At 33.6% G+C, this 283,367-nt stretch overlaps 37 protein-coding genes, 2 long non-coding RNA genes and 2 pseudogenes across 65 annotated transcripts; 23 read left to right on the top strand and 18 right to left on the bottom strand.

Moving 5' to 3' along the window:
• Window positions 1-12,268: 12,268 nt before the first annotated feature.
• LOC140839942 (transcription repressor OFP1-like) lies at window positions 12,269-13,442 on the bottom strand. The gene has a single exon (XM_073206956.1). The coding sequence runs from the start codon at window positions 13,398-13,400 to the stop codon at window positions 12,297-12,299; it is 1,104 nt and encodes a 367-aa protein (XP_073063057.1). The 5' UTR covers window positions 13,401-13,442; the 3' UTR covers window positions 12,269-12,296.
• Window positions 13,443-15,307: 1,865 nt separating this feature from the next.
• Window positions 15,308-18,056, bottom strand: LOC140839941 (CBL-interacting protein kinase 2-like). Of its 3 annotated transcripts, none has more exons than XM_073206952.1 (2): window positions 17,900-18,056; window positions 15,308-17,343 (listed from the first exon to the last, which is right to left on the bottom strand). In XM_073206952.1, exon 2 carries the CDS (start codon window positions 16,922-16,924, stop codon window positions 15,539-15,541), a length of 1,386 nt encoding a protein of 461 aa, XP_073063053.1. In that variant the 5' UTR covers window positions 16,925-17,343; window positions 17,900-18,056; the 3' UTR covers window positions 15,308-15,538. The 3 variants fall into 3 exon arrangements, with proteins under 3 accessions (XP_073063053.1, XP_073063054.1, XP_073063056.1); XM_073206953.1 differs by having other exon boundaries at window positions 17,803-18,054; XM_073206955.1 differs by lacking the exon at window positions 17,900-18,056 and adding an exon at window positions 17,686-17,865.
• A 3,427-nt stretch (window positions 18,057-21,483) lies between these two features.
• Window positions 21,484-27,068, bottom strand: LOC140839940 (WEB family protein At2g38370-like). Of its 4 annotated transcripts, none has more exons than XM_073206949.1 (4): window positions 26,736-27,068; window positions 22,263-24,622; window positions 22,074-22,181; window positions 21,484-21,984 (listed from the first exon to the last, which is right to left on the bottom strand). In XM_073206949.1, the coding sequence occupies exons 1-2, from the start codon at window positions 27,018-27,020 to the stop codon at window positions 23,102-23,104; spliced, it is 1,806 nt and encodes a 601-aa protein (XP_073063050.1). In that variant the 5' UTR covers window positions 27,021-27,068; the 3' UTR covers window positions 21,484-21,984; window positions 22,074-22,181; window positions 22,263-23,101. The 4 variants fall into 4 exon arrangements, with proteins under 4 accessions (XP_073063050.1, XP_073063051.1, XP_073063049.1 ...); XM_073206950.1 differs by having other exon boundaries at window positions 22,074-22,899; window positions 23,044-24,622; XM_073206951.1 differs by having other exon boundaries at window positions 21,485-21,984; window positions 22,530-24,622.
• A 4,045-nt stretch (window positions 27,069-31,113) lies between these two features.
• Window positions 31,114-33,552, top strand: LOC140839293 (uncharacterized). The gene is made up of 2 exons (XM_073205931.1): window positions 31,114-31,669; window positions 31,778-33,552. Exons 1-2 carry the CDS (start codon window positions 31,114-31,116, stop codon window positions 33,550-33,552), a joined length of 2,331 nt encoding a protein of 776 aa, XP_073062032.1.
• Window positions 33,553-36,927: 3,375 nt separating this feature from the next.
• LOC140839292 (probable GTP-binding protein OBGM, mitochondrial) lies at window positions 36,928-44,650 on the top strand (annotated as a pseudogene).
• Window positions 44,651-50,841: 6,191 nt separating this feature from the next.
• Window positions 50,842-56,734, top strand: LOC140839939 (uncharacterized). The gene is made up of 10 exons (XM_073206947.1): window positions 50,842-51,003; window positions 52,310-52,526; window positions 52,623-52,780; window positions 52,927-53,072; window positions 53,182-53,244; window positions 53,367-53,459; window positions 54,147-54,308; window positions 54,856-54,947; window positions 55,418-55,587; window positions 56,096-56,734. Exons 1-10 carry the CDS (start codon window positions 50,895-50,897, stop codon window positions 56,407-56,409), a joined length of 1,524 nt encoding a protein of 507 aa, XP_073063048.1. The 5' UTR covers window positions 50,842-50,894; the 3' UTR covers window positions 56,410-56,734.
• A 2,268-nt stretch (window positions 56,735-59,002) lies between these two features.
• Window positions 59,003-60,787, bottom strand: LOC140838024 (putative receptor protein kinase ZmPK1). The gene is made up of 2 exons (XM_073204110.1): window positions 60,197-60,787; window positions 59,003-60,119 (listed from the first exon to the last, which is right to left on the bottom strand). Exons 1-2 carry the CDS (start codon window positions 60,581-60,583, stop codon window positions 59,160-59,162), a joined length of 1,347 nt encoding a protein of 448 aa, XP_073060211.1. The 5' UTR covers window positions 60,584-60,787; the 3' UTR covers window positions 59,003-59,159.
• Window positions 60,788-65,388: 4,601 nt separating this feature from the next.
• LOC140839938 (alanine--glyoxylate aminotransferase 2 homolog 2, mitochondrial-like) lies at window positions 65,389-68,590 on the top strand. The gene is made up of 9 exons (XM_073206946.1): window positions 65,389-65,737; window positions 66,559-66,789; window positions 66,957-67,127; window positions 67,247-67,390; window positions 67,464-67,643; window positions 67,733-67,958; window positions 68,047-68,160; window positions 68,242-68,328; window positions 68,412-68,590. The coding sequence occupies exons 1-9, from the start codon at window positions 65,501-65,503 to the stop codon at window positions 68,453-68,455; spliced, it is 1,434 nt and encodes a 477-aa protein (XP_073063047.1). The 5' UTR covers window positions 65,389-65,500; the 3' UTR covers window positions 68,456-68,590.
• A 756-nt stretch (window positions 68,591-69,346) lies between these two features.
• LOC140839937 (TOM1-like protein 6) lies at window positions 69,347-74,231 on the bottom strand. Its single transcript, XM_073206944.1, has 9 exons — window positions 73,915-74,231; window positions 73,282-73,360; window positions 72,973-73,071; window positions 72,268-72,381; window positions 71,877-72,037; window positions 71,668-71,749; window positions 71,501-71,586; window positions 71,089-71,367; window positions 69,347-70,452 (listed from the first exon to the last, which is right to left on the bottom strand). Exons 1-9 carry the CDS (start codon window positions 74,049-74,051, stop codon window positions 69,654-69,656), a joined length of 1,836 nt encoding a protein of 611 aa, XP_073063045.1. The 5' UTR covers window positions 74,052-74,231; the 3' UTR covers window positions 69,347-69,653.
• A 2,595-nt stretch (window positions 74,232-76,826) lies between these two features.
• On the top strand, window positions 76,827-78,501 carry LOC140839936 (pentatricopeptide repeat-containing protein At2g38420, mitochondrial). Its single transcript, XM_073206943.1, has one exon. It carries the CDS (start codon window positions 76,880-76,882, stop codon window positions 78,317-78,319), a length of 1,440 nt encoding a protein of 479 aa, XP_073063044.1. The 5' UTR covers window positions 76,827-76,879; the 3' UTR covers window positions 78,320-78,501.
• Window positions 78,502-88,864: 10,363 nt separating this feature from the next.
• LOC140838023 (short-chain dehydrogenase reductase 2a) lies at window positions 88,865-90,216 on the bottom strand. Its single transcript, XM_073204109.1, has 2 exons — window positions 89,997-90,216; window positions 88,865-89,892 (listed from the first exon to the last, which is right to left on the bottom strand). Exons 1-2 carry the CDS (start codon window positions 90,080-90,082, stop codon window positions 89,079-89,081), a joined length of 900 nt encoding a protein of 299 aa, XP_073060210.1. The 5' UTR covers window positions 90,083-90,216; the 3' UTR covers window positions 88,865-89,078.
• A 5,282-nt stretch (window positions 90,217-95,498) lies between these two features.
• Window positions 95,499-97,106, top strand: LOC140838022 (uncharacterized). Of its 2 annotated transcripts, none has more exons than XM_073204107.1 (4): window positions 95,499-95,913; window positions 96,163-96,232; window positions 96,318-96,428; window positions 96,713-97,106. In XM_073204107.1, exons 1-3 carry the CDS (start codon window positions 95,650-95,652, stop codon window positions 96,392-96,394), a joined length of 411 nt encoding a protein of 136 aa, XP_073060208.1. In that variant the 5' UTR covers window positions 95,499-95,649; the 3' UTR covers window positions 96,395-96,428; window positions 96,713-97,106. The 2 variants fall into 2 exon arrangements, with proteins under 2 accessions (XP_073060208.1, XP_073060209.1); XM_073204108.1 differs by having other exon boundaries at window positions 95,510-95,913; window positions 96,345-96,428.
• A 715-nt stretch (window positions 97,107-97,821) lies between these two features.
• LOC140839933 (solute carrier family 40 member 1-like) lies at window positions 97,822-101,572 on the top strand. 2 transcript variants are annotated; one of them, XM_073206941.1, is made up of 8 exons: window positions 97,822-98,139; window positions 98,902-99,052; window positions 99,274-99,470; window positions 99,560-99,994; window positions 100,080-100,251; window positions 100,346-100,483; window positions 101,088-101,198; window positions 101,267-101,572. In XM_073206941.1, exons 1-8 carry the CDS (start codon window positions 98,027-98,029, stop codon window positions 101,411-101,413), a joined length of 1,464 nt encoding a protein of 487 aa, XP_073063042.1. In that variant the 5' UTR covers window positions 97,822-98,026; the 3' UTR covers window positions 101,414-101,572. The 2 variants fall into 2 exon arrangements, with proteins under 2 accessions (XP_073063042.1, XP_073063043.1); XM_073206942.1 differs by lacking the exon at window positions 97,822-98,139 and adding an exon at window positions 98,147-98,685.
• Window positions 101,573-102,045: 473 nt separating this feature from the next.
• LOC140839935 (protein HEAT STRESS TOLERANT DWD 1-like) lies at window positions 102,046-106,199 on the top strand (annotated as a pseudogene).
• A 2,250-nt stretch (window positions 106,200-108,449) lies between these two features.
• LOC140839932 (uncharacterized) lies at window positions 108,450-110,681 on the top strand. The gene has a single exon (XM_073206940.1). It carries the CDS (start codon window positions 108,829-108,831, stop codon window positions 110,374-110,376), a length of 1,548 nt encoding a protein of 515 aa, XP_073063041.1. The 5' UTR covers window positions 108,450-108,828; the 3' UTR covers window positions 110,377-110,681.
• Window positions 110,682-119,572: 8,891 nt separating this feature from the next.
• LOC140839931 (E3 ubiquitin-protein ligase HAKAI homolog) lies at window positions 119,573-123,256 on the top strand. 4 transcript variants are annotated; one of them, XM_073206939.1, is made up of 5 exons: window positions 119,573-119,725; window positions 120,558-120,868; window positions 121,600-121,658; window positions 121,879-122,372; window positions 122,460-123,256. In XM_073206939.1, the coding sequence occupies exons 2-5, from the start codon at window positions 120,614-120,616 to the stop codon at window positions 123,005-123,007; spliced, it is 1,356 nt and encodes a 451-aa protein (XP_073063040.1). In that variant the 5' UTR covers window positions 119,573-119,725; window positions 120,558-120,613; the 3' UTR covers window positions 123,008-123,256. The 4 variants fall into 4 exon arrangements, with proteins under 4 accessions (XP_073063040.1, XP_073063037.1, XP_073063038.1 ...); XM_073206936.1 differs by having other exon boundaries at window positions 122,457-123,256; XM_073206937.1 differs by having other exon boundaries at window positions 119,578-119,683; window positions 122,457-123,256.
• A 550-nt stretch (window positions 123,257-123,806) lies between these two features.
• Window positions 123,807-126,171, bottom strand: LOC140839930 (reticulon-like protein B12). The gene is made up of 4 exons (XM_073206935.1): window positions 125,830-126,171; window positions 125,367-125,547; window positions 124,143-124,354; window positions 123,807-124,063 (listed from the first exon to the last, which is right to left on the bottom strand). The coding sequence occupies exons 1-4, from the start codon at window positions 125,894-125,896 to the stop codon at window positions 123,894-123,896; spliced, it is 630 nt and encodes a 209-aa protein (XP_073063036.1). The 5' UTR covers window positions 125,897-126,171; the 3' UTR covers window positions 123,807-123,893.
• Window positions 126,172-128,137: 1,966 nt separating this feature from the next.
• On the bottom strand, window positions 128,138-130,531 carry LOC140839928 (OVARIAN TUMOR DOMAIN-containing deubiquitinating enzyme 3). Its single transcript, XM_073206934.1, has 8 exons — window positions 130,383-130,531; window positions 130,150-130,306; window positions 129,959-130,046; window positions 129,604-129,667; window positions 129,160-129,265; window positions 128,983-129,037; window positions 128,770-128,823; window positions 128,138-128,394 (listed from the first exon to the last, which is right to left on the bottom strand). The coding sequence occupies exons 1-8, from the start codon at window positions 130,402-130,404 to the stop codon at window positions 128,266-128,268; spliced, it is 675 nt and encodes a 224-aa protein (XP_073063035.1). The 5' UTR covers window positions 130,405-130,531; the 3' UTR covers window positions 128,138-128,265.
• A 117-nt stretch (window positions 130,532-130,648) lies between these two features.
• Window positions 130,649-136,535, top strand: LOC140839927 (acetyl-coenzyme A carboxylase carboxyl transferase subunit alpha, chloroplastic-like). 2 transcript variants are annotated; one of them, XM_073206932.1, is made up of 12 exons: window positions 130,649-130,912; window positions 131,681-132,063; window positions 132,162-132,236; window positions 132,433-132,540; window positions 132,705-132,865; window positions 133,102-133,216; window positions 133,330-133,484; window positions 134,214-134,265; window positions 134,343-134,411; window positions 134,750-134,827; window positions 134,908-136,045; window positions 136,136-136,535. In XM_073206932.1, the coding sequence occupies exons 2-11, from the start codon at window positions 131,722-131,724 to the stop codon at window positions 136,042-136,044; spliced, it is 2,292 nt and encodes a 763-aa protein (XP_073063033.1). In that variant the 5' UTR covers window positions 130,649-130,912; window positions 131,681-131,721; the 3' UTR covers window position 136,045; window positions 136,136-136,535. The 2 variants fall into 2 exon arrangements, with proteins under 2 accessions (XP_073063033.1, XP_073063034.1); XM_073206933.1 differs by having other exon boundaries at window positions 134,908-136,049.
• Window positions 136,536-137,747: 1,212 nt separating this feature from the next.
• Window positions 137,748-148,587, top strand: LOC140839926 (uncharacterized). 7 transcript variants are annotated; one of them, XM_073206930.1, is made up of 19 exons: window positions 137,748-138,079; window positions 138,717-138,827; window positions 139,256-139,400; window positions 140,732-140,864; window positions 141,493-141,644; window positions 142,557-142,640; window positions 142,727-142,789; window positions 143,968-144,099; window positions 144,175-144,384; window positions 144,532-144,651; window positions 144,825-144,874; window positions 145,263-145,425; window positions 145,530-145,673; window positions 146,526-146,648; window positions 146,758-146,856; window positions 147,196-147,285; window positions 147,424-147,505; window positions 147,992-148,122; window positions 148,200-148,587. In XM_073206930.1, the coding sequence occupies exons 3-19, from the start codon at window positions 139,257-139,259 to the stop codon at window positions 148,326-148,328; spliced, it is 2,049 nt and encodes a 682-aa protein (XP_073063031.1). In that variant the 5' UTR covers window positions 137,748-138,079; window positions 138,717-138,827; window position 139,256; the 3' UTR covers window positions 148,329-148,587. The 7 variants fall into 7 exon arrangements, with proteins under 7 accessions (XP_073063031.1, XP_073063029.1, XP_073063030.1 ...); XM_073206928.1 differs by lacking the exon at window positions 138,717-138,827 and adding an exon at window positions 138,294-138,451; XM_073206929.1 differs by lacking the exon at window positions 138,717-138,827 and having other exon boundaries at window positions 137,750-138,079.
• An 885-nt stretch (window positions 148,588-149,472) lies between these two features.
• LOC140839925 (protein DEFECTIVE IN EXINE FORMATION 1-like) lies at window positions 149,473-157,128 on the top strand. 2 transcript variants are annotated; one of them, XM_073206922.1, is made up of 13 exons: window positions 149,473-149,757; window positions 150,004-150,114; window positions 150,451-150,533; window positions 150,704-150,821; window positions 150,909-151,066; window positions 151,772-152,349; window positions 152,441-152,511; window positions 153,390-153,646; window positions 155,354-155,535; window positions 155,621-155,904; window positions 155,993-156,111; window positions 156,194-156,375; window positions 156,473-157,128. In XM_073206922.1, exons 1-13 carry the CDS (start codon window positions 149,606-149,608, stop codon window positions 156,785-156,787), a joined length of 2,610 nt encoding a protein of 869 aa, XP_073063023.1. In that variant the 5' UTR covers window positions 149,473-149,605; the 3' UTR covers window positions 156,788-157,128. The 2 variants fall into 2 exon arrangements, with proteins under 2 accessions (XP_073063023.1, XP_073063024.1); XM_073206923.1 differs by lacking the exons at window positions 149,473-149,757; window positions 150,004-150,114 and adding an exon at window positions 150,171-150,281 and having other exon boundaries at window positions 156,473-157,125.
• A 490-nt stretch (window positions 157,129-157,618) lies between these two features.
• LOC140839924 (uncharacterized) lies at window positions 157,619-158,580 on the bottom strand. Its single transcript, XM_073206921.1, has one exon. The coding sequence runs from the start codon at window positions 158,106-158,108 to the stop codon at window positions 157,770-157,772; it is 339 nt and encodes a 112-aa protein (XP_073063022.1). The 5' UTR covers window positions 158,109-158,580; the 3' UTR covers window positions 157,619-157,769.
• A 242-nt stretch (window positions 158,581-158,822) lies between these two features.
• LOC140839922 (probable anion transporter 3, chloroplastic) lies at window positions 158,823-162,518 on the bottom strand. Its single transcript, XM_073206920.1, has 8 exons — window positions 161,773-162,518; window positions 160,969-161,195; window positions 160,483-160,834; window positions 160,355-160,399; window positions 159,932-160,078; window positions 159,707-159,844; window positions 159,539-159,572; window positions 158,823-159,435 (listed from the first exon to the last, which is right to left on the bottom strand). The coding sequence occupies exons 1-8, from the start codon at window positions 162,232-162,234 to the stop codon at window positions 159,266-159,268; spliced, it is 1,575 nt and encodes a 524-aa protein (XP_073063021.1). The 5' UTR covers window positions 162,235-162,518; the 3' UTR covers window positions 158,823-159,265.
• A 1,119-nt stretch (window positions 162,519-163,637) lies between these two features.
• On the top strand, window positions 163,638-167,326 carry LOC140839920 (uncharacterized). 5 transcript variants are annotated; one of them, XR_012119810.1, is made up of 4 exons: window positions 163,638-165,762; window positions 165,915-165,992; window positions 166,448-166,546; window positions 167,279-167,326. XR_012119810.1 is itself a non-coding variant. In XM_073206918.1 (3 exons), exons 1-2 carry the CDS (start codon window positions 163,695-163,697, stop codon window positions 165,965-165,967), a joined length of 2,121 nt encoding a protein of 706 aa, XP_073063019.1. In that variant the 5' UTR covers window positions 163,638-163,694; the 3' UTR covers window positions 165,968-165,992; window positions 167,279-167,326. The 5 variants fall into 5 exon arrangements, 1 of the variants encoding a protein (XP_073063019.1); XR_012119811.1 differs by having other exon boundaries at window positions 166,448-166,572; XR_012119812.1 differs by having other exon boundaries at window positions 163,638-165,805.
• On the bottom strand, window positions 167,099-168,187 carry LOC140839921 (uncharacterized). Its single transcript, XM_073206919.1, has 2 exons — window positions 167,733-168,187; window positions 167,099-167,647 (listed from the first exon to the last, which is right to left on the bottom strand). Exons 1-2 carry the CDS (start codon window positions 168,069-168,071, stop codon window positions 167,219-167,221), a joined length of 768 nt encoding a protein of 255 aa, XP_073063020.1. The 5' UTR covers window positions 168,072-168,187; the 3' UTR covers window positions 167,099-167,218.
• Window positions 168,188-170,889: 2,702 nt separating this feature from the next.
• Window positions 170,890-174,229, top strand: LOC140839919 (laccase-4). Its single transcript, XM_073206917.1, has 5 exons — window positions 170,890-171,082; window positions 171,702-171,853; window positions 172,099-172,472; window positions 172,553-173,482; window positions 173,788-174,229. The coding sequence occupies exons 1-5, from the start codon at window positions 170,990-170,992 to the stop codon at window positions 173,916-173,918; spliced, it is 1,680 nt and encodes a 559-aa protein (XP_073063018.1). The 5' UTR covers window positions 170,890-170,989; the 3' UTR covers window positions 173,919-174,229.
• A 3,620-nt stretch (window positions 174,230-177,849) lies between these two features.
• LOC140839291 (uncharacterized) lies at window positions 177,850-178,893 on the bottom strand. Its single transcript, XM_073205929.1, has one exon. The coding sequence runs from the start codon at window positions 178,891-178,893 to the stop codon at window positions 177,850-177,852; it is 1,044 nt and encodes a 347-aa protein (XP_073062030.1).
• A 5,292-nt stretch (window positions 178,894-184,185) lies between these two features.
• On the top strand, window positions 184,186-185,657 carry LOC140839918 (transcription factor DIVARICATA). Its single transcript, XM_073206916.1, has 2 exons — window positions 184,186-184,959; window positions 185,057-185,657. Exons 1-2 carry the CDS (start codon window positions 184,559-184,561, stop codon window positions 185,493-185,495), a joined length of 840 nt encoding a protein of 279 aa, XP_073063017.1. The 5' UTR covers window positions 184,186-184,558; the 3' UTR covers window positions 185,496-185,657.
• Window positions 185,658-186,610: 953 nt separating this feature from the next.
• On the bottom strand, window positions 186,611-190,885 carry LOC140839917 (sulfoquinovosyl transferase SQD2-like). Its single transcript, XM_073206915.1, has 11 exons — window positions 190,214-190,885; window positions 189,417-189,483; window positions 188,888-188,958; window positions 188,649-188,766; window positions 188,471-188,544; window positions 188,248-188,303; window positions 188,079-188,162; window positions 187,903-187,990; window positions 187,750-187,827; window positions 187,618-187,674; window positions 186,611-187,353 (listed from the first exon to the last, which is right to left on the bottom strand). Exons 1-11 carry the CDS (start codon window positions 190,588-190,590, stop codon window positions 186,861-186,863), a joined length of 1,563 nt encoding a protein of 520 aa, XP_073063016.1. The 5' UTR covers window positions 190,591-190,885; the 3' UTR covers window positions 186,611-186,860.
• Window positions 190,886-197,551: 6,666 nt separating this feature from the next.
• Window positions 197,552-199,961, bottom strand: LOC140839916 (protein NRT1/ PTR FAMILY 5.5). Of its 3 annotated transcripts, none has more exons than XM_073206911.1 (5): window positions 199,870-199,961; window positions 199,648-199,787; window positions 199,329-199,543; window positions 198,720-199,252; window positions 197,552-198,634 (listed from the first exon to the last, which is right to left on the bottom strand). In XM_073206911.1, the coding sequence occupies exons 2-5, from the start codon at window positions 199,670-199,672 to the stop codon at window positions 197,749-197,751; spliced, it is 1,659 nt and encodes a 552-aa protein (XP_073063012.1). In that variant the 5' UTR covers window positions 199,673-199,787; window positions 199,870-199,961; the 3' UTR covers window positions 197,552-197,748. The 3 variants fall into 3 exon arrangements, with proteins under 3 accessions (XP_073063012.1, XP_073063013.1, XP_073063014.1); XM_073206912.1 differs by having other exon boundaries at window positions 199,648-199,720; window positions 199,872-199,953; XM_073206913.1 differs by having other exon boundaries at window positions 199,648-199,719; window positions 199,877-199,941.
• Window positions 199,962-204,526: 4,565 nt separating this feature from the next.
• Window positions 204,527-206,979, top strand: LOC140839914 (PHD finger protein ALFIN-LIKE 2-like). The gene is made up of 5 exons (XM_073206910.1): window positions 204,527-204,788; window positions 204,887-204,919; window positions 205,384-205,606; window positions 205,767-205,887; window positions 206,525-206,979. The coding sequence occupies exons 1-5, from the start codon at window positions 204,695-204,697 to the stop codon at window positions 206,777-206,779; spliced, it is 726 nt and encodes a 241-aa protein (XP_073063011.1). The 5' UTR covers window positions 204,527-204,694; the 3' UTR covers window positions 206,780-206,979.
• A 140-nt stretch (window positions 206,980-207,119) lies between these two features.
• LOC140839913 (myb family transcription factor PHL5-like) lies at window positions 207,120-209,306 on the top strand. Of its 2 annotated transcripts, XM_073206909.1 has the most exons (7): window positions 207,120-207,331; window positions 207,460-207,594; window positions 207,717-207,793; window positions 208,090-208,132; window positions 208,223-208,280; window positions 208,366-208,435; window positions 208,743-209,306. In XM_073206909.1, exons 2-7 carry the CDS (start codon window positions 207,489-207,491, stop codon window positions 209,178-209,180), a joined length of 792 nt encoding a protein of 263 aa, XP_073063010.1. In that variant the 5' UTR covers window positions 207,120-207,331; window positions 207,460-207,488; the 3' UTR covers window positions 209,181-209,306. The 2 variants fall into 2 exon arrangements, with proteins under 2 accessions (XP_073063010.1, XP_073063009.1); XM_073206908.1 differs by having other exon boundaries at window positions 208,090-208,280.
• Window positions 209,307-212,958: 3,652 nt separating this feature from the next.
• LOC140839912 (jasmonate-induced oxygenase 2-like) lies at window positions 212,959-215,476 on the bottom strand. Its single transcript, XM_073206907.1, has 3 exons — window positions 214,689-215,476; window positions 213,754-214,087; window positions 212,959-213,258 (listed from the first exon to the last, which is right to left on the bottom strand). The coding sequence occupies exons 1-3, from the start codon at window positions 215,183-215,185 to the stop codon at window positions 212,992-212,994; spliced, it is 1,098 nt and encodes a 365-aa protein (XP_073063008.1). The 5' UTR covers window positions 215,186-215,476; the 3' UTR covers window positions 212,959-212,991.
• A 17,246-nt stretch (window positions 215,477-232,722) lies between these two features.
• On the top strand, window positions 232,723-235,329 carry LOC140838021 (protein trichome birefringence-like 3). Its single transcript, XM_073204106.1, has 7 exons — window positions 232,723-232,850; window positions 233,077-233,271; window positions 233,369-233,606; window positions 233,788-233,959; window positions 234,036-234,235; window positions 234,326-234,484; window positions 234,865-235,329. The coding sequence occupies exons 1-7, from the start codon at window positions 232,772-232,774 to the stop codon at window positions 235,196-235,198; spliced, it is 1,377 nt and encodes a 458-aa protein (XP_073060207.1). The 5' UTR covers window positions 232,723-232,771; the 3' UTR covers window positions 235,199-235,329.
• A 4,305-nt stretch (window positions 235,330-239,634) lies between these two features.
• LOC140839911 (protein SCO1 homolog 1, mitochondrial) lies at window positions 239,635-242,286 on the top strand. The gene is made up of 6 exons (XM_073206906.1): window positions 239,635-240,082; window positions 240,258-240,348; window positions 241,070-241,282; window positions 241,428-241,517; window positions 241,628-241,760; window positions 241,981-242,286. Exons 1-6 carry the CDS (start codon window positions 239,714-239,716, stop codon window positions 242,099-242,101), a joined length of 1,017 nt encoding a protein of 338 aa, XP_073063007.1. The 5' UTR covers window positions 239,635-239,713; the 3' UTR covers window positions 242,102-242,286.
• Window positions 242,287-245,616: 3,330 nt separating this feature from the next.
• On the bottom strand, window positions 245,617-248,709 carry LOC140839910 (wall-associated receptor kinase 2-like). Of its 2 annotated transcripts, XM_073206905.1 has the most exons (4): window positions 248,642-248,709; window positions 247,711-248,519; window positions 247,452-247,619; window positions 245,617-246,952 (listed from the first exon to the last, which is right to left on the bottom strand). In XM_073206905.1, exons 1-4 carry the CDS (start codon window positions 248,668-248,670, stop codon window positions 245,739-245,741), a joined length of 2,220 nt encoding a protein of 739 aa, XP_073063006.1. In that variant the 5' UTR covers window positions 248,671-248,709; the 3' UTR covers window positions 245,617-245,738. The 2 variants fall into 2 exon arrangements, with proteins under 2 accessions (XP_073063006.1, XP_073063005.1); XM_073206904.1 differs by lacking the exon at window positions 248,642-248,709 and having other exon boundaries at window positions 247,711-248,632.
• Window positions 248,710-251,438: 2,729 nt separating this feature from the next.
• Window positions 251,439-252,918, top strand: LOC140839909 (uncharacterized). Its single transcript, XR_012119809.1, has 2 exons — window positions 251,439-252,479; window positions 252,585-252,918. It is a non-coding gene; the product is annotated as an uncharacterized lncRNA (long non-coding RNA).
• Window positions 252,919-253,034: 116 nt separating this feature from the next.
• Window positions 253,035-265,020, bottom strand: LOC140839908 (uncharacterized). Its single transcript, XM_073206902.1, has 24 exons — window positions 264,547-265,020; window positions 264,319-264,428; window positions 263,911-263,983; window positions 263,603-263,664; window positions 262,845-262,986; window positions 262,090-262,296; window positions 261,922-261,988; window positions 261,399-261,798; window positions 260,328-260,475; window positions 260,074-260,234; window positions 259,450-259,549; window positions 258,053-258,127; window positions 257,819-257,953; window positions 257,502-257,591; window positions 256,823-256,999; window positions 256,618-256,722; window positions 256,379-256,537; window positions 255,986-256,030; window positions 255,665-255,886; window positions 254,285-254,391; window positions 254,144-254,200; window positions 253,969-254,029; window positions 253,657-253,894; window positions 253,035-253,437 (listed from the first exon to the last, which is right to left on the bottom strand). Exons 1-23 carry the CDS (start codon window positions 264,685-264,687, stop codon window positions 253,733-253,735), a joined length of 3,006 nt encoding a protein of 1,001 aa, XP_073063003.1. The 5' UTR covers window positions 264,688-265,020; the 3' UTR covers window positions 253,035-253,437; window positions 253,657-253,732.
• A 3,399-nt stretch (window positions 265,021-268,419) lies between these two features.
• LOC140838020 (uncharacterized) lies at window positions 268,420-268,815 on the top strand. The gene is made up of 2 exons (XR_012119526.1): window positions 268,420-268,499; window positions 268,586-268,815. It is a non-coding gene; the product is annotated as an uncharacterized lncRNA (long non-coding RNA).
• Window positions 268,816-276,982: 8,167 nt separating this feature from the next.
• On the top strand, window positions 276,983-277,951 carry LOC140838019 (uncharacterized). The gene is given in 3 exon segments (XM_073204104.1): window positions 276,983-277,373; window positions 277,376-277,548; window positions 277,744-277,951. Coding segments are annotated over 3 exon segments (495 nt in total). The 5' UTR covers window positions 276,983-277,126; the 3' UTR covers window positions 277,819-277,951.
• Window positions 277,952-279,756: 1,805 nt separating this feature from the next.
• Window positions 279,757-283,145, bottom strand: LOC140839907 (ammonium transporter 2-like). The gene is made up of 5 exons (XM_073206901.1): window positions 282,789-283,145; window positions 282,349-282,694; window positions 281,240-281,525; window positions 280,946-281,049; window positions 279,757-280,381 (listed from the first exon to the last, which is right to left on the bottom strand). The coding sequence occupies exons 1-5, from the start codon at window positions 283,088-283,090 to the stop codon at window positions 279,944-279,946; spliced, it is 1,476 nt and encodes a 491-aa protein (XP_073063002.1). The 5' UTR covers window positions 283,091-283,145; the 3' UTR covers window positions 279,757-279,943.
• Between the last annotated feature and the right edge of the window lie 222 nt (window positions 283,146-283,367).

Genomic DNA, 283,367 nt, shown 5'->3' with positions numbered 1-283,367 from the left:
TTTTATTCTCTGGGGTAATATTTAATACTGTGCAAGCATAATCCCTTTTAGAAAGGACTTACGAATAAAACACGCATCTTGAAAAAAAAAAACTATCCGACAAAAAATTTGTCGTGATATATGGTCCGGTGCATATATTTTAGGTCCTTGGAACATCTAAAATGGAGAGATTTAATCGTGCGGATAGGAGTTCACAAGAATCAAAGTTGTTCTAACATCTTTTGAGCCGGTTCGAATACTCGTTGATTTGAAATATAATTTTTTGAATTCAAGTTACGAACCATTTTAAGATTATAACTTGTATCTAACTCCACCCTAAAGCTAACTCCAAGTATATATATATATATATATATATATATATATATATATATATATATATATATATTCAATTCACAATAACTTACTCAAGCCGATATGAGACAGCTAACACGTCCTTTTCACACACAAAAATGAACAACTGAAATTCAAAGTTCATGAGATATCAGCGGGTGAACTATAGTGTAGTCCAACACATAACTAATTTATTTCAAGAAGATCTCTCCGAAATTCAAGTCGACTGGTGAGCATGCAATCCTTTGTTACGCACTGCATCATTCAAACAACTAAAAGCCAAGTGAGTAGAGATCCGACACGGCGAACTTCCTATTTACGGATAGACAATTATCTCTCGTACGAACACCCGAGATACTTGCCGAGTTCTAGTTCTTTTTCCCTCCCATTGAAAGCTACAATATTTTAATTTGAAAAACGTATCGTAAATGATGTTGTCTGTCGCAGAAAGAGAGGACACCCGCAATCAGTGGTTGCCTTTCCCATCCCAATTGGCCTCTTCTTCCTTCTGTGTTCAGTGTTCACTCCACCATTCTATTCTTTTTACCATTTAACAAACACATTGACTATGTTTAAATTTAAAATTTAATTTACGTCTGACCAAGCTTTCATTATTTTGTTAAATTAATCTTATTCAATTTAGCTGATAACAACGCAAACTTGTTTTATATATATATATATATATATATATATATATATATATATATATATATATATATATATATACTAGAAAAATGCACGTGCGTTGCACGTAAGAACCTAAACTGCTGAAAATATATGTACGAAATTTTGATAATATTTAAATGAATTAAAACATGGTTAATAAAATTTATCAAATGAAACAAACTAAGCCATAAAAAATAAAAAATCATGACCATAGATGGTATATGAATCAGAGAAATTATCTTATCCACTTGACACACTTTCCAATATGCTTCTTGGTTGATTTTGACAACTCAACAACTCTTTGTCCAGGGGCGGATCCAGAATGATATGTTTGGGGGGCCCGGTCTACCTCAATTCATGAACGTAGGAAAAATTCCAAGAATCCTTGTCTTTCCTTCTGATGTGTCTCCGAACTCGCATCCCACAATATTTCACTCGTCAGTCGACAATATAGCAGATGTTTTGCAAAAGGTTATTATTTCAAATGACTTTCTTGATTGTGTTTGTATTAAACAACTATAAAGGTTTTAAGTTGGGACTTTGTAAAAGCCCGTTATTTAGGTTTTCAAAAAAAAAAATTGCAGAACAATGTCAAAAAACAGCGTATAAAAAGAATTAAACATGGACCATATGTGTAAACCTCGAAAGTCTTTAACCATTAGACTAATTATAGATACTTAAAATTTTGATGGGTCAAATAATATATATACTAAATAATAAAATATCTCTTACATAGTAAAAAAAAATTAAAAAAATTCAGGGGGCCGTGGCCCCCTCCGGCCCTACAGTGGATCCGCCTCTGTCTTTGTCGTAGTTTGTTATAATATGCATATAACTATTTTGGTATGCTGAGCAAATATCTGATCGTCTATAGCTATAAGATTAATAAATTTTCAACAACTATTTCTCAATCACTGTGAGAAAAATTACTTGAAATCTCTTCAAATGACTATATCTTAGAATTGTGTCCTCATTTAATTTGACACAATTCAAGAAAATCATCTTTGATCGTCATTTTTTGGAAGCTTTGCAATAATGATTGCGTGCATCATGTCATGAGGATGATATAGTTTCAATCTCATTTTTTGCGTTTAGAACATAATATTATATTATTCATTGAAACAAAACAAATTTCCTTCTAGCGAGTTTATATTTTGTTTTATAATATTTTATCTTGTAGAACGACATACAAAATTATTTATTGTATTTTAAAAATCTTGAGAATAGATACGAATAATGTAATTAAAATATGCATATGAGATATCATTCTAATATATGTCAAAGTATTTGTTTTATTCAATATCTCATCTAATAATATAACCATTTAGATTTCATGAGCATTTTACGATAGTCAAAATTAATTTGATGAAATATTGTATAATTTTATTTGAATTTCAATATTTGGCTAAGTGAATTTACTTGACAAGGAGTTTTCTATACTACATCATATATGTTATGAATTAGCTGGTTAGACACTTTGACTAAAAAAAGAGACAAAAACAATCTCGTATCACCTCGAAATATATTGAGATAATATTGGAGGAAATAAAGTGAAACTGGCTCGATGTCTCAATAAAATGCACAGAATTTATCTATTATATTGTGTCAACAAAGCTTTAGAATTGTTCTCATACCATTATAAATAGAATGAAAATTATGTACAATTTGTTTTTCATGTATTTTTTTTTCTGAATGAAGAATTTTTTCTTTTAGAAAAACTATTTTATTGAGAAATATTGACATTTATATGTCGCACAACCATGAAGTAGCAACATAATAATTATATAACACTTAATGTACACATACAATTCTTCAATTTCTTCTTCATTGTGCTTCGTTGAAATTTAAATCTGAATCATTCTTGATCTTAAAATTTTTCTTTAAATATGATTTAATATATATGTATATGTTTCATGTTACTTAGTTGGACCTAATTTCAAATATCTATAAAAAAATGTGCTTGAATTATATCATACAGAAATTAGGACATCGTATGTAGGACTGAGCACTTGCCGTTTTACCAAAAGTTATAGCTAGTAGTAATGGTACAACTCAAATCTTTTAAACCGCGCAACAGCTCAAGTACCATGGTTCGGCCGCTCAACCAAGTAGGGACAATTATTGCACCCAACAATCTTCCTCCTATAATTGCACTCATTGCAATCAATGGGAATCGAACCCGTGACCTTGGCTCTGATACCAATTGTAAGACTGAGCGTTTGTCGCTTTACCAAAAACTATAGCTAGTAGTAATTGTGCAACTCAAATCTGTTAAACTGCACTAATTTATCCATATTTGTCGTTTACCTGAGGACTCTTAGACCTACCAATTTTTGTAGTTCACCTATTATTTTCATAATAAATAATATTACAAAAATAATATAAACAAGAACATAAAAATTCAAATTAAAATGCCTTCTATCAATCTAAGTAAAAAAAATTGATTAGATAATATAATAATGTCGTAAAAAATTTAAATATTGATTTATAGACAGAAGTTTGGAAATATATTTGTCCCAATAAATAAAAAATATTATTCCTTGATATTCTGAGACATAAGGTAAAAACGAAGAAATATTTCAATTTTTTAATATTTTCTAACTCACTTTAAACTAAGTAATCTAAGCAAACAGAAAACATATATTATGTGTTTAAAAAATAACAAAATATCTTAATAATAAAAAAATGAAAAATAACCATTATGTTGGATATTTGATTTTGTTTTCTCTTTTCTTTGTGCAAACAAACAAATAACAAAAACAATTCAAACACAATTACATGATCAATACAAATGACATATAACAATCAAACATGTTAACGCTAGGGTAAAAAAAACTCCTCTCATTGCAAGAACAAAAAATGATCAAATATAGCATATTATTTAGTAATATTTATTTAGCAGCATTTATAAAAAAATTGACTAAATAACTTAAAAACAGTGTTTGAAATCTATTACAAAAAAATATTTCTCTCAATCGTATATTTTTATTGACACATGAGGAGTCTGAAAATATTTTTATTCTAAATGAGAGAAAGAAATTTTGTATGACCTTAATATTTATTAATACTTTATTTTTATTCAATCCGACTCATATCTTTTGTCTTCATATTATTATTTGACGGCAATGTATAAATTTAAGTATTTAAAATTAAATTTAAAGTAAATTAAAATAATAGTTAGTTTGATTGAGTTAAATACACTATTAATGATCTTAATAAACTAAAATAAAAAATGACTTAAATAACACCATTAATATGACAAATTGTAATATAAAAAAATAAAGTGATTTTCTGTGAATTTGAAAAAAAAATAAAGTGATTTTGTGTAAATTTGATGTCAATGTAATCACAATTCACATTCATATATAGATATTAGTATAGATTAGTATAGATAGATAGATTAATTTAATTTTAATTAATTTTAAATTTTAATTAATTAATTTTAATTTTATGAAATAGAAAATGAAAAAGAAAACATGTATTCAATTCACATATTTATATTAGTATAGTATAGATATAGATATAGATATAGATAGATTTTAATTAATTAATTTTAATTTTATGAAATAGAAAATGAAAAAGAAAATATATATTAATGATTAATATGAAAATATGTATTAATGATTAATATTAAATGAAAGTAAAGATATTTATGTAAATTCACAATTCAATTCATATATTTATATTAGTACTAGAAAAATGCACGTGCGTTGCACGTAAAAACCTAAACTGCTGAAAATATATGTACAAAATTTTGATAATATTTAAATGAATTAAAACACGGTTAATAACATTTATCAAATGAAACAAACTAAGCCATAAAAAATAAAAAATCTTGACCATAGACGGTATATGAATCAGAGAAATTATCTTATCCACTTGACACACTTTCCAATATGCTTCTTGGTTGATTTTGACAACTCAACAACTCTTTGTCCAGGGGCGGATCCAGAATGATATGTTTGGGGGGCCCGGTCTACGTCAATTCCTGAACGTAGAAAAAATTCCAAGAATCCTTGTCTTCCTTCTGATGTGTCTCCGAACTCGCGTCCCACAATATTTCACTCGTCAGTCGACAATATAGCAGATGTTTTGCAAAAGATTATTATTTCAAATGGCTTTCTTGATTGTGTTTGTATTAACCAACTATAAAGGCTTTAAGTTGGGACTTTGTAAAAGCCCGTTATTTAGGTTTTCAAAAAAAAATTTGCAGAACAATGTGAAAAAACAGCGTATAAAAAGAATTAAACATGGACCATATATGTAAACCTCGAAAGTTTTTAACCATTAGACTAATTATAGATACTTAAAATTTTGATGGGTCAAATAATATATGTACTGAATAATAAAATATATCTTACATAGTAAAAAAAAATTAAAAAAATTCAGGGGGGCCGTGGCCCCCTCCGGCCCTACAGTGGATCCGCCCCTGTCTTTGTCGTAGTTTGTTATAATATGCATATAACTATTTTGGTATGCTCAGCAAATATCTGATCGTCTATAGCTATAAGATTAATAAATTTTCAACAACTATTTCTCAATCACTATGAGAAAAATTACTTGAAATCTCTTCAAATGACTATATCTTAGAATTGTGTCCTCATTTAATTTGACACAATTCAAGAAAATCATCTTTGATCGTCATTTTTTGGAAGCTTTGCAATAATGATTGCGTGCATCATGTCATGAGGATGATATAGTTTCAATCTCATTTGTTGCGTTTAGAACATAATATTATATTATTCATTGAAACAAAACAAATTTTCTTCTAGCGAGTTTATATTTTATTTATAATATTTTATCTTGTAGAACGACATACAAAATTATTTATTGTATTTTAAAAATCTTGAGAATAGATACGAATAATGTAATTAAAATATGCATATGATATATCATTCTAATATATGTCAAAGTATTTGTTTTATTCAATATCTCATCTAATAATATAACCATTTAGATTTCATGAGCATTTTACGATAGTCAAAATTAATTTGATGAAATATTGTAGAATTTTATTTGAATTTCAATATTTGGCTAAGTGAATTTACTTGACAAGGAGTTTTCTATGCTACATCATATATGTTATGAATTAGCTGGTTAGACACTTTGACTAAAAAAAGAGACAAAAACAATCTCGTATCACCTCGAAATATATTGAGATAATATTGGAGGAAATAAAGTGAAACTGGCTCGATGTCTCAATAAAATGCACATAATTCATCTATTATATTGTGTCAACAAAGCTTTAGAATTGTTCTCACTTCTCATACCATTATAAATAGAATGAAAATTATGTACAATTTGTTTTTCATGTATTTTTTTTTCTGAATGAATAATTTTTTTCTTTTTGAAAAACTATTTTATTGAGAAATATTGACATTTATATGTCGCACAACCATGAAGTAGCAACATAATCATTATATAACACTTAATGTACACATACAATTCTTCAATTTCTTCTTCATTGTGCTTCGTTGAAATTTAAATCTGAATCATTCTTGATCTTAAAATTTTGCTTTAAATATGATTTAATATATATGTATATGTTTCATGTTACTTAGTTGGACCTAATTTCAAATATCTATAAAAAAATGTGCTTGAATTATATCATACAGAAATTAGGACATAGTATGTAGGACTGAGCACTTGCCGTTTTACCAAAAGTTATAGCTAGTAGTAATGGTGCAACTCAAATCTTTTAAACCGCGCAACAGCTCAAGCACCACGGTTCGGCCGCTCAACCGAGTAGGGACAATTATTGCACCCAACAATCTTCCTCCTATAATTGCACTCATTGCAATCAATGAGAATCGAACCCGTGACCTTGGCTCTGATACCAATTTTAAGACTGAGCGTTTGTCGCTTTACCAAAAACTATAGCTAGTAGTAATTGTGCAACTCAAATCTGTTAAACTGCACGGCAGCTCAAGCATCACGGTTCGACCGCTCTACCAAACAGGGACAATTATCGCACCCAACATAGTAACACACAACATATTTTTTTTATTTAACATGTCTTTTTTTTCATCCTATGTTTGTCGAAACTTTTTTGTTCAAAATTTGACGCATTTCGTAGACTATATATATGAAAAACCAAGAAATTATATAATTCACAGAAACCATTTATTATTCTCTTCATAGAACAGAAGACCCAAAATACGTGGTTTGATTGGTGTACTCTCATACTTATTTTTATATAAACAACAAGACACATCATATAATATCAGAAAAATCAATTACCGCTAACAATACTAACCAAAACGAATAAAAAAATCATAACACAAACAATCTCGATAAGGAAAAAAATGATAACTCAAAGTTTAAAAATAATTTATTTAGTACAATAACAAAGAAATTGAAGTATATACGAACAATAAAGAGCATAAATCACTCTCAAATTAAATATTAACCCATATTATTTACAATTTGTATAAATTTTCCAATATTTTTTTTTAAATAAAGAGAAGACGTCTTATTAATGTCATCGTTTTATAGATATTCATTCCACTTCTTTAAAAAACACAAATGAAAAATGGTGCCTTGAAATCATAATAAAATCATTTAGAAAAGCAGCTGTAAAAATATAATACAAAGTCACACAATTTTTCTTAAATCATAGAAAAATATTAGACTATTGACAAAATATATGTAGCAACAACAAAACATGCGTTAACTTGTAATATAATGAAAATTTATGATCATGCATAATCATTGAATTAGAACAAAATCGCATGCCAAAAATCTACTGGGTATTATATATTTTAATAATTTATCCATATTTGTCGTTTACATGAGGAATCTTAGACCTACCAATTTTTGTAGTTCACCTATTATTTTCATAATAAATAATATTACAAAAATAATATAAACAAGAACATAAAAACTCAAATTAAAATGTCTTCTATCAATCTGAGTAAAAAAAATTGATTAGATAATATAATAATGTCGTAAAAAATTTAAATATTGATTTATAGACAGAAGTTTGGAAATATATTTGTCCCAATAAATAAAAAATATTATCTCTTGATATTCTGAGACATAAGGTAAAAACGAAGAAATATTTCAATTTTTTAATATTTTTTAAGTCACTTTAAACTAAGTAATATAAGCAAACAGAAAACATGCATTATGTGTTTAAAAAATAACAAAATATCTTAATAATAAAAAATCGAAAAATAACCATTTTTGTTGGATATTTGATTTTGTTTTCTCTTTTTTTTGTGCAAACAAACAAATAACAAAAACAATCCAAACACAATTACATGATCAATACAAATGACATATAACAATCAAACATGTTAACGCTAGGGTAAAAAAACTCCTCTCATTGCAAGAACAAAAAATTATCAAATAGAGCATATTATTTAGTAATATTTATTTAGCAGCATTTATAAAAAAATTGACTAAATAACTTAAAAACAGTGTTTGAAATCTATTACAGAAAAATATTTCTCTCAATCGTATATTTCTATTGACACATGAGGAGTTTGAAAATATTTTTATTCTAAATGAGAGAAAGAAATTTTGTATGACCTTAATATTTATTAATACTTTATTTTTATTCAATCCGACTCATCTCTTTTGTCTTCCTATTATTATTTGACGGCAATGTATAAATTTAAGTATTTAAAATTAAATTTAAAGTAAATTAAAATAATAGTTAGTTTGATTGAGTTAAATACACTATTAATGATCTTATTAAACTAAAATAAAAAATGACTTAAATAACACCATTAATATGACAAATTGTAATATAAAAAAATAAAGTGATTTTCTGTGAATTTGAAAAAAAAATAAAGTAATTTTGTGTGAATTTGATGTCAATGTAATCACAATTCACATTCATATATAGATATTAGTATAGATTAGTATAGATAGATAGATTAATTTAATTTTAATTAATTTTAAATTTTAATTAATTAATTTTAATTTTATGAAATAGAAAATGAAAAAGAAAACATGTATTCAATTCACATATTTATATTAGTATGGTATAGATATAGATATAGATAGATTTTAATTAATTAATTTTAATTTTATGAAATAGAAAATGAAAAAGGAAATATGTATTAATGATTAATATGAAAATATGTATTAATGATTAATATTAAATGAAAGTAAGGATATTTTTGTAAATTAATAATTCAATTCATATATTTATATTAGTATAGATATATATATATATATATATATATATATATATATATATATATATATATATATATATATATATATATATATCTTGGTTTCCACACGTTATTTACCTACTATCACCAATTTTTCTTTCGGCAGGAAAAAAAAAATTCTTGCATAAATTTCATAAAGAAATACTTGTAATTATTCAACCCACTTCAGTTTGAATGCTGCAGAGGACAGCATGCTTAAGATAGTGCCTGGAGAGAGACTTTTTGAATTGATTTGAAACTGATCTTTGTCCTTAAAAAGGATATCTTCTTTTAAGACATAACAACTTCCGAAAAATCTTAAAGAAAGAAAAGAAAAGAGTAGTGGCAGTAATTTTACTTATATTGAATTTATCATTTCTCTTGGGGGGTGAGGATTTGTTATTGTAACTCTCTTTTTGTAGTATTTAATTTTATTATATATAGTGACAATTTGAAGCAGGGCATATGAAGAAAGCAGATTTTGTAAATAAAATCACAACTCATTTGGATAAAGATATTGATGAAACAATTATTGTTATCATTCATATGTGTCAAACACGTGTCATGTCACAAAATTATTGGTGAATGTGGATTTAGACGAAACTATTGATTTTTTTAAAAAAATTATTTCTCATTAATTTTATGGAATGTGATTTAAAAATATTTTTTTTATCACATGTTGAACAATAATAATATATAGCTTCCCGAAAATTAAAAAAATTAAATATGTATCAAGGTTGGTGGCCATTAGCCCAAAAAATTAATCGACATGCTTTGTATTTAAGAAAGTTTTTTAAAATTAGCGAAAACATAGTTTTTATTTTAATTTTTTATAATTATATTATATTTTTTTTTCAATTTAAATATTTATTTATTTTTCCCTAATTTTTAATAATATCATCCCGTGCATCGCACGAGTTAAATACTAGTTATTATTAAAATTAGAGCTTTCGTCCTAACATTATGATGGAATATGGCATGTACATTCGTCATTTAATTGAATGATAATGATAATTCGGATAAAAACTTTTACATGCATGGATTTTGTAATGTCTGAAATAAATATCATATTTTGTTGATTTAGTAACGTGAGATTATTGAGGAATAAACGATTTTTAAAGAATGAAATATGACATATCTTGGTTATATGAAGTACAAATGATTTGAAATTTGGATATAACGTAGAAAACTGAAAGATATAGAAGTTTATGTTTTGAAAAATACGATCGTTTGACTGGTTCAAACGGATATATCGGTGTTAAAAATGTTAAATATAATATATTATAATATAAAAATAAAAAAATTGAAAATTTAAAGTTAGTCGGAACGTAGTAGAGAAGAGAAAAGAAAAGATAATTGGGTTTTGGATTATTTTTTTCGATCATGCGACTTATCGGTTTATCCAATCGACGAACTGACGTCAGTTCTGGAATCGTCGAGGTTTTCGATTTAAGGTATACATTTTATATTTTTGGTGATAATTGAATTCGTTGATTTTTGGAATATATTCGATAAATTGTTAAATCATACAGAAATTGAAAATTGTTGAGTAATGTATGATTTTAACGAAGTAGAGAAGATTATAGTGATTTTGTTTTGAAGTATTCGTAATTTATTATAACTAGGGATTTTAATCGTTGAATTGAAACTGGAGAGTTGTTTGTTAATTTTTATTAATTCTGATTATATATTCGGAGTCTACGAAATATAGACTATCTGTTTATATGAAATTTTTTATTTTATCGGGTGTTTTTATATATCCTATTAATTGAAGTTAATTTATTAGGTTGCATTTGATGTTAATATTTATAAATAAATACATCGGAATATTAATTGTTGAACGATGAAGATATATAATCGAGTTTTATATTTTTTATTGAATTGATTATCGTTGGGCTATTTGATATGATATATTGAAGCTGTTATAATTGTGTATTTGTGTTGATACGGTGACATTGATATGATGATTGTTGTTGACTTATTTAGTAACGTCACAAGCCTCGAGATCAAAGAAATAGCCAGATTTTATATATATACTCGATTATCAGGTATGTGTTAACGTACGATCATATGTTGTCATTGTTTAGTATTGATAATTATGTTGAACGATGATAAATCACCGGAAATGAGTGATTTGATATTTATTTGTTGTTTATTATGGTTGATATTGTTGGTTGTCGTTATTGGAGACGTATCGTTGTTGTTGTTAGATCGACGATATTGTTGTTGTCAGAGTAGGGGTGTGACGTATCGTTGATGTTGTTGTTGCAGTAGTACGTATGAGAGTGATGTCGTTGATATTGTTGATGATTTGATTGTTCAGAAATAGCAAAAAGGGTATTCTGGTTTGATTTCAGTTATATTTTATGTTGTTATTAATATGACTGTTATCCATTACGATAATAATTGTTGTATATGCTCACCCTTTGGTAGCTGTTTATGTTGGTCATGTTATAGGATTATGCCATGAGACATGATAGAGAAGAAGAACTAGGTGTGTCTAGTCAAACAGTCCAGTACTGGATAGTAGATATAGACAGTATAGTTTATTGTCTTATTTGAGCTGTGTGTGTATTTATTATATTGTTTCTGCTACACTGATATAGATAGTGTGATAATTGTAATATTTTGTTGTATATACATTATATTATTACATCGAAATTTTTTATGCATATGACGTCACATATTGTATGATTACGTGTCAAGGTTTGAAATGTCACAAATGTATGGCACAATTTTACTATATAAGGAGAAGTAGACAACATTGCGTTGGTCAATTATTACATCCTCTTTTGTTGCAAATAGTATCAGATTATTTGGCGTAAAAAATAGGTTGATACTTTTGGTGCTAAATTTCAAGTATAGGAACATATTTAACGTAACATTTACAAAAGATGACAAATAAGTACTTGGATTGATAATTAATAACGAATATCTCTATTAAACATTCATAACAATAGATTATTTAATTTGGAAGGTATTTCAATATTTTCCACCAAACCTCCCAACTGCCACAAATTATGTAATTACATAATAATAATAATAATAATAATAATAATAATAATAATAAATATTTACACTACATCATTTAAAATAGCAAGAAAAAATTACCAATAAGAAAAGAAAAAAATATTATTACTTGAGACGAACATGGAGAAACTCAAACCAAATTTGTTTGAAAACATTGATGATGAGATCGTGGTACTCATCAGAATTCAACGACAGGTAACACGCCAGAAGCTCTTCCAAGTCCCTGGAAGCTCTGATGTTGTTCTGTACGATCATCTCCACCATTGATTCTCTGAAATCCCTCCGGGGATCTTTGGAAGATTTCATCACCGCAAAGCTCTCCGAGACACTTCGATGGGAACCCAAGCTTGAATTCGAACTTATAGTAGTGTTCTTCCTAGCTTGAATCCGTAGGTTGCCGATTCTTGGAGAGTTCGTGCGGAGCCTTAGGCCAGGTGACGATGTTTTCTGTGAATGTCGTCTGACGGGGCTCGTAATTCTCTTGTTTTGATGATCTTTGCTGCTGCTAGTGGTGCTCGAGAAGTCTTCTTTCATTACCTTAACAGACAGGGACCCATTCACATTTCTCCCGGAAATATCGGCCAAGGGCCTGAGAATCTTGGTCGGCTCTTGTAATTTCTTGGTGATGATTGGCGGGAGATGATCGTGCTCAGAAACTGTGTCGTTCTCAGCGCTGCATCTGCAGGAGGTGGAACAAGAAAGCATGCCGTCGAATGTATCGGGGGTCAGGCCACGTTCTGAGCCATATTCCGGAGAGATGGAATCGTAATCAGATGATGAAGTTTGATCAAGATCACGGGGACTCGGGGGCTCCCTCGGAGGCTTAGTCCAGGCCGATTCTATGGAGGCCCGGCAGCTTGAATCGGCGGAAACTGACGAAGTAACGAACCTTTGTGGTGGTCTATTCCTTTTAGTGCTACTTCTTCTTCTTCTGGATGATCTTCTCGGCGGTTCCACGAGAGAGCACTGTTTGTCCGAAATTCTTGGTTTGACAGGAGAATTGGAGCTCAAAGTGAGGTCCCTCGTGAAATGGTAAGATTTTCTATGGTCAGAAAGATGTGTTTTGGGGTCTGTAACTGCGAATGGGGAAGGAGAAGAAGATGATGCGGGATATTTGTACTGATTTTTTCTTGTTTTGTTGGTCTCCTTAAGCTTGTGAAACCAGGAGTTTGGTATCAAGTCAGACAATCTGAACCTGTAATTACCCATAATTCAAAGAAATCTTTGAATGGAGTGCGAGAATTGGAGACGAGAGCGAGGATGTGTTCGATTAAATAGGAAGACGGGGCGATTGATGGGGTCCAGAAGGAAGAAAATGGTGCCACAAAACAATTTGCAATTGTGATTATAATAATCACTGTTGTCTGTAATAAATGCTCCAATCACCTGTCCAATTCTCCATGATTATCTTAAAGATTAATTCTTAATGTTTTAAATACTATTGAATACATAAGTTTATTTTTCCGTGATATTGAATATTATATGTCTAGACAAAAAAAAATGATTATAAATGCAAAAATAACTAAATTATTATAATTAGGATTTACAGATAAAAGGTTGATTTTATTCTCTAGAAATAATAAAGGTGAATTGGATGATTAATGTGTCGGCAATGTCTTTTGCAAATCACATATGATTATCCAAACTATTATTCCAAGAATATGTTTCTTGTGAGACGGTCTTACGAATTTTTATCTGTGAGACGAGTCAATCCTACCGATATCCACAATAAAAAGTAATACTCTTAGCATTAAAAATAATATTTTTTCATAGATGACCCAAATAAGATATTTGTCTCACAAAATATGATCTGTGAGACCGTCTCACACAAGTCTTTGCCTTATGATTAATTAATTATCACTAAATCGCGAGAATTGGTCTAATTCCTCTACCTTCCGTTGGGAAAACGAAAGGCAAGTAATATTATTATATATTTAATGCAAAATACATTTTGGATTAATAGCAAATTTAAAATATTTGTATGGTAAAATCTTGTCTGGTTGAACGTGAGCAACTTATCTTACTCACACATGCATGGAATATTATACTTTAAATTTGGGTGAAATTTATACGCAACAAAATTTATTTTTTCTTTCCGGTGGTCATACGTTGCTTTTTAACAATTCGTAACAACAACAATAATAATAATAAAAAGTCTCTCATGAATTGCATGTGTTTTCACGAAATAATGTCGTGGATGAGTCTTCTTTCTTGCATCGGACCACAACTAAAGTTGCTATTCCATGCATTTTTTAAAATCGTCGGTCTATCTTAATCAGACACCAAATGAGCTTCCGACAACTTTATATAAATAGTTTATTTAAACTCGTCACAAAAATCATGTATTTTTTACGTTTTATTTGAGTCTTAATTCATATCACACTTGATAAAAAGACTGGCATATAAAATGCAAGTTTTATTGGAAACAATATGGTTCCGAGTTTTAAGATATTCAATGAATATATTTGAAGTTATGGATTTCAAATCCATATTAATAACTCCATTGCTTTGTTTGAAAAATATCTACTTGTCGATGGATTTCAAGTTCCAAATAATTATTTTCATTTGAGTCATTTAAAATCCTCATCTCAAATGTTTTCTTAAATTCAAATCTTTCCACCTAATGTTCACTTGAATTTAACTTGTGATAAAAGATTTATATGCTTTGAAACATTAACACCTATCCACCAATAAATGTTTTTTGAAGAAAATCGGTTGATTTATCAACTATGGACGTAGCAAATGTATAGAGCAGTCAAAATCAGCTGACACAACAAGTTGACACGTCTATATAAATAAGTGGTTTGAATGAACAATTTTCACACCATCCCGCCTGATCTAACACTTAGAGCTGTGAAAACCGGTTACACCTACCACATAAATAGTGAGTTGAGTTGGACAAATTTCCCCGACCTGTACATTTTTGGAGAGCTAAGTCACCAACCTCAACCCACGTTGTGCTCGTGGCCGCAGCATCTATGGCTTTTGTCGTTGGTTGTTCGAATCCTAGGCTGCAACCAATCCTAAGCGTCAGAGAATGGGATCTCGACTGGTCGAGATCAGGAACATAGTGGAGGAGTGGCGGCATGGAGAATAGGTGGGCTGGGAGTGAAGGCTAGCGAAGGCAACGGTAATAATCATAGATGAGGGCCGGCCTCTATTATATTAACCAACAACTAAGTTGGGCTGATCGTGCATCCCCCTAACCAGAGGATTTAGTTATTGATGCAAATCGAAACAACGAGATACTTATCTGATAACAACGAAACAACTACATTTTCCACAAAAGCAAACTATGTTTTACTAATAATAACAAGCCAATATACATGTCCATGCCACCAAAATTATTAAGGCGAGTGATCCTGCAACTGTGGTGGTACTTGGGATGGCTCTGACTCCGATAGCTCTAGTTGCAGATCTGCAAGAGGCTGGTCGCCCTGCCATGTCCAAACAATGTCTTTCAGGGATGGCCTAACGTCCTGCTTCATCATCTTCTGAAACTCCAAGGTGTCTCCGTTGGTCTTCTTCATCTCAACTAAATGAAAATCTGGTGCAATCTCGAAAATTTCTGCTTCAATAGAGAGCACCCCTTTTCTTCCGGCTTTGGATCCTTCAAATTTTAGCAATCCTCCATCCTTCTTCATAATCTTCAGCTTCAGCCGCCTGGCCAAATCCTCCATCTTTGATATGATGTTCTTAGCAGGTTGATTGGACGTAAACCTTAATTCTCTCTTTCTATCATTTTCCTCAAATAAGCCCGACAAATCAAAACCTGCTGAAAGGGAGATTATATCAAAGGCATTCAAGGAAGTGAGCCTATCAAGATCTGTCTTCAATGTTGCATCTGCATCAATGGCTGTTTCCGTTTCAGTTTCTACATTGCTGTTCTTGGAGTATGCATCAGTCCTTGGGATCTTGGATTGGAAACCTTTACGAAACCAAGAATTTTCCATTATCTTGGATATAGATATCCTGGTGTTTGGATCGGGATCCAGCATTTTGGAGATCAGCTTGCGAGCATCAGGAGAGATCCAGTTTGGAAACTTGAACTCTGACTTTCCTATTTTCCTGTACATCTCCATTAGATTTGAATCATGGAAAGGGAGATATCCAGCCAACAGAACATATAAGATCACCCCACACGACCAGATATCTGCTTTGGATCCATCATACCCTCTCCTGTTAATAACTTCTGGAGCAACATAGGCAGGCGTCCCACACGTTGTGTGAAGTAATCCATCCTGTCGCTTGGATTCTGCAAGGGCACTCAGTCCAAAGTCAGAAACCTTCAAGTTCCCGTTTTCATCCAAAAGAAGGTTCTCAGGTTTGAGATCACGGTGATAAACGCCTCTGCTATGGCAAAAATCTACAGCACTAATCAGCTGTTGAAAATATTTTTTTGCAGCGTCTTCTTTCAGTTTCCCTTTGGCAACCTTGTTGAAAAGTTCACCTCCTTTAACATATTCCATCACGAAAAATATCTTGGTTTTACTGGCCATTACCTCGTAAAGCTGCACGATGTTGGGGTGCGTAACAAGTCTCATCACAGAGATTTCACGCTTGATTTGATCGATCATCCCAGCCTTGAATATCTTCTCTTTGTCAACTATCTTCACTGCCACACTCATATTGGTTTTGAGGTTTCTTGCATGATAAACCTTGGCAAAGGTCCCTTGCCCCAGTAATTTCCCAACCTCGTACCGTTGCATCAACATACTTCCTTGCCTTTCCATCGTCAGATATATATATCTAATAAACTACAAATCACTACTTACCAGCTAACACAGTCTCTAATGTTTATTAAAAGAAGCAGCAATCACTCAACCATCCTCACATAGGTCATGATACGAAACAATTTTTCCCCTTGAGTATCCAGCGACTGTTCTGTCTTGACAGCAGAAGCAGTGAAGGCTATAAGTTATCTGTCCAATCGCATAAAGGATAAAGATCCGTGGCTCGAATGGTGCTTCGGCCTCACCAAAATTAGAAAAAGACTGTCCAGCCCGCAAGCACATCTTTCAGCATTCCCTGGTTTTTTTGTACTAGAGAAAGCTGTGCGGAGGATGAGGAGCTTCTAGGTGTCAAACCACAATCACAACCACAGGAGATTGTTTGTTCGGTATTTCGAAACTAGATAGGTGTAATACAAAACCTGAAAGAAATAAGAAGAGTTACTAACAAGAACAGAATAAATCGACATAATTCAGAAATCTTGATTTTGGGAGTCTCTTCTTGATAAACACCCGAACAAAAACAGCAACTATCCTGATAATCAGTAAAATTTCACATCCAAACCATAAAAGTAAATGAAGTAAAATACGTAGATCTAATTCGACTATTGGAGAAAGAATAAAAACAAGAAGCACCTTCACCTTCAAAGCACCAAAATATGAACAAAAAGCAATCCTGACTAAACTTTCGAATCAAACAACTACAAAAAACTCAATCGCACAACCCTCAAAAAAATCACATCTTTGAACAGGACAGCAACTACCTGAGCCAAATCAGTATACCCTCTTAATTTCCCAGACATATGAACATAATCAATAAGGCCGCCAATCATATTATATCCAAGGATGCAAAAACCCATATCAAAGACAAGAAAAATCACCTCAAGTTCATTTAAAAATCTATCGAACACGGACAGAAACAGAAATAGCAGACAGAAAAATAACAAAATAATTGAAGAGGGTCTCGTTTCGATGTACCTTTTTGAAGGAAAAATCACTCTTCCAAAGCTGTAACGTTACCCCCAAATTTATGTATGTGCCGAAAGGCTTGCAAGGTGCAACAACGTACGCCACTGCCCTTTTGTTGCCGACTCACTTGGTTACAGCTAATCAATATGACCTGCCTTCACGAAATTATTTTAAAATCTAATACGCAACAAGCAATTTATAATTCCTTCCCCAAAATGAAAGGAAAAAGAAAACAAGCAATTTATATTTTTATTTATTTATTTATTCATGATATAACAATAAATTATATAAAAAAAACTAATAAATAGGTGAATTTACTTTTCTAAACATCTATTATCGAATAGAAATTCGACATGAAATATTATTTTTATTTAACTAACCAATTGTAGACACGTTTGTAATATAATAACTAAAATATTTTTAAAAATATAGTAATTTACGTATGAATCATTCTTCGAGTATATATGATTATTGGACCACCTTGCAACTCATAGTTTGATAAAAAGAAAATCACAATAATTTAAACATGAATCGCTTTTCGAGCATTGAATTGTGATCATGAATTAGAGTAGATCTCTTATAAGACGGTCACACGAATCGTTATTTGTGAGATGAGTCAATCCTACCGATATTCACAATAAAAAGTAATACTCTTAACATAAAAAGTAATAATTTTTCATGGATGACTCAAATAAGAGGTATGTCTCACAAAATACGATCCGTGAGACCGTCTCACATAAATTTTTGTCATTATTGTTTTATCAAAAGATATCGCTAATAATCCGTTGCAATTCAAATACTTTTAAACAATAATGTATTTTATGAATAATTTATTTTGAATTCGATAACGAATTAAACATGAAATTTTACGTCGGATATAGCATAGACTAACTCATGTCGCTCCTCGGAACCCAGACACCATCAAACGCCGATATGTACAGTACCAATGAACATCAGGGGCTGCCAAGTCTTTGGAAAACTACAATTCAAAAACTTTGATTGTTAGTGTACCGTTGACTCATTTAATTTATCTAGACAAAAACAAAAATGAGAAGATTGAATCATTTACTAGTTGGTGAACCACTTGCAATTCTTCAAAGATCTTTTTATTTTTTTAAATAGGTGTTAGAAATTCAATGAAATCTTAAATTAAATTATGAATTTTGTAATTGAATGAGTCTCATGTGAGACCGTCTAACGGGTATAATATGTGAGACGGATCAAACATATCCATATTCACAATAAAAAGTAATAATCTTAGCATAAAAAATAATATTTTTTCTTGGATGACCCAAATAAGAGATCTGTCTCACAAATACGATCTGTGAAACTGTCTCACACAAATTTTTGTCTTTGTTAATTTATAACGAAAATAGTAGGTCGGCACTCCATTTATATCTATGATATCGATTGATTAAATATATTTGGGGGATTAAGATTTAAATGAAACAAAAATAAACAGTATAAAATTAGGTCTCGTCGTGATATTTTATAGGTAAAAACTTGTGTGAGTCGGTCTCACGGATCGTATTTGTGATACGGATCTTTTATTTGGGTTATCATTAAAAAATATTACTTTTTATTGTGAATATCGGTAAAGTTGACCTGTCTCACAGATAAAAAATCATGATACCATATCACAAAAGACATACTCTATTTTATAATCGACGCTATCAGTTTTAGAGTTTAGACTAGTGGTTCCAATTTGAGGAAAGATTCAATTCGGGCTGAAATTTACTTTTGGAAAAATTTCAAATATAAGGGAAAACTAACTTTAGAAATAGAAGAGTGATAAGACTGATTAAACTAGTTATTTAAAAATTAGATTACAAATTATTATAAATATATAATTTCTATTAAAATTAATAAGAGATTACGGTTTTGGTACAAGCTTTAAACCCTAGTCGAAAACTGATATCTGAAGCTGGTTTGGAGTCAGGATTCCAAAAATAATTGAGGCTAACATGAGGCGAAATTAATCGAAAATTTAGATTTTTTTAAAAAAAATCATGTTTTAATTAAAATAAGTAATATAAAAATATAATTAAACCAATTTAAATTTTATTTATTAAAATATATATTTTTAAATCTAGTTCTGTTATTCAATATAATTTTATTATATATTTTTAATATTTATATATCCTTGTAAATTTTATTGGAAAATTTAATAATATTAATTTTTTTATATAAATTTCGATTTGTTCGGTTAACTGAACTTTTATATTAAAAATCAAACCGAACGAAACTAACCGATATTAGAGTTATCGAATTTTACGTTAAACTCGCATAATTTCAAAATCTATGTCAATAAACTAACCAACATACGAAAATGAAATGTGATTTCTGAGGGTTGTTTTATTTTTAATTAAAACATGAAGATGAAAAAAATTACTTTATTTTTTTTATAAAAAAAAAAAAGTAGTGCCGGAGCCTACCATAACCCAAAATAGCTCCACCCCTCGGTTTAATTGTTGAGTAATGGTTCCGATTTGTGGTTATGATTCAAAACAAATATAACCACGTGATCAACGTAAAACTACTTCAATATTATATATATATATATATATATATATATATATATATATATATATATATATATATATATATATATATATATATATACATACATATATATATATATATATATATATATATATATATATATATATATATATATATATATATATATATATATATATATTTTGAGAATATAGGTTTTGAGTCACTAATGTGATATGGATGTTTTATTCCAAATGAACGGTCCCTGGATAGTTTTCGACAAATATTATTAATTTATATATTATATCGCTAAAATTCAATGATAGGTATGTATCTCCTGAAATTTCCCGACGTTTTTGTTTTAATAATCAATTAATTTACGACAACCACATTAGGTGCAAGAATTGGCAGCTTGTTTCATTTATCATAACCCCACAACGAAACAACACATCACCACAACACATATTTTTTGGTGAGAATGTTAAGTGGTGTAGAAGAAGCACGAGGCTTCAAGATATTTCTTTTAATATATTTGTATATCTATTTTTGTTCACTAAAAAATAGGATATTTATTTTGTGGTTGTTGCATAAGAGGTGCGGTGACAAAACATAGCTGACATGAAATCACAAACATATAACGTTTGTGTTATGTCATGGAAATAACATATATCTATAATGATATGATTCTCCATTACGAGCCTACACTCGTTTGGTATTACTTTTGTATCCAAAAAAAGGTTATACCAATATAGATATTATCTCACTTTATTAACTCATGCTCTTCATCTTGATATTCCAATGTGAGATATTTGTTGCATTCTCTACAATCCTCTCCTCAAAAGAAGTTCCACCATTATTCTCATGGTCGGAGCTTCTCCTCAAGCTTTATCTGTCCTCCAATCGAGCCACATCATTCATTTAAATATCCAAAGATTCCACTCACATGACTCGATCTAGGCCATGATTCTGATACATTTGTTATGGCATGTAAGTTACATATCTCCATAATGATATAATATTGTCAACTTTGAGCCTAAACTCTCATGACTTTGCTTTGGACTTTACCCAAAAGATCTCGTATCAATGGAGATGACATTTCATCTTATTAACACTTGTATATTCCAATTTGAGACTTTGGTTCCATTATCAACAGTTAGAAAGAGGACCGAATGTGAGCTGCGACGTATCCCTTCGACACTCTAAGTGCCTTGGTAATTCCAAGGAATCCGGAGACTCCTATTTTTGAGGGAACATATATGATGATTATACGACATGACAATTCCAAAGACTCGGCTACCACAACTTAAATAGACCATTCTGAACAGAACCATTATAATATAGAACTATTTCTGAGTTTGAACTTTGAGGCTCATCAGTGATTTTGTTCTTTGCCTCTCCTCCAATCTCCATGCTTATTACGTGTGTCCATTCACTTCATATTTGGTTCTTGGAAACCGGAATCGATATGCAGTGAAGAAATTAAATTCGGTTCGGGCAATCGTGTTTCCATGTAAGTATGACAACCTCAGTTGATTTATAGAATATTTACTGCAACACTTTACGTTGATGTGGAGTGTCTTCCTGTGACCACAGATCTGCTAGCCGGAAATAGACACAAGTACAATTTTAGCCGAAATGGCAACTAAAAAGAAAAAAAAGGAAATTGACTGATGGATAGAATTACCTAAAACACTTTCTCCATTAAAATGGTTGGCAGTTAAGTCTCTAGCATAAGAGCACCAGCAGCTGCTGAATATGACTACAGATAAGGCACCCTCGCGTGTATACATCACTGCATGATACATTATACTATCTCACAAAACAAATGTAAAAGCTCGAACTCATTCTAAATCAGTACTGAATTATTGAATACCACGCGGTGCCTCAGTCGTATCTTCAAACAACCAGGAGAACTACAAAACCTTTTTTTGAAAAACAGAAACAATAGCACAATCGAATTTGTAGAGCACGACTAAAACATGCACCCTGCAATGAACTTAACGAAAAGCGAATCCAAGAACAAAGAAGATCCTGCCTCAAATTACTATGTAACAATACTTAAACAATCACACACACACAAGGAGTCAAGAAAAGCTATACCTTTCCTTCAAGTGATGAGCAATATCAAGAAAAGCTATACCTTTCCTTCAAGTGATGTATCTTTGGATTGGCTTCGCACCTGTGGATATAGTCTTCCCCTCCACAAAATATAGAGAAAAAAACAAAAAATGCTTTAAGGTTTGTACCGTGAATAGATCAGTTTGTTATTGCTAATCTAATATGTTAGAAATGACAATTTTGTTGTCAAATAAAAGATAAGAACGGATGGATGTGATGATTTGAAATAAGATATCAATTACGTGTATCATAATCTGGTGATGAATGCGAGAAATTGTAAATATTATTCGATGTCTGACTTGTTTATTTCTTGGGAGATTGCATTAATATTTGGGATAGATTCGACCCAACTCAGAGTTGATCCCAACAACCAAGCAAGATAATCTATTAATCTGGTCAAATATATATTGTTGATATAAGAGATTTTGCAAGAAACGGCTATTTTCTTGCAAACGTAGCATTTTCAAACATGATAATTACATTATCATTGTACATATTTTGATTCCCCCACAAAGCTGATGCATAGCAATTAATACCTTTACTACACAAGGCAAGTACTAGGAACCCAGTGTTTTGTCCAAGATCCAACAAAGTTCATCTTACAAGCTGCGGACACATTGAAATTGCACTTTGTTTCTTCTTCATCTTCTTATTTTGCTTCGACATGAGGAGGGTGATACGATCAAAACTGAACTTCTTTCTCTTTGGAGGAAGTCCGTTTTCTTTACCAGCTGCTGCTTTCTCAGCAGAGCGTGGATCAGTATTAGGTTTACTGTTAAGCATTTGTCCCAGTGACACTCTGCGCTTCCCCATGTTCCCTTCTGCTCGTACTCCATTCTCGTACTCTTCGGTTAGAAGCAGTTTCCTGCTCAATATTTGCCCAATCGACAGAGTTGGCTTCAGGACTGGTTTTAGCTCGTCATCATCCACAAGATTCGGATTGTTTACGTCCAGCATGTGATATTCTTTACAGTGGAGGGATGAATGTGAGTTCTTAAATTTAGTAGAATTATGAACAGAACGTCGATTCTGACCATGATCAGATCTCCATCCATGAAGAACCTCTTCCACTACAAGTTCACCTCTATTTGCCGCTTCCACCCTGCTCAATGCTTCTTCCAGGGCCTTTTTGCTGATTTTAACCTCTTCAGTTGCTTCTTCCACCTTTTTTAGGATATAATAGTTCAACAAATTTGCTTCATTGGCTCTAAGCACTGCATCCGCTTCCTTATCCTGATAAGATTCCTTTGCATCTCGAGCTGTAGAGATCAAGGTTGAGTATTCCTCAAAAGTCAGTGTCACCCCTTCTGATTTTTGTTCAGAAGCACTGAAAAGTGCTTTGATTTCTGCAAGAGCAACAGCTTCAGAAGCTCTGGCTGCTTCCTTCATCATTTTAGCAGCAACCGACTTTATATGAGCAGTTTTGATAGCATCCTTTGTCTGTTCAATCTCAGACAGTGCTCTCAAAACTTCCGATCTTGCAATGCTTCCAACATTCTTAAATTGTTCGATCTCCAAACTTAGCCTCTGAAGCTCCCTTGTGACAACATCTGATGGATGAGGGGAACCACCTTCGACTTCAGAATCCTTGGACATTTCAAGATTCTGTATTGTTTGGTTTAGCTCATCCTCGATAAATGAAATTTTGGAGGTATTAGACGACAATCCTTGACGAGTCTTCTCAAGTAAAATTCTTTCTGTCTCAATTTTCTTGTCGCACAAATTAACCATGGCTCGGATATCTGAAAGCTCAGCAGTAATCCTGGTTAAGTTCATCTTAGCCAGTTTCAGCTCCATTAGAATGATCCCAGGGGTAGCAGAGGCAGCCAGGCCCATATTACCATTTTCGTCGGGATGCTCACTCATATTTTTTTCCAGATTTTCTTCTGTTTCGACATCAAAATGCATGCTGTTGTTCTGCAAATATTTGTTCACGGCGACGTTAATTTGTGGTGCTTCTTTCTGCAACTTCAAGTTCAATTCTTCAATGATCAATTTGGTTGTTTCCAACTCCTTTAAAACATCGAGTGTCTCCCTCTCCATAGTAATCAATTCTCTTTCCATTTGCGCTGCATTTTCCTCCACTTTGACAATGTCAACAATCTGAGCATCATTCTGTCACCCACAATATCCATTAAACAGTATTAACACCGCAAAAAATTAGTCAGCTAATGCACATCATGATTCAATTTGAGCAGCCCATCATATCAATCAGGCACATAGATAACCAATTATATTAGCAATCACCGTTCGATGAAAAAAAATGAACTTTCTGTTACTTTGATCTAGATGCATTTAATGTTCCAAATTTCAAAAGCAGACTAGATTAAGGAACCAGGAACATCTAAAAAATCTAATAAATAGTTAATACGCGAAAGTGTAAGTTGCCACTTTTGATAAAGCAATAAACAACCGATAATTCCAATCTCTTCTTCTTTGCAAAATAGGTAGCGTCTTTACCAAGATATGAGTACACATAAAACAGGGAAACACAGAACCTTATTCACATGAAAGAACAGAGTTATCCCAAACTATATTACCTTAAACGTTAAACCACAATACACAAACAAAATGCAATTCTGGGTATAATTTATGACCATGGGTGGTTCTATGCATGCAATATCTCCTAGTACTGAAACTCAAAGATGAAATCTTAACTTCAATTCTAGATTTCAGAACACTACTCGCTATAACAAGACAAATATAATAAGAACAAAAATGACCAAAACAATTAAATTAACACTACTAAATGCAACACTGACAATGGCAATGAATCCTTTTACAAAGGATTGTTGGATATTTTAAGCTTAATAAATGAAAATTAAGCAAAGACGGATAGAAACTCGAAACAAAAACATTGAAAGGAAAATCGACACTCCTAAGAAGCAGGGGAAGCGCTAGGGATGCCTGGATTTTCCGGGCAGCAAGTGGTGGGGCGCCCGGAAAGTGGCACCTCCGGACCCGGTTTCACGAAAGGGTGTGTGCCTTTTCGAGTTTTTCTGATATCCTTACGTCCTAAATGTGTTCATTGATGATTTTCATCAGTTATTTGGACAAAGAGACACTCATATATTGAAAAAACATGTCCCTTCAGATTAATAACATTAAATAGAAATGCTTAGATCATTTTTTAACTAATATTTTTTTTAAGGAGAATTCACACCAACAATCTTAAAACGATTTTTATATTCTTTGGGTTCTTTCTTTTTTGGTTTGTAACTTTGAAGATGTATGACAATAAACGACTTCAGATTATGCAGTCTCACAACAACATGAGGACTTGTGAATCGTTGAATTTCAAATATAAGATTTGGAATTTTAATTGCTTCTTTTTGTAATAGTATTTAAATTTTATGTTTTTTGGAATCATTTGATTGAAGAAGTATGAATATGTATAATTTCATATACAAACTACAAGGATCGTAAATTAGTGAGGTTAAGTATCATACTTTTAATTATTTTTTTACCTATAAAAGGTGGGGTATGGTAGGATAACCTAAGTGAGTGTGAGGATGGGTCGCCTCAAAGAAAGACTTCTGAAACCAAGATGTGTTTCATGGCCAAAAACGGATACAACTGAACTACCAAAAGAAAATGATAAGGAAGTTATAGTTAGGTACTATTGTCTGATTTTACATAAACTGCCAACAAGTTCAAGACATCATGTCACTTTGTGGCCTAGTAAATCGATAATATTCTTCTAAAGAAGGTTCGAAGTGAAAAGCGTACCGTCACATGATTCGATGAGTTATGTGTAAACGCTATTTCGAAATCATGTGTATGCATGATTTAAATTTCATTTATGTGGGGGATTGTTAGATATTTAAACTTAATGAATGAAAAATTAAGCAAAGATGGATAGAAAACTTGAACGAAACATGAGGAAATTCCCAAGCTGGGGAACGCTAGGCCCCCAGACGTCAAGGGCTCCTGATTTCTGCAGAGCGCCTTCACGAGTTCCTTCTCTTTGGTTATATTGAAGCGATTATCTTTGCTCAAATTTCATGAACACTAAATTATTATTATTATCAGGTAGATTACCCACGTATATCACACCCGATTCACCAGAATATCATCAGATAATAAAGCAGCAACACTAACTGTCACACCATTATCTCATAAGGTAGCACAAGAAGGGACAAAACTCAGATAACAGATACACTAAACCATGGGTAAACTAAAACGAAACTAAAAAATGAACAAAAAACACAATGCATTTGCACACAACCTCAGTTGCATTCTTTGGGGAAATGGGTTTCCAGAGGGCCATTCCTCCAAACCGGCTGGCCGCCTCTTTTACCGAGTCAAACTGCGCAGACGTGTCGATTTCAGCCCTCTCAGAACCGAGTTCTGTCTCAGGGTTCATCTCCGGAACCAGCTCACGCTTGGGCTCGAGATTTTCCGAACTTCCCTCAGCCATTGCAAGAAAGAAGATAATCCACGAGATGTTTAATAAAACGAGTAACTGTGGAGTTCGAGAAGTAGTGAGTAGAACGAAGTCGGTAACGTTCATTTAACGTTGGGTCGTCTCGAAAGGAGACATACTGCAACGTTTGGATTCTTTCAACTGTTATCAGCACTATTATGCGAGAGCATGTTTTGCATATTTGTAATATTTCATTAATTTAATTTTTATTAAAATATAAGTAATATTATAATTATAAAAATTAATAAAACATCATATTATATTTTTATTTGGGGTTAAATTATGATTTCATAAAAAGTCATACCAACCTACCTAACGTGGTTAGTATGACATCCTCCACCCTACAGGATAGTAATAGATCGTGAAGAATCTTTATTTGTTTTATTTCCCTAAAATATACATGTTTTATCATATATAAATATAAATGCTAGAAAAAAATTTGAAAATAAGTTTGTTCAAATTTTTCAAATACATTTAATAAAGTTACTTTTTTAAAAAAAAAGATTAAAAACGTTTTCGCTATCTCTCATAAAAACGAGTCTTTTGTCAAAATAGACATGCACTGTTTTTTTTTTTTTTTTTTTTGACATAAAAAGTAGACCTGATACTTGGTCTTAGGCAAGCGACGCGATTGTTTTTTTCGAGCAAGGTTTATGTTTTAAAAAACAAAATTTATATAGATCTATTGTGCAAAACACGTAATGCTCATAGAGAAATATGAACGGCTGTGCAATAAAAATATGAAATCGTTCGAAATCAGCTGGCCTAAGACATGAATTAAAATTGATTCCTAGCCTAGCCCAATTAACCAAACAAACCTTTTAAAAAAGTTGGAGCCCTCCAAATGCATTGTGAGCAAGTTAACTGTCATTTTTTAAGGTAGTATTTGCAAATATTTTAGAAAAATGATTGTGGATTTTTATAAGATCGAGCGTTTCTCATTTTATCAAAATATATAATTAGTGTTGATGGTCTAGCCAAAATTTTAAATTGTCTTGTTTTTCAAACATCAAGTTTCAATAGCACTATACAGCTGCTCAAACTCAATCATCATATTTCTAATAATTGCACTTTTCGCAATAAATGAGAATCGAACTTTTCAATTCGATTCCGATAACAACTGTAAAGATCAGACATTTATCAATAGATCAAAAAACTATAGCTAATGATAATAATTCGACTCGAATCTTTTAATTACTTGTAATCAATGCTTGTCATACGAGCCCAAGGCCCCATAGAGTATTGCATCTCATGATGATTTATATACTAAACAAATTATATAGCTCTGCCAATAAATATCAAAGCATTTATCTTGAAGATTTTGGAATAACGACAAATCCAGGATTTGGTTTTGGAAAAATTGGTGAAGTAAGATGATTCTGAACAAGTTTAACAAGCCTCCAAAATTTTGTCCTTTCAAAAGTTTTGCATCAATTTATACATAGATAAACATTCATATCAGAATACTTCATCCAAATCCTACATTTTATTTTTGCAAATTATAATATATATATATATATATATATATATATATATATATATATATATATATATATATATATATATATATATATATAAAATAATCAAGTAATTAAAGATTTATTGAGAATCACAACGCACGCGAATTAAGAATATTAATTCAATGCTATTAAAAATAATGGTATAACATTTTGTATAGGGAAAAAAAAAAATAACAATAGAAGTGTACTCACATTCATCATATTATCGGTATGTTAATTCAAGTTTCCATATAAATTTTGTATTGTAACTTACACTTTTTTTCATTTTTTGTCAGGTCTGTTAATTCACGATCTTAATCAACTAATTTGCACTTATTTTTCAATGTTGGTAATTTTCACTGGAATGCTGACGTGTTAATAACCACATCAGTAATGTTCGTCATCACATCAGTAATTTCAGCGACAAGTAAACACTCAAAGGCTAAAGAGGAAAAAATGAAAATTAGTGGACTAATATTGTGAATTGAATAATAATATGACTAAAAATGAAAGTAATGTAAATTATATGACAAAATAGTAATTTCTCTTTAAATTACTAGAGAAATACAAGGTCACAACTCACGACTATAAAAAATTTATACTTCTTTACATATTCTGAATGTAGATAAAAATTAATATTTATTGACTAAAATGTTAATCTAAGTTAAGTGTTATTTGTAACTAAAATAGGAGTTATAATCAAGTGGTGTATAATAGAATATTTGTCGTTTTGTCAAAAAATTTGATTGATAATATAGTGTAATTCAAATATTTTAAGCCACAAGCAGTTCAAACTTCATATTTTGATCGCTTTCATAACAAATAAAATTATTACTCTCCAATCAATATTATTGGAAATGGACATTAGATTCATTTCAAAATAAAACATATGGATTCAATCCAATTGGTTAATTGAGCATATTATAATAAAACACGTGTGGTAATACCAATACGGATAATAGACTCAACCAGTTATTAGATCATAATATAGAAATCGATTGGTGAACAAATAAATGAAGTAAATGATAAGGAAATGAAAATAATATGGATAAGATGTCAATTTTAGTCACGTATATATTAACGTGTAATATTTTTACTCATATATCTTTTATTGATTCAGTTATAATCACATATATCTATTTTTAATAATCAATTTTAGTATTTTGTTTTCTTAAAATCATGTAATTAATAATGATAGTTTTAATACAATGTAATTATTAAATTTTAACAATGATATCAACAATTCAATTACATGATTTTAAGAAAAATGAATAAAATCTACTGTTAAAACATATAATCATATGATTATAATTGATTCAATAATAGATACATGACTAAAAATATCACGTATGTCCCTGATGCATGTAGGATTTTGAGATGTTAAGGCACCTAAAATGTTGTAATAATGCATTTAATTACATCTATAAAATCAGTAATGATAATTGAATGATGATCACCTACACAGTTGATTCATCCTACATGTAGGGGTACTACCCACATGATAGAATCAAATGTCCAAATTTAGCCACATATACACGAGATCCACTAATTTTTTTTTTAAATCACATAAGTGTGAATCTTGTCCATCCAAATCATGTGAAGACAGTACCCTCTTAGGTAGTATCGACTTAACCCACCTACACACTGTCTTTGCAATTCTACATGTGTTAGATATCATGTGAACGAATTATGTTCAGACCAATTAATAATAGTTAGTGTTGGATATAAGTCCTAATCAGGGGCGGATTTAGTGTAGGGCGAACATGGGCCACGGCCCCCCCAAAAAATTTTAAAAAAAAATTTAGTATATATTAATTTTTTTTAAACTAAATATATAAACAGATATATATATGTGGCCCCCCCAAAATGAAAGATACGTCAATGTATCTCAGTGGCTAAAGCCAATTATAACAATTGCTCCACCCGATTTCGAAACCTGATCACTACAAAAAAACGGACACCATAGCGACGGTTTTGTTAAAACCGTCGTTTTCGGCGACGGTTTGGTTAAAGGGTTTGCAAAAACCGTCACCGATCAAGATCGGGGACGGTTCTTGTCAAAACCGTCGGTATATAGCGACGGTTCTTAATAAAACCGTCGCTATTTTTCTATATATACCGCCCTCGCCGAACATTTTCTTAAACGATTTCGTCCATATCAGGTAGTTGTTATACTCTTATCAATTTTTTCGGAGTATCGATTTTTTTTTATTTTGTACTGACATTGTTTCGTATTTATCTCGTAGATTTGCTCGTCGATGTGATCTTCCATCTGGTTCTTCGTGGGCTGTATTGCTGTAATTAATTAGTTTGTTCCATCTTTTAATATTTTGCTCTTTGTTTTATTGCTGTAATTAATTAGTTTGTAATTTGTTCCACCTGTTTCCAGATTGATTTCCTCACTATTTCCAGTCACCGGCAAAGCTCCCCGGCGTCTTCTTCGGCGAGCCGCCGTCCCGGCGCAGGTAACAACTGGATTCAGCTGCGTTTTTGGTAATTATTGCTGGAAATAATTGACAGTACTCATACTTATTTTCAGAAAGAAGGTAATTCTACATCCTCTTGAACTTATGGATTATTGAATTCATGTTTGATTTATGAGATTTTATTGTGTTATGATGTTAGTTGATTTAAACGATCAGATTTTATTTATTGTTTCAGGTATAGTTTTTTTTTCATAAATGGGAATATCTGGTACAATTGATAAATTCTTTAAGAGGAAGATACCAAATCAATTAGATTCACCCAACTCTACAGCTCAGTCCATAGCCTCGGATGATAATCTTCCACCTGAGGTTGAGTCTCAAAAGTTTAGAAAAGTTGAAAATACCGGGGTTGATCTTAACTTGTTAGAGCGTGATCCAGGATTGCGTCGACAAATATGGGAATACTCTCCCAATGAGCAAGAGGAAATTCGTCGAGCTTATCTAAATCTGAAAGTATTTCAGCCAATACTTTCAGAATACCCACTAAACAAAAACAGTCTTCATCCTCGCAGGTTTCAATCGTCCTGGTATGAGCTTTTTCCTTGGTTAGAGTATTCCCTAGCAAAAGATAAAGCTTTCTGCTTTCCATGCTTTATCTTTAACAAGCCATCTGGATGTCCCAAGCAAACTGCATTTACAGTTGATGGATTTGATAATTGGAAGAAGGTTCGAAGTGGAAAAACATGTTCTTTCCAATGCCATATTGGAAAATATAATGTATCATCACCCCATCGTATTGCAGAAAAGGCATGTGATGATTTAATGAACCAACCTCGACATATACAAAGATTTTTCGACAAAGTTAGCTCATAAACAGTTGCAAGAAATCGTCTTCGGTTGAAAGTTGGTATACATGTAGTTCGGTTGCTTGCACTTCAAGGCGTTCCTTTTCGAGGTCATGATGAGAGCTCTAATTCATCTAATCGTGGAAATTTTCTTGAATTTCTTGATATTGTGGCCTTGTATAATGATGAACTTTCATGTGCAATAGAGAAAGCCCCGAAAAATGCCAAGTACACATGCCATGATATTCAAAAGAAAATACTTCACATGTTCTCAATCCGAATGAAAAATATAATTCGTGAAGAAATTGCAGGGAGCAAGTATTGCATAGTCGTTGATGAAGCTCGTGATGAGTCGAAAAGAGAACAATTGTCTATAGTGTTGAGGTTTGTGGACAGAGATGGATGCATACAAGAACGTTTTATTGGGCTTGTTCATGTGTCAGATACGACAGCTTTGACATTAAAGAATGCTATATATTCTTCTTTGGCACATTACAATTTGGATGTTCAAAATATTAGAGGTCAAGGTTATGATGGTGCTAGCAATATGAGGGGTGAGTTCAATGGAATGCAAGCTTTGATTTTGAAAGATTGTAAGTCGGCTTATTATGTTCATTGCTTTGCCCATAGACTGCAGTTGGCTCTTGTTGGAGCAGCAAAAAATGTAACTCCCATTCATCAGTTTTTCGATAAATTAACTTTCATAGTTAATATTGTTGGTGCTTCGTGCAAGCGTAATGATGAATTGAAGGAAGCTCACACAGATGACATTGCTCACTTGATTTCTATTAATGAACTTGAGACAGGGCGTGGACTTAATCAGTTGTGCACTTTACAACGGGCAGCTGACACGCGTTGGAGTTCTCATTTTAGATCTGTGTCGAGCTTGATCAAGATGTTTAGTGCATCATGTACGGTATTGCTCAAAGTTATGGAAGATGGGCTTCCTTCTCAACGAGCAGATGCAACATCTGTTTATGATGAAATGACTTCATTTGATTTTGTATTCATCTTGCATCTTATGAGAGAAATTATGGAGATCACAGATGTTCTTTGTCAGACATTGCAACGTAAGTCTCAAGACATTTTGAATGCAATGGAGCTAGTGTTATCTACAAAAAAATTACTTCAAGAGCTAAGGGATGACAAATGGGATGATTTGCTTGAAAAAGTGAAGTCTTTTTGCGTGGCTCGTAATATTGATGTTCCTGATTTTAGTGCTCAATATGTTGATAGGCGAGGTAGAGCTCGTCGTCATCAAGGCAATTTCACCATTGAGCATCATTATCGGGTAGACTTATTTTATGCTACGATAGATTCACAAATGCAAGAAATTAATGTGCATTTTAATGAAGATGCGGTGGAGTTACTTATGCTTAGTTCTGCCTTAAATCCTCAAAATGCATGTGACTCATTAAGATATCTGGATATATGCAAATTGGTTGAAAAGTTTTATCCACAAGATTTTACTAGTGACGAAAAAGAGCGACTAGAGATGCAGTTGAAGCATTATGAGCATAATGTAGTTATAGGGCTATACTACAAAAGTCTTTCAATTCTTTCTGAGTTGTGTCAATGGTTGGTGAAGACTAAAAAAGCTGATATATACGACCTTGTTTTTAGAGTGATCGTGCTTGTGTTGACTCTTCCAGTTTCTACAGCTACTACAGAACGATCATTCTCAGCTATGAATATCGTCAAAACTCGGCTTCGGAGCAAAATGGAGGATGCTTTTCTTTCGGATGCATTGATGATATTTATTGAAAGAGAAATTGCTAAAAATATTTGTATTGATACTATCATTGAAGATTTTGAAAACTTTAAGGAACGTCGAATTTCTTTTAGTTAGAAATACTTTTGTTAAGAAACGTACGGTTGATGTTTTGTTCAATATAACTCGTAGAATTTTTGTCTTTTCCATTCTAAATTTTTGTTTGTCTTTTGTAAGCGGTCCCCCCAATGTCGAAATCCTAGATCCGCCCCTGGTCCTAATCAAATGTCTGTTGTGCACTAATATTACACAACTACCAAACTCTCTTTCCCTAAATAAGTCAAAAGTAAATATTAAACGTCTACTTATACTATATTATAATACACCTAATATTGATATTATGGTATGGTGACAAAATAATCATCCCCTCGTGTAGTTAACTTAGGTTTTGATCCTTTAAATTGTCGAATTAAGCTTTTGGAATGACATCGAAAATGATAGTGTGTTTGATGACATATCAGCACTCAGGGAGAAAACATTTGACGGGAAGAAAAATCCGAACCCGATTTTTGACAACCCACATGAGCAATACCAAAAACTTTGAGCTAATTTGGTAATTTTTCCAAATAATTATATCACTATTTGTCTTAAAAATATAAAATATTATAGAATATTCAACGTTTTAGTAAATTAAAGAATTTAAACATATTCTTGTTATGCACGTGGTTGGAAAATCGAGACGACTTTGAAATTAGATTCTATATTTTTATCATCGATATTATTGTTAAGTGTGAGGCATTGAAAATAATTATTATATATCTTTAAATTAAAATAATTCGTTTAGATTCCTTTCCCATGATATCCTTATTTTTATGAAAAACAAAATGTAATACAATAAAATTAATTATATTATAATTTGATGGGAACAAAATATTCCATCATATAATTTATAATTAAATTCCATTCAAAATTTAAAAAAAAAAATCTAATAATAAATCATCTCCAAACTTCTTATTTAACACACATATTATGTAAAGTATTTACACAAAAATGATTTATTAAAAAAAAATACCATACACAAAAGTTGGATGAATATGTCCTGCCTAACTAGTTAGATTCATTCATTCAGGAAAAAACATGTGAAAGACGGTTTTATGGATTGTATTTTAATTTGTGAGGCGGATATCTTATTTTGGTCATCCATGAAAAAAATTACTTTTTATGCTAAGAATATTACTTTTTAATTGTGAATATCAGTAGGGTTGACCCGTCTCACAGATAAAGATTCGTGAGATCGTATCACAATATACGTACTCATACATATAACTATTTCATGATTTGAATTAACGTCAACTACGTCGTACATCGTTCCTGCTTCTCTTTGTCTACCTAATTAATTAAATTTATTTTAAAGATTTTCTCTCTGTATTTTTAGTCAAATAAAATAATTATTAAAAAAAATTCATTACACCGCCAATTAATATATTAAATGTTCTTTCGAAATCAATGAAACTTTGATTTATTTTTATTTTTTCTGGCATTGTCGTGGAAGGGGCATGGTGCTTCGTGTGTATTGCTAGTATAAGTATATATACATATAATGATGATATAAATTCTTCAATCTGCCACATTTATTTCACTTACCCAATTAATATTAATTCACATGGACCACATCCCAAAGAGATTAAACATTTCACATAAATACAATTTACAGTTATGTTTTTGTTTTTTTTTTTATACTAATTTCTGTGTGTATATTTATTTAAACATTACTATATTGACTAGCTAACCTTTTTCAAACATATCGAAGTCTATTTCTCAAAATATTATTTCTATATAATACACTTATTTTAATTATAAGGGAACAAAATATATTAAAAGTATATATAAAATTATAAATTTTGATATAAATGTAAGCATCATGTGTAGAGATTGAAAAATAGTTAAAATTAACAAAATTTTGATGCTCAAATTCAATTCAAACTCAAATAAGTGTATTCGAACCTAATCCAGATACAAAAATTAAAAAATAATTTGTTTCTTTTGAATCAAAAAGCTCGACTCGAAATATTCAAATATCCATGTTAAATAAGGACAACAAAAGCTTATAACTCCAGTAAACAATTAAACTGTTTTTCCACTTAATTTTTAAGAGAGTTTTGTGCTCCTAGCTAGCTAGGAATTTATAATTGATAAAATAATAATACTTGAGCATATAGCCTTTGACATTTTCTATCACTATTTGAGAGTCTTTGACAATTCCAATATCAACTACTATTCAAGCTTTATATAATATTAATTTATAATATCAAAGGTGCTACGTGACAAATGCATGCAACTTGAAATACGTATATGTATTACTCGAGATTTTATAATGTCAATTAGTGTACCCCATGAAAATTAAATAGCTTTATATATATTAAAAAAATGTACAAGTAATGGCTTTACTATTAATTATATTCTACACAAATATCCCATAATTTAATTAGTTAAATGTTTCTAACTTTCAATCTATTAAAAAAAACTTACAGTTTTAATAAATATATATATATATGTATGTATATATAGACACACACATACCTCGCATGCATTCTTTTACTATTTTTAAAATATATTCCATAATTTTCGATAAGAAAAATGTAATTTTGGATACATATATTTATTTATCTGTGATTTTGGTCTTCTATATTATTAAATTTCAGTTTTATCTCATACTTTTTATTTTTTTTGACAATTTAGTAAATTTTTGGATTTGTGCTTATGTATCACTACATAGAACAATGTCATGTCTGCGTTACATCAATTCCATGTTAGCCACGTCAAAAATGACTAAAATTAAAAATTAACTATGTAAAACTAAAATTTAACATAACATATATAATTAAAATCGCAAAAGAGAAATATGTAGAACCAAAATTGTAGTTTTCTCGATATTTGCATGTAACCCAAACTTTTTGCATGTAACCCAAAATTTTGAACCAAAAATTCAAAGGGGTGGTACTAATTCGATCATTTGAAGTTGCTGGAAAAGGGTTATCCAAATTCAATTTGGTTTAGTTCGAAAAAAGTCATGGTACGACAAAATTTAAATTGAACCTACTTAATAATTACCATAAAAGTTGATGTTAGATCGTTTAATGAGTAAATTTTGTTAGAGATATCTACTATCTAAATCGGTCCGTCTCACGTAAATAAATACATAAGATCGTCTCATTAAATCTATTATTTAACTTAACAGTTAAAAATTAATATGTATCCCACAATAAAAATCGGATCACCACTTATCTTTACGACTTTACCTGATCTCCAAGTAGTTGTCATTTATAGCATCGACTGGGATACCATCTTGAAACGGATGTATAACAATTAATTTATCTCCTTCACAAAAAAATAAAATATACACAAATTCTTTTATTTCATCCAAATTACAAAAACCCAGTTCAGATCCATTCTTTCAGCCTTAAAATTCTCCCCGTATTACATTGTTTCTTCACTTTTCAACAATATCCGAAGATGCCTTTTACCAGCAGCACTGATTTTCATCAAAAATCATTCAGAATCAAACACGAAGACAACAAGCTCTTCAACAAGCTTCTATCCAAGGAAAGCTCGAAATCCTACCCTTCTTTTAGGGTCTACTATGGCGACGTTTCGGGTGCAGTGCCCTTTGTGTGGGAGACCTGTCCCGGCACCCCCAAGCACACGTTGGCTGACAAATCCAACATCCCGCCGCTCACTCCACCGCCCTCTTACTACGCCACCAGCTTCAAGAAGTACTCCAAGAATCAGTCGAGATCCAAGATACTTCTCTACACTTTGCTCCGGAGAATGAACCCCAAGAAATACCATTTCTCGTCCTCTAGTCCAAAATCATCTATTTCCTCGGTTTCCTCCCTGTCGTGGTCTCCATCTTCGCGCTCCTCGTTTTCGGATGCTGCAACGACACCGAGGTCTAACACTTTCATCCACAGGCGAAAGCGGTTTTCGAGCTGGGATTCGTCGTTCTTAGACAGGGCTGCGGAGCATCATCAAGAGAAATGTGGCATTGATAATTCTCCCAAGTCGTGCTTTAGTCCAGGTGGGTACCCGGTTTTGATTGTGAAGAAAGCTTTTCTGTCCATTGTTGGTCGTGGATCTCATGCCGGTATATGAATCAGCTGGATTCAGTGACGATGATGTTCATGTGATTCGATTATATGTGCTTTAAAAGTTCGATCTTTCCGGTGTTTGTTCTTTTTACTGTTGTCGTACTTGAATGTTCCTACTTCAAGAATCATTGTTCATGATTTGGTTCCTAGTGTGCTGAGTTGATCCATAGTACTGTAACTTTGTTTGCTAAATATAAGAATGTACAACTGTAGCATGCATAAATCTGGCAGTATTTCTTCCTCCCCAAACTTCATTTATTTTAGGGAAAATACAGTATGTATATATGTGTGTGTATATATATATATATCAAGAATATAGATATTTTTTCAGGAAAATATATTATGCAATGTATATACATATTATATAATGAAAAAATATCATAATTGGTCAAGTAAGTTATTCATATCTTTATCTTATACATATACAATTAATCAAAATTCAATTTTTAAAACAATAAATTCCTTCTTCTACAATCTCAACTTTTTTCATCGAAGGTTTAACACGTGGCAATAAATAAATAATATATGATCTCACGTCAGCATTTCAGGAAAAAAAAGATAAAAAGTAAAATTAAAGTTATTGTGACTATTTTAGAGGCTAAAATCAAATAATTAGATCAATATATAAGATCAGTTTTGTAAAATTTTCGAATTTGTATATATTATTATTACAAGTAGCAGGAAGACGTAGGTTTTGACATGGATTAGCAGCAGCTAGCTCTGTCGGTGTTATGGGACCATTACATCTAATATTTAACCACAAAAAACAGTGCACTGCAGGATTCTATACATCTTGCCACAATATTATTAAATTTTTGTGTTCCGCAAGATCTCGCGTTTGGAATATTTTGAAGATGCAGGCTACGTACCTTGATTATATATTAATTATCTATCAAAACACTGTGCATTAGTGGGCTTAATCTGTCGCAAATTATACTAAATTATTGTCCGAATATGCATACGTACACGGGAGATGGTGGGCTGTCAAGATTGTGTAATAATTTGATTTATGTAAACCCACCAAGTTAAATATATCTATCGATCACATTTTGATGTATTCGCATAATCTTCAGTCCCCACGGCATTCAAATAACACCCCCACAAAAAAAAAAATCTGAATTCCGACTTGATTATATTAAATTAATGGTGACAAAGAACAAGATATAATAATGGAGGAAGAATGAAAATAATCTGCAGCTACCAAAGGGTCCATCAAGCTGGATTTAAGATCATCTTAAAACCACCCTAATTTCTATTGTTAGGAGATTATTTGATTGATTTCATTTGGTAGGTACAGAGAAGATAAGATTTAATGCATGTAAAGAAGTAGGTGTTGAGCAGAAGGCTGGCAACTGGCCACACCCACATAAAAAATACATGCTTATTTATTATGCAAATCAATGAACTTTGGCATTCATGTGTCTAAAGCTTGTATGAACTGAGAAGGAAAAAAACTGAGTTACAATGTTGGGTTTTGGTTGGTCTAAAATGAATCTTAGCGTAACAACTAGGTTTTTTTTTTTTTTTCCCGATTCGGCAACGGTGTGATGGATTTAGATATTCTACTGTGTTGAAAACACATCACCACATGATGTGCACTTTTTACACGAGATGATCACATGATCATCTCGTTTAATCTGACAACTTTTTAAAATTATGTCATTTGGTATGATGTCCACAAGATGATCATATGATCATCTCGTATAAAAGTTCACAACACTTGGTACTGTATTTTCAATACAGTAGAGGATTCAAATCCCGGTGTAATCTACTTATAAATTTGGGCCAATTTACTAGTTGGAAACTAAATATTTTTTTATATATGTATCTAACGTCGAATCAACAATATAACTAAAGGTATATAAAAAAACTAAGTTACATCTTAATTTTGAATAACTCGAGCATTATATAATCTACTTAATTTGGAATAACTTGCGAGACGAAAATTATTATTTTTCATCATAAACTCTTCTCGGCGACAATAATAAAATCGAATAATTATATAATCCAATAATTTTGTGAAAAATATCAGGCTATCTCATGTTAATTCAACGTATGTTGAGAATTATTAATAAATAATCCTCATCACACAGAGAAATGAAGAGTTCGATATTCCTTGTTATTTGGGAATTTGAGCATATCTAATTTCCCATCAATGGCTGTATAATATCTGATGAATCTTTAATGCTGTGATGCTACGTGACATGTATAAAATCTAATTTATAAAGATATATTAAATTATTGGCCTTAGGATATTTTTATTTTCTGACCATTGTTAATAAGTTGTACTTTTTTTTTATTTCTTTTAGTAATTTAAAATTTAAATTAGTTGTATATATCATGCACTTAATAAAGGCGCCGTCTTGTTACGTTGTCATGATGAAATACATATTTGCTTGTTTATTAGTTTATTTTACATATATATTAGCAATAGACTTTTATAAAAAATCTTTAAATTAATTTTTTTTGTCGACTCTCGACTTACATTAGCTTGTTTGTTAAATTAATAATTTCGATAAATTAATATGATAATAGTTTTTCGAAAGCCCTTGTCAATATAATAAATTAATATATTTTTTAAAATTACAATTATAACTGAGATAGTTTAGTAAAACATTATTGTTATTGGTTTTTCTTGATATTCAAATTTTGGAATCAATTCTATTATTAATATTCAATCGTTTTATTTTATAAATTTTATTTGAATATGCAATAAATATTATTTAATTATTAAAAATAATCAAATAATTTGTGTATATTGAATACTATTTTTTTATATTAATTCAAGAAATATAAATAGACATTATAGTTTTTATGTAATTAAATTTATATTAGCTGAAATCGAAAATATAATCTTTAAAATAAAAATTATTAATTTATCCATTAACTAATATATATCTAAATTAATAAAAAAAAGTCTTCTTTTTATTAATTTATAAAAATTTTACTGTATTATTAATTAAGAGCGTCATTTTCTTATTTTTAAATGTAATTGGAACATTTCGAATGATAATTCAAACAACCTCCATACTTTATGAGCATAAAATTTGTGAGGTGGTCTCACGGGTCGTATTTTGTTAGAAAAATATCTTTTTTGGGTCATCCATGAAAAAATATTAATTTTTATGCTAAGAGCATTACTTTTTATGGTAAATATCGATAGAGTTGACTCGTCTCACAGATAAAGATTAATGAGACCGTCTCACAAGAGACATACTCTTTTTATGATATATGTACATGATCAAACCATAATTTATTATTTGAGCGGACTGCAAATATATATTATAAATTTTTCATGTTACTAGATTCATCTATGAAATATTAATGCGACATAATAAATATTTGTACTAGAGCAAACGTGATGTGTGTGTATATAACTATTGTTTTCGGAAAAATAATTTTTGGGACGTATACGTTGAAAGAAATATATTTTATGAGAGTTATAAATATAAATTTAATATGATATCATATTGACGGATTAATTCGGTTGCTATACACGAATCGAATTTAGTTAATAATAGATAAAAATTTGTGTGCATGAGACGGTCTCACAGATAGCACTTGTGAGACAGATCTCTTATTTGAGTCATCCATTAAAAAATATTATTTTTTATGTTAAGCGTATTACTTTTTATTGTGAATATTAGTAGAGTTGACTCATCTCACAGATAAAGATCTGTGAAACCGTTTCACAAGAAAGCTACTCTAATAATATATATAATATTTTGACTAAACACATTAACAAATAAGTCCAAAGACAAAAATATACAATTCAATAACATAAATAAGATCAAATATTAATTCTAATGATTTTATATCTCTCACATATTATTATTTATCAAGTTTGGGCTTAATGGAGCTAAAATATTTTGTATCGGACTGATTTTGTTTTTTTAATTCATTATTTAAAAATAAGACGTTCATTAATTTTTATAATTATGATATGATTTTAATTTGAATAAAATATATGATATGACCTTATTTTACTTTAAATATAAATTATTTATTAAGTTTGGAATAATTTAGTCAAAAAAATTGGTCAGTTTTTGTCTTTTTCTTTTAAATTTATTATTTAAAATTTATAATTTAGCCTCTTACTAATTTTCATAATTATAGATTAATTTATAGTATGAATTTTATTTAACATGATGATAAGGTATGACCCTCATTTAAATATAATCAAATTAAATTATAATATGTTATAATTTCAAATTACGGAAAAATACATCATTATTTTTTATAATATATTATCTTTATTTAAATATAAATCAAAATTAATTAATTATAAAAAAGACAGCAGAAACAAGCGATGCATTCCAATTATCAATAAAACGATAACTAGTTTTATTTTATGAGTCAAACTCATAGACTAGTATCTTTGCGCAAACAAAGTCAACAATTAATTTTGAAGGCATACAATTAACAAACATAATCGAGACTAAAAATGAAATTGTTGTATTCCTTTTTCTTATTGAAAACTTTTTCTCATCAACTGAAGTTAACCGCCGGCATCTTCTCAGTATTACCTAAACTCTTGGAGATTGGCGAGTTTTCGGCCTGTTTGATGGAATGTGTGGATAAGGTTGACGCACTCTGTTCTGGTTTTTATGTATCGTTCATGGACAATATACGCAGCGCAGCGAGGATGTTCCCTTTCTGTGAGAATTAGGCATGTTGGCCAAATAAATCACTATAGAAATATGGGTGATTGAGGGGACAAAGACATGTTATTTCCATTAGTTTTCTGTTTGTTAAGGTTTATCATGATGTTTTATTTTTTTTTCCAATGTTCTCGAGGTTCTTTTTCTAGCTTCATACTATACTCATGAATCTGAAAATAACCTGTATTCTTATCTATAAGTGCTGCTTGGGATTTGCATGTGGACTATGTAGAACGTTGTGAAATGAAGTAGGTAGGGGGGAAGAACACTAGTCATTTCAGCAAGATACTTTTTTCTTACATTTCAGTTCGAGATTATGCTTTAATACATTTTGAAATAAAGCATTTTCCTGCATTGCACCGGTCTGCGAAACGCAAGCCTTAATTTGTCTCACAAAGGTCGTCTAACCTTATTGCATATAGTTTTTCCTTATCATTATTATTTGAAAGTGGTCACTCTTACTTATTTGTTATTTGCAGGAGAGGAGAATGATAGACAGGTTCAGACTATGGGCTAAAGGAGGTGAAGGCGGCAATGGTTGCACCATCTCTCGTCGTAGTCGTCATGGCAAACCTGAAGGTAGATTTACTGTATGAATCGATTCCCATTGGATTTAAAAGTGCAAGGAAAGTGGGGCGTGGCTTGTGGCCTAGGCGAAGACGCCCCAACTTTTTGGATCGACTCTGCCATGCACAATAAGGCATAATATTCTAGAAAGTAGATATATGAAGAAATTAATTTCCTAGCTTTCTATATACATTTTTTTCTAACTATTAAACTACAATAAAATGCATGTTCCTTGGTTTACTGAGCAAAATTGGCTACAACGACAAGTTTTATATTGAATTAATGCAATCCTTACATGAAGAGCATTAAAAAGCAATTCTTTGAGCCTTCCAAGGCACGTGCTTGGAAAAAAGCCTCCACTCTGGCTTGCATATAGATGTGTGGACCAAGCCCCATTGCTACACGAGCCTATATGCACACATTGAGGGCTTTAATAGCTGTGGTTCAGTTCCTGAACAATGTTGCCACCTGGAACCACCCCTTTTTTTGTCTGCCAGCTTGAGCATTGAGTCGTCCTTAGGTGATTTATTTGAAGCTTGTTTAGCTGACTTGCTCTGTGAAGAATAAAATTTAAATTCCTGTGGTTTGCTAACGTTGATTCTGGCTATTTCTATTGAGAGGCTTGGATTAATTTTCCAACTTCATCCTAGAATGCAAGCGAGGGGGACATGGAGCTTCGAAAAATATGATAGGATGTCGAGGATCAGACAAGGTTTGTGTCATGCATTTCTTGATCTCAGCTATTTTCAGCATCTCTCTTCAGCGTAAGCTTTGAAAGAATTGACCGACCATACATTCATAAAATAGATTGTTCAGGTACCTGCTGGTACAGGTCATTCATCTTCTAGAGGGTGGAATTTATTCTCTAGTTGAGAAGGATTCTTCTGGAGTATTGGATCCTTGGGTCATTCCGGGGATGATTGATGCAGGTTCATCCGTATCTTCTCAAGCTCTCTCTCACTGGCACGACCAGAAAGTTGGATATATAAGGCCAACATTATTGTTGAGGATGCAGCTTATTTGAGCAAAGGGACCTGCCAAGAACCAATCTGCACTTCACAAGTCGAAGTTTTTCCTCAATTTTCTACTTCCATAGACAAATCAAGAAATCAACCCGATACACATGAAGCCTATAGTGAGTGCAAGGATTTGGGTGGTGAAAGAAATATGACTGGATCAGATTGTGAGGAAGATTTTGCTGACAAACAAGAAATGCAATATAATGTTGCAGAATTAACATGTCCTGGCCAACTAATAATCGTGGCTCGGAGAGGGGCAGGCGTCTTGGGGAATTCACATTCCACAGTTGTGCAGGGATACCATCTTAAACGCCGAAGTTTCTGATGATGACCTCGGTACGCAAGTCGCAACTCAATCTTGGTTATCCTGGTTCAGAGGTCCTGCTTTGTTAGACTCCAGAGTATCGGAGATGTTGGCCTCATAGTAATGGCCCAATACAGGTAAAAGCACATTTCTTGGTGCTATGTCGAGAGCTACGGTAGGTCATTATGCCTTCACTAAACTACGCCGACATTTCCATCATTGTGGCCGACATCCCAGGTCTTATTCGGGGAGCACACGAAAATCGTGGCCTTGGACACGCTTTCTTATGTGGTAGACTTGGCTGTTGATTAAGATGGAGCCGAAGCAGTGTATGAAGAATTAAAACAAAGAGTGAGTTGTTTACAAATTTTACCAGTTTGTGCTGTTCTTGAAGAAGGAATAGAAGATCTAAAATCTGGTCTGAAAATCCTTGTGAAAGGAGAGGACTCGTTTAAATCTAGGAGAAGAACTTTTCCTAGACCGACGAATCTTTTCTTGAGACGGTTGAATTTTATCTATATTAATAATAATAAATAATACTTTTAACATAAAAAAAATATTTTAATAGATAATCTAAATAAAAATCTGTATAACAAAAATATTAGCAAAAAGAATATCTCACACAAAATTTTCCTTTAATTTAGATAACATTTTTCTGGGTTCGGTTGTAGAGGATATAAATTATATTTGATTTTTTTCGTATTATACTACTAAATTTTACCAATTTTTTTATTTTTGTATATTGAATGATAATGATAATATAACTATTTTAAATTAAATTATTATAAAAATCGAGTCAACTTGAAATGTTGAAATGGCGTTAAAATCTGGTTGAATCTTGTCTTTCAAACAAAATTGTGCTTAATTAATCTTTAAATTAATTATCTTTAATTACAGTTTTTATTTTCTTTAGTATATTTTTTGGGTCTATTTGAACAGATGAAGAAGATATGATTAGCTAGAAATATCATATGGAAATCATAAGGAAAAATTATTAATACATTTATTAAAAAAGGGTGAACCTCACCTTCGAAGGCCCCACACAGAGCCGCCCAAGTTTCGGTGTGAATGGAGATAAATCAAGGTTATGCACCGACAACAAGTAATCAGAGAAGAGGTTGACAGGAAAAATTCTCTATAAAGAGATAGTCGATACTCAATCTCTCACCAACATAGATTAAAGTATCCAGGCCCTTACGTATATCTCTTTTAATATATAAAATGTGTCAATTTTTTTTTGGGTAAATTTGTGAAAAATACATCTGTCAAAGTTCAAATTAAGATTCAGTACCTAGCAATATTTTTTTAAGAATTAGTACCTGACAATGCCATAACTTTAGTTTTAACTCCCCACAAACCCAAATTTACATTTTTGCCCTTATATTGTTTAAATAATATATTATTTTATTCACAAAAATTTCATAAGTCTTCTCCATCTAAAATATATTTTTTAAATAAATATTTTTTTCTAAATTATCAAGGAATAAGAGTAAATACTTATTTTGACATACAAAGTACCTATTATTGGGTTTCAGATACTTGATTCCATTTTTTGAATACTCCAAATATATAAGAAAATACTATATTTTCGATTAATCACCACAAATGTAGTCATTGTTGGGTTTTCATGAAAAATGCATTAAGATGACTTATTCATGTAATTTTATTTTTTCAAAAAAAAAAACATAGTTCATCACTTACCATGAAATAAGATTAAATATTTATTTTGACATATAAAGTACCTATTTTGGAGTTTCAGATGCTTGATTTGACTATCTGAATACTCCAAATATGTAATAAAATACTAGATCTTCGAACGATCACCATAAATTCATTAATTGTTGGTATTTTCATATCATTTTATTTTTTTTAAAAAACATAGGTCATCACTCATCATGAAATAATATTAAGTATTTATTTTGACCAACAAAATACATATTTTGAAGTTCCAAATGTTTGATTTTACTCTTTGAATACTCCAAATGTGTAAGAAAATACTGGATCTTCAAGTTATTACAGTAAATTCAATAATTGTTGGTAATTTCTTGGAAAATGCATTAAGATGACTTATTCATGTCATCTAATTTTTGAAAAAATGCAATTTCTCACTCATTGTTGAATTAGAAAAATTAATTATTTTGATCGATAAAATACCTATTTTCGGGTTCCAGATATTTGATTTGGCTATTTGAATACTTCAAATGTGTAAGAAAATACTTCAATTTCAAGTAATATTAAGTGACTTTTGATTGTGTCCTTTGTGAAGTTAAAATGCGATACTTAAATTAATACACAGAATATCTAATTAGAGCATATAAATACATGATTTTTCCCCGTAAATACTCATATCCAATTATTTGAGGATGTCAAAATCTAATTTGAAGTTAATATTAAGTGACACCGATGATGATATTCATGAAACAAAAATGTGATACCTAAATTAATATAAATAATACATAATTCGAGTTCACAAACACTTGATTTTACCTTTTAAATACTCAAATTCGATTGAGTATGTCAAAATATATAATTTGAATATAATATTGAATATTTTTTGATGATGAATTTGTGAATAAAAAACGTGCTACCTAAATTGATACAAATAGTACCTAATTTGATTTCACATATACTTGATTTTACCCTTTTAAGACTCAATTTTGATTATTTTGGGATATAAAAAATATAATTTCAAGTAATATTGAGTAATTTTTATGTGTCATTTGTGAAGTTAAAATGTAATACCTAAATTACTACAAAAATATCTAATTCGAGTCTACCACTACTTTATTTACTCCCTAAATGAGAAGTATTTTATTTTGAGTTTGCAAATACTCGATTTCATAAATGAGATACTCACAATATGTATTAAAATACTGGATATTCGAATAAGCAACGTAAGTTCAACAAATGTTGATATTTTATGGAAGATACATTTGTATAACATATTCATCTTATTTAATAATAAAAAAAAAAACAAATTCTCAACTAAGCATGAAAATTTTAAAGTACTTAGTTTTACTTGAGAAGTACCTAATTTGAGTTTGCAAATACTTGATTTCGTAAATGAGATGCTCACAATATGTATTAAAATACTAGATATTCGAATAGACAACGTAAATTCATCAAGTATTGATATTTCCATGGAATAAGCATTTGGATGACATATTCGTATCATTTAATATTTTTTCTGTAAAAGAAAAACAAATTCCCAACTAAGCATGAAAATTTTAAAGAATTTGTTTTATTTGAGAAGTACCTAGTTCGATATTGCAAATATTTAATTTAGTACATGAGATACTCATAATATGTAATAGAATACTGGATATTCGAATATGCAAGGTAATTTCACCAGTATTTTAATGCATATTGTGAGTATCTCATTTACGAAATCAAGTATTTGCAAACTCAAATTAGGTAATTCTCAAGTAAAACTAAGTACTTTAAAATTTTCATACTTATTTGAGAATTTTTTTACCAAAAAAAATATTAAATAAGATGAATATGTAATCCATGCTTAGTGATCGAGCAAAACTTTCATTGTAAAATTCTTAGTAACAATTAATAATATTCAAGATCAAAGTAATCACAAAGTGCACGATGTCAAGTAATAATATAATCATGGACTTTCAATAATCGCAAGTGCACGATGTCAAAATGTTCCATGCTTAGTGATTGAGCATAACTTTCATTGTCTAAGAATTGTATTTCTCAATTATTATTCTCAACTATTCATTTTTTAGCAGTGATACTTCAGATGATTGTTTACTACTATGATTATTAAATAAAAAATCAATGAAATGGTTCAAGGATTAAATGATGAAATAAATAAGCTAGAATGATTGATTAAATTTCAATGAGAAATGAATTTGTTGGGAACCTCGGTTCACCTACCTCTCGCTAATCTTCTTAATTCATTCGACAATGATCTATGCTTTCGACGAGATTTCACATCCAATTGAACACACACTCTCAAGTTATGTCAAACTAATTCAACTCAGTGAATTAATTAAATCTCTTTAATTATTTATTAATGGTGAATTGCATGTCGTTTATTAAATCTCATAGCTTTCGACCTATTGTATTATGACTATTGACGTGTATCCGACTTCATATTTCTCTGTAAATTGTAAATCCACGGATTATGCTATTCGTTCCTATCACAGGCTATTCTCTCGAAGAACATTGTCCGAAAATCTTCAAATCTTTGCTCTAAGCCTTTTTTCTCTTTCAAAGCTTTGCGGCTGCTGAAAAGTCCTTGAACATGTCATCCAAATGCATTTTGGATAGAAATGCGAGCACTTGGTGTACTTACGTTACGTATTCGAATATCTAGTATTTTAGTACTCATTATGAGTATATCATTTACCAAATCAAGTATTTTAAATATGAAATTAGGTATTTCGCAAGTAAAACTAAGTACTTGAAAAAGTTCAATGCTTAGTTGCGAATTTATTTTTTTAACAATAAAAAATAATTAAATAAAATGAACATGCCATCCAAATGCATCTTAGATGAAAATGTGAGCATTTGGTGAACTTACGTTTCATATTCTAATATCCAATATTTTAATACTCATTCTGAGGATTTCATTTAACAAATCAATTATTTTAAAATTGAAATTAAATATTTCGCAAATAAAACTAAGTACTTCAAAAGTTCAATGATTAGTTGCGAATTTGTTTTTCTTTTAAAATAAAAAAAATAAATGAAATGTACATGTAATATAAATGCATTTTGGATAGAAATTCGAGAACTTGGTGAACTTACATTACCTACTAGAATATCCAGTATTTTATTAACTTTTATGAGTATCTCAATTATCTAATCAAGTATTTAAAATTGAAATTAGGTATTTCGCAAATAAAAATAAATACTTCAAAATGTTCAATGCTTAGTTGCGAAATTATTTTTAAAAAAATATAAAAAATAATTAAATGAAATGAACATGTCATCTAAATCCATCTTGGATGGAATGCGAGCATTTGGTAAAATTACGTTGCATATTCGAATATACAGTATTTTAATACCCATTCTGAGTATCTCATTTACCAAAAAAAGTATTTTAAAATTGAAATTAGGTATTTCGCAACTAAAACTAAGTACTTGAAAATGTTCAATGCTTAATTGCGGATTTGTTTTTTAACAATAAAAAAATAATTAAATGAAATGAACATGTCATCCAAATGGATTTTGGATATTTATAGACTCGAATTAGATACTTTTTATATCAATTTAGTTATCACATTTTAACTTCACAAATAACATATCAAAAGTCACTCAATATTACTTGAAAATATATTTTTTATATCCCAAAATAATCAAAATTGAGTCTTAAAAAGGTAAAATCAAGTATATGTGGAATCGAATTAGGTATATTTGTACCAATTTATTTATCGAATTTTTAATATCACTAATTTCATCATCAAATACTACTCGATATTAAATTCAAACTATATATTTTGACATCCTCAAATAATCGGATTTGTGTATTTAAAGAGTAAATCAAGTATTTGTGAACTCGAATTATGTATCATTTGTATTAATTGAAGTATCACATTTTTACTTCACGAATTTCATCATCAGTGCCACTCAATATTAACTTCAAAATATATTTTGACATCCCCAAATAATTGGATATGAGTATTAAAGGAATAAAATAATGTATTTTTAGATAATAATTAGATATTTTTTTTACCAATTTAGGAATCACATTTTATCTTCACAAATGAAACCATCAAAAGTTACTTAATATTACTTGAAACTCAATTATTTTCTTAAACAATTGAAGTATTCAAATGACCAAATCAATTATTTGGAACCTCAAAATAGGTACTTTATCGATCAAAATAAGTATTTTTTTCTAATTTCATGATGAGTGAGAAACTGTGATTTTTTCAAAAATTAGATCACATGATCTTAACGCATTTTCAATGAAAAGACTAACAATTAATGAATTTATGGCGATGTTCAAAGATCCAGTATTTTATTACATATTTGGAGTATTCAGATGGCCAAATCAAGCATCTGAAACTCCAAAATAGGTATTTATATGTCAAATAAATATTTAATCTTATTTCATGATAAATGATGAATTATGATTTTTTTTAAAAAAATAAAATTACATGAATAAGTTATTTTGATGCATTTTTCATGAAAACCCAACAATGACTACATTTGTGGTGATTAATCGAAAATATAGTATTTTCTTATACATTTGAAGTATTCAAAAAGTGGAATCAAGTATCTGAAACCCAATAATAGGTACTTTGTATGTCAAAATAAGTATTTACTCTTATTCCGTGATAATTTAGAAAAAAATATTTATTTAAAAAATATATTTTAGATGGAGAAGACCCATGAAATTTTTGTGAATAAAATAAAATATTTATTAACAATATAAGGGCAAAAATGTAAATTTGGGTTTGTGGGAGTTAAAACTAAAGTTATGGCATTGTCAGGTACTAATTCTTAAAAAAACATGGCTAGATACTGATTTTTAATTCAAACTTTGGCAGATGTATTTTTCACAAATTTACTCTTTTTTTTTCCGATCTTAAAGATAAAATAAAATAAAAAATTCTTGGGGTTACCGAGTGGCGAGTGGCTGTTCGGTCTCCATTCCTCGCCGACAGGCCCAACAATAGATATTATATTTCCCAGAAAGCCCCAAACCTCCTAGAAAATTACAAAACCTCCCAGAAAATTCTCAATATATACCAGGAATTTATTCGCGTAAACCGCCCTTTTTCCTCTCCCTCGAAGTTTGCCTTTCTACTCTCGAATGAACGAACAAATGGAGATTTCTTCTGGTACAACTGCAGCTATTGTGTTGTACCTTCTGGCGCTGATCTTTGCCTCCTCACGCTCCATTCATGTGGCAGCACTCGCTGGTAACTACTACTCATCCAACAATAGGGCTTAGCTTAAAAATCCTGGTTATTCTTTGCCAAAATTGCAATTGCTTGACCTAAACTCAGATTATTTCGTATAATGATTTTCGAAATTTAGGTTTTCTATATATAGTTATGCTCAGTGTTGATAGTGGAACTGAACTCTTTCATTATTTATCATGTGTACGAATAATTCTTCTTTCCCGTGAATAAAGCGTGCAAAATAAGCCGTTTTGTCCCTTTAATCTCCTGTTCTTTTTGCAAATTCATTAGGCTACTCATGATATTGCCATTCTCATTTAGTTTATACCATAAGAATTTAGGCTTGGAAAGTTGTAGAAGGCATGTTGGTTTGGGTTGGTAGTTTTGGATATGTAAAAGCTGACCAAGTTAGATAATAATGAATAGGTAATAATGTTTTCGTAGGGGAGGGTTTGAAAACATAATATATCCATATCTTAAGTATTAAGCTACCCTAAAAGTAAGATCAGAAAACTTTTGAAGTTGACCCATAAGGTGTAAAAATCACAGGAGGCAATTACTTGTTGCCAATTGAGATTGGCAGTTTCTTTGAGCTGTGCAGACGAATATCTGTGATCAACCTGTGACTGCTAATTCTACTGGGGAGGGGAAGCGAAATTGGGCAAGGGACTTCAATTTTTTTTGCTGCTTATGCGAGAAGGGTTGTTGATTTTATACTGGAAAATGTTGTGGGACTTCGTAATTGGGATGTTGAAGTCTCGGTAACTCTTAAGAGTTTAATCAATACGAATATTTAACTTGTTAATTATAAAAGGCTTTCATCGTAGAAGTCTGCAAGTTAATTATCATGCTTTACGAAGTATCACAGTGCAAGGTTGTATTCTAGAAATATACTATCCTAGAAGTTGCTAATGATTTCTTCCAGAGTGACTTGTAGTACGAGAAAAAGAAATAAAATCTAACCATATCTATGGTGCTCTTCTGAAAATAATGTTAGGAAGTCCGGTGAAGGCAAATCTTGGTCTTGAATTTGTTGATACTGTGAAATTCTGAAGCGCTCTGTTGCTGTTGCTAAACTATTTTGGAACTTTTGTGTGCCATTATCTTTTATCATGTACAGCTGAAGTTTTGTGAAGAACATACTTTTTGCATAATTTGGTATTATAAACTGATAGGTCAGATTGTAGATTTAGCTTAGGTCTTTGCACTTCAGTTTTGTCTCCTTGGCCAATTTAATGAAGTTTTACTGTTTAATGGGAATAATTTTTTGTTCTTTGTGTCATTACCTTGAAGCAATAGCTGATGTCTTACTTTCAACTTTCAGGTGCTGAGATGGAAAATCATCATGTAGTAAATGTGACTCCGACTGCGCTTGTGGAATCCATTCCATCTGATGGTGTAGTACGGTGTGCACGTGTTCCCATTTCTGGGATGTCAAGAATAAAACTTGGGAATTATTCCAGCGCACGCCGGGTCAACGTGATTCCTTCCAATGGAATTCCGGAGAAATTGCATGGCAAAATTCAGATTTGTTTGCACAGGTTGGTTAAAGTGAGCTTTTCTGCTAAATTATTTCATGTTATGCACTCAGTTTTTTTATCTGCGGTTTTAGCCCCCTACCATTTTTCTTTTTGCAGCAACTCTTCACTTGAATTGTGCCATTGTGGGAAGGATAACTGGGAAAGTATACAAAATGGGATATGGAGCTCTGTTATTTCCCCTTACCAAGATAAATACATCGATGTTAAGTTTTCCAATAACTTGTATGGTTCTGTGGTTGTCAGTGTTAAAATAGGTCAGTCTCAAAATGCTTGCGGTTTTTTATGTTGCTCTCATCATCTTGTTATCTTCTTTCTAGTCTATCTTCCAACTCATTTATACCTCTCCTCTCTCACTCTCTCTCTCTCTCTCTCTCTACATCTGTGTATTTGTTTTGGGCAGAATTTCACAGATGGCGTTTACTTTGCCTGGCTATTGGTTTTATTTTACTGCTGTTGGCCTCAATTGTTAGCAGCTGGGTTCCTTTTTACTATGGCAGTTCAATGGCCATTGGAATCTGCCTTGTAGTCATAATTATTCTCTTCCAGGTATCTTCATGACTTTGAATTCAGTGTTCTAAATATACAGTTCATCCAGATGCCTTTGTTATCTTTCCTAGCAGCTCCTTTATTGAATATTTTTTTGGCTACTGTGCAGGGAATGAAATTGTTGCCAACTGGCCGGAAAAATGCTCTCTATAGCACGATTTGTGGTTTAGCGGTCAGTATTCTAGTTATTTTATGATTTTGTTATCATTTGAGATGACCTAAGTTCTCTTTGCCTTTTCTCTCTTTTTAAACTTTAATATATGCTAATTGATGCCTCTGATGTTTCTATTTCAGCTTGGCGCTGGATCATTTCTGCTGAATAGATTATCAGCGTTTGTCAACTCAACTCTTGTCAATTTTGGATTCAGTGAAGAGATGCACAATCCTGTAAGATTAGTGTTTTATTTAATGCAGTAAAAAATGAATTATGCACATGTTTTTTTGTCAAAAATGTATATATCAATTTAGTGATATTTGAATAAGAACTACAAAAGATTGCGACATGCTACTTATGTAGAATATAAAGACGATAACTCAACTAAAATTTTAAAATGACACTAATATCGATCGCATGTCACAATTTGAAAGAAGCTAACTTCTGAAATTATCCTGAACACATTTTGTCAATTAAATGAATCTGATATTGGGTCACGTAGTTGCTCTGTTGTAATTTTAGAATGCACGTGCTTTAGAATTATGTTACAAAATATTCACGGAGCAGTTCTTTGGCTGATGTCTTTACTGAATAGAATAATGAGAAAAGTTGTCACAGATGGGTTGCGTCCATCTTACTTGAATTCGAAAATATATGACAAACATTTTTGTATCTTAACTGGCAAAGGGATGAGTTATTTTTTTGTGATGCACTGATGCTGGTACTTTCTCAATATGGGGCCTCTATTAGTTATGCATAACTATATGTTTGAGCTCTCCATTAAGCATATGCTCTTTCATAATAAACAGCATTACAAAACTCTTTATCTTCTCTCCTCTTATTCTTTCTATTGGCAAGTGTTTATTGCTTCAAGTTCTTTTCCTTGTTCCATTTTTTTCACCTTTTATTGTTCACTGCAGGTGCTTGTGTTCTTGGCAGTTGGAATTGTACTTGCTGGAGCTGGTTTTGGATATTGGCTTGTTCGGAAATTTGTTGTTTCTGAAGAAGGAAGTGTTGATGTTGGTGTTGCCCAATTTGTGAAATGGGCATTGCGCGTAATTGCAGTGACTTTTATCTTTCAGGTTGTTGTATGATTTCTATAATTTGATAGCTTATGTGCAAGTATGGGCTTCTGTATGCATTAAAACTTTCTCTGTAACAGATGCAGATGCAGTTACGTTACAGATTTTATTTATCTTCAATGCTGCATAGTTTCTAAGCACACCTTGATCATTTGGTCCTTTTATTTTGTCATTATCGATGCGTCTTCTTTTGGTACTTATTATAATTAATGCATTTTTCTTAATGGACAACTTATCTTTTATGATCCGTAGTTAGCTGCATCTGGTTGCATGTGCTAGGTCTATCTTTGATAATGATTTTCCGGTTGTACTATTTATTTTGCAAAGTCCTATAATCAAATTTTTCTCCGCTCCTTTTAGAGACCTCTTACGTGTTTTTTATTTGTATTTAAATATTTTGAATTTCTTTTTCACATTTAAATCATTAGTTATTCTTTTGGATTTCTTTTTCACATTTAGATTGATGTCTCTTTCATGTATCTAAACGTTTTTAGTGTTATTACTATATACCATCATCTTTCAACTTTTCTTTGTACTCAAATTTCAGAGCACTCTTGATACCCCTTTGGCAATGGGACTGCTTGTTTCTTTTATGGTGATATACTTGTCTTTCACTTTCATGAAGTGGGACAGCCTCTGGTAAGCATCACATGATTTCTCTTTATTAGGTTTGATTTTGCTATTTTTTGTAATTTACATAGTTTGTGATGCATGTTTCATGTCTTACTCCTCATTTTATCGACAAAAGTGATGATTTGTATCCGTATTCTACTGTCAACTCAATGCTAGTTGAGCAAATTATGCGAGCATCAAATGTTTTTTGTAAAAACATGTTTTTTTTCTAATCATCAACGTTAGTGAAGCTTTTTGTGGATGATTTATATCCAACGTGTTTCAGTGTACATAATGTGTGAATCAGTCAGATGAGAATGATGACGACATTGAGTTTTGTGGATGGTAAAACAGAGGAGTCTTCTAAACTTTGGTGTGTTCAGTTGCTATTGTACACTGTTGTAATTTTGTGGTCAAAACTTATTTCCCTAGATCAACTAATGTTACTTATTTTTCTTAGCACGTGAAAGTATATCTGGTTCCACCCTTTGATGCAGGAATCATACATATTCTTGGAATGGGAGTCTGAAGGGATGGAAAAGTGGAAGGGTGATTAAGAAACATAAGCGAACTGAATTCTTAAGTAGGCCTGGGGCTAAGCATTCTCAAGGTACTATATGGGAAAGCCCCAGGAGCGTGTCTCCACTGTTGAAATCTCCTTTGAAAGGTATCTATTATTGGTTATTGCTCTCTCTTCTACTTTCTGATTGACTTTATTATCTGTGTATGTGTTGCATGTATATTTGAGCTAATGTGTATAGATAGTAGATTGACATATGCAGGGTTATTGAAGAAGTGAAACTAATGTGTCCGCTTGTTAGTCTTGGATAAAGCTTTCAGTAGAAAAGGAAAAACGTGTTTTGAAGTTCCGGATATAGTTGAAGTGTGCAAGTTATGGAAAATGCCTTCTATTAATTGAAAGATGTTTTTTAGGTCAAAATTTTGGTGGCTGGAAAGAGTGGCGGGTAGTTAAGATTCAGCTCTGTATTTTATCATGAAAGGCTTCATCAATCTCCGTCATTAACTTTTGCAAAGTGACTTAGAAACTTTTTTCAATGATCACGGTTTTTTGAACCTGTTGTGTGTGAGCTAAACATAATATGCTAAGAAATGCGTCTTTAAAGTATTAGAAAAATATGGACACAATAATTTTTATTTTATTTTATGTGCCCTAGGTACTCCTACATCTACCGGCTTTGTAAGAGATCCGTCAACATATTATTCAACCTTCCACAAGACTCCCAACAGAAAGAAATTTTCGGAGGAAGAGTGGAAGGACTTCACAGAGGCATCCACTCGTCAGGCAATGGCAGAGTGGGCATCATCTCCTGAATTTACGGAATGGATGATGAAGAATGCTGATAGGATACAACTCCACCATGGAGATAGCTCTGAAGAATCGATTGGAAGCGGGTCAGATTCGACTGATGATATCATGGCAGAGAGCAGCAGCAGGAGAGGTCTATTGAAATGGCAACCACGTGGTTAGAAGATATCTGCTCCGCATTGGAACTTTTGAGTTCTTGTTAAACCAAGGTCTTGCCAATTTTTGCCCCGTTCTCTTCTCCTCGATATTTATCTCTGTTGTAGGTCATTTATTGTGTTACGCATGTACATTCTATTGTCGAACTGATTTGATATATATATCGGAAGTCTTTGATCAAATTAGTGCTAATACAATACAAAGTTCTTGTAAGTAGGATGATCGAGTTGGCAAAACAAATTTCCCTCGCTGGTGGTAAATCTCTCATTTTAAGTCTCAGATATGTACACATTTATACTGCCTTTTTATACATTGTGATTAATTGCTGCCACACGAACTTTATAAGCGTGGTTAATGTGTAATAATTGTCATGATATTTTCGTCATTAGATAAATCATCATTTAAGTTCAACAATGGTTGAATCATAATTAATCATTAACAAATATTGTTGTTTATCTATCTATCTATATGTATCTATATATATATTTTTTAATGAATGTATTTCATTAAAAAGTGTAAAAAGAGTACATAGAATAATTACACTCGACATCTCCAAGAGATAATCGTATGAACAATAAAACCTCAATACCTATATTGTATTATACTATGTTATTATCATTATACTTTTTTAATTGAACATCTAAAAGATATTATTTTTAAGGAAAATATATAATATGTCTTATCTAAATGATATTTTTATGCAATAATTAAATTAAAAAATATTTAATTTAAAATCATAAAAATTATGAAATTTTCAATTTTTTTTATTATATCATGAATCACATTGGATTTTTGAAAAGTTAAAAAGTAAATTGTTGTGATTTGGAGTAAAATTTATTAATTCATAAAAATTTTATAATTATCATTTATAAAAATAATACTTCATTAAATATATTTCATGTTAAATAATTTATTAGATAAACTTTATGAAATAATTAAAATTAAATTATATTAATGATCATTATAATATATAATAAAATATAAATATGTGAAGATGAATAAAATTTTTATTAATATTTTATAAAAATGCTTAAAAGAAGATTTAAAGTGAAGATAATGAAAACATACCCATATTAAAAAAAAATTGATAAAAAAAATTACAAGTTTCCAGAATAAATAAGACGAAAAACGACTTCATATCATGAGAAAAAAAAAATAAAAATATTAAAATATCGAGTTATTAGGATAAATAAAATAGAATTAGAAACAAATTTATGTTATTAAACATATAGTTTATGCAGAATATAATAAAATTTAATATGTAAATGCACATATATAATTATATTCTTAATATTCACATCTAAATAAAAAAAATAGAGGTGACATTAATTCATTGGATAATATAATTTTACCAAAACAACTTTTTAACGTGCAACGCACATTTTTTTCCCTAGTACATAAAAAAATATAAATAGAGAATAATGTTTTCCCATAATAAATTAACAAAACCAGCCTTTCATCCACACTTTTATGTGGAAAAAGCATAAAGACATGATATTGATATTTTGGTAATTTTGTTTATGTGTTAGGGCATCCGCATTGGTGGGTGTTATAACATCCACCACCTCATCAAAAATCGTGGGGTCCACATGCTACATACACATTACATTAACACATCTATTCTCCCTCATTCATTTTAACATTCACATTCATTATTTGTAGGTGCCGCTGTCCACTCATTCATCTCACTCTTATTTTACATTAAATAAATTCAATTTCAAATTTTTTAAGAAATTAAAATTATTATTATTTTATATTAATAATAAGTTGTTTTTATATATGTAACAACGTTTAGCGACGGTTATTTAAAATCCGTCGCAAAAAGCGACGATTTAGCGACGATTTAAAAAAACCCGTCGCTAAATGTCCATTTTTTTTTAGATAATTCAAAACACGTGGGGCCCGCGTGTCAGTAGATCGACGACGGTTTCTATAAATCCGTCGTAGCGACGGATTTTATAAAACCGTCGCTAAGTGTGGAATTTTTTTAAAAAAATAAACTGCCACATGGGGCGTTCATCGGCGTTCATACAGATGAACGCCCCATGCCTTCTCTCCTGTGAGTGGGCGTTATAACGCCCACTCACATTAGAGAGGGGTGTTAAATGAGTGTTATAACACCCATTTAACGCCCCATTGTGGGTGCTCTTATGCACATATTTGGAAGAACAATTTTGTACTTGAAAATATATATCTATTGCGGATATTGTTTTTTATTCACACTTTTATTTATAAAAATATATGGATATTTTGGTTAGTTTGTTTATATGTTAGGTACATATTTAGAAAATTCAGCCCTTAATTTGCATAAAAATTCTCATAGCCATTAATTTTTTTTTCCAAAAAATCGTCCTCTAATTATTATCTTCTCGAAAGACTCGCTTTCCCTTTTTATATCTTCTAATAATAATCATTACTTTAATTCTATCTTTTTAACTACTCCACGAATAATCTATCATTTTGTTTTACTTTTTGTTTCTATAAAAAATCTCTTAAAAATGCCCCACAGTTCATTCGCAAATAATGATGCACACACACACACACACACATATATATATATATATAATAATAATAAACTACCACAAAAAAAAAATTCAGGACTTTCTCAGCTCCTCAAATTCATCACAAAATAAACATAAACATATAATTTTATATTCATCCACATAAAAAAAGAAATGAATATGAAACATTTTCCAAAGACTAAGCTCAAATCAGCATCAAAACTTGACGTTTCTGAAGTTCAAATGGATGATCGACTAGTTATTAGCTTGGCGGGAAGCCTTGCGCCTCTTCCGAAGGACGCAGTATCCAAGTCCTCCCAATACAACAAAAAGAATGAATCCATCAACCACTACTATCAATATTACCATCCATTTCTTCAATCTAGAATTCTTGCCATGCCCATCTCTTGTTCCTGCACCCACCTTCACCATATAGATGACTCTCCTTCTGTTCTCGATTTTCTTGATCCCCCTAGCCATTCTATATAAGGAGCATTGTCCCCTACGCGAATCGTCATCGGCTATTGCATATTGTGTTGCAGAACAAGTACAATCGTCCAAGCACAAATTTGAACATTCTTCTTTAGTCACATTAGCTTGGTAAACACCACCATTCAGTACACTTGCCACACCTTGTAACTCCATCATCTCCGTTCCCCTCCTGCCACACAAATCATCCAAACTTTCTTGAATGTTGATGCGCGAGCACGAACCAGATGAAGTGCAAATACTGTAAGGTTTGCATGCCAAAGGAAGATCACAAGTTGAGTTAATTGCTTGAAATGAAGCCTCGAACTTCCCCTTTTCACTTGAGTAATAGTATATTCCTAGATTACCAGTGCTGCCTCCCAATGCTAAAAATCTTGGAGGCTCGGGACTTGTAGATGCAATGCGTCCTATTTTTTGTCTCCCACCGAATATCACCAGCCCATTTGATGTCAGCTGCAAATGAGTGATGTTTTGCTCACCGGGAGGCCTGAGTTCCCAGTAAGAATACTTCCACTTATCAAAATTTATGTACAATGCAATCTTGTTGTATTGAATTTCAAATGAATAAAACTGAGTTGAGTTTCTGGGAAATGAAGTCAATCGAGTCTCCGAACTTAGTCTCTGCCCCCACAACATAATATCAGTAGGAAAATTGAAAGTCTGCCATTTTATGAAGTTTCCAGCATCCACCAGAACAAGATTTCCAGTTCTTAGCAAGTATAGTCTCTGAAATAGCATAAAATTCAGAATCAGATACTTGGAGAAATCAAGGTAGAATACCAAGTAAAACTTCTTCAAGTTACCTCGACTCCTTGTCCCGAAGTTCCACTCCTCCATCCAACTCTTTCCTTCTGACCCTTCAATCTCAAGTCTCCATCTTTCGTGAGCTCAAGCACGCATTTTTCCGTGGTATAGAATCTCGATAAATGGCCTGAGCTCCAAACTCTGACATCCGCAAGAAAGACGTCGAGCGAACATGAGTACTTTTCATCGACAGCTTCCACATTGATGGCTGCTCGGAACTTGGGTGGCATTTGCTCTGTTTCAATTAGAAAAGCTCTTCCTGTGAATCCCTTTGTGTATTCAGTGGGAATGGCCAGTGTCACCTGGTTCCCAATTTGAATTTCTGAATCAGAAATAGTCCGTGCTAGAAATTGTAGTTGGAGTACAAAAAGAAAATAAAATTTCATTGCAAGTTCAATACTTTTATCTCCTCTGGCACTCAATCAGTGGTTAGGCAATGAGATATGGTTTATTCTGGGATTCTATTCCATGGAATAAGTTGTACAATATGTTCCTAAAGACATCGGAACTTTCATTAATGGTTCTTTTTTAAAGTTTTGAGCAACAAAGGTTCATCAATACTCATCATGCTTGTTCTGGCCTGGCTTATATGATATTAACCCATTTATGCTCCATCAGAAACGTATGGAACTCAAAGTTTGAATTTTTACGAGATATTCAAATTATTGTTCGAATATATAGTTATTATGTTAATAGAAGATTCAAGCTCCCGACCATAAACACAAAATAATTTAGGCTCGAAGCATAGCTCTAAAAAAGGTTCAAATATGTTTGAATTCGATAATTTCAAATTCAAATCGAATATTTGAGAACGAGCTTATTTCGTTTACACGTTGTATACCCATCCCATCAGTTTGAATGCATAGGAGAGTGACTTGTTGTGACTGTATTAGTGGAAAATGTTTACCCACCCTAGAGGCCAGATCGGCATTATGGGAGGCGGCCGGCGTGAAAGGGGGGGGCTCTAAATGGGATGCCACTTGAAAATGAGTGGGTTTCCTAAAAGTTGAAAAAGCAGCAAATGTCGTTAAATCGTAATGGAAACCATATGGTCCCAAATATATAATATATATATATATATATATAAACAAAAACTTTTGTGAGAAAGTCTCACATTTATAAACACAACTATCATACACATTTATATAAAACAAAAACTTGTGTGAGAAATCTCACGGGTCATATTTGTGAGACAAGTTTTTATTTGGGTCATCAATTAAAAAATATTACTTTTTATGCTAAAAGTATTACTTTTTATTGTGATAACGGTAGGATTGACACGTCTCACATATATATATATATATATATATATATATATATATAGTTTTGATATCCTGCACACCTACCGTGCACATCTTTATGAGTACCTATGAGGTGTCACTCATCTATTGGATATATATATATATATATATATATATATATATATATATATATATATATATATATATATATATATATATATATATATATATATATATATATATATATATATATATATATATATATATATATATATATATATATTCTTTGTGGAGGTCATGAAATCAGATGGCCACGTGGACCGCAATCATGCTTGTCTCACGTACTCGTTGTGTGTGAAATGAGGTCATGTAATAAGTGGACCAAACAATTGGTTTGTTTATTATGGAATAACTTGGTAGGTTTCAATTAGTTTGATTTTCAGAAAAAATTAAAATCATCATAATTTTATTTATAATTCTAGTGAAAATGGGTATAAAATTATTTAAATTAGAAAGCCCGTTTATTCGATTTGACCGATATTTTATAAAAGTAGCTAAAAAGACTATAGTTTGAAGATTTCTTTAAGAAAGAAAATTAGATATTTAATTTAACTAGATCGAAATTTTCGAATTAAATCGGCTCTATTTTCCATTTCGGCTTGACCAAAATTTTGTTAGTTTTGGTAATTTTATTATAAATTGTTATTGTTGTTAATTTCGTCTTAAATTATTATTTTTTTCATTCCTAGCATTAAATTATATTCAACTGGAGATTATCAACTTGATGTGCATATAGCATATTTGTTGAGTTATGTCATTGATCATCTTATTCCTTCCCTGTAAATTCAATGGGCTAGCCCAACCAGCTAGTATTTTTATCGACTCGGGCTTACATATCTAAGATCTTGTTGTCCATTTTAAATAAGTCAACTTATTGGACTAAGACCAGATTCATACTAAGTCTTCGACATTACAACACTTATAAACACCCACTAATTCAAATATAGAATAAAATATCACGTACAATCGTTTCACCGTCGTCACTAAGTCTAGTTTAGTACTCAAGATAATGTATTATAGAGTCTTGTGGTTAGGTGGACAGCAGTTCAATCTAATCAGATTGGATTTCCACTTTGCTAATATTCAATCTGCCTCTCTTTGTTTGGCTACTTAATCCAACATCAGAGAGACCACTTTTTTTTAATTATTATTATTATTATTATTATTATTTGATTGGTTGGATTGATTCCATCCCACTAGGTGGCATCATTTTACCTCCATATATAATTATTCCGACTTTGGCTCTTCTAAATGTACCCAAATATTTTTTTTTAAAAAGGGATGGAAGCAGGCATTTTCATGTATGATTTGGGAGTAGATCTCTTGTGAGACAATCTCACGAATCTTTATGTGTGAGACGGGTCAACTCTACCAATATACACTATAAAAAGTAATACTCTTAGCATAAAAAATAATATCTTTATATTTTCCATTTAAATATCAAGATTTTTTTATTCATATAGTGTATTAAACGACATAAACAAGCTAGGTTCACTTGCTTTGGGGAGATCACGCCCGATGCAAATGGTTAATAAATCAGGCCATATTCATTGAAAAAGACTAGTAATTATTAACCTTTTGGCTTTAACTATGATTTGATTAATTGGTTTATTAATCACAATCAATCAAAACTTTAATCTCGAATTTAAGGTTTCTTTGGTAATATCAACTACGTTCTGTTATTATTAGTTTATAAAGTTTGCATAAACAAATGGAATTACGTACGTATGTTCCAAGGGAAAATGTAAGAATCGTGCATATCTCCTAGCCAAAGAGCGTGACTCAACCAAATTGAATTCACCTAGTTTTAAATGTTATCTTAATTTTAAAAAAAATTATTTTAATCAAAACAATTATTTTTAAATAATTAGAAATATATAGTTAAATTGTAAATTAAATTAATTAAATATATGACAATAATATAAACGTTTTCTTGTAAAAAAAAAAAAACAATCGTTATTACGTTAATATATACTTAATGAAATCTATATTACAAACAATGAAACCATTTAATTTATTGGTATTTTTTTATATGGTAAAATTTATTTGATTAATACTAATTCATGAACATTTTTTCCAATAATTTTTTTTTTACAGAATTCAGATTATATTATGTATATTGTTAATCTGGAACAATTAATTAATATCTATCTGTGCGTAAACATATGATTAAAATTGATATTACTAAATAATAATTTAAAGGAAAAATTATTTAAATATTTAATTTACTAAAAAGTTGGAATAAATTAATATGTCAAAGTGAAAAATATAAATTTATATTGAAATTGTAAAATAATTTCATTTATTGACCACATCTCGTCGCAGTTAAAAATAATGATAATGAAAGGAAAAAAAATCTTTGTCCATATAAAAAGTATGTATAAGATATTGTAACTTAGTAATTATTTAAAGAAACAAAATATAATATATTTAGCAAAAAGGAAATACTCACAATATTTAATCATTATATTTATGCCTAACATATCAAAGAACAATATAATATTTACGCTGCTTTTCCATACAAAATTGCAATTCCAAAGCATTTGTCTTCGAATATTTATAAGATTTCGAAGGAATTATGATTAATTTCATGACTAGAGTCACCTCAGCACTATTAATTTGCTCTACAAAAATAACTATTTTAATCTAGACATTCGAAATTATCAAAATAAGTAGAATGTAGAAGCGAAGATGTAAACGATAACCATCTATGTTTACTATATATTAAGCTACGAGTCTACTAGTTTTTATTAGCACGTAATTTTATTATTATATACATCATTGATTAATGATTTTTCAAATCAAAAATATATATTTAAAATCATATAATTTCAAATGGTCTATAACAACGATAAGATTTAAATCCTAAATCAAGCAATATTAGGATGAGTGACTTTCTGAGAAGTTCTCATACATCAAGTTACTGATGTTGTGCTGCTTGATCTGGTTGGTTAAGTGAGTTGTAAAGAGTAAGATTAGACTTTAACAAGTAATGTTGTCTCTGCTAGGGACAAGACCGACGATTGAGAAAGGATAAGACTGATCTTTAAGGGATATGAGACAGCACCAACAGATAGATATGCACCTCCTCGGACTCGTGGGTCTAACAGCCCGGCCCATTAACATCCAAGTAGGTGCACTCTGCGCTGCAACAATTATAAGGAAATAAGTTGCGTCTTGGCTAATACCTATAACTTTTGGCCTAGTGGTAAACGTTTGATCCTAGCAAAATCATAAATCTAGATACATGTTCTAAAAAACGATAGGGATAGAAGATTATCCACCGCCTAGTTTATAGGTGCCTAAACGGCTGCGTAGACGGTCCCTAGTTGGTTTTTTTTTAATATATTAATTAATAATGAAAATATTATAAAATATTTTATAATATAAAAATTAGTAATAGATGTTTCAACTTTTCATTATTATTTTTCAACCATGTATAAAATATTTATGTTCGTATATTTCAACAAAATATCCATAAATTTGTTTGACTAATTTTTTTTAAAAAAAAATTATTAATATTTTTTAAAAAAAAATCGAACAACTAGACTGTTTGTCATATGTCGATTTTTCCAATATAGCTCAGTCGTCGATTTTTTAAAAATCGAGGTGACGAGCGACCATCTACAAAAGAAACCATAACTTATTTTTCTCTCGCATCTCTTTCTTCATCTCTTCATGTCGATTTTCCATACATCTATTTAATCACTAAAAAATTATTCGCATACTAATATTCAGAATAAAAAATATATTGCCGCATCCGAAGACCAAAGGGTAGGAAATATGAAAATGTAATTATTTATTGTTACTAATTTCACCATAAAAAAAAAAAAAATTATACGAGAGCCGAAATTGTAGTATTTACCTATATATATATACCCCATGTATAAAGTTAAAGCTGTGTTCCAGTTTCTCTTTGCTGATGCGTTCTTCCATCTTCGCCGATCTTTAAACAATTTTATTACACACACACACACACACGAGGTACTGCGTATAAGGAATATGAGGAGTCTTGCGATGAGGAGGACATTATGGGAACCGAGAAAGTTCAAAACCTGCCGACGTTGGCTGACTCAAGCTGCTGATGCATGTGTTGTGGCGAACGACGCGGACATAACTCCTAAGATGCCACCCTACGAATACACTCCGCCAAGTTACACCGGCCCCGCCGCCGACGAGATTTTGAAGAAGCGGAGAGAATTTCTTAGCCCTTCGATGTTTCACTTGTACAAAAAACCCGTGAGTTGTTTTACATGTTTAAAATCGTAAAAAGAAAAAAAAAAAAAAAGATCATTGCTGGATAAAATCATCCAGGCATTTTATTGGAAGACCGTGCCATTTTTGAAAATTGTTAAGAAATGTTTTTTTTTTCGGTTTCATTTGTGATCTAGATTTAACCTCTCCTATAATCATCAAAGTCGAGTGCCGGTTGACGTTAACTCTTAACAAGATAAAATTTTACTTGTACTCAATTATTTTATTGAAAATTAATCCAGCCTAATATTTATTTGGCCCATAATTGTTTTAAATCTTTGTGCATTCTAGGCATGTTTATATGATATTCATGACTTTGTGAAAGCAACATGCAATTTTTCCTTGAAGTTTATGGAGTTTGATAAAATAAAGTAACAAAAGACTAATATTCTTGGTTAAGTTAGTATATAAAAAGATTGTAAGCTCTAGCTACCAGCTATATATAGGTGCACAAGATAAACTGTATACAAAATTGCAAATTTTTCTAGTTTGAAAGAGGGAAGATTGCTCACAGGAGACCACTTGGATAAGATCTTAGCCACATATATGGATTTCTTCTTTTGCTTTTGATGTTAGTAGAAGTGATAAGGATGATTAAGTACTTAGTTTTACAGAATGACATACCAATATATATCTGTTATTATGAGGTGTTGTTGCTTAGTATATAGATATAGATAGTGTTTGAATGAGATTTACAAGGTGTGTTTGATAATTACATGAATGGGATCATGGCTGATAATGATTGAATTGATAAGTCACTGTTGAGACGAGCGCCAAAGTGTTGAGGGGTGAATTGCTTTACACAGGTCAACATAGTGCACGGCAAGATGCAATACTTATTTGATGAGAATGGCCGTAGATATGTCGACGCTTTCGGTGGTATTGCGACAGTGTGTTGTGGCCATTGTCACCCTGATGTGGTTAAAGCTGTTATCGATCAAACCAAAAGTTTGCAACACTCAACTATTCTGTATCTAAATCATGCAATTGCCGATTTTGCCGAAGCACTGGCTTCCAAGCTCCCTGGAGATCTCAAGGTATATATCATACTTTGTCTTTTGCTAGAGCAGCCGATGCATCTGGTGGCTTGTGTTTCATTAGCCACCTCTATCTTCTGTCACGGCTTAAGACCAAAAAATCATAATCAGAAAACTGTGATATGTGAAGAAGGGATGTTCTTAATGTACTGGGATTGATGGTGTAGGTTGTTTTCTTTACTAACTCTGGGACGGAGGCGAATGAACTAGCGATGATGATGGCTCGATTATACGCTGGTTGCCATGATATCATATCCCTCAGAAACGCGTACCATGGAAACGCGGCGGGGACCATGGGAGCCACTGCACAATGTAATTGGAAATTCAATGTTGTCCAGGTACAAGCTAGTTGTATCATATTGATTATTGGAACTTGTTTTGGAATAATTCAGACGAAGCATGTAAAATTTTAACTGTATTTCAAAAAGATTTATTGATAGTATGTTTCAATCAACAGAGTGGAGTTCACCATGCTGTGAATCCAGACCCCTACAGAGGTTTATTGGGTGCGGACGGTGAAAAATACGCAAAAGATGTTCAAGATTTAATCCAGTTTGGAACTTCTGGTCATGTAGCTGGTTTTATATCTGAAGCAATACAGGTGGCTACTCTCCTAAACATTCTTAATAGGGAAAATATATCGTTCTTTTACTTTATTTTTTCCCGTACAACAGGGTGTTGGTGGGATTGTTGAATTAGCTCCAGGTTATTTGCCTGCTGTATACCACAGCATAAGAAAGGCAGGGGGAATTTGTATTGCAGACGAGGTTCAGTCAGGATTTGCTCGCACTGGAAGCCATTTCTGGGGATTTGAGTCCCATGATGTTGTGCCTGATATAGTTACAATGGCTAAGGTTGATTTGAATGTCTTCAATTCTGTCAAGTGAACATCCCTTAAGCCGCATCTAAAGAATATGTATATTGCTTGCTTATTGGATTATAGGGGATAGGCAACGGAGTTCCCCTCGGAGCTGTAGTGACTACTCCTAAGGTTGCTGAAGTTTTGACCCGAAGAAGTTACTTCAACACTTTCGGAGGAAACCCCGTCTGTACAGCAGCTGGACTCGCTGTTCTTAGAGTCATAGACAGAGAAAACCTTCAAGAAAACGCCCATGTTGTTGGTTCTTACCTAAAAGATCGCCTCAATTCTCTCAAAGCCAAACATGAAAGTAAAGTTGCCTCCTTTTTCTCGTACAGATTCAAATTTTCACAACTCCTAATATATTCCCTTTTTACATTTTATACCTGGTTGCATAGTTATTGGTGATGTCAGAGGAAGAGGATTAATGCTTGGGGTTGAACTGGTCACGGATCGCCAACTGAAAACCCCTGCGAACATCGAAATTCTTCAAGTGATGGACCAAATGAAAGGTACCTTGTTTTTTGTCCCTTTCTAAGACAATGAAACATCAACAAATGCCAACCGTAATAACATAAAATTTGAGTGTCAAGATATGGGAGTACTTATCGGCAAAGGAGGCTTCCATGGAAATGTTTTCAGAATTACACCTCCACTCTGCTTCAGTAGGGATGATGCTGGTAAATGGCAATAATTCTATCTAATACTTGCACGCTGTTTCTTTTTACTTTACTAATTTAGTTGTTGTTTGTTCATGATACAGACTTTGTTGTGGATGTAATGGACCTTGCAATGACCAAATTGTGAGAACATGCCATCAAGTTCATCTGGATCCTTTGCTTTTTCAATGGTGACTTTGTCATCAATTGTTCACATATGACTATTGATCAAATATCCATTGTACTTTAGTCCCTAATGAATGACTTTTAATCTCTTCCTTTATTTTCACTTTTCACGTTTATACGTTCTTATAATTACGGTCTGCATTTTACAACACAAAAACGGGTTCACAGACACCAATAATTTTTTAGTAAGTAATACGTGTGATGCATGTGGATCACGTATTCTTTTGAAATCATAGAATGACAAATACGTTAATTGAATTGTGATAGCAAAAGTTACACAACATACAACTAATTATTTCTCCCCCCCTAAATAACTCCTTGTTTGTTATATACATGTCCGAGCCATAAACAATAAAAACGATAAATACATGTATTTATTCAAAAACTTCTAATTCAAACCAATATATCCACTTGTCTTTTCTTTTCTTTTTTTTTTGTCTATTTATACCCAAAAAAAAAAGACCCACTAAATAGACATAAACCACTTTATTTAATCTAACCTCTTAATTCTATTTCCGATAATATGTCGGAACTATATTATTTCCACAACATCTTTTCAGTGATGGTGCGTTAAATATAATTCTTCTAATGATATCATTAAAATTAATTATAATATATAGTTACTTACATGCAAAAGATATGTTATATATTGTTGATCGTCAATCTTATTCACAATATTGGCAATATAAAAACTGTTACTTGAATACAAGCAGCATAATCTCGGTTTCAAAGGGAACGATCATCTAGCATGTCATTGGTTTTATTATCAGTTGTTTTGAACATTAATGGCTACCACTTAGAGGTAGGTTTTAATAAAGAATTATTTCATGACAAAATACAAAAACCGTCGACGAGAGATAACAAATGATATTATTTGTCCAAAGTATAGTTTCCAACACATAAAAAGAAATGAAAAAACCTATCCTTAAAATTTCAAGAAATGAAACCAGAAACTACCAAATCATAGCACCTACCAACCATCCTAAGTGCTAATCTATTTCATCAAGTAGCTCCTGTCTTTCCCTGCTGGCTCCAACTATAGTGCAATGACTCTAGATCAGATCAAATAAAATCAAATCAAATCAAATATCTACACCACTCATACTCCACACTAAAAACCATTTACACCAAAATGACATGATGCAACTAGGATCCCCAAATCACTTCCTTCCATTAACCATGCTATGGTTGTTTGATCCTGATAAGCTTGGTGATGAATGACTTGTTCCTTTAAATCCTCCATCCGTACAGCCAAATACATTAAGATCTTCAAACAACCTGTATGATGGAATAAATGGTTTTTGTCCTGCATTGGGAGCCACAGACCTCGGACTGGAGTTGCCAATCGTATTTCCATTACCTGACTCTTGTCGCAAAGGCCTAGGCATGGCTGATGACGTGGGTCTTGGAGTTTCATATGTGTTAGGCAGTCTAGGCCCAGGATTTGGATTGCTGAAGTAGCCAGGAGTAGAGGCCCATGGTGGAGGAGGATACACAGTCGGGGCATACTGGGTATATTGAGGTGTCGTAAGAGAAGATTGTGGTTGCTGAAGGGGCTGCTGCTCAGGATGAGGATGAGTGTCATGTTGGGCTCGGGGCTGAGCCCATGGGGCTACATAATTGTTGAAGGCCACACCAGGGTGACCGGGATAAGCCTCGGAAGAAAATGTAACACCTGGACTAACTGACGGAATATGCCCCTGAGGTGTGCCATGCACAGGAGAAGTCGGAGTCTGAGAAGGTTGCTCAGTTGATAACGTGATGCTCAGAAGGTCTATAATATCTTGATCTTTGGTTCGTACTGGAGCAGTTGTGGTGGTAGGAACTAGAGCATTACTTATGGAAGAGCTCAAAGGGGGTTCTGGAGATGCAGCATCTTGCATCGTCTTTACAAGAGTCAAATCTTCAACTTTCACCTCAGACGTGCTATTTGAAGCAGTAACGGGAGTTTTTGAATGTCTGCATGCATGCCAAACATACTTCACTACCAATTAATGAATGAAGATAAATCATAATTACAGATTAATTTTCATGAGCGCATATTTGAATGCAACGAAACTTGTAAAAATAAACCAAGAGTTGGAAACTGCGACAGCATCCACCAAACTTTCATCTACATGATAGTTTCGTGTTGATTTAGCACTTTGAGGTGGATGGTTCATGGTTGCTAAATCAATACTAAACTATCATGTAGATGATAAGTTTGGTGGATGGTTTTAACAACAACCTTAGGTCTCTTTTATAAACTAGCGGAGTAAATAGTTTTCTTTGAGTGAAAGTCAACTGCGGTCGCTTTTATTATTAAAATACAAAAAAATATTCAATGATTAATTAAAAAGTCGTGCAAGCTCATGAAAAGATAAAGTTAAGCTAGGAAAAATTTGAGCCTGCGAGTTAAAAAGAAAAGATAAAAAAGAACTAGTTTCAATTGAGCTCAACTCGCCTAATACACCGAGTATCTACCGGTCAATTCAAAATTACCCAAAAAATGGTTGTACATTTATATTACAGTTTCAAAATGATGGTGATATACAGGTGAGCTGCTAGATTTTTCCACTTGATAGAATGTGTGGGGAATTACGAATAAAGTTATACCTTCGAGCTAGCAAAGCAAACTCGTCTTCCTCTTCCTCCTCTTCCTCAGTCTCTTTATGAACAGGAACAACTGGTACAGAAGGGGCAGTATTTGCTGTATCCTTGACTACCTCAACTTCAGCAGGTTGGAGACTGGAGTAACGTTTTTCTGCTGCCCCGGGCTGCACATTTGTCACTTGAACACGTAGTGGGGAACCGGAAGCTATTGCATCATGCTTTGTGAGTGAACTCTGCAGACTATCGTTCAATTCAAGACCCTGACCAAGAAGTTCTTCATCCCTGTCATGGTGACAAATTCAGATTACAGGACAGAAAAAATTATAGTGCGTAAAATTAGAGGGGAAAAACTCAAAGATGACAACAGAAAACAAGAAAGACGAATAAAAACAAAATAAATATATGAATGACAGACCCTGTTGTTGATAACATCTGCATCAACTTCTTTTGATTGGCACGGCATTGCTCGACAAGGTCAACTATCACTTCATCTTTAACAGACTACAAGGAAAAATGAACATTATTTTTTAAGTTTGAGATAAGTTCTTATGACCGAGAGGTAAAATTGACATTTCTATATACCGTGCGATCACTTGGATCAATAGCTTGCAGCATGTCAATCAAGAGAGCCAAAACTTCTCGCATGGAATTTATGCTAGATGAGCTACAGAAATGAAAATTGGAGCGTGGATATATTAGAATTAAGCTGAAGATGTTGAGATAAGAGTCAGAATAATTGGGTAAAAAAAACCAAGTATATAACCATGCTACAAACAGTGTTGTGTCAAAACCTCAAATTTTCTTCAGCTGACATTGCTTCATCTAGTCGTGTTGAAGAACTACTTGGCATCCCATAACCTGGTTGAGGAAGTCTTGATGTTGGGTGTGTGGCTGGTGGAGTAAAAATTGGAGCTGCATCTGGTGGCCGACTAGGAAATTCTACACCAGCACGCTGCCACATCATAACATCCAGCAGTCACTTAAAAATCTATCCAACGAGCCCAGCAAAAGTTATTATTACGTCAAAAGGCAACTAATAGCGAAGAAGAAAAATACATCTAGTTTGATTCAGCAGAGTGATAAAATAAACTTAACGTGACAAATAAAACAGGGCCGCAAGCATATACATACAGGTGACATCAATACAGACAAGCACGAGGAAATCCAAAGAAGAAGATTTACCCTCAAGTCCTCGTAAGCTATGTAATATTGAGGATATCTTCCTCCAGATCCACCAAATGCTTCGTACCAAGAGCCTATTAAGGTTAAAATTTTATCCCTCACATGCATATCTGTCTGGAGAAATCATCCAAGAAACAACCTATTAGAGTAGGCTCTATTACGAAACCGAGCAGGTAATTTAATGTAGGGCCGTAAATTTGTGTAAAATAACTCAAGATGGAGGAAAACGAATAAACAGTTCTAAGCAAATGAAGATAAAAGATGAGTGATGAATTGGAAACTCACTAAAAATGGCAACCAAATATACAACGCAGATTGAAATTACTACACACAAACTCATCCAACAATCAACACAAACTGATTTTTTTGATGCGGTGCTGGGTCACAACCACCCGAGTTAAGACTCCAATTCATAAGTTTTAGAAACTAGTGATGACCGTCTCACCGGCAGCATATACTAGTTGGTAAGTAGCTTTTACATTTGTTAACTTTCTGTGTTCCAATTCAATAGAAGCTGAAACTAATTAAAATATAACAAAGAACGACCGGCATTAGAATCGGATAGGACATCATTCAATAGCAACATCACTGCAACATTCGCCGCTTAATCAGGTAAAAATTAATTATGAACTTAAGTTAGGAAAAAAGAAAGAAAGTGCTATAACCAATGTCAATATCCACAAACTTAAAGAAAAGAAAGCTTGCCTTTTTCTTAACAATCTTGACCATCCCCTGCAGTATATTTCTTTCTGCAATTTGCATATGAACGTAATCACCACAGTTCTTGACCATCGTCTCCAGAAGCTACAAAAAGATATAGTTATCAATTAAAATGGGAATTAAAAACATAGAGTTAGCTGGTGTTAATAGACAATTTTCTTGTGAATCAACTTTTTCTAAAAAAAATTTACTTCAGCTTATATCTTGCTCTAGTTACAAATTAAGTTTGGTGATCTACAAGATTCGTCGAACAAAATTACTTTAGCGAACAAAATTACTTTAGCTCATACGTACCGTTAAAGCAAGTAACTGAACTTTAGGATTCTTGTGCTGCAACCTTTTCTTCACAGATTTCACAACATCTTTTGCCAGCCTAACCAAGTGAAACACATCATCAGCCTTGAAAAATGTTACTACTCTGTTAATTTCAATCAAGAAAAAACAGAGACAAGGACAAACAGATAGAACTTCAATTAGATATTACAATCACCCAAACTAAAATAACCATCAACACCACACCCCTTTTCCTATTTCATTATGACAACATAGAAAAGTTTGAATTTTGATAATCTTACCCTTCAAACTATCAAGAAGCTTGATTGACATCCCCAATTTGAGATTCCAAAATCAACATTAAAAAGAAGGGCAAAAAAAGAGAGAAAAACACCAACCCTTATCCATTTATCGCTCGCATATAAGACAATAGAACCAAAAAATGAACAATCAAAAGAAGCAGCAAAAAACCAATCTACTTATTCACAAAATCCAAACGAAACCCGTAAAACTCCACCGATTTCAACAAAATCAGGAGGAAAAAATCCAACAAAAATTATACAAAAAGAAGTCAACTTTGCATGAAAACAAGCAAAGGTAAAAAATAACAAAATATACACACACATGCATATATATACACACACACACACATACATCTGATTCGAATTGATGGTATCACAAATATCAATATTCATAGTCCAATCAGGTCCGATCAAGAACTCGCTCGTCGCTTTCTCAACCCTAACGGTAGCTGAAGAAGATGACGCGATTGAAGCCATGGATGACATCATCTTTTCTCCTACACCCGAACGGCTCCTTTAATCCCGTGAAGAATAATCAGGAAACCCAAGAATTTTTGTGGGTTTGACCCTTGCGGTTCGTTACCTCTTGAAAGTTTATATTTTTTTAAACACTTGTTCCAAGAAAACACACGAAAGTTTCATTCTTTTTTCTTCTTTATGCTGTTCGTATTAAAAATTTTAAAAAGATTTTTGCTTTACTATATTTGTTATTTCTTTCGGGCAAGTTTTTTATACAGGACCACAAAATTAATGAGTTCTTTCTTGATTGATCATAACCAATATCAGTGGTCCATTTTTCTTTTTTTAACAATGTTACACATTTCATGTGAGATTTAAATTTCATTTTTCTGTCAATTGTAACAATACGACCCGTGAGACCGTCTCATAAAATTTTTTGTCATTGAGGTATGTGAATGAGTGTTTAAGCTTAAAATTCTTAAAAAAGATATAATTTGCGGGATGACTTCCAAGGACCACATAAAAATTTAATTAAAGAAAAATCTCATTGATGATCAATTTAATTGATGGGGATATTCGTGTTTTGGAATTATTTTATTTACACATAAAAATTAAATGAAAAGTTATTTTACATACTTATTGCATAATCTCTTATTTAATTAGACTCTGATTCCTCTCATCCTCATAGGTCCAACAAAGTAGGCAGTCTAACGTTGATGATTCAAATTTCACATGCTAAAATCTATGGTCAAAGAATGACATATACCATTAATGTGCCAAAATTAAGGTCTCAACAATCTCTTTGTTTCTCGGATTTTTCAACGTTATATTGGAATATATTTTCGTTATGACATGGTGAAAATTTAGTATTTTGATCATCAATGAAAATGTATTATTTTTTATGTTAAGATTATTACTTTTTATTATGAATATCGGTAGGGTTGACCCGTCTCACAGATGAAGATCCATGAGACGATCTCACATGTAACTCACTTATCGTCAATAATAACAATTAATATATAATTTAAATATTTTAAATCATACAACTGCAATCTTTACGAGTAGTAAGGCCGATATTGTTGTATATACATTAAATAATTTGATTTTTTTTTTTAACTTTGAATTGATTATCGTGTGCGCCACTAATATTCTTGGATGAGTCAATATCCATATTTTGAGATGGCTCCAAACTTGCAAAAGGCAAATAAAAGAAGAGTGAGTCTTATGTGAGACCGTCTCACGGGTCATAATCCGTGAGACGGGTCAACCCTACCCATATTCACAACAAAAAGTAATACTCTTAGCATAAAAAATAATACTTTTTCATGGGTGACCCAAATAAGAGATCCGTCTCACAAATATGACCCGTGAGACCGTCTCACACAAGTTTTTGCCATAAAAGAAAGTGGAGATGAAAAAGTATACTCATAATTATGGCCATTAATTATTATTGGCTTGAATTTAATTCAATTGGCCATTCATGTCCTATAAAAGCCGATACTATTTTTATTATTTTATTACTATTAAAAAGATAATGCTATCGTGTTAAAATGATATTTAATTATGACAAAAACTTGTGTGAGACGGTCTCACGGGTCGTAGTTTGTGAGACGATATATCTTATTTGGATCAAAAAATATTACTTTTTATACTAAGAGTATTACTTTTTATTGTGAATATCGATAAGTTTGACACGTCTCACGGATAAAGATTCGTAAGACCGGCTCACAAGAAACCTACTCTTTAATTATATTCTTCTATCTTTTTGAAGAAAAAAATTAAACTCAATAGTACTTTTTCCTACATCTATAAGTTAAGAATAGACCATTCAACATTGATAGTGTTTTAATTTTTGAGGAATCTTTTTCTTTTTTGTCCATCTTTTTGGTAAAGCAATAATATGAAGTAGAAGAATATCATGGATCCTGGTTTATTCCAAGTTTATTTAAGAATTAAGGGTGAGAATCTTTTGTGAATTGTTGCGTCGTATGAGACGTTTGAAAAATATTTTTTTTTTATTTTTCGAGTTTACAATTCAATATTTATGTATAATTTGAACATAATATTTTTAAATAAATTATTGATGAAATTCGGATTTCATATATAAGACGACCTAAAATTAAAAACCAAAAAAAAAAAAAAAAACAGATCTTCATCTTCAAAAAAGAAAAATTGAAAAATGAAAAACTATCCGGGTCAACAAGTTGGGCTTCGAAAAGGTTTAATATTTTTAAAAACAGTTTTTGTCTTTTTAACTTTTCACAAGAGACCCGACCAGATACACTAGCCCAATATCTTTTTATACCAAAAAATTATGACCATATTAAAATTAAAAATGTTAAAGATGATTTGACAAGATTTTTGACAATTAGTTCAGTAGGATAATTTTTGTTTAGTTTTAAAAATTAATACGATAATTTCGTTCTTACAACATATGCATCTAATTGTGCATCCTTTTATTATCTCGTCATAAGGACTATGATAAACAAAATGTCAATTTTAGTCGGATATGTATCTAAAGATGATATTTTTAGCAATGTTTTTTATTGAATAAATTATATTTTTGTAACTATATTTTAATGATCAATTTATTTTATTTTTTTAAATTATATATTCATTATTATAATTATTTTGTTAAACATAGGTAATAAGAATTTTTTTAAATGATTTAACTATAAAAATTTTAAAAATGATATTAATTATATAATGACAAAAATTTGTGTGAGACGGTTTTACGAGTCATATTTTCTAAGATCGTGAGACCTTCATACTTGGTCTTGTATAATAATTATGACTTTTATCATTCAAGGTATAACCATTTACCGAACATTCGATGTGCTATTCTGTCAGCAGAGCAAATGTGGAGGGATGCTGCGCAATGCAGGCGAGTCTCTATGTTCTTCATATCAACATCATCGTTTTCATCTTATTCGAGCAAGCCTTCGTCTGTGCACAACTACTATTTGAGGAAGAGAAGAAAATGTCCTCTCCAACCATTCAAACAACAGTGGCTCCAAAGTTTTTCGCATCAATTAGCCATGCGGTCCTTCAAAGAATCTATCAAAAATGGTGAAACCCGTATTCTTTTTTCCCTCCTTCAGTCCTTCTCCACTTACCAAATTGAACCTTCTCCCAAAGCTTACCGATTTCTGTTCAAGTTCTTGACTCAAAAGCACCGCTTGTTTGGTCACCAAATCCCACAGATTCTTGATCACATTGAGAAAGTTGCGAGCTTTGAAACACCCGAATGCGTAATTATTGATTTGATCGAGTTTTATGGAGAGAATAACATGTTGACTGAGGCTGTGGAGCTTTTCTTTAGGATACCGAAATTTAGATGTGAACCTTCTGTGGAGGCGTTGAATGCTCTGCTATCGGTTATTTGTAGGGAAAAAAGGGGGCTTGAGATTGTTCCTCAAATCTTGTTAAAGACTCAGGCTATGAATATTAGAATTGAGGAATCCAGTTATAGGATTCTGATAAGAGCCCTTTGCAAAATAGGGAGGGTTAGTCAGGCTCTCGAGCTGTCGAAATATATGGTTGAGTACGGATATATTGCAGATAAAAAAATTTGTTCTTTGATGCTTGCAACAATGTGTAAGCAAATGGATAATGACATTTGTGACGTTTTGGGGTTTTTGGAGGATTTGAAAATGTTAGGGTTTGAACTAAGAACGGTTGATTTTTCTAATTTGATTAGGGTTTTGGTGAGAAGGGGTAAGGGTATTGATGCTTTGGGAGTGTTGAAACAGATGAAAACGAACAGAATCCGTCCTGATATCATGTGTTACAACTTGATACTCTATGGATTGATAGTTGAAAGGGACTTCTTGAGGGCGGATAAAGTGTTTGATGAATTGCTTCTGAAAGGGTTGATACCTGATATCCATACTTACAATCTGTTCATCAGTTGTTTATGTCTGCAAAATAAGATAGAGGATGGAATTAAAATGTTGGGTTCAATGGGGGAGTTGGGATGTGCACCTAATTTGAGTACATATACTACAGTCTTGAAGGCATTATGCGAAACCGGGGAGCTGGACAGAGTGAGGGAGATGATGAAAGGAATGAGAAAGAAAGGGGTCAATCTTGATTCAGAATCTTACGAGATTATGATCCACGGTTTGATTAGAAATGGTGATATTAATGAAGCTTGTTGTTTGTTAGACGAAATGTTGGATGATAACTATGTTCTTCCACCAGCTTCATTGGATAGAATTATATGTCGGTTGATCAAAATGGGATTGTTTTTTGATGCCACAGAACTTCTAAATGCAGTTGGTTTTAAGGGATGTTGATTCCTAGAATCCCAGGCATTAGTGATACGGATTTTGGCTGGAAAATTTGTGGTATCTCGGAATGAAAGTTCATATCCGAAAGCTCCCCTTACGCATTTCTTAAATTTTGGAGCTGAAATGCGGATTGCCAGTCATTAAGTGTAAATAAAAGAATAATGTATTGGAAACCTTTCAAATACTAACATGTATATTTTTGTTGATTCCTTCTTACAATGACGTTATACATTCGTAGAAGATATACTTGTCTTCAAGATGTGATAATATCCTTTTCTGTTTTATTGGCATTTCACTTTTGGCGGTGGTTTGGACCTTAAGAATGCCGTGGCAGAAGAATCTGAACATACGCAGTGTGGCAAAGTGCCAATTATCTGTCTTTGCCCTTCTTTGTTCGAAATTTTTTCACAAATCGGGTCGGTTATCGGTTTGTTTAATGTTGTTGATTCCTTTTAACTCTGGAATTACACGTCTTCCATGCTTTAGCTTGATGCTAGATGTGCCATCCTGATTGCTTAAGAATTATTTGTTTGGAAAAACAAAAATCAGGGTCCCTTCGAGTAAAAAATACATTATCTTGATTCCCACAGAACAAACCTCGCTTAAAATAATTGTTATCGGGTACCCATCTTCGACTTTGCTAGCAACTTAATTCAGCAGATAAGTTTACTTTGGATTATCCAAGCACTGCACGTTTGAGTTGCCACCAGACAAGATTTGACAGAATATGAAATATAATTTCTTATCATAATTAATAATTTGAATCAGTCACACTCACAGTTCCAATATGTTTCTCGGGTATAAATTATTTTGATTATTCTTTTCCAAGAGCCTCATCCACATTAAGGGATAGAAATGTACACGTTTGACTCTTTGAACGTCTATCATCCCGATTTCTGCTAAAAAGATTCTGGATGGACCGGTTTTTCTTCCAGTTCATTATATCTAGAGGCGCCGTGTCACGACGCAGACCTTGTTAATGTTAAAACAGTAAAATTCCTTTATCCAAACTGATCATCAACTACAGCAGAATTAGCTGTCAAGGGGTAGTGCGTGGAGGAAGGGTAGCAGAAAGGCACTAATCCTAACATTGGTGCTAGCAGGACGTCGAGGAGATGTGATTTCCAAAATGGATAAACGGCAACTTTCTATTTATCGATATATAATACACGCGAAATTGTGTGACCAATATTACAAATGAAATTGATCCTATAGAAAGTATAGGTCCAAAAGAAAACAATATTGAGAGAAGAAGGGGTCCCGTGAGTCGAAAACAACCAGTTTAGTTTCTATCAGAACGACTAACCGTTTCGAGTTCCCTGTGTGGCTCACACTAATGAAGTCGAGGTTATGGAAAAGACACAGAGACAAGCTCAATTAAAATATCTGAAATCAAACTCTTACATGAGTATAATACATGCCAAGGAATTCCAGTTTGGGTGATTCTCAGACAGATAAGGTGTCAAAATTTTAGGAAATTTAGCATGATCACCTGTCTCAATAGTTCCCAAACATTTCCCAGAACTTTTTGTCTTTCTTATAGTTGTTGGATTATGTATGTATATCACACATATATATATATATTGGGTTGTGTGTTAATGGGCTTTCTGTGTGAATGGAAATCAAGGGATGGTGGGTTTGTCCCTCATCGAAAAAATAATGTGATATAGATGAGCTTATATTCTGTTATATTTTATGAAAGTGTAAGAATGATTGGCCAAAAGGCTCTCTCACATACGCTGACCCGATTTAAACTGAAAAATGCTTGACTTGTGTGCGAGCGTATAAGCGCGACCTGGGTGCGTACAAATGTCAGCCCGATCAAGGCAAAAATCGCCTAGCTTCAGCATATATAATAAATAGGGGATGGTGCCAAGGCCAGAAAACAAATCGAAAAATCCACTTGCTCGCTCCTACATTTTCCACTGATAAAGTTCAGGTACTATTTTGTTCGCAAGCGTAGCGATGTTGCACAAATCACTACGCGTCTACCCGTTGTATCCTTATAACAGACGTCCGGTTAAAACCTCGAAGCACATACCGAAAAAGACGAATTTGTTTTAAGGAAATTATACTTATTACAGGCTTTAATTTAGTATTGTTTTTCTCTATACGATGTTCATATTGCACAAACAACACTCTTATTTCGAGTTTATTTCTACGATTTTGTTATTAGCATTTTCGCTAACAATGGTCCCATGGTGATAAACATTTAAAAGTATAAAAAATTTCATTTTCCCAATCGGAAGACGCCAGGGACTCACGTGAAAAGGTCAACAGTGGAAAAGGATAAAAGTTAAAACCCAAGAAATGGTGCCTGAGAATGAGTGCCAGCAGGCTCAATACGGGCAAACCCGTTCGTCAGTCGTGCATCAGCAGGATACTAGGTCAGTTGCATATGCACAAGTGAATGGACTTCCACTTTCGAGCACAGCAAATATTGGAATTAATGTTTCAACTGTCAACTGAGCTTTTTTTTGGAAATTTCTTTAAAATATTTCCTAGATTCAAAACTTCCGTAAGATTGTGGTTTTATCATTACTTAATGGTAGCATGATCATTGAAACTAAAAACTAATGAAACAAAACATAGGGGTGTGCATGAGTCGATTCGCTCGGTTTTGATGACGAACAAATTTTTTAAGCTGAAGCCAAACTAAACCAATTCACAAACCAAAACCAAATCGAACTAAAGTATGGTGGTTTTTGTTCAATTTATAGTTTTATCTTTCTTTCAAATAATTTTCTTTATATTTAACCGAAAATTATGCCTTATTACACCACTGAACAAATCTAAATTGCATGACTAAGAATGCATAACATGTAAGTGACATAAATGCATGAATATTAATTTTCATGTGTGCTATTCATTTTTTTCAAAAAAACATTCCCCATCTTTTGTGGCTTAACATCCGGTGGGAGATGAGACTGCAAAGCACTAATTATAGGCACCAATATATTCTATGCATGCCGGACCCCTTTTTTTTAAAGCTCCTCCAAATATTTGATTCATCCAAATTCTAATATCCACCATTCACTAATGGCCAAAATAATAGTTAATTTTTATTTACAAGCTGTTTGCATAAGCATCCAGATATATAATATAATGCAGCATTATAAAATACAAAGAAACTTAATTATTTTATCACCGACAATCTATATTTTCTTAGATATTCAATGAGATTAAGACAGACCAAAACTCCAAACCAATGGCAATAAATGGAGATGGAGGCAGGCCCCAATGTCATAGTCCTATCCATCTACTTAGAAAAATAATCTAACACTAATAATAATTTTTTTTTTCAAAAAAATTCAAGTATAATAACTAAGCAGATTTTTAAATGCAGTATTAAAAAATTAATTAATCACAAGAAGTAGTTCCTGCATTAAATTATAAGGCCGGATTAGTTAATTAAATAAAGTGCAGATATCCAGGAGAGATTACAAGAATTAATGATCATGCGTATGGAACAGTGTACTTTGTCAATTATTTGAAGACAAATTAAATACCTCCATTGTGTGGCCGAATTAAAGTTGAAATGCACTGTACTAGATCTACCTGGATATAATAATACCCTTTAGTTTCAGCTTCAAATATGAAAATATTACACATCGCTAGATTCATATTTATCTTCATTTTTGGCAATCAGTTTCATCATTAAAAAGATCGATTAATCCTGGTTAATCATTCGGGTCGAACATATGCCGGAACGAATTATAGGACGACCTTGGATGTCGTTCTCGTCTTATAATTTGAAAAGGTTTCTGGCAAATTATTGAAAGATTTGCTAGAATAAGACACAGAGCAAGATTATATTGCCCATGACTGGTATATCTGACCACAGGAAACCTTGCCATTTTCAATGATGCTAATTTACCTGGAAATGGTACTTGAGAAATTGTATCCGCCGCAACATTTCTGGTTCCGGCAATGCCAAAACGGGTTATTTTCGGTTTTGTGGAGTTGTAAGATTGAGTGGTCATGGTGGGGAAAAAGGGCACATGAAGAACTAACTCCGTTGAATGAATCTAAATGAGTAAGTAATGCACGTGCCCTGCTTCTCCATCGTGCTCAACTCACCTTCTCGAGCTGGAGACATCTTGTTTATGCTTAATCTGCACACGTATAAGGGATTCCAGACAAGATTTTGATCAGTTTTTGGGCTTCTTTTTGTATGTTTTTGGAGCTGAGTGTTGATGTTATGGCTGAGTAGTCCACCTTCTCTTCTCCATTATTTATAATGACAAGATTGGCACACGATAATATTCTACGCAATGGTCAATCAGTCAATTTTATTAAATATTTAGAGCATATGCTTAACATATAAGATATTTTCTACAAAAATTCAAATGATCAAAAACAGTAGCATAAAGTGAAAGCTAAGTCAAGTTTGATTTATGATTAATAAGTATTTTCTTGCAAGAATCACAGGAACTACTAGCTGTAGGAAAAGGTAGCGGAAACCTCGAGAGTGCACACGAGAAATTGAAAAATATAAAGTTAAAACGAGTCCTAGTGGGACGTAGATTAATATTGCTAACCATACAAAGTTTTCCATAACAAAACATTGGACCACTCACAGACGATATACAAATGATGTTACACCACAATCAATTTTCCAACGTCTATTTAGTGTGTATATATATATATATATATATATACATACACGCAGGTAACATTTCAACCAACGGGTCGATAGCGATAAAGAACTTCTCTATTTGATTCTTGGAAAGATGGTAAATTTACTCTTGTAAATTAGCCTATATCGAATTTTGATGCTCGGCGAGGTATTGACATGATGTTGGGTATATCAGTAAAAGTTGTGTTTTAGTTGTACTAATATCCTAACGAAAAAATGACTAAAAATGTAAAAAAAGTCGAAGTTACTTGCATGGTGAGGTTTGATTTTTCCTTTTGATCTAAACCATCTAATGATTAAATTTTGTAGCAAAATTAGATCGTGTGATCTTGTATGATCACAAGGTCGTAATCAGAATCGAGAAATGATCCCTATTGTGGCGACAGACTTGGCCGGGTTTCATTGTTTGGGAATCTTGACGGCTTGATGATGGACCATAGTTGGTATTGGGGATTCATGATGAAACAAAAATTTGAGGTTGGATGGCAAGTCTTGATCTGAGAAAGACAGTACTGGTTGTTGTGGCGTAGAGAATATCCCTATGTTCGGAGGCACACGCTAGGACCGTAAACGAATCAACCTCGTTCGTGAGTTTTTCGATTCGGATTGATAAATATTTTATCTGCAAACTTGAACTTCATTTTGAGTCAAAGTCCAAAAAAAAAAATTAAACTTCTCGAATCAAATTTGAACTCAAATATGCTTAATTTCAGTCAAAATCAAACCTTAAGTTTTTTTTTTATAATATTCGACTCAATTCGATTCTTTTACACCCTTAACATACAATATTATTTTTGTGTCTATTATGAATGGACGTAACAAGATCTCCCAAATTTTGAAATTAAGGTTGCTTTCTGAATCCTAATTGCTACAACAAAATAGATCTTCTAAAATATTTGTCTTTGTGTGTATGTTAGATTGAATAAAAAAATATATTGTCTTAATTATTTAGTTATTTTGTAGTCAGAGATGCTTCTCACGTCTCTGTTTAATACGGGCGGGTCTCCTGAAATATGTGGGGAAGAAACAGATCTCGACTCCCGACCCTTTTTGGATCAGAGATCATCATTATTAATGAAAGTGGGGTACGTACATCACGGCAAAATCCCTAAATTCTGAAATATTTTATATTTCAATATTTCATGTAAAAAAAATTGAGAAGTTTAAAATCCTCTTGTTTTCAAAATCATTACAAACAAATAAAAATAAAAATAAAAAAATTGCCAGCCACGAGTTAATTTTTATTTATTTATAATATACATAATTTTCTATGAGTAGGTCTCTTATGAGACGGTTTTCATGAATCTTTATCTGTGAGACGGGTAAACCCTGTCGATATTCACAATAAAAAGTAATACTCTTAACATAAAAAGTAATATTTATTCATGGATGACCCAAATAAGAGATATGTCTCATAAAATACGACCCGTAAAATCGTCTCATACAAATTTTTGTCATTTTCCATATATGGTTTCCATGCTTCCACCTATCAATTAGTTTATTCGATGTTATCCTTAGTGCCATGATCACAATTTCTAATGCACTTATATTTAGAATCCATAGGTTGACTTTAATCAGCATCAAAATTAAGTGTCATTATATGGAGGACCACGGATTCTCGCTTATTTTCAACTTTCCATGGGATTTTTTCAGCAAGTTTCGGATTCGTAATTGAAAACCCAGAAAGAATCCAAATCTTTCGATTAATTGAACTTTAATTTAGTCTAAGTTACACAATTTCACCAGAATTGTGTAATATATGGTTTTTACTATAATTTTTATAATATCATATAAGGTTGGAATATAAAAATTCGGTGGTGGGTTTTTGCATAAACAGTAGAAATACCTTTTTATGCTCGTGAATAATTAGGTCTTCACTTTTCACTTCACTAAAATCACTCAATATCTTAAAAATGTGAATGCCCACTTACGTAGGATAGCATTGACATAATTAACTATATCTTAATTTCAGTCAATAATCTTGATCATAGTATTGATGAAGTCCCAAATATATAAGAAACTGAAACCATGTTTAATTTATTATTCGCTCTTTCTCCTCTCTTGTTTAAATACCATTTAAATAACCTGATCGACAACGTTTTGAAAAAGTTTGAGACGAGGTTTCGAGTTCATGATTCAATTACATTCAATCAAATCTAAACATAAATATTTAACACACAAGAAAAATATATTTTGCAGTACTACTTGATCGACAACATTTCAAAAAAGTTTGAGACGAGGTTTCGAGTTCATGACTCGATTGTAACAACATCTCACGAGAAAAGAAAATACAAATATATAAGAAAAATATCTTTTGCAGTACTACTTTTAAAAAGAATTAATGATTTAATTACATAACAGAAATGTGTAACTTTAAGGTAGTTGACATCACGTGATTGTTTTAAGAACAAGACCAAAGCGATTAGTGATTCATGAGGTGTTACCAACGCGTATTAAGGAATAAAGTAGAGTATTAATCAGACAAGCTTAGATTCAAATTACATCGCAGAATAATGGCAAACATGGCCCCAATTAGTCACAAGAAAGATTGAATAAATTAAAGAAGACAAATATTAGTGGGGAGATATATTATTAATTGATGGGATGTAAGTAAAAAAAAAAGGATCTTATTTCAAAGATTTGGTCAAACTTTATGAGTTGACGTGATATCAAACGATTGTAATGATCCAACTCCAATTTTTTAAATCGTACGTATTGTAGCTCAAATACAACGTGTCGATCGCATTTTGATCAGAGAAAATCAATTATTAATGCATGGCCAACACCATACATTTTGTATTTAGTTAGACCTTATATTTGTGAATAGAAAATGGTAAAAATCTAGTGAGAAAAACAATGTGCTAGAAACCCGGTTGCGGTTTTAAAAGCTTACTCAAATATTATTTTGGGTGAAATGTACAACCCACTTTTCATCTTGAAAGTGTGGAGAGAAAAACACTTCAAACAAGTTTTTTTTTAAGCTACTTAAAAAGACTATATATTTCAATGATATATTTACAAACACAAATTTTCTTTGAGTAGATCTTTTGTGAGACGGTCTCACGAATTTTTATCTGTGAGACGGGTCAACACTATCGGTATTCACAATAAAAAGTAGGCAAAAACTTGTGTTAGACGGTCTCACGGGTCGTATTTTGTGATACGGATCTTTATTTGGATAATCCATGAAAAAGTATTACTTTTTATGCTGAGAGTATTACTTTTTATTGTGAATATGGGTAGGGTTGACCCGTCTCACAAATTGGGATCCGTGAGATGGTCTCACATGAGACCTGCTCTAAAAAGTAATACTCTTAGCATAAAAAGTAATACTTTTTCATAGATGACCCAAATAAAATAAAAGACTCGTCTCACGAAATTGATCCGTGAGACCGTCTCACAAGAGTTTTTGTGTTTTTTCTTATTATTTTCGGGGGGGAAAAAATTAATTGGCTTACATCATGAAAATTATTTATTTTAATTTTCATATTATTGTTTTATTCTTCTAAGATCCTAATTACTCAAATGTACATCATCAATCATTAATCTAATAAAAGTAAAAGATTCTTTCTTCTCTTAACTAATAATCAAAATCCATGAGGAAAAAAAAGGGTTTAAAACGTAAGTATTAATAGAGGTATTATAACCAATTACATCCATAATACATATAAACTTAATTTTAATAGGGCGAATAAATGTGCTTAATTAAGTTCTTATATTGTTAAACTAAACGAGCTGTCATAAAAATAAAAAAAGACACTACGCATTATTGGAGAATCATAAAAGATTTTACATCTATATTTGTATGAGACATTTTACTTTAATAAAATACATTTTAGAAAAGTCCCTATGTATATTGATGGTGTAAAGAATAAGGTTAATCGAAATGAGTGTCTCAGGGTGATAAGTCAATTCGAGTGGACATATGAACCTTTCGTGCTTCCATAAGAAAACTATAAGGTTGTTATATGTGTCATAAACAACGTTAGATATATCGAGACATATCCGACGAAAACTCTCACAAACTCAAGTTCAAGTTAGCGATCACTTCATATTATATATATATATATATATATTTATATATATATATATATATATATATATATATATATATATATATATATGTATGCATTAAAGTTCACTATTTTAAGCAAATGTTAACTGAGATGTGTAGTGGGAAAACTCTTTTTGCGCTGTATTCCACTTTTGCTGATAAATAAAATCGTCATGGTGATCCAATAATATTACAATAATGAGTAGGTCTTTTGTGAGACGGTCTCACGGATATTTATCTGTGAGACGGGTCAACCTTACCCATATTCACAATAAAAAGTAATACTTGTAGCATAAATTGTAATACTCTTTCATGAATGACACAAATAGATATCCGTCTCACAAAATACGACCCGTGAGACCGTCTCACACAAGTTTTTGTATATAATAATATATGTTTTCTAACTTACTATTTTTGTTTTTCACACTCTGTTGTAAAAATTATTGAATAATTGCACCATGCTTCAGTACCGATGATTAAATTCTCGTTAATATCAAGAAAGTGGCTTTCATCAATAACGCCGACGATCTTTTCATAACTTAAACCGATATCTCCAATTTCAAATCCCACCAAATCCCATGTTTTCATGATGTTTGTTGTTATTACAATGACAAGGGTATTTGTAGTAAAATTTAAAATATATTTGAGAGTGAGTCTAATGTAAGACCGTATCACGGATCTTAATCGATGAGACGGGTCAACCCTACGAATATTCACAATAAAAAGTAATATTCTTAGCATAATTTTTTTATGGATGAATTAAATAAGATATCCGTCTTACAAATACGACCCGTGAGACTATCTCACACAAGGTTTTGCCTACGTTTGAATATGAGATTTCTCCAAGGCAAAAACTTGTTTGAGACGGTCTCACGGGTCATATTTGTGAGACGGATCTCTTATTTGGGTCACCCATGAAAAAGTATTACTTTTTATGCTAAGAGTATTACTTTTTATTGTAAATATGGGTAAGGTCGATCCGTCTCACGGATTATGACCCGTGAGACGGTCTCACATGAGACTAACTCTTTTTCCAATTAGTGAGAATCTATTTTTTTTTTTTTTTTTGGAAGACCGTAGTGAGAATCTTAATATATAGTACTTACCATTTCACATCAATAATCCATTAGATTTACTACATTGTATAATGGGCTTGTTTTACGAGACTTCCTATGAGCTTTGTTCAGTTTGGGCCAGAGTCATATTTGGACCTAGTGCTATCTTAATATTTCAAACTTTCAAAGAAATAAAATTTCATTCGAACGACTGAAGAAACATGGGCGTGATAATCGAAATTGTTGTCTGAAAAAATATAAAAATGTGGTGTTTGGATATTCCTTTTGAAGGAAATATCAAATATGCTCGAGGAAACGATATCAGAAATAAATATGTTAAAATTAAGTTGTACAGAAACTATAGAGTAAGATAAGTACACTAGGAAAAATCAAAACATTATATAGATATGAAACTGCTACGAGAAGAAAAAAATTATGTAATATTTGTTCTACACCGAACTTTGAAGTATGCACCACTTCCTGGAATTACTAAGCTCGATTACAAATCGAAACAATCGTGCGTACAATTATATAATCTAGTTTTATATTTATATCTCATCTTGATTACAAAATAAAGCGTCTGCATTTAGTGACACAAATCACTCTTTGAACTTAATTAATCCCAATTAATGGACGTGAGTGATTGATAATGATACACCTCTATTAATCAACAGATTTAGTAATCCTTCAACTTCGACATCTATCGACTAGCGAATTTTTGTAGTTTTCTGTGCATAAATTCTACGTTAAATTTTATCATGTATGTTCGAATTCATGTTAAAACAAAAGTCTCGATCAGTCCATTCTTATTAAGAACAAATTATAATGTTATCATCGAGAATATTCCAAATTACAGAAATCGAACCAAACCAGTTATTTGACTTTATATCAAGTACGATTTGCTATGCGATCTTCCCCAAATTACAAAAATCGATTCCAACCAATTGTTTGACTTTTTATCAAGAATAATTTGGAGAAGGGAAAAAAACCAGAGAAGAATTAAAAATTATTGCAGTGTCACATTCCAACACAATTCCTAGAAGTGGTAATCCCACCATCCACGACAAGATTATGCCCACTGATATACCTGGATTCATCGCTCGCTAGATACACTGCCGCCTCCGCTATATCCTTCGCCCTTAGGGTTTCTCCTTTCAGGTTCGCCAGTCCTCTCACAAACTCCTCCATATTCTCCATTTCCTCCTCGCTGGCGCACGCGTCGCCGTCCTCGTCAGCACCCCTCCACGCGTTCACCAGCATCCTCGTCGCCACGCCGAACGGGGAGATGCAGTTCACTCGAATCCCATACCGCCCCAGTTCACAAGCAGCATTCTTCGTCAGCCCCACGATCGCGTGCTTCGATGCCGTATACGAATGTGGCCCCAGCCCGCCCATCACTCCAGCCACGCTCGACGTGGAGATGATGCACCCGCCCCCACCGCGTCTGATCATCGCCCGAGCTGCGTGCTTCATCCCCAGCGCCGCCCCCCTGACGTTGACTCTCATGATCTGATCGAATTCTTCGCCATTGAAATCGAGGATGCTCTTGTGCTTGGCCTGGTTTCCGAGTATACCGGCGTTGTTGAAGAGTATATCCAGCTTCCCGTAAGTGGAGACCGTTGAGTCTATCAGGGTTTCAATGTCGTTCTCCGACGTGACGTCGCAGTGGAAGAAGCCGACCTGAGAAGACAGCGAATTGGCGAGCGAATGGCCGAGACTGTCGTCAACATCTGCGATGACTACTTTAGAGCCATGGAATGCGAATAGCTTCACGGTTGCTTCTCCGATACCTCTAGCACCGCCGGTAACAATCGCAACTTTTCCCTCCAACCTAAATAAACCAACATTTGAACACAAATGAATCACAAAACAGTTGCCAATGGTAGAAAAACATTAATGATTTTAAAATAATAGAAACTAGTACAGAATCTATACCTTTTGATTGGGGGAGAAGTGACATTGTCTTTTCCAGGGACGTGGAACCCTGAAAAAGTAACCTCGGAAGACACTTGGACGGGCATTGTTGATGGATTAATGGGAGAGGAAATTGAAAGGTTCTATTCTATAATTAGCAGTGAATGTAAATTAACTTAACAGCTAGTGCCTGTTCACTTGCATGTGCAGTGAAGTGGATGAATTTATAGGTGAATTGTTTGGTTGCCAATATGATTAAATTACGACTTTTACAATATTTTTAAACGACTTGTATAATATATATATATATATATATATATATATAGAGTATATACACGGGGTGATTGTCACCTTAGCGATGGGTAAAGAGGTAGCCAGATTGATAGGAACGTTGTTTTATTTATAAATAGTTATGGCCAATCTGATTTTCAACTTTCTAGCTTCCTACACGGCACACGCATAGTTCAATGCCATTCACGTGAAGGGTATCAACGATCCTCCAGTTTTACGGGAATCATGCGTTTACACTTGTCGAATCTTTATTTTGAATTTTATATTTTCAGTTGCATTTTAGAATATATATATATTTTCAGTTGTATGCAAGTATGCAACAAGCGACGTTTGATGAAAAAATTATGGTTTCTTAAATTTTGTGTTTTTATTTTTTATCATGTTATCGGTCAATTCACGATTTTAATTTAAATTTGTATTATTATATTTAGTTTTTAGTTATTTTTCATCAGAGCGTTGACGTGTTATCAATATATCACATCATCATTTTTTGCTGCTACGTACATCCGTAATTTGATGAAAAATGATTAAAATTGTAACAAAGTACAGAATAATATACTGAAATTGTGAATTATCCGACAACGTACATAACAAAAAATGAAAAACATAGAGTTAAAAGACCGCAAGTATATTTTTCTCGTTTGCATATAATTCATGTATTCCTAGATCATGCAATCAGATTCTCCGTCACAGAAAAGCTCTAAATTTGGGTTTGTGGGCATTGAGCAACAAACTTCTTATATTTCTATTCGGATATCTTTTGGTCCGTTTCGATGGAAAGTAGAACTTAGCATATCTAACTGTCATTGTATTAATTTATATCGATGAATGATTTTAGGGGATGACTTTTGAGTGATTTATACTAAAACATACGAGAAATCTAGTCAATATATCAAAAGATGTGTCATTAACAACTTTAATATGAATGTGAGACGAGTCAACTCTACTTATATTTATAATAAAAAGTAATATTTTTTACATACAAAATAATATTTTTTCACGAGTGACCCAAATAAAATATCTATCTCACAAATTAACCATTGAAGCCATCTCATATGAGTTTGTGTGTGTATATAAAAAGCATTTTATTCACTAAAATAGGTTCTCTAAGATGGGTATAAATGCTAGCCTCAAATTATTTGATTAGCTAGATGTACATGTTCTATTGGACTAAAACTACGTCAAAAGAAGCAGATTAATCATGATTCGGTGATTGATTTGCTGACTTCATTATATGTGCAAAATGTTCAAGATTTGGAAAATCTTTCGTATTTAAAAATCAAACATGCCAGACATGCATAAGTAATTTATTAGGTAATAATTGTATAAACTAATTTTATATGAATAGTTTCCTTTTCATAATTAACCAATCCAAGTTGCCATTAATTCTGGTCATCCTAGTTCCCAGTCTAGGTAACCCACATACGAATTGCAGGGAAATTCTACCATACACCCAAGTTTAAGAAAATAAAAACATTTCATAATCTACATACTTGGGCTTCTTAGTTTAGAAGTTGGAAGAGAGAAAGAAAAAACAATTACATACTTTTCCTTCCATGCACGCAACATATACGACTCAGGAGCGGAGCCACATGCTCCTTTACCTGGGTTTAGCCCAGATGATCCAATTTTATTTTTTTTAAAAAATGTATATGTAAATTTTAAAATAATATGATATTAGTCCGAGTAAATCAATTTAAAATACTAAAAGATTTTAGAGTTTAAAATTCTAGTCTGGACATAACCATATTTCTGGCTCCGTCACTTAATACGACTCGAATAACAAAAATTTATATATTTTTTTGTTTACACCATTCCACTGCCGAGGCACCAACTTGTCTAAAAGATTAAAATTGCGATACTATAGATGCGTATATGCTTATATTAATAGACGACTTAGGTTCATTTTTAATAAAGTTATGAGTTTTACTCTAAAAAAATAGGTTTCAAATATATAGTTGGTATTAAACAATATAGCTAAAATTGTATATTTTGAATGACCTAATCTTGCTGTCTTTCACTTACAGCTTTATGATTGCAAATAATAATGCAATATATATATATATATATATATATAGAAGAAGCCGTATAAACGATTACTGTAAATCATCTAATATATATATATATATATATATATATATATATATATATATATATATATATATATATATATATATTAGATGATTTACAGTAATCGTTTATACGGCATCTAGAAGAAGTCAACAAAGTCAGCTGCCCTAATAAATTATGGATATTCGTATCATATGAAGATTCAAAAGTTATTTATGTTTGACCAGATCTTGCATATATAATCCGATCTTGCATTATTTTATTTGTCCGAGCCAGAAACTATTACGGGGAAGTAAAAGAAAATATTTTATTGACAAAAATTTGTGTGAGACGGTCTTACAGATCATATTTTGTGAGACATATATTTTATTTGAGTCATCCATTAAAAAATATAGTGAGTCTCATGTGAAACCGCCACACGGATCTTAATCTGTGAGACGGGTCAACCCTATCAATATTCACAATAAAAAGTAATACTCTTAGCATAAAAAGTAATATTTTATTGACAAAAATTTGTGTGAGACGATCTCACAGGTCGTATTTTGTGAGACCGATATTTTATTTGGGTCATCCATTAAAAAATAGAGGGCAAAAACGTGTGTGAGATAGTCTCACGTGTCGTATTTTTGAGACGAATCTCTTATTTGGGTCATCAACGAAAAAGTATTATTTTTTATGCTAAAAATATTAATTTTTATTGTGAATATGGGCAGGGTTGACCCGTATCATAGATTAGGATCCGTGAGACAGTCTCACATGAGTGGGTCTCATGCTAGACCGTCTCACGGATCTTAATATGTGAGACGGGTCAAACATACCGATATTCATAATAAAAAGTAATACTCTTAGCATAAAAAATAATATTTTATTGACAAAAACTTGTGTGAGACGGTCTTACAAGTCGTATTTTGTGAGATAGATATTTTATTTAGGTCATCTATTAAAAAATAGAATGGGTCTCATGTGAGACCGTCTCACGAATCTTAATCTGTGAGACGGGTCAATCCTACCGATATTCACAATAAAAAGTAATATTTTTAGCATAAAAGTAATATTTTTTCATGGATGACCCAAATAAGAGATCCGTCTCACAAGTACGACCCGTAAAACCGTCTCACACAAGTTTTTGCCTAAAAAATATTACTTTTCATGCTAAGAGCATTACTTTTTATTGTGAATATCGATAGAGTTGATCCGTCACAGATAAAGATTCGTGAGTCCGTCTCACAAGTGACCTACTCTATTTTATTTAATTATAAAAAAATATGATTCAAATAAAATTTGTACACTGAACCTCTATGAAAAATATAGATAACATCAAACATGAAAAATATCTAAGCATTCGAAACAATCAAAGATTTCAACTACAAATATTACTTAAAAATATCTATTCATAAAAAAAATTAATATATAAATATGTATGAAATTAATACATAAAAAAATTACAGATTATTTTTTAATATAATAATTATAGTAAAAATAATCAAATTATATTAAATTATCGAAAAATAGAGTATGCCTGTATCATTTTTTTAGAAAAAAAGAAAAAGAAAAATAAAACTTGTGCGTAGAATGAACTCACTAGTTGATCTCGGTTGTCAGAAAGAAGAAAATTATATGGATGAGAACAAGAAAACTTATCGAGCTAATAAATATCCAAAATTCCAAGACTATAATTTAAAAGAGAATATATTTGGAAATTAAAAATATGAAAATTATACCTATCCCACTCTTCGACCTAGTTATTTGAAATATAATAAATTACGATTTGATATTTTTTTAAAAAATAGAGATAATAAAGTAAAATATTATTTATGTAAAAATGTAACCGGTTCGAGTCGATGTTCTTTTGGCTTGGATCAAGGTAAAAAAAATAAAATCAAATACATGCTAGTTTAATTTATTTAAGTTTAAGTATCTCGTTTATTTATTTTGTTTAATTTAATCTGGATTAAAGTATTTGAAATGGTAATAACAGAATAATAGTAATTCAAATGATTAAAGAATTATATAATATACTTTCTAGTCCTATTACAAGGCGAGGACTCGTTAATGGGCCAGTAGGATTACTGGGTAATGGCCCAACAAGGGTATAGAGCCCATTACAATTGGGTTCTTTTCATAACCAAGTCCAATATCGTCGTGACACTCCAATGACCATCAAACCCTGAATCTCAATGTTTTTTTTTTTAATTTGTTTTTTTAACACTCAGTTCATTGGATATCTTGTCCAATTAAAAACTTAGGGTCCGTTTGGTTGAAGGATAGGATAAACTAATGATTAGTACGTAAATGATAAAGAAAATGATTATGGTAGGATTGTAATATATGGTGTAAAATAATATTAAGTTTGGTACGATTTTTAAGTGAAGGATAATTTTGAATTTTTTGATGAAGATACGAAATTGCCCTTCCCCTTTGCCCCCGGAATATTAGCGACGGCTTCTTAAAACCCGTCGCTAATAGCGACGGTTTTTGAGAAACCGTCGCCGATCTTGTGAAACCGTCTCTAATTTGACATTTAGCGACGGTTTATTAGTGCACGAAACCGTCGCCGCTTAGAAACCGTCGCCGATCTTTTTTCAGAAACCGTCGCCGATCTATTTTCAGAAACCGTCGCTAATTTCAGTCCACTCGGATAAAACTAATCCAGCCTGAAAGCATGGATACATTTGCCAAGTCCAACAGTAAAAATTGTCCAACAATTAGTCAATCTCAAATTTATTAATTGGACCAAAGAAAAGACTATCTAACAATCCACCCATAATCCCACCTACCAAACTGGGCCTTAGTCAAACGATTATTTTCTTATACAAAGGTCTCAATTTATTTAAAAATAATAATAAAAAAATAATCTACTATAATAAGTGCTATCAAAGTATTACTAAAGTAATACTGTATTTTTGTTTATTTGCGATTTTTATTATTTATGCTGTCAAATTTTATTTTTTTCGAGAAAATATGACAATTCACATGTCAATATTTTATAATTATTTGTGATTTTTATTATTTATGTTATCAAATTTTATTTTTTTCGAAAAAACACGACAATTCACGTGTCAATATTGTATAGCTGTTATGTATGTCAAAGCTGAAATTGCCCATGATCTAATATAATAACTACGTACCATCAGGCTGCAATGAAGTTCCTCTTGAAGTGATGTGTGTGGATACGACATCGTACCTTACCACGTGACAGTTGACACACACCCGGATTGCAAACCCCTCCTCCACTCGGTCATATAAAGAAAGAAACCCTAATTCACTAATTTCATAACCAATGGAATAAGGATACATCAAAGAATATAGATAGATGGGAAAATTATCACCGTTGGGTTTCAAGCGCAAGAATGACGGCGATAATACAGGGAAGAAGAGAATGAAGCCGACGGAGGCTGAAGGAGGCGACGTTGTAGCGGAGAAGGTGGGGCTTCCGCTTTCGGAAGTGGTTTCTGACTGTGAAGAACGATGGTTTCTAGAGACGCTTAAAGAGGCGGAGGATGGGGACGTTAGAATGCAGGTGATTGTAAGTCAAATGTACAATAGCGGCTATGGAGTTGCCAAAGATGAAGAAAAGGTTTAACCTTTGATTCTCTCTTCAGGGTTATTTTTATATTTGTGTGATTTGTACAATAATTTGTTATGTGATGTTCCATACTGTTCTTTTCTTTTTTCTTTCTTCTATATATTATTTATTTAGGTTGATTGTGAATGAGGTGAGTGGTCATCTGTTTTAAAAAAAAAGTCGAGGTTTTTTCTTTTTAAAGAACATAGATCTAATCAGCTGTTTTTGCCTTTTCTGAATTTGTGGGCTTTAAAATATTAGGGGAAGTTTTGGATCTCAAAAGCTTCGCGAATCAGGGCTTCAGCGAGGAAACTTAGCTACAAACGTCCAGGTGATTCTTTATTATGTTTGTGGGATACCAACATTTTGGGACTACTTTTTATTTCTTCATTGTGATATATGAAAGGGAATGTCAGATGTTACGGAAGTTGTAACCCCTGCAGGTTACAACGCAAGTGATTCGGATACAGATGAGTTGGCGTGTACATCTTGATCATTGCTTTTCTGCAATTCTATGCAAATTAAAGGTGGGTTTTTTCTCTTATTTGTTTAGGTTACTGTAATTTTGTTTCATATTAACATGAAGTGATGCGATATCAATATCCTTATGGCATATAAGTTGCAATTTAGCCAGTTAGCCTACGCTGATATGGAAAAAGTCATCTGAATTACGATACGTGTCCCACTTCGATCAATTTTACTACAAAAAGTTTAGGGGCTTATTAACTTGGTTCGACCACCTAGGAAGCCAGTTTTTGTTTTGACTTTCCTGTTGTGCTGACATTGGTGTTTTTGTTGGTAATCAATGCAGGAAGTTGCAGCTTGAGAAAGGCTATCATCGGGTCTGGGTCTGGGTCATTAATATGATCCTTTTTCCATTTACGGCAGAATTAAGGTGCATAAGATAAAAACTGATGAGTACTGAAAGATGTTTAAGAGACTGTCTTGGGTTTAATTTGATGGACTCCCTATCCAAAAGGCTAATAGGTTGGGTGTGCTCGTCTTCTCTTGTGTTTGGCAATGTATACACATATTCAAAGCCGATCAGGATTTGCACAAAATCAATGGACCGAGTCAGTTGAAAATTACATTTGTGAAGCAACTCTAGCGATTCAATTCCTTGGAATGGATAAAATACGTCACTCATCCTTTGGATTATAATTATGACCCACAGTTCATTTGTTATAAATTGTCCTTTGCCTCCAGTTTTTTCATGCTGATTTCTGTACACAAGTTTGTTATGCTTGTATTCTCTGTTATGTGGCTTACACCTTTACAATGGATTGATATCCATTTACCCTTTTCTATTGTGCTGATTTAGCTCTTAATTTGTATTATGCTTATTGTAATGGTCTAATGGATGCATGACCTGACCACAATCCGTTCGTGTCGCACGGTTTGGCTTCTGATGATCTCAATCCGTTTGTTACCCGTTCTGTTTGTGCTTTATGGCATGTGCAATCATCTATGTCATGGAATCTACTACAGTCTCTATTCATTGAGGTTATACGAGGATGCTAGTGTATCTATCCACCACTATATAATTATTCTATAAGTTCGTTTGGACAAACAGTTATAATATTTTTATCGATCCACCACTGTATAATTTTTTTTATTTTCATTTTGTGGACCGAAATCATCTATTCTAGTTGTATTATATCCCAAAAAATACCTCAAACAAAGAAGTTGGCGTAAACAATCGGAGCAGGTAGATCTGGGCTATGTCAGAATTTTAATTTGAAATGATATTGGAAAATTGTTTTTAAAATTGAAAATTTCCACCTAAATGAATCTGAAGCAGGACCCAGATTAATTAAATTCAATGATCAGTCATCCATAGGTTGATGGATCCACCTGCTTGCATATCTATCTCTATAGTTATTGTAATTTTATACTCGCCCGCTTGTCAGTTAGGTGTACAAAGTTTCAAATAAATTAAATACTATTTCTGCACCTACTCGAAAGTTAATTCAAGAACACGGCAGACTCAGTGTGCATCAGCATCGGCCTAAAAAAAATTGGTGCAAAATTAAACTCGTTAAATTGTAGAAACCTGATCCCATCAGACAAGGTGCGATTGGAAAAAAGAAAAATCTGCAAGAAGAATAGAAAAAACACTCAAAGCATGATGTATGAGCCATTGTCTCGTGTAGAGGAAGAGCAGCAACCACTTTCGTTCCCTTCTTCCCTGCTAATATATCTATATGTTGGCCACTTTTTAGCCAGATGGGGTGCAAGGTCGTATGTCCCTTCTTGTCCGCAATCATGTTTTGAATTTGTGCGATTCGAGTGTCATAAAAAAGGCTGTCTCAAAATTTGGAAATCGGAATTTGTTTTGGTTTTAGAAGGAATTTCCTGGCCAGAAGATATATTTGTGATCTGATGGGCCGCATTCTTCTTCAATTTGCATTTCTTTTTCCTTATTCTTTTGCCCTTTGACTACTGATTTGCATGGGATGTTCCCCTGATCTTTTTGTCATCTCTCATTTAGAAGTCTTCTACATGCAAGACATTTTCTTCTGATCATAAAATATTTAGTACTGGATAAATAGTTTTTCTTCTGAATCAAATTAATGAAGGGATTCACTATGTTTAATCATTGGAGTTTTTTTTCTTCCGAATGAATGTTCATGCCCTGTGTTAAATAAAATCTGGTGGCGAGGAGGGATTATCTTTGGCAGAATATACAGATCGAAGTCTGTATAATATTTATATACAAATAAACTGGCTAAATCCTATTTTTTTGCTGGTCTGAGATTTAGAGATCCCATTTCTTGCGTCTCAGTAAGTCTCTTCCATCAAGAACCGATTCTAACATGGTCAATGAGTTGCTCACACTCCACCTAGTGTATGTGAAGTGTATGCAACATAATATGGAGCGCAAATAAATCCATTCTTCCAACATCTCTCATTGTTAATTGGACAAATCTTTAGTACATGAGCAAATGAGCTTCAGGTTTTGGCTTGTGGTTTTGATTCAACTGAAACCCTGATTCGCAGGATGTGGGAATTTTCTGTTGGTTTATACATGATCAATGTGTGGCCAGACTCTCTACTTCTTGTCGCTGTTTACGGTGTGGTGGAATCAGCTTCGACTGCACTCTTTGGTCCTTTGATTGGACAGTGGGTTGATAAGTTGTCGTACATTCAGGTTCACTTGATCATTCTTTTTAAAATCACCCCTAAAAGGTAACAGGTTATTATAAATTTTCTGAGCTTCAATCCAAGATTGGCCTTTCATTTTGTTCCATACGAGGATACCACATTATATGGGGCAAAAATGGTATTTGAACATTGACGTTAAATTTACCTGTTGATGAAGCTTAAAAGTGTTTTATACTGGACAGTGGAACCTGTTTTCTGTTTCAACAGGTTCTCCAGCTCTGGTTGTCGAGCCAGAATCTATCATTTATGGTTGCTGGAGGCGGAGTACTTGGAATACTGGTCTACACAGGCTCGCTGTCTTTAAATTTTACGGCATTCATCTCTCTTGTCGTATTGATTAATATTTCTGGAGCCGTTGGTGTCCTCTCGACTCTTGCTGGAACCATCTTGATCGAAAGAGAATGGTGTGTTATTAGCTTAGTAATCATCCTACAGGGCACCTTGTTTACTTCAGCATCTCTCACACAAAGTAGTGTTGCCATCAATGTTTCAGGGTGGTGGTTATATCAGAAGGCCAATCTCCAGATGTACTAACAAAGATGAACTCAATCATACGAAGGATCGATCTAGTCTGCAAGTTGTTTGCACCTGTTGTTTCCGGATTCATTATCAGCTTTGTGTCATTAACTGCATCAGCCCTGACTATGGCTCTCTGGAATGTATTATCTGTATTGTTGCAATATTGGCTTTTGATATCAGTATACAAAGGCATTCCGGCTTTGAATGAAATAAGTGAAAGAAAGGTATCAAGATCTTTGGTGAGGGAAGTAGATGAAGTTGATTTCGAGCAGCCAGAGAGCAGCACAAGAGGGACGATAATTGATAATTTTTCAAATACTCCTTACATCAGGGCATGGAAAGTATATATTCAGCAAGAAGTAGCCCTACCAGGACTAGCACTTGCTCTATTGTACTTCACAGTTCTCAGGTTATCCACTTTCTTGATCACAAAAGGTTCTCTTTTCTTTGTGCTCGTTTTTTTTTTTAACATGTTAACAAAATGGTGCCAACAGCTTTGGATCATTAATGACTGCTACGTTGGAATGGGAAGGTATACCTACATATGTCATAGGGCTTGCACGTGGTATAAGCGCAACGGTAGGGATTGCTGCAACATTTCTGTATCCCGAGTTGCAGTCTCATATTTCGACACTTCGAACTGGTCTTTGGTCCATTTGGTCTCAGGTAAGCCACTACTTTTCCTTCAGAAAATCAATCATAGTTCAAAATGCGATAATAAGCGCGCCTTGATCCAGGAATTGAGTTTAAATATTTGCAGTGGACCTGTCTCTTGCTTTGTGTTGCCTCAGTATTTATCAGCAACAAAATTGTAGCAGCATACATGCTGATGAGTGGAGTGACCGCGTCACGGCTTGGACTATGGATGTTTGATTTATCAGTCATTCAGCAAATGCAGGTACGTGCAGTAACAGTGTCATACTCCTTAGTCCACGAGCCCTCGAGAAAAATGAGACTTCAGATAGAATATCCTGCTTGCAACAATTCCCATCTGTTCTCATTTTGTGAAAATGATATTCTTCTAGCAACTATTCTCTTATTTTTGTGAAAATAGTTAAACCAAGTAGGAAAAGTCCATTGTATATATTATATAATGAAACTATTCACATCAGTCCCACTATTCAATCTATAATGACTGAATGAGGTATCACAATCAACCATTTTTTTAAAAAGCAGTCTTTGTCGTGAATCAACACATCAATCCAGTACTTTTGAGCATATCTAGAAGTGGTTGACTGGTTTCTATAAATTTAAGAGGTGATACTATTTTGATACGCACAGGATCCACAAGTCCATGCAAGCGAGAGTCTAAAAGATGGATTCCATTAGTTTGTATTTCACATCCAACATCACTTTACGAAAATTAAAAAAAAACGACATGATCCATTTTCTTACAGAACTTGTCGAATCCAATTCGATGCAGAATAAGGGTATCAATTACAACAATTTAATCATTTCTTGATACTCGCTCACGTAATCATTTCTCTGCTATACTTTAATAGGACCACGTTGCTGAAATGGATCGATGCGTCGTTGGTGGTGTCCAGAACTCGCTTCAATCCATCCTGGACCTGATGACTTATGCTATGGGAATAATAATCTCCAACCCACAGGTTACCATTGATATCTACATATTAAACATTTTTCATGGTTTCATATGAATTGGGTATTTCTTGTATAGGATTTCTGGAAACTGGTAATGATATCCTTCACGCTGGTGACATTGGCTGCTGCATTATACAGTCTGCACATCTATAGAGTCAGAAAACACCTGCTACACTTTGAGAAGCTACTTGTATTGGTTGAATGGTCTACAAGATCATCATAGCCTTGTAATTTGCATATAAATTGTGTGCAATTTTTTTTCATTAGTTGAACGAGGAGATTATTAAACTTGAAACAGCGTTATCAAATGAGATGCAAGTCATTGACAATATTATGGGTAATTCGTAGAACAATGTCTCGTTTGGCCTGTACTCGGTTCTAATTCGAACATTTTTAGATGAGTGAGTCTCATGTGAGACCGTCTCACGGATCATAATCTGTGAGACGGGTCAACAATACTCATATTCACAATAAAAATAGTACTCTTAGCATAAAAAATAATACTCTTTTATGGGTGACCCAAATAAGAAATCCGTCTCACAAATAATATCCGTGAGACCGTCTCACATAAGTTTTTTCCTTTTTAGATATGTATCCGATGAAGGTTTCTGAAAATATTTTAAGAAGTATTTTAATGGGTGATTTTTTTAAGTGACAAGTTTTTCTTACTTATGATTTATTTGGGTTATATATTAACTCGAAAAAACTTATAATTATTTTTAGAGTGATTGTAGATGAAATCGGAACTTTCCCAATTTTGTCAACTATTGTTGAAGATTGACAATTGATGGCGTTGATTGTCAATCTATTTAATCGTTGCTGAGGCTTGTGGTTCCAGAAGTCAGGTAAAAAATGTGGCCATTGATTTACTTAGCAGTGTAAATTTAAGGCCCAAATATTGTAAATCAAGCCCGTTCAGGATTTGGGCTCAAATATTGTTGTCCAATAAAAAGCCCCACGTTCTGGATTTTGGTCCACATTTCTTTTTTCTTGAATTTTTTCCCCGAGTGCGATAAACCCTGATTCCCAACCCTCGGTACCTCTCGTCCTGATATATACATAAAATCACCTAAATTATAGTCCTTAATTCTTGATATTATCGCTTATATTCCATATATTGAACATGGTTCGGAGCATAAAGAAGCCGAAAAAGGCAAAACGGAAAAACAAGGTAAAAATTCAATCTTTCATTGTACTTTTGTTTTTGTTTCAAAGTTTGATTTTGGTGTTTTATTTTGTTGATCTGAGTTCTTAGAGTGATTTAAGAACAATTTGAAATTAACTATAGGGTTCGAATCATTCAAAAAAAATATATATATAGGATTCGAAGAAAGGTGAAGGATCATCATCAAATTCTGCGCCTTCGGTGCCAACAAAGGTATGGCAACCAGGTGTAGACAAACTGGAGGAAGGAGAGGAGCTTCCCTTCTGCCTACAACTATCTTCATGCCTTTCACATTGGATGGCCTTGTTTGAGCTCATTTTCTCACCGAATAATATTTACTGAAATCGACGCTTTTTTCTTTTGCCCATCTCCATAATTAAGAGTGACTTTGTCTTTTGTGTGGATTAAGTGAGCTTTGGCATAATTTTGTTAAAAAGGAACTGAGATTATATTTTGATATGGAGCAGTTTTGATATATTGCATGATTCATTGGCGTTGGTCCGAACTGAGTTTCCTCATACGTTGTATTGCATTGCTGGAACGCAGGTTAGTTCATAATTTCTACCCACGTGCATATTTGTTATAATTTACATATTTAGTTATGAAGCTGGGACTGTTGTCACTGATTATGGTGTTATGTTACGTTATTATAATATATATCTAAGCCTAAAATCTTTTGCAAACTTCAGAGGAATAAACACTGGTGATTTGTTCAACCTGAATTCTCGATGAGAAAATGGCTCGATATGTGCGATGATTTTACCACATGTTAGTTTCAATGTTTTCCATGAAGTTAGAAATTCTTTTGGTAATATTTTAAAGAGGGACACCGATATTCTTCAAGCGATTGATTCATCGCCATCAATTGTTGATTTCCCATCTTTTCAGGCAGAAAAAGCATCCTGGAATTCTATTGGAATATTTAAGATATCTAACATTTCCGGGAAGAGACGTGAACTACTGCCAACTAAGAAAAATAATGATGGTTCAGATATGGAGAGTGATAGTAGCGACAGCGACAAGGATGATGAAGAGGAGGGTGGTTCTATGGCACCTGTTTTGCAGGTATTCCTGCATTAACTGGCGGTTATTGAATTTTTTAGATTCTTTAATTTCATGCAATGGATATAAGGTGTTCTGCATCTTCTCTTGATCAATTTACAGCTTAGAAAGGTGTCTCATCAAGGATGTGTTAATCGCTTACGTGCTATGCCACAAAATCCCCACATTTGTGCTTCGTGGGCAGATACCGGTCTTGTTCAGGTAATAGTGTTTTGACATTAGATGTTTGGTGAGCTTTACATGGTACTGTATGTTGCTTTTACCTGGATTCAGCTCTTTGTACAGTGAAAACATAGAATCTGAGTTCTCGGAATCTTTAGTTTTTCCAGTACAGTGACAAAGTGCAAGGACCAAAAACAATGCTTCCTTTGAAGGCTGGATATGACGTAAAATTTGAATTCACATCATCAGATCCTATTTTGTCCAGTACAAGAACAAAGTGCAATGACCACCAACAGTGGCCTTCTTTAACGGATGGATATGACATTTGACTCTCTTGTAAATGGGACTCGTCAAGTGAACCTTTAGTTGGCTTGATGAAGCACAGTTCTGAAATACAAAACTTAGGAAAACTTTCACTCTATAATCTGTATGATATGGTCTAACCATATCCCTTATAAATATATTCTAAACTCTCAAACTTCTGAAGTTCCTTTTTTATTCTTCGCAGTTGTGGGACTTCAGCTCTCACTTAAATGCTTTGGTTGGTTCGGATACTGAAACTAAGCATGGAGAATCAACCGTGTCAAATCAATCTCCCTTAGTCAAATTTGGTGGACACAAGGATGAAGGCTATGCCATAGATTGGAGTCCACTCGTCCCTGGAAGGCTTGTGTCAGGTGTTACTTAATGGCTTTCTCTATGTTACCTGACTATATAAAATTGTATCTCATCGTAGTTAAATATGCATAGAAATTGGTGTATTTATTATCTGCTTATAAATACACAGGGGATTGCAAGAATTGTATTCATCTGTGGGAACCAGCGTCTGATTCAACGTGGGATATAGATAGCAGTCCCTTTGTTGGACACACAGCTAGCGTGGAAATTTACAAGTCAAGTCATGTTTTTGAACATGTTCTTGTATATTGCTCTCTGTTCTGCAATGATGGTTTATAACCTATTCGCAGTGGAGTCCTACCGAACCGTTCGTCTTCGCCTCATGCTCTGTTGATGGGCATGTTGCAATTTGGGATACCCGGTCGGGAAAGTCTCCTGCAGTTTCCATCAAAGCTCATAGCGCTGATGTAAATGTTTTAACATGGAACAGGTGTCTAACCTGCACTGCCATTCTACTGTTTTTCTATCATCTTGCCAAATATCTTTATTATGTTGCTTGTTTCTTTAACTAGATTGGCTAGTTGCATGCTAGCATCCGGCTGTGATGATGGAACATTTTCAATCCGGGATCTTAGATTGCTCAAGGTGTGTTTTCAAATCTTCTTGTCAAGTACAAAGACTTGATGTTATTTTCTAGGTTGTGTGGGAGCTTAAGTAGGATCGGAAATAATGAGTCTGTTCACGACCTTGCCAAATTTGTTTAAATATTGTTTGGTTCATAATCGAAATTCGGAATTTGAGCTGAGCTTGAACATGGTTGATCATATTTTTTAGTCAAATTCCTGCCAGAATGTTTTGTTTGATGTCTTGTGAGCCTATTTAGAACTTTAATATCATAATTGATATTTTGTTTACTAGTTCACGAGCTTGATTCTGAATTTGAGCCCTTGTTTGACGGAGATCAATAATTAATTCAAATCCAAGTAAATCGAGCTCAAATTTGAACTCCTAGTTGACTTGTGCTCAAGCCCAAAATATTTTGTTTTTCTAGATTCAAGCAGAGCAGGCTGAAAATATGGAGCTTGGGCTCAAATTGGGCCCCCTTCAGGTCAAGGAGAAGCTCTCTAACTTTGCATCAAATAGGGCTATTGATGCTTCTTGTCAGACCATTTTCCCAATTTTTTGACGGGGACGAAACAAAAGAATAAATTTGCCCGAGTGTGTGTGTAAACCTGTTCATTTTCGGATTAGCTCAAGTTTGCCAGTTTTATCTTTGTTTTCACACTCAGGAAGGAGACTAGGTTGTGGCACATTTTGACTACCATAAACATCCCATTACTTCCATTGAATGGAGTCCACACGAGGCTTCGACATTGGCCGTGTCTTCATCTGACAATCAGTTAACGTAAGAAATCTCAAAATATCACCACTCATTGATCGTACCTTCCAGCAGCTTTCATCCTCTTAACTCGTTTTTCGTCGGCCCCACTACCTATATTTTCAGAATATGGGACCTTTCTCTGGAGAAGGATGAAGAGGAGGAGGCCGAGTTCAAAGCTATGACGAAAGAGCAAGTCAATGCTCCCACAGATTTACCGCCACAGCTCCTCTTTGTTCATCAGGTAACACTGCATTCTTTCACCCTCTTCCTGAACTGAATTCCATCGACAATCTCATACACTCAAAGTTCAAACTCGTTCGTCTCGCAGGGCCAAAAGGACTTGAAAGAACTTCACTGGCACTCACAGATACCGGGAATGCTCATTTCAACGGCTGCGGATAGTTTCAACATTCTCATGCCTTCAAATATCGAAACCGCTCTCCCGCCAAATAATTCTTGAATGACTGGTATACGATCGATCACTTGGTGTTCCATATGTCAATGTTATGAGATTTATCACCTGTTTGGGAATTTTGTCTGTAGGAAAGTTTAGATTCGATTGATCACTTCTTTTCCCCTTTAAAATATGGATTTCTCTGTATCAAATCATTTTTTCTGATATATACATCATTATGTTGCTATTTGGCTGTTTGATTAATTTCATGATGGAATGAATCTACAATCATATCAACAAGCCATGTGCAAAACTATTTTGCATTGAACCAAATGAATATGAAACAAAACAAAATAATACACCGTTTCACTAATTGCACCTTTTCTCTAACATTGTGCTTTGTCTTTATTTTAATATGTTTGTCCATGTACCAGCTCTCTTTGTTGACTTTTATATATAAAAAATGATAAATAATTAGTTCTATACCCCTCCCTTCTCTTTGTAAAAAGTGATGCTGAGGCTAATTTCGCTTTTAGTCTAACAAAGCAATTTGACCGTTATTTGAAAATCATCATTAATGGAGATTATGAGTTCATTTTTTCTTGAAAATAAAATCGAATCTGATGAAATATTTTTTTCTACAATTATGATCTCTTGGTGTTTTTAAGTATTATCTTATGATTAAATTATATATCTACTGTAATTGTAATTTAAGGTTCCAAATGATGTTCCACCAAGCTCTCAAGGTATGAGTAGTCTGATTTGGATCAGAATCAAAGTGCCCCCATCCCCAATTGATGTCCCGACTTCACCGAATACATTTCTTTAGAATCTCATTTCCAATATCTAGTGTCACTGCCTCCATTGGAATTAACAGCATATTCAGGCTCTCTTCCACCTCAAAAGTTCGGAATGTCGTACCCAATTTTGCTTCATTCCATTTCTCTCCGGGTTTAATGACTTCCACCACTTTTAAATCAATCCCGTCGTTTACATTCATCGAACTTTTACCAGAAGACAGCCCCGATATCCAAGCGTCCTTGAATGCTAAAATGTGTATGTCGTCTCCCACTCGCCGTCGAATTCGAGTAAGTATCGGCTCCAAATTATAGATTGCCAAATATATGACGGATTTGATCTAAATTTGGCATCCATGATATCCAAATTATAGATTGCCAAATTGATCCAATTTGTTGAAAGTTCATAGATACTTTGGACTGTAGATTTGTTCCATTCCAAAATTAGGATGGATGGTATATCTAACTATTCATATCAATTTTTACTTTATTTTTATATATCACAATCTACAAACCTGTCTTCGTTTCTAATTAAAATTAGAATAAGTCTCTTGTGAGATGGTTTCACGAATCTTTAGCTTTGAGACATGTCAATCCTACCTATATTCACAATAAAAAATAATACTATTAGAATAAAAAGTAATAATTTTTCATGAAAAACCCAAATAAGATATCTGTCTCACAAAATAAAACTCGTGAGATCGTCTCACACAAGTTTTTGCCTTAACATTTACATCTCATGTTAACAATTCAAGTGCAAAAATTTCGCTCGGAAGAAATTCTTAAAATGTAGCATCTAACAACGTAACACGTTGAATGCTGAATTTTCCTTTGGACATGATGGATTGGATTAATTGGTTTAAGAATAATACCGAAACTTTAAATGATAATTGTCCTCAGAAAAGCTAGTTTGTTCCATTAATTTGGTTGGAATGCAACGAAACTAACGGTTCCATCGACGGAATCTGAAACGGACAAAAATTCCAGCTGGCAACTGGGGGAAACCGCGTGTCGCATTCCTTTCCAGCCGTGGATTGTTCCCTTCTTCCATTAAATTAATCTCCTGCATCCGGATGCACACCTTTTCGTTACATATGCCATTCCGTATAAATTTATAAAATAAATATTTTTATAATCTTAGTTAAATTTAATTTTATTTATAAATATAACATGCATGAGTAGGTGAATTTTTTCCCCGTAGTTTTCATTTTTTTCAATTTTCCATTAAAACATAAAGAGGAGCATTAATATTTAATTAACATAATTATATATTAAAATATATTTTGATCATTTCAAATATTTATTTGCAAACAATAATTCGAATAATTAATAAACATATTTGAATCGTTCGAGTCAAATTCGAATTATAATTCATGTCAAGTTCAAACAAAAATCGTTAACTATCTGAATTTCAGATAAAGCTCGAGCCAAAATCGAATATTAATTTTTTACTCATATTATACTCGATTCAATTCCTCCGTACCTCTTACTTATTTAAAACTTATAATACAAATATATCTTTTAAAATATAAGAAATAGATGACCAGATGATACTAGAAAGAATGCGATCGACATATTTGACTGGTGCAACTGTCGCAGGTGATATTAACTACTTTTCCCACTAAGTCCACCGGCTCCTCCGGTCACCCACCCCACGTCGTCTTCTTCCCTCATCTTGTTGCTTTCATTATTTTTCTTCCCTTCTCCAAACCAAAACTAAATTCCAAAATTCTTCTCTTATAATATACCAGGATTCGCCAAATAGTCGTAATTTTTTTTACCAGAAAATTATCATGACGTAAATTTCATCATCTTAATCGAGTCAGTTTCGCCAACCAACGACCCAATTATGATTTCCCGTCTTGTCCATATTTTTTTCGTCAATTTTCCTTTCTTCTACTCTTTACCCATGCGCTCACTCGTCGGAGCTAACCATACTTCTGCTCGCTTCTGCTCTCGTTAATTGGGAACATTATTCCCTGTTTTTGGGTCATCTTTTTCAAGCTAAAGATTCTTTTTTTTTATATAAATAAAAAATATAGGATTTTAATTGTTTGTTATGGAGCCGAGTTGGGGGAAACCCAACTTTCTGAGGAATGTTCTGGTGCGTCTGTTTCTCTTATGTGTGTTTATCATCGCTCTACGATTCGCTTACGTAGTGACTATTCGAGGAGAGTCGTGTGACATAGGCGATTTCTGTTTCTTTTCGTTACCGGAAAATTTCACTCTCGTCGCCGGTGCTGGGAAGCTGAACAAAGCCTCGTCCTCAGGTGTGCAGTCAGCTCCGATGCCCAAGAAAGTCCCTGATCTCTGGTCCACGAAGGGGTTCCAAAAAGCTGTTGGATTTTACTCGTCGGTGTTTCAGGATCTCATATCCGATGGCTTTCTGAGCCTTAATTCGAAAACCCTTTGCGTGGAAACACCAACAGGAGCTGACGTTTTCGCGCTGAAGGAGCTAGGTGTGGAGGATTCGGTTGGTATTGCTAAGAAAGGTTTCAAGCCATTGGTGGTTTCGGGGCAGGGTTTTAAGCACCCGTTCGATGATGAGAATTTTGATTTCGTCTTTTGTGGAGGTGGAGTGGTGGAGAAATCGTTGAGGCCGGGCGATTTTGCGGCGGAGATTACCAGGACGATGAAGCCTGAAGGGTTTCTGGTTACCCTCACGACGGCCAACGATACATACAGTTTTGAATCATTTCTTGATTTATTCCATTCTTTTAAACTGGTAAAGAGTCAGGATTTTGTTGGGTTAGATTCCGATGTGCCTTTCATTCGCGAAATTGTGATGCAAAAGGTGCATGTCAACGGGAATAGTGGTCGACTGGTTGAAAAAGTTGGTAGTGATCTGGACAATAAATGCTCTGTCGCCGCTTATAAACTGAATTTGATTAGGAAAGCTGAGCCTTTGATTGAAGAAGAACCGAAAAAACCATGGATTACTTTGAAGAAGAACATTCAGAACATAAAGTACTTGCCTTCCATGGCTGATATTAGTTTTAAGACGAAGTATGTGTATGTGGATGTTGGAGCTAGGAGCTATGGCTCTAGCATTGTCAGTTGGTTTAAGAAGCAATATCCAAAGCAAAATAAGACGTTCGAGATCTACGCGATCGAAGCTGATAGGACTTATCATGACGAGTACAAGAACAAGAAAGGTGTTACTTTACTCCCCTATGCAGCTTGGGTGCGAAATGAGAGCCTGTTCTTTGAAATAAACGAAGGCCCTGGTCATAAAAAGCTAGAAAAAGGTAGAGGGATGGGGAGAATTCAACCAACTCAGTCCTCTGGTAGTTCTAGTTCCTCTGGTGACGTAGATGAGATCCAGGGATTTGATTTTTCGAATTGGTTAAAGAATACGGTAACGGAGAAAGATTATGTGGTGATGAAGATGGATGTGGAAGGGACTGAATTTGATTTGATTCCTATGTTGTTTGAGACAGGAGCTATTTGTTTGATCGACGAGCTGTTTCTTGAATGTCATTACAATAGGTGGCAGAAATGCTGCCCGGGAGAGAGAACAAGCAAGTACCAGAAAACATATGGGCAGTGCTTGGAGCTGTTTACCTCTCTTAGGAAAAGTGGAGTTCTGGTGCATCAATGGTGGTGACCGGTAACTCCTGCTGTACATGTTGTTACTTTCATACTTTTAATTCCTGCAAACATAGATTTATGTAGTTTTTATCGATTCTTCGTTACATTTTTCATTCCAAATGTATTTTAATGTTGTTTGAAGAAAAATCCTGACAGAATTGATTCGCTTTTGTTGCCGTCATCAGGTTGTCAAAAACAAAGATATCAAAGAATTATTTGTAGTTCTAGTTTCTTGTTGGGAAAAACAAATGATTTTACAACCACTTCAGAACTACAACAAGCATCTTTGTGGACTTGTGAAATGGAGATATGCATATACAATCTTCTATACACGGTCATTGAGTAGCAATATTTTTTCATTCCTCTAGACTCGAAGAGGATATTTTGTTCCTTTTAGCAAGTATAGTATAATTGCATCTCCAACTTGTTCGTAGCCGGATGTGGACCTAGGACTTATACATTGTGGGGGTGGTCCATTCATATTTAGTGGGAAACTTGCCCTTCACCCTCGTTATTAGAACGGGTGTCGCTATCACGGACCCATATTCCTTCTCTACTGAATAAACATTGGCATGCGCTATTTTGTGTGAAGTTGTTACTTGCCAGCTTTGATGTGACGACGCTGGTTAGCCTGCCACCACTAACTGTGAGGTTATGTTCAATAGAGTGCTTGCTTGTGTAATTGCATCTATTCATTTATTGTTTGTTTAAAAGTGCATTGATAAAATTCTGGGCGCCACATTGTCCACCCTTTGTTTGTAGGTGACGGCTACTCCTTTAAGCTCTCACCTATTCATCAATAATATTCCGATCTCCAGAATTTTTTTTTACCAATTTAATAGAATTCATTTAATTAAAAATAATAATAATAAGTAAAGAAAGAGCCAAGCGGCCCAGTCAGGCCTTCACTCACAAAGAAAGAGCCAAGGATGCCTTGTTTCATGTCGGAGTATTTATACTGAAAGTGATACTTACGATTATATATTATTTTTGAAATTATAAATGTATTTTAATCGAAACAACTCTTCTTCTAAACGTGCATTTGAGTATTAATCCTCAATCCATGCAATTTTTTTTTAATAATAACTAAAACCCAATCTATGTGAATTTTGGACAAGAATAACAACCATGTTTTACTAGCTACTATTACCAGATCTAACACATTCAAATTCAAAAAGGAATTTAAAGTATTTGAGTTACTGATACAATGACACTTTTTTTTAATACTTATAAAAAAATCAAAAATTTGTGTGAGACGTTCTCACGAGTCGTATTTGTGAGACGGATCTCTTATTTGAGTCAACCATTAAAAAATATTACTTTTTATGCTAAGAGTATTACTTTTTATTGTAAATATGAGTAGGGTTGATCCGTTTCACAGATTATGATCCGTGAGATACTCTATAAAAAATTATTAGCCTACAAGTTTACAAAATTCAATTCTGAGTGATTTCTTATTTATATATATTTTAAATGATTTTTACTTTTATATAAAAAATTATGATTTTAGTTTTTTAGTAAACTAATTAGTTATTGTATTATTTTTGAACTTTTAATATGGACTAGCTATTCAGCACATGTGATGCATGTATAGTATTTTTGTATCATTATCAATAGACTAAAGTGAAATTTGATAAATCATGGAATGACTAATAATATTTAAATGGTTAAAATAAAAAAAATAAAAATATAAGTGTGTGTTGAAATTTAAAACAAAAAATAAAATAATAATATTAATATCATATAAGGATAAAATTTTAAAAAAAAATTAGTATCTTTCTTAAATGATTAGTGTCATATCATCGACTTTAATAAAATAAAATCTATATATATATATATATATATATATATATATATATATATATATATATATAGGATTGTTACCCTGCACCCAAGGCCGTGGGCGACAGCTGAGCTGGCGCCCACATGTGCATTTTCTTTTTTTTTTAAACAACGTTTACCGACGGTTTTTCAGATTCCGTCGCTAGTAGCGACGGAATCTGAAAAACCGTCGCTACACGTCTAATTTTAAAAAAAAAGCCGGACAGAGGGGAACAGAGGGACATTCACAAAATCGATTCTCCCGTCCAACCTACCGCCCACAACACATAAAAGTTTGAGAGAAACACAACAGAGAAAAGTGAGGTTCAACTGAAGGCAAATCTGGAGATCTCGTGCAAGGTTTTTCCGTGCGCCTCAAATCCGAAGTTAACTCGATGTTGTCGGAAAATTTATCACTCCCGGTAGAATTTGTGCGTGAATGTGTTAGAAAACCTCGGGTATAAAAATATGTGCGTGAATGTAAATCGAATTTGTTAGAAATAAAAATTTGGTTCGATGTATGTGTGAATGTAAGTGCGGCTCAAATAAAAAATTTTCCGTGCGCCTCAAAAGCACAGTTTGCTTGAAACCTCACAATTTTATGAATAAAAAGGAAATTAAAAGCTCGAGTTTCTCTCAAACTTTTCTGTGTTGTGGGGCGGTAGGTTGGACGGGAGAATCGATTTTGTGAACGCCCCTCTGTCCCCTTCTGTCGGTTTTTTTTTTTGAAAATTAGACGTTTAGCGACGGTTTGTTAAAATCCGTCGCTAGTGGCGACGGATTATGAAAACCGTCGCTAAACGTTGTTTTTTATTGCACATGTGAGCCCCAGCTCAACCCTCATATATATATATATATATATATATATATATATATATATATATATATATATATATATATATATATATATATATATCTATATATATATAAAAGCAGAGTTTTTGCCAAAAATAGTAAATTCCCGCCAAAATGACATTTCTAAAAAAAGAAAGATATATCATTAATATTAAAATATGTGTACTGCAATAAATGATAACTTCAATTATTGTTTGCATTGATTATATCAATTCATTTAAATCATTTTTGAATATAACTAATTTTTATATTAATTCAAATGTAATTTATGTTTATATGTTTTATTTTTTTAGTCAAACTGAAACTAAATTCTATTGAAACATAAACTATATTAAATTTTTTGCATTGATTATATCAATCAATTTAATTAAAAACTGTATAAATAAATTTAAAATACAAATTATTGCAATGTACAATATCACTAATGAGGTAAATCATTCGAAAATACATTTTGCTATTTTAAGTAATTTTCTGTCCAAATTACTTACTAAAAAAAGAAATACAATATTTAATTAGTTAATTTAATTTTTCTAAAAATAAAATTGGTTGAGTAATAAAAGTTATCACTACAAGTCTACAACAAGGTTTTTCAATGAACATTAAATTACCATTAAATAATCATAAATGTTTTTTTATCCCAAATGAATATTATTTCGTTATTACCTTAATTTAAAGAATTAATGTATTGTAGTTTTTTTTTCTAAAATCATATGTATATTGTATATCTTGAATTGTTTTCTTAAACATTCAAATAAGAGAGCCCAAAAAAATTAAAAGATATAGATTCAAATGAGTTTCTAATGGACATTAAATTACCCTCATTAATCAGAAATGTTGACACTCAATGCATGCAATTTGAGATTTCCATATTTTCAAAGAGTTAGAGTGTGTTTGGTTGAGTGGATTAAATAAGGATAGATTAATAGTCAAATATTTATCGTTAAAATTTTTAAGTTGTTTTAATAATCATTTTGACCCGGTTTAAGATCCAATTTTATGGATAACTATTCGATTAATAAAATTGGATCTTAAACCGAGTCAAAATGATTATTAAAACATTTTAAAATTTTAACGATAAATATTTGACTATTAATCTATCCTTATTTAATCCACTCAACCAAACACATTCTTAATGTATTATATAATTCTACCAAAAGTATCAAATGCATAATTTTTTCCCTTGAGATGTCTTATTTGAATTTTAAATTATAAATAATGTAATACTGCATATTATATTAAAAACCAATTTTATTTTATTTATCTTACTAACTTTTTGAATTCTGAAATGACTCATCTTTTTAGCACCATATCTGAGTTGAATCCTTCCAAGATGTAATGGTCGTTTAAATTTAGATTTGATCGTTGTTATGAACTATCTACATATGGAAATAATGAGACATTAAGTTTGAAATTTGACTTTCACGATGGAGAAGTGAAAAAATATTATTCTTCTATTTGTACAAAATTTTAATTATTACGTATTTACTAATTGATAATTTTCTTATATATTACAAAGTTCACGGTTACATGATAGTATAAAATGTCCCGTAATGAAAATGATTAAACCAATTCTAAATAAAGTATGCATCTTATTAGGAGACACATTATAAAATTTATTGACATTGTTTTGGAATATAAATAGTAAATGTTAATAAAATAACTTTTCTGATGTATGCATAATTTATTTATAATCGCATATTTCATTTTTCTTTAAAATAATAGGTTGTTGTGTATATTATTAAGAGATTTTGTACATAAAATCACAACTCATTTGGATAAAGATATTGATGAAACAATTATTGTTATCATTCAGATGTGTCAAACACGTGTAATGTCACAAAATTGTTTGTGAATGTGGATTTAGATGAAATTATTGAATTTTTTAAAAAATATTTCTCATTAATAGATTTAAATTTTTTTATATCACATGTTAAAAAATAATAATATATAACTTCTCAAAAATATGAATTAATGTTGGTGGTCGACATCAATATACTAAACACAATAACCACCATGTCATTGTCATAGGCTAATACAATCTAAAATGTTGATATATGATACTTATTATTAGTCAAAAAAATTAATAGATGTGCGGTGTATTTAAGAAATTTTTTTAAAATTAGCGAAAAAATATTTTTTATAATTATATTATTTTTTCAATTTAAATGTCTATTAATTCTTCACTAATTTGTAATAATATCATCACGTGCATCGCACGGGTTAAATACTAGTATATATATAAAAGTAGAGTTTTTGCCAAAATAGGAAAGTTCCCGCCAAAATTACTTACTAAAAAAGGAAATAAAACATTTAATACGTCTATTGCAATAAATGATCACTTCAATTATTGTTTGCATTCATTATATCAATTCATTTAATTCTATTTTGAATTTAATTATTTTTTATATTAATTCAAATGTAATTTATGTATTATATGTTTTTTTTATTTTTTTTACATAAATTGAAACTAAACTCTGTTTAAAGCGTAAACTATTTTGAAATTTTTGCATTGATTATATCAATCAATTTAATTAAAAATTGTAATTAATTAAATTTAAAATACAAATAATTGTAATATTCAGTATCACTCATTCAGTAAATCATTCAAAAATATATTTTGTTATTTTAAGTAATTTTTGTCCAAATTACTTATTGAAAAGAATTACAATATTTAATTACTTTATTTAATTTTTCTAAAAATAAAATTATTTGAGTGCTAAAAAATTATCACTGCAACAAAGTTTTCCAAGATATATATATATATATATATATATATATATATAGACACACACACATATAAAAATAGAGTTGTTGCTAAATTTAGTAAGTTCCCGCCTAAATGACATTCTAAAAAAGGAAATAAACGAAAAATATGGTAATATATATTATAATAAATGTCTAAATATATTTGATTAATTATTAAAATTGCATATTAATGTCTATGTATAACTTGCTTGAAAATTGAATGTCTCATATGAATTACAAACCAAATTAAATTACATTTCAAGTTTCAAATCCAGAAATTAAATTTCATTTTGGAAATTATAAACTAAATTCAAATTGTTATTCAAAATTTAAATATGAATTCTGAAAATTTGAAACATGTTTCAAAAATTGTGATCCATTGAAATCATTGTATTAATTTAAAATTAATTACACGTATATATATATATATAATATAGATGTAAGGTTATTATAATTAAAAAATTTCATTTATATTTTAGATGAACTAAATGTTAATTTGATTTTATTTTTGAGATCTATTTAATATAGTATAAAATCATTTTTTTCTTCAATATATTAACTGTAATCTTAAACCAACAATTCTCGAATTATTATAGATGATTAAAAAATAATCGTATCAATTTAATATAAACTGTCATTTTTATTATATATTTTTTATTCATGCAAAATAATATAAACAAGAAAAAAAATTTAATTAACATATTTAGAATTAAAATATATGTGTGAAATTTGACATATATACTCAACACACAAATTTTGTTTGGTAAATTACTTCAAAGCCAAAATTGATTATGGAGTTGTATAGTAGGCTATTGTTAATATCACTGTTAAATAAATTTATATTAAATACCAATTTTTTTTAATACTTGAATATATTTATCTTGTGAGTTATCATTATAAATGTTTCTTTTAGAATTAGTTTCATTTATTTTAATTATTTTTATTGTAAATATTTAAACAAAAAATATGGATTTTAGAACCAAAGTATCTCAACAATTTAGTTTTCATGGTTCAGTCAAGATGCTGATTGCAACATCAATATACACGTTAAGTGATATTACAAATATAATGATTTCTTTTAATTAAATAAAGTAATTTTTTTCCAACATAGATCAATCTCTTATATTATGCAATGACACTAGATTGATCGTGACAATGCTCGAAAACCATGTTTTGGAAGGAAAAATTCTTACTGGAAGTAATGCATGTCATAAAATGCTTATTTCAAGAATGTCATTGACGCCTTCTGATCTAAGACTTCCTTTTAAATTTCAACGAAGACAGTTCAGTATTTTTTGATTGTATCATATGCAATGATAATTAACAAAAGTCAGGGGCAATCATTGTCATATGTAGGACTTTTATTTAAGAACCCTGTTTTTAATCATGATCAATTGTACGTTGCTGTATCCAGAGTTACGAATCATAAGAGTGTAAAAATTTTGATATGTCATAATGATAACAACCCAAAAAATTTAACGACAAATTTTGTATTTAAAGAAGTTTTTCAAAATTTGTAATTTGTTTTTGTTTTCGAATTGTATGATCTATAATCCATTTAGTTTATTTATATTTTAATTTAAATTATTTATTGAAATTAAAACCACATTAAAAGTTTGTATCATGTTTATCATTTTATTTTGTTACAAGTATTGTTTTCTATATCGTACATAAATTTATATGTGAAAACAATATAATTGATAGACACATTATGTCATTCATTATTTAATACAAGCGTGATATTAATTTTCAGCCGAAATACAAAAATGACTCTTTTATTCAGTGGTTCATTGTTAAAATCTATATACATATGAAAACAATAAACATTTCACTTTGATAAAAAGTCACGTTAAAGAGAAAATAAACTAATTATCATGCATACTAATTTTAATAATCAATTAAATAAAATAATTATCCGTGTATCGCACGGATGAAAAACTAGTATATATAAAAGCAGAGTCGTTGTTATATTTAGTAAGTTCCCGTCAAAATTATTACTAAATAAGGAAATAAAAAAAGAAAAATTATTTCCTAATATATTTAATAATATTACAATTTTCAATAACATTAATGAGTTCTTTTTTCAAAGTTTTTTTTGAAATTTCTATGTTAATTGGATAACATAATTTGAAATATTTGATAATTGATAATCAATATGTAGTTGATTAAAGTATGAAAATTAATAAAATAGTCGTAAAACATTTCAAATTCTTTTACAAATTTCCACTAAAATTGAATTTCTTAAAAATATAAATTTCAATTTTAATTTCAAATTTAAATCTAAATATCTTGAAAAAATAAATAACATTAAAATATTTGACATATGTTTCATCACATGATTTAATATATTGGTTCTATCACACGATTTGTACCAACGAGGTTGTGTTGAATATAATTTGATTGAAACAATTAATTTTAAAAATGATAATTCTAAAAAAAGAAATATATATTATTAATCTCGAAATAGGTGAACTGCAATAAATGATTGAAAACAATTAATTTTATGCGATTTTTATTGATATTTTTGTAATAAAGAGTGATATATTTTCTTTTAAAAAAATTCAAATGTGAATCGAAGAAATTTGAAAATATGAACTTCAATTATAGTTTGAATTGATTATATCAATTTCTTCATTAGTTTGAATTTGATTTTAATTCATTTTTATATCATTTTAAATGTAATCTATGAATTATGTGTTTTTTATGTTCTTTTTTCAAATTGAAACTGAACTCAATTGAAAACATAAATTTTTTTTAAATCATTTAAAAATACATTTAACGCTTAAACTCTGATTAGTTCGTTGATACGATCTACCAAAATATGGAAACTACAGAAATTCAAGTTTAAAATATATTTTTCATTATCAATTTTTTTTTAGTTTTTTCCATATATTTTATTTTTTGATTTAAGGGTAATATTTATATTTTCTTTATTTTATATGGTTTACACGCGTACACGCATATATATAAAAAAAGTTTTTTTTTTCATATCTGGAAAGTTTTTTCTCAAAATTGTAGTTATAAAAAAATACCATTATTAATGTATTCACATACCATATTAATATTTGAAACAAATAGGAAATAAATACGTAGTTAAATGTGAATTTTTTTCAAATTATTTTTTAAAATTCAAATTTAAATTTGATATTTTTTGAAATTATAAACTACATTTAAGTATCTGTGTTGATTATATCATTCTACTTAATTTCGATTATGGCTTTAAGTTGTATATTACTTTTATAGAATTTATTTTACTATTTTCTGTCATACTAAATAAAATATATAAGATTTTATATAATATTATGTTTTTTCAATTTTTTTGAAAGAATGTCAGTAAATTGTTGTTATTATTGTTATGTATAAAACTTTAAAATATTAATCGAAATTTAATATAAATATTTTTAACATGTCCAAAAAATAATTACTTTTTTAATCAAAAATTTATTCATATGATAAATGACAAAAAATGTGACTTTTTTTAAATGTTTATTATTCTTTAAAATTTTGATAAACAAAATAATATAATTTTTTTAAATATTTTATTTTTTTTTTATTTATAACAGTTCCACTTAACCAAGATAATAAGTCAATTTGACTACAAAATATTGTTATCATCATTTGAGGGTTATTCCAAATGACATTAATAGTTTGATATAATAATTTTTGATAATAATATTTAAAATTTAAGTATATTCATTATATTAAATAAATAATTTTAAATCATTATTCAAAAACTAATAATTACTGATTTTAATCATGTGAAATTCTAGTATTATATAAATGTATTGTTACTGATTTGGGTCTCTATTTATTCAGCCTGAACTAATAAATTCCAAGCCATATCTGGTCCGGTTAGAAAGCCGGCACCGACCACCAAATCTTCCATATCTAATCGTATCAAGGTTCTGTTTCTGATTGTCGTGGATGCACGGATTTGAATTCCGGTGACTTGTCGAATCTCAATTTATCAGATTCTCGATGCTTTTTGTCATTTTTTTTTTGTAATTGTTGAATTTTCGCCATGAAATTAGGAAATCTGGAGCGCGTCTGTTTATTGGGGGAAAATATGGAATACAATGTTTTCATGAAGTTTTGTATGCTCAACTGTGATGGATTGGATTGTGATTTTTGTTTACTAACTCCAAAATAAGATATTTACGGCGTGGGTTGTGTCACGTTTTGTAATCTTTTTTCCCATAGGATGGAGTTACCGGAGTACTATCTATCCGGGGTACACACTCGTCGCCTGAGTGTCATGTTTTTTATTGTGGTGTGGTTTAGCTTAGGTTTTTTTAACCTTAACCATGTATAGGGAGTGTTGATATACTTGTATCATATCAAGGATGGCGTGCAGTGACTTAACCATGATAAGTGTTGCACGGTCTGACAAATTTTCTTTGAAATTGTAAAATGAGCAGTTTGTGCATATTTTTTCCAGTTAGGAAGAAGTTTGCGGCCATTCTGCTTGCCATGAGAACAAAATTTTTTCCCACTTTTCAATAGAGTTCTATTTAGGAAACTCTTGAGGATTTTCAGTTTGTATGTTGTATTTATGAGTGATCAGGTTTAAATGTGACTACATGTGGTGGTGTTGTTTGTTGAATATTTTATTCACTTTGCCATTTCATTGTCTTGTTATGTTTTGATCGACAGATTCACCTTATTTGTTTATGTTGTACATGCATTGTGAGTTGATCCTAGGCTGACATGAAGCTCTAGTGTGTAGTTATGCTATCTTTCTTTATGTTTCTGAAACTAGAAAATGCTTTTTCGCAGGACGATGTAGGAATAACGATCTCTTTTTGATATAAGCTACAAAATAGCTTAGAAAGATGCTGCAGATTCGACTGACCAAACCAACTAGTGAAAGTGGTGGTGGAAGTGCAAAACCTGCCCCTGCCGACAATGTCAGAGTTGCATGCCCTGATCATCTTGTTTTAGCAGATCTTCCTGTAGCCAAGAGCCTTGGTTCAGCAAGCACTTCAGCTGTCATCAAGACTGTTGGCCGCAGGTCTCGCCGCCAGCTTGGCGAGCGTGTTCATTTTTGTGTCAGATGTGATTTCCCTATCGCTGTATATGGACGTCTGGTAAGTAATGCATATAAGTTCTTACTCGTAGTGCAACTTCATCTCTGTTTTTCACTTAATAAAGTATATTGCTTGGAGGTCTATTTTTAATTAGAGAACGAGTCTCAAGGATGTGGAATAATTTTATTCTGTCACGCATTCATATTCTTTACCACTTCAACAAATGTGACACCTGTACATCTGTGTTACTGTCATCACTCGGCACATTCATCCACGAATGTGGTCTCAATAAGTTAACACTAAGAAAGAACTCTGAAATTTTTTTTGCTGCTTCACTCTCGTACTCTCATTCGTTTTGTCTCAACTCTCAACTCTCATGCTTGGCACCTTTTGCCTGAGTGTGATGGAAACTTTTGTTTCGTTGATATTATTTAGTTGAGGTTCCATTATGAGTCAATTACAAGTGATGCTACAGCATATTTGTAGTATCTTATAGGGGATTATAAATTTGATGGATCTTTGTTCATCAGTTGTACCACGGTTTCGTTCTAGAGAAGATATCAGTGATCTGTTTATTATACTCATTACAAGCCATGCTTATTGCATGGGCCGTGGTTTTTCGGCATTTGTTTTCCCAGTATGGGTTTTTATGCCTGTTCTTTCATTCCAGGGTTTATTTTGTCGTATTAAAGCCATTTGATTTACATCTTTTATGTTTCATCTATTTGCTAGCAACTTTATCTTCCTCGTGTTTGTGTTTTGAGAAAATCAACAATCTTATGTTATTGCAGAGCCCCTGTGAGCATGCATTTTGTCTGGACTGTGCTAGAAGTGATTCTCTTTGTTACCTGTAAGAAATTTTAATTTGACCCTTTTTAATATTTTGGTGGACTAGTGCGAGTGTCTCAGAGTCCCATTTGCTCATGGCTTCCAGAAGAGTAAAAGATTTACAATCTTGATGATTATGGGAGACTGGTGCTGTAATATGGACTTGAAATTTGATTATTTGTGACCATACTTTTTCTTTGGTTCACTTTGGTTTACATTGATTATTTTCCTTGTTTATGCAGCTGTGATGAACGCATTCAAAAGATTCAGACAATTAAAATGATGGAAGGAATCTTCATTTGTGCAGCTCCTCATTGTCTCAAGTCTTTCTTGAAGAAAACTGAATTTGAGTCGCACATAAATGAAATCCATGCCGACCTTCTTCATCCACTCAAGGAAAAGGAAGGAAATGAGTCAGAAGCTACAAGTGCTAGAAAACCTTCGGCCTCAGATTCCACAGTTCAAGCACCCCTAAGACCAATATTTTCTTCAAGTTCAAATCTTCAGGCTCATGAATACGAGGACAAAAGCCAACGACCCCAATCCAGAGATCTGCCACCTCTGAGACCTAGTGTGCATCCAATGTCATTGCCACATTTTCCTGGAATAGTCCCAAATCACCTGTCAGAGCAACAGCATGATGGTAACCAATCCCAAGTTTTTGACAGAGCCGCCACCCAAATCCACTTTCCTCAACAAACCTTTGATCCTCAGGGTAGTCTGAGGCAAGATTCAGGTCAGTTGATATATAGGAACGCAAGTTTTATTTGTGTCCCCTACATCTTATCAACTATAATTTTCATCCACCTAATTTTTGCAGCAGCAACCAATCAAAACCCCGTCTTACCTGCCCCACAATTTGGCTATTCTCCTTATGTATCTGATGGAGCACAGCAGTTCTTTGGTTCTCCATATGATACGGTGAGGCCAGGTGCCATGGCAGAAGCTGGATCAGAGCATGGTACATTTTTAGGTTTCCCACCTGGACCCATGAATTTTGCACAGAACTATCCCCTGCCATGGAATATGGGAATGGTTTCTGGCCCTTTGGAAACTCCTCTTGCCCAAGGAGCTACAGATGGTTTCGTGAACGTGTCCGATCCTCAAGGACGGGGATTCTATCATGGTGATCATGGACAGAATGCATCTGTTTTGCCTCCGAATCTGCCTCCACCTGCGGCCAATAAAACTGTGGAACGGAGGCCCCCGTCCTTGCCTCTTCCACCACCACTTCCATCTCCTCTACTTTCTTCCCATTTATCGCGACTAAAACAAGGGTGGTCATACCCTAGTGATGGAATCCGTGATACTCCACCAGGCTTCGGTTGGCAGCCTGAGGGACGTGACAGCTTCGGAGGTGGGCCGGACTAGGCCTTTTTCTTTCCACAAGTGGCTTGCTAAAATTTCCTTCAACGGCTAGTTTGATTTGAAATACGATCATTGTATAATTAGATTTGTTTTGAGATGATGTGTAAACAAAGCACCGAGTTTTCCACCGAGTTTTGGATCAGTGGTCAGTTGTGTTTGGCTTCGGTGCCATTTAAGTATTTTCCAGAAAAATTATGCTCTATGTATCTGTGTTGCAAACTTGGAAATATTAATGAACTGGAAAGTATTACACATCACTTATAAGAATATTTTCCCATTTTCCCTCTTCCCCTTATTTTAGGAAACGATTGACACGAGAAAATGTAGTGTGCACAAATCTCGCCCCAGTTTGGATACATTTCCTTTACAAAGTTATATTATCATACTGGTAAATTAAAATGTTTTTTTATTAGTGAAAATAAAGAAAGCAGCACTTTTTTCTTCGGAAAGATTGTAAAAATATTGTTTTCAAAAGCATTAGATTGGAAGTTCATAAATTATTAATTTTAGCTCAAGTTGCCTGTGTTTTCTTTTCTTTTTCTTCTAGTTAAACCAACGGTGAATACTCGTAGCCTTTGCCATTTTAATGTCACGGAGAATCATTGTTATGTCGCAGACATGATGGATTTTTTTGACAAGCAGTGTCAAAATTCATTGAGATTCATTTCAGATGAATGTCACAATGCTCACTCAGTTCTTCTGTATTCTCAGCTTGAAAATAAAGAGTTGATGGTTTTTAAGTATGGAATTTTAGGCAATCCAAAATGGAGTAAATCATAGGAATGTTAAGCCAAACAATCAATAGAAACAAAAGTAAAATGAAATAGTATGAAGAAAAACAAAAGGCAAAACCGAAAACAGGTCAAAAAATAGTTTAGATTATGAGCCATCAACTCAATTTCTTCTTTTCCAGAATCCATTTATGAATCTTGGCACAATATTCTTCCTTAAATCTTACATACAACTTCAGAAGTTTCCTGTATCCAACTAGAGCACATGACTCTATATGTCTTTCATATCTTTCATAAAGTGCTGGAACTGTAAGAACAAGAACAAGGCCTGCCCACAACACAAGAAGAATTAAGGCTATGAATCAAGAAATGCCGAAGAAACATATAATGATCTCTTTTGATCTTACTTGTGTAACCCAATGTAAGGAAATCGGTTAGGCTTCCAATCACGGAGATTATAAACAGACTAAGGCCAACTTTAACGAACATTCTTGAGTCCCTTCCGAGGGCAATATCTTCAGATGCCGAAAGCACAGCATTTGCACGGTCACAAATGAAAGTTGCAGCATCATTTACCATCTCTTCAGAGAGATGCAAATGGGGTAGAGGTGGTGCAGGTCTGTTTCAAATAATTTGAGGGGGTATTTAAAGAAACAGCACAGTAGTCGAAATTTCTATGATGGCCATTCGTAATGCACAGACGATACCATTTGAAAAGGAAAAGTCAAGCTTTATCATACAACTCACAAACTAAAATTTTATGTACCTGCTACTACCTTCATACAATTTCAAATCTAGTTGGATACATCTTATTGTCTTAATATGAGACACATGGCACGTATATAGAAGGAACGACATATTACATGAATCGTGGACAAGCATATCACAGCCTGAGAATCACGGCACCCGTTTATCAGTCATCAAATTATTTGATTGTTGTTCTTGGGCTTAGTATCTTCATCCTTCTCTATTTTTTAGTTTCTTTTTCTGTTTCCTTTTCCTTTGTCCCTATGTATGTTGTATATATAGTTTAGTTTATTTTTTCCGGTTTTCTGTTAGCAAAATATATGCTATATAATATATTCATTTTTACATGATAGAAATTTAGCAAATGAGTGTCAAGGACACTTAGAAATGTGCAGAATGTAACTTCTTAAATGCCCAAGAAATAAGTGGTTATTAGTGGTCCATAACTATGGGTATTTGTTAAAGGAGAAAAACTGATGTTGTCATGCCCCCGACTCAGGCCTACACAAGCTTGGCCTCACAATGAGCTCATATGATAAGTATTTTGTATTATCAGTGGCAACTCTAGAAAATGGTTTACTCAAATTGCTATAGTAGTCCGTTGTAACTAGTTATAAAATAATTCAAACTTCTATTTTGAATACATATGGAATAGGGGTTCTACAGCCACCCTTCTTTTTCTAGGACAAGTTAACTGAACATGCTTCGTGCAAATGATTTGTCTGCAGTGGACCAAGCCTAAATATTTTTTCGAACAAATGCATCCACAATTTCGACATCAGCTATGATTTGAAGTTACCCAAAACAACATGTCCCAACATCATTAACCACATACAAGCAGCTTAATGTAGGTAAAAACAAAGGCAAAAATCAGATCGAGTAACCTGTTTAAAATTGCAGCTGACTTTGCCCATAGAAAAAGAATGGTAAAGAGCAGCAAGAACACACTTGAGGTCAACGAGAGCAGAGTATAACCAGATATCTCAAACACCACCCAAGCCGCCAAAGTTACCACTAATATCCCCACTGTCAGGTTTTTTTTCCTCCATAGCATCACATCTGCCACTGTATGACAAGACAAAGGGCGATCTTTTAACTCCAACTACTGAATGAATCATTACTGCAAATATTTTTCAATCGTTCTTGATGAAGAGGGCTCTTCTTCTACAGGTGAAATGGTTTTGATTCACAAGTCAATTACAAATAGAGCCTTATCACAATCAAGATCACATTTTGCCAACACCAAACAGAAAAGGAAAAGCAAAAAACACGCCTTTCTGGATCAAAAAACTGCAAACCACAGATCAGAGAACTAAGTTAATGAGCAGCTAACAATTTCAGACTTACCAATACCTCCTCCAAGAATCTCATAAATGGTTCTCTGCCTGTTAAACAACCGATCTGATGAACCCATTTCCAAGAATTTAGAAACAAACAGATCCCATTAACTATATCAAATGCATTCACTTCTGATATAATCAATTAAGAATGATCAATATTTGAAGGAAAAAAATAAGTCTTTTTATGCTTGATAAAGAAGTAAGGATCAGTTAGTCCCATAAAGCTTTGAATACATCTTTTCTCTTCTTGGTCATGTAATTATCATCAAGCGCTTGTGTGCGCGTGGATATATATATACATGTTTGAAAGAAATGATATTGACGTGTGGGGTTGGTGGTTCTCAGATTCCAGCCTAAAAGCTTGAAAATACTTTTCTAATGTTTCCTTTTCTAATTTATAGAACAGATTTTAATTGAAGTAAAGTTGCCCACCGGCCTAAACTATCAGTTAGTCGGGGTCGGTTGTTTAGGACGGCAGTGTTCTTGATTTTCTGTCTAAATCACTGTAGTTTTTTTTCTTCGGGAGCATGAAAAGGAAATAACTTGATAAATACAATACTTGCACAGTCTGGCTGATGGGTAGTTTTCTTGATTAAGTTTTTTTTATAAAAAAAAAAACATTTGAAGAAAAAGAGAACCGATTTTATATTTGAACGAAAAACAGCATTAAGTATTTTTTTTTTAAAAATAACTCTTTTATAAAACTAAAAAATATTTTAAACATATGTTGAAAAAAATAGAAATGGTTTATACTTGAATAATTGGAAAAGGTGTTTTTAGAAAAATCAAAGATAAGTTGTAGTATAAATGCAATAAATATATAGTTTATTTCTAGGCTATCGCTGAAATTGTTTAATTGTCTTTTTAAATATCTAATCAAATACCACTTTGTCCACAACTTCTTATAAAAAATTATATGAAGATAAATTAAATTTTAAATATGAATCGAGTAGAAATTTAAGTTTTAACGGATATTGATAAATATTTCACAATTTTAAGAGACCTAACTCGTCATCTTTATATATATATATATATATATATATATATATATATATATATATATATATATATATATATATATATTTATGGCTCGAAGGCGATATATATTGCCTATAGATGACATATCGTGCCGAAATTATATATCGTATATCATATCCATAATTACTGCACAAGCAAATTTACCAAAAATTTAAGTATGTATAACTAGTATATCGATTATGCCGAAATCGTATAGTATACAAATATTTCAATATGATATCGATATATACCGTTTTATACTGTAAAAAACTTTACATTTTTAGAATTTTATAAATTTATTATTTTAAAATATTATATATTTTTTCGATATTCCGATATATATCAAAATTTTCAAATTTAATATCGTTACCGTACCGAAAAAATCGATATCGTTACCGTACCATGACATACAGTATCGAAATCTTCGATATTGGTATATGGATATTATTCTACCGAAAAAATATCAATTTTCAGAATCTCGAATTTTCGATATATCGAAGATTTCGATAAATTCGATATTTTTTCGGTAAGACAATCTCGATATATCGAAAATTTGATATTTTTTCTCAACCATAACATTATCGATACTATCTATAATACATTATAAAGACAGTTTACTAGATGACCATTTCAAAATTACAATTATCACCCAATCCTTTTTATTACTTTACTAATTATTTATTACTTTACTAATTATTTATTTAATAACTTATCCAAGAAAAAATAAAAACAATATATTTTTAATGAATATTTTTAGATAGCTATCTTGAATCAATTGAAAAAAGAAAAATAGCCTAGCTAGCAGCAGCTTTTGTCCATCTGATGCCGACATTCTTACTGGTGGTGTAAGGGCATCCTTTATTTATTATTTCTTTATCAATAGCATAAACCGCACTATATGAGTCAAAGAGCTTATCCAAACGTAAATCGAGAGATATGGGTAAAAACTCCATGAAACAACAAACATCGAGCATTCTGGTAATACTTAATATGTTTCATACAAAAATAATTCATGCAACACTGAAAATATCAACCCACACCATCCCAAACCTTACTATCTCATGGTGCCTCCAGGGACGTAAGGACATCCTTTATTCTGGTGAAACCCAACATATCCATGATTTTGTTAATAGATTTCGAGATTTATGATTATTAGCTTAAAAAAACAAAAACAAATTATAACCAAAAAGTGGACTGAAAGAATCTAAAAATCAACATCATTCCCTTTCCAAGAAAAAAAATTAAAATCATTCCTCAACTTCCTCCAACCAGACCAAAGAAAAGTGCAGGAAGATCTTAATATTCCCCATTAATAAAATATTTCATGAAACGAAACAGACAAGCAACCGTCGCTTATGATGGGTAAAGAGCAGTCAACAAAATTTGCTGTTTACAGCAGTTCCGTCCTGACTAAGTAAACATAACATCAGACAAGTAGATCGTAATGGTTTTTACCAGAGTATAATAGTCTCACGGCCTTTTTATTTTTGAAACTTCTATGAAACTCTGTTCCATATTCTTGAATAGGTATGAAACCTGATCCCCCGCTGCCATGCTGCAAGTTCATACAAAGGCAATTTTTAACACTAAATCCGACCTTGCAATGGAAGATTTTACTTTGATACTATCAATTGCAGAGGCTGCATGATTGACCACGACCATCACACCAGTATATTGATCCTCGCAACAAGGGGCAGACATCATCATCATTTAGATTTTAGGGTAAGGGTAATACTCCATGTTTTGGAAATTCAAAAACGCTAATTTTATGAAGAATTACAAATTCTTTCAAGTTCCCGGGTGGTGATCGGCCCTGCCCCTCCTTGCCTCTTGTTATCAACTTGAAGGATGAACTCCGTGGCCAACATGCCGATATTCCAACTTTACATGCTTGAAATCAAATATCTATTTCAGGTTGTGGGGGTAATACCTCGTGTTCGGGTATGTATACAACTATATGCTGGCAGCACAACTTTGACAGTACCTGATGTAAAAACAAGAAACATAAATATAAATCGACTTCTATGGTGATAGATTGTGGCCACACCCAGCCCTGCTCACTCACCACCATGAACACAATAATTACAAGTCCAATATCACCAACTTAGCAAGAGAGGGAAAAACAATAAAATGATGAACTCACCAAAAGTTCTGCCTCTCCACCCCAAAAATCAGGCCTCCTAATACGTTGGCAGTAACTGCAATGGCAGAAGATATCATTTGAGTTGAATTAAACTGAACAAGAAAGAGACCAAAACTTGGAAAAGTAGAGTCCAACAGAAGGCGAAATTTTAAGTCACTAACAAATTGAAGGGCTCACCGTCTCAAAGGTTCCTCAACTGTTATTGCAATCAATGCCTCTTCATATTGTTGCCGTTCATTGCCATTGTCACAGATGATCTCTCTGACAGCCATCCGTAAATCATCTGTCATCAACCCATAGAGAGTTTTTAATTTTATTAGATAATTGCCAAAAGCTTACACAATTAAATGAAAAAAGATATGGTAATGGTTTCATCAGCATCTATGTAAACCTGAAGAATTGCATTTGATAGTTGAATTAACTTCAAGCTTTTGCTGTGCAATGGAGGGCACTAACGACAGTACAATAATGCAAAAACGACAACCATGACACAATAAAAAGACAAGAGACACGTTTAGATTTTGGGTCGGCCGCCTTCGAGCTTGTTAATCACAATCCATTAGTCAAGAAAGTTAAAAAGACAATTCTTTGCAAAAAGGACTTCAGTATTCATACACAGACCTGCATTTTCCCTCTCTTCTTGAGAGCTAAGTGGCACACCTTTATTGAGAGCCATTCCTTTTACCTGAGCTCATTCAACAAATGTAAAGCCACAAAATAAAAGGCATGAATTTCAAGATATGTTAAACCCAAAACATGGCTGACAAATTGAAGCATGCATTATGGAAACAGAACTTTCAACAACGATCCCATCATTGAACAAAATTTGATTACATACACCACAAATTCCAAAAGCATTCTCCATATATTCAAATGAACATTAACAGTGATTCGGTGCAGGTAGCAAAGCATGCAACGAGCTGTATAAAAAGCCTCAAAACAATGAGACTCGACAACACAGACACTTCACTCATACCAGGGCACGAAACATGCAGCGCCCATCCCCAGTTACTCTCCGAACAGAATAACGCTCCACTTTCTTCAACGCCGGAGAGCCCGAACCACTGACAAAACAAACAAACCATAAATTATCCAGTACTACATCAAACTTGATCACCTCGGTTGCGAAAAAAACCAAGAGCCTCAGCAGCAGAACAGTTCATTTACGCTAAGTTCCCAATCCTGGCAAAGAACCGAGGGGTGGCATCAGTGAAGGCCACGGATGGACTCGAGCTTCGAGGGAAGTGAGTGGAAACCGAAGGAACAGGAGAAGAGGAGATTTCGAAGTCGATGATTCCAAGCCTGAGTTGCTGGAGAATGTCATCTGCAGAATCCACAATTGTTAGATGCGACAGAGATTGCAAATGGATGATGTAGACAGAAAGTAACTTGGAGCTTACCATTGGAAGACCTTCCTGTCATTCAACCACCAGATGTTCGACGAAATGCGTCTTCGATGATCCACACCGTAACTCCAGCTACGGATCGGCGTTTATGGTTTTTTTTTAATTAAAGCATACTAACATAAATAATTAAAAAAATACTAAAGTATATATACTTATTCGTTAAATAAATTTTATTTTTGAAAATTATATATGTTTTTATAAATAAAAATATTTTTTTTGGATAAATATGAAAAAGCTCGAGTAGTGAGTTTACTAGTTGAATTGCCGTGTTTGTTTCCGGGGCTTCAACGGCCCTGCCGAAAACGTTGCCCCTCATTTTCATTTTACAATTATTAAGCATCGGAACCATCGAAATTTATATAAATTCCACATTCCCCTCTCACTAATCACAAACCGGCCTCGCCCCGACGATCTTTCCTATGCTCCGCGATCTTTCGATTTCTTCTCATCGGTTTCTCAGATCTGCTCGTTTTTATTGAGCTGTAATCGGTTCCGATTTTTCGCTGCTGCATTTGATATATAAGGTGTGTTTTTCTTCAATTTCCGGCCAGAATTTATTCGATTGTGGTGTTTGAATGCTGGATGTTGTGTTATTTTGCTTTGATCAAGTGTTTCTTTTAGCTCGGGATAACTTGTGGTGGAGTCTTTTCTTTTGTTTATGTAATTGCTATGTTGGGCGCTGCCGGATGGATACAATGCGTACTCTTTAGTTGATGATATGAATCTGTGGCATTTTACGAAATTGTCTTAATTCTTTAGGTTTCACGTTTTATTGAAATCTATGCATGTAGTAGCTGCGTGTCTGCATGCCAACTAAATGTCATCGTTCCGTGAAATCATGTACGTTCCCTGGATTGTTCTGCCTTAACTACTGAAAAATCAGAAAAGACGCTGAATTAAGAATTTGAGTGCACTTATGCATATTAGGTTCCTCACTTACGTCACTGATAGTTTTGTTGTACCCCTTCTTTTATCTGGAGTCTGGACACTTCTCAAATGACATTCTTGAATAAGTTTTGAATGACAGCGTGCAATGTCGCTCCTGTCTCCAATGTTGCTAGATTCCTTGTGTCGGCTGAATTTAGGCCAAACCCTGTGTAACACACACGCACCATAGAGCCCACAGTTGACGACCTGAAATGTCCCAGTGATTCGTTTTATGAATTGGATTCTCAATTTCCTAAAAAGAATATTTTGTTTATTTTTCTCGTGGTTCTAGTGTTTTACATATTTTGGTACTTTTCTTTACTTAGAATTAGAATCGTTCTTTTTCCCTTTTTTGCCCTTTAAAGGTATTCACTGTCCCAATTGATCCGCTCCTTCAAGTGGGACAATGGCTTCCATGACCCCATCTCCGGTGTCATTCATTGGGGATTCAGCTTCCAAACCTACTGCTTTGGATCTTCATAGGAGCTCAAATAATGGAGTTTTTGGTGTACCCCTAAAAGCACTTGGAAGGGCGAAACTAGGAGCAAAAAGGAGAGGTTTCACTGTATCTGCAAAGGTTCGGAAAGTTAAAAGGCATGAATATCCATGGCCAGAAGATCCTGACCCAAATGTGAAGGGTGGAATCCTTAGCCATCTCTCACCTTTCAAGCCTTTGAAAGAGAAACCAAAGCCAGTGACATTGGACTTCGAGAAACCTCTCATGGATCTGCAGAAAAAAATAATTGATGTAAGTATTTTGTAAGATCTTTATGCACATTTACGACCTGAACTATTTATATAGAAAATTTCATGGCTTGCTTTGATCCTATTGCTTTTCTTATGCAGGTGCAAAAGATGGCAAATGAAACTGGTCTGGACTTCAGCGATCAACTTATCTCTCTGGAGAACAAGTATCAACAGGTTTAGCCAACAACATGCTTATAATTTCAACTCCATTTCACCACACTTCCTCTTTCGATTCCATTGCAAATGCAATTCCTGTTACCACTGTTATCATATAATGACCTTCTACTTAAGACTTGAGAGGCAAAATTTATGATCTTCTCTTTATTTCAATTTTATCGGTTTTTTCTCTTAATTCCATGTCAATTTGCAGGCTCTAAAAGATCTGTACACACATTTGACTCCCATACAACGTGTGAATATTGCACGACATCCCAACAGGCCAACATTTCTCGATCACGTATTCAATATTACTGACAAGGTCTCTTCACCTGCAACTTATTTTGAGCCTAGGTTTTATTCCCTGCAATATCTTCAGAATTGATAACATCCAGTAAACGTATAAGAAAATGATGAACTTTAGATTTAATAAAGAAGAAATTTTTTCCTGTATATGAATTGGGCTGTATTTTAACACGTGTGCAGTTTGTTGAACTCCATGGAGATCGAGCTGGATATGATGATCCCGCTGTTGTCACAGGACTTGGTACAATAAATGGAAGATGCTACATGTTCATGGGCCATCAGAAGGGCCGCAATACGAAAGAGAATATACAGCGGAACTTTGGGATGCCTACTCCTCATGGGTATGCATTTAAGAAAGGATTCTTACATTCTATATTTTCGCATGATCTTATACATTGTTAAAAAAGAAAAGAAAAAAAGCAATCGATGCCCTGTCTTTCATGATTAATAATATCCGTATGAATCTAGTGATTTTGTAAAGTGACATGGAAAATTTCACATCCCCCGGATCATGAAAGTTTGAGTGGGGATATTCCTGTTTTACCTAGTGCTGACTGTGACATTCCGATTTCAATAGTTATCGAAAGGCTCTGCGAATGATGTACTATGCGGATCACCATGGATTTCCGATTGTGACTTTCATCGACACTCCTGGGGCATATGCTGATCTTAAATCTGAGGAATTAGGCCAAGTACTGTGTAGTATTCCATCAAGTGAAGTTCCTTATTGCTGAATTGTGTGTGCCTAGTGTAAAGGGTTTATGTTGACTATTTTGTTTTTTCCCCTTTGTTTTTTCACGTTAAGGGTGAAGCTATAGCTCAGAACTTGAGGACTATGTTTGGTCTCAAAGTTCCAATTGTTTCAATTGTTATTGGAGAAGGAGGCTCTGGTGGAGCACTGGCTATTGGTTGTGCTAACAAGTTGTTAATGCTTGAAAATGCGGTCTTTTATGTTGCCAGGTGCATCTCTATCAACGTTTTGTATATCAACTATTTGCCTCAAGATGCTGGTTTGGATTTTTCTGCTTTTTCTTCCACACTCGAGATACCTAGTCGGTGACTGTGATGTATAATTTAATTGCTGAATTGTGTCATGGTTGCTGCTTCGATGGGGTTTTGTATACCTGCAGAGGCGAGTTATTGGTTCCAGTGCATGCTATATCATCTATATCCTCCATCACTCTTACCATGTTTGGCTTTCGTCATGGCTACAGCTGGTTTACTTTGAAAATTTTATGACTAAATGGTTCTCTTGAGCAGTGCGACTTTGGTTTCGTAGTGTTGTTAGTGCTTATTGTTATGCTTATGTTTTGGAAAGGCAGGAATAATATTAAGAAACGATAGTGAAACATAATAAGCTCAACAGTTCTTGGAAACTTAGCAGTTTCAGGCAATGCTATTTGATTGCATAAACCTAGAGATTGACAAATTATCTTCAGCTTATAAGACCAGAAACTCGTTGAACGAAAAGTGTAACCTGAAAATTCAATATCAATCTTCCCATTTTCTGAGGATTGAGATAATATCACTAGGAGGTATTCATGCAATAAAGCTTTTGTGTTGCTGAAACATTATATGCAAATAGCATGCAGATGCCCATTCAAATGGGTTTCTTCTTCTTCCTTGAAAAACTCGTCAGTGTATGTAAATCTGGGTTCCATTTTGATTTTCCTTCCCTTTATGAGACAGCCCTGAAGCTTGTGCTGCAATTTTGTGGAAGACTGCCAAAGCTTCACCAAAGGTGATTTTAAGATGTATCTGGTTTGCCAGTCATAACCTGTGATAGTTTTGACTTTGTTCCTTTTTTCCCCTTTTCAGGCTGCTGAAAAGCTGAAGATTACATCTAGAGAGCTGATGAAGTTAGAAATTGCTGATGGTGTCATCCCAGTAATAACTCATTTGCGTGTTCTTTTACTTATTATTTTCTACTTTCATGCCATTTTGTCCCACTATTCAATGTCCTAAAATTATCTCTCAATTTTGTATACTGAAAATACAGTTTATTTTCTTAAAAAAAACAGTTATTTTGTTTTAACATAAGGTTCTAGTTGGAAAATCCATGCGACAGCTTCATTATACGAATTAATATTCCTTCTTAGATTGTTCTTTCGTCATATACCTTAATCATGTGCTTAATCCTGTGCTTCAGGTTTCAAATATCGGCGCTGTTATAATTTCCATTTTAACCTTACCATCAAATGATAAATATTTGTGGCTCGTTGTAGGAACCTCTTGGTGGTGCACATGCAGATCCTTACTGGACCTCACAACAGTTAAAAACTGCAATTGTTGAATCTATGGAAGTAGGATATTCCTCCTACATTATAATTAGTTTTTGAACGGATGGATAATCAGGGGACTAAGATGTTTCTGGTGTATACAGGAACTTGTAAAAATGGATACAGAAATACTACTAAAACACAGGGCTCAAAAATTCCGGAAACTTGGTGGATTCCAGGAGGGAATTCCAATAGATCCCAAAAGGAAGGTCAATATGAAAAAGAAAGAAGAACCCATAGTACAGATAAGCAAGACCTCAGAATCGGAATTGAGGGATGAGGTAGAAAAACTGAAACTGCGGATCTTGGAAGCCAGTAAATCACCCTCAGAGATTCCAGAGACAGGATTGAAAGAGATGGTAGAGAAATTGAAAAGAGAGATTGATTACGAGTATGATGAGGCTGCAAAAGGTATAGGTATGGAAGACAAAATTTTGATGGTGCGAGAAGAAATTGCAAAAGCGCGGAATGTGCAGGACCAGCTTGCACATCCTGCGTTGAAAGAAAAGATTGAACTGCTTAAGGATGAGTTTGACAAAAAGCTTCCTTCAGCTCCTAATTACTCCAGCTTGAAATATAAGCTTGATATACTGAAAGAGTTATCCAAGGCTTTGAATCCCTCAAAAAGTAGCACCGAAAAAGATGAAATGAGACTGGAAATAAATAAGAAATTCAGGGAACTCGTGGATCGGTCTGATATGAAACAGAAGATAGAGACGCTGAAAGCTGATATTTCTGAGTCAGGATTGTCGGATATCGGTTCAAACCAGAAGCTAAAAGAAAAGGTTTCGCAATTGCAAGAAGAGTTGGACTCCGAATTTAAGGCTGTTCTTGGATCCATGGGTTTGCAAGTAAACCCACGTGCTGTCCCAGAAGCCAAGGCAAAAATAGAAGCTTTCAACGAAGAAGTTAATATGATCATAGATGATGTTGTCAATTCATCAGGTTTGAAAGACAGGATTGAACTGCTAAAGATAGAAGTGGCAAAAGCTGGTAATTCAGAAGATCCAGACTCAAAAAGTAAGATTGAGGCTTTGGAGGCAGAACTCAGGCAGGCCATCATGGGGGCTATAAACTCCCCAGAATTAAAAGAAAAACACGAGAAGATGGTGTCTGAGATAGCTGAAACCACTGAATCTTCAGTAGGATCCGATGCAGGTTTGGGCGAAGAAGATAACCAGTCTAAGACTGACGAATTACCGGTGAAAGTCAATTTGGAATCAAACCGCAGCTTTGTCTGATGTAAGTACACACCATTCACATTATCTGTCGATTACTCAGTTCCAATATATGTAGTTTCCTTTGAGTACTGATGAACCAGTTGTTCTACAGGTGACATGTTTCATGCAATTGTGACGTGCTTGCCCGAATCGGCCTAAAAGAACTAGCATGCTGGAGATAACTTTCTTGAACTTCTGTTTAATCTACTGCAACCCTGGATTTGTTAGCGAACATATGAAGTCGGCAGAGGGAAGATCGGCTTCTTATTCAGCACATTTCTTGTTTTTACATGCCTTGGATGTTTCCTCGTAAATTTTGTTTCTCCTTTTAAGATCATTGGCGATGTTTTGAGCAGATAGTCATAGAACATTAAATAAAGGGCCTGGATTTTCTTTCTGGTAGCTCATGTACGGTTTCCATAAAGTTTGATTTTATAACGTGTCTTTGATAATTAGTGTTGTAGACAGTAACTCCGAATCCAATTGATAATCTAAATTTGAGCTTGATCATATTTGACTTGTTTGCTTTATCGCAAATCTCCCAATGTTAATTAACATTTCTTCCCTTTCTTTCGTGGTTGGCGAAACTTGAAATTGGCGACTTTCAAAACCGCATCAATGAAGTATCCCATTGGATTTCACGCTGCATAAATCATGTTAAAATTATGTATATATTTTAGGAAATACCAAATAAGCTTTGGTCACTCTAACCGGATAAACTAGTGCTTTTTTTAGCATAGAAAATACAGTGGTTTATGCTACAAAAGAAAGTATATCGCCCCATGTGTTCTAGGCTTGGCTACACAAACTTTTACTAGAAAATAAATTATATTAAGAGTAAAAATTCAAACATAAAATTAGATACAAACATGCTCCTATACAATAATACCTCCCAAACAATATTTATTTTTATATTAAAATTTACCATATATTCATTGACCAGGTATCAATAATTATTGCCTATATCTACTCCTAACAAGTCCAAATCTAATATATTTCGTACATCAAAATTTCAAAAAATTATTACTTTCTTGAACATGACGTATGTATTGCACCAAATTTCAATATAAAGTGCACTTTTAAGCATACAATATTTTATATAAAGTGTAATTATGTTGAAATAGTTTTTTCATCAAATTCCATATCCAAATTTTTATTTTACCTTTAATCAAATAAGGTACTAAGGGAAAAAAATGGTTATATTTTAGATATGAAAATTAGTTACTCTAAGAATTGCTATATCATAAAAATATGATATATACAAACATTTTATGAGGAAAATATCTGGTTTAATTTTTTTTAACAAAATTAGAAGACCTAAAATAGTTTATTCTATAAATCTAGTTCTTAATAACATGTTATAGATATAAATTACTTCCATTATTGTATGCAAAGTTTGATCATTAATGGACTATTGAGTCATTATACATGTATAAAAAACATGTACAACAAGATTTGTACAACAATTCTTACCACATAAAAAAATTAATTTATCAAAATCTAAAAAAATTCAATATAAAATCTAACAACTTTCATAATATAATTGTTATAAATATCGATGTACCATATATTTCTCGTATATTTATCATTATTTTAAATTATTATGATTAACACACAATTACTTAAAATAATAAAAGAGACTCTCTTACCAAACACGCTCTCTACAGACTTTCTTCTTAAATACCGCAGCCACCCCTCTCCCCTCGTCGATTGCTATATATATATATATATATATAACGGCTTCCTATATTTATATTATATATATATTTATCAAACCCCCTTTTCCCTTGATGTTTTTAATCATATTATCATGAATTGAATCTCGCGATCTTTGTGCCTCTCCAGTGCGGCTGGTTTTTCTGTATAGGTTTTTTTTGGAAGTCGAAGTATGATGTGAAAGTCACTCAATTGTAGGGTTTTAAGTTGTGCGAGGAATTGAAGAGCAAACCTTTTTTTATTGGTTTGTCTTGACGGAGGATTCTGTTTGGTGTTGCCAAGGCTTTCGGTTGAAAATTGATGCGCAGTCGTTTCGATTTTTCGCTCTCTTTTGCTTCAGGTTGGGACTGTTTTTCGCTTTGTCGCGTTTGGGGTGGATGTCCATTGCTGCTTTAAGCTATTGACGGTTGTTTTGTGCTTGAACTTTCACCTTTGTGGCATGTCCTTGCCCTTTGAAGAATGTTGTTTTAATGATTTTTTTTTCTTATGGGATTTGTATTTCTGTTCAGAGAATGAAAGGATATATGTTTTTATGAATCCGTTCTTGGTTGCAGAAGAAAGTTGTCGGTGTTTGTCTGTACTCACAGAGGAAGAAAGTTGATAGTCCGAGTAATTTCTTGTTTTTAAAGCTTTGCATTAAGACAGCTTATGAAAATGAGAATTAAGTGAAATTATGGCGTGGTGCCGTATTGATTTTCTTAACTTCGAGAATGTGAGTAACGTTGATCAACTTACGTTGATGGCTTTTCCTCTGGGCATTTAGTTGACATTTTTCTGTTCGTACCATTTTTGCATGAAATTCTGTCGACACTCATGGTGGGATTGGGCTTAAATTGGATTAACTTGTGCTGTTGGACTTGCCGAAATTTCACTTTGATGTTGGTTGGAATTTATTGGATGTTTTTCAGACTATTTTTGCATCATTAACGTGTAATTTACTTAAAATCTGGAAATTCATATGCTTTTGATAATTGCAGGTGTTGGATGTTTGTTGGCAGATTTCTAGAGTATCGTTGCTTTGTTTTGTTTTAATCAGGACCTGATGTTTGTCCTACTCCTTAGAGTCTATATAGGACGATAAATAATTGGTAAATCCTTACAAATACCCCACACTATTAAGGTGGGTGTAGCTTGGAAAGGGGAGAAATGAGTTATTGAAAGGGGTATACATAAGTGACCAGAATGGATTGGGAGCTTTATTTGATGAGTTCAACTTGTTTATATCTGAATGGTTTGTTGATTTACTGTGAAAAAATTGCCGCATTAGAGGCTAGTTCTTAATGAGATTTTGGTAGTATAATGGTTTATTTACCATGAGAGAAGGGGGTGTAAGTTTCTCCAGGATGGAATTTGATCCATGATGCTTCTGGTCAATTATGATAATGTTTTGAGGCAAGATGCACTTATTCGGCTTACCACATATTCATTATTATTTGCTTATGGCAAAAATTGCTAAATAATTTCCGCAGTCTTCATTGTCAGAAAATGCTTGTAATTGAATTTAAATGATTTCCAGGATGGACTTGAATGCATCCCCTGAACCTGAAGATGAGGAAGTGTTTTCTGAACCGCAGTTGAAAGAAGATTATGCGCTAGAAGAACATGTGAGATACAATGAACAAGTGGAACATGGGGAGACTGCTGTTCAGCTTTTACGTCGGGTATCTCTGCCTTATACTTTACTCCTTCAATATATGACATATCGATAGTGTGCTTAGTTTTTCATTCGCTTACAAATTTGATGATCTTCTCTCCAGAAGCACAATATTGTTAATGCTGATTAAGTATCATGCCAGTGTTAAGATTGTACTTGTTCATACTTTTTGAATTGAACAAATTATTACCGAGGAAAAGTAGACTTATGAATGAGTATTAATGCTTTTTGATTGTATGTGGTGTTTTGAAACTTCATCACCATGGTACTCTACTTAAAAATAATTGTATTTTATTTCTTTTTAACACCAATGACTAATTGATAGGTAGGCTAAGAAGAAGGCAAATGTCATCCTTACTTTGGTTAGCAATTGGCTTGGTGAATTGCACTTCAGCTTCTATGCCCATCTTCATGTCGAGTTTCTTTTCTTTCAACTTGCAAATTTTATTTGTATATAGTTTTTGCTGAGTATTTTTTCAATATTTTTTTGGTAAAATGTTTTTGATTTCAAGTGAGAGACGTAGTTGTCAAGGGCGCACCCAGGCGCACAAGCGCCATGGAGCGTGAGGTGCAAGGCGAGGCGAGGTGCGTCCTTTATCAAGCAAGGCGAACATTTTTAATGTTTGTAAAAATATATTTATTTTAGAGTAAATATATTAAAATATGAAATAATTAAATCACAATGTCATTCAAAACAAAAAAATAGTTAATAATTTCATAGTAATTAGTAACATTATGAAAATTCTTAATTATCCAAATCAAGTTCATCTTTTTTCATCGAATCATCAGAATTTTCAGAACTGTCGGACTTGTATTCTTTTTGGTCTTTGTAATTTTCTTGATCAACATCGATTTTTTCCTCGTCATCCAAAAGATGTGAAATCGGTCTTTTTCTGATTGTTTTAGATGTAGATGCCCTCACTTCTTTCTTCTGTTCAGCGCTCTCTTCTTCTGATTTCAGCATTGGAGCGCTGGGTTACTAGGGTTTTGGTTTGGGTTTTTTGTTTTAAACAAGTAATTAAAAAAAATTCAAGCGCCCCTAAGTGAACTTCCAAGGCTAGTTCAGGCGAGATTAAAAAAATTCACTAAGGCACGCTTTACTTCCAAGGCTAGTTCAGTCGAGCACTTGGGCTCATCTTAGTGAATCGCTATGCCTGGGATGACCCTAGGCACAAGGTGGCGAGGCACTCGCCTTTGACAATTATGGTAAGAGGTAGCAAAAATAATCAGGAATTTGGCATATGATTTCATAGAGATACAGTTCTCTTTTTTCTTACGTTAAAATCTGAATCATCGCTGCTGACATCCCACAATGTTTTGTTTTTCTTTGGGCATCAGGAACGTGAGGAAAGGATTCAACGTCTTCGAAGGCAACGCCCTGATGACAGACCTTCCTATGGATCTCAGCCATATCAGAGAGATGATAGGTATCAAGTGAAGAAGCAGAGACCTAACGATAAACTCCCTCCAGGTAAAAATTTTAGTCGGTTATGTTTCAAGGATAATTTTCTCCTCTTCGGTGACATGGCACCATGCTGCAGTCAGTGCAGTGGGTATCGAGTGGCCATAAGTGGCTTTTTATAAATCTTTTTCCATTTGGCTGTCAACCAAAAAGTTTGTTGAAATTGTTCGACGCACGTTAAGTTTCTTATTTAAATACTTAATTGTTTAATCTTGGCAGATCCAGAGACCAAAGTATGGTTCGTTTGGATGGGTTTAATACATATAGTTGATTCTGAGAGCAATGTCTGTGTTAATGGCTGGTCAGCCATTTTTCTTTCCTTTGCTTTTCTTCACTTATTTAATGGGGGCTAAGGAAGGAAACTTTCTGGGGTATTATTGTATGTAGATTGGATCTTTCTGGCTATTTTTCTATGAATGTTGCTGTATGTCCTCAATGTCGGATGGGATATTGGGATTTGGGGGTAGGGACGGTATTTGTGAGGTTTGATATTTTAAAAAAATTTCTTTGGACCTTTTATGTTAGGTTTGCTGTGCACTGTAACTGGTGTTTCTGTTCTCAGTCCTTTGGCGTTACTATCATGTTTAATCATATTAATGCTATCGTTTTCTGTAATTTTTAATCCGTCACATGGAAGGTTGGTTGGACTGCCCTGCGGTTGGACAAGAAATATGTGGTTTGATCCCTTCAAAAGTTCCGTTAGGTGAATCATTTAATGACTATATTTATCCTGGTAAAAGATACTCCTACAGGCAAGTTATTCATCAACAGAGAGTTTTAGGGAGAAAGGTTAGTAAGGATATGATACTTAATATCATTTTTCATTAAAATAGATTCACTGACTAGAGCTTATGCAATTTTGGGTGCACATGTGAATATTTGAATTGTCTGTTGAATGGTCACTGGTGTTTTGTTAAGCTGTTGAAAATGTTATACTTCTGGATTGTGATAGGCAACCCATAGAAAGATGCTTGAATTTTACTGAAATTTTCAGTTAATAAGTTATTGTTGATTTTATTGTATACTCAAATGATGGTGTTATGATGCATGCTTGCCCGATACTAGTGATTGATGTGCTTAATATTTTCCATTCTTGACATATACGCACTACACATGCATATATGTTGTTTGTTGTATCCTGCCTTCATAGTATCTTAGGCATTTTGGTGTGCTTGGATTGGGGTATTTGAAGTTGTGAATTTGAATTTCAAATCTATTTGATTGCTGCTGGAATGATAATTGTGATGGATTTGATGGATGTATTTCAAATCCTGGCCCAAATCAAATCCTTCCATCCAAGTGCAACCTTTGGGAATTATCACACACTATTCATAACATCTCTTTTTCATTGTGTTTGCAACATGCTGAAACACTTCGTAGGATTCCTGGTTCCATCCGATCTGCAAATGGATTTGAGTTTAGAAGAAATATGAAATAGTTCATTGACATTGTGTTTCTTTAACAATTAAATTGGTCAACGATGCGACATTGATTGTCCTTGCTGCTTGTATTTTATAATTTTTATTTCTTAAACAATCTGCACGTTACTTTTATCAATAAAATGCCCCCATCAGGTAAAACTGTGTTATCTTTTGTGTACTCATGGAAAGTAATATCTGGTGTTTTAAAAATAATGATGTATTTAAAACTTTGCCAGTGCCTAATCTTGATTTGAAATTTTTACTGATTTTTTTTTTCCAGCTTGGCTTGGTAATTGATCTTACAAATTCAAGTAGGTATTATAATTTGAATGATTGGAAGAAAGAAGGTATCAAGCATGTCAAGGTGGGTAATGGTCCTCTCCTCTTATGTGAATGATGGATTGAAGTTTTAATCACTGCCTGAATTATTGACTTTTTTTTAATATTTAGATTGCTTGCAAGGGGCGTGATTCTGTGCCAGAGAATGAGGCTGTAAATAAGTTTGTTCATGAGGTAATATGTATATGGATGCATTTTTCTACAAAATTTACAGAATATTCTTGTTAAAATTAGTTAACGAGGCTGTAAATAAGTTTGTTCATGAGGTAATATGGATATGGATGCATTTTTCTACAAAATCAACAGAATATTCTTGTTAAAATTAGTTTTCATTTCTGTACGTAAAGAATTTGGTTTTTTTTCTCCTTTCTGGATGATAGGTGGTCAGCTGACTTTCTCGCCGGATATTGGTGTATGTCTATAGTTTGGGATTACAGAATGAGAAAATTTTGAATGCGGCTTGATAAATATCTGTTTCTTTTACAGGAAATATGTTGTACATTCAGAGTGAATTTTAAAGTAAAAGGCTTTGCTTCAGGGCTTTGATCGAGTGACGTCTTGTAATCTTCATAAATATTCTGCTCATGAAGTTCTAGGACTTTTCAGCTTCAAATGTTAATCCTCCCCCGAGTCATTGCAACAGTGTTCTCCTTAGTTATAAGCGATTCATCATACTCTTTTAGGAATGATTCTTCCTTCCCAAATGCTGCATATGCTCTACTATATTCTGTGGTCTCCAAATATGTTGTTTCTCGTTCTTCCTTGCACTGAAAAGCCACTGTGAGACAACTTTTGAATTGGCCTGGCTGTATTTTTTTTTTTTTTTTTGCATAAAAATTCAACTTTGTAATGCTGATTTGAGTTGGTGAAACGTAAAAGTAAGGCCGATTTCCTTAGAGTAATTCAACGAAAGTTCAGCGAATCAAAATATCTTAAATCAGTAGCACAATCACGCTTTCATTATTGCAGGGTGGTGTTGTCTCTTAAATACAGCTGTAGTTACACACAATTGACATTCCTTGCCTCTGACAAATCACTTTATCAAGTCAACTTGTAATGGGGTCAATTTTTTAGTTATATTCAGAACCGATAAAGGTAATAAGAGCTGAAAATGTGGTTGGAGATTCTAAAGAAGTTTCACCTTCAAAGCTTTTGTTTTCAACGTCTAGGTTAAAATGTTGTCTCTGTCTAACATGTATTCGTTTTTAGCATTTTTTTGTAATAATAGCAGCGTGTTAAGTTTTAGATATTGTTAGTTCTGTATGATTATTGAGCAAGGGACTTGATTCATGGGCATACGAGTGCTTCTATTTATCCTTGGAAATTCATAGTTTTACGTTGTGATTTATCAGGTTTCACAATTTATTGCGAGGCAAAAGCAGCCAAAAAAGCATATTCTCGTTCATTGCACACATGGGCATAATCGCACTGGATTTATGATTGTCCACTATCTTATGCGGTCACGGCCTATATCCGTCACTCAGGTAAGCTGACTGTCATCTCATCTTTGTTTCGTAGAATTGAATAATGATGTTTGAAGTTTGTTTTCATCGTTGCAGGCAATCAGAATATTTTCTGATGCACGCCCACCGGGTATATACAAAAAAGACTATATCGACGAATTGTACAATTTTTATCATGAGAGGAAGCCAGATGTGTTTGTTTGCCCCCTAACTCCAGAGTGGAAAAGATCTTCTGATTTTGATCTAAATGGTGATGCAATTCCAGATGATGACGATGATGATGGAGATTCTGCAGCTCCTCAAGATGTCAGTATTTTTTTTAAGAAGTAAAAAACTATATGTTTAAAATCGCCTGTGGTGCATTTTTAGTCATAGATATATTGAAAGTGAAACCATATGGTGAATAGCTAAATCCAGTCCCCTTTAACCTTTAAAAACATGTTAATATTTTAGGAGAATCAGGAGATTCAGTTAACTCTGACGAATGATGATATTTTGGGAGATAAAATTCCTGGTGACCAAGAAACAATGCTGAGGCAATTCTGCTATCAGTTTTTAAAGTTGTCTGGAGGGGTAGGTTTTTTGGTATTATCTGGTTTCAATTTATTACATTGCCTAACATTTTCTCAAGTGTTTTTTGAAGTGCTTGATCTTTCAATGTTTTTTATTGTAACCTGTGCGATGTGTGGGGATGCTGTATCCTTTCCTTCTGGGTTGATTGTCATGTTTATTTTCCTATTCTACAGGTTAGGGGATCTCAGCATTTTCCTGGATCACATCCAGTTTCCCTTAGCAGGTCTCAGGTTTTATCACATTTATTTTTTACAGGAAAAAAATATAAATAACCTGGGTTAACTTACCATTTCTCATTTTCAGTTCATTCCGTCTTGCACTAGTCTAACTGTGTAAATTTTTTTGAAGCAGCTGTGTAATCGCTACAACTGCGACATGTTAATATAAATTTTCTACTAGTGCATAGGCTTTTGAATATGGAACTTTTAATGTTGCTTTGTACTTTAAGACATGGATATGTGGGTATTTGCAAGGCTTTGGTAAAAAGTTACCATTGTTTTTTCTGGTCATGCGACACTCCCCCTGTCGCTGAAGAGGAAATAAATCAACTTTTTATTAGTTTATGTAGAAGTAATGTCAATGTCGTAGTGATACATTTTGGTTACAACCAGGGACAATTTGCAATTGCTAAGGCAACGTTACTATTATGCAACTTGGAAAGCTGACGGAACACGATATATGATGTTAATCACTATGGATGGTTGTTACTTGATTGATAGAAATTTTAATTTTCGGAGGCTCCAGATGAGATTTCCCTGCAAACACACTAATGAAGTAAGTATCTTGTGGGGAAAGGGGAATAGCTTTAGCTTTTATTAGCTCTGCGGTTATAATCTTCGAGCCGATGAGTTTTATTTCATGGTTTTATTTTTCTCAAGAAGAAGATGACGGAGAGATTCTATCATCATTTCACATTACTTGATGGAGAGATGGTAATTGATACCATGCCTGATTCACAGCGGCGAGAAAGAAGATACCTCATCTATGACATGATGGCGATTAACCAGGTTTCTCTTGTAGAGGTATGATACAGAGAATTCCTGTAAAACATGATTTTATGGGTTTCAGAGTTCAGTGGCCAAAAATAGCAATTTTATGGCTTGTTACTCCAAATTTTTGTTACTTTTCAGTTTCTGTTTCTTGCTCTATGTTGTGATTGTAGGTGTTTGGTATGGCTGGTTGATTGCAATGCAATGTAAACAATCTTATCTTCTTTCTGAAGGCACTTACAGAAATCATCATCCATGTCAAAACATCCCAAATAGTTTCTAAAGAATGAAAATATAAAGCCTGAATGATGAACCGTTCTTTATTTCTATTCCTTATTGTTTTGTTTTCTTTTGTTAAAATCATTTTCTTGGTCCATAAAATGTTGTAACCTGAGGTGTTTCTTATAAACCGCTAATGGAAGCTTAGATGTGTGTGACTGTTTCATACACTGGTGCCCACCGGCAACCACAAACACGAAATTATGAGGCTCCGTCATCCTACACAGTCTTCACTGACAAAAGCTTGTTTTCTTGCTTTTTTTCCCCTTGGGGTATTTTATCTGTTCACCGAAGAGGTTACATATTTCTTCCAAAAAAAAAAGAAAGAGGCATATATGTTGGGAGATAAGCTCTATTTTTTTAGTTTGTAAAGCACCAAAGATTTTATCGTGGTAATTTACATTTATTGAAGTCGTAATTGTGCATACAGTAGTTTTTACTTTTAATCAGGGCTAATCAATCTTGGACACTGAAAAATTGAATGATTTGTTAGAAATTCTTCCGGTCCGAATTGAGCGGTGATGTCACAATTATTAGCTCTTCTTTTGTTTTGGCTATGATTCTTGGAAAGAGTGCTATTTTCAAACCTAATCTATTTTCATGCAGCGACCCTTTTATGAACGTTGGAAAATGCTTGAAAAGGAAGTAATTGAACCTCGGAATATTGAAAGACAACATATATATCAGAGCACAAATCCTTGCTACAGATATGACCTGGAACCTTTCAGGGTTTGCATCATCACACCTGATTGGTTTTTCCCTCCCTCCCCACGCCCAATCACATTACCATTCACCAATGCTGGACTTCTTGTTGATACTGCTGCATAACACTTGATAGGTAAGGAGAAAAGATTTTTGGTTGCTGTCTACTGTAACGAAACTTTTGAAGGGATTTATTCCAAAGCTTTCACATGCAGCAGACGGTCTAATTTTTCAGGTGTGAATACTAGATTAATACTCATTTTCAACTTTTATATATGCTTGCTTGTAGTTTGTCAAAACTGGGTTCTTTTTCTGTATCAGATGACTTAAAGCTGTAGAAACTCGATTCAGCCTGATTGAAATATGTGTTACAGTATATTTTCTTGCCTAGGAATTATTAAATTGAAGGCAAAAGATATTTTAGTGTGAGTGGTGGGCAGATGAAGTTTGCGCTTTGAATTATACTTTTCCACTATCATTATATATGGGAATGGGACACAATATCTAATTATATAGTTGTTCAGTGCTTGTTGTATTCTCTACAAAAATGGTTACATATGGTTTCTTATGCCAGGGTTGGGACGATCCTTATGTTACTCGAACGCATGAAGGTCTTTTAAAGTGGAAATACCCAGAAATGAATTCTGTGGATTTTCTATTTGAGGTTTGCTTTCCTTTCCTGTTTCTCCATTGCTTTGAAAAATGTTAAAAATGCACATGAATATATAGTCAACCGTTTGTGTTGTTGCTTTACTCACTGTTGATACATGTGATGTTCTTTCGGTTTGCTACATTGCAACAGGTGGCTGAGAATCACCGGTCACTTATTCTAACCGAGCGAGGGAAGAAGAAATTAATGGAAGGGTACAGAGTTGTTTTCCCTGGTTAGTAGTTCATGGATTGTTTTGCAATGCCATTATAGTTGCATCTGTTGTGCTAAGGTTGAAAAACCTTTATTCTTTCAATTGATTAGCCTGTGCACTTCATGATGTGTAAAGATCTTGATTCTGCACTATGACAAGTGAGAATTGAAACTGTGGTCCATCCACTGTACTTTCGATACATAGATATTTAGTTAAATGCATATTGTACCTGAACTTGAATGTGTTTATGGGACCTTGCTGGATTAATTGCATGATTTCAATCTTCTTTTGTTGTGTAAAATCTTATTGGAGATTTATGACCAAAGTATATTATATTACCTGGCAATTTGTGTGGTAACTGGTATATTTTATCAGCCTGTTATCGTTAATCTTTTTTCAAACTTTCTCATTTCACCTAAGATTGACATATCAATCCCTTTCTAATCTGTGCCATTTTACAAATTCCGTATCATGCATGTTATAACTTGATTGTAAATGGCCATGCAGATGGGTCTGATCCCTCTACGTATTCGGGCAAGATCATAGAGTGTTCATGGAATTCAGAGGAAGAAGTATGGGTGTGTATGCGGGTCAGGACTGATAAAGGGACTCCTAATGAATTCAACACTTACAAGAAGGTATATGTCACGTTTCTTTTCAAACCTATTAAATTTAATGTACTAAGTACTTAATTTTTTCCCAAACCCAAAAACAGGTCATGAGAAGTATAAAAGACAATATCACAGAAGACGACTTGTTAAACGAGATCAATGAGATTATCTGCCTGCCTATGTATGCAGATAGAATAATGATTGAAAGCAAAGCTCAGCGTCGTCTAAAGTAAAACAAATTCCTTCAAAAGAAGCGACTCGTGTAAACTCGTTATAGATATGAGTGATCCTTGCCTTCGGTTCTCTCATAGTATTCAAGATTGTACGAATAGCTTTAGGATCACCTTGTATATTTTACTTTCGGTTACTATTTCTCTTTTTACTAGATGTAAACTTGTGAAAAAAAAAAATGCAGCTTTTAGAATTAGTAATTTGAGATTTAGAGACATTTTGTTGTGAATATAGTTGAAAGTTGAGCGGGTTAGCTTTCTATTTTGTTCTTGTTTGCTGCATCACTGATTCACTGTGAAGAATTAGTTTGGCAGGATAATATGCAACAGAATCCCTTTCATTTGTTAGCATTGTTAAACGTACACACATTTTTAGAGTATGCGTCTCACATAAAAAATTAAGTGGGAAACTAATTTAAAATTAAAATAATGATCTAGTAGCAAATGTGTTCCTTTTTTTTTTTTTTTTTTTAAATCTTTCAATAATCCGAAAACCATAAAGGGTCATGTTGGGTGCTTGTAGGATAATTCAATCACTAGTCTACTTTGATTAAAGGCCTTATTGGCTACATTTGTCTTGTATATTTTACGATTTTTCAGGCTTTGTTAGACTTTTTTTGGGATTATTAATTTTTAGATTTTTTTAAAAAATAAAGGGTTTAATTCGTTTGAATAAAATAAATTGTAGGCTTGAAGAGAATTGAAAGAGGAGAAGCAAGAGCTCATTTAATAGCTTGTTGGTGAACTATACATTTTTTAAAAACTTCTGACAATTGAGCCAAACAATTCTAACTTATAAAATGTAGAGGGGTTGATAGTTGGTCAAAGTCCAAATTTAAATGTTTCATGCAGTATAAACTGATTGTTTTCTTAGGTCAAGTCGATATTAAAACACCCACTTTTGTTTATATGACAATTTTATTAAAAGAGAGAAAAATAGAAAAAGAGGAAAGAAAGAAAAAACAAAATAATTTAATGTCAGGCCTCTGCTCTGCAACTTCAATTTTCGTATTAGAACAAATTCGTGTGAGATGGTCTCACGGATCATATTTTATAAGACATATATTTTATTTGGATCATAAATAAAAATTTATTTTTTTTATGATAAAAATATTATTTTTTATTATGAATATGATCCGCACTTTCCGCAAAATAATTTTTATTTTTATTTTTGCTTAGATCCCAAAACCCATTTACTGGGCTTTGACTAAGTGAAATTCCTTCAAATTTTTCGTCGTACTTGAGTTTTTGGACGAGTGAGGAAACGATTACCTAAATTCATGAAATCTCGGGGTGTTCTATTCCTTGGTTTGCTTGTTTTTGGGTTATCTTGTTTGAGTTTCGATTATGCCGTTGCGCAATCGGAGGAAGCGAACAAGAATAGATTTCGAGAGCGTGAGGCTACTGATGACGCCCTCGGTTACCCCAATTTGTAAGTGTTTGTCTGGATTCTTGTGGATTATTTTCTTGAGTGATAACGCTACTTGCATAAATGAATTTGAGTTTTTGCTGAATTGGTTTAATTGGTAATACCAGAATTTAACGAAGAGCAGTTTCCATAGGTTTTGTGAATGGAATTATGGAACGAGGGCTATTGTATTTGCAAGAACTCTGATTTTTATGTAATGAACCTTGTCAAATGTTGAATTATGAATTCCATGGCATTATTCGTGAATAGTGACGAGGATGAGCTGCTGAATACACAATGCCCTCAGCGTTTGGAACTGAGATGGCAGACTGAAGTTAGTTCCAGCATTTATTCTTCGCCTTTAATTGCGGATATCAACAGGTGATTGAACACGACTGTATCATTTGGATTCACTGTATCAAGAATTGCCGTATTTGTTGCATTTGATTTTTCTCTGTTCTCTTCTTTGTTGCTGAGCTGTGCGGGTTTATTGAGAATACGACTAAACTCAAGTATCGGAGATGATGAATGGATTAAAAGTAGACTATGTAGGTTGGTTTAATTTTAAGTGGCCAAATTCCTGTAAGATTTACTTTCCCGAGTTAATTTATGCCCAGAATCTGTTGAAAAGACATAAATTCAAATTCGAAGTCTTTGCTTGTTATTCTCGATCTGTCATGTATTATGGAACCTTGATTATAAATCTCGTATCCTCAGTGATGGAAAGCTTGAAGTAGTAGTTCCCTCCTTTGTTCATTACTTGGAAGTCCTAGAAGGCTCTGATGGAGATAAGTTGCCAGGTATTGCTAGAGGGTTGCTATATATACTTTTAGTTTTATAGACAAGGGGCTTGCCGCCATTTTACATCAATGATCATATGTGCAACTAGAAGGGCTAAACTTCATGAATTATGTCATTCGTCCAGACACAATGAACCTTTTTTTGTGTGTGATTGTATTTTATACATCAGGTTGGCCAGCTTTTCATCAGTCAATTGTTCATTCTAGTCCTCTTTTGTATGACATTGACAAAGATGGTGTTCGAGAAGTAGTTTTAGCCACTTACAATGGTGAAGTGCTATTTTTCAGGTAACATCTTGTTGTTCCTCCTAAATGCCTTCTTTAGCTGTTGAATAATAGTTCGCTGACCTGTTGCGTTCTGTTACTTGAAATTAGAGTTTCAGGCTACATGATGTCAGATAAACTGGAGATTCCGAGGTTGAAAATTAAAAAGGATTGGTATGTTGGTTTGCATCCAGATCCAGTTGACCGGTCTCACCCAGATGTTCATGATGAGCAACTGGTCGAGGATGTTCTCAGGGATTCGATAACTGGTAATTGCTCTCCTTTTACCTGTTGAGAATTATTGGTTCTGAAATTGTGGCTTTAAAATCTATCTTCTGTACCTCGGTTTGCCTAATGTTCTCCTGAGCCTTTATGGCATTTCCATGAAATCTTCATAATTTCTTCAGCGCCGCTGAATAATAATTTCTTGTATTCAACGCGATGAACATTGACATGCCACAAAATATCTGAGCATACTGACTTTTTCTCCCCCCGTCCTATTAGAAGTCTGCCACAGGCCTTCTTGTTGTGAGATATACCTGAGAAATTCCACGTTTAACTACACATTTGCAGCTATCTGGACATTGGCCTTGCTAGCATCAATCCTCATGTTGCAACTGAGTGCCTTAGGTGGATTATAGTATGTAAATATTGGGAAAGCTTGGGCTTGATGTGGTCAACTTAATAATAGCAAAAGCTCCTCTGTAGATCTTAAAATCACTGTATGAAATCTTCTGACCTGTAGCATTTGCTCAATTATGTGAGCTTCAACTCAAAGTCATGGTCAGATGGTCAACTTGAAATTCTGATGAACATGTGGTTCACATTGGTTGGACTGTTGTACACTTGTTCCTTTGCTATCATCTGCTTAATTGTTTCATTCATTCTGCTAGGTTAATTTTGTGAATATGGTAAACTTGGTTAGACCATAGTTTAGTCCTTGAAAGGTTTCTTAACTTTTAAATATTTCTTAGGGCACAATGGAAGTAACATTCACAGAGGAAGTACAATTGTGAAAAACGTCTCCCATTCTTTTGAAGAAGGTCACCATGACTCGTCTAAGGCTTCAAATTCTGTACCAGAAGAAGCTGATCATGAAATCTTGCAGAGCAATGTCTCTACGGCAGATATTCAGCACCATGACCTGAATGCATCTCGTGTTGAGAATCTAGTGAAGAGCAAAGATAGTCAACCTGAAGAAGACGTAAAGATGCCACAAGAACCAAATAGTACATTTTCTAGTTCTGGATCGGATAAAGTCAAGGATGAAGAAATTGGAAAAAACACTGCAAGAAGGCTTCTTGAAGAGAACGATTCAAAAGGCAATGAAGGCGTTCATGCTGCAACAGTGGAGAATAATGGCGGCCTTGAAGAAGAAGCTGATGCATCATTTGAGTTGTTAAGGGAGAATGATGAGCTGACTAATGAGTATAACTATGATTATGATGATTATGTAGATGAGGCAATGTGGGGAGATGAGGAATGGACTGAAACTCAGCATGAAAAACTGGAAGATTATGTTCACATAGATGCACATGTCTTATGCACTCCGGTAAGTATAGTGGTGTATGAAACAAAGTTTTCATATTCGCATAATTTTACCATGTATTACTCATTAACATGGTTCTTATCATTCTTTTTAGGTCATAGCAGACATTGATAATGATGGGGTGTCTGAGATGATTGTTGCTGTTTCATACTTCTTTGACCACGAGTAAATTTCTTCTTGCATTGCTTAGAATGCATTGAACCTTGGGTCCCTTTGTGGCCAATTCTTATATTAATTTTCTAATCTGCAGAAATATCAATTGCACTGTGGCAACTTTAGCTTGATTTCAGCTGAGTATAGACATATAACTTTTGTTCGTGAAAACACTGTTCTTTCCCTTTCCCACCTTTCTTGTGTACCACAGCCACTGTATTCTAGTCCCACCCTTCAATTTTAACATTTCCGCATCAAATGCCTCCAGAGACGCCATCCAATCATTTTGTCTGAGTACACTAGAATCTGAATAGATTGAAAATTCTTACGTACCAAATCAACTTGCAACTTGCATTATACTACATTCTGGGCTGCTTCTCTTTTCGATTTTGTGTAACTCGTCTCTTTTATATGTTTTACTCCTAAAGTAACCATTAATGCTCGGATACTTAGGTTCTATATTTGGGCATGCTGCTTGAATCTCCTTGCTCTTACCTGTGATTGAAATTGAAATTTGGGTTACATATAGTGTGTTTCCATTCACTGATATTTACCAGATTAATTCATGGGACCAATGTGACTTAAAATCGTGAGATGCACTTTGTATAGAAAGTTATAAGCTCCATGGTAACAATTCCACAGGTGCCTATAATCTAGTGTTCCTGAGAAATTGGCTCCATGAGCATTTAATTTCGAAATCCCCTGCCATGTATTTGGTGGTGACTAGAATCTTTGCTGAAATAGACTGCAGTATGCTAGGGCTTCATGCTGATATTGAAGAATTCATGAGAAAACATTCTGTCTGCTTTTAAGTGTGTTTGTCTTTTTAGTGAAATTCAGTCAGCAAAGTATTTGAATCTTCTTCAGATAATTAATATGTCATTTGGTAGGTATTATGATAATCCAGACCATTTGAAGGAACTTGGTGGTATTGAGATTGGGAAATATGTCGCCGGTGGTATTGTAGTTTTCAATCTCGACACAAAGCAAGTTAAGTGGAGTGTTCAACTCGATTTGAGTACGGATACTGGAAATTTCCGTGCCTACATATATTCTTCTCCTACAGTTGTTGATTTGGATGGTGATGGGAACTTGGACATTCTGGTCGGGACTTCTTTTGGCTTGTTTTATGTATTGGACCACAAGGGTGTGTTATTTTCTTCTATTCCACTATATAAGTTTGTCGTGCAGTGCTTATTTAATTTATTGTGTGTTTTTGATATGTTTGGATTACTTCCAATTTATCACACTCCAAAAGTTTGTTCTTTTGTTTTCTATTTTTAGAGGCCTGTTTTAAATAACAGGTTTGGTCATCATTGATTTACGAGTTTCAGACTGAAATTTCGGTGAGTATGCAATGGGATGGGGCTGGTATTGGCGCTTGATTGATCTTTTGGAAATCTCTGGGTGGAGTAGAAGGATAGATGACATAAATTTATTTTGTTAGTTTAGTGGCTATCTATAGAGACATTTGCTTCTTATGGATTAGTCAAGAAATTTTGTGATGTGAAGAATGCAGAACGACTAATTTCTGGGTTTTGCTGATATGACTAAATGATAATGTATAAACCAACCACCACACGATTCTGCTTTGAGGCCCCAGTCTTGGAAAATGCTGATTTAATTTTTATTTGAACTAAAATAATATCATAGACAAAACTTATTGTTCTTGTGTAGGGATGTAAACGATCCAAATCAAATCAAACCAAACAGTATCAGACTTGAGCTGGACTCGTTTAAGATTGTTTGATGCTAGAGCTCGGTTTGTATTGAAATTACTAAGCTCGAGAAAAGCTTGATTCATTAATAGCTTGTTTATCATATTTAACAAGTCTGGCTTGAACTTGGCTCGTTTTCGAGCTCGTAAAGCATAGAATTGAGCTCTAGTTTGAGCTTGATTCGAGCTTTTTAAAAATTAAATCTATATATGAACTAATTTTAAATCAGACATAAAAATATAAATTTATTCATAAATAACCAAAACGACAAAAGTAATAATTATAAAAACATAAACTCATTATATTATTGAACATCTCAAAATAATAATTCTAGCATCCAGATAACAAGTATTCGTCATATACTGATATCACCATATAAATAACATTCCAATAATTTCACTCCTTTAATACTTCATTTGCTTTGTTCCAAATAAATTTTATTTTTTAATCAATATAAATTCTTTATATTCGATTTAATATAATATTTTAGGATAATAATTTGTAAAGTTACTCAACGTGTATATGACTTGGTGATGTAAATTTTTTGGAGAAAAAAGAATAAGTTGGTGTGTTTCTGTTAATTTATTATGTTTTAAAGAACATTTTAGTATAATCATATGCAAGTAAGATTAAAAATATAATTGTGACTATATAGTATAAATTCATTTTTTTTTCAACTATGTTTTGTGTTCATTTCCTTGCATTGACATTAGTACTATTAATTTTATTTGTCAACTCAACAAATAAGTCAAGATCGAGCTTACGAGCCACCTAAACAAGCTCGAGCTTACGAGCCACCTAAACAAGCTCGAGCTCGCGAACCTATATTATCGAACATGTTTGCGAGCTCACGAGCCGAATATCTTTAGGCTTGACCTTGATTTGATTATATTTTCGAGCTCAAAATCGATCTTGAGCTTGACTTGATATGATTAACAAACGAACTCAAACGAGTTTTTTATCGAGCCGAGCTCCGAATTGCTCGCAAACAGTTTGGTTCATTTACATCCATCTTCTTGTGCAATTGTAGGTTCAGCTGTTATCAGTTGCCCAGCTATCTTAATTTCTTGTATTCTTGCTGGGGTTTCTTCTTATGTTCATTGAATTGTGCTCATTGCTTTAGTTTATTGGTGTAGGCAAACACAGAGAGAAGTTTCCTCTTGAAATGGCTGAAATTCAAGGAGCGGTAGTTGCAGCTGACATCAATGATGATGGAAAGATTGAGTTAGTGACCGCTGATTCCCATGGAAATGTTGCAGCTTGGACTGCACAAGGAAAAGTAATTTGGGAAACACATGTGAAGAGTCTTGTTCCACAGGTAACTCGCAATATCTTGATTCCTAAATGTGGTTGAAGCCAAGTTACATGTTTATACTGCATGAGCAATATCTTGTTTCACACAGGGTCCTAGCATTGGAGATGTGGACGGGGATGGTCACACTGATGTCGTCGTTCCGACATTATCTGGAAACATATACGTTCTCAGTGGCAATGATGGATCAATTGTACGACCCTATCCTTATCGAACACATGGTAGGGTTATGAATCAAGTTCTTCTAGTTGACTTGAGCAAACGTGGGGAGAAGAAGAAGGGACTCACAATTGTTAGCACATCTTTTGATGGGTATTTATACCTCATTGATGGTCCCACGTCATGCGCTGATGTTGTAGATATCGGAGAAACATCGTAAGATAACTTGTATTCCTTGTAGTAGTTGGTCATTCTTTGAGTTGCTGCCCCGCTTCACCTGTGGGTATGTCTTGTTTAATTACAGATACAGTATGGTTTTGGCTGACAATGTCGATGGCGGTGATGATCTCGATCTGATTGTAACCACCATGAATGGGAATGTCTTCTGTTTCTCAACACCTTCTCCTTATCATCCACTCAAGGAAGGATACGATTAAAAACTATATCGTTTTGTTCTTGTTGGTTGATATTGCTATTCTGTCTTACAAATTTTTATATCACCAGGCTTGGAGATCACCTAACCAAGGTAGAAATAATGCTGCATCCCGCTATAACCGTGAGGGTATCCATGTCACTCCATCATCACGAGCTTTCCGAGATGAAGAAGGAAAGAACTTTTGGGTTGAAGTGGAGATTGTAGACAAACACAGGTTCCCATCTGGCAGTCAAGCACCTTATAATGTTACGGTATATAAGTTGTTTTTGTTTTTCATTTCTTCATGTATAATTAATAATAGCCACATGCTGGCTGCCCTCTCTTGAGCTTTCTTGTTTATAACCACAGGTAAGTTTACTGGTTCCTGGTAATTACCAAGGAGAAAGAACAATTAAGCAAAGCCAAATCTTTGATCAGGCCGGAAAACATCGGATTAAACTTCCGACTGTAAGTGTAAGAACTACTGGGACAGTATTGATTGAGATGATAGACAAAAATGGAATTTTCTTTTCAGATGAGTTCTCCCTCACCTTCCATATGTACTATTTCAAACTCTTGAAATGGCTTCTTGTTCTTCCTATGCTGGGGATGTTCGGTATTCTTGTCATCCTGCGTCCCCAAGAAGGCATGCCACTGCCATCATTTTCCCGTAGCACTGACTAGTGCTTGGTGTCGAGTTGACTTGTACATCCTACACATAAATTTGGCTACGGTTTAAGATGAACTCCAGTTATGATTTGCAGAGAACACTTTCTCCAGGTGAATTCACTTCAGAAACTTGTCAATTTTCGTGGAGTTCAAGATAGAGCTTAAATTATTGCATTTTTTTGTAGCAAAGCCATTTTCTTTTGACAACTGGGATCATATTTCAATATAGAAAGAATGTTGTAACTTTGAGGTTACCGTGTTCCTTGTTTTTGCTCATCACCTGTGATTCAACTTTTTTATCCTGTATCAACCATGACGTGTATGTTTAAATTTTGAGCTCATATAGTTTTTGGGAGGGTCGTTTAAATTTTTTCCTCCTCTTTAGGTGACCTCCCAAGTCCCATCTAGACACATACATTGTTTATTTAAGAACAGTATTTCGGCCTGAAGTCATGAAACTAGCACTTGTATTTTAAATTTGTGCCTCGTGCTGTTTGGTTCCGTAGGTTTCTCGTGTTACATATTGATTCTGTGTAGCATGAGAAACCGATAGCAAGAAGGATTTAAAAAAACTGAAAGGGATGAAGCATGAACAAACTGTAAGTGCGTGCACAAAATCAGTCAACAGTAGGTTGAGGGGTGATGCGATCATTTGTTTGTCGGCGAACTGATGTTTCTTCTATGTGCAGCTTGAATTCTCTGGCAGGGGAATAGGGTTTGAGCTTTTTTACTAAGTATGCTTATATAAGTTCTACAGAAAGACGACTTAACAAGAAATCATTGCTACATTCGAATCCTTGTGTAACATTCTAGCAGAATGCGAATAAACAAAACAAAACAAAACAAAACAAAACAAAACATTTCACTGAAAGGGAAAGGTTCAAGACCCAACTACATTTAATATGGAACATATTATACAACTGTCTTCCCGAAAAAGAAAAGTAATGGCAAATCAAATAATGTGGTGAATATGCTCGTTTCGTTGTATCCACGAGGATCAGTAAGCTTGAAGTACAGGCCTCTTACCCAGCCTCTTGATTTCTCTATCCATTTGACCTGTAAGCATCAATCCAAACATCTTGTAGTCACAAAGCAGAGACCAAAATGGATGCCCAAAAGTTGCAGGAACATTTCCTTCAACAAAGAAATGACTATACCAAGCCAATCCATACCCAATCACGGGTACCAATATTAAAAACCACCAATTGAACAGCATTGAGTATACCAAGCACAAAATACTGCAAAGTGTACCAGCAAAATGCCAACGCCTGGTCGCTGGTTTTGAGTGCTGGCTCATATAAAACGTCCAAAACTCTTCCATGCTTCTGAAATTCATTTCTTTAAGAAATCCCAGATCAGAATTTTGATAGGAAATTGGATCTTGATTCGGAAAATGAGTTTTCCAAAGAAAAACTCAATCCACAAAATCTTGATTTTTGAATCCTTCCAAGTCTGATCTTAAAAAGACCTTATACAGTGAGAGAGTCTATCAACTTTCTGGAACAAATAGATGGCTACCGACTTTCCGGGTGTTTCGAGCCGAACCAAGAATTATGTTTGAACGAAAGCTTGAATCTTGTGAGGCAACCCCGAATCACCAAGCTGAAAATTCTGCCAAATCAATTCTAAGGTAAGAGGAGAATCCAGGAACTTTCAGTTAAGGAAACCCACAGGTAAAACTTCGATCTCTGTTGATGAACGGAATAAAATTGTTTCCAGAGCCTTAACCGATAACTGTGCAAATAGTTTTTCTTTTCTTTTGCATATTTTTGGTGTTTGTGATGTCAAATGTTCAGAAAAATCAATGATTGCTGTATTATTTTGTCAATTTCTTATTTCGCTGCTCAAAATTTTATCCATTTTATTGGCTTGTTATGGTCAACGATTAGTTGCAAAACCTATTGCTGTTGTCTTATTATAGAATATATTCAGCAGTCTCGATTTTCTGAACTCCTTTTTTTTCCCAAAAAAAAAAAATGATTTTCTTATCATTCGTAATCTGCTATTTATAGATATCTGATTCTTACAAGGGATGGGGTAAGAAAATTTCAGTAGGGAAATGAGAAGAACACAAATGAAAATTTTAAAACAATATAAATATATTAGTTGATATTATATATACAGATATACACACACAAAATAATAACTATTATCATGATACTCGCTTACCCGTTTCCTAAGATTGTTTTTCAGATGTCTCAATTTCGGTTGTTATGGTGTAATAGCACAAAGCTTTGTGCTTTCAAGTTCATTTCGGACTTGGGGAACATGTCGTGGCAATTACAATAATGAAAGTTGAAAATATTAGGTAAGTACATATAAAATAATCTACCTCTGATGCCAATGTATCAATATTCTATCCTACAAAAATCCTCGTTCCAAAACCATTATTCTGTTTGCTGTAAAAAGGGAAAAAATAAAAAAAAAAATAGCAAGAAGCTATCTCTGTGTGATGTTATTTTCTAAACTTCGTACAAGATGATGCACATCTGTTTAAAAAACTCGTTCTCCGGTGGAGTAGAGGTTCCAAAAGATAGCTGTAATAAAATAGAGACATGCAGTGAGAGTTAAGAATGCTTGGAAGGATCCTAGCCATTGTACAAAGAATCCTGTTCCAACTGTACTGATTATTGCTGCAAGTGTTCCAGCCGAATTCGAAATCCCTGTTTGGAAATTTTGGCAATGGCATATTAAGTTCAAGGGATTTTAACTAAAACATGGAACAAGAACATATAATGAGCTAAGAGAGATTAGATTATTTTATACCATGAAGAAATCCAGAATACTGCGGTGCGATATCCTGTTCATAGAAATAAACTTTGTTACTGATGGATTGACAAGCTTATTCAATGCAAATCACCATTTTGATTAATAAAAACAAACTGTTGATATCTTGATAAATTTTTGGTTATCCGATGAGAATAAAAAACTTACTTCCATATTCAATAAAAAGCCGGCTTGGCTGAAAGAACCGAAACTTAGAGCTGCTGTTAGAAATATAGAGGCGACTGATGGTGTTTTGGCGAAGTTCAAGCACAACAATGCAATCCCAGGACCGATAAAACCAATGGACTGCCAGGGCAAATAATTGTAAATTCTGAGGTTATTCTTTGTGTAGATTATAGTGGATCGGAAATGGGATTTTAGGGGAACTTTTACCTGCATGATTTTCCTCGTAGTCGTTGTGGAGTAGCCGGATTTGATCAAGTAATCCGATGCCGTCCCAGCAATATAGCCTGAGATTGCCATTGTTCCCCATGGAACAGCACTAAACCATGCTGCTTGCTGCAAGTTCACCTCAAACACCTAATGTATAAGCAGAAAATTTCCTTTGCAGCACTATCAATAATGAAAATAGGTACAAAAAACAGTAAAACCAAATTAACCAACCTGCATTACTAGCTTTTTGTTAGCTTCTTTTTTTTTTTTTACCATATAATAAGATGCATAAACTTGTAATTTGGATGATTTTGTGTCGTTTTCCTTTTTGCTCTTTGGTTATTCTATTTTTAACAAGCCTGTCCCACACAAATGGCGTCAAAACGGAAGAGGAAGAAATCTTGAAGAGAAAATGATACTAACAGTTTTAAAATAGACAGGCATCCATGATAGAAGCACAAAATACCCCTGCATTAAAGAGCTCAATCAGATTCTTTATTTCGAAATATCTAGAAAATGGAAACTTTAAAAGATCCAAAAAAAAAATTTACCCAATTATTAGTGATATTAGCAAAGATGATTGCCCAAGTGGGCAATTTTGATAAGAGGAGGCTTAGTGGCGGAAGCTTGTCGTTTTTTGCGTAATAATCAGTTTTCCCAGCTTGGATTAACCGTAACTCGGATTTACTGATAGAACTGGATTCTTGAGGATTGTTGGCAACCTTATTTGCCCATATTGTAACCCAAAGGAGTCCAAGAGAAGAAAAGAGGATGAAAGGGCCTGAAATGCCACCAATTAATGACATTGCAAAGGGGGCCAAGACCAATCCCACAACATTTCCAAACTGAAATCCTCCCATCGATATACCAACAGCAGTAGCTCTTTCGTGTGTTGGAAACCATCTAACAATAGCATTTGAATATCCAGGAAGAGTAAAATCAACAGCGATGAGACGCCATTATTAAAAAGGAACATATATATAAATCGATAGACAAGAGGGGAAAATGTCGCACATAAACAGATATTTATATGTTACCTTGCTAAAAGATTGTTCATTGAAGGTAGAGCAACCCCTTCGGCTAGCCCGAAGAAAGCACGCACAGCCAAGAGGCTGGAAGTGGAATGATTTGCCGCCCATGGAGTGAGAAGAGTAGCTAAAGACCACAAAGCTGCACCCCATGCAATAACTCGTTTTCCACCGTATTTGTCCACCAAGGCTCCTCCAATTACCGAGGAACACATATACCCCCATAAAAAGGATGACTACGCATGAAGCAACAACATCATATGATCAGCAAAATGCTCGATACAATTTGAATGCATTAATACTTATTTAAAAAGAAAATCTGACCGGTAAGATGTGAGGATCATTTTTATCTTGGCTTCAATATAGATCAATAGAGCCTATGCTCTACCAAGTGACCCGACTAGTTCGATGCTACCTTAATGTTAGTATTCTTGCGCTAGCCACGAGGCCAACTAACTGTATACTACCTTAAATCCCAATATAATTTGGGCCCCATAAAAATTTATTTGACCTAGAGAATTCAAGGGCGCCTACCACACCAGGTGTAGCTGTTGGTGTCGGTATAGGTGTAGCGTGGAAAATTCCATATTCCTACTGCCATTAACAGATGGCAGCTACTTCTTCTCAACAACCACAAAAGGTCTAAAACACACTTTCATAAGATCAGAATACAACCAACTACCACCGAAGGAACACACAAATCCAACTTCACCAAAAAAGTAAAAGTAACAAACAAGCCACTTTATCCGATAATTTTCAAGAAAATGAAACACTCCCATAAAAGGTAAGATATTAATAAGATCGCGAGTGTACCTGGACAATGCCCAAGAAAGAATTGCTCCATCCATGTTTAGCAGCAAGAGGAACTATGGCAACTGACATCACAACTCTATCTGCATTACACAGACACATCACAGCCGCCACCAGAGCGACCACTTTGAACCTCTCCTCCGCCAGGAATCCGCCTTCTCTCCGCCCCACAAACAGTCCCCTTTCTATCCCCTCCGCCGTGCACCTCACCACACAACCACCCCTCCTCCTTCTCCCCTTCTCACCATCCACAAACCGAAACTGATCTCTCTTCCTTTCATACAGACGACTCTTTAATATTTCTCCACTCGCCATTAATGAATTGAAACTCAAGCTCCGTTTTCTTGGGATTGAAAGATCTTCCTTGCTGAAAGACGAATAAGATATCTTGTTATCGATCGGACCCAAACTGGAGACGGGATTGCATGCAGAGTTTGGTAGTTTAACGCGGTTCAGGCAAGCCATGATCGGATAAAGAGAGAAATTTTGCTTTGTGAATGGGAATTCTTGGAGAAAAATATTTACTTTAACGAGACATTATTTTGATGCCTCATTGCTGGTGAGAATATGTGGGAAATCTTATATATTATTACGAAAAATCAGGCAAGAAACCAAACAACCATCTTCTCTACTTCGCTCATGTTGTTGGAGTTGGTGGGCTTCGAGAGTCCTCGAGGGTGGTTTCGTCATTTCGCATTTTGGTCATGATTCATGGCTTCGACTTGCCAACGTTGTTCCATCCTGGAAGTTAGCCTCTTGGGTGGAATCTGAGGGGAAAAATATAATATATATTATTTTTTAATCAAATCGAAGCTCAATCGGAAATTAAAGGAGGAAAAAAAATTAATGGCTTCATATTTTTTTTAGTATATGTCTGTGACTTAACTAATTGTATAATTGATTTTTTTTTAAAAAAATAATTGTATAATTGAAATTATTAAATTTACTAAATAATTTTTCAAAAATGGTAGATACAAAATTTAATTTGTGAATATTATACTATATTATTAAATGAACATTTAACAATAGGGTCGATCTATACAATAGCTATATTTAAATATATAAACTATTATTTTTTGAAAGTTAATAATTACCGTCGAGGAATTGTTACATCAATAAACTAAATATTCTAATATCTGAGAATCTATAATTTTGATTATATATATTTTTCTATTTTCGATTTTAATATATTATATTGTCGAATTTTAATCTTAAAACAATGGTGATATGAAACTGTATAAATCATATCGAAATAATACTGAAATTTTAAAAATGACAAACTAAAATTAAATTTGACAAATTTGAAAATTAAAACACAAATAAAATTCTAATATTATATTTCAGCAACTATAGATTACATGACATGAGGTGTAACCATCAATGTATCATTTTATTTTCCTAAAATAAAATTTTCAATCTTTTTATAAGGAGATACGATAAGCAATTGTTTCTAAAATTTATATTTAAAATTATTTTTTATTTTTTAAAATATTTAAATATCTGTTTATACTTTATATAAATAAAGATAAAAACTTGTGTGAGACGGTCTCACGAGTCGTATTTTGGGAGACATATATATTATTTAGGTCATCTATGAAAAAATATTATTTTTTATGCTAAGAGTATTACTTTTTATTGTGAATATAGATATGATTAATCAGTCTCATAGATAAAGATTCATGAGACCGTCTCACAAGATACTTTACATATATAAAAGTGTGTGCTAGATGCCTATATAATGTTACCCACGGTCCAAGAAGGTTTTATTTAGCAATACAGAGATATTATTGGGGGGAAATGCAATTAAACTAGTAGGCTGTAGCAGTGCCCGTGCCCCTGGTCCTATAAATCGAGAGAAGCTGGGTCACAGTGACGTTAAATTATATGCAATGAAATGAGGCTTCATAGCTTCGGTCCCTTCTCCCATGGCGCAGGTGCCCAAAAACCTGACCAGCAAACGCTTACTTGTGCTGCTCAAAGCAGAGAAGAATCTCAAGTCCGCGGTCAGCTTGTTCGAATCAGCCACTCGCCACCCCCGTTATACGTACTCCGCATCTGCCTTTCACCACATTCTCCACCGCCTCTCAATCTCCCCGGACCTTAATTTCCTTCCAAATGTCACCCGCATAGTTGATCTTATTCGCATCCACCAATGCCAGTGCTCCGAGGACGCGGCGTTAGCTGTTTTAAAGTTTTACTCAAAGAATCTAATGGCTGAGAAAGCTATGGAAACTTTCCAGACAATGGGGGAGGTCTTCGGTTGTGAGCCCGGAGTGAGGTCCTACAACTCTCTGCTGAATGCCTTCGTGGTTTCGAATCAATTGAGTAAGGCGGAGGTTTTCTTTAGGAATTTTAGGACTATGGGGGTGTCGCCGAATTTAGAGACTTTCAATGTTTTGATCAAAATCGCGTGTCAAAAGGGGGAGTTTAATAAGGCGAGAGAGTTGATAGATTGCATGTGGGATAGGAATCTGAGTCCTGATCGTCACAGTTATGGCACTTTGATCAATGGGTTGGTGAAAGCTAGGGATTTGAACGAGGCTGTGAAGGTCTTTGAGGAAATGTCTTGTAGAGGCGTGATGCCCGATGTTATGTGTTATAACATTTTGATTGACGGGTTTTTCAAGAAGGGAGATTTAAAGGTGGCCAATGGCATTTGGAACAAGTTAAATAAGGGATCTCATGTTTATCCCAATGTTGTTACGTACAATGTCATGATCAGCGGGTTGTGTAACTGTGAGAGGTTTGTTGAGGCTCTCGATTTGTGCGATAGGATGAGAAAGAATGAGAGAAAAATGGATCTTTTTACTTATAGTTCGTTGATTCATGGGTTATGCGAGTTGGGGAATATAGATGGGGCTGAGAGAGTTTATAAGGAGATGGCTGAGAGCGAAGTACCTCCTGATTCTGTTGTATATAATGCATTGCTTAATGGTTATCAAAAGGTTGACCGATTTGAGGATTGTTTTAAGTTGTGGGAGTTGATGGGACGAGATGGTAATCGAAATGTTGCTAGTTTTAATATAATGATGAGAGGCCTGTTAAACGTTGGTGAAGTGAAGGAAGCTATTTCTATCTGGGAGCTTTTAAAAGAGAGTAGCTGTGTTGCAGATTCCACAACTTATGGAATACTAGTTCATGGATTATGTGAGAATGGATACAATAAGAAGGCTTTACATGTTTTGGAGGAGGCTGAAGGGAAAGGCAGTGTTTTAGATTCTTTTGCATACTCTGCGATGATCAGTGGGATGTGCAGAGAAAGAAAGTTGGATGAAGCAGTTTCATTGCTAAATCGTATAACCAAAAGTGGTAGCAAGCCAAATGCTCATGTTTATAATGCTTTGATCAATGGTTTTATGGATGCTTCTAAACTTGAGGATGCAATGAGGATATTTAGTGAAATGGGAAGCAGTAATTGCCCGCCTACAATTGTTACTTACAATACGCTTATTGACGGGTTTTGTAAGGCTAGAAGATTTGGTGAAGCCTATGATCTTGTGAAGGAAATGCTAGGGAAAGGGTGGAAGCCAGATGTGATCACTTATAGCTTGTTGATAAAAGGTCTCTGTCTTGATCAGAAAGTCGAAATGGCTTTCAATTTATGGAATCAAGTTGTCAGCAAAGGTTTAAAGCCAGATGTACGAATGCATAATATTTTGATCCATGGGCTCTGTTCTGTTGCCAAAACTCAACATGCTTTGTCTCTGTATTTGGATATGAGTCATTGGAACTGTGCACCTAATATAGTGACCAACAATACTCTTATGGAAGGATTTTATAAAGTTGGTGACCTAAGAACTGCTTCAGTGATCTGGGCTCGAATTTTAAGAGGTGGCCTGCGGCCGGATGTTGTTTCCTACAACATTGTTCTCAAAGGTCTTTGTTCTTGCGGTAGAATATCAGGTGCTATTTTGTTCTTACAAGATGCTTTGACGAAAAGCGTTGTTCCGAACATAATTACATGGAACATACTTGTCAGAGCTGTAATTCTCGGTGAGGATCCAACTTGATCCTATGGCTCCATTCTGTGCAGGAAGTATGGTGTTCTGTCTTAATGGTATTCCAAACTAAAATTATATTTTTCTATTTATAAAATTATTATTAATTAGCTACTTCCATTTTTTTTTTTCTCTTTGCAGTTGCAGGTTTTGTGAAATCTTTCTCAGCTGATCATTGGCAGTTTGTTCTCGCTCAATGACTTAAATCAAACTGTAACTGTGATTGTAAGTTCACTGTCCTGTCGCTTTTGGTTTTTCAAGGAGTCAAAACTAATTGTAGAAAATGTAGCCTATTAAATTTTGTTGGATCCAATTATTTTTTTTTTATCAGTTAATGTCGTGTTTTTATTGAATTGTTGCTATACATTTTGTGCCACGTGTTATGTTGACGCAAATATTTTCAGTTTGAACGGATTGACCTGAAAATTGCTGTGTTTTTATGGAGGCTGGTTGATTGTATTTCATCAATTTATTGACTGCTTGGAGAAATGGTCATGAGCTCTAGAATCCAACTATTTATAACTTAGTAGCTTTTGTAGTTTGTACCAAATAAACATGTAGATGTTTCAGTTAAATGACTTTAGTAGATGGTATGACAATAAAATTTAGAAACTAGAATGATTCCCTCCAGTGAACTGTGTTTCATTTGGCATGTAATTGGAGATAACCTCATTTTTCAGGATTGGTGATTAGTGATTACTAAAGGCTGTTGGTGTTCCATTTGGTTCAAAGGGAATAGCATAGGGAAGAACTGAATGCTCAAAATCCTGATGAGAATCGTGAGTTTATTTCAAGTACTCCTTGGGTCTGAGCTTGTTTTACTGTAACTGTCATGTCTGTTATGTTTCCAAGAATACTTGCGTTTGTTTAAATATGTTTGGAACTTCTAGTTCATTTAGACCACGTTTACCCTGTTCCTACAAATTGTATACTAAAGTTTTATATTTTTGCCCCACCTTATTTTCCAGAGTGAACTTGAACACAATCTTTGATATGCCTTTATGTTAAGTTTTAAAAGTGTCGAATTAATTGCACTGCATCAGATACTACAAGGCTTTAGTGGTTAAGGTTGTATCACTAAAGACAACAATGATGCAAAAACAAGGATAGCCTGATGTATTAGCCTCAGGTATTAGTATTTTATTTGGGGTTATAACTCATGCTACATTTAACGGAGATGGGAAGTTTATGTTCTGAGATCTTCCTCTAGTCTGTCTCTGATGTTTGTGCTCCTCCCCAGCCCCACCCCTGGTTTTTTTCTTTATTTTTCCTCACCAAGAACAAAAATGTGGAACATTTGACGAGTTAATATGCACCTATGGACACAAAAATTACCACAAAGCATATACTATACTCTGAACTTTAACCCGAAAGTAATAGCATTCGTGGGGTTATAACTCATGTTATATTTATATACTCCATGGTTAAATTAGAGAATGGAAATGCCCACTTCATTTCTTCTCTTCTTTTGATCTTTCTTGTTCTGATAAAACACTCTGCTCGTATACCAGTTGCGACAGCAAACCAACTAGAATCACCGCCAGAACAGCCACTTTCTCCCATTCAGACGTCGAAGAAATCAAGGCCTGGGCAATTCCCATAACTACCAAAGCAATGAGTGCAAGGTAAATATTTCTCCTGATTGCTGACCCAGCATCTTTCTTAGTCACCTCCCTGATTTTCTCAGCCTCTTCCTTTCCTTTTGCTTTGTCAACCTGTGTTTTCCCACTAAAGCTCTTAAAGAACATCCCTTCATTCCTGTCTTCCACGATTTTCCCTTCAAAATCCGCGACCTTTTTCTCATTCTCTTCGATCTCTGTCTCGTTCAACTCCATAGATTCCTCGAAGGCTTGCATCCTGCTCTCTATATTCCCCATTATCTGTTCAAGAAAATGAACAAAACCCCATTACTCAAGTAACCATTTTTCATATTTGTTTGACAGGAGTTATTAAAAACAAACCCACCCGTGCACTGGCTTCATCCAATTCTCTGAGGGCATTCTCTCCAATTTGATCAATTTCAGCATTGGCTTCCTCAGCAAACTGCGTTAGATATGCGGATCTTTCGTCTAAGTAATCGGTGAGACGAACTTTTTGAGTTTGTAGCATGGCAATTCTGGCTAGAAGTTCCTGCTTGCTTTTATCTCCTTCAGGCGGCGTAGAATCTTGTTCTGTATCATTATCTGAATTGTTATTAGACTTACAAAAGGAGAGCATAATCTTCCTTTTCTTGAAGAATTCTCTGTCATGAAAAATGACATGGTTGGGGGTGAAGGAGGTTTGAATTGCTTTAAGAGAAATCATGTTTCTTTTTAATTTGTTTGGGAACTTGTGAGATGGAAATGGAGGAAACTCTTACTGGAATATGCACAGCACGCGACTGTTTTGGGCCTCTCGTTATATATTTGCATTATCTGGTTCCAATACTTTTTCCCAGATATCCATTCTTTTGGACCCACACAGACCATTTACTTCAATCTTATCCTAGGCAATCTTTACCGGGAGAACTCCAGCCCAGCCCAGCTCATTGTCGAGTTCGAATGATGTTATAGTTGAACTCAATCTTATCCTAGGCAACACTTACTTCAATTGATTTCGGCTTCGGGCTTATCGAAACAATCTTTTCAGTTTCTGTTTTGCAAAATTTCCACCAGAATTTTTAAAATTTCTTGATTTTCAAGGATATCTCGAAATTTCTCAAAATTCATTGAATCTCTATCGAAATTTTGCAAAATCTTATTTGCTATTGTTGCAGAGTTATTTTAATATATCAAATCTTTATATATGTATGCAACTCAATCCCCTTGAGCATTATCGCGACAGACTCTTTCGATTTTGTTTTTACTTATTTTGTCTTTTTCTTTTTCAGATGTAAATTCCATTTTGTGGTAGTAATTTTGATGGAATAAATTGGTTGATTGGAATTTGAAACGAACTATTTCATTTTATTTTTTTTTAGCAAACGAACTACTTTATTCCCACGAGATATACACTAAAGTTTTTTTGACTATGAACACTGAAATTCTTCAATATCCGTCGAACATTCTTCAATAAATGAATAAAAGAATTATAATATTGTACGAGGCATTTTATATTTACAATTAAAGACATGACATTTTTAAACCCAATAATGAAAAAATTGTAAATTGGTTATTTACGTTTGTATTTGTGATTTTAATTTTGTATGTCGTAAATTTTTAATCTTAGTCATCAACTTTTTTCCCCACACGGCGCTATGTCCATTGCCGTGGGAGCACTCCCATGGCGAAAGGATCGCGATTATAAACCAATGGGTCAAAAAATGAAAGTAGGATTTTTAAGGTTCTTTTTCTTAGGAATTGTCCAAACAAATTCAAGAATAAAAGTTATCATTTGTTGCAACAACAGTGAAAAAACCAACACATGTCCACCAACCACAAGTTCCCTCTAATCTAAATAATAATAATATTTAAATCACTTAGTCAAAACTTCATGGTAAAAATGAAAATAATAATAATAAATAAATATTTAAGGATATAAAGTCGAAGTTACAATCTGATGATGATAATAAAGACTGTTTCCCCGTTCGTTAACTTCGTATGAGAAGTTAGTTAATAACAAAAGGTTGTTTAAATAGTATAATATCTTAGCTTTTAAACAATTTTTTTGTTGTCTTGTAGTTGTCATCGATATATGTTTGTCTGAAAGGGCTCTTGCAACTATATATCCCAATTGAATTCGCTGGAACCATCAAAATATATATTGATAATATATTATTATTAATTACAACATATAATCTACCGAAAAAATGTAAAAGAAAAAAAAAAGGGATGTGTATATTTATCTAGTAATAGGAGTGGTGGAGTTATAATGTTTTGAAAAGCAATTACAAGCTTAAGCTATGCAAGAAGCTAGTTCTTTGATCATAGTATTTTTTTTAATTTTTTTCGTCGGGTTAAGAAATGTCAATTTTGATCATGTATGTTTGCTTCTTTATAATTTTGTCAATTATTTTGTCAGATTTCAATTTCATTATTTATTCTTGTATTATACGCACACAATATGATTATGCATGAGGCCTTTATACTAACTAGGGTATCATGATATATATTTTTATTTAATATCAAATATTAATTTATTTTATCTGAAACTCTTATATCAGTATTATCCAAATTTAATTAACTATATAACTTTATTTTTTTAAAAAAAATTAACTATATCACTCCTCATAAAAATATATTATAAAACACCAAAAATATTTTATAAAGATCTAATTAAAAATAATCTACGTATTTTTAGAATTCTTATATAGTCTTTTATGTGTAAAAATATCAGTCTTCAAATTTTTTATACAAAACAAAAAAAAATTTATTATATATGTTTTACGCATCGTATGCCAAAGAATACCAACATGAATAAATTCGAACGAGGGAAACAATTTATTTATTTATAAATCGAATAATTTATTATGATCATGAATCTTCAAAAAAATATTTTAAAAGCAAAAACTTGTGTGAGATGGTCTCACGGGTCGTATTTTGTGAGATATATATCTTATTTAGGTAATGCATGAAAAAATATTACTTTTTATGCTAAGCGTATTACTTTTTATTGTGAAGATCGGTAGGGTTGACCCGTCTTACAGATAAAGATTCGTGAGACCATCTCACAACCGACCTACTCTATTTTAAAATACTTTCGAGAATCTAATTTTAAAAAAATTAATTGTAATTGGTGATGTATAATGGGCGTATCAGCACTCCTTAGCTTCCCAAATATAATATCATAGTGGAGCCAACTGAATAAACTAATGATCCAATTCAAGTCATTATAAAATCTTTGACGACTCGTAGATTACAACTTATACGTACGTATACGAATCAGACACAAATTCATAGTATACTTTTTAAAGAATTTAATTAATCGAATTTCCCAATCTAATAAAATTCATGCAAAAACAGAAAATAATGCTTTATGTAACAGGTAAGAAAAGGAGACAAGAAACCTAGTTTTTGCCAAAGGAGACTTATGTTTGAAGCATCCATGGCTTCACCTAACGTAGGAAAAACGACGTCATGACAGATACACACATGCAATTATATATCAGTCGTCTGTATAATATTGTTCATTGAGTCGAGAACTCAAAAGCTTGAAAGACAGAACAGAAAATTTAACCAAAATCTAAGTTTTTCTTCTCTTCTCTTTTCTTTTCTTTTTCGAAAACATAAAATCAGTGGCTGTGAATGATGGATTCTTGGATTCGAGCTGTGATACTCATATCGTGTTTTTTTCCTGTGTTTTTCGTCGAATGTAGGGTTCGTCATTACAAATTTAATGTAAGTGTTTAATGCCTTTAAATTTTCTTCTGTGTTATCAGTTTATAATTTAGTCATTTGCTCGTTTTATTTATTTGCATGGGCATAGTTTTTCCTTGGTTAATCTGCGTTTTGTTTGAGCATTTTAATTTTTAAATTTGATTGTGAAGTTAGGGGACTAGCTAGCAATGGAGTATTGCATTATTTAAATTTGCTATTTTTTAAGCTCATAGTGATTTATAGTTTAATTTTAATTTAGCTACCAATTACTTTCACTAAAATTGTGATTTTTCAACCATTTTCAATTAATAAATTTTAAATATAGTCCAATATACAAGATATTCTGTGAATTGGTTGGCAAATGCTAAGTTGGATGGTGTCATGTCTATTAATTTATAGAATTTGGTGAGTTTGCTGGCCTAAAAACAAGCAAATTACCAAGTCAAAAAATCAGGAGGACACGGAAAGTGTAACAATATATTTCAACGACAAATTATTTTCAAGATATGACTAATTAATTCCCTTAATTTGTAATAAATTAATATCAAGAAGACAATACTTTATACATTTTGGCAATGTACGTAATATATCCATAAAAATACTGTGAAATCTTCAATAATTTTTGTTAATTGGTGTGCAGGTGGTGATGAAGAACACTACGCGTCTGTGTTCGACGAAACCGATTGTCACCGTCAATGGAAAATTTCCAGGTCCAACAATTCGTGCTAGGGAAGATGATACATTGCTCATCAAGGTCGTCAACTATGTCAATTACAATGTCTCCATTCATTGGTAATCAAGAATCTATATTATTTTTCAAATTTGGATCAATGTAAATGATTTTTTTTTTTTGTTTTGTTTTAAGCGAAATATTTTAAAATACGATCTTTCGAACCTCTATTATATTTTCTTTCGATTCTCGAGGAAAATAACTTAATTTGGATCAGTGTAAATTATTTTAGTTTACGGGATAATTTCCCAATAAAAAAAATTGACCTCAAAAAGTTATTGGATCCCTGGTAATAAAATGATTTCAGGCATGGAGTGAGGCAACTCCGCACAGGCTGGGCGGATGGGCCAGCATATATCACGCAATGCCCCATCCAGCCAGGCCAAAGCTATGTGTACAACTACACCATCACAGGCCAAAGGGGCACACTTCTATGGCACGCACACATCCTATGGCTCAGAGCCACTGTTCACGGCGCCTTGGTCATCTTGCCTAAGCGTGGCATCCCATATCCATTCCCTAAACCGGACCACCAAGCAATCGTCGTCCTGGCCGAATGGTGGAAATCGGACACGGAGGCCGTGATCAACGAGGCTCTGAACTCGGGCTTGGCTCCAAATGTATCTGATGCTCACACCATCAATGGTCATCCCGGACCGGTCCCGAATTGTCCTTCCACGGGTAGAATTTGTACTATGATTGTCCCAATTGGCAAGCTCTCGTCGTTTATTATACACATTTAATTTGCTTGCATTTTTTAGGTGGCTTCACATTGCCCGTTGAGCATGGGAAAAGCTACCTATTGCGCCTGATCAATGCTGCGCTCAATGAAGAACTATTCTTCAAGATTGCAGGACATAAACTGACAGTGGTAGAAGTTGATGCAACGTATGTGAAGCCCTTCAAAACAGACACGGTCTTGATTGCCCCCGGGCAAACCTCCAACGTCATCGTGTCGGCCGACAAGGGCGTCGGAAAGTACATGATGGCGGCCTCCACCTTCATGGACACTCCCGTGGTGGCGGTTGACAACTTGACCGCCACCGCCACATTGCACTATTCCGGCACGCTTGATACCTCTCCCACAACTCTGACAATACCACCTGCCCGAAATGCCACCCAAGTGGCAAACAATTTCACCGACTCTCTCCGCAGTTTGAACTCGAAAAAATACCCGGCAACCGTGCCGGTTAAAGTCGATCGTTCCCTTCTGTTCACGGTTGGACTCGGGGTCAATCCATGCCCGACTTGCATACCCGGCAAGGGTAGCCGTGTCGTGGCCGATATAAACAATGTCACCTTTGTGATGCCGACCATTGCTCTTTTACAGGCTCATGTTTTCCAGATCAAGGGAGTGTTCACCACTGATTTCCCTGGGAACCCGCCGTTTCCGTTCAATTATTCAGGGAGCGGACCGGAAAATGTGGGGACTAGTAATGGGACAAAGGTGTATAGATTGCCTTACAATGCAACAGTTCAAGCGGTTCTGCAAGATACTGGGATTATAGCCCCCGAGAATCACCCTATTCATCTTCATGGATTCAACTTTTTTGCAGTAGGCCGGGGATTAGGAAATTATAATCCAAAAACTGATCCCAAAAGTTTTAATCTCGTTGATCCTGTGGAGAGGAACACTATTGGAGTGCCTTCTGGTGGATGGGTTGCCATTAGATTCAAAGCTGATAATCCAGGTAAAATATTATTTGGTACTCAGTTGACTCCTCTGATTTCTTTTGTTACACTTTTTCCCCCTTTTTATGATAATAAAATAGAATTAGTTTGAATATTTGGAAATATAAGTTGAAAATTTGTTAAATTTTTTTCAGAGAAATTGAAGTAGAATCCCCACGAACCATTTATTTTGGCTTTGTGATAATTTTTGGGCTTTTAAGCACTTTTTTAAAAAAGTACTTCATCCAAACATCACTGATTCTAAGAATTTTAGTCCAAGATTAAATTTATTTTTGGAGGGTTTTGATCAGATCTGAATGTGCAGGAGTTTGGTTTATGCATTGTCATTTGGAAGTACACACAACATGGGGATTGAAAATGGCGTTCTTGGTGGACAATGGAAAGGGCCCTAACGAATCAGTGCTGCCACCACCAAAAGATCTTCCAAAATGTTAAAAATAGTGTCAAGAAAAACATCCTTGTTTAATTATATAATGATTCAGAGTAAATTTCAAGCCAAGAAAAGGAGAGTCGAAGCCCGAAGGCATAAAACAGAGCCCTGAAGAAGCAAACAAGAACAAAAAATAAATAAAGGTGATAGGAAGAAATTGACGTTTGTGCAAGCCTTGGAGCCAAGCTCTGTTTGTTGGGAAACTAAATTTGCTGCAAATTTAGATTTATACAGAAGGAGAAGAAAGGGAAGATGTAGCTCTGTTTGTTTCTTGAGTGAATAAAATTTTGCTCAAGTAGGAGACAATAACTATACATTTAATGTGTGTATTTTGTATTTTTTGCGTGGGGGAAATAATTCTTGAAGATTTGATCAATGGATAATTTTTTGAGTGTTATCACAGATTGGAAGAAGAAGAAGAATATTTCATTTCTCATCTTAGTTTGCTTTGTACAGGGAATATTTATTTAACTTCAGTAACTAACTAACGAAACTAACTAACGAACTTGAAGAAGGGCACAAAATGAATTATGCAATATTAACTCTAATAGCCTCCCCTCAAGATGTACTGTAAATATTTTGTACAGACATCTTGGACATGAGCTGTGATAGCGTGGACGACGGGAGTGGCTTAGTAAACATGTCAGCAAGTTGTAGACGTGAACGGATGGGTAGAAGCTTGATATATCCATCTTTGATTTTGTCTCGAATGAAATGGCAATCGATCTCGATGTGTTTGGTATGTTCGTGGAATATAGGAATGTTGGCAAGATGAATGGCCGATTGATTGTCACAAAAAATGGTGGCTGGTGTGGAAAGAGTGATCTGAAGATCCTTGAGGAGTTGAGTGAGCCAAAGTACTTCACTGGTCGTGGTTGCCAACGCCCTGTACTCGACTTCAGTGGATGATCTGGAAATCGTGACTTGCTTTTTAGTTTTCCAGGAAACGAGTGCATCTCCAAGAAATACACAAAAACCTGTGGTCGATTTTCTAGTGTCAGGACAGTTGGCCCAATCAGCATCTGAAAAGGCTCGCAACTGGATGGGAGACATAGCTGGAAAGAAAATCCCTTGACCAGGATTAGTCTTGAGATATCGGAGAAGTTGGTGGACAACATGTAAATGAGTGGTTCGTGGTCTGGAAACATATTGGCTAAGTTTGTGAACTGCAAACATAATGTCCGGTCTGGACAAAGTCAGATAAAGAAGACGTCCAATGAGCCTTCTATATTGAGTGATGTCGGTAAGTAGATCACCCTCAACAGAATTGAGATTCATATGTGGTGTCATAGGGACCTTGGCTGGTTTACAAGCCAGTAAACCAGTGTCTTCGAGTAGTTGTAGTGTGTAATGACGTTGGGATAAGTAAATGCCCTTGGAGGATCTAGCTATTTCAAGCCCAATGAAGTATTTAAGATCACCTAAATCCTTAAGTTTGAACTTGCTTTGAATATCATACTTAAGTCCTTGAATGAGAGAAAGTGAAGATCCTGCGATGATGATATCATCAACATATACAAGGAGAGCTAAGAATGAATGAGCTGACCCTCTGGTAAACAAGGTGTGGTCCGAAGGAGACTGCTGGAATCCTGAATCCAGTAAGGCTTGAGAGAACTTGGTGTACCATTGTCTGGATGCTTGTCGTAGGCCATATATTGATTTGCGAAGTTGACAGACAAGTTTTGGAGCTGTCGTTTGTTGCTGGACAGGAGGATGATAGCCAGGAGGAAGGTCCATGTAAACTTCTTCCGATAGATCACCATTTAGGAAAGCATTGTTGACATCTAGTTGAGCTAGAACCCAATTTTGACTAGCCGGCAATGCAAGAAGGACTTTGACAGTAGCTAGTTTAGCAACGGGAGAGAAAGTCTCAAAGAAATCTACCCCTTCTTGTTGAGTGTATCCCTTAGCAACTAGCCTTGCCTTGTGCCTGTCAATTGTACCATCGGATCTATACTTGATTTTGTAGACCCAACGACAACCAATTGATTGTTTGTTTGGGGGAAGTGGAACCACAGACCATGTGTTATTGGCGTGCATTGCATCAAGCTCATCCTTCATCGCTGCGGGCCAAGAATCAAGTTTGACAGCTTGATGATAGAATTGAGGCTCAAATTGTGATGAAATATTGAGCACAAGATTTTTATAAGAATGAGAGAGTGAATCATAAGAAATGGAATGAGTTAGAGGGTAAGAACTTGCTGATGAAGGTGGAGAATGGTGTTGTAGCATATGACAGTGATAATCTCGTAGATAAGAAGGTGGTCGAGTTACTCTTGAGGAGTTACGAGTGTTAGTCTCAGGTAATGAAATAAGGGACGGAGATGTAGAAGCATCAAGTGTATTTCTGGCCATATTATCATGTTGTAAGTTTGGTTGGATGCTGTTTTCAGAATGTTGATGCATAGGTTCTGCCTGTGGATTGATGTGATCAGACGATCTCTGATCCGTGTGCCAAGAAGGTATGGTGGGACTGTCCCAAATATCTCGTGTGTCAACTGGGGCCGGATGAGGGAGCACAATGGAAGGAAATGGATCAATGAGTTTTTCTGTGGAAGATATATGAGAAAAGGGAAATATTGACTAATGGAAGATGACATCTCTTGAAATGAATATTTCCTTGCTTTTCATGTCCATAAGCTTGTATCATTTCATACCTGGCGGGTATCCTAAGAAGACACACAAGCGTGCTCGCGGCATAAATTTGTCACGATGGGCAGTTAGTGTAGAAGCAAAAGCAAGACACCCAAATACCCGTAAGTGAGTATAGTCGACTTGTTTTTGATATAAGAGTTCATAAGGCGACTTATTTTGAGTGGATGGAGAAGGCACACGATTCACTAAGTAAGTAGCTGTCATTACGCATTCATTCCACATACCAAGCGGCAGGCTAGACTGGAAAAATAATGCCCGAGCAACATTAAGTAGATGTTGATGTTTACGCTCTACAACCGAGTTTTGTTGTGGCGTTTCAACACAGGAGAACTGATGCAGTATTCCTTTATCTTGAAATAGTTCCGTGAAGGCCAGTTCCTTAGCATTGTCCGATCGAAATGCCTTTAATCTTTTACTGAATTGTGTTTCAATCATATTATAAAACCTGGAGACTACACTGGGATCTTCAGACTTGTGTTGCATTAGAAAAATCCATGTAAATCTAGTGCAATCATCAACCAAAGTCAGAAAATATCTCTGTTTATTGACTGTGGGAACATGATATGGTCCCCAGATATCACAATGGATAAGATCAAAAGCATTGGAAGACTTATTATTGAGATGAACAAATGGTAGGCGTTTCTGTTTTGCTATTGGACAAACTGAGCAAGGTGTATCACCACGAATATCAGTGTTATCAAAATGAAAATGTGTTTTTAAAATCTGTAAAAACCTTCAGGGATGGATGGCCAAGTCTGCTGTGCCAAGTTTGTATCCCAACCTGATTGATTGAAGCCTTCGGATATAGTGAGTTAGCATCTAGAACATATAGGTCCTCTATCCTCTTACCCTTGCCAATCATCCTCTCTGTTGCTTTGTCCTGAAGCATGAACGAGTCACAGTCGAAACTGATTATATATTGTGCGGTGGCAAGAAGAGAACTGACAGATAGCAAATTAAACTTGAATTCTGGTACGTAAAGAACATCCAATAAAACCAAAGAACCCAACCTAATGTCACCATAGAACTTAACCTCAACATACGCATGGTTAGGCAGAGTTATTCTTGAGTTGTCCACTGGCTTAAGGGAAATAAAAACATTTGCATTTGAGCAAATGTTCGAGATGCGCCAGAATCAATGATCCAACTCGTGGAAGAATTCAATACGCTTGGGATTGAAATGGAGAAACAAGTACCTGAAACAACTGAAGGGAGATCACCTTCATGTTGGTTGACTCTCTTGTCAGAACTAGAGAGCTGTTGAATCATCATGGCCATTAGTTATTCCACTTGAGTCTTGTCAAAATTCTGAAATACGTTTGAGGCTGTACCAGCATTGGCTGTATTAGATTCAGAATGGCAGACTTGATCAGGCTCTTGATGGACAAAAGCATCATGTCCTTTGTTCCCCTGCTTGTTTCTGGCCTTGAAACCAGGTGGATAGCCATGTATTTTGTAGCAAGTTTCAATCGTATGGCCATGAATATTGCAGTGAGTACAGAATGGTCTGCCTTTAGGAAATCTTGGTGGTGGTCGACTGTTGAACTGGGACTGATTTTGGTCATTCTTGAATGCAAAAGCCATGTTGGGGTTTGGGGCGTTCATGGAACCTTGATTCCCAATGGCTCTCTGTCTTTCTTCTTGAACAACTAAAGCGAAGACTCGATTTATCGGTGGTAGAGGATCAAGAAGTAGGACTTGACTCCTAAGATGCGTAAATGACTCATTCAAACCCATAAGAAATATCATAGTGTAATCCATCTGAATATATGCTTCTAAATTTTTGACCCCATTGCAAACACATTTCCCGCAGCTACACATGGGCCGAAAATGATTTAATTCTTCCCAAAGTGCCTTGATTTTAGTGAAGTAAACACTGACTGGATCTTGCCCTTGTCGAAGATTGATCAAATCCCTACGAAGTTGAAATATTCTAGGACCATTGCTTTGTTGAAAGCAATCCTTAAGATCGATCCATATATCCTCTGCGGACTCGGCAAATAGAATGCTTGCTGATATATATTTAGAGACTGAATTCAGCAACCAAGAAATGACTATATTATTATTTCTGACCCATGCACTGAGTAAATTGACTTCAGAATCTGCTGGTTTAGGGATTGAACCATCAATAAACCCCAGCTTGTTCTTGACAGATAAGGCAATCCTCATCGCTCTACTCCACGACGCAAAATTGTCACCCGTGAGCGGTTGAGATATGAGTACAAGACCAAGATTATCAGAATGATGCAGGAAATAGGGACTCGAAGGATCATCAATTACCGATCGAGATGGCAAATTCCACGCAGAAGGATTAGTGTTTGCCATTGGTATGAAACTTTGCAAATTCTGATCCCGTAACAAATTCGAAATGAAGTTACACAAAAATCACCAATGATCTGATCGTAAACCTACCTTCGCTCAATCTCGAAGGAGAAGAAGAAAACCGCCTTGCGGTGGCTCTGATACCATATCACAGATTGGAAGAAGAAGAAGAATATTTCATTTCTCATCTTAGTTTGCTTTGTACAGAGAGTATTTATTTAACTTCAGTAACTAACTAACGAAACTAACTAACGAACTTGAAGAAGGGCACAAAATGAATTATGCAATATTAACTCTAATAAGTGTTGAATTCTTGTTCTGGCATGCTTGAATGTTTTCTTTCTCTTTTTTTTTTTCTTTTTTGGGTTGTGTATTTTTTTAACAAGAATACACTTGGCTATACAATCAGTTAGTTAAAGGTTGTTATAATAGCTATTAGGGTCAACTGATATATGTGTAAAAGCAAGTGAGAGTAAGAGTGTGTTGTTCTCGTTTTTTCTTCTGCATTGGTTCGGTTTCAAATTATGTATGTCAAAATCGAAAAACCGAAAAAACCGAAATTTCATTAAATTAATAATTTTTTTTATATTTTTTATATTATATATTTTGATATTATATAGTGAATGAAAAATCATTTTGAACAATTTTTAGTTGATTGTTGTTTGTTTAATTATTTTAGACCTTATATTAAAATATTTTACGAAGAAAACATGTAGAAATTTAACATATTATATTTTACAATATATTTATATTATTAATTTAAATAATTATACCAAAATCGAATTAACCGACCGAAATAACCGAACCGTTTGGGTAGAAAACCGAACCGAAGAAAAATGGTTCGAATATCGGATTATAAATTTCTAAAATCGAAAAAACATAAATAAATACCCGACCCAACCGATGAACACTCCTAATTGTGTGATTAATTTTTTTGAGATAATTCTTGAGTGATCCTGTAAATGGATGATTAGTAATCACAAAATCGTGTTACAAGTGATATCATGAGACGGGCTTGAATCATGAGATCAACTAACAATGCAAAAATAAAAAATAAAAAATTCCACAATTTACAATGTATAAATATAATAAATTTTTAAATATATAATCTTTCACAATCAGTGCCTTAAAATTTGATTTTTCATTTTTGAAAATTGTGAAATGTGCAAAATTATTTTTGAATGGAAATTTAACTCCTCAATCATGTACTGTCTTCGATTGGGTGCTTCATGCTGATTCATCATCCAATCATTTTATTTTGTTTTTCTCAATGGACAGTCTACCACTAATAATTTATTTAACTATTTTTAAATTTATATGTAACAGTCGCCAAACAATTGAAGCTTTCCTTATGCAGAATAATAATTTAATATTATGCATATATACAAATTATGCCGATGTTAAATTATTAAATGTTAGCATGTAGAATTTAGGGATGTCAAATGACTAGTGAGATGGGTTGGCTTACAAGCCACAATTTATTACACAAAATTAAATTTTGTGACGGTCTTATGAGTCATTTTTGTTATACAGATATCTTATTTAGGTCGTTTATGAGAAAATATTACTTTTATGTCAAAAATATTATTTATTATTGTAAATATAAACATGATCGACTCGTCTCGCCGTCTTACAAGAGACCTAAGATGGAAGAGACCTACTAAAGTTATTATTAGATGGGTTGGAATATATATATAGTAAATTCTCTCATATACAAAACTATATCATTCTTTTACAAATTTAGTTGCAAGATTTATTTCAATATAATATAAGTAAAAACAATCATATAACTCCCCAATACAGAAATTACCATAAAATTCTTAAATTATAATTTAGCTAAAAATATTATATCAAAATATTTAAATATATGTGCAAAGTACCAAGCGGTAATATTTATGAATCAAGGCCCATGCATGTGTATTAAGGATATATCATGCAGTAAATTAAAATTGAACAGGTTATTCTACTTTAAAAAAAAAATTTAAGAATCTAGATGAACAACTATCACGTGCTAATTTAAATTCAAATTTATTTACGACCACATAAATATCTAGCACGAGATATTTTTTAAGAAAAATATTGTTTTTTTAATAAATATCTAAATAAATAAAATTGACGTTACGAAATTGCATCGTCCATAGGGATCCGTGAAATTGAAATATATTCATTAATATTAAAAATATCATCGCCATTGAAGAACCAGACAACTGTCCTCAAATGTAACAGCCCAAAAATAATAAAATATTATATATATATATATATATATATATATATATATATATTTATTTATTTATTATGTTGTCAATTAATCATGTTCATCTTTGTATCCATCAATATATATCAATGAGTGGTCATAGAGATGACAATTTTTTTCATAGGTTCAGTGTCCCATGGAGAAACCTGAAACGCTACGGAGATCTCTGATTTTTTTGGGTTTAAGTTTGGAATCGGGTTCAGGATTCTTTTAAATCATTGAAATAGTTAGAGATGAGTATGAAGATATTCTCATCGGTCATCATCTTTGAACATGTCCTGAAAACAATATTAATAATGATTTTATTATTATTATTATTATTAGAAAATTGATATTTACAATCCAATTTTGCTATCTACATTTCACTTTGTGCATAAAATATAGAATGAGTATCTTGTGAGACCGTCTCACGGATCATAACCTGTGAGATGGGCCAACCCTATCCATATTCACAATAAAAAGTAATACTTTTAGCATAAAAAGTAATACTTTTTCATAGGTGACCCAAAAAAGATATATGTCTCACAAATACGATCCGTAAAACCGTCTCACACAAATTTTTGCCTAAAATATATGTCAAATTTATTAAATTCACAAATGAATTGCAAATAACAAAAATTGAATTATAAATATCATTTTCATTAGTATTATTATTAAAATATCAATATAATAATATTATTAAATACTATTGATGTTAGTATTATTATTAATAATAATAGTGATAATGATATTATTATTAATAATAATAATAATAGTAATAATAATAAGTTCGATTTTGGAATCCTCGAGCTCACCTCCGCTCCACCACGTCTTACAAATATTTTTGAAACATGAACATAGGTTAGGATGAGGATTTGATTTTTGCGGGTTTAGAGATTTCTCAAACTCGAAAAAACAAAGATCAAGACAAATATAAAGACAGAGATAAAATTCGAGGATGACAAACTCATCTACACCCCGCATGTTACCATATAAACAATCAATAATTGAAGAGAAATCTTCTCTCGGCTGAAAAATGAATTTTGGCTAATCGTAAAATAAAATTTTTATAATGTAACCAAGTACAATGTGTCCTACCATAATGTTCTCATATCTCATAATTTATTATTTATTCATGTTTCCTATTCCTCGATTTTAGTTAATATTTTAAATATTTACACGTTTTTCAGTTGGATGAGCTTATAAACTCCGACAAAAAGTTTGATAGAAAATTTTAAGCATAGCTAATAAGATATCAAGTTAAACTATTTAAAAGTTTATAATTAACATATTTTATTATATATATATATATAATTAGATATCAAGGTAAACTATTTAAAAGTTTATAATTAACATATTTTATTATATATATATATATATATATATATATATATAAATATATAATTAGATATCAAGATAAACCATTTAAAAGTTTATAATTAACATATATATATATATATGAGTGAGTCTCATGTGAGACCGTCTCACGGATCTTAATATGTGAGATGGGTCAACCCTACCCATATTAACAATAAAAGGTAATACTCTTAGCATAAAAAATAATACTTTTTCATGGATGACCCAAATAAGAGATCCGTCTCATAACTACGACCCGTGAGACCGTCTCATACAAGTTTTTGTCTATATATATCTATGAAGATAAACTATTTGCAGTGTGGGAGTTAAATTCCCTCCAATGAGGGGGAGCTCCTTGTGCGCGGCGTAGCATAAGGTCTAGCTGTTGCTGGTTGGCTGAGTCACCATGATTTACCTCCTCTCACATTCCTGTCGGGCCGGGGGGTGAGGGGCGCCTAAGATGAGCGATTTCACCTTTGGAGCAATATACATAACCATGCATGGAATCACAATCAAGAGTTTAATGCCACGCTGATTTTAATGCAACTTGTATTTCGGGCCATGCTCGAATAATTTTTGAAAGCGAAATCTCATACAATAATGGAACCATATGATATAATTACGTGGAACAAATATATTGGACTAAAAAAATTATATATTCTTGCAATTAATATGATCAATTACTACAAAAGAAGACATTAAATGAATTAATTGATCTCGTTTTATATTAAACAACCTCTTTTTTGTCCTACTAAACTAAAGTTTTCTTTATTTTCCATATTAATTTGTATTCATTAAAAAAGCTATTTATGGATACGATTTTGTAGCTATGTGTATAAATGATAGAAATCGAATGAAGTTATTCTTAATTACGAAATCACGCTTTAATGATGCAAAATGATAATTTTTGTTGTTTCTCTTGTTTATTTATTTATTTATTATTATTATTTTTTTTTGGTTATTGTTATTGTTGTTTTATTATTTCATTATCATTATTATTGTTTTTATTCCTATCTTATAATTATTACAAGAATAATTTTGTCAAAACAAAAGCATTTCCATAGAAAAGGTTTTTTAAATAAATAATATGTTTATAAAGAGTTGGACAATGTACATCCTATTTTAGAGTATATGTTTTGTGAGATAGTCTCATGTGTATATATTCACGAGATAAGTCGACTCGATCCATATTTGCTGTGAAAAATAATATTTTTGATATAAAAAATAATATTTTTTCACGAGTCAATTGAGTCAGAGATATGTCTCACAAATTTGAACTCATAAGACTGCTTCATAAGAGTTTTTTTTTCCTTCTTATTTTATAGAATAATGTTACATGCACATCACTGTTGTTGTACATAAAATTCTACATCACAAAAAATCAATAAAAAAATTCAACTTGTCAAAATTTCATTATATATATATATAATAAATATTATGATATAATTGATGTAAATATCGATATACTATATATCGAATATATTTTTAGCATTATCTTATTTTACACGTATCAATTATGTCTTTAAAAAAAAAAATTGAGTGTTGTAATCTTCCATCGGTCAAATAGGTTAACAAACTACGTTGAGATTAAAAGCACAACATTATTGAAGAACCATAATTTATAAATGTATATATCTAAATATTTTTATAAAAAGAAATTTGTAGGTGCATCGGAAAAAAGCATATCACGCACAATAATTGAAACTTCGACTCATATATGCAAACCACATCAATCACATATTTTGTCTTCTTCTCCAGTTGATCGCCATCCTCTCTTCTCTCCATCACCCCCACCCAATCATTCAAATACACCTCTAATCTGTGTATCTGATCTCCATTTCTTCATCTTCCTTGGTTTTGATTCAATCCCTGCATATTCAACTCTGTCACTTTTCTTGATTTCCCATCGTTCACGCATTATTCACTGTAAGTTCCCCGTGTCTTTAGTTTCCCAGGAGAGATCTAATCTCTGCGGCTGTTTCGTTGAAACTAAAGAATCCCTTTTGGTTAGTGAAGTTAGGGAGTCTTTCCTGGACTCCTGACCGCTTGCTTATTAAGAGGCTATACGGATTGAAGCCCATGGACGGAGTGATGGGGCCTCTGAATTCTGCAGCGTCATATTTCGGGAACTCAAATTGGTTGTTGGAGGATAATATGGGGGCTAAGTGGACTCCAGCAGAGAACAAAATGTTCGAAAATGCGCTCGCATTGTTCGATAAGGATACCCCAGATCGGTGGCGCAATGTGGCGGCCATGATTCCGGGGAAAACAGTAGAAGATGTGATGAAACAGTACAGGGACTTGGTTGAAGATGTTTCTGATATAGAAGCAGGGCTGGTACCAGTTCCAGGTTACAGAAATGATTCATTGACGTCGGATTGGGAGAGTAAATATGGTCAGATTGGTAAACGGAGCTCTTCGATCCGTACCTCTGAGCAAGAGAGGAAGAGAGGGGTGCCCTGGACCGAGGAAGAACACAGGTAAATCTTTTTCCGTGCACCCTTTGTTTTTGTATATTCCTGAAAGAATCGACTTTTGGATTTTATCCATGTTGTGTTGTTGATTCTGGAATCCCAGGCTGTTTCTGTTGGGGCTCAAGAAATATGGCAAAGGAGATTGGAGAAGTATTTCACGAAATTTTGTGACTTCAAGAACTCCAACTCAGGTTGCGAGTCACGCGCAGAAGTATTTTATCAGGCAGCTCTCCGGTGGGAAAGATAAGAGAAGGTCAAGTATACATGATATTACCACTGCAAATGTTACAGAAACTAAACCGGAGAAGAGTTCTTTTTCACCAGATCAATCCATCTTGATCAAGCAGGCACAGCGGAATTCAGATTTGAAAAGTGTTTTCCGAGGAACATGTGATTCTGGCCTGACATATCCAGGAGAAATTATTGGATTTAGCACACCAAATCTTGCTCTAAACCTGCAGCAGTATTATTTGCAGAGCATTAATCCACTCGGGTTCGGATGCGGTTTCGGACATCTGATGCAACCCACGAGGAATTGTTAGATGGGATTCTGGAAATTTAATAATGGGTGATCTTGATTTGGTGTATTTGGATGGGGAATGTTTTGTGCTAAAATCTTGGATCACTGGAATTTATTTGCTATACAAGTGATTCATTCAAGATTGATTAGGAAGAAGGTTCTTGGAAAATTTACTTAAAATCCATTTAACTTGGAAGATACAGGCTAAGGCTTGTAGATTGTATTTTTCATGATAAATTTGAAATAATTGTGCTCCCATTTGTCATCAAATATGTTGTAATCAAACAAGCTAAATTGCAAAATATGGCCATTTACTTTTTTTTGTTTCTGAAGAAAAAAAAAATAAAAAAAATTCTTTCTTCATCTCCCAACAAGATAGATAAAGACTACAAGAAAAAATCACTCTTTTAAAATAAAAAAATTCCACTAGGCAAAGAAAATAAATTCAACAAGATCAGCAACACCATTTGCACAGGCTTTTTGTGGTAAACAACAAAGAATCCCAACTCTCATTATTTTCCCAAAAGATTTAACTTTGTTTGCAAGTTGCACCACTAAAAGAATGCTTACTTTACTCTTATCTCCCTGCATTTATCTAGTCCTTGGATTTCCATATCTTTTAACTTATACTCTATTTCTGTGAGTGGCCAACTTTAAATTAATACATTTACTTCACCACATACAAAATTATATTCCACCATTTATTTTAAGAGTAGATCTCTTGTGAAATAATTTCACGAATATCAACCCTAGCAATATTCACAATAAAAAATAATACTCTTAACATAAAAAGTAATACTTTTTCATAGATGACTCAAATAAGAGATCTGTCTCACAAAATACAATACATGAGACTGTATCACAAAATACAACCCGTGAGACTGTCTCACACACATTTTTACTTTACTTTAAACTAAAGTCCAAATTACACATTTTTACTTTACTTTAAACTAAAGTCTAAAATAATTTACTTTAATATTCAATGCTATTCCATCTACAACAATTAACTTATTTAAAAAATTACTTAAATTTATTAAAATACACAAATATTAAATAATCTATATAATTAATCTAAATAAAAATGTAAATAATTTTATATAAAAAATAATATTGTTAATAAAATATAACGATATCCAATAGTTTTAATTTAGGTGATATACTATATCATATATTAATAAGAGAACATAGGGAATTAATGGGATCCTATTCAAATTACAAGATAACAGCAACTAAAATCTCACAGGTGGGGAGTGCAATTATTTTACGCAAATACAGGCAAATTTCCCCCATCTTCTCATCTTCCGTTGCATTGAAACCACATACGAACACACCACATTCCCGAAACATCGCATAGATTCGAGAACGGAGGCCAACCGGCATCATGGCTCTACATTCCAATGGCGGGGGTCTTAGACCAGTGCCCAAACAACCATTCGAACCGTCTCCAGAACTGTGCTCTCTTCTTCCTCCAGAACCAAATGGCTGCATTATACTGCTCGTTTCGTATCTTACGAGTGGCTGCCCTCCAATCATACTTCTCCATCTCCACACGTGCTGCTTTACCTATGGTTTTCCTCAGGTCTTGATCATTGAGAAGAGGCTTCAACTTGCTCAAGCAGTCCTCAAGATCTCCAGGATTGAAAAGATAACCGGTTTTACCCTCCTGTTCTTGAGGAACAATATCTGGGATTCCTCCAGCACGAGCAGCGATCACAGGAAGTCCAGATGACATAGCCTCCAGAACCACGAGCCCTAACGTCTCAGATTCTGAAGGCATGATGAAAACATCCCCACTGGCATATGCTTGTGAGAGCTCTTCGCCTTGTAGCATACCTGTAAATACTGCATGCGAGCCTGAGAAAATCTTCTCCAGCTCCTCCCTGCAGAAGGAAACCACGGTAACGAAACAAGCTTGAAAAACTATTGTGTTGGCAACAATAATCGGCACCACTATCCTTTGTGGATATTCCGTGGCACTAATGTGTAACTATTATGTGACATAATGATCGAATGGTAGTACTTGAAGTGCAAATGGTTGAAACTCTTTGAATTGCACCCTTGCTATCGGTGATATAATTTAATACAGGAACAAGCCAGCACAATTATTTAAAAACTGTGGACATGTAAATGTCATTCCATCTCACCTATATGGTCCGTCCCCAATGAAAGCTACGCAAGCTTCTGGAAGCCTGTCCATAACCCTGTTTCAAATACAACATCAAGTATTAATGCTTCCAAAAGACATATAGAAGATAACAGATGAACAAGGAAAAGACCTTTTGATGAAATCCAAACTCTTTTCAACTCCAATCCGTCCCACATGAACTATTAGCGGTTTATCGGGCTCTCCATTGCTGAAATGGGAATAAATTTTTGTTAAAATCATGTCAAGGTAAACACAAAACACAGTGGAATTTGGAGTTACCTACCTTAAACGTACTCTCATTGCATGGGAGCGAAACCGGGGATGGAAACTTTCAGAATCGACACCCTTATTCCAGAGGCGTATCTTGTTGGCTGAAGGTTGGAAAAAAAATTGACCATCAGTTTTAGCATCAACACAACTTTTAAGAAAAATGGACTAAGCTGAAATGATAAATTTCACCTGCTGTCACCCTAGCAGCTTCTAGATCCTTTGCAATGGCAACAGAAGGCACCAGCGTAAGATCTGCAGCTCTATGCAGAAATTCTGGCAAAAGATGGGTGAATATATCATACATTCCACAAAATGAAAACTAAAATCCGAATTACAATTGCAAATGTATCTCACGCACTCAATATTAACCACATTGGTTTGACTAGCCAACTGAAGGTATATCTTGGAATATATCTGCAAAATAACAATTCATAATTAGCACTCTCATTTTGGTTTAGTTATAGGAAAAATGGATTGGATCAATAACTACTGGAAGCTCACTAGGACACTCACAACCGAAAGATGAATTTTAGTTTTTTTTAATTGTTATCTGAACAAAATGGGAAAAGATAGGAACATACACAGGAACATGAGTGTGATATGACATTACTATTGGTACCGATAGTAATTTGGCAATGATAAGAGCACCAAACACCTGCAAAGCATTGTCAAAACAACCAGTTTATAAGTAAAAATAATTCTATGCTCCCTAAACTTTTGTATACCAAATAGAACTATTAGCATAAGGCCAAAACATACCATAATCCCGGGAGATGAAGCATGAATAATATCAGGCTTGAATTGAGCAACTGCTGAAATTATTCTTGGGCTGAGTGCAAGTGAAAGAGGTACCTTTTGGTACCAGGGACAAGGGAAGCTGCAACGAGAGTTTAAACTATAATTGCACCCAACAAAAAATCGAGTAACCAAATAATTTAACATAATAGAGAATGCATGAACTTAAGTCGGCATTTATCAGGCAAGAAGTTGGTAACAACCTACGTGAGCCAATCAATTTAGCTCCGTAAAATTCCTGTGGAACTCCTTCATGTGTGGTCACAACCATGACCTGCAGCAAATACCAGTACAAATCGATCAATTGAATCATCTAGGGAAACTACACAAACTTAAGCCATTTGCAATCTATCCTAGCAGTCACTCCAGCAGAGTTAAACTTGTTTCAATCCACGCAGGCATTGGCAGAACCAATTCTACATGGACGACTCATGCAATGGATACTGTTTTCAGAGTCTCACAAAAAAAGGATGATGACGGGCCATGGCCCCGTGGTTTTTCCCACAATGCTATTCAAAATATGTATGCATTACCTCTTGCATAATTGTATCAGAATTTTCAAAAGAATAAAATAAATTCCTCTATGCAGATGTTTTTTCTCTCTTCAGTTTGTCGGAAAATGGCAGTTCTTCATTTATATTTGTTTTATTTTCAATTTTCTCCTTTTTCACAAAGACATCTTGAATTTTCCAGTAGCAAGAACAGAAAGGAATGCAAACAATAATGGCATACCTCATCCCCCATCTCGCGTAGATATCTTATGAAATTCTGGAATCTATTTTTATATCCAGAGATATAGCTGGACATGATTCAAAAGAATGGACTGTCACGAAAACCTCAAACCAGACTAACAAAAAGAAACACAGTATGATAACAAAAATAAAGTACTGATGACATCTATAAACACTATAATGTCAAGACACGAATTCAGAATAGCTAGGTATAATTCTCCTCCATTACAGACCAACATATTGAATGATAGTGAACACTGATTTCCAAAAAGCATGGATTGGGAGAAAGAAGTTCTTAGTCATCAAAGCACAATATCTATCAAAGTCCACTAATATATAGTATATACACAGTTAAACAGCTAACACTGACAAATTCATACCATCAAGCAGAATGATCATAAGAAACTAAAAATTGGATCAGGTAATGTTGCTCACAATCATGGCATTAAATTTTCCTCCGGCTTGCGGGCGTCACAAAATTTCTGCTGTCAAAGCATCCCACTTAATTTTTTTTCCCAGTTTCCAGCGAAAAGACCGAAATTTAGCAAAAAAAAATATTTGCATAATCTTACAATTGTTAAACAGATAACTTCAGTGATTGCATCAATCTTTAAGAAAATTAACATGTCAAATAATAATATTATATGCTCAACCACGTCTGTGAATCCGGATTAATTCCATTGATAATTAATGTCAAAACAGACATCTGCTAAATTCCCCTCAAGAACAAAATAAAATTGCATCAAACAAGAAATGGTATGCATAAAATTCAACACAAGGTCAAAATCAAAGACTCACGAAAAGGGAGATGGCTCAACGAAGAGAGCAATACGCCTAGGCTTAGAAATCATCTCAGACTCAACGGAGAGCGGAGGATCCTCCTTTTCATCGTCCCATTCACCGGACTCGGCATTATCCATACTGCTGCAACTGCTCGCTGCAAGAAAGAGCCTCTCCCTACGGGACCTAACTTTGAAGATTTGAAACTCTTCACTCCATTTTAACCTCCTACAGCTCAAAGATTTATTCCTTACACAAACCAGGCAAATGGGTTTTATAATTCTTGATTTACAACAGCAGGAAATCTTAGAACTGTCACCGCAAGAAGAAGAAGTCGAGGCAGGGAACGAAGGAGGGGAGAGCGCAGCAGTTGTAGAAACAGAGTATGTGGCCATATCTGTTTGACGGTGTTAAATACTATTAATACTGTATTAAAAAATATTATTGAAGGATATAAATAAATTTTTTCTTGGTGGGTTTGGATTCATTTCTTGAATCATTGCATGATTTTCCGTCTTTTTTAATCACAATGGATTCGGAGAAATGAAGATGGGAGGGGCCAAGGGACTCTCCAATGGATATTCCGTTTTCCGGAATTGACGATTGGGGATAATCGGCAGGGATACAGTATATGCTTCTCATCCAATCAGAGAAGAAGATTGATTTTTTTCCCTTGTGGGTCTAATTGTTGGACAAGCTGGCACTATCTTGCTCATTGATCCATAAGAAAAACACGTGCTGGAGCTCGAGTAGAATGACTCGACCTTGATTAGCAGGCCTGTGCATCACATTGAAAAAAGATTATTTTGCAGAAGTGACTTAAAAATGGAATATCTTGACATGAATTCATGTGATACAATTTCACGAGTAATATTTTGTAAGACAGATATCTTATTTTAGTTATTCATGAAAAAATATTACTTTTAATACTAAGAGTATTACTTTTTATTGTGAATATTGATATAGTTGACTCGTGATAAAGATTCGTGAGACCGTCTCACAAAATACATGCTGGAATATCATATTATTTGAAAACATAGACGATAAAATCATAGAAAGATAAATATACGACATTGATATTGTGTTTTTTCTTAATTTATAAAGATTTTTAAATTAAAAAATTGAAAATTTAAATAAATCATTTATGTTATACAAAAATAATCGTATTTTTTAACTAATGATTAGAAAAATAGAAAAAAGATAAATTCCTCAAATTAATAATCGATGAATAATAAAGCGGGGTTATACAGAAACTGAGGTTAAGTCGAGTTTCGACCAATCCAAAACACGGTGTTGAGGTCTCACATGGCATACCTTGTTAAAAGCAGGGACGGATCCAAGAATAAGAGTTGGGGTGGGCTTGAACTCAATATGATAAATTATATATTATTAAAAAAAAGTATATTATATCGTTCAACGAAGTTGTGCCTTACGGGATTTTAAAACATAAAATTCATCAATAATAGAATTTACATCAATATGTTTAGCTAAATCTCGTTCAATATAGAGTGTCAAACAATCGGCAAGAAAGTCATCCTCCATTTTATTGCGAAGTGCCGTCTTCACATGCTTCATTGCTGAAAAAGCCCGTTCAATAGTGGCAGTAGACACAGATAATGTCAAAACAAGATGAATCAATCTAGTCAACATAACATAAACACTTGACCGTCCACTCTCGGTCAATTGCTGACACAACTCAACAAGTGTAGAAACCTTTAAATTCTGCATCACATCGAGTTTATAAATGTATCAATGCATACTTCAAAACAACAATTTCTTGATCTTTGAAATCTCCAGGATAAAACTTCTTCTCAAGCTTGCAAATATCATCACTCTTAAATGAGTCAAATGAATTTTTAGGATCTAAAGCTATACTAAGAGAAAGAAGTTTCACCGATGACTCATTGAACCGAGTATTTAACTCCATCAAAATGAAATCTATTGCTGCATTAAAAACATCAAAGTGGTAATGATGTTCTATTGAATAAACCGTCGCTAATTAAAACCACCGATCCACCTTTTTTTTATTTTTTAATAATTTAGCGACGGTTTTAGCAATAACCGCCGCTAATATTTGCGACGGCTTTTAATAAAACTGTCGCCGATCCAATCGGCGACGGTTTACTAACACCGTCGCAACAGTAGCGACGGTTATCAAAAAACCGTCGCTAAATAAAAAAAACTGGGCTGGGCTACAGCCCAGTATAGCCCTAGCGTAGATCCGTCTCTGGTTAAAAGCTATGTTGTCAATCCAAAGGTTCTTAGAATTACATGTTTACAACCACTATTCCAACTAAAAAAGAAAGATTTACATCAAGGAGTTCTCAACACAAATAGCAACAACTGGTGTTGCTTTGGTTTCATCCAAGCAGCGACGCATATTTGAAAAATAAAATAAAAAAAGAGCTCAGTTCTGCCACTAGTTTGTGGGTTAATTAAAGTTTTGAAACTTGAAATTTCAAAGAAGAAATTGACTAAATTCTACTGATCAGGGAGAGTAGTGAACTCGAGTAAATGGAACAGTCATTTCTTTAATATTGAACACTTTATTCCAAGAATGGCTAATTTTGTTCATTGAATCCACTCTGAGATTTACGGCCCATTAATGAAAATTCAGACTAGAACATGGTCCAACTTCTGTTCTGTGGACTGTGTACGAGTAAATAAATTTTCCATTTCACACCCACACATTAATCTTAAATGCTCTACTTTCGTTTATTTTAAAGGTAAAAGAGTAATTAATATGCTAAGCATACGTCCCAGTCAAAGATTCAAAATACAAAGATTGACAGAAGCCTAAGCAGCAGCAAAAATTATGCCAAATTATGTGCATGGCTAGCATAAAATTTAATTCGAGGGAAAATATATCAGTAATAGGTAATAAGGCAATCTCCAATCCACTGCACTACATTGGCGTTACACTAAAATCATCTCCAACCACATTGCACTACATTTTACACTACAATAGAATATTCCAAGAATATTCTTTTTTTTTCAATATTAATATTTCTGTTTTATGTTAATTATTTATAATTTCATAATATAATGATAATTAAATATTATAATTCATAATATAATTTTCTGTAATTTCGTAATTTTTGTTGTTTTTTTTTCGTAATTTGTAACATTTTAACGCATTATTAATTTAATCTGTGTTTTTTTATTTTTAATTTTTACACTTAATTAATTTCTAATCAAAATATTAACAATTTTATAATTAAAATTTCAAAAAAATTATAATTTCAAAAAAATATTAATTAATTAGATATTAAACAATAATACAAAATTAATCAAATTAAAAACAAAAAAAAATAAAAAAAAACTAAAAAAAAATGTGGCGCAGCACATGTGGAGCAATTTTGGGCGTTGCTCCAATCCAGCGCCAACTTTGGTGCTGGATTGGAGTGAAATTTCATGGCACCACAATGGTGCCACACCATTGTGGTGCCATGATTGGAGATGGCCTAAGAAACCTTTTCCGTAGTTGGAAAAACATTTGAAGCTTTTACTTCTAAGTTTTCGATATTTTCAATTTACTCTATATAGTTTTAAATTATAATTTTTTTTTGGGTTTTCAGGACTATATTATTTCTATTTTATTTTTGCTTAGCTTATGCTATATCGAAAGATACAAGTTATGATGTATATTTATAGAGAGTGAGTCTCATGTGAGATCATCTCACGGATCTTAATCTGTGAGACGGATCAACCCTACCCATATTCACAATAAAAAGTAATACTCTTAGCATAAAAAGTAATATTTTTTCATGGATGACCCAAATAAGAGATCCGTCTCACAGATACGACCCGTGAGACGTACTCACACAAGTTTTTGACATTTATAGAATAGACTTGCATATTACGTTATCATAGACCATATCCCATTTTACTTTATGTTCTCTGTTTAATTTTTTCCCCACACTAACATCTATACATACCCTATATACAGTATCACCTTTTATTTGTATTCATCTCCTTTTTCTCCCACTCGAAAACACATACACAGTTTGAAACATTAGAAGAAAAAAAATGAGTAAAAGACTGAACTCGAGTCTTGAACTTACAACCCTTTACACCAAACACTCTGCTAAAACAGTTGGAGGAAACAAGAAGAGATTGGTCCTGAAAACATGGGCATTTAGACTCCCAAAAGTCTCAAGATTTCCACTATCCAGGTTCTTAAGGGACATTAAAGCAAATGTGGCAAAAGCTAAGCGTTTCGCATCGTGTCGAACCCGGTGTTCTCGTAAAGTTTCCTCATCTTGTTTGACAAGGTTACGTTCATATGTTGAAACAGTGGATTTACATCGAGCTGAAGCGGTAAAGGATTGCATTGAGTTCATGAATTCTTCTTGTTCTTCTTTGAAAAGATGAAATTTGTTTATGAGTCATTGCTGGAACACAAAACATGTATTGAGATTCAGAATATGTAAAATCAATGTAGTGAGAGATATATTGATCATACTGTTTAGGCTAAGTGGAATGGGAGTTTTAATATCAATTGTTAGTCCAAGGGATTTCACTGATTGAAAATGTTTAGACTTGAAGGGATAAATGTAGGGGAATTTTTTCTTGCAGATGTGTCGTTTTGTGACTTCCAAGTTAATTAGCGATGAAGGTTTGTCTCAATGATTGAGATTGTCTTGTTGGTGATTGTCATTTTTTGTGGCTTAGAGTAGTCTTTAAATCATAAACTAATGTTGCATGGGAACATCATAGAAATTCTTGAGCGGAGGCAGGTAGAATAAAACTTGTAACTCTTATTGGTTCAATACAACAAAGGTCAACGAAATGAAAGCGTTCACAAAACACCAAAATGGGATTCCAAAAAAAATGGTTTCACACATTCAAGACTCGGACAAAGAAGTTTAACAAGTTTAACCACAGCAGTAGCAACATTCATAACCAGCATTAGGACCAGAAGATTTAGCTAGAGCCTATGTTTCTGCATCAGTCCTTGCACCATTATTTGGTTCCAGATTCTTGTATCTATAAATAAAAGCTACCAAAATATAAAAAACAAGATTCACACCACTTAGGCCGGCCAAAACCCAATAGTACCGATCCAATCGGCTCCTGTTCAACGTATGTTGAAACCAGTTTGGTTTGCCACCCTTTTCACTGATTTTACCCACAACATGAACCGAAAGCAATTACAAATGAATCCCAAACCAGATACCCCCTTACTGAAAAATTCCAGGTAGTTTTTCATGGATCCTGGAGCCTGATCTTTGAAGAACTCGGAAACGCTCTTCTCAAAGAACGAATCCAGACCCGCAAGTAAAAAGAACTGGAATAGTAGCCAATATACACTCATAGGAATGCTTTCATCAGGCTTGTCGAGTAAATTGTGTCTTGTAATTAATTACATCAAGTCTTCGCATCTCTATTCTTGCTGCGGTTATGCAACACAGAATCGAAAATATCATAGCCATTGCAATGCCTGTGGGGGGTGCATATTTCTTGAATCCAGGAAAAAACCTACCAGCCATTATATTGTAGCACATTTAGAACAGTTAGACGTGAAAACAGCATTTCTTCGTGGAGATCTTGAAGAATAAATTTATATGCTCCAACGTTTTACAGAAAAAGGCAAAGAGAACTTGGTTTGCAGGGTAAAGAAATCTCTGTACGGTCTCAAACAGGCGACAAGGTGTTGGTACAAGAGATTTGATTCCTATATCATGAGTCTTGGATACAACAGACTGAGTGTAGACCCTTGTACATATTTCAAGAGGTCTGCTGATGATTATATCATTTTGCTGTTGTATGTGGACGACATGTTGGTAGCAGGCCCCAACAAAGATCAGGTCTAAGGATTGAAGGCACAGTTGGCTAGGGAATTTGATATGAAGGACTTGGAACCAGCAAACAAGATTCTAGGGATGAAAGTTCACCGAAATAGAAGTAACAGAAAGATTTGGTTTTCCCAGAAAAATTATTTGAAGAAAGTCTTGCAACGCTTCAACATGCAAGATAGTAAGCCAATTTCGACCCCTCTTCCTGTTAACTTCAAGTTATCCTCCGAGATGTGTTCTAGCAGTGAAGCAGAGAGGATGGAGATGTCTCGAGTACCATATGCATCAGCAGTGGGAAGTTTGATGTTCGCCATGATATGTACAAGACCGGACATTGCTCAAGCAGTGGGAGCAGTTAGTCGGTATATGGCGAATCCTGGACGAGAGCATTTGAGCATTGTTAAGAGGATCCTTAGATACAATATGGGTACCTTGAATGCTGCATTATGTTATGGAGGATCGGATTTTACACTCAGGGGCTATGTCGATTCAGATTATGCAGGTGATCCTGATAAGAGGAAATCTACTACTGGTTATGTGTTTACACTTGCGAGGGGAGCAGTAAGTTGGGTTTCAAAACTGCAGACAGTTGTGGCGTTATCTATAACAGAGACAGAATACATGGCAGCTACTCAAGGTTGCAAGGAGGCAATATGGATTAAAAGGTTATTGGAGGAGATCAGACACAAACAAGATAATGTTTCTTTGTTTTGTGATAGTCAGAGTGCCTTGCACATTGCAAGGAATCCATCCTTTCATTCCAGAACAAAACACATTGGAGTCCAATTTCATTTTGTGCGGGAAGTAGTAGAAGAAGGAAGCGTGGATATGCAGAAGATCCATACGAAAGATAACATAGTTGATTTTCTGACCAAGTCAGTAAACACTGATAAATTTGAGTGGTGTAGATTCTCAAGTGGTCTAGCGGAAACGTAAGCAGCAGAGAATGGCAAGATTGAAAGGATGCGTGGAGATGTGTTGATTCTCAATCAAATCTCCAAGTGGGAAAAATGTTGGCAGTGTGCAATTGAATTTGTCAACATAGGTGGGTGAGCATTTCGTGATGAAATTGTTCAACAATTTCTTGTTCACATAGCCATGTTCACACATAGCCATACACTTTTAAATAGGTGCTCATTTTGCAATTCATAAGCATCTCATTATCAAGCAACATCTTGAGTTGTCTCTCTTTTTATTAGTTCTATAATATTTATGAGGTGTTTGTTCTCCTGTATTAAGAGAGTGTGTTCTCTTTGGAAACACAGTGAGTGAGTTGCACACTACAAAATATTATAGTGAAATTCTTTTCATCTTGCCAGTGATTTTTACCCTAATAATTTTTAGGGGGTTTTTCACGTAAATCTCGGTGTTCATTTTATTCTTTATTTTCGGGTTTTATTATCTCAAATTCCGCATGTTAGACCAACATTTTCTTTTCTTATTTTTTTTAAACCATATTTTTTTCATCTTGGAGTCATGAAGTTTTCATAATATCTTTTTAAAAAATCATTATTATTTGCAGAAGTCAAATTTAATCTTCAAATAATGAATACTCGAGTTCTTCAGTTCATATTAATTGACGAGAATAAATTACATTAATTGACCTCAAATAGTGAAACGAAATGCAGTTTCCCATCAAAATTTGGAAGGACTTCAAAAAAATAAACACAAAATCTTGGATGTGAGTCATGTGACACAGCAAAATAAATGGCAAAAAGAAAATAACCCAAGAAAACACGATAAAGAACATGGAATCTAGCAACAACATGACAAGTAAGCAGATTCTCCTCCTCCGTCGCCCCCTCCTCCATTAGCCGCCGCTGCAGCTTCATCATTCAACTGTTGCGGTGGTTTATATCTGTAACAGCAAGCCACTACAATGTATACAACAAAGTTCACTGAACCTAATGCAGCCAGAACCCAATAATACCTATCCAAACGGCTCCTATTCAGAGTAGGCTGAAACCAGTTTTGTCTCCCTCCTTTTTCACTGATTTTACCCACAGCATAAACTGAAAGAACACTCAACATGAATCCCAGACCAGATACTCCCTGGCTGAAGTGGTTCAGGTAGCCTTTCATTGATTCGGGAGCTTGTTCATCGTAGAACGAGGATATACCTTTTTCGGATAACGAATCTACACCAGCGAGTAGAAAATACTGGAAAAGTAGCCAATATATACTCATGGGAATATCATCATCGGGCTTGTCGAGTAAATCATGTTTTCTAATCACTTTTAATCTCCGTAGCTCTATTTTGGCAGATGTTATACAACAGAGCACAGATAGTATCATGGCCAAAGCAATGCCTATGGGGGGTGCATACTTCTTAAATGCGGTGTAACTTTTGGTGTATAGATAGGAGAAAATACACTTCGCCTGCTGAAAGAACAATAGAAATATCGGGAGAGGCACGTTCCACTTTCCTATTTTGCGATTCAGATGATTTGCTTGCTCCACGAAGTAAGTGTTTGCGATGGAGGATATGATCCCTATAACTATGAAGGTCAGCCACATCGGGATCATTCGAATCGCAATTTTCGCCTCTTCTACTGCTGCAACGGTGCAAACTCTCCATCTATAATTTGCTTGTTCTGCCGTACTCTTGTCTGACAATCTGATCGCAGCCTTCTCCAGGCACCTAAAGTACAGCAAAAGAAGACAATTATAACCGAAGCACATTTCAAATATCACCGTTATAAAAAGAAAGCAAACAGGTGATCAACCTGAGGCACCGAGTATGGGTAAATCTCATAGGCTCTTGGTCATTTTCATTGTATAACTCCCTTTCATCAAGGGGAAGTGGTACCGATATATTGGAAGCTGACGCCACAAAGACTCTGCACACATTAGTTAACGGACTGCCCTTTGGACAGGGTTTCGTGTAAGTGCACCAACCGCTAAAAAACATAAACATCGCCACAGCGGTGCAAATTGCAGGAATCCCAAATCGGAGCGACCATGGTTTTATGTAAGGAAGTGCAATAGCTCCAACTACAGGAAAAAGTGCTACTAAAATGAAACCAAGTATTCTGAAACAATCTATTCTTTCATTCCCTTGACCTGGTTTTTCAGCCTGTTCCTCGAGGAAACTTTTAACAGAGACAAGGTTACCAGACATTCCCACAGCTACCAATGCCATACCAATGTAAAAGAGAACTTTCTGTGTGTGGCCAACACATTGGGGCTCATACTCTTTGCACATGCCCGTCGAATTGGCGAGGACTGGTGGCGTTGACATAGAGATGAAGCCAATACCCTGCAAAAGGTAGTGATCCAGAACTTAAGAAGATCTTCATACTTAGGCTCCATCATAGGCCAAACAATGGACTCACCACGCTGTAGGCTACGCTGGAAATCACAAGCATCTTGAAATTGCCAAGGAAAGCGTCGACGAGGAAGAGAAAAAAAAGGGGTAAAATCCTGTGAATTCCACCCCAAATGTTCAAAATCCCAGCAGCATGAGTGACGTCCAGTTTCCAAACATCAGTTAAATAATTTTGCATTGCAAACAAAGCGTAACCCACCAGTATGTCAGCCCATAGCAGCGCTGCAACAAAGAAACATAGATAGGAAAAAATTAAGAGTCAGACTATATTGCACACATGAAATCAACAAAAAGATTGAATGAACGCAAAAAGGTCCAATCTTTACAAGAAATGCGGACAAAGCTTTTCATTGCCGTCCACTCAACCCCCCCGGGTCAGCTTCTGAAATAACGATTGCCTGAAAAACATCGACAATCAATGAAATAGAGAGCTAAGTCACAAACCAGATCTTCTAGAACCAGGAAACTGGACAAGATTAAAATCAAGCAGAGATAAATAACACTAAATCAAGAAACCACTTTATATTTGACAGGAGAACATAACATACCCGCTACGACTACGATTGCAGATTTTTTCTTTAACCTGGCGGCCAAAAATCTTCTCCTTTTTATTGGTGAAAAGTTCTCCAAATATAATTCAGACACACTTACCCCATACATGTCCTCTTTCTATTCAATGTTTTTTTTTTTTTTTTGACAGCACTCTTTCTATTCAATGTTATTATATCATCTGTTCCCACTATGTATATCATTAAATAAATAAACACAGCTACCATTGACTTGGTGTTGTCCTAACAATAAAACGAACGTGAAAAAGAATATGATAAAATATGAAAGATCTAACATTTATTTATTTTCAATCCAGCTCGAGCTTTAAGTCCACTAATCTGTCATGGACATATATATCTAACATATATATATATATATATATATATATATATATATATATATATATATTGTTTTGAATGGACAACCATTTTTGTCCCCTTTCTTGCTTATCTGTCATGGCCCATGGGCATCCATAATCGTAAACTGTTTTATAGATTAAAATTTATTTTGGTATAATACTTATTATTAATTGACAAATTAATATATGAATTATGATAAATTACTTGTGTAATGCCCGAAATTTAATCATTATAATCAGACGTTGATTATTGACATGATTGAGGTTATAAGAACTCAAATGACGAGGCCGGGCGTCGTGGCATAGTTAGCCAAGAATTTTGGACAGAACCTTCGGCGCTCGAGCGGTAGAAAGACCGCCCGAGCGCCAATACACCACCAGATTTTGTTTTGGGCAGAATGTATGGCGCCCGAGCGGTAGAATGTTACCGCCCGAGCGCCATTGGATAACAAGCTAAGCTTGGACAGAAGGTCCCGCGCTCGAGCGGTGATTTATTACCGCTCGAGCGCCGCTGAAGTTTTGTGGAAAACGAGCCACGTTTCATTAACATGCAATTTGATATATATATAGAACGTTTGCTTCAGAATTCAGTAAAAGAAAAGAGAAGGAACGAGAAATCCTCCGAAAATCATTACGCCTTTATATTTCAATCCGTCCGTTAGATTTTGAATCCGACTTCAGTACTGTGTCCCTATCAACGTAGGCTTCATCTGGATGTAAGTTTTGTTACGTTTAGACAATATTTGAATTTATGATATTGTCAGAATTGAATATGAATCAGATATGATGTTTCTGCTACAGTAGACATTGTATAATTGAGGCTAGATTAAAGAACAGACTGTTTATGTAATTGTTATGATTTTCAGAGTTGATTTGACTGAGATTTCATATCAGATTTGTATTGTTATTGAGATTATGACTAGTATGGTTATTGATTACGAAGTCTGATATTATATCTGTGATGTTTAGACTGACGGGGATCGAGACTGTGTTGTTATGCCGTTTAAACATCAGTTGAATTAGATTGATCAGATTCAGTTATGATTTCGATTATATCGTGATATCATTGATATGAATCAGATTGTACCTTGTTCAGATATGGATCAGATTATATACTGATTTGAGTATTGATCAGAACAGGTTTTGAATTGAGTTTTATATTGATATTGTATTTGTACAATTGTCATTGCCAGACTGGGTATGGACAGATCAGAATGCATGACTTCGTCTTCGTCAGATCGAGAGAATAAAGGTATAAATAAATGTTGATTCGGGATTGCACAACTCGAGTTAGGTTTGACTTACGTTTCCCTAAATCACATACTTTACTTTATGCATTGATATTGCGATTATCAGATTGATAAATGTTTGACAAACAGAGTCAGGTCGAGTCCACTCAGGGCAGAACCGCAGTTTTTCAGAACTTAGCTAGACTCGTGTATCTTAGATGTAGATCGACGTCTATCTCAGACACTCGATACAGCATACCAAAGTCTAAATTAGATTGGGATCCCTAGATTTAAGATAAGAGTAGATCACGAGTCATTGATTCATGTAATCAGATTAGATACATGTTTTGATGTTTGTTTATGCTTTTATATATGTTTTATATGATTGCATTTAATACATTGTTTATACTGGGATATTTATATCTCACCGGAGTTATCCGGCTGTTGTCTTGTTTTGTATGTGTGCATGACAACAGGTGGGACAGGATCAGGGTCCAGAAGATGAGGAGAGATCGAGATTAGAGTGGTGATCACGGACTTGGATGCAGATAGGTTTTATTACTTGAATGTAGTAGTTGAACCAAATTTTAAATTAGAGGCATGTTATACAAGATTTGTATTATTACAGTAGTTTGTATAATAGATTGATTCCATTACCTTCCGCATTTTAAAAGAAAAATTTTTAGACCCTGTTTATCTTAACTGATAATTAAACCCCAAAGATGATTAAGAAGATGATTAGCGTCCGGGTCCCCACAACTTGATTGATAAATGGAATACTTATAAATTGACAAATTAAAATATGATCAAGTTAAAAAATAAATTTTACTTGTTTTTCAGTCCAACTACAATAATAAATTCGATTATGTACACACATTTATTTCAAGATTATTTTTATTTTATTGATTATTTTTTTAAAAAAAACAATTATATTTATTTAAAAAATATATTATAATAAATTATCATCAACTCAAATATAAAACAATTTTTTTTTATCATAATATAAAATATAATAAATAAATATATGTCAACAAAGGTCAAATGTACTGCTCTCGGATGACCAAACAAAATAAATCATCATTTAAGTTTTTCAAAATCTGATATTAATTGTATTGTACGATTGTCATTGCCAGACGGGTATGGAAAGATAAGAATGCATGGACTCGTCTCGTCAGATCGAAGAGGAATAAAGTATAAATAAATGTTGATTAGGGATTGCAGCTTCTTCTTTAGCCAAGATAAGTTATTGCTTTTATTAGTTAATAATTATCCACTCCCAACGATTCACACATACTTACCCACAATTTTGTCTTGTTTCTGTTCTATGTTATATATTGTGTTCAGGTCTAAGCAGACACAAAATACCCCGCTGTTAAAACTTTTGGTATATCGATTTAATTATAAATAAACATAGTAAATTTTTTTAAAAAAAACATTTTGAAAAAGTAAAGATAGTTGCCATTTTTGACTAGGCGTTTTCCCACGATGAAAATGAACGTGAAAAGAAAATAAAATAAAATATGAAATATATAATTCCAACTGTAATGCTTCGAATGGACAACCTTTTTTGTCCCCTTTACTTTCTTATCTGTCACGGGCATTCATCATCGTACAGTATTTTTATATGGTTTCTCATATTCTGATGCTACTCCCAAGCTAGTTTCACTCATCATCGTACAGTATTTAAATTTCTTCATAAATTAGTTGGTGAACTATATATATTGACCTGGATTATTATTATTTTTTAAAAAAAACATAAAAGATTATCAAAAGTTCACAAAAATTATTAATTTTTCCCCTCTTTCTAACGATGTGCTAATTAATGGTAAAACACGATTTTTATTCCCCATAACGCCCTTAATGATTTTTCAAAAATTAACATCCCATTTCAGTGATTTTCACAGTCCAATAAACAAATTGAGGACATTAATGGTATTTTAAAATGCCAAAACCTTCCCCCTCCTCCATTCATCTTTTTATAGTAGAAATTTGATATATTGTTATTAAATCCAATCTAAAGATCATCTCTACAATTATGTACGATGCTCTAGGGGAACTTGAAATGTAAGGAGTCATGTAACTGTTAATCTTTTTGACCCGCTCGACATACACTTCTGTATTATTTGCTTCTTATGCTACATGCCCAAAATGGAACATATTCTATTTCAGCTATGAAAAAAATCGATTTTAAGATAAATCCGCATTACATCGAGAATGTTACTCTCTATATATTTTAATACAAATCATAAATTCAAATTAATAATATGAGACGTCCATCATCCGGTGTAGCATATATAGACTGAATGTTGATTCTAAGATATCATCCATTTCTCCTCAACGACCACCAGGAAACCCCATATATCGTCTTCTCTCTGTAATTCTATAATACAAAGAACCTAGAGTTGCTCCGAATCGAACTCATGCAGTTTTCCGTTTAGCATCAATTACAATTTCACCGAGCTTTATCATATCAAGAATCACAGGCATGGCCGCCACTTCTAACTCGAATCTGCGAGCCATTTTCTTCGGCACAACGAATGAAAGTAGAGGCATCCGCATCCATAGACATTAACTTTGATCCTGAAGAATATCTCATTCATACTGGGCAAACTCCCTCCATAGAGGAAAATGGAAGACATCCAAATAGTAAAATAATCTAACATCTCCTTGACTCCCACAAAGAACACAACTCATAGAAATGGAAGTAGATCTCAGAATAATTTATTTGACTGACCTTCAAGTTGATTGTTAAGAGTGATAAATTAAATATCATTTTTTAATTGCCTTTTATTAAAGTCCTCAATTTTGTAAACTTATATGTATTATTCTTTCCAAATCACATATCAGAACAACTTTATTCAAATCTGTTCAGGATTTTTTTTTTTTAAAAAAAATCACATTTCCAAAATTTGGCTAAAACAATTGTAATTGTAAATGCTTTAAAAAGGCTAAAAAGAAAAATAAGAAGTCCAAAGGAGTGGAAGAAGTAAAACAGGAAGAGAGACAAACGACGCCGTTATAAAAAGGTTCCACGGAGTGGAAGGGCAAATATAAAACGACATCGTTCTCCTCCGCTACGTTTTTATTCTCTCGTGTCGGGCGCACTAACGTCTCCCCTGTCGCCCCCCTCCTCCTTTTTTTCTGCAATTCTTACTTACACAGTTCTTTCAATTCCTATAAGCAAAATTCTAAGCATTTGGTCGATAAAATTTCAGATCTTGAGTATCACTACAGCAGATGGCATCGGTTTCTTCAAGTGCCCGAACTGTAGAGGAGATCTTCAAGGATTACAGCGCTCGTCGTGCTGGAATTCTTCGTGCGTTAATTTATGGTATTTTAAGCTAAACGATATGTCTAAATTCAGGCCAAAATTTGACGCGTTTCAATTTGTTGATATTGAAATTATTTTTGTTTTTTTTGGTTTCTCAGATGTGGATGAATTTTACGGGATTTGCGATCCAGGTAAATTACTTTCAGTTCAGATTTAGTTTATTTAGCTGATGAATTTAAATTAGGTCTCTGTGTAATTTGTGTGTAAGTTTTGCTTTTTTTTGGACTTGGCTTCGGATTGTTTCATCGATAAGTATATTTACATTGTTGCTGTTTTTTGTTGGGTGGGGGTTGTTGAAGGCTGCGTATTTTTAGTAATTTTTATATCATTATTAACCTCATTTTTTGGTTTTAGATGATAGTAATTTGGATTTGAAAAGAAAGAAGTGTGTATCTTTGGCCTTTGGTTGTTCTCTAACTGTTAGCGGGAAATATCCCTGCTTTCATTTTTGTTAATTATGTAGATTTTGATGTTTGTTAAGTTCTTTGCTGTTCTAGATCCATTTTATATACGTACTTTTTTATATGTAATATTTAACTTCTGATTTAATTTCTGTAGTTTTACATGCTGTGTTTCGTATTTTACTTTGATGTAGAGAAGGAAAATTTGTGTCTATATGGCCACCCTAATGAAGCATGGGAAGTTAATCTTCCAGCTGAGGAAGTTCCACCGGAGCTTCCAGAACCAGCCCTTGGAATCAATTTCGCTAGGGATGGAATGAATCGAAGAGATTGGCTTTCATTAATTGCTGTGCACAGTGATTGTTGGTTGCTCTCCGTGGCTTTCTATCTTGGAGCCAGGCTGAACCGCAATGAAAGGTACATATCATCTTTCTATTGATAAGTATTATTGTTAAAACTTGTAGTTTGTTTTTCTAGAAGATACGAGTCTTTTTGCAGAGGGAGCCTCAGTTGGGTATGTATAACATAGACCAAGAAGTGTGTTTAGTTGTACCTAATATGTTCATGGTGCTTGCAGGAAACGACTGTTCAGCTTGATCAATGATCTACCAACAGTCTTTGAAGTTGTAACTGAAAGGAAGCCTGTGAAAGACAAGCCCAATGCAGACACTGGAAGCAGATCTCGTGGAAGCACAAAGGTTGAAATAGGACCGACCACTCATTTAATTTTATTACTGTTGAATCTTTTGTTCTTCAACTTTCTTCATTTATAATCCTAGCTTATTAAAAGCCACAAGGCATGAACCTAGTTTCAAGGCTCCATGAGGCTCAGCCTACATCTCAACCCAAGCCAATAGTGCAGCCGTTCGATGAATTGCACATTGGCATTGAATGCCCAACCTCAACTGTGTTTTAAAGGCTCAAGGCATCTTTTAAATATTCCTTTAATGTAGGGATAATAATTCCAAGATAAAATATAAGATAACAATCTCCATTTTTGCCTGTAGACTGATTATTTTTTATTTTTTATTGCCTATCAGTTTATAAAGTGCATATTTTTTTATACATGATGAAATTTTCTTTAGGCATTAATTACAGTAGATTATTCCTTGAGGCATTTCATTAAAGTAAAGTGCGTTCCTCACTTTGTACATTTGCCTTTTGCTTCTAGTGACTGTTACCCTAATATTTAGTGTGGCTTGAAGTCATTTCGATGTAAACATGTTAAAGGATGTCTGAAAATTGAAGTAAAATGTAAAACGGAATTTTACGAGCCTTATTTCTCAGGTTAACTTATTGTTTGTTTGAGCTAAGGCAATTTTATTTCGTTTTCAGAGATCCATCGACGGACAAGCTAAAAGCAATCCTAAACTGGCTGAAGAAAGCTACGAGGAAGAGGAGGAAAACAATGACCACAGTGAAACTCTCTGTGGAAGCTGTGGTGGAAATTACAATGCTGATGAGTTCTGGATTGGCTGTGACATCTGTGAGCGGTGGTTCCATGGGAAGTGCGTGAAAATAACACCTGCTAAAGCTGAGAGCATAAAGCAATATAAATGCCCATCCTGCATGAAACGGGGCAGGCAGTAGCAATTGGTGCATCTACTGAAAATCAACAGTGTGTTTTTGTGATGTTAAGAACAGTTGATTGTGAAGTGGATAGTGTCTTTCATATTCCTTTACCTCAATGTTATACCTGTAGTTTAGGAATCTTTGATTTATTGAGATACTATGGTATTATTGGTTTAAATGACATATTTTCTTATGTTAGTGGGTTGATTTTTATATCTTATATTCTCTTCAATTCGAGGTATTTCATTTCTATTATAAATCAAGTAATATTTCAGCTAAATGGAAATTATATTTTGGATGATATGTTACGACCAGGACGAAAAGTTTTCCTTTATCTTTCAGTTACAGGATCCTTTCTTTGTCTTGTTATTGTTGATGTTTAGGAAAATTTCAAGTGGGAAAAGCAGCAAATAGCCACACTGAGCTGTTGCTGATTGGAACTTGTTCCTGTTGTATTTTTAGGTTTCTTCACCAGGTGATATAAACAAGAGAAAAATGATGCTGAATTTGAGAATCTTCAGACTTCTCTGCCTTGCTTGGTTTGCTCCGACAACTACTAAACATTTTTTGGTATCTTAACATCCAACCATTCTTCTTTGTTCCTATCGACTGAATTTTCCTGTCAACTGGTTTTATATTTATTTTTCTCTTTCAGCAACCTTTATAATCGAATATCTAAATTCAATACCATTTGCCAGGTAGGGTCACCAGGCCGTCCCACTGCGACATGGGATCCAGTCGGTCTAATAATTCATCAAAGGAGAGGTTGAAATGGACCAACGAATTACATGATATGTTTGAAAAGGCGGTCAATCAGATTGGAGGTCCAGATAGTAAGTAAAATTTATTTGTATGATCAAAAGCTGTATTAAACTTCGAAGTATATGCGTCTTTATCTTTCATTCTCTCTATTTCATCACGGCTCAAATTATGGTTGTATTTTTTTGGGTCCCAGGGGCTACACCAAAAGGTATTTTGAGGGCTATGGCAGTTCCTGGATTGACCATCTTTCATGTCAAGAGTCACTTGCAGGTTCTCTCTCTCTCTATATATAAAAATATATTAGAACATATAGACTATTAACTTTTTTACAATTTTTAAATACTCTCTACTGTGGCTTACTTCCTTTTGTCAAACTGGTAATTTTGTGGGTATTTGCGAATTTAACGTAGGGGGTTCCGTGTTCGATTATTAAATTTTTGTTTGCGTGGACATAAGTGCAACTTTATAAAAAGTATCGGTCAAAATCATGAAACCATGAAAATATCTGCTAGTTCTACGTTCTTTTTTAATATTTTCTCCCTCAATGGTTCTTTTAATTTGAACAGAAGTACAGGATGTCGGTTTTCACTCGAGAAGAAGATCACACCAGTAAAATTCTAATTGACCATCTAAAATCTTTTAATTTTTTTGCTGCTTTCTTTTTAAAATCTTGTTTTTCCTCTATTACACAACCACCAGGAGGTAAATCTGAAAGGAGAAGTATATCCGAGATGCTGCCGAACTTCGGTGTAACATCGTGAGTTTTTCCCGATTTAGGAGATTGATTTTGAATCCATTATCTGTTACAGTCAATGACAAGTTGTATATGCATATTCTATTAGGGGCGCTCAGCTAGCTGAGGCATTACAAATTCAAAAAGAAGCTCAGAGGCGATTGAGCGATCAGAACGAGGTAAGCCTTGTGTCGAACTCATGAACATATTAAGGGAATATATAATTCTTTAATGTTTTTATTTATGAATAATGATACTATGTGTAAAGGATATGCATATTATATATGTATTTGTACTTTATAATAACCACATATAGATATAAATATATATTTCCAATAAAATAACATAGTATCAGACTATTAGCCTTAAGCTGAAAAATGGATCAATCGAAAATACCTATATATTGCCCGTAAATAGTGAAATAAATTTAATAACAATTTTAGTGAGAAGCAATAAAAAGAAAAAAGAAAACGATTCACTCTACAGGTCCAGAAAAGTTTGAAGCAGAAAATTGAAGCACAAGGAAGATTTTTGGACAGGATAAAGGAGGAATTGAAGAACAGGAGTCCTACCACTAAACCAATAAAGCCCTATTCTCCCATGTTATCTCTCCCTTCTCTCAGTGAAGAGTCTGATCAGTCAAGTCCCGAGGAATTTGAGTCCAATCCCGATGAAGTTGACACCGCGGAAATAAGTTCCACAGATGAATTCCGGGCTCGTAAAAGGATAAAAATCCAGGACCAGGGCATGTCAAAAATGCACAACACCTCAACTTTCAGTCCAGAATTGCAAGATCTGAATATATTTTCACTCGATGGATTCGATGACAATGTGTTCACGGATCAAGAAATCGGGTATCCATGGAGCGTTGGAGCAGTACAATCACCCCTCCCACATGCATTCTATTATCCCATGAATTTGTGAAAACTATCTGCTGTAAAGAAATAAAACTATGTTGAATAATACGCTAAAATGAAACAATACGTATTGTATTACTCTAAATAACGAATTCTTATGTGATATATCACAGCATTTTATGTGATTTTGAATGGCATCCCTTTTTCGTTTGAAAGTTTTGTGTATTCGAGTTATGAGAAGATGAAATCGCAGTACCGATGGAATAATTTAAATCGAAAATAAGTTTAAAAATACAAAATACAAAATCTTTAGCCAGGAATCTAAGCCCAACCAGGACGGTCAGCGATCTCCTTGCCTATTATAAAGAGGCCCAGGTGATAAGTTCAAACCTCCTGGGAATTTGTTTCGTTTAGCCAGAAGAAACCTTAAAATTTCAGCCTTATTTCGAAATAACCAAAATAATATCGGTATTTTATTTTATCATCCCAAGACAATGTTTTAAATATTTTTGTCTCCCGTTCATCCATCTAAATTATTTGTAACGTTGCGTTAATGTAATTGAAATAAAGTGAGTTAATTTTTTTTTAAAACAAGTTCAAATGGACTCGTACAACAACTTGAGTTAATCATTTTTATAAAAAGATAACGGATATGAAGAGTTGTTATAAGAATTCATAGTGTAATTACGTTTGTGTGGGCCTGAGCTCATGTGTAACAAATTGGAATCAAACCACGACGATGACGGACGTTTTGAAGAAATGACGATTGTAGCAACTTTTTCTCACATGAGTTAGAAAAAACTTTAAATGAATATATAAGGATTTACAATTAATGTCTCATATTTTCTATAAAACAAAAACGAATATGAAATAGTTGCTCCATTATTACATTGTGTAGTCGCTCTTGCCTGCGCTTGGCGGAGGCATGACTACCATGGTAGAGAAAAATATAGATTATCATCAAGAAAAGTAGAAAGAAGAATATGAAAAGAATACAGTTTTCATGCCTGAAAGTGTTTTTTGAAAAAAAAAAAAGTATTATTTAAAGCAGCTTCCTCATCCAAAATTATTAGTCTTAACAATTATTATTTTAAATAATATTTTTAGATAGCATTTCTATTCAAATCAAAATAGGATTTATATCATCGTATGCGGCCAATTCTATCCTACTCTAGGTGAAATACTCCTCTTTGCTTTTTTTTTTTTTTTTTCTCACACTTGTTTTTTTTAATTATTATTATTATATTTCACACTATTTTAACCAAAATCAACCAAATTAATTATTAAACTAATTTCGTTTCATGTATATAACATGTGTTATATCATTATATTATTATTATTATTCTCAAATTTTAAAACTTAATATTTTATATTTAAAAATTACGTGAAATTTTTATTTTATAGTAAAACTTTTACGTTTTTGGTCTGAGATTTTCATTTCTATTATTCTTATTTTTGTGGTAGAATCATATAAAATGTAAAAAATCAATATTTTAAAATTTATTATTATAAGAAATTCTATATTCTACCAATTTATAAAAACTAATAAAATTATTGTAGCTATTTTTAAATGCTATATATGTATAAATTATTTAGTGACAGGGAGTAAATCTGCTGGAGTAGGATAGATTTGTCCATCGTTCCATCGTATGCAAAGTCATGTATCAATTATTCAGATACGGAATTTGTTAACAAGTTTGGCATGGTTGCAACAATAGTCATTAACGATCCATTAGTTATTATAATATTAAATATAAAAATAATAATTCTTTTCAGCCCATGAATGTAGGAAAATAGGACAACCTTTCGAGTCATGCGACGTCGCCGTTTTATGGGCATCCATTATAAAAACGTGCCATTCCAAATGGTGCCCCACCCAAAAAGGGGAAAACAAAAATAGCAAAGCAAAGTTCGGCCAAACGTATTTCAAACTGAAAACCTAAGGCTCTCACATGCTTCTTCTAAGAAGCATATTCCAATAAGATAATAGTTGTAGTATATCATATCGTATCGAAAATTATATATAATATATTGTATCAAAAAATTACTGTATAAAATACCGACTAGATATACCAAAATTTTTGGTACATGTGACTAATATATCGGTATCTACAATTCGTTACGGTGTCGATATATATAAAAAAAAACTTTATTTTTTAATTTATTATTTAAAAATATAATATATATTTTTAAATTTGTATATATTGTTTCTATATTTCGATATATATTGGAATTTTTTAAATTTCATATGGTTACCGTACCGAAAATCTCGGTATCATTATCATAGTGTACCAAAATATTAAGTATACCAAAATTTCTGTAAATTCGATATTTTTCGATACGACAACCTTAATATAATGAAATTTTGATATTTTTTGCCACCCCTATTCATAGTACAATTGAAATTTTTATTTTGAAAATTTTTTCCTGTGATAAAAGAAAAAAAAGAAATGTGCCATAAAAAAATATTTTTGGATTAGCAAAGAAAGTCTCACTAATCTTTGGAAAATGATATATATATATATATATATATATATATATATATATATATATATATATATATATATATATATATATATATATTCACACACACACATATAATGAAGGTTACAAATTGAGTTACAAAACGTATTTGAAATGTCAAATTATCCTTACATTTTATTTGAAAAAGTGTTTCAAAAATGATTTTACGGCAAATTTATCAAATGGAAATGATTTTAATTAATCTTTTTTTCTTTTTCTTTTTTTTTTTCCATTTTGCTGTACCTATAATATACTGTAAATAAAGATATTCGCGGTCGGGTGTGACCAGTGTTCCGCTCTGCTAGCTAGTTTGCCAAGCAAATAGACAGAGAAACTGGGATAATTAATCATGTGTTAATTAAGTATTTTACTCGTACGGTGTGTAAGAAACACATATCGGGAGTAGTGGGAGTGGTGGTGCATTAGGGATGGTGTCTAAATGTGGAAGAAGAAACAAATGTATAGAAGAAGATAAGAGATGCATAGATAGATACGAAAACGTACATGCATGCATACGAGGAATGGCCGGAGCAAAATTTATCCGGCCACATATAATAGTATATACAATTTGATATCAATGAACAATATCACATCATATCAGTACTCAGATGAAAAATAACTAAAATAAGAAGAAAAGGAATCAAAGTTATTCTATCAAGACTAAATATGACTACTTATAGGACCAAAACTGATATCATGCAAGCTCACGGGACTAATTTGAGTATTTTCTTTATTCATTATTAATTATAGGATTGAAAGTTTCTGTTTTTTTTGAAAACTAATTAAAGTAGACATATTACATGACTGGATTGGACCGATTTCGGATTATAAGATAGTGAAACCACAACGATCCTATAAAATATTGGATTGGATTTATCTGACTGAGAGCTAATTGAATTGGAGAGCCATATTGGAATCAAAAACTTTTTTTTGTCAATCTTTAAATGTGTAAGAGAGTAATTGTTTCATAAAGCGACTTTATTAGAGACAATTAACAAGTCGATAGACAGCGGTGATATTTTACATATATTTTATTAATAAATCATATCTTTGAATTCCAATCTAATTATATTGATTGAATACTTTTAAAGAAGAAAGATCAGCAAGGAATAATGAGACTGGATCATGTCCTTCGGAGGATGGTATAAATGTGTGACGAAGATATTAATCAATAATTAATTTTGAAATTCATTATAATATCTTACAAAACACGCATAATATTAATGAAAATACACCATTAATAATACTACTTAAAGTGCATTTAATCCATGCATTTACACAACTAATTAACAACAAAAACGAAAGCATAAAAGGAAGTGCAATATTATGAATCACTAAGTGAAAATTAATTACTACTAATTAAGGCGGCACAAGGAGTCAGAATTGACAAGTGATTCCACTTGGGACTTTCCATGGAGACCCTTTGTCCTAATATAGAGTCTATATTCGTTAAATGTCATGGCTGGATACAAGGCCGGATGCTCCTCCGAAACAAGAGGTTCGGCCGGCTTGATCTCTATGTCTCCCCTTGGGTTGTAGAAGTAAGCAAGGGAGACCCTCTCTTTCTTTGCGTTTACGATCACCCGATGTTCCACGCTTTTGTAGTTTCCATTGCTCATTATCTGTAATATTGGTTTTTTTATCAAGAAACTATAAATATTGATGATTCAGGGATTAGAGGTGCATAGGGCCGGGGTCGGACTTGAGAAGTAAAGTGTGCGAAATATAACCAAATTCATACTTTGGAGGGTTACGAAAGAACTCAAAAAGTTTATAGATTAATTTTGTTGGGATCAAAGTTGACATATCTTCATGCAGTCATGCTGAACTCAAATCGAGACAGCCACGTTTCCTAAATTTTAAATATCTTGTAATAAATCATATGTTTATATCTATCCATATTATATTTGAAAAATCTTTTATAGTTTTATTTTATACACTATATATCATGTTCTTTTACGGATGCATGCACCCCGGAGATGGACAAGCTCCGTCGTGGTCTGAAGATGTGAGAAAACATGGATTGATATTTCACCCCACCTACGTAACATATTATCGCTATTCAATTCGCGTGCGCCGTATCATCGCGACAAGGCAGAAAAAGATGTGGGGAGCACCTGAAGTTGATCCGCCAAGTTGACTATGAAGGCATTAGGAAGGGGCTTGACTGTGACCCATTTGCCGTCATGGCGAACTTGGAGACCCGGCACGTTTTCATCGGGGAACAATAGGGTCATCACACCCGGATCGGAATGGGGAGAAAGGCCCAATGTAAGATCCGGTTGAGGGCATTTTGGGTAATAGTTAGTCCTCAAGCATGCACCTATTTCATCATCTCCTCCAAAGGCATCTTGAAGATACCCTTCTCTAAGTCCAAGATTCGTTGAGAAAACCCTCATCAATTTTCCACCAAGTTTAACGACTTCTCTACTGTACTCGCCCACCAATTCCCTGCAATTATTTCAACAATAATATTCTTTTACTACATAAAATATTTGTCATGCAACCTACAGAAACATTGTAATAATTAGTCTTCAAGACGGTTCAAAATATAATAATTTAACCATAAATATATGTTTTTTACAGAAGAATTTCACACTATATATAATCTATTTTTCACCATAATTTAAAGCTTGAGGATTATTAAGTACATGAAAACACTACCGGCAATCTTGGATTTCATCTTCAGTTACAACCATTAATAAATCATGAAGGAAAAAAAACCTTCTCCCAAATATATTCAATGAAACGAACACTCGATGATTAAGATCAAAGGTACTAATATTTCAACTTATTACTTTATACTTTCAAAAAAAAAAACTTATTACTTTATAAAATTAAAAATTTTACCCCGGTAAGACGATGACAAAGAGAATGGAACTTGTTTTGTGCACTTTATATATATATATATATATATATATATATATATATATATATATTTGACTTTGATTTTAGTTACGAGCTGAAAAGATGACACGCAATTTACCTTCGACAAATGACACTTATAGCACGTTTTTTTATCAAAAAAATTAAAAAAAAAATTTTGATGTACCTGCAAGAAACTGGTAGGCTCGGCCACTTATTCTGATCCCTCAGCCCCACCGGCAGATAGTGAAGAAAGAAGTAATCGCTCCAGTCCAGGGACATCCCTTTCTCCACCCCCAACCGACTTCCATATCCCTCGTAAGTACTCGGCAAATTCGCATACTTCTGCTTCTCCTCCAGCGGGAGATGGAAGAATTGGTACCAGACCTCACGGGTCCGCGCCATCAGCTCGTGGCTGATTCCGTGATTGACCACCTGGAAGAATCCCCACTCACGGCACGCGCTGTCAATGAGAAGGGCTGTCCTTCTCCGGAGGGACGCGTCCTCTGAGTACAGATCCTTCATGTCGATGGCCGGAATGTTGTCTTCACTCGGGGCAGGCTCTACAGAACCCGGCCTTTCCAGTGGCTTCTTCACGTAGCGGTCGGGTATAACCCGTATCCCGTTGTCCAATAAATGTTGAACACGGACGACGGCTTCCGGCCAGCTCTCCAAGCAGTTCATGATGACAAAAATAGACAGAGAAACCGGGATAATATAATATAAATCGTGCGCCTATGTACAAATTACTTGAACATATTTTTTATCATGAAAAATTCACGGGGCTTTTTTAGCTACGTTACAAACAGAGAAAAACAGGAATATGATCCATAATATTTAATATTTTACTCTGATATATGGTGTATATATCGTCTTGGGCTCCATATATGAAGAGGCAGTGTGTGTAATGTGTGAGAAATGCAGAAGAGTAGTGGGAGTGTGGGAGTGGGAGTGGGAGTTCTCAGGTTGAGGAGGTGTTATATAGAAGCAGATAAAGGGATACACACATGTAGATACAGAAAAACGTATGCGTATATATATGTGTGCGCATAACTTATCCGGCGCCGTGAAGAAGTTGAATTCATACTGATCATTATGTCTCTCTGTGACACAGAGGGGTGCGGGGATTGTATCACCTGTCCGTGCAGGCAGTGTCTGCACAGATAATTAACGGCTCGGATCACTTCACAGTGCCTGCACGGACAATGAACGGTCCGGATCGCTTCACATGAGTGATCCGGGTCCACCTCCCTATAAAAAAAAAATTTGACTCGGAAAAATTCGAACCGTTGGATCGACCTTTGCGGACATTGCCCGCAGAGGTAGGATCGAGTTAACCGAGGTGTGGAGCCGCATACATCCCATATTTTATTTATTATCTTAAAATAAATGTTATTCTTCCATGTGCGAATTAAAATAACATTTTTTAGAAGATTCAATTTTATCACTTTTTTTTTTAATTTCCTTTTTTTGCTGTAAAAGTATGTGAAGAAGTTCGAATCAGATTTTGATTTGACCAACGATAATATAGCAAAGTCGGTTCCAATCACAATACAGCACATGCAGTTTAGAAATTCGTCGACATTAGGTTTTGACCGAAAATAATTTTTGTGTTCATTAACTTGTTTTTTTTTTTCCTCGCTAAATATTCAAAAATTTGTTTTAATATGTTAAGCAAAATAGTCGATAAACAATTTTTAATGGATCAAAAAATTAATTTTCTCTGTTTTACTGGTACAGAGAATTTTTAGTTTTAAATACTTTATTGTTTTATTTTAAAAGACATAACTGAGTATACGACATGAGAAAAGGTAAATTTTATGTTATACAAAAACTTGTGTGTGATTGTCTCACGGATCGTATTTTGTGAGACAAATATCTTATTTGTTTAATCCATGAAAAATTGTTTTTTTTATGCTAAGAGTATTACTTTTTATTGTCAATATCGGTAGGGTTGACTCATCTCACAGATAATGTTCTAATGTTAGTACGCCATGTGATAATTAATAGATACAAGACCAAGATAATTAAGGATATGATCAATACCTTGTGAATTAATTACCTTTACTCTTCCATGATATTGCTTTAACCCTAGATTTTAAAATTTTCTTAGAAGTTATCATAATCCGTTCATTTAGGAAATGATCATTGGTTCCGTATGATTGGTGTTGACGCGTCTAGGTCTCGGAGTGTGACATATTCAAAAAATTTATATGATTTATAATTTTCTTGGATATGTAAATTTTTTCTATCTATAACCTTCACTTTTGCTAAATATATGCACATACGACCAAGGTTCTAAAAAGCGTGAAGCGTCCTGAAGCGCGGATATCGAGCTCCAAACTTTTCAAGCTTAAGCGAGATTAGCACAGACTTAAGCGTGAAAAAGCGTTTTTTATATTTAGTGTAATTGTAATTATCTCAAACCAATAAATAGATAAAATAATACATAAATATGATAAAAATAAATAAAATAATACATAAATATGATAAATTTAAGTCTGGTGCATTAATTCTCATATTTATAAAAACATGAAAATATCAAAATTACAATCTTTATTTGTTTTTGCAACTAGAACACATTAAAAAATGCTAAATATTTGTCAAATCATTGTCATACACGCTTAATCATAATTAAAATTAAAAAATAAACATCTAAATTATAAACCTAATTTATTATTTTAAAATAAAAACATACCTTCAGAATAAAAAAAATAAAAAATAAATAGATGTGATTACTTGTGTTTAAGCGCGCTTAATTAAAGTCTTAATTACGCTTAATTTGGTCAAATTGTAGTTTGATCGTCAGTTTGACCGCTTTTTTCCGCTTTCTCCGAAGCGGGGCGCTTTTTGTCGAGCTCTAAGCTTAAGCGGGCTTTTTAGAACACTGCATACGACATCTCTGACACTGATTAAATTAAAAATGATAAATACATGATAGAATGTAATGGAGAATATTTAAATGTAAACAAAAAATACAATTTTCGTCTTGAATTGAAGCGATTGGGGAGTTTTTCGATCCATGTGTGGGACGATTAAAAAATTGTGGACCCTATATACCATAATAAATATTGAATTTTCCCTAATTGAGATCAATATTTTCGCAAATATTACATCATATAACACGTGTCAAATCTATAGTATACATATATACCTATATATATTGTTGGGTGCAATAATTGTCCATAATTGTAGAGTGATCGAATCGTGGTGGTTGAGCTGCTGCGCGGTTTAAAAGATTTGAGTTGCATTATTACCACCAGCTATAGCGTTTGATAAAGCGGTAAACACTCGGTCCTACAATTGGTATCAGAGCCAAGGTCACTTGTTCGATTCTCATTTATTGTAAGGAGTGCAATTATTGGGAGGGAGATTGTTGGGTGCAATAATTGTTTCTGCTGGGTGCAATAATTGTCCCTGCTTGGTAGAGCGATCGAACCGTGGTGCTTGAGCTGCTGTGCGGTTTTAAAGATTTGAGTTGCACTATTATCACCAGCTATAGCTTTTGTAAAACGGTAAGCACTCGATCATAGATATATATATATATATATATATATATATATGTGTGTGTGTGTGTGTGTGTCAAAATGTATAGTGTCTTTGTAATTTATTTGGATAAGAACACAAATACTATTACTATTTTATTAATATAAAATCACGTTTTCTTCATACGTCTCTCGTTATTTTAATGTATTAAAAACCTTGATTTTAGTTGAAATGTAACATCACTTAATTAAATATTCAGAAACGACGGCGCCAAAATAGTCATTATCCCAAGCTATAGTTCTTAGATAAAATCAAGTTAATATTTAATTTTATAAACTTATCAAAGTAATTTATATTGATAAAAATATGTGCGTAAACGATATATTATTTATACTCATTTGTTCCTTTTTTTTTTTTTTGGAAAATGATTTATACTCATTTGTTCTAATAGTGGCAATTATCATGAAATATGGATAAATGAGAGAAGCTAACAAGTCTCCCGACAATGGCAAAAAAAGTCGGTTCGCCATTTTAAAATAAAATGTTTTTGGCTTTATTAGGGGTTTTCAATCGAGATTGATGCTGATTCTTGACTAAATGTAGAGATTTCAATGGGACGGGTATGAGACGGGTTTGGCTAAACCCAAGACCTTTCTCATGAAAGAAACTTCGACCCATTACCCGTCCCACCCCGGTTAAATATTCTTCGGACCCACTCCACCTCGAATACGAAACGGGGCAGGGTAGATCCGTGAGACCCGAATTTTTTTAAAATAAAAAAGTAATCTTTATTCTCACATTACTGAATTATGAAACAGACAAGCCTCTAAATACAACATTGTAAAAAATTAATTAATGTTTTCGACCACACTTAATAATAACAAAAAAAATATTTTCAAGACATAAAGAATTACTTTAAAAAAAAGTTATTATCTCTCCCAAAAAATCTTGACATCACCAAAAATAAGTCATAACATAATTTAAATAGATCAATATAAAATCAGCGAGTAGGCAATATTTCAGACACATTCTTCGAGATCATTTTCCTCTTCATCAAGAATGGTGGGACAAGTTGGTAAACTACTTGAAGAATTAACTACAAAATTAAATAGAGAAAGTACATTGAAAAAAATAAAACTGTAATTTCAAATTGTAAAAAAATGTAATTTAAAGAGAGAAAGTACAGTAAAAAATTAAAATGAAAGTACAATAACAAAATAAAACTGTGATTTGTTTACCTTCCACCTCACCCCACAACCATCTTCGCGAGCACATCAATGTCTCCAAAGTCGTTGGATTAAATCTACTAAGATGAGGACCAATGTAAGAACCAGGATTTTCCCCACCACATAATTAATTAATTGTAAGGAAAATTTAGCATAAGATCTTGTTTTGTATTAAATAAGATTTACATGTTGGAGAATATTTTATATGGGATATGTGAGGATACTCTTGGAGATACAATATTAAACTGATATGTTATGTATGGGCATGCAATTTTCGAAATATGGGGAGAATATTTGCAAGTTTGGTGTGTGATACAAGCTACAAGAAAATTGGGAAGTAAATCCCCTCACTTGACAACCATATTTCCGAGATTTGGCAAGAAGATTAGAGCCAAAAATTTTGAGATTTATGCCAATTTTGAGCATGATTTTGTGCCTTAATTAAACCACTTTCCCTCACCTATAAATACCACATGAAAGCTTAGCATTCCTACGCTAATTTTCGAAAATCCCCTTGCTGCATATTTTCGAAATTCAGCAACCTTGTCCTAGCCGAAACTCTGCACAAAATCGTCCAAGAATTTAAGCCGAAGTCCCACCGAGTGAGGAGCAAGGATACGACCCACCTCCCGAAGCCAATCATCCACGTTTTTAGCAAGAAAATATACGGTAAGTGGGCTGTTTTTAAATTTTGTTTTATGCACATGAAAATTTCGGTTTTGTGGTTTAAAAAATACGGTCGAGTACCGTCGTTTTATCTATACGCTTTTACGAACTTTTGGTACGTTTATGTTTGACACTATGACAATTCCCTGAAAATGGGTGAAATTCCAACATATGGCCCTTAACAGTGAGATAGAACCGTTTTATGGCCTCGTCCCATTAGAGGATTAAAACTTAGGGACTGACGTCAGTAAACCGTTAAAGGTGAAAAATCGCAGTGTTATTATGTTATGGAATTTACGTTACGATTATGAAAACATGCTGCATGCTATGTTATGATTCGAAAATGTTATTAAATTGGTTATGTTGTGTTCAAAATCTCTCATTTACTGAGTATTCCAAAATACTCACCCCCCTTACAACCCTTCCCAGATAAGTCCGAAGAACAGATTGAGGAGGAAGAATCCGAGCAGTTTTGGGGATGGTGAATGCAAGGAAATCAATTATGTTTAAGTTATTATTAATTAGATTTACGTTTCCGCATTAAAACTCTGTCGTCTTAATTATTTCAGTTTTGTAAAGACAATGTTAATTCATTGAAATTATGATATATAAACTAGTTCGGTTTATACTGTGCTACGAAAGGCTTGTTGTTTTTAATTGTGTGATTGATAAACAACGCTGATGTCGACTAACCCCGGTCTCGGGGCGTGACAACCAACTATTCTTCCATTAATGCTAAAAGCAGATTCAAATGAAACAGTTGACATAGGAATAGCTAAAATCGTTATGGTTGAGGTGAGCTACTAAAAAAAACGCAAATTAATAAAACTAAAACCCTTGAATATTTATATCCACATATATGTGGCGGGTACGAGACGGATATTATAGGACTCATTACCCGCCCCATATCCAGAAGGGTCTGAAAAATTAGACCTGAGACCCGTCCCATGACCCATTTAGTATGCCCAAACTCACCCATACACGCGGGTCCATTGTGGGTTTGTGTAAAACCCGGACCCATTGACATCCCTAACTAAATGAAACTTTTCTATGGTTTGAATAAAATATTTTGTGTTGATATCATTAAAAATATATATGATTATAATTAAAATATTAAAATTTAAATTACGCTCTCTAATCAAATTTTCAATTCTACATCTGATATTGAAAAGACAATCGGGCAAGATTCACTTTATTAAAAATAATAAACGGTGGTATACGAGAGCAAGATTCGGTTTAAACTTTCTTACAAAAGCTAATACAAAGGTACTATTTCTTTCTTTTTTTTAGGAAAACTAAAATAATTTACTTACTACCAAAACAAAAGAGATATTGTTTTTTCAATTAATTAAAATATTGAAAAAGTATCAATAAAGTATAAAACTATATATTAATGTGTTAGAGATATAAATAAATCAAACATTTATTTTCAATGAACAAAATATATCACATTCAAGCCTGCATGCACGTGTTGGACTATATAATAACACTTATAGCAATTATTTTATATATGAAGATGTTTTACGAAAATAGTTAATTTAAGTTGTTATAAAAATTAACTGTATCTCATATAACATTTCAAACATCATTTTCTAACTCATTCGGGATAAGGTCATCACAATCACTTCTATTTCATAACACGATCTTATCGTAGCGCTTGGCCTCTCGATCTATAAGCACCCAGAATTTAGAGCTGATTCCTCTACACAAATGCAATATGTATTGCATAGTGTTTATTTTTCGATGTTTATGTTGGTGAACATATCTAATATCATTATGTCATATCACATGCCCAAACCCACGTGACTACACAAAAAGTCTCTAAGCATACATACCGGGGAAATTACCAGGCTGGTATGCAAGTTAGCCTTTTTTTTAATGTTCTAAATAGTCAAAATTTGGTTACCATCCTATCATCTGATTTTTGACGGAGTATTGACATTATGACAGACACATCAGTAAGATCACATGCCACAATTTCGGTGCCTAATCAATAATATTCAACGTGAAATCTACATCATAGGAAAAATTATTATTAAAACTGAAAAAAACAATGGTAGAGGATGAAAATAAAATTTGGACTAATTTTAAAACCTAATCCTACAAATATATATATATATATATATATATATATATATATATATATATATATATATATATATAGATAGAAATTTTAAATAAGAGTTGGCCGACATCAAACTCTGATACCGAGTCACATATCAAACAATCCACTAGTAGTATATAGCACGTGGGTAATTAAAATGGATTTGGTCGACCAATCCCACTAGTCAATGTAATTATGGGTAATGACCACACATTCGAAAGGTAAATCGAGTGGACTGCACATAGTCCTGCAAAAGTGAGGCTGTATGTTGCCCATATTGGCCAGACAAGTACAATTTAGAGTTTCAAATATTTGGTTCGGTAATATTCGAAATCCCATGAAATTAATGACGCGTGCAAAAGATAAGAGAAAATGGTTTAAAATTAAATCTGGTCGTGCTAGAATTATGCAAACAATTAATTAAAATACAAGCAAGCTAGTAGCTACTGCACCGTGTATTTGTTTTTGGGTTCGATTTGATTGAAAAAATAAATGTAATAGAATTTGTCTTTTGGGATCAAACAAGATATTCATGTAAAATTCAGACATCGGATTCAATTAAGGTTCCCTAGGCACCTTGGCTTGGGAAACCCTTCATTCCAAATCACTCGTTCATTTTCTTTTTCATTCCTACTTATAAGTTGTAATTTCAACTTTTCACAATTAATATATGTGATAAATTTTTATTGACGATGCACATATCGTTACACAAAAATATTACAAAAGATTTTTTCTCTAGGAGTTCACGGTGAACTTGTTATTATGAATATTTTTTTTTTAAAAAAATTGAGGATAGGATGTGTCTGCGCATGTGATATCACTGGCGAGGATTTTTAGAATAATTTCACCACATGGTTGCAAGATGGGTGAATATTATATTATTGCTGGGGATTCTGAGAATCATTTATATTTTCGATATTGTACATCACATGTTTGCGGGATAAGGTTAGGCAGTGGCTTTACATTTCGTATTCCATTGCTCCAAAAGGTGAAATCGCTCATCTTAGGCGCCCCTCACCCCCCAGCCCGACAGGAATGTGAGAGGAGGTAAATCATGGTGACTCAGCCAACCAGCAACAGCTAGACCTTATGTTATGCCGCGCACAAAGAGCTCCCCCTCATTGAAACATTTTGTATTCCATGAACACATTACAAGCACGCTAAAATGGTTCAAGAAAGCGTTCGCACATCAGCAGGCCATGGGTATGGGCTATGTTTTGTACCATTGACTAAATCTGATCTGATATGGACAACTTCATCTTTGCCGACTAATATATTATATAACTTAAATTGAAAATTCACTGTAAATGACAAAAAAAACGAAAATAAAAACATGTAAATTACATGAATAAAAATACAAATTCTTAAAAAAAGGGGAGATGTTCCCATTGTGACTAAAATGTGGACAGCGATGGCACTGCTGCTGGCTTTGTCGATTGTCATGTGAGTTAATTAGTAGCTAAACCATGACTCAACCAACACTTGTTCATTGCGGCCTTGCCTAGTTAGGAAAGTGTTTCATCATGTGCCACGAGACGCGAACGTCGGTGATGAATGATACGAAGTTGTTCTTTTTCCTCTATTACACTCTTATCTGCAGGGACGGATCTATGCTTGGCCCGTCCTAGACTGTAGCCCAGCCCAATTTTTTTTACAAGGAGTTATAGATATTCGAGCAAATTTTAATTTTTTTTAAATATATATAGAGATTTAAGCACAGTCTAATTTTTTTTAAAAGATATCACGGTGCAAATAACTCATAAAAGTTAATATCTAAAATATTGATTTAAGTTTCACAGTAAATAAATATAGATTTTTTATATTTCAAAATGGGTTTGATGCAAATAACTCATAAAAGTGATAACTTTATTTTATCAATTTTTTTATTTAATAGAATTTAATTTTGAAAGTACATTTAAAATCTATTAAAAATAGTTTTAAAATGTAAACTTTGAATCTAAATGAAACATGTCTTATATTACACAGGTTACCACCTTTCCTCTTTATTTTTTTTAATGCACATGTTTTCTAATTTTCTTATGTTATAAAAAATTAAATAAATTTTTAAAAATGTTGACATCTGCCTTGTGCTTTCGAATTCGCTACTACATATGTATTAGTACCAATAGGACGTGCATTAGATACGAGTCAAACACACTGCAAATTTTAAATATACATATGTTGATTGTTGTATTGATATATGATAATTAAATGATAAGGTATAATTTCATGGAGGTAATAGCACTTGCAGTTGTATTAAGTCTCGTTATACATAGTGAATCTTGGGTCATTTTTTTTGGCATGTAAATACTAAAAATCGGGGCTGGTTCGTGTTGTACGACGAAAAACACATATTTTCTTTCGCAATGGTATGATATTTTCACTTCGGCACAAACTCTCGTGGACTTGTTTTCTAATTAACTTTATTTAAAAAAGACCTTATATAAATGAAGATACATTCCAATGTGGGGCTAGAATGATGGGTCATTTATATCTTATTAACCATTTTTTTATTCATTTCAATGTGGGACTTTAACTAAATTTTGAACAATATTCCTTTCAAACGAAGGACCAACATTATTCTTATGGTCTGAGTATTCCCTCAAACTAGGGACGTAGCCAGGAATTAAATTGACCCTGGGCTGAATGATAGCCCTAGTAGCGACGGCTCTTCTAAAAACCGTCGTCGATCTAAATCGGCGACGGTTTTGATTAAATCCGTCGTAAATCAGCGACGGTTTCTACAAAACCGTCGCTATATAACAAAACTGTCGTAACTTTAGCGACGGATTTAGTAAAACCGTCGCTAATCCATCCGTTTTTTTTTTTTTTGTACTGGGCTATGGGCTAAAATTTTTAACAAATTCAAAAATTTTAGCGACGGATATGGTAAAACCGTCGCTAATCCGAAAATCTAGCCTGGGCTGCAGCCCACCTTAGCCTTTGCGGTGGCTCCGTCCCTGCCTCAAACCAATTTGTCCATCCTCTCCATTTGAAGGATCATACATTCCAATCGAGACCACCCATGTCCACTACGTTGGAAGCACACACCTTATGTGAAATACTTGGAGCACCACATACTTCTATCTCATCAAGAATTTATTGGGAGCCCTCACTTCATTCATTTAAATATCCGACGAGTTAATGTATTTTCAATGTGAGATTTTGGTTGTATTTTTAACCGTTTGGAAATACTCAAAATCCCCAACTCACCATCACCTTAAAACTTTCGTATGATTTAAAAATTTGGTTTAATAGATTTGATTTATATCAATGTCACTATCTATTATAATTTATAGTAAAACTAAAAAGGACCGATTCTTCATTGTATATGTATCAAGTTATCAAACACAGCTAATTGCCTAGAGCATAGCTGCTACCACGACCCTTCCGAGGCAAAACCTCGCATAAAACGTTTGGAAAAGACTATTCTCTGAAGTTTTTTTTAGGTACGTCGAAGTAATTAATAAATGATTTATAATTTGCATACATTTTCAAAATTTTGATGTTGACTTTAAAATGGCTCTGCCACCACCCACTACTCCACGGGTGTGTGTGAGGAGATAATGAATGAAGAGGAATCTTGGATATTTAGTGGGAAAAGATTCTGTTTCCTCTCTGGTCGGAAAGTGAGTCGTAGGATTAAAGAAAATGATCCATTTTCGCAAGTTAAATCGAAAAAAGAATGCATTCTACTTTATTCAATTTATAAGACAATATACTTTGTATTAAATCGCCAAAAAAATTAAAACTCTAATTTTTTTAAATTTTGCTTAAATTTTATTGCAAAAAATTAACGAGCTAAAAAGTAAAAACCAGACATATTTTCAATATTTGAAATTAGTTTCTAGATCTAGTAAACTAAATATTTTGTTATTATATTTAAAACAAGAAATTTAATTTTTTCACTAAGAAATATTGTTTTTAAAATTTTGCTTAAATTTTATTGCAAAAAATTAACGAGCTAAAAAGTAAAAACCAGACATATTTTCAATATTTGAAATTAGTTTCTAGATCTAGTAAACTAAATATTTTGTTATTATATTTAAAACAAGAAATTTAATTTTTTCACTAAGAAATATATATATATATATATATATATATATATATATTTATATATTTATATATAAGACATCTTTATTATTTTTGTCATGAATTTTATTGAATAGATACATTCACAAGATACCGCGGTATGAAATTTTATTAATTTTATTTTTTGATAAATAAAATATTATTTGTTTTGTAAAAAAAAAAAAACGAACGGCGAATAAAATGGTAGACCAAGTTTACGTTTCAAAAGTTCAAAATTTACAAAATAAAACAGGGATTTCTATATAAAAAAAAAAAAAATTGCAAAAAATTCGTTATCGACGCGAGAGTTTTTTCTTGCATTTGAAATTGTACTAAAATACAAGGAATTATTTGGAAAATATCCTGTCCATGGAACTTAAATAAGATGCCAATAATACTGCGGGTTTCGAATAATTCAAAATCAAAGGCAAAAGTTGCACTACAACTGGAAGACTACCAATTATTCCTTGCTAGCCACTTTATGCCAAGCAGCATTAATTTTACAAGTACTTGGTGGATATTTCGCAGTTCCTCGTAGCTTTGACAAATCAATGCCATGTCACATATATAGCGACAGCCACGATTTATTTTTATCGCATCACATATATTCAAGGACCATTTTATTGTATACAAGTCACTGTTTGGTACACGGGATAAGGGTAGGATTAATAAATAATCCGTCTTATCCCACGTTTGGTACGTTTTAAAAAGCACATGATAATATCATGAACCCTTGATAAATACATTTTTAGAAGGATAAAATATCCTTGATAAGATGTGTGATAGTTTTAATTTTATGATAAAATATACTACAAATTACTTAATTACCTCCCATTTATAAAAATCCAAAACCCTAGCTTCTCTCATTCCATTTGCTTAATGTTAAATGTTTATTAAATACATACATATATACAAATATATAGATACATATATATACACACACAAATAATTACTAGGCCCCTTCGATATGAAAAAGATTATAAAAAAATAAAAAAAAGGCAAAAATCAAATTTGACCGACGATCACCTTTGAAAAAGGAAAAGAAATTGTTTAAATAATTTCCAAAATAAGACAAAAGAAACGAAAATTATTCTTTAGGACCATATATTCACAATAAAATATAAGTTTTTGTGATAGGGTTAATTTTGTCATTACATGTCAATATATAAATTTACTCACTCTTGTTAAAATCATACCAAACATTCAACATATTATCTTATCATTATATTTATCCTTGATTTATCCTTATACTGTATATCCCTTACTTATCATATCTTATGTACCAAACTGTACCTATAAGTATAAGAAAAAAAACACACATTTAATCTAAGATTTACTTAGTGTCCGATTAAAGATAGCGACTACGAGTTCTATCGTCTTAAAAAAAATGTCCGAGAGCGATGCGACGATTTACCCTTTTGTCAACGATCCTCTCCCTTCTACACAAGTCGATCGACTAACATGATTCTATTCGCTAGAAATGGTTGTCAAAATTAAAGCGATCTGGATATATACGCCAAAAGACGAAGGGATGGAAAAGAACTAAAGAATAAGGCACCAAGCAAAAAAGAAACATAAAATGAAGATAAGAGGATAAGGAAACGAAGGACAAGTGGTGCTTATACTTGTCAAAACGAGCTGACGGGGTGGGCTACCCGCCATTTTGGCGGGCCTTTAAAAGGCCAACCCAGTCTAACCCACTTTGGGCCGCGGGTTAGGCGGGCCAACCCGCTTATTATTTTTTTAAAAAAAATACTAAACAATATTAAAATAAACATAGAAGAAAAATATATTTCAGTCAAATAGTTTCATAAAAAACTTAAAAACATTGAAATAAGACATTAAAAGCGTACAACAATCAACATAATCCATAAAAAAATAAAGTGCTTATTCTAATTCTGCATTAGTTCGAGTTAAACATTAATAAAAGGGAGGAGACTGGAAAGTATAACATCTTCAAAAAAAATAGAAGCATAGAGATTTTACCAGAGTGATTGAAGTTAGGCACATGAAAAAAAATAAGGAAGAAATATGAATTTTATATAAAACTTAAAAATATAAAATTCTACCCTAAGTTGGCGAGCCAGCCCGCAACCCAAATGGGCTCAACCCGGGCCAACCCAAACGGGCTCACCCCGTTTGGCCCGCCTCCAAACGGGCTGCTATTTTATCAACCCAACCCGCTCAATTTTTATGGCGGGGCGGGCCGACCCGACCCGATGGACCTGACCCAATTTGACAAGCTTTGAAATAAAGGAAGCTCGAGTTTCTAGAGCCGATTGGCTAGCTCACATTATGTTTAGAAAATTTGGTTATGAATACATTCAAGAACTCCAATCATGAATTTGTCTCAGGAGCTTGCTTTCATGAATGCATCGATCAACCCTACATATGTAATACAACTGTGGTATTATATTTAACTCACGCGTGTAGTGTTACGTTAATATTTCCGATGAAAGATAAGTAAAATTATCAAATATTGAAATATACATCACTAAGACCCAATAAAATACAGATGATCAAAATACAAGATGAAAATTGCAATTTTTCATGTTATATATAATATTAGAAATATTAATTTCATTTCATAGTATTCAAATATGAAAAATTTAAAATTTTAATTTGATCTCGAGCTCGACAAAACTTTGAAGCTCTTGGGTTCAAGCTCAAACCGGGCCGGCTCGTTGAGCAGCTCACGATCTTAAAATTCCAAGTCATTGTGAACATTTATCGGTTACCAGCCCAAAATGGACGAACACCACACAACGAGATACAGAGAATTGCCGCTTAGGCCCATAGTTTCTCTTGTATAAGAAGGGCTTACCACAATTTCAATTTTGCTCATATTAGCTTAAGCTGTATTGAATGCTTTAATATTCTCCAATTTTTTCACTCTCCTCATGCTAAGTACTAATGGCGTCTTCTTTCCTTTTTGATAATTGTGTCGAATGATCACCGGGGCTGATCAATTTTTTTTATTATCCGTCCGAACTGCAACGGAATTATATCTCACGGTTTTTTTTCTTTTCATTTTCTCAAAAAACTACATTAAAATAATAATTATATACAGCACGGTACATATGATCTTGTTTTTTTTTTTTGGTTGTTGTCAAGAACTGTAATAAACTGTCATGCCTAAACTGCTTGCTATAGTATATGACCCAAGGTTATAATAATTTGTAAATTATACACTTAATTAAAAAAACATCTATTCATTATCTCTGAACTCTCGTTTAAATTTTTTCCCACCTAAAAAAATACGCTTCTTAAATATTGTTAAAATTAGTCTAAAAAAGGAGAAATCATGAGCAACGATGCAACACCTAGTGTAAAAAAAAAAATTTGTTAAATTTGGAAAATATCATTTTGTTGTGCCAAACATATTAGAATTTATTAAATTGGTTTTGAATCATGTTTATTATTTTATCTTTTTTTTTAAAAAAAAATTTGTATGTTTTGAGTTAAATTTTATATTTAAAAACAATATATTGTTTTTTCTTTCGAATCAATTTGAACATTTGTTCTAATATTTTGTATTTTGCTTGATCATTTGGCCAAAAAACAGAAACTGTTTGAAGCTGCTCAAAACCATAATATTTTTTCAATTCGTTCCAACTAGAGAGTTTGCAAAATATTATGTTTTATAAAAGTGACTAAATTTATAGATTGTAAAAAAGTATTAAAATTAAAAAATGTTTAGCGTTTAAAATAAAAGTGAGAACCTGAAAATTTTAAGTTAAGGTGTTCGCTAAATAAGTTATTGTAATAATAATTTTATAATACAAAATAAAAAAATACCCTTATTGGATAACAACTTCTATTTTCAAAATTATTGTTTGCAAGAGTATCCAAAGAGATTTCAATTTATTGTCTAAAATACCACTAAAAATAAATAGTGATAACTATATAAAGCAAGTCTTACATTAGAAATGAAATAAGAGATGTAATGCTTATAAATATAATCCAATTTTCTGAATTTTGATATACAAATAAAATTCCATTTCTCTTTCTTTTCTGTAAATCAATTATTCACTAATTTGTTTTGGAAAAAACGTATAGATATTGTTGTCTGTAAATTTTGTTCTTTGTTTTGAAACTCATGAAAGGAAATTGCCGTTATCCAGCAGCAACATACTAAGGACAATATTTCCCAAATGGAAACCTCTGCATTCCTTAAATCAAGCTCGCATGCAATTCTCGTTGACATAACAAAGCGTACAAACTTAATTTAAAACCATACTATAAAAAAGAAACAATTACACTATTAAACAAAAATAAACACTCAGTAAACTAAAACTCGATACTATTCTGGGCTCGAAATTAAGCTCATCAATGACTAAAAGTCTGGTAGTTATAATCACACTTGTTGTTATCGTTTTCGTTTCGGGTTGGACACATCAGGCCGTCGATGGGCAGTTCCGAGAAGTAGGACAGTGCTTGATAAAGTGTGGGGAGGTATCAGTTATGTGTTCTAAAGATTGCGGTAGCTCGAAGAACCAGGCTCTCGCGTGTTACGAAAATTGTGGTGCTACTGATATTACTTGTGTCAGTTCTTGCGTCGCCCATGGCAAACAAGACGTGCTTTCTGAGCCAAAAGTGTGATTCATTTTTAATTAACAATAGTTGAGTAACGTACCAAAGTAAAAATGTAATATAATGTAATCGATATGTACTACGTACTTTATTACTATATTAATTAATAAAGGAAGAAGGCACTGTAATAACCCTTTATATTACCACCGCTGATGCAATTACAAATATCACGTTATCTTCAATTCACCTATAATTTATTAATATATTTCTTACAGATGGAAGAAACCGCCTAGAGAGAGTGGACATTTTTGTTACGTACGTAAATGCTGCAGCAACGCATATATAGTATTTACGTATTATGTTGCACATCCACGATGCATGTGTTTATCGCTAATTATTATTATATAATTAAGTTATTATACATTATAGTTAATTTTTCAATTTTTAATTTTAATTATATTGTGAATCAATTTATAAGTTTCAAAGTAAAAAATTTAATTATCGTAATTTTGATTTGAATTATAAATTTATTAAAATTTTATTAATATTATTTTAAATAAAAATAATACTCCATGCACTAAATATATTTCATGTCAATTCATTTTTAGATAGAGTTTATACAATAAATAAAATAAATATATATTTTATAAATAATATGGATTGGAACTCAGCACAACAAGAGAACACTACACAAACATACTGCTATTTCTTGCAAATTTTTTTGGTTGAAAAACACCAAAAAGATAACGACCAATATTATGTCATATTTGTGGTATGCGTTTTCATTTTCATTATTTTGTCAATCGTTTTTGGTTGAAAACAATATGATATATAAGAAAATATTTTTTAAGTATCGATGATTCAAAGACGTACATCAGAAAAGTATTCGACTGAAACATTAGGTGATTTCAATTACACAACCAACTATGTATATATAAAAACATCTCTCACATCGTGAGTCGTTTTCCTAGTGTCTATTATAAAAAGGTCTTTACTAAAAGATCAAAAGTTAGTGAAGCTCAGAAGTCACTTACCAATTCATTGAATGATTTTTTAAGAAGAACTAAGGAATATCTAAGAAGGAACATTAATATATATGTTAAAAATAGCTTATAGAAAAGAAGAAATTCTGTCATGTGCCAAAAATTATTATAAAAGTTTTATTATCGAATATTAATGAATAATACCTTCATGAATTTAACGAAAAAAATTATATACAAATTTATTTAATTTATGCTAGCTAGTTTATACTTTATAGATTATATCTAGTTAAAAGTATATATTTGTATAGACAATGAAGGATTTTATATTTTAGAAACAATTAATTCATTCTTATATATTACAACTTTAAGGTACCTCGATCTTTTGTACCATACAAGAACCTGTTTGATTGATAAGTTGAACCTGTGATGACAATTAGTTGATACCCATACAATATTATTGTCTCATTTCGATAATGGAGGTGAGTAAGATTCTTTCAAGCTCGTGTATAACATCACAACGAAACATCAAACATCACAAATAATATTAACAATCAAATAAGATATATATAAATATTTATAGTGATTTATCTTAAATTAGACTACATCGACTCTAAATCTCTAAATGTTATCATTTCTTTAATAATAACAAATAAAACTGATAATACAAAGTATTTTAACATTTACTTTCTCTTTAATAATCATGTTCCTTCCAAGGATAAAACATTTCTTAAGAACTCATACTAAATCCTCTATTTAACTTGTACACTTGTGATTGAAAATGAAAGAGTTTTATATTTTGATGTGGTTTTGAAATGAAAAATGAATGAATATTTTTAAGTGAAGTTTAAGAAATAAAACAAAAAATAAACATCGTTGCTTATAAAATCAAACCAACCATTTTTTACTAACTCAAACCAAGTGTATTGTTGAATCCCACAATGGTGATTTGAATATTAGCACTTATTTTATTCAAAGGTTAAAACATTTAGTTTCAAAACAAAACTTAAGACCTTAGATGCCAATAGAACGTCCCATAAAGCGTGTAAGATTTAAAATATATTCGGCCAAACAATTTTTTCTACACAAGTTATTTAGTTATAGAAACTTACATTCTTCGACCACCCTTATCAAATAGGTTATATGATTGATCATGTGTGTGGGAGATCCGAGAACTTGTGAAAAGTTCCTGAATGTAGTGAAAATGAAAGAAAATAAACATCGAGTTTACGCGCAGTTGCACCTAATTATTAAATCAACACGATCCTCTCTAAAATTATATGGTAAGCTTGCAACTTGCTGCCTAATTGTCTTTAATTTGTTCATTTTAAAAGTGGAATGTATTGCTGAATCAGACATGACTTTAACTTCACTTCTACTCAAAAACCCAAATAAATTAATCCTCAAACTGTTTCTGAAGTTTAATCAATTTCCTCATCAACCTGCTGCACTTGCATTCGATCACCCCCTCAGGCCTCTCTATATCACTCTGCTTTTTTCTTTCTCCAGAGTGCCCATCTTCAGCATTTTTCATCATGGGAACGCCAAGACCTCCGCGGGGGAAGCTGCCTTTATCGGTGATTCTCGTTTTGGTTTGTGGGCTCGCTTTTTTTGCCCTTTTGTACACAGAAATCAGCTCCTTTTCATCCAAGTTCAGGTTTAAGCCTTGTGCTAAGAGAAAGGCTGCTAAAAAGCCTGTGTCAGGTGTATATGTATTCATATGCCTAGTTTCTTGATTTCGTTTTATTTAGTTTCCGTGCCTGGAAATCTTAGAATCTTGTCCTCTGGTTGTATTGTACAGGTGGGACGAATGTGCAAGCTAGTGCATTTAATTATGCGGCTGATGATCGGTTCGAGTTTGATCCTGAAGAGTGTAGTCTTGTGGATGGAAAATGGATCTTCAACAGTTCCATCAAGCCTTTGTATTCCGACAGGACATGCCCATATCTGGATAGGCAGGTTTCATGTGTTAAGAATGGACGGCTGGATTCTGAGTACATGCACTGGGAATGGCAGCCTGATGATTGTTTTTTGCCTAGGTCAGTTCTTTTCTACTAACAGCACTAAAACTGTCCACCACAGAGCTAAGTATCTTTAGCCTTACATATTATTTCACAAGGGGTCAAGAACAGTAGCTCAGATGCTATGACCATTTTTCCCAAATACTTGAGCTACCATGGTCCAACAATAGTTATTACATGTTGATACTTTTTTTCACAGGTTCAATCCAGAAATAGCTCTACGTAAACTTCAAGGGAAGAGGTTAATGTTTATAGGGGATTCTTTGCAAAGAGGGCAGTGGCAATCCTTCGTTTGCCTCGTGGAGTCAGTGATACCGGAAGGGAAGAAATCGATCAAACGAGGTCGTGTCCACACAGTTTTCAGAGCCAAGGTGCATCAGATGGATATGGACTGAAGTTTTTCCATTGTATATAGGCTTAAAACTGAGTTGTTTATCGTTTTTTCAGGAGTATAATGCCACTATTGAGTTCTATTGGGCTCCATTTTTAGTGGAATCAAACACTGATTTGCACATCATAACAGATCCAAAGAAGAGAATTCTGAGAGTTGATTCAGTGGAGAAACATGCCCAAAATTGGATTGGAGTCGATATACTCGTGTTCAACACTTATGTTTGGTGGATGAGTGGCCTCAGGATCAACTCATTGTAAATTCTCTCCCTGTAAACTATTTCCATTGAATAATGCAGTAACGCACAAAACACAACACCTAGCATTAATCACCTGATGAAGCGCAGATGGGGTTCGTTTGCAAACGGCGAAGAAGGATATGAAGAACTAGATGCATCTGTTTCTTACCGAATAGGACTCAAGACATGGGCAAATTGGGTGGATTCAAACATTGATCCCAACAAAACTCGAGTTTTTTTCACTACAATGTCCCCAACACACCAAAGGTCGGTTCATTTTCAGCACCTAATACTTCAACCAAATAACCAATCCATTCAACAAATGGCAGAACAATCCACCCAATTCATGACTAGTCTTTTCTTAAGTTTGTCATTCAACATTGGTGATCCCATCGAAAACCACGGTGGGACGCGCAAAGGACTATCATATAATGACAATTGACACCTATATTCACATTATAGGTTAGACAAAGATACATGATACCGATAGATTCAATCAGGTGGACTTTTATCATTTATTATAGATAGTTTGCAAGTAAATAAGCTAGTGGTTAGTTTATCAGTTCATTGCCTCATAGTGAACTATGAATACATGCTAAAGCAAATTCTCCCTTTCAGCAACTTTGTCAACCCTTTTCATATTTCAGGAGCGCGGACTGGGGGCACGAAGAAGGGATCAAATGCTTCAATGAAACGAAGCCGGTGATGAAGAAACGACACTGGGGGACCGGCTCAGATAAGCAGATCATGGGTGTCGTGAAAGGCGTAATACACCGGATGAAAACCCCTGTGATCTTGTTGAACATCACTCAATTATCGGAATACAGAATTGATGCACACTCATCAATTCACACCGAGTCTGGGGGAAGATTGTTGACAGATGACGAAAAGGCCGATCCTCTGCATCATGCAGATTGCATACATTGGTGCTTGCCGGGAGTTCCTGATACATGGAATCAAATATTTTACTCTCATTTGTAGTAGCATCTATATTTAAGGGAAAAAAATTGAATGATTTATTTTTAATGTTTAGTTTTTTTTGAGTCATTTTGGCAACAAGATGCCAATGATGTAATCACATATCTGTCATATGAATGGATATACTTATTTTGTTAACTTTTATATATAAATAAAAAATAATTATAAACTATTTACTTTTGTATTTTGGATTTTTACATAAAAAGTATTTAATATTGGCATTTTAAAATAGGTTTTCCAATAATTTCTTGAATTAAAAAAATTATATATTTAATATCTTGATAAGAGTAGGTCTTTTATGATACGGTCTCACGAATCTTTATTTGTGAAACGAGTCAACCCTACCGATATTCACAATAAAAAGTAATACTCTTAGCATAAAAAGTAATACTTTTTCATTGATAACCCAAATAAGAGATATGTCTCACAAAATACAACACGTGAGACCGTCTCAAACAAGTTTTTGTCCTTAGTAACTAGATTCGATGAGAAATCTATTTAATTATATTTAAAAGTAATTTAACAAAATAGATACAATTTTATTTTTGTTAAGATATCAAATATATAATATGTATAATTATGTGTATAAATACAAAAAGTTGATAATAAGTTTCAAATTATAATTGACAGAGCAATGGGTACACCGTCATGGGTGGGTAAATTTCCATTGGCACGACTTCGCAACCTAAGTGCACCAGTGTCAGATCATTCCCCGATCTTGCTAGAAACAGAGGTCAAGGAAAAAGTGTTCCAAAAGCACCAATTCAGGTTTGAAAACCGATGGCTTAGAGAACCTGAACTTCAACCGATAGTGGAGGAATGTTGGACCAGAAACAGAGAAAGTGACGTGCTAAGAAGACTTACTCTATGTTCGAAGGTGCTGGACCCATGGGGCAAGACAGTGGATGGAAACTTCCGAACCAAAATCAGAAAATGTAAGGAAAAGCTGGAGTCTCTGCGAGACAAGTATGATGAAGAGTCCACCACCAAATTCAAGGAAACGAATGCACAACTCGCTTCTCTACTCGTGGAAGAGGAAGACTATTGGCGTCAAAGAGCAAAGCAATACTGGCTAAAAGAAGGGGACAGGAACACTCGCTTCTTCCACACCTCTGCCTCGGCAAGGAAACAAACAAACAAGATAAGTGGATTGAAAGATGTAAATGGACACTGGCAAGATGAACAAAAAAACATTTGCGAAGTGGTACAAAGCTACTTCCGAAATCTATTCGCAGAAAATAACCACATGTCAAATGAAGTGACAGATGAGGTCCAACCGTGCGTGACAGAGAGACAAAATGAAGATCTCTTGCGGCCTTTCACTCTCGATGAATTTAAAGATGCCGTCTTTGACATGAAACCGGACAAGTCCCCGGGGCCTGATGGTTTTAACCCGGCTTTCTATCAACGGTTCTGATCTCTCATTGGGACAGAGGTATTCTCCAGCTGTGTAGGATGGTTGCAAGCCATGACTTTCCCCCCTACACTGAATGACACAAATGTGGTGCTGATCCCGAAATGTAAGAATCCACAGGCCATGAAAGACCTTCGCCCCATCTCTCTTTGCAATGTGCTTTATAAAATAATCTCCAAGGTCCTCGCCAACCGAATGAAAAAGGTTCTGCCCCATGTTATATCACCGTTTCAGTCCGCATTTGTTGCAGGCCGATCCATAACAGATAATATCCAAATTGCTTTTGAAATCACCCATCAGATGAAGAGGCAAACCCGAGGAAAAACTAGTAACACAGCTTTAAAAATCGATATCTCCAAAGCCTATGATCGCATTGACTGGGTTTATCTTCTTCGGATCATGGAAAAACTGGGTTTTGCGTCGAAATGGATCCAATATATGAAGTTGTGTGTCACTACTGTCAGATACTCCTTTCTGGTCAACGGGCAGGCTACTGATCCAACAATTCCACATCGGGGGCTTCGCCAAGGGGACCCTTTATCACCCTATCTTTTTATCTTATGTACCGAAGGACTCTCGGCACTCATCAAGAAAGCTGAGAGACTGGGACAGATTCATGGGATTAAAGTGTGTCGAGGGGCTCCTTCCATCAGTCATCTCTTCTTTGCCGATGATAGTATGCTCTTCTTCCGAGCAAAAGCAGACGAAGGGAAAAATGTGAAGAGTATACTAGAAAAGTATGAGAAAGAGTCGGGCCAGGCCATAAATCTTTCAAAATCCAGCATCATGTACAGTGGTAATGCCCCCAACGCCGAAAGGGCAGTAATATCAGATATCTTGGGAGTCTCGACAGCTATTGACACGAGCCGATACCTTGGTCTCCCTTCGCTGATTGGTAGAAACAAAAAACAGATATTTTCTTACCTAAAGGATAGAGTTTGGACACGCTTACAAGCTTGGAAACAAAAGCCGTTGTCTAAGGCGGGCTGTGAAATCCTCATCAAATCAGTGGCTCAAGCAATCCCAACATATTGTATGTCTACTTTCCTCCTCCCCCAATCCTTGGCAGAGGAAATACAGCGGATGATCAATTCATTCTGGTGGGGTAGAAAACAAAACGCAGCTAAAGGGCTAAATTGGCTTCGCTGGGAAAAGTTATGTGTCCCGAAAGAATATGGCGGAATGGGGTTTCGAGACTTCTATGGATTTAATTTGGCAATGCTGGGAAAACAAGGATGGAAACTTATTAGTGATCCTAATGCTACAATCTGTCGCATCTACAAAGCTAAATACTACCCGAGAGGGGACTTCTTAAATGCCAATCTGGGGCATAATCCAAGCTTTGCTTGGCGTAGCATTTTGGCTTCCCAAGTAGTGTTAAAGAGAGGATATAGATGGAGGATTGGTGATGGGAGTCATATCAACATTTGGAAAGATCCATGGCTTCGTGATCCCACCAATCTCTTTGTCGAAAAACCTGTGATGCCGGAGCTACAACACTGGACAGTGAAAGAGCTGATGCTACCAGAAACAAGGGAATGGGACCACGACATCATAGCATCGATCTTTGAGGACAGAGATATCAAAGCCATTACTGAAATTCCACTAGGACCGCTCCACACCATAGACCAGCGAATTTGGCATTTTAGCAAGACGGGTGTTTACACAGTGAAGTCGGGCTACCACGTGGCTATGAGCTTGGATGTACACAGAGAGTCAAGAAAGATCCATGGTAATTGGAAGGAAATCTGGAAGTTGGAAGTCCCACCGAGAATCAAAGTCTTCCTCTGGCGAGCTTGCAGAGAGTGTCTCCCTCACCGTATAAATCTACAAAAACGGGGAATCCAAGTGCCATCCCTGTGTGTAGTGTGCAACAAGAACCTAGAAAATTCCTGGCATACATTTATATCATGTCCGTTCGCACGAGATTGTTGGGAACATGCCAAGGTCCTTCAGATGGTAGAAGCACAAGCAGAGGATGCAGAGGGTTTCACGCATTGGGTATTCAGGATCATCAAAGAAATAAGCGGAGCAGAGCTGAGCAAGTTTGTTACCATACTTTGGGCAATCTGGAAACAAAGGAACTCTCTATTATGGAACAACCATATCGATACCCCAGCTAGAGTGGTAGATACAGCCATGAGCTTCCTTTATGACTGGATATCCCTAGAGAGGAATGATAAAGACTTACAGAAAGTAGGAACAAGACCACAAGCGAGCTCTTGGACACCACCTCCTAGGGGCGTTGTTAAATGCAATATTGACGCAGCCTTCTTTGATGATATTCAATCGGCTGGAGTAAGTATGGTGATACGAGATGCTGAGGGTAGATTTGTTACTGCAAGAACAACCATGATTAAAGGACTTCGATGCGTCAAAGAAGGAGAAGCAATCGGCCTGTTGGAAGCCTTGTCTTGGATCCGCAATATGGATTATTCTAAGGTTATGTTCGAAGTGGATGCACAGACTGTCCATCTGGCCATGAAGGGAAATGCGAATGACAACACGGAGTTTGGAAGCATAATGGAAAGTTGTAGAGATATAGTAGCTTCTAGACCAGGTTTCACGGTTCATTTTGTCCGTAGACAATCAAACGAGGTTGCGCATGTGTTAGCAAAGCAATCTCGCTTTTATGATAGTCCTTTTGTGTGGGTAGAGACACCAACTTGTCTTGGTGAGCTCATGAACCTGTACTTTGCTAATTCTTCAAATGAATGAAAGTATTTTGTCTTGTCAAAAAAAAGTTTCAAATTATAAATAACGCTTACGGTAAAAAAAAATTAATCCTAAAACTTTTGCCTTTTATTTTATCAAAAAATTCAGAGCATAAAAAATAAATAATATTTTATTCAAAAAATAAGGTGATTACTTGATTTAAAAATAATAAAATTCTAACATCTTTCTCAACTTTAATAAATTTGAAAATTTTAATACTCTTAAATTAATATTTAAACAAAATTTAATTTATATTTACAAAAAAATTGTGAAGTAGCGCTGGTATAAAATGGTATTCGACGCTGGATAATAATAAACCCTTTACTTGCTGCCATAGGGTTTGAGAAAGTCCACAGAATCTGACGCCAAGAATTTCTCCAACTTTACCGATGGCTTCGGTGTTATCGAGAAACGGAAGCCTTCGACTCATCTACAGATCCTTCGATTCTCATTGGCGTTCCTTGAAACTCCCATTTCACAGTCTACCCGAACTGTCTATCCAGAACTCCCACCGTTCCTTGCTCTCGCCGGGATTTCTTCTTGGTAGATATAAATCGCTAGGTGCTTTTGCGTTGAATCATCAATTTTTGTGCACCACTACCACTAAATCTTCTGTTAATCAATCGTCAAGTTCGACCACTGCCGCGACGCCCTCGAGTGGGTTGGCGGAGGGGAATTCCGAAAGTGGAAATAGTGGGGAGCAGGGTTCGGCTGGATCACAGGATAGTTCTCAGCAAGGGAAGCCTGTCCGAGGCGGGGTAAGTTTGTTTCATTTACTCATTCATTTCGTTGTCTCCATTCTTACGTATCATAGTCTTTCTTTTCCGTTCCTTTCTTTTATATTCTATAATTGTTTTGGATTATGTTATAGTGCAGTTGGCAAGTATTACATTTTTGTAATGTTAAATAACTAAGTTCCAATTTTGATGGTAGCCTGTTTCGTGGATGAGCTTGTTTTTACTTCTTTGCACTGGAGTGGGATTGATCTTCTACTATGACAGAGAAAAGAGGCGGCATATTGAAGGTTAGATTACTATGGTGAGTTGGATGAGGTTTCTGTTTATTAATTTCATGTTTGAAAATCTGGTTTTGTCATCGCATGTTTTAATGGTTCGAGTCGACATCACTGTGGTATTTGTTTGTGGTTGATTTGTTTGTGTTTATGGATTTGGGGAATGAGGCCAAACAAGATGAAAGCTTGTGCAGATTGTGGTTGATAATTCATTTCCTAACTTCTAGTGGTACTTTTGGAATAAATCCTAGTTTAATTGTGAAGTATTGGCTACTTGTTTTTCTTTAGTGATTGTCGTATGATGTTCCTCTTTCTTTGTGCTGTTTGCTGCATGAATATATGATGGGTCTCAAAATGTACTATTATCAGATCTGGGTAGGTAAATTATGATAATCATCGGATTTTTCCCTTGGTGGCAAGAATTTGAAGTTGTTTCATGTTTCTTTATTTTTCGGAAACTGGTTCAAACTTATGTGAACTGTTGCCAATTTCAACTAGAATAGTTTGATTTGTGATAAAAAAATTTGAAGCCCGATTTAAGTCTACTCACGGTTAACTGAATGGGTTTCTGCTGACATGAGGCATACAACGTACCAACTTTAGAAGTTGCACTGGTATTGGCATGAATAAGGTGTATTCGTAGATCAGTTTGGCTATATATTTTGTGTTGATTCAGAATTGTTTATTGCATTTCCATTGGCATGTATAAAGTTTTATGGTCACTGTCTTTCAGGAATAACCAGTGCTTCGAATGAAGTAAGACAGGGACCTTCTGTTGGGAATGCTGCTATTGGAGGTCCATTTAACCTCATCGACCATACTGGAACATCAGTATCTGAAAAGAACTTTCTGGGAAAATGGAACTTGATTTATTTTGGATTCACTCATTGCCCTGATATATGCCCAGATGAGCTACAAAAACTGGCGTCGGCTATTGATAAAATAAGTAAGTTCACTGAGTATCATTGCTTTGGCTGGGATGTGACATTTCTTGGGATTGAAAATGATTTTGACATAGTTAGTCTTGATCATTCGGTCATGATGTGTGCTTTTTTCAATTCTTGGGCGGTACTAATTTCATACATTTCCAGAAGAAAAATCTGGAATAGAAGTAGTCCCCATCTTCATTTCAGTCGATCCGGAGAGGGATACTGTTGAACAAGTTTGTGAGTATATCAAAGGTAATTTTTTTATGGTTTCTTCCTCAAGTTAAATGTTTGCAACACAAACCAAAATGTTTTTGTTTTCTTTTTTTTTTTTCTGAAAATTTGCCATTACATGTCACTTTCAGAATTCCACCCAAATTTAATTGGCCTGACTGGTACCCCAGATGAAATTAGGAAAACTGCACGTGCTTATCGCGTGTACTATATGAAGACGGAAGCTGAAGGTTCAGACTATCTTGTCGATCACTCTATAGTCATGTACGGGTTATCCACTACCACTTCACCTAGGCTAAGTTTGATACTGATTAATCCAATACTGTGAATTCATCTTTTTCTTGTTTTTCAAGAGAAAACAGAATTATGAATCTTTGTGTCATGTTTGGCGAGATTCTGATATATATCATTATCAAGACTAAGGGGAATTCTTTTCTTCTTATATATTACTCGGCATTTGCATATTCTAAACCAAAATATGCAGGTACCTGATGGATCCAAGCATGCAATTTGTGAAGTTCTTTGGAAAGAACGAAGACGCAACTTCACTTGCCGATGGAGTCATTCTGGAAATAAAAAAAGCAAAACAAAAGGTCAAGGCATAGATTTTACATTTTCTGCCGGAAGGACTCGAGTTTTGAGATTTAAATCACATGTTTATGATGCTATTTCTGAAAGAAAGAGGTTTACTTCTATAATACTTTTGACTCATTTTCAGCTACAATTTTTCCTAGTTGATCCATGATAATACTGAAGAATAAAGTGACCTATTTCAATATTGATTATTTCACCTGGCCTGTATTGAATATTATTATACTATATTCATTTGCATTCATTATAAAAAAAAACTCTTTCTAAAGAAAGTGTAATCCAACCATTTATTATCTTTCTCAATTTAATTGTGGAAAATATGTTTATAGGAAATGTTTTTCAGAAATTGTGAAAGTAAATCAAACGTATTCCTAGATATCTCTATTTTCATCAACATGTTGAAATTTTTTCAAGGCTTGAATGATTACTCGACAAGTCAGTTTTTTTTCCAAAGAGGGTTAATCAATATGTTCACTAAATCGAATAGGGTTTTGAGAACATTTTACTCTTTAAGGTAGCATTTAAATGCATCAATTTAAATTAAATGTACATTGATTATATTTTTATTATTAACCATAAAATAAAAGATGGAATCTTAAATCCATAACTTACACAATGTATAATGAATTTCAAATACTTTCATTATCTGATGAACTTGTAATCCATCATAATTATGAATTTTATATAAACATGTAAGAAGTCAATTTGAAGCTTATAATCTTAGTTCTCTAAAATTACAAAAAGTAGCGCTGATAGCTTTCTCTACGAGCATGATGAAGCAAGCAAGTTAAGTCCAAAACTAGAAGGTAGAGCGAACATATTTAAAATTTATGGATTTGAAATATATCAATCCAAACGCTTTCAGAAAAAAAACAACTATCTTAACCAAAAAAATAAATCTAAAAATTGATATTTAACTTGAAATTCATTGATTTTGCGACGAGTCTTGCGCATATTGTTAAATATTTATCCAGCGTTTCGGAAAAGCCTCATTGCCTAATCAATTATGATACAGTATACAAACCCAATTTATTCCCAAATTGGTGAAACTCAACGCTCTGAGGAATGAAGAAATGCCACGTGGACGGTAGAGTTATCGCAAGACTACACAGTCTACACTAGACAATACCTGGAAACTGAGCTCTACAAGGTATCAGCTATGACTTCCTTACTCGACACTGTCTACTCTACCAAGTTCTCTTCCCATTCAAAAACATTCAGAACTCCACATCTCACTTCGTCTTTCAGAAGTAAGCATATAACTTCCAAGCTTTTCAAGAATCTTTTTTTTGTTAAAAAAAAAAATTTAAATTCCTGGGCCAGTTTAATTCTGTGTGTTAGTTGTAATTTTTACTGTTTGGGGTGTGTTATTATATGAAGTGGATAGTCTCAGGACAGAAACGGATACAAATGAAGGTTTTGTGATTTTTCTTTTTCTGGTTTTTTTTTTTTTTGTAATCTATTTAATTTTATTGGGTTTTGGAGCTTATTTTAGATTTATGATTAACTTTCTCAAATGGGAATACATATTCGGAAAAATGATTAAGGGGGGTGTGTTGTATTGGAAATTTTGAATTGGTTTTGAGATGCTTCAGTAATGTGTGGCAGTTGGAGCCACGGCCCAGATACGGCACCGGCGGAGAGTGGCTCAAGCATGAATCAGATTCTTGGCATCATTGTGTTAAGTTGATATTACTTAAATATATTATATCTCTTATGATTTCTCCATTTTTTAATTTTTTTAGATTTCAAATCAGAATTTTTTTTTTTTTTGATTCACAAATAGTAATGTATATACTATGTATGACGATTCTTTATTATTATTGTGCAATTATATGTTGGAGTGAAATATTGAGTTGTCAATTAATAGATTTTTAAAATATCATTGATTCAAAGAAAATATTGAAAAATTATGATGTATTTCAAAAAATAAAAAAATATAGTTATTTCTTGATTCTTAATTGTCTTCGTTATTTTCTTTTTTCCTCTCATTCTGTTTTGAAAAATTATTGTAAATCAAAGTTCGTACTTATGAATAATTAGACTATGACGTCAAAGTGAATGTCATTTTTTAAAAAATAGAAACTATACAAGGAAAATTTAATTCATATTTTAGATTTATTATATAGATATGTGTTCATCTTTCTCACCCTTTATTATTTGTATTTAAACACGATAAGATGAAATTATATCATCTGATTTTAAATTATTTGATTCTTATGATTTCTCTATGTTTAATTTTTTTTTTTTCAGATTTCAGATCAAAGTTTTCTTTTTCATTCAAATATAAATGTATATATATTGATTATTCTTTATTATTATTATTAAGAAAATATACGTTGGAGTGTAATATTGAGTTGTCAATTGATAGAATTTTTAATGATTCAATGAAAATGTTGAGAAAATATGATGTATTTCAAAAAATAAAAAATATAGTTAGCTCTTGATTCTTAATTCTTTTCATTCCTTTTTTTCCCTCTTATTTTGTTTGAAAACATGATTGTAAATCAGAGTTCGTACTCATGAAAAATTGGACTATGACGTCAAAATGAATGTTACTTCTTAAAAATAGAAACGAAACAAATTAAAAATTTAATTTATATGTGTTAACATTTCTCACCATGATAAGATGAACTTATATCATCTGATTTTAAATAATTGATTCGTCTGTTTTGTTTATGATGAAATATTATTTATTCAATGAAATTTTTTATGATTGTAAATTATATGTATGTGTCCAAAAGATAGAGCTAAAAACTTATTTAAGATAGTTCGATTTATTTACAGAGAAAATATATGTATAAACTAAAGAGAACCTCAGATAATCAAATAAAAAACATCACAAGTTTCATTTCAAATTAGATAAATTAATTATTAAGAACAATGATGTGTTGTTAATGGAGGTGAAAAATGTGGAAAAACCAAGTGATGATTCAAAAAAACAAGAGGAAATAAAATGAAGTAAGACATGAAGTATGAATACTCAAATAAACACAATACAGTCATAAGAAAAAAAAAATAAGAGGAAATAAAATGAAGTAAGATATGAAGTATAAATACTCATATAAACAAAATAAAGTCATAAGAAAAAAAAACAAATATAAATAGATTAATCGACTTCAAATCACATGGTGGAAAAAAAACACGAAAATCACATATATTTAATCAAACAAAGCAGCAGAAAAAATAAATAAAAAATAGTTAAAATAGATCTTAAATAATTCAAAAATCAAACAAAAAAATGATTGGAAAAATATCATAGTTATTTGAAATGATAGGTAAAATTGAAATAATATTTGTTATTGAATAATTTGTGAAAAAATTATGTGTCTACATTAATTTGTAAATTTACGACCAATATTCATAGTACATCTAAATTGGTTATCTTACAACTACTTAATTAAAGCATGCAAATTTATAGTTTATGTAGTAGTTACATTGATTTTAGCAACCAACGCTTTTTTCTAAACGGTTCAGGTATCTCACTTTCTCCAAAATACCTAGAATAAAATTGACGACATCTTAGCAATTGAAATTAATTTTTATTGACATTTGAAATAATCTTATTTGTAACACACCGAATGATCGAAAACATCTGTGGAATAATCAGTTATATATTATCAAAATGTTCATTATCGACTACTGAACTTATCACCTGGGATAAGTGATAGGATTCAGCAAAGGAGAAGCCCCTGTATTAGGAAGCCCTGAGTACTCCACAGTGCTCAGACTAGGATTAAATGATACCGCATATAAATCTGATTCTTGCTCGCTCATCAATCCCACGGTTTCTTCTTCAACTTCTTGCTGAATCCAGGGATGATTACCCAACCTCCTCAAATTCTCGAGTTCATTCGCCACTTCTTTCATTGTCGGCCTCTCCTCGCCGTGCATCCTAAGGCACCGTTTCACGAGCTCTGCAACACGCTGGATTTGCTCCATACTCCCTTCCCGTCGAACCCGAGGATCCAGGATTTGGAACAAGCGGTTTTCTTTCAACGACGTGACGAATGCTTTGGCCAAACTCTTCTCTTCTTCTACATTCGTGTTCATAAGAGGCTTCTTACCTGTCATTAGTTCGGCCAAAACGACCCCAAAGCTGTAAACATCGCTCTTTTCTGTGAACTGGCCTGTGTGGAAGTATTCGGGGTCCAAGTAGCCTAATGTACCCTGGACTAGAGTAGAGATTTGTGTTTGATCAGTAGGGACTAATCTTGAAGCCCCAAAATCTGATATTTTCGCTGTGTAATATTCATCTAGCAATATGTTTGGGGACTTGACATCTCTATGTATAATGGGCATTTCTGCAGCAGAATGGAGATAGGATAATGCCCCCGCTGATTCTGAAGCGATCCTCAAACGATTATTCCAGGAAAACCAAGCCACTCCTCCACTGTTTTGGATGTTTTGATAGAGTGTACCATTTGAAATGTATTCATAGACTAATAGAGGTACTTCTGTCTCTAGACAACATCCTAAAAGCTTAACCACATTTCGATGATTAATTTGAGTCAGAATGATCACCTCGTTTATGAACTGTTCCATCTGATTCTGATCCATTACCCGTGATTTTTTAATGGCGACCACTTGTTGGTCTTTGAGGATTCCTTTGTACACGGTACCATAGCCACCTCGGCCTAGTATCCGGTCTTCTGCATACTTGTTGGTGGCCTTTTCGAGCTCTTCTGCTGTGAAGATGGTTGTTGATTTCACACTGTTTTCATTTAAAGAAAGCTGCTGCTTTAACAGCAACCCTCCATTTTGCTGGAAGAATTTTTCTCTTAGTCTCATAATCCTCCGTTTTGCTATACTAAAATATAGAAACGTGACAACAAAAATCAAGCCCAAGAAACCAAAACTCATGCCTGAAAATTCAGATGCAAACAAAGATCAATCAGTGGTAAATCCATTAACTAATAAAACTTATTCAGGCCAATCAAAATTATAAAAGCATAAATTTTTTTGTGCACCATCTGCTTTAGCTCAAACTTCGCCATTACATATACAGGTAGCCAAAAGTTCGAAACCCCCGTGGAATTAAACCTCAAACATTCCTGTAACTTGGTCTTGATTGATTTCTTTGTCTTTATCGTCTAATACACAACCAATATACTGTATACATCTTAAATGAATACTAAATTCAAGCATATACAATCCGGTTTTTGGTTTTTATACGAGAGAACATACTAAAATATTAAATTAGTGAACTCCCTATGAGCTTGATCAGTTCCCAGAAAAATTTATTTTTAACAGGATTATATTATAATCACGACCGTGTTTTGAGATTTAATGGTGCAAGAATCTGATCAAAAGTCGTGTTTTCGAAAAGATTGAGAGGTGCACAAGACCAGGAGAAAATAGTACCTAATGAAAACCTCATAACTGGAAAATCGGGGTCATCGGCCACGCATCCACGACCCTTTTTTGTCCCATTTCCCGAGAATCCTTTCTTGCAAGAACATGTAAAACTTCCTGGACTGTTTGTACAAATCCCATGTTCATCACATGGATTACTGTCGCATTCATTAATATCTGAAAAGAAAAACATAAAATTAATTAATTAACATAGCATAATCAATATATTTCCATAACCAGTAAAATGGATCCTCTAGAAACTAAGTACCTGTGCAACCTGGACTGAGATATGGATTGCCCAGATACCCTTCTGCGCATGCACACCGATACCCTCCAATTCCAGCATCAGAATCAATACAGATACTATTTTCGAGACAGGCAAAATTACCGGGTTTCCGAACTTCACTACAATTCTGACTCCCAATTGCCCACTCTAGAATCATAGGAACATTATCTATAGTCCAGTTTCGGAAACTTGGGTCTTTAAGGTCGAACGAACTGAATTCGTACCTATCAGGATCTCCCACAAATGCGTAGCTACAAGGGTTAAACGACGTGATATTTGAGTTTCTCTCAAGGGAACCGAGTCTTAAAAGAAATGTCTGTAGACCCTTTGGGATAACAGTTTGACAGCATCCAATCCCAGTACATTCATTCTCTATCAAATCGTTGCTGCTGGAACAGAACGAGGCGCATCCATACGTGAAGTTACGCCTCACGGTAGCAGTGATCACCGCAAGTTGATTGCAACCCAATACCGTAAACCTGTTATCAATAGAAAAGGCAAAGGAGGTGTTGGCTAGATTGACGGGGGCAAAAACAAAACTCGTTTGATTGCCTAATTCGTTGAAACAATTGGCTGCAACCCGATTCTTGATCCGTATCTTGTCGTCTTTGATGTCAAGAATCTCAAGATCGAGGTTAGGAAAATAAGGTCTCGGGGGATTGAATGAAGTGTTGCAGATTATATCGAATGAAGAATCGAAGGAACATCCCGTTCCTTGGCCAAGTCCGAATGGATATGGAACCGTTAAGTTGCCGCAGCTGCTGGGGCAATTCTCTTTGCTGATGATGTCGCTGTAAGCAAATGGAAGAAGACTAGAGAAGATTAAGTTGCAGAAAAGAGAACACGGAGACATGCTTGTAAGAATGTCTGCTGAAAACGGAGAACCAAAATTTGCGCTTTAATAATTAAGTACCAACATCTTCCTATTAGTTGGAGTTGCATCAGCCTGTATAAGTACTCCCTGCAAGAAAAAATGGTAAATGTGGCAGCCAGAGGCATGTCCGAGCTTGTGGGTAGATAAGCGCTTGATCAATGAGTCAGAGTTTGATTATCTCTACTAACATTTTTTCAAGCGAGTCTGTCGCATATGATTTACCTAGTACAGTTTATTTGCTAACGTAGTTTACAGATTATTGTAATAGACTGATGTTTAACTAACACATACCAAATATTAGGGTCTGCGAGTTCCACCGTCATCGAGGAAAAAAAGGCAAATGTGCAAAAAAATTCCAAGACAATATAGCAACCTGACATATATCTTTTGTGATTATTGAAATGTGGCCACAAATAAGTGTAAGAGACCTCAAAATTTTCCATGTCAATCTATAACTACAACTTTGATAACCCTAAATCAGCTTGAAATCATCTATTCGGGTTAACAGTCGCTATTAATTAAACCCTCAATGGCGCCACGGTCTAGATCAAAATTTGCTAAAATGCGGACCAACTGGGCTGGTCACCGGTGGATGGACGGTCCGTCGAATAAAGTAAGTTAAAAGTTTAACAATAACTAATCACTTATATTTGAATATGTTATAAATCTAATGACGAATCGTTGAATAAATAATAAAATCAACTCAAGTGAACTTTACGATAAGTCCACTTCGGCAGCAGCAACTTGCAAAATTAGATGAGCCACCAACTTAAAAAAAAAAACTCTATTTTTGATATAAATATATCTTTTCCATCTGTAGAGTTTACCATAGGGATGTTTACACACACTGTTATCCTACCAAAAATTTTAAAATAATTATAAATCATCACAAATTTTTTAAGAGAAATAATTACTTTTTATGCCCAAAAATAGTAATTTTTATTGTAATTATGAACATGATTGATTAGTCATACGAATAAAGATCAGTGAGATCGTATCACAAAAACCCGCTATATAATTACCAAGTGTAATAATTTTTTTAAAACATTTGTGTAAAGTAATGTAATTGATCCACTACCCTCTCGTATAAAACTTACAATAGACGATTGTTCGACAAGGTCCACGCTAAGGTACTTTTAGTGAACCAGAGTTCAGAATTCCATTTTTTTTAGTTAGGAATACAAGTTATTTTAAAATTTTTGAAGAAAATAACAGTACAAGTTTTTTATTACAGTAGTTTTGTTTCTTTTTGAGCAGCTGCATTTTTTTCTTTTTAGTGTGAATATTTATATGGTAACTTGTAATAAAATTGAGAAATTATTGAGTCATTAGTCATAGATTTTAATTTTTTATGTCATTGTAGAGAAAACAAATGCAAAACGATTTGCTTGTAGAAATTATCGTAATGGTCGTCTTTAAAATATTTGTTGACAATTTCCCTTCATTAAATCTACTAACAATCACCCTCATATATGATATTAAAAATAAATATTTTATAATGAAGGAATAGATCAAAGTCATTAGCAATTTAGAATGACTTTTAAGAAGTTGACTCCTGCAACTAAACCGTAAAAATATATCAAATTAAACTCTTGGTCACGTAGGGGATTAGAATTTTAAACAGTATGGAACGATTTATTTTCTTTAGTAAAATATTTCGAAGTTTCGATTTCAAATAATACAATCAAGGGGCGAATTTGAAATACATCAGAGTCGTTCTTAAATTACAATGCTGATATTGGATTAGTGAAAATCCATCAAGATTGTCACTTAACTTAAGATAAATATGAATTTAAAATCCCCTAGTGTTAAAATAATTAACCAACCATAATGATTTTAGAATACAACCAAATTAATTTAAATCCTGGATTAAAAAGTAATTAATATTCCAAACATATCTATATTCTCTTTTGATTTTTTTGAAACTATAGTATTATGTAAACTCATGTGAACACTCACGTAAATTATATTGAGCATGTCTCTTGTGAGATACTCTCGCAGGTATATATATATCCTTGAGACGAGTCAATATGATCCTTATTTTTCACGATAAATAATATTTCGGTATTTTTTTTTATTTGGGTCGGACCAGAGACTCGTCTTACAAAATTGATCATGAGATGATCTCATAAGAATTTTGGTGAATTATATTTGCATTCTAATATATTGTCTTAATTAAAAATATCATGTTTAAAAAAAAAAAGATAGAAGTGAACATTTCTAAGTTCTAACTTTGAAATTTTTAAACTTCCTTCAATTTAAAAAATATTGGTTATAAAATTATTTTCTTATTTAAAAAAACCCATCTATTATTATAATAAGTATAAATGGAATCTGATGGCCTATTTGACCATATTTAATTTATTTAATCATCAATATAAATAATCTCTTCATTATTATCATATAAGAGTTGACAATGATTTAGTTTCTTATGAATGTTGACCTCTATATACATTGACCCATTCTAAAGACCCGCACAAAGTGTTAAATATTCATGGAAAAAATATAAAACCATTTTTTAGTTATATATATATATATATATATATATATATATATATATATATATATATATATTTTTGATATCCTGCACACTTACCGTGCACACCTTTGTGAGCACTGATGAGCTGTTACTCACCCATTGAATGCACAATTTTTCTATATTTCATCACATCCAATAAATGAATGATACCTCGTGCACATATCAAAACTATATATAGTTGTTTTCTACGCTAAATAATTTCGTCAAAACAGAAAAGAGATGGTCCATTATCGATATAACCTACACAGCCATTTTGGGCTTTAGTACGGCCCACCGTTTCGTCAATGAGCCCTTTATCTCTATATTGGCCCAAATAAACCAAACCTTTCAATTCAGATGCAATTAGGGCTCATATATTTGTGAAACCCTATTTCCAGATTTCGATTCGTGATGCCAAGACGGCATTATTATTATTATATAAAGCTCGCGGCGAACGCCGCGTACTTCACCACCCTTTCTGGCGAGCAAACATTGAGCATTGTAGCTTTGAGATCTTTAATTTTTCGATAAAGCGATCGCAATTTGCGTCACGTATTTCGAAATTTTCTGTCAATCCAAAGTTTTTGTCTTAACGTATTTAGAAATTTTTTTGTTTTACATTATTCTCTACATGATGATGCTATTACTCATGGGCTATGGATCTTGCATCCGATGCTGCTGTTTCTAGTCATAGTTACTCTGATAGAGATTTTTTTTAAAAAAAAAGTTTCAGAATTGGAATCTTTTCCCCCTTAAATTAAAACTCCTAGGCCTGTTAATTATTAGCAATTTCATATTCCGCCAATTTACTGTAAAGCTTCTTTTTCATTAAGGATATATCGTTGCTTGTGCTGTTATGTTATTGTGGATAAATGTGAATTTCGCTAGTGGCATCTGTTTGTTTGTCTTGGCTCTTTCATTTTCCTAATTTGTATTTGGAAGGGCAACTTTGCCGAGGTGACCAGTTCTGCTATTGGTTTCCTCTTTTCCCTGTTGCCAACATTGCTTTAGGCTGCATGTCTGGTTTATGGAGCTGATTTACTTCGAGTCAGTTCGACGATCATTAAGCCTTAAATTACAATTAATATCTCCTCCTTCTTCTCATGCTCCAAAACTAAACTGATGTGCTTGTCTGATTGAGAATTGGGAAAGAGATCTAATAGTTCCGACTTTGATAGGTCCTACTTCCATCAAAGCAGGCTTGATATGACTCCCATTATCGTTTCCTTCTCAGTTGATGTGCAAGGGGATCTCTGTTCCCCTTTCAAAAGAATCCGGGGCGGAAAGGGTCACACAAGCAAAAGAAAGGCCCACATATTCGAAATCAAAAGTAGCTGGCGATGGGAAATCGATTATTGGGTAATCTGGATAAATGTTTGCTTTGAATTTAACTCCTTGTAACTCTTGTGATTGTGATATCTAATGTAGTTTCTTTGTGTATGCTTTATATATACGCAAATTCAGGAGATGATCTTAGCCCCGAAGGCGGAAAAATAATGTAAATTCTGAATTCAAACAGTTCCAGCAGGTAAGAAAGAAGACAAAGCTTAGGATGCTGTCGAGTCGGAGCTGGATTTGGTGCTAAGTAGCTTCTTAAAAATGAAAAAGTTCCTGTTTTTTTCCCTGTATTTTCTCATGAAATTTTGGCCGCTCATGTTTTATTTTTGGTTCTTTTGAGTCATAGAATGTGATTCTCCACTCGAATATCTCAATGTGCCTTGTGTAAAACAGTTTTGTAGACGGCCTCTGTATCCATTCTGCTCGGACGGTAGAAATAAATATTTCCAATTGAAATCTGGAGTTCGTTTATGGGAAAAGCTATTGCACCAGCCGTCTAAACAATCTTTGCGCTTTAATTGAAATATACAAAAGATAATTCAAATGAAAGATACGTAAAGAAAGAGCAGTATGCGAAAATACGAATTTTCCTGGATTGAAATTTCCTCTTGTTTTGACATTTCTTTTTAAACTCCTAATGACGTAAAATGGTACACAAGTTGCACTACAATCAACAACCTTTCAAATTCAAAGATTAAAAGGAGAAAAAAAAGGATTTTGGTGCTTTCCAAGGTGATGCGATACGATATGTCCACTCATTCCTTGGTGTGCAGTAATTTCATGCGAACCCGCAATGCTCAAAACTCACCCTTATGCCTAAAAACTATGACATGAAGGGATGGCACTATATACCATGCACAAAGCGTGCGCTTTGAACAAATACCTATCAAGATTTCATTTAATGGAAACGGACCAGACAAAGAAACCAATAGTGTGCGATGAAGTATCCATCTCAAAATTGAAGAAGCGCCTATCTCACCTGTTGAACAGAGTAAAAAACACATAAAAAACTAATAGTATGTGGATATTGCTGCGCATGCATGTGTCTGAGAAATAAGGATTTTTTAATAGTACTAGAGCAAAATCGTTTGATCGGTGTTTCTTCTCAAAAGATCAAACGCTGACAGCACTCACGCATACACAGATGGCAATATCTTTTCACAGGCACAAGCAGAATTTAGGGAAACAAGCTGCTTACCCATATTCCTTCCATTTCACAAGCTCTCACGAAATTATGCAACCCTGATTTTTCTGCAAAAGCTTCGAAATGAAATTTATGTCATGTTCAAAGCCTGTTTCAGTTGTGCAAATGCGGCAGGATGAATCTTAGACATGGCGGTGTTAAATAATTCTCCATGAAGAGCAGCACAAGTCTGGAGATTGTCCCTCACTGAGTTCTCCAACGACATTTGGCTTATTGGGTCAGAGAATTTGATCTGACATGAAACATGATTCAGTTAAAACTTAATAATTAAGACAATGCTGCACATCTTCGGGAAAAACAGCATACCTGTCTCTTCCTAACCTCTTTACTGGGGAGCTGCAGCTTGCTAGATTGCATATTATCGCTACTATAATACCACAAGTAAATTTGATTACAAAACTAGAGAAGGTAAATCAAGCTTATTCAAGAAACAAGACATCAAAAAGTATGCTGAGAAGAAAACAGTAATATCAGATCAAACCTTGATTCTTCTTCAGTTAAATCCTCACTTCCACCCAATATGACACTGGCACATACACTACATCAAGAACCAAAAAAACCCATAATATTAACAAATTTTTCTGCAGATTTTTTCGTCATTAACGATGAAGAGGATGAATACCTTAGGATATGATCAAGTTTTTCAAGAACTTGAGGCATTCTCAAAGTTAAAATTATAGAAAGGGCTAAGCCAAAGGTCTTTCTTTGAGTGGAAATAACATTGTCAACCTGCAACCCAAATAAAGAGCAATCATATATGGCCAGTAAACAGCAGCATAACTGTGGGCCACGAACCCAGGGTGCAGTCAAGGGACGACATTTTATATGATATACCATAAACTTTTTCCACTACTTTTCTGATCTTAAGAAATTATCAGAACACCATTTGTACCAGAACAAAAACTTTGTTCAAAAGAAAGTCTTTCTTAAGAGTACATAGATAATGTGGTCGCGAGTTCACTTTAGAAGAATGTCAAAAGTTCCACTACCACAAATGGCTAGAAACAAGCACAAAACGAGCAACAACACTAAGCGAGATCCTTAAGTATTGAAATAGGAGCCCAGGGAAAACAAACATTAGTAGCTGATTTAGTAGTGTTGCGCAAGCAACAGAAAAAATATAGCCTCCGCAATGTGTACAAATTCTTCAAAAAAGGAAAAAAATTGAAATATAGCACATAATCATGTAAATCATATTTATCACAATGTTTACCAATTACGTAGCATGGATACTCCTAAAAAAAATTTTGAAGTATCGGAACCAACTATGTAGCACTGATACTCTTGATTTTTAGTGGGAAATCGGGCACGGATACGACAAGCCGATACACTTGTCGGATACGACAAAATCTCTATTGTTGACGGATAAGCCGACTTGTCGGATACGGCAAAACCTCTATTGTTGACGGATACGTCTTGAACACGGTCAGGATACATTTTGGCAAAATTGCAAATAATTAAAAGGTTATAGGGGTTGAATTGAAACAAATTGATTTTTTTAGGACTAATTAAAAATATTTAAAAGGAATTGGGCATATAAGCCCAAAGGCCTAATCAAATCGCTCTCTTACCAATTGAAGTTCGCTATGCCGCCCTGCAGTTCCTAGCTAGTTTTTTTTTTTAGCTTTTTTCTTGAATCCGCACTGTTTTTTTTTAGTTAAAACTTAATGACAGCTTTACTGCCATGCGGCTATAGTTGTTTTTACTTTTTTGTTTGCCATGGATATTATGATTGATGAAATATGGTTTTCTATCTCTACAGTTTTTTATAATACTAAATTTATAAATATATATAATATCTATATATTCTTTAATAACTGTCGTAACCTAACGGTATCGTGTTTATATTTTCAAAATTTGACATATTGCGGTATCTACATCGTATTCGATACGATACCTGTACTCGTATCCATGCAACAAAGTTTATCGACATATGAAAAATAAAGACAATTCAGAGGTGAGTTCAAATCATCAAATTAAAAATGCTAGAATCTACACTCACCTTGTCTAGCCAAACATCAGCCAGGCAAATCAATATGTTGTCGTCATTTGAAAATCCAGCTTCCTGGAGATGTGCTAACAGTGATTGTTCTGATATTAATTGTGCTAGATAATTAGTGTTCATGACCAAAATCCTTGCAAGTATGGCTGCTGAAGATGCTTTCACAGCTGTCTTCAAAGGATCATGATCATCTCCTCCAGTCAGGCATATGACAATTAATTTCTAGACAAAAATAGCAAAATCTGAATTCCAGTTATGAAAAATACGCAATAATATAAATTCAAGGATACAGAATCGAAGAAAGATAGAAACTCTATTTACCATTATAGTGGTACTGATTAATTGGGGCACATCAACAGGAAAACACTGCAGTGCCAGAATAAGATGAAAGTCATTTACTCCAACGACTGAAGATCAATGAAAATGCATTGAGCGACAGTAATCATGGTACTTGTTTGACCGAGTGTAGCACATTATGAATCCACTTTCAGTTATTATAATATTCACAGGCAAAGGGTGACACAATTGATGATACCGAAGCATTGCTAACACTCCAAAAAGATTCATATATACCATTCACTTTCAAATAAAGAGAAAATCACTTGTGAAGATTAAAAGATTCTATTTTAGCATACAAGGACATGCTTTCATCAATGTTATAATGATTTGTCAAGAGAACAGCAATTTTGCAGCATTGTGTCAGGAATCAACTACCTGAACTAAAATATCCACAAGTGGAAGAATTGAAAGCAACCCTCTGTCATTGACGTTACCGACGATTAAATCAAGAAGTTTAGCAAGAGTTGGTGCGTGCATATTGAGGAATTCTATTCCACCAAGAAGTATGTAGGCTTCAACTATGCTGGCAGCCACCTGTTAATTGAGTTAAGACTTCAGGACATCATTCTTTTATATATATATATATATATATATATAGACATAGACACACACACCTTTAAGTGATCAAAACTTCGATCCAAGATCTCCACCAGACATGGGAAATACCCCAACAGCTGAGGAACCATTGAGGTGGCATGAGAAAGAGTGGCTTCCCATAACTGCATGATATTGACACACAACAAAAAAAGAGACATCTGACATTTTGTCTGTTAAGGAATTCTCTCAAATTCAATAACAAAAGCTTGCTCTAAACCAAACCTGCATGCTATCTTCCAAAAGTTCATCACGGCTACTTGCATTGATTACCGCTTGTAAAATGGGCAGTAGCATGTTGTAGCATATAGACGACTGGTAACCAAGTGCAACGACAAAGTTTTTCAGAGCTGTGAGAAGCTGAATTTGCAATAGGCTTTCACCAGAAGATTCTTCCCAGACCTATGGAAAACTAAGTCAGTACAAAGCAATATGAAAAGATGGGAATAATGAACCAAAAAGGGAGAAAACTTTTATGCTCAAGTGGGTTTGATATGTCAAGAAGAGACCACTCAACACAACAGGGAAACAATATCTGCACAAGCCAATGTAGTCTTGTACAGAGTGTAGGCCAAATGAATGTGATTAAGATGCAGTCATATATTCCCTGTGATAATATTCAACTAAAATAATACAAACCAGAAATTCATTACAACAGTAGGACAGTTCCTCGATGAAACTTACTCAAGCTTTACTGAAAAAAACAAGGATGCTGAAAATCTGAAGGCAATGTAAGTAAAGAACAATAATTTTCAGATATGTCCAAGTAGCACAAATTTTCTTCTGATTTTTACTGCTTCAGAGAGGATATAGCACAATTTATGCAGAAAAAATAGCCCACTCAACTATACAAGAAGAATGTGTCATTAAGAAAAAAATGCACATACAAGTGCAAACACGGTACCTTCTGGAAAAACTGCATCAACTTGTTTGAGTGAGGAATAACTTCAGTCACTCGTGCAATAAGACAAGAAATCGTATTTAACACTTGAACCTGACACATTATTTGATTTTGTTAGTAAATTTGATCCACTATGGCGGAAGGCTGAATGACCCAACAAGAAGTTGGGAAGAAACTTAAATCCCGAGTTAAAATAAGATTGAGGGACTGCGGAAGAAAATTAGTGCATGGTATCTTAGTCATCATAAACCAAGTTGCATAAGCTGCAGAAAATGCAATTGTCACTTGAAAACTTGAAACCATGAGAGACAGTAACTAACTTTTGAATCGAACTCTTGTACTTCATCCACCAGTTTGAAACATGAGTCCCAGCATGTTGGAAGAAGATCAGAGAATTCCTGCTCTGAGAAATTGGCATCTTCAATATGAAAATACAGGGATCGTGATGCTGCCAGCTGAAACAAAAGCCAAAAAAATGAATCAAATCAACACTGAAAATCGAAACAAATTTTTGTGACAAGAAACTGCAGAGGATTTGTCAAAATGTATCATACCCTAACACACAGATCTTTCTCCTGAAGCAATTTTATTAAAGCGCAATATACTGGTCTTCTAGTTTCGTCTTTAATCTGTACAGAAAGAAAAACTCAGGAGCCAAATTCTCAGTTGCAGTAAAAGTGATGACAAACTGCAATAAAATCATCCAAAAGGCAAAAGGATGATACAACTCACTCAAACCATGTCATATTTCATGCAACATTGAACATCAGAAAGTCAAGCTGGTTATTCATTTGAAAATTTATTAACCTTTTAGATAACACTGTCAGATGGCCAACCTTATTGCGCAGTTCAATACTTTTACATTTCTTACCATATATTTAACTGGATTCATGAAGACTATCAACAAAAAATAAGTTTGAATCGTCGGAAACTTCTGAAAATGGGATCAGAATTGGCAATCATTTTTTTCGCTAGATGTGTGCGTGATATCATCAAGTAGTTTAATGTCAATCTAGTAACATCTCGAACTTAGTCATGACATCAGGAATCTGAACCACACGGGCACGGCATCAATTTGATATAGCTGACAGCTCAAAGAGACCTGCATTATCCACTACTATACAAACAAAATTTATTTCAAGTAAAGTTTTCACAACAGGAACCCCCATTTAATAATTTGATTCCAGTCCATAAAATCCTATAAAATTCTAGCGTCAAGCCAAATTTCTAGTTTATACAGGTTGCTTATTTCCTTCTCTACCAAAACTCCACAGCAAAGCGGAACCAAGTTTTTCTATTTTGGGTGGGCTAAACTAAATATAAATCATACATTTCTCCCTCTTTTTTACTATCCAGCGAAATAAAAACTAGACGGAGTGAAAAAAAAAACAAGAGCACGAAACAATGAGAGCCAATAAGGTCAAACGATGTCAAGATTAGGGCTAAGAAAAACTAAACGTGACTTCTTAACTATAAGAATTTCATAATTGGTATCTATTGGGCTGGATCCCAAGGTACAAGGGTCAGACTGGTCTAGCCCCTTCTTTGGGTTCACCCCTGCTCCAGAGCTTCAGAGTCAAAACAAAACTAATTTAAATTTAAGAAAGTTTAAGAAAAACCTAATCCTATTATCAAAAAAATATGTAATCCTCTGGGAATTGGCAGCCAGAATACCAACATACTATCACTAAACTAAATACTAAGATTCGAAGTCACCATAAGAAGGCACCAACTGCTATCTCAGACACATTAATGCACAGATTTTCTGACAAAAAGTGCTAAATTAACTTTTTCCATACATGAATACTTGAAATATCTGAGAGTTCCATCTACACGGACAACTGAATAATAAGAAATTATCTATTCAATCAGAGGCAACCATCAAAAAGGAAAAGTGCAAAAAATAAGAAATAGCGATGATAAATGCAAATATATCAACAATTCTTATTACCTCCGAAACCCATTGCCCCAAAATTAATGCAACTTTTCTATGTATAATTCGCATGTTTGGATGGTCATTCGTGAGATCAACAGATAATGCACTATTGAACCTGCATAAGAGGGTGATGGAATTCTCATTAAGTCATGCAACAAATAAATAAATTGATATGGAGTAGACTAGTAGAGAGTAATAAGCATTGCTTTAGCAAATAATTTAGCCAGACAATAGAGAATGTCGTAAAAAGATCTTTGGTAATTGCACAGCTTAACAAAAGAACAGAAATACAGGGGTTGAAAAAAAACAGATAAGAACAGAGATACAATGGTTGAAATAAATAATAGCAGTAGGTAGGAGTATGAATCAGTCAAGCTAGGGTTCATCAATAACCTAAATGTCCATAAATCGATAAAGGAAAATACAGACTGAAACTTGTTTGGTCTAAATTTCGCTAGCATAATGTGACAGTTATCTATATAAATTCCAGCAAGTAAATGGACTGGGAATTCCTGACAACTGGATTGGAGCAACCCTAATTGGTTTCAGAGTTCTCCATTGTAAAAAGAGTCCAAAAGACAAAGTTGACTTGTAACTGGAATCAAACTACTACTTGACACCAATAATTCAAAGACTTACCAGTCTTTGAAGCTCAGATAATTTGAAAGCTCATAGTAGACATAGGCAGCAGCACCATAAGCAGCATCCTTGAGAAGCAAGGGTGGAGTTATTTCATTAACAGAAGAAGGGTATCCACTCATTGCCTCTTGAAGAATGGACACCACAAGAGGACACAGGAGCTGAAACGGTGAAAAATGACCATGAGCATACACAATACTTACAGACATGTCAACACATAAGAAAATAAACTTTTAAGTGTCACAAAGACCTACTTGGCTGTGATTCTCAAACAAAACAATGTATAACGCTTCTGCACATGGTCTTAATCTCTCTGACCACAAGACAGAGTCCTGCTCATGGTGAAAAGACTCGGGATTCTGGTACCATTCTTCCATATCACTGGCTGTTAAAACAAAATACCTGCTTAAGAAATAACAGAAAACTGAGAGAAATGAAGCTAAAGAAAAAAAATTAAAGAAGATACGGCACACATTTTATCTAATCATGATTCCATGAAAAACATGATATATCTTATTAGCGAAAAGGTATCACCGGGGTTGCTGAACGAATTTTATTTTCATGCCAGTATTTAAAACCTAACCAATTCAATTGATATTATAACGATATTATAACCCTCTCTGGGGAGCAATCTCAGTTCAAGATCCTTAGCTAGCCAAGCATGTCTCCCATTTGTACTCCAACAAAAGCCTAACCAATTCAAGAAAATCGCTAATATGATCTTCAGGCAAAAATTTCAGTATCCTTGAAACTGTTTCCGGTCGTCATATCAGTAAATGGAGGAAACCTAAAAAACTTGTAATGAGAATAGGGAAACTTCCTCCTTAAAATAAAGTAATCGATTCAAAATTCATAGCACTAAGAAGAAAGACAAGGAAACATGAATTGCTAAGAAATTTAAGGAGAAAAACTTATCAGAAGGCACGTCTACAGACTAGGAGAAAAGAACATGCATCTAGTGCAACGATGCAGCCCAAAGTCTAAGTCATCAAGCCATCCGATCAAATGGAATGGATATGTTGACATGGTGTAAATATCTTCTCTTAATCAGGCAATTCAAAGCATTTTAAAGTCAGTTACTGCAGTTTAAGCTTCAACAAGTCTTTACTGATAGAGATGCTGAACTGCCTAAAGAATGCAGAGGCCACAAATGAACATAGAGAGGGGTGAAGGCAGTGCAAGACAGAGCAAACATTTGATTTATCCATTAGCACCTATAGTTGTTTTTCGTTTCCTGATAACATAAATTACCGGTCTCCAGATGAACAATTTGATTGAAAAAAACCTGAAAAAAATAGAGCATATTTACATGACTTCGTTTTTACCTCCTTATCAGTATGTTACACAATAGAACCACACGCTCACTAGGCAGAAGAGAAGCCAAGACACCAGCAACTGTACTAGATACATTTTTCTTCATCTCTTGAATGGTCATTTGATTGTCATCCATCACACGACCAGTCATGATTGTCTTGTAATCTTTACATTCAAGAATAGATTTCATCATTGTCATACACTGAATCAAAAAATCTTGAAACGAGACAATATCTGGCTCAGGGTTTGTGATCTTATTCAAGCAAAAGTCAACAACAGGCCAAAGGACACTTTTGTCACCAAATGAGTAAGGATGCCTGTGCTGAATTGCAATTAAAACCTTCATCAACTTAGTACATGTCTTCTTCAGGAACTCCCAGAATTTGGGATGTTTCTCTTGAAAAGATGAATCTGCATTGAATTGTAAATCGGAAAATTTTAACTTTTACAGCCCTTGAATTTATTTAGAAGAGAATTTGATACCTAAGAAGGAACAATCGTTGATAAGACTTAATTCAAGAGCTGAGATCATACAGTATCGCAGAAATGATTGGACAGCATTTAACACAACAGGACCGACCTTCTTGACAGGTTGCACTTCCTGTAAGGCAACAATATTACAAGCGAAGAAAACTTGTATAGTTCATCAGACACAAAAAACAGAAAGCGGCCAAGAACAAAGCTGGAAGGATGGGACCTCACCTGTATTGACTTCGCATCACTTGGGAACCCAGAAATTATAAGCTGCCGTATAATCTTAGAACACAGGAACCATCTTTCACAGGTTAAGTAAAGATCATCCTGATTCAACTCAGAAGCATTTTGAGCAAGCAATGAAAAACCATGCAATATATTCTGCAGATCAGTCTGCCAAAGGTGCCAACTGTAATCAAAGAATAGGGATGCTATCTGACAAATGAAAAAAGGTGAAATACTCAGTGACACTCAAACCATTCTTTATGAAAAAATATATTTGGTTTGAGAAGGATAGCACTAAATCAGTCCACTCAATTTTGCATACAGTGAGACAGGTTATAGAAAATAAAGTGCAAAAATTTACATTCAAATCTTTAAGATCAATCGAGCTCACATCAACTTTAGGCTAACATGAATATCTATAGATTATAAAAGCTCTTCTACATCAAGGAACATAATTTTTCACTAGGATATTATCAACATAGTAACTCCATGACAAATCATAAATCAGGAATCCAGTTAACATTCAAATGACAAAACAAATGAAAATATCCTCTAGAGAGGAAACTTTTACAGGATAAATAGAGTTTCATTGACGATCTTTAATGATCATATGGACTCTATTTTTTGTAAAAAAATTAGCACACATGGTATTAATGCCCGACATCCAAATTTTAAATTAATGCTACTTTATCAAAATGTACATCTCGAAATGCACTCATCCATTTCCAAAAATAATAAATAAAATAAAAAATGTGCACCTCAGCGAAGGTCCTCTGATCAGAAGTCAGTCGTTTCGTCGACAACTCCTTCAATGTCCGGAAAAGAATCATAAATATTCTATGAGAAGTTAATAAATCCGCTGATTGAAGCTGTTGAGCTAAGGTAGAAAACAAGTCTGACCTGTATCCAAACTTGAATCAGTAGGCATAATACACAGGATTAATTCACAGAGAACAGTTTTGCCGAAAATCAACAATATTACGCATGGCACCATACAAATGTTATACAAGCTTCGTTAAGACATGACTGCAGATCGGAAATACAAAACAAGATAATACATTATAAAAAAGGAAAAAATAATATCAGTTCCTTAATCAAAGGCTGCGGCCAGTGTCACCAATACCATACCATATTTTCAAGAATGAAATGATGGAATACATAAATATCATAAGAAATCTGCTCCCGCACTATTAAACCTAATCATTCCAAATCCACAACAAAACCCTTTTGACTCCTCTTATATAGTGTCTTTGATTTTCTATCACAATTCCAAGATGCTGATCATGGACGATTAAAGATATCTGAAAGTGAACCAACTGAATAGTGTATTGAGCAAGTCAACCCCGCCTAGATCATAATGTTGGATTCAGCTAGGCACCACATTTTAGTTTGTTTGTCTGTTTAAGGAAAGAAAAAATATCCGACTTTTTCTTAGCTCCAAGAACTGAGAAGTTTGGAACCAGCAAAAAATTTCTCCAACTGGTTACTAGCAGGCAAAGCAGGTGAGAAATCGTACCATTCTCTTGGGTAGTCAATGCGTGCAATTTTCGAGATCAAAACAGACAATGTCGCAGCAATCTGTAACGCAACAAAAATGAGGAAAACATATGAAGCATGACTACTGTTTGAGAAGAAAGATTAGAAAACTTCCAATTTTGTGCAGGTAGTATCGTCCAAAATATCAACAATAAATATGATGTCGTATCCAATAGCCAGTAAATTAGTTTAAGCTTTGGCACAGACAACTACACAACTAGTTTTAGGGAACTGTAAGCAAACCGACAAAATTCAAAGTGGTTTACCAGCAATCATTATATGTATCACCTGATAATTCTCTTCTCTTAAGTGTGACAGCAACTTTTGTCTCAAATATATTTTTTCTTCATTGCTCATTCCCCTGTGAATGCATTTTACAATCAGATGTAGCACCAAACTTATACATCTATTTACTCCAATAAAATAAACGAAACAAAATATATCATCATTAAACTGAATAACAAAAAAACTAGAGATTTAACCATAGACAATTTAGACCATTTCCAATCCAAATCTCCTTCCGTAGCATTCAGATAAAACAACACAAGTAGATAAGAAACTAAAGAACACAATGCACCAAGATAAACACGGATGCACAAAAAATACGAATGACATTCGTAACACTAGTAGATAAAGAAACTTAAGAACGTAATGCATCAAGATAAACACGGATGCTCAAAAATATGAATAACATACGTGGAATCACGCCTATGTCTCCAATACCGATTGATGCTGTTCTTGAAATACACAGACGCCAATAATCTCACATCAGTCTGTGACACTAAATCTTTAGCTGCTATAACTTCCTGCACGATACAAAATAGCTCATAAAAAAGGTTCGAGGTCTTCACAACACACCACTTCTCACATGCATTAGCACAAATATTAACAACGCGTACAAACACAACACAAACACTCATATACCATTAGACAAGAACAGAAACCAGGTCTGCTCTCGAATTGCGCCAGAGCATCTTCGGCAGGCTTGCGTATGTTTATGTCACCGCTCAACGAATTGGTGACCAGTGTATATATCGCAGGCAAGTCGGAGACAGAGAGAGCCATTTCTTTTCCTCAAAGAAAAAATTAACCAATATATCAAGCGTATCGCAAAATTCACACTGTCTGCATAAACGTAGAAAATGAGGAGATGTTCTTGATCGATGTGTTGACTAAAAGATTCGAATTGTGATATTTCCCGAAGGGTGACCGGAAGATATATGATTTGCGATATTGGAGCGGAGAATTTAAATAGTTGGGATTGGAGTGGGCAGTAGGATTCCAAGGAAGGGTTTAGCGGCAGCGGCGGCAGCGGGAGGCGGAGAAAAGGTAAAGCCTCCGGCGCAGAGTTTCTGAGTTTCTGAGCTGGTACTGGGTCTCGTGTCACCTTGATTTATAATGGCAGTTAGTGTCATTTTGTTATTATTATTATTATTATTATTATTATTATTATTATTTTAAAGGACACAAATGTTACATTAGCAATAACCAAACGATTCAAGTTTTACATTATCAATCAACCATAGGGGACAATCTTCGTTAATCCATTCAAGATTCGATTATGATGTAATAGCTTTATGAGCTAACTCTTGAACAACATCATTGGCCTGATTTTTCATTAACATTAAGTAAATAAAAAAGTCCATTTTCTAATAATCGATTGAATCTCCGACACAATCGAACCACTAAAACCACATTCCTCGTATTTACTTCAACTCTCGAACAGCAAGAAGCGAGTCCGAGTAAATGCAAATGTTGATAAGACCTTGACGAAGACAGAAATCCATACTTGTATGGATAACAACCAATTTCCCTCATTTCACTCAACCAGGATTACAGATAACCTCAATATTGTAGATATTATTATCCCCAATATAGTCGACATTAACATCCATCCTCAGTTGGTTCAGTGACGGTGGTGTCCAAAGCGTTCCTGAATCAGAATCTATCGAAATATTGGGAGTCTCTCGTGATAAATTAGACTCCTTGAACATAACCAACACTGACAAAACCCATTCAAATTTGATAACATTGTGTTCCTGATATTTTGGTGCATGCAATATTTTGAATATCTCGAACCATGCAGCCCACATTAACATAGTAAACACTTCAAAGTCCTCAATATTCAACGATTTCAAAAGAAAAATAGCACAATCGATAAAGGAAGTTATACTAACCTTGCTCAAATGTCTCCATAATATTGTCTTTTTCCAAGCAATGCGAACACAATGCAGAAAAGAAGACAATGGGCTGTGTTATCCAAATGCAACTTACAAATATGGAAGAAACCATTCGATGGTACATGATGAGAACGAAGATTTACTGCGGTAGGTAGCACATCCCGAGATGCTCACCATTAAAAATCTAAACTTTCTGAGGGAAGATGAAGACTCCAAAATTTTTTCCACCATGATTATAAAGGATAAGGGGTTTAGGAAGAGAGAGCCAAATTATTGCTTTCCATAAGGTAACCCAACTTAACCGAGTACATGTCATCCGGGCTTTCAACCCAAAACCGAGTGCCAGTACCCCTAACTAATGTAGCGGAATATCAAACATAGCTGATCTGCTTATCGAATAGGGAAAAGTTTACGAACGATACCTTCATTACAGGTTCCTGTGTCAAAAATATGACTTGCCACTTTCATGTCCCGATCCACCACAGTAATCGGATTACATTTGAAATTATGAATACACCAGGAAGCCAAGAATCCGAGCTAACTTGGATATTTTACCATCACCCACTCTACATCACAAGCTCTTTGGACTCAATTCTCCCCCAGTAAAGATCTCCATACAAAAGATGGATTGGGTCCTAGTCCAGCCACCACAATGTCGGTATGTTTAAAGTATCGTGCTTTGAGCACCCTAGCCATTAAAGAATCCGGATATTGGATGACTCGCCACACTTTCTTCGCAAAAGAGATTTGTTAAAAGTAGCTAAGTTTATCACCCCACCAATACTCTTTGGTTTACAAATCTTCTTCCAACTCGCTCGATGTATGCCTTTTTTTTTTTTTTTATCATTCCACCAAAATTTTGCACACGCTTGCTCTATTCCATGGTAGACCAAAACTGGAATTTTGAAACAGGACATGGCATAGGATGCTAGTGCTTGCAAAACGGCTTTAATAAGTACTTCACAAACCAGTCATGGATTTATTTTCATATTCTCTCTCGTAGATAAGCGAATTGTAGTCGTTTATTGAGTAGGGAGAAAGTTGACAGCCCCAAACAAATGGTCATGTCCCTTAGCCACCTCGAAATATAACACATTTATGACATCTTCAATTACCAAAACATGAGTGCTCGGACAGAAAGTTAGGGGAGATTTGTTGTAGATTACCAACTGCCCCTACACTAATTCATAAAGTTGTAAACAATTTCAAACTTGTATGCAGTCCTCCACCTTAACCTAACAACACAAGGATGTCATCGACAAAAAATTAAATGTAAAAACATAGGTTTTGCTTATATCTAACTTGAGTGTTGCAAACCCTGTTTTTGTCCTTCTATTATTTTTATTCTAATGCATACATTCAAATCCAATAATCACATTATCCAAAATCAGTCTTCTTGAATATAAAGGAAACACTTTGGTACGGGTCAATCATTTTGTTTTATTAAAATAACGTTTAATTGTTATTCGTATATATGTACTATTAGTCTGATTGAATCACTACAACAAATTACTTTCGTATGAAATGTTGTTATATCATTCAAAATATCCTTTAATCACTTCATGATTTCATATTATGTATTTATCTTTCTAATATCATTCCAAATAAAATCGCCTAAGTTTTATTTTATTTTTTAAAAAAATATCATAATATTTTTTCCGTTTCTTCTACAACGTACACATTTCGTGTCTACCACGACTTGCTAATTTATAATTAAGTATTCATTGAAACCCTAAAAAGAAAAAATAGGGTAAGAGAACCACGACATTAGAAACAGCTCAATGATGTCATAGCCAAATAAAAATATTTCACATTTATGATATTTGAGTGCGTATAACGCATATATACATCAATGTTTTTACCACCACCGTAAATTTTTAAACGTCTATTATTAACTTTGAAGTACGTTTTGTGATGATATCTGGGTGAATCGGGTATGAGATACGTGGGCAATCCATCGGAGAGTGGGGATAATTTTATGCTTAGGAAATTTGAGTAAGGATAATTGTTTCAACTAAAACCTGAAAAAAAGGAAAAGAATTCGTACATAGGTGTCGGAGGGGTGTCTGACGTTGCCACTCCAATGTTTAAGTCAACTTGAGAATTTAGAATTCCACCCTCTGTGAATGAGAAATATACCTGTTATTTATAGGAGGAAATCTCGTGATTACCTTGTTTTCAGTGGCCACTTGCTAAGTATGTCAAGTCGGCTGCCCATACTTTTGCTTCTGATGACTTCTAAAATACTCCAAACACATACGATTCTGACAGATTAGATAGCTCATATCGATAAACTCGAGTGTGGTGCGCTTCTCGAGGTAGCCCGGGTAGAAAGCACTCGAAAGCTTGCACGAGAGCCCGAGCTCTTGATTGCCCGGGGATAAAAATAAATGTCCGGCTGATGAGGAGAGTATCCGGCAAATTGGCTCTGAATTAGACTATTTATTTAATACCTCGAGTCATCCATGACCCCACTCTTACTAGGATAAGCGAAACCCAAACCGAAATTATTTAACTAATTTGTTGGAAGAGAATTGGCCCATTTACCAAAATAGATGGGCCTAAAGATTAAAAAGCCCATCCAACAAAATTTTAAGACCTCTTATACATAAATTAGCAAAACCCTAATTTGATATTCTGCAGCCGTTATCCTGAAGGGCTCTTGATTGCATCTTCTCGTTCAATATGAGAGCCAAGGTATAATGAAGCACTGTTTCTTTTGAAGAATCAATGGATTTTCTCCATCAATCAACAGTTTATCTTAAATCTTGATTGTTAAACAGTGGAAGAAGAAGCGCATGAGGAGATTGAAAAGGAAGCGCCGAAAGATGAGGCAGAGATCCAAGTAATCCCCGGCCCCGTTCTGCTGGCGTTTATAGGGTTCCGTTTTTAAGCTTCCAGTTTTATGATTTTGAATCTGTAACAGCTCACTGTTACGTTTATGCACGAGACTTGGTAGATCATTCAACTAATCAATCGCATGAGATTTCAACAATTTCGATTTTTATCTGAATCCTATGTTTTTGGTATGCAATCCCTGCGGTTTAGTACTAGCTGTAAGGCCATCTGGGAGAGCTATTAACTGCATGATATTACTAATTAATATTACAAAAACTGCATCTTGTTCTTGATTTTCTTTAACACTTTCTTTATTATGTGTATTATTGCTATACCTCTCAATCAAGGAACATAAATTTAATCCATTGCTGCAGAACTAATAATTGTCGTAAGTTATTTTTGTATCGTACCCAAATACCAGCCCTTCGTGTTTGTTTCCATGTCAAAATGACATCAATCCAAACCTTTGTGGCTTGGAAGTTGGAACTATAGAACAATGTACCAGTTCTGGTTCTGCCCTTCCCATCTGCTTCCTGAGCGATACATCAAACCATGGGGAATTAGGCTAGCGAATCCTGGTGTAATCTCATAAGGTGGGGGTAGCTTATGTACCATTCCACATTTCTCTTGTTAAGGTTTGACTCTAAATCTCGTTTTGTTACCTGGCTTTACAAACTTGATTTTAGCTGCTTGAGCAAGTTGTCACATCAAATCTTTTACTTTGAATTATTATTATGATCAAACCTTTTCCTTGAGAAGCCATCCTTTTATGCTACTGAGTGACGTGAATAGTTTCGTTGCACCGGCGTAATGATTTGAATGGTGCATCGACCTTCAATTTTTTCCTACATATGGGGCGGGGCATAAATCTCTTGAGACCCTTATACTCCTGTCCTTGTCCTTCGCTACAAAGAAAGCAACTTTACATTGGTTATGGTTCATTAATGTCCATTGATTTAGACCCTTTCGCCTTCTCAACAATGCCAAGAAGAGCATTTTGCTTTTGCACAATTGTTTTGAGGTCTTCAAAGACTGGTGATTTTGGTAATTGCATCTGACTAAACTGATGATGGTTCTTAAATCCAGAAGAGAATTCTCACGATCTAGCCTGGTCATTATGGACCAGCTTATTTACACAATCCTTGCATAGTGCTGGTGGTTCTTGATATGTGATGGCATCTTAGGATATATGTGTGTATACATATATAATCGGGATAGCTCGACGAGAGAAAAAGCTATTTTACGAGAGAACGTATTTTTTTGATAGGAGAATGATGCTTGAGAAAGCACCTCTTGGATTATGCCTTAATTTCCTCCCAAGCCATGTTTAAATAAGCGGCACATCACAATTCTCGACTGGCGCGTGCGTTGCACAATACGGGAACAACCACAATCCTTTCAGTGGGGTCGATCGGATCCCCCTCCATTTGTGAGCTGAACACAGAATGGGGTTGTCGCTTCCTCAGCTTCTAGGTGCAGTGCCGGTGTATATACAAAGGATTTTCATGAACTAGGAAGTGAATGAGCACGGATATTTTGCACTGATTACCAAATTTTAAAACCCATCTATACTGTTTATCTTAAATGATTGAGGTAATTATTTTAAATTTTCAGATACGTATTATATAATACAATATTAAAATCTAATATCGAAAAGTTAACATTTACTGTTTTTAATTGCAGTATAAAAGATATTAATTTTAATACTAATAAAAAAAGCTATTATCGAAACAAATAAAATAATAGAGGACGAAAGTATATAATTTGTCGTAGTTGTACATTCCTGCTTCTCCCAAGTTTACAGAGTTGAGATACACAAACTGCAGAACAAATCTCATATCCAATTTGAGACATCCAAATTGACTGTGCTACCAGAAGTTTCTTCACCATCGCAAAAAGCCATAGGGGATTTAAACATCATCACATAGAACTAGAAGTACTACCACTAGCTACATTTAAAATAGTACTTGAGCTAATATATAATTATCATATAAAATTTCCACGAACACAGTTAATCAACACATCAAAATATTTACGGAACAAATGACTTAGAAGCTACCACTGCATGCGTATATTACGCATTAAAAGCAACGTTTTCTTCATACTGAAACCAAGAATCCTCGTTCACTGTCTGAACTTGATCCTCCGTGTAATCCTTGAACAAATCAAACTCCTGATGATGATGAACAGGAAGAACTAATTCTGAAACCATGGCCTGCTGGTGGAGCCATGAAATCTGGTCCTTGAGGAACTTCACGTACTGTATGGCTTCCTCAAGCATGGAAACCGTGTCCATTTTCGAGCCTCCCGGTACCAGGCTCTGCAGAATCTTGAACCTGTTGCTGATGCGGTGGCGGCGCCGTCTTGCCGCCACGCTTTGTGGGTCTGTGGACAACTTCATGGTGGCACCGCCGTTGAGCTTCGCCTTATTCTTTTTTCTGATATTCTCTTCCTTGCCAATGTTGTTAAGGGAAGTTGATTCGGTTGGAGTGCTTGGATTTGGAAATGAAGGGTAATCCATTGGTTTCGAATTAGGGGTTCCGAAGTTTGGAGACGAGGAAGTGTAGCTATATGCGCGATATATATAGTGAGAGATTGATGGTACTGCGTTAGGTGTGATGAAATTAATTAATAAAAAAATTCTCATATTTTTTTAATAAAATTTGTTCTCATTTTTTAATGATATACCATACATAAAATCGTATTTTTACAATAAAGGGTATTTTATTTTTCTTAAAATCAAGTTAAAGATTCAGCTTTGCTAAATATTCCGGTTCCAAGTCGTTTAGCTATAGGAAAGTGGTATTAAATATGATCGTCATGAGCTGGAATATTAAGAGAAAAATGCTATTTGAGACAATGTACTAATTACTACGTATATGAGAGCATCTCTTAATTAACCTACGAGACAATGGATCGTGTACGAGAGCCAGTTATTGAACATATAGGAACCACATTTAGATGTCCGGGAGTTGGTAGATCGATCAGTGACAAGAATTATTGAAAACTGAAAAGTATTTGAATTGATTTTAAAAAATTGTAATTATTTTTATAGTAATTTGAGTGAATAATTTGCATAAAATATAAATGAATATGAAATAGTTGTTACAAAAATTCGCTGCACATATAGTCACGCTCACACAAATCTAAATCCTGTCATGACAATATGCTTTTTCATTATGGAGAAAGAAACTGGTACATTAAGGCATAGTTTGGTACACATGATAGGATAAATATGTGATAAATAATATAATGATAAGTTAAGGATAAATAAGATGTAGGATATTATATTTAATGTTTGGTATGATTTTAATAAGTGTGATTAAATTTATCTATTAGATTGTAATGACAAAATTAACTTTATCACAATAAATTTTATAATTTCAAAGTTGTTGCTTGAGTTCATATTTTTTATCTATTCATGCGCCGACAGTGCTTGCATGATTTATTTATTTTTACCTAATTTTATATATTATATAATACGATAATTGAGCCCTTGATTTTGTGAGTCAAGTCAAATATCAATTTTTAAGGTTGATCGAGTGATACTAATAATTTTATTGAGATTTATAAAAATTATTAATATAATTATCTCGAAGTCATTTATATAATTATCATATTATATAATATATAAAAATAAATAAAAATATTTATTTGATTTTAATTTATACCTATTAGCATAGATTTATAAAAATCATTTATAAATTGAGGGTAATTAAGTCATTTGTAGTATATTTTATCATTAAATTAAAATTATCACACCTAATAGAATGGACATTTTATTCCTCTGAAAAATTATTTATCAAGGGCTCATGATAATATCATGGGTTTTTAAAAATGTACCAAACATGGGATAAGGAGGATTATTTATCAATCCCTCCCTTATTTCATGTATCAAACTATGCCTAAGGAGAATCGGAAGATCGAGGCTATTCATCCAAAAAAACAATCATAATAAAGTAAGAAAACAATACCGATATCTTATGAAGAAATTCCACTGATTATAACAAGTAAATAAACCCATATATCATTGAGAAATTTGACGTAAAATCACCCGATTAAATATTCTATCCAAAAAGTGTCAAACTTTCCAAGTCTACTACATTAAAAATTGTATAAGAATAGATATTTCACATTTACTATATATATATATTTCACGTCTCTAGGATTTAGAAAATAAGACCATCACGTACAACTATTCACTCACCAAATTATTACAAATCCATTTCCAAATACGTACGTTGTTGACTAAATTTGGCCGTTTAATCTTTTATGATTTCACAACCACTGTCATGGATTTACCAAAAAAAATTGGTGAATTGTGACAGTCGACTATGTTAAATAAACATTAAAATTTCAACTTTAATATTATATTAATATAATATTAAATTTAATTCCAAAATCACCAAATCCTACACGCACCCACATTTTATTTTTATTTGGCACATTACATCACCTAGTTCTATATTAGCCAGAGGACCAAATCCCAATAAAATTTAGAGAATCCCAATATTTAAAGTGAGGCGACTGGGGCCTCCCATGAAATTCATATACGTAAACTATCTTTTTTACATAAGAAATTAAAGAAAGTAAAATTTTTAATATATTTTTGTTGGTTGCTTTCTCGTAGGAGAGTAAAGTATTACACCAATTAGCACTTCTTTCTAAGGGCTTTTCCCCGACCATAATTACAACGTTTGAAGGAAAGTGAAATTAAAGAGATATTTTGAGGAGCCCTCAAGATTTCCTACATAGAATATTGCATTATAATTCGAATCATTTCTGCCATGGACAAACAAGCATGAAATTCAGTGATGTAGTGAGAAAAATGAAAAGAATATGGATATAATAATTTATATATGGATAGAATCGTAATTCTGTTCATATATAATTGATCGAATAGGTTTTCTGTGAGACGGTTTCACGAATCTTTATCCGTGAGACGGATCAATCCTACCGATATTTACAATAAAAAGTAATATTCTTAGTATAAAAAGTAATATTTATTCATGGATGATCCAAATAAGAGGTATGTGTCACAAAATATGATCAGTGAGACCGACTCACACAAGTTTTTGCCTAGTCGATCTATCTGGGTGTGACAGGTAGAATTTCATTTAGAAATGGATTCAAATATCTTCAATAATAGAGAATTTGAAATACCTTGTTAGAAAACACCTTAAATTTAAGATGATAGATTTAAAATAAATTAATGGATTTGAAATCGGCCAAACAAATAATTTGAACTGATCTGAATAAAGATTAAAATCTACCAATTTCGTCTCACTTCAACACTCCTACGAAGAAAAATTAAAATACAAATAACTGAAAGTGTTGTTTTCGAGATCAAAACACATCATTGACGTTATTTAATAATTTAAAATCGTAAAACAACAAATCACATGATAAATAAAATAATCAAAAATCAATCATTAAACAAGGAGAATGTAAACTTAAAAATGATGATAGTTTAATAATGAAACGATTTCACAAAATATTAAATAGTTAAAAAAGTTCCAAAATATAGAGAATGTGAATATTTCAAAACGACGGGGGAGCAGGCAAAAATCACATGAATTTCCGGGTTTCTCGTGCATGCAGAGGGGTGGGTAGAATCCTAATAATTATAACTTGTTCAACTGAAAATTTCACCTGTCTTCTCAATCCCAAGTATGACATGTTGTAAGTACATGTATTAATCAGACAGATCCAGTTCATATATGGCCGAGAGGAGATGGGTAAATTTTTTAAATTTTTATTTTTAATTATTTTCTATAAAAATGTGAATAATTACATCTTCTTTTTAACTAAAATGATAATAATAATAATAATAATAATAATAATAATAATAATAATAATAATAATAATAATAATAATAATTAAAATTGATCTTATATATTAGCCTAAATTAGATAATAATAATAATATATTTGAGCGATTATTTGAAATATTTTGATTAGACAGTTTAACTAAACCCATGTTAAAAGAAGATAAATGGGCTTGTGCATGCATGACGGGTTAAACAGTTAATCTTGTCAAAGACTAGGTAGGGTTTACTTTTTAGTCATGTAAATTTCTGTTTCTTGGAAGTGTAACAATTATTTTACTTTATTTTTTTAATGATTAAAATTTCTCTGGCAAGACATCAATTTTTGTCTACTATATGTTGGATCGATGTTAAGTGACACTGCAGAGTTTTCATAATTCTTTGAATGAAAGTACACAAAATCTTTCAGCCTTTTTTACATTCCAGAGTATATATGAAATACTCGATCGATTAATGTATCCCTGTGCATGGTGGTTGGGGTTCTTGTAAAAGACCAAGTCGAGTAAGTAACTTGTAAATAGTTTGTCATGAAATCGATTATTACTAGAAATGTTTTGAGTTGTTTCCAAATTTTCTTGTTGTCGTTGTTATTAAATCTATTAAACGTCAATTTACCCTGAAATATATCTATCGAATTACGCTGATTGTTTTGTAAACTTCACGCTTTAATTCGTGTAAGGGAGTAAAATTTATCGTCTTGACATATATAAACAAAGACAAATATATTAGGTATCGTACATCGGCTGAATTAATTTTTTTAAAAATTTATGATTGGATAATCATAACATCTCCCTTGATTTAATTTTTGAAGAAAAGTTATGACTTGTTTTTGGAGTGGAGTTGGGATCAATCCATAACCTTATTTGAGACAATATTCATAAATGTTAATTTTGAGCATATTTAAAGTATTGTTATGTTTTAAATTTGGACAAGAGTTATATGAAATCCGATTACTTATATCTTATATATTATGGTCCTAAATTTGAGATATAATATAAGATTCGAGACTCGATTATAATATCTATCTTTCCTCCTAAAAAAATATGTAGACAATGCCTGTTTCAGGCTATGAAAGCGGGGTTGATTTCATTCATCTGACTTGTGGTGGTGAAATAAAATAATTGCATATGATCAATGATTGATAAATAATAATCTCTAATTCCATTTCATTTTTTCGATGTATATCCCAATCGAGAGAATTTAGTCTTCTGCAGAAGGATATTGGGTTAGACCGGACTTTGATATCCTATTCCGGCCCACTACAAAGTCGTGTTCTTTTGTTTTGGGTCGAATCCTCAAATATTCATTCATCAATATCAATAATAATTATTAAGTGAAAACCAATCTAAACTACCATATAAATAAATTTAGCAAAAATTTATATGAGATGGTCTCACAGGTCGTATTTTGTGAGACAGGATCTCTCATTTGAATCTTTCATGAAAAAATATTACTTTTTATGCTAAAAGTATTAAGTGAATATCGATAGGGTTGACCCGTCTCACAGATAAAAAATCGTAAGATCGTCTCACAAGAAACTTAATTTATAAATATATATTTAATAACAAAATAGAAGCATGTTATTATCAATTTATTTCATATTTTTCTTACCAAAACTATATTCTCATTGTCTTGGGTTTTCAGTTTCTATAATTCCAATGATGGGTAAAACCCACCTGATTTTTTTTTTACTTTTAAAATTGAACGTAAATCTTCATTCTTGTTTGATTTGATTCATCTAATAAAATTAGAATAAATATGTTAATAAATATTAGCTAAGAGACTAACCAATAATCATCGATAAGTGGTAATTAAGAGTTCGAGTTCAAAATTAATTACTAAAAATTCCACTCGTGTTCGATTCATTTATGGTGGCATAGTAAATGTAGACGACACGTAAAAGAGACTGAATAATAATTTCGATAATAAATACTTTATATCTACATTTATTTGGTGAAATTGAATAATTCGATATCGAATTAGCTGATGAGATATATAAGCCAGCTGATCGATCGGCACATCCCGTTAATTTTTCTAAAAAATAATTTTTTTACATAACTTAGTGAAAACTTTGATTAATGAAATTCTTGAATGTTTTATCGACAAGAAAATATGGCTGTGGGCATTGCTGTACGTATTATGTGAATAAAATTATTTTATTATTAGTAAGAGCATGAGTAAACGTGCAAGCATCTTACTTATTTAAGTTATTAATTATTATAAAAAAACAAGTTTATTAATTGATAAACTAAAATTAACTAATTAAAGAATCAGAATCAATATATAAAATTTTAACCGCGAAAACTTATGTGAGACGGTCTCACAGATTATATTTGTGAGACAGATCTCTTATTTGAGTCACTTATAAAAAAGTATTATTTTTTTATTGTAAATATAAATAGAAGTGACATGTTATATGTATATATGTCTTCACAGCTCACCACGTGTTTGGAATCAGTTGCACCCCTCTCGCATTTTCAGACACGAACCTTCTCGTAAACACACAGATGTCACCAACCTAGTTAATCCATATCCACCCACATCAACAAAACTATAAAATTTAACATCTATATATACTTTTCTTGAATCGAGCTAGTTGACGAAGTTTGGTTTAATCCCGTCTAGATCAACAAGATTCCCACGAAAAAATCGTTAGAAAATGGCAAGTGATGAATTCAGGCTAGCGTCGTCCAACATAGACGCCGAGGGAAGGCTGCCGAGGCAGTACACCGAAGAGGGCCAAGGCGCCAAGAAAAACATATCTCCGCCGCTGGAATGGCACAATGTGCCCGAGGGGACCAAAAGCCTAGCCCTGATTGTGCTGGACGTCGATGCGCCGGACCCGGCGGGGCCGATCGTGCCATGGACTGTGTGGGTGGTGGTGAATATTCCTCCGTCGCTGAAGGGCTGCCGGAGGGCTTCTCCGGAAAGAAAGAGGAGTCAGGAGATTATGCTCATGTAATAGAAGGGTATAGTGATTTGAAGAAGCCGGGTTGGAATGGGCCTAAGCTACCTGGTCATGGCCACCGATTCGAGTTCAAGATCTATGCTTTAGATGATGAATTGCATCTTGGAAACAAGGTAAGAAAATGTTTTGAGAAAGAAATTATTAGCATTATAAATATTGTTTATAAAATCACCAAAACATCATGAAATATGTTCACCCTGCCAGGCTTATCCGTGCGCAGCTGCTGCCATGGGTCTTTTGTTACAAAAAAAAAAAAAAAAAGGGGATTTGGTTACTTAATATTTTGGATCTTTGGTTTCAATTTGCAGGTAACAAAGGATAAGGTGGTGGAGGCGATTGAAGGGCATGTCCTTGGGGAGGCTGTGTTGAATGCTGTGTTCTAATTTTTCCCTTTCTTTGAATGTCTTACCAGTCGGTGGTACTTGTGAGTTTTTCTCATTTTGTATTTAAGAATAATAATATGAGACTTGAAAATATGGAAATATTAAATCGGCTCACGCTTTTAAACGATTTTAACCTATTTCTTAGTCGTAAAACTTGTACAAAATGAGTGCGATTTATAGCCGGTTTTCAAAAGCGTGTCATACATATGCCTCCAATATTGTGTAAACTCTGTTTTTAATAAAAGCGTGTCGTGTTCTAGTCGTGTTAAATGTGTAAAATTTAATTTGGTACATGGTGTCCTTCGTAAATTAATAAATTTGTATATTAATTATTATAAATTGTTTAATTGTTGCATAAATTATTTATAAATTGATAAATTTGGATATATGATAAAATTGAAAACGTATGTTTACATTTAATTTATATTTTTATAATTATTATTGACAAATTTAATCGGTGCACGCTTTTATTTAGGTGATTTTTTATTTTAAGATTATTTAATAAAATAAATTAATAATTTTGATTATTTATTAGTTTTATTTAGTACTAAAAATAATGTATATTAAAAATAAAATTGATTTTTTTTTCATATATCAATTAAATGTTTATGATTAATAAAGTAAATTAAAGAATTTTGAAAATAAAAGTGTGTATTTAATTGAATTTATTCATTTTAATTAATTAGTATTAAAAATAAAATTGATTTTTTTTAAATTTTTTCAAGTATCAATTAAATTTGGATGATTAATAAAATAAAATTGACTAAGTTTCATGTGAGACCGTCTCACGGATCTTAATATATGGGACGGGTCAATTTTACTTATATTCACAATAAAAAGTAATATTCAAAGTAATATTTTTTCATAGATGATTCAAATAAGAGATTCGTCTCACAAATATGATCCGTGAGATTGTCTTACACAAGTTTTTGTCAATAAAATTTGACGAACATTTGTTCAACACAGGCATCGAGGTTTTATTTTTTAGCGATTCAATTTCTTTTTAACAGGGAGTGTTGATGTATATACGTGACATTAGAACTCATTTTTTTCTTAAAAAAAAAAATCATTATGGATAAAAAAAAATCATTATGGAGTCGCGCGATAGGAAAGGCAAGCAGTGATAGAGGATTATAGGAAGCTATGAAAAAAGGAAAGTTGTTAATTAACAACGATCGCAAATTGTAGCAAACTAGGATAAAAGACTTACGGTAAACGATAAAATAGACAAACTAAGAGCGAATTAAGATTCCCAGCTAGGTGGATGAGGTCGAGTTGAGCAATAGTATTAATCAAAAATTGCTCAACTCAACCCGAGTCCGAAATTTGAATCAACTCGATCAACCCGATTAACTCGACTTTAATTTTTTAAAATAAACTAAATAAAATTCAAAAATATTAATAATAGTATTTTAATTTAAATACATAATAACAAAATATTTCTCATATATATGATTTAAATTTGAAAATTTAATTTTAAAAAAATAAATTATATTTATTAAATTAAATAAACAATTATTTAAAAATACAAACAAGTTTATAATAAATATTAAATTATGAAAATTTATGATATAAATATACAATAAATATTTTTTCAGATATATAATATATAAAAATGTAAACAATATTTATTATATTTTTTTAAAAAAAATTCCGACAACCCTTAACCCGTTTTATTTTTCGGGTCAACTATCGCGTCCAATCCAATCTTACCCAAACTCGAAAACTTCAAACCTAAATTAATTTTTTCGAGTTAAATCATGTCGAATTGATAGATCGTGTTTGATTTTGACACCTTAGGCCAAGAACACAAAAGAAAAACACACTAGAGAACCATTTTGGTCTTCCATCCCCAACCGAATGGTCTTCGCACAGTACAAAGGAGGCTCTGCCAGAAGAAAAGGGCTTCGAATTTGAGAAATCTTGAGGCCGTTGGGATGATTACTCACAAAATTCAGATAATTTAATCGAATCAAATTCTAGCTTAGATCCGGCTGTGTGTAACTAAAAATATTCTCAAACTTAATAAACAAATGATTTTTACTATTTTCTTGTGATCACAATTCACAAAACGTAGATTCACACGTTGTCCTTTCCTTTTCTTTTATTATACGTAATCCAAGTTTTATACATTTACAGTCACTCCTCTAGCACCATTGAAATGGCCGCCTGCGGCCATTTCCACCGCATGAGTTGGGTTATGCCACCCGTGTTTAGCCGGTTCGTATCTCTCCCCGTCACCCCACAGGGCGTACGCTTCCTCGCCATGCACTGCATCGTCCCCGATCAAGAGTTCCTCATCCGGCATTCTCAGAGGTATAAATATTTTGATCAATAGAAGGATAATTGTTGTGGCAGTGAAATTCCAGCCAATAATAAACAGCGCTGCAACTAGTTGTTTGAGGAACAGTGTCCCGCCTCCGCCACCGTAAAATGCACCCTTGGGGTTTTTGACCGGCAGAAGCATGTTGCAGAGGGTGGGTTCTGCGAGGAGTCCGGTTAAAGCGCCGCCTAAAATTCCGGCCACCGCGTGTGTGTAGAATACTGCTAATGTATCATCCACCTGCAATATTGTCGGATCTTAATTTAAAGAAAGGGATATAAACAGGAAAAAGTTTTAATGTATCATATTATTTTGCAAACCTAGCAATTATAATATTTAATTAGAGAAAATTATTATAAATGAACCACTGTGTTTTTTTTTTAAAAAAAATAATCATCCACTGTGTAATGAAATATAAAAAGAAAAAGCCAGACAGATATTTATTCGATTTTCTTTTCAGATGATCAGATATTTTTTTATCTCGAAATTATTGAAAATTAGTAAAATATAAAATTTAAAAACCGAATTCCTAAGTTTTATCATTGACTACTCAATGCTCACGAGTCATGGCAGTGCTCATCATTCTAGCAATGACAAATTATCTAAAAATAAATCTAAAATGGATCGAAATTGATGGGAACTTTAATTAAAATAGTACTCGTCATTAAACACAAAAGAAAAAAGGAATAAAATTTTTGTTTATTTAATTTAAGGGAAAATATACAGTAATAAAGAAATTTAAGGAAAATAATTAATAATTTGTAATAAAAACTAAGACTTTATGGAAAAGTGGAGAAATTGGACCTTTTGTAGCAAAGATGACTTCTTGTGAAGAATTATCATTGAGAACCATGGGATGCTTCCAGAAAGCACGCCATAAACTATAGCCGCCCACGATTGCACCACACCTGTTCTTCCAACAACAACTTACAGACTCAGTAACAAACAAATTACGACTCTTCAATAATTCCTAGAAGTAACAAATACCACAATTATTTTATTTTGAAAGTTGAGCCAAACAAAGCCTTCATATTTTTTTGCATTAAATCTAAATTTAAATATGCACGTAAAATTAATTGCTGATGATGTATAATATACCTGCACCGGGAGTAATGCAAGCTAGACCAGTAATCATCCCCTGAACAGCGCCTATAACTGAAGGCTTCCCAAAGTAATATACATCCAGTGATGTCCAAACAAGAAGGCTGGTAGCTGCTGAAATATTTGTATTCAGCACTGCCACTGAAGAAACTAAATTTGCTGCGTACGGTGCCCCGCCGTTGAACCCGGACCACCCCATCCACAGCAAACCCGCTCCGGCAAGCATCAACAACACATTGTTTGGTACATACCGATCCCTATCCACTTTTAGCCGCGGCCCTACCTATCTCAAGAAGAAGACGAGTGGAAACTCATTCATTTTATTGATATCAGAATCCAACAAGTCAACTATTACCTAACGATAAATTTATGTAAAGCATTATTTTATTCGATTCATGATGCTTTTATTTTATGACAAAAATTATGCATGCGGTGGAAAACCATAATTTCTTGCAAATACTTTTAAAAAAAATGAGTTTTTCTAATTACGTATGAAAGAGGTACGATATTATGGAAAATATACATGTTCTTTGGGGTCTCGATAAAATAATGACTATATATATCCAATCGGAACATATCAAGTGAAAAAATCTTATTGTTGACGCTGAATTTAACGAATCATGACAAAATTCAGTGGGTTCCAACGAATATAATGTTTCATGTGGGGTATATGTTAGAAATATTGTGCTTCTTATATAATCATCCAGAGGCGTGACATAATCATTGGATGTAAATAAATGGAATTGATAAATGTAAATTTTACTACATTTTACAAAGAATTTGACATTAGAGAATTTGAAAGTTGATAATTATGAAATGGCATTTACTGATTTCAAAACTAAATTTAAAATATATTAGATCAAGAAAAATATTTTCAAATCCTCAATTTTATTCCAATCAATAAAGAAATATTTGAGGAAGGATTTTAAATTCATGTAGCTGATGTCAATCGAATGCAGCCAAAAGAACTTGAAAGCTTTGCAAGAGGGAAACAACAAGATATAGCGTGCCCGTGATTAACAATTAAGTGGTTCAGATGAAATCTTGACAAAACTTGGAATAGTAAGCAGCTGAACGAGCTTTAATTTACAGTAAAGAAATTGTACCCAATAAGCAGCCGTGAAACCAGAAATCCCCGAGGCAAGATGAATGACGTAGCCGCCGGAATAATCGATCACTCCCCAATGATACAAAAAGCCACCACCCCACAGGCTGTACGCACCCACCGTGTAGCAAAAAGTAAGCCATAGGGGCACAAAAGCCATCCACGCCTTAATATTCATCCTCCCCAACACCGACCCCGCAACCAAAATCGTCGTGATTGCAGCAAAAGTGAACTGAAAGTAAACAAGAGAAGCCATTGGAATGAATGGCTCATTCATTTTCGTTTCAATGGTGCCATTTGAATAACGGTGGGTGCTTTCAGGCACCGCAGCTCGCCCCGTCAAATACCTGCGAGAAATGATTAAACATTAAAATCTCATCAAATGGGTGAAATTCACCGTGAACTGAGAATTCAAGACTCGAAGGTTTTGATCTACTGTACTTTTGGGTAAGAGCTGGGGCGCCTTTTCCCCAGAATGGTAAAAGCTGTTCACCAAAAGCTAGACGAAAACAGAGAAGAACCCAACAGATCAAGACTGCGGCGAAGGCATACAGCGCCATGAAAGCAGAATTAACAGCCCATTTTTTCTTCACGATGCTGGCGTAGAGGATGACGAGTCCCGGCATGGACTGGAGGCCGACGAGCGTCGCCGCCGTCAGCTGCCACGCGTTGTCGCCTTTGTTCAGCCAGCCGGGAACCGCCGGCAGGAGTTCCTCATATGCTAGAGTTAGATTGTTATCCATCCTAAGCTCTCTGTAACTGTAGATAAAGTTATTTCTGCTTCAAGAAAAGATCTGGTTGATTGAAGTTTCTTAGATTGCATAAAAAGGCTTGCATCCAATGAATGTGAAATCTTGGTTGGTTAAATTGGGCCGCTAATTGTAACGCTGTATTGGTGGGGGTGGAATCAATCGAAACTGAGAAGGTCAACGAGACTTTGGCTTTTGGAGTACTTGTGGGGAAATTGGTCTGAAACTTCGTACGAAGACGATGGCATAATAATGTGAGGCTTGAATTTTC

This window comes from Primulina eburnea, chromosome 8 (assembly GCF_022965805.1).
Source record: "Primulina eburnea isolate SZY01 chromosome 8, ASM2296580v1, whole genome shotgun sequence".
NCBI classification, from domain to species: Eukaryota; Viridiplantae; Streptophyta; class Magnoliopsida; order Lamiales; family Gesneriaceae; genus Primulina; species Primulina eburnea.
The sequence above is the reverse complement of the archived record's forward strand: the minus strand, read 5'-3'. Positions and strand labels throughout refer to the sequence as shown.

Coding starts and splice junctions, on each gene's coding strand:
- LOC140838022 (XM_073204107.1), top strand. CDS start 95,650: ATGGGAAAATTATCACCGTTGGGTTTCAAGCGCAAGAATGACGGCGAT. Junction 95,914..96,162: donor TTGCCAAAGATGAAGAAAAG/GTTTAACCTTTG, acceptor TTAAAATATTAG/GGGAAGTTTTGGATCTCAAA. Junction 96,233..96,317: donor ACTTAGCTACAAACGTCCAG/GTGATTCTTTAT, acceptor AGGGAATGTCAG/ATGTTACGGAAGTTGTAACC.
- LOC140839907 (XM_073206901.1), bottom strand. CDS start 283,090: ATGGATAACAATCTAACTCTAGCATATGAGGAACTCCTGCCGGCGGTT. Junction 282,695..282,788: donor GCCCCAGCTCTTACCCAAAA/GTACAGTAGATC, acceptor CATTTCTCGCAG/GTATTTGACGGGGCGAGCTG. Junction 280,382..280,945: donor AGTCATCTTTGCTACAAAAG/GTCCAATTTCTC, acceptor ACAATATTGCAG/GTGGATGATACATTAGCAGT.
- LOC140839928 (XM_073206934.1), bottom strand. CDS start 130,404: ATGACAGGAAGGTCTTCCAATG. Junction 130,047..130,149: donor GCCAGGATTGGGAACTTAGC/GTAAATGAACTG, acceptor TTGTTTTGTCAG/TGGTTCGGGCTCTCCGGCGT. Junction 129,038..129,159: donor GTTGAGGAACCTTTGAGACG/GTGAGCCCTTCA, acceptor CTGCCATTGCAG/TTACTGCCAACGTATTAGGA.
- LOC140839930 (XM_073206935.1), bottom strand. CDS start 125,896: ATGGGTTCATCAGATCGGTTGTTTAACAGGCAGAGAACCATTTATGAG. Junction 125,548..125,829: donor GATTCTTGGAGGAGGTATTG/GTAAGTCTGAAA, acceptor CTTGTCATACAG/TGGCAGATGTGATGCTATGG. Junction 124,064..124,142: donor CCTTACATTGGGTTACACAA/GTAAGATCAAAA, acceptor TGTTGTGGGCAG/GCCTTGTTCTTGTTCTTACA.
- LOC140839920 (XM_073206918.1), top strand. CDS start 163,695: ATGGCGCAGGTGCCCAAAAACCTGACCAGCAAACGCTTACTTGTGCTG. Junction 165,763..165,914: donor TGTCAGAGCTGTAATTCTCG/GTGAGGATCCAA, acceptor TTGCAGTTGCAG/GTTTTGTGAAATCTTTCTCA.
- LOC140839913 (XM_073206908.1), top strand. CDS start 207,489: ATGGGATCCAGTCGGTCTAATAATTCATCAAAGGAGAGGTTGAAATGG. Junction 207,794..208,089: donor ATGTCAAGAGTCACTTGCAG/GTTCTCTCTCTC, acceptor TAATTTGAACAG/AAGTACAGGATGTCGGTTTT. Junction 208,436..208,742: donor GATTGAGCGATCAGAACGAG/GTAAGCCTTGTG, acceptor TTCACTCTACAG/GTCCAGAAAAGTTTGAAGCA.
- LOC140839910 (XM_073206904.1), bottom strand. CDS start 248,581: ATGTCTCCGTGTTCTCTTTTCTGCAACTTAATCTTCTCTAGTCTTCTT. Junction 247,620..247,710: donor TCTCAGTCCAGGTTGCACAG/GTACTTAGTTTC, acceptor TTTTCTTTTCAG/ATATTAATGAATGCGACAGT. Junction 246,953..247,451: donor AGTTATGAGGTTTTCATTAG/GTACTATTTTCT, acceptor CTGAATTTTCAG/GCATGAGTTTTGGTTTCTTG.
- LOC140839927 (XM_073206932.1), top strand. CDS start 131,722: ATGGCTTCCATGACCCCATCTCCGGTGTCATTCATTGGGGATTCAGCT. Junction 132,064..132,161: donor TGCAGAAAAAAATAATTGAT/GTAAGTATTTTG, acceptor TTTCTTATGCAG/GTGCAAAAGATGGCAAATGA. Junction 132,237..132,432: donor TGGAGAACAAGTATCAACAG/GTTTAGCCAACA, acceptor GTCAATTTGCAG/GCTCTAAAAGATCTGTACAC.
- LOC140839293 (XM_073205931.1), top strand. CDS start 31,114: ATGGGAATATCTGGTACAATTGATAAATTCTTTAAGAGGAAGATACCA. Junction 31,670..31,777: donor TCGTATTGCAGAAAAGGCAT/GTGATGATTTAA, acceptor GTATACATGTAG/TTCGGTTGCTTGCACTTCAA.
- LOC140839926 (XM_073206925.1), top strand. CDS start 139,245: ATGATTTCCAGGATGGACTTGAATGCATCCCCTGAACCTGAAGATGAG. Junction 142,790..143,967: donor TAAATAAGTTTGTTCATGAG/GTAATATGTATA, acceptor GTGATTTATCAG/GTTTCACAATTTATTGCGAG. Junction 145,426..145,529: donor CCTGCAAACACACTAATGAA/GTAAGTATCTTG, acceptor ATTTTTCTCAAG/AAGAAGATGACGGAGAGATT.
- LOC140839914 (XM_073206910.1), top strand. CDS start 204,695: ATGGCATCGGTTTCTTCAAGTGCCCGAACTGTAGAGGAGATCTTCAAG. Junction 204,789..204,886: donor TCTTCGTGCGTTAATTTATG/GTATTTTAAGCT, acceptor TTGGTTTCTCAG/ATGTGGATGAATTTTACGGG. Junction 204,920..205,383: donor TTACGGGATTTGCGATCCAG/GTAAATTACTTT, acceptor ACTTTGATGTAG/AGAAGGAAAATTTGTGTCTA.
- LOC140839917 (XM_073206915.1), bottom strand. CDS start 190,590: ATGGCCACATACTCTGTTTCTACAACTGCTGCGCTCTCCCCTCCTTCG. Junction 189,484..190,213: donor GTTGAGCCATCTCCCTTTTC/GTGAGTCTTTGA, acceptor AATCATGTCCAG/CTATATCTCTGGATATAAAA. Junction 187,991..188,078: donor AGCTGCTAGGGTGACAGCAG/GTGAAATTTATC, acceptor TCCAACCTTCAG/CCAACAAGATACGCCTCTGG.
- LOC140839932 (XM_073206940.1), top strand. CDS start 108,829: ATGGAGCCGAGTTGGGGGAAACCCAACTTTCTGAGGAATGTTCTGGTG.
- LOC140839933 (XM_073206941.1), top strand. CDS start 98,027: ATGATGTATGAGCCATTGTCTCGTGTAGAGGAAGAGCAGCAACCACTT. Junction 99,471..99,559: donor ATCTTGATCGAAAGAGAATG/GTGTGTTATTAG, acceptor TCAATGTTTCAG/GGTGGTGGTTATATCAGAAG. Junction 100,252..100,345: donor TTTGGTCCATTTGGTCTCAG/GTAAGCCACTAC, acceptor AAATATTTGCAG/TGGACCTGTCTCTTGCTTTG.
- LOC140839918 (XM_073206916.1), top strand. CDS start 184,559: ATGGACGGAGTGATGGGGCCTCTGAATTCTGCAGCGTCATATTTCGGG. Junction 184,960..185,056: donor TGGACCGAGGAAGAACACAG/GTAAATCTTTTT, acceptor CTGGAATCCCAG/GCTGTTTCTGTTGGGGCTCA.
- LOC140838023 (XM_073204109.1), bottom strand. CDS start 90,082: ATGCCCGTCCAAGTGTCTTCCGAGGTTACTTTTTCAGGGTTCCACGTC. Junction 89,893..89,996: donor ACTTCTCCCCCAATCAAAAG/GTATAGATTCTG, acceptor TGGTTTATTTAG/GTTGGAGGGAAAAGTTGCGA.
- LOC140839908 (XM_073206902.1), bottom strand. CDS start 264,687: ATGGCTCTCTCTGTCTCCGACTTGCCTGCGATATATACACTGGTCACC. Junction 264,429..264,546: donor GTTTCTGTTCTTGTCTAATG/GTATATGAGTGT, acceptor TGTATCGTGCAG/GAAGTTATAGCAGCTAAAGA. Junction 254,392..255,664: donor CTGATGTTTGGCTAGACAAG/GTGAGTGTAGAT, acceptor TTTGGGTTGCAG/GTTGACAATGTTATTTCCAC.
- LOC140839921 (XM_073206919.1), bottom strand. CDS start 168,071: ATGATTTCTCTTAAAGCAATTCAAACCTCCTTCACCCCCAACCATGTC. Junction 167,648..167,732: donor TGGATGAAGCCAGTGCACGG/GTGGGTTTGTTT, acceptor TTTCTTGAACAG/ATAATGGGGAATATAGAGAG.
- LOC140839912 (XM_073206907.1), bottom strand. CDS start 215,185: ATGAACTGCTTGGAGAGCTGGCCGGAAGCCGTCGTCCGTGTTCAACAT. Junction 214,088..214,688: donor AGCCTACCAGTTTCTTGCAG/GTACATCAAAAT, acceptor AAATAATTGCAG/GGAATTGGTGGGCGAGTACA. Junction 213,259..213,753: donor ACTTGGCGGATCAACTTCAG/GTGCTCCCCACA, acceptor CCAATATTACAG/ATAATGAGCAATGGAAACTA.
- LOC140839937 (XM_073206944.1), bottom strand. CDS start 74,051: ATGATGTCATCCATGGCTTCAATCGCGTCATCTTCTTCAGCTACCGTT. Junction 73,361..73,914: donor ACCATCAATTCGAATCAGAT/GTATGTGTGTGT, acceptor TCACTTGGTTAG/GCTGGCAAAAGATGTTGTGA. Junction 73,072..73,281: donor TTCAGTTACTTGCTTTAACG/GTACGTATGAGC, acceptor ATCTTTTTGTAG/CTTCTGGAGACGATGGTCAA.
- LOC140839925 (XM_073206922.1), top strand. CDS start 149,606: ATGAAATCTCGGGGTGTTCTATTCCTTGGTTTGCTTGTTTTTGGGTTA. Junction 150,534..150,703: donor TGATGGAGATAAGTTGCCAG/GTATTGCTAGAG, acceptor TTTATACATCAG/GTTGGCCAGCTTTTCATCAG. Junction 155,536..155,620: donor TGAAGAGTCTTGTTCCACAG/GTAACTCGCAAT, acceptor TGTTTCACACAG/GGTCCTAGCATTGGAGATGT.
- LOC140838024 (XM_073204110.1), bottom strand. CDS start 60,583: ATGAAATTTTATTTTCTTTTTGTACTCCAACTACAATTTCTAGCACGG. Junction 60,120..60,196: donor CTTCGGGACAAGGAGTCGAG/GTAACTTGAAGA, acceptor ATGCTATTTCAG/AGACTATACTTGCTAAGAAC.
- LOC140839924 (XM_073206921.1), bottom strand. CDS start 158,108: ATGAATTTCAGAAGCATGGAAGAGTTTTGGACGTTTTATATGAGCCAG.
- LOC140838021 (XM_073204106.1), top strand. CDS start 232,772: ATGAAAGAAAATAAACATCGAGTTTACGCGCAGTTGCACCTAATTATT. Junction 233,272..233,368: donor TGCTAAAAAGCCTGTGTCAG/GTGTATATGTAT, acceptor TGTATTGTACAG/GTGGGACGAATGTGCAAGCT. Junction 233,607..233,787: donor GATGATTGTTTTTTGCCTAG/GTCAGTTCTTTT, acceptor TTTTTTTCACAG/GTTCAATCCAGAAATAGCTC.
- LOC140839919 (XM_073206917.1), top strand. CDS start 170,990: ATGATGGATTCTTGGATTCGAGCTGTGATACTCATATCGTGTTTTTTT. Junction 171,854..172,098: donor TACAATGTCTCCATTCATTG/GTAATCAAGAAT, acceptor AAATGATTTCAG/GCATGGAGTGAGGCAACTCC. Junction 172,473..172,552: donor CCCGAATTGTCCTTCCACGG/GTAGAATTTGTA, acceptor TGCATTTTTTAG/GTGGCTTCACATTGCCCGTT.
- LOC140839916 (XM_073206911.1), bottom strand. CDS start 199,672: ATGAAAAGCTTTGTCCGCATTTCTT. Junction 199,544..199,647: donor AAGCTTTGTCCGCATTTCTT/GTAAAGATTGGA, acceptor TCTTTGTTGCAG/CGCTGCTATGGGCTGACATA. Junction 198,635..198,719: donor ACCCATACTCGGTGCCTCAG/GTTGATCACCTG, acceptor GCTGTACTTTAG/GTGCCTGGAGAAGGCTGCGA.
- LOC140839941 (XM_073206952.1), bottom strand. CDS start 16,924: ATGGAAAGGCAAGGAAGTATGTTGATGCAACGGTACGAGGTTGGGAAA.
- LOC140839936 (XM_073206943.1), top strand. CDS start 76,880: ATGTGGAGGGATGCTGCGCAATGCAGGCGAGTCTCTATGTTCTTCATA.
- LOC140839938 (XM_073206946.1), top strand. CDS start 65,501: ATGAGGAGTCTTGCGATGAGGAGGACATTATGGGAACCGAGAAAGTTC. Junction 67,128..67,246: donor GGAAATTCAATGTTGTCCAG/GTACAAGCTAGT, acceptor TTCAATCAACAG/AGTGGAGTTCACCATGCTGT. Junction 68,329..68,411: donor CTTCAGTAGGGATGATGCTG/GTAAATGGCAAT, acceptor TTCATGATACAG/ACTTTGTTGTGGATGTAATG.
- LOC140839942 (XM_073206956.1), bottom strand. CDS start 13,400: ATGGGTAATTACAGGTTCAGATTGTCTGACTTGATACCAAACTCCTGG.
- LOC140839931 (XM_073206936.1), top strand. CDS start 120,614: ATGCTGCAGATTCGACTGACCAAACCAACTAGTGAAAGTGGTGGTGGA. Junction 121,659..121,878: donor AGTGATTCTCTTTGTTACCT/GTAAGAAATTTT, acceptor TTGTTTATGCAG/CTGTGATGAACGCATTCAAA. Junction 122,373..122,456: donor TAGTCTGAGGCAAGATTCAG/GTCAGTTGATAT, acceptor TAATTTTTGCAG/CAGCAACCAATCAAAACCCC.
- LOC140839922 (XM_073206920.1), bottom strand. CDS start 162,234: ATGGCTTGCCTGAACCGCGTTAAACTACCAAACTCTGCATGCAATCCC. Junction 160,835..160,968: donor ATGAACAATCTTTTAGCAAG/GTAACATATAAA, acceptor TGCTATTGTTAG/ATGGTTTCCAACACACGAAA. Junction 160,079..160,354: donor TGCCTGTCTATTTTAAAACT/GTTAGTATCATT, acceptor CTTATACATTAG/GTGTTTGAGGTGAACTTGCA.
- LOC140839939 (XM_073206947.1), top strand. CDS start 50,895: ATGAACGAACAAATGGAGATTTCTTCTGGTACAACTGCAGCTATTGTG. Junction 53,245..53,366: donor GCACGATTTGTGGTTTAGCG/GTCAGTATTCTA, acceptor TTTCTATTTCAG/CTTGGCGCTGGATCATTTCT. Junction 54,309..54,855: donor CAGTGACTTTTATCTTTCAG/GTTGTTGTATGA, acceptor CTCAAATTTCAG/AGCACTCTTGATACCCCTTT.
- LOC140839291 (XM_073205929.1), bottom strand. CDS start 178,893: ATGGCAAACACTAATCCTTCTGCGTGGAATTTGCCATCTCGATCGGTA.
- LOC140839940 (XM_073206948.1), bottom strand. CDS start 27,020: ATGAACGTTACCGACTTCGTTCTACTCACTACTTCTCGAACTCCACAG. Junction 24,623..26,735: donor CCCCAAAGAATGCAACTGAG/GTTGTGTGCAAA, acceptor TGTGGGTGACAG/AATGATGCTCAGATTGTTGA.
- LOC140839911 (XM_073206906.1), top strand. CDS start 239,714: ATGGCTTCGGTGTTATCGAGAAACGGAAGCCTTCGACTCATCTACAGA. Junction 240,083..240,257: donor GGAAGCCTGTCCGAGGCGGG/GTAAGTTTGTTT, acceptor TTTTGATGGTAG/CCTGTTTCGTGGATGAGCTT. Junction 240,349..241,069: donor AAAGAGGCGGCATATTGAAG/GTTAGATTACTA, acceptor ACTGTCTTTCAG/GAATAACCAGTGCTTCGAAT.